The sequence below is a fragment of the Ornithorhynchus anatinus genome, chromosome X1, assembly GCF_004115215.2.
Source record: "Ornithorhynchus anatinus isolate Pmale09 chromosome X1, mOrnAna1.pri.v4, whole genome shotgun sequence".
NCBI lineage: Eukaryota > Metazoa > Chordata > Mammalia > Monotremata > Ornithorhynchidae > Ornithorhynchus > Ornithorhynchus anatinus.
Genome location: NC_041749.1, coordinates 18,819,846 through 19,108,203, shown reverse-complemented (window position 1 = coordinate 19,108,203; position 288,358 = coordinate 18,819,846). Strand labels below are relative to the sequence as shown.

At 46.2% G+C, this 288,358-nt stretch overlaps 3 protein-coding genes and 1 long non-coding RNA gene across 13 annotated transcripts in view; 2 read left to right on the top strand and 2 right to left on the bottom strand.

Annotated features, from left to right (window-relative positions):
• Positions 1 to 1,156, top strand: part of LOC103171502 — a 12,433-nt gene extending 11,277 nt beyond the window's left edge. For both annotated transcript variants that reach the window (XR_003754637.2, XR_486816.3), the window contains one exon: positions 898 to 1,156. This is a non-coding gene — a long non-coding RNA (uncharacterized LOC103171502). The remainder of the gene's footprint in view (positions 1 to 897) is intronic.
• A 116,961-nt stretch (positions 1,157 to 118,117) lies between these two features.
• On the bottom strand, positions 118,118 to 240,446 carry FBXW11 (F-box and WD repeat domain containing 11). Of its 7 annotated transcripts, XM_029050359.2 has the most exons (15): positions 240,324 to 240,427; positions 220,228 to 220,388; positions 203,790 to 203,891; positions 170,054 to 170,116; positions 160,514 to 160,739; positions 144,563 to 144,749; positions 143,543 to 143,633; positions 132,766 to 132,903; positions 129,287 to 129,405; positions 128,756 to 129,005; positions 127,871 to 127,989; positions 125,760 to 125,870; positions 123,472 to 123,550; positions 121,468 to 121,654; positions 118,118 to 120,899 (listed from the first exon to the last, which is right to left on the bottom strand). In XM_029050359.2, exons 3-14 carry the CDS (start codon positions 203,838 to 203,840, stop codon positions 121,493 to 121,495), a joined length of 1,596 nt encoding a protein of 531 aa, XP_028906192.1. In that variant the 5' UTR covers positions 203,841 to 203,891; positions 220,228 to 220,388; positions 240,324 to 240,427; the 3' UTR covers positions 118,118 to 120,899; positions 121,468 to 121,492. The 7 variants fall into 7 exon arrangements, with proteins under 7 accessions (XP_028906192.1, XP_028906190.1, XP_028906194.1 ...); XM_029050357.1 differs by lacking the exon at positions 220,228 to 220,388 and having other exon boundaries at positions 240,324 to 240,446; XM_029050361.2 differs by lacking the exon at positions 203,790 to 203,891.
• A 6,721-nt stretch (positions 240,447 to 247,167) lies between these two features.
• On the top strand, positions 247,168 to 252,663 carry MRPS16 (mitochondrial ribosomal protein S16). Of its 2 annotated transcripts, none has more exons than XM_029049821.1 (3): positions 247,168 to 247,272; positions 251,210 to 251,470; positions 252,424 to 252,663. In XM_029049821.1, exons 1-3 carry the CDS (start codon positions 247,260 to 247,262, stop codon positions 252,561 to 252,563), a joined length of 414 nt encoding a protein of 137 aa, XP_028905654.1. In that variant the 5' UTR covers positions 247,168 to 247,259; the 3' UTR covers positions 252,564 to 252,663. The 2 variants fall into 2 exon arrangements, with proteins under 2 accessions (XP_028905654.1, XP_028905655.1); XM_029049822.2 differs by lacking the exon at positions 247,168 to 247,272 and adding an exon at positions 247,343 to 247,520.
• Positions 252,664 to 270,770: 18,107 nt separating this feature from the next.
• On the bottom strand, positions 270,771 to 287,789 carry KLF11 (Kruppel like factor 11). 2 transcript variants are annotated; one of them, XM_029050921.1, is made up of 4 exons: positions 287,685 to 287,789; positions 280,130 to 280,393; positions 277,339 to 278,251; positions 270,771 to 273,540 (listed from the first exon to the last, which is right to left on the bottom strand). In XM_029050921.1, the coding sequence occupies exons 1-4, from the start codon at positions 287,715 to 287,717 to the stop codon at positions 273,239 to 273,241; spliced, it is 1,512 nt and encodes a 503-aa protein (XP_028906754.1). In that variant the 5' UTR covers positions 287,718 to 287,789; the 3' UTR covers positions 270,771 to 273,238. The 2 variants fall into 2 exon arrangements, with proteins under 2 accessions (XP_028906754.1, XP_007671524.2); XM_007673334.3 differs by lacking the exons at positions 280,130 to 280,393; positions 287,685 to 287,789 and adding an exon at positions 278,350 to 278,576.
• Between the last annotated feature and the right edge of the window lie 569 nt (positions 287,790 to 288,358).

The window sequence follows — 288,358 nt, the reverse complement described above, 5'->3', positions numbered from 1 at the left end:
CTTCCATCTGCAGTCATTCTGGTAGTATATCCCTAGAGCTTTCATGGTAAAAATATGGAACTGGTTTACCACTGCCTTCTTCCACGTAGTAAACTCGACTCTTTCCCATGCGGCTGCTGCTCAGCGTAGGTGAGTTTTGACTTGTAGCAGATGGTCTTCCACTCACTAGCCGCTGCCCAAGCTTGGAATGGAATGGGAAGGCCTCTGCTTGACTCTACCTCCCATAGTTGAGACTGGTAGCATACTGGAAACTCTCCAGGTGAGATCCTGAGAAGGGTCTACATACAGTAAGCACTAATAAATACTATGACTACTCCTCAGAAGGAGTTTATCGGGGCAGACAGATATAATAATATTTACAAATAGAGCAATCCAAACAAATATTTGAATAAGCAAATGATTGTACATTTACACACATGCACGTGCTGAGTCTGGGTATAAATTAAGACTTAAGTGCTGGAGGTTTTTCTTTTAGTGCATAAAAGTGGTGAACTAAAAACAACAAAATGGGTTGTGTGGATAAAATCTGAATCTAGATCTCCTTGAGAGCTGAAATGTAGCACATGAACCCCACAGAAGCCCTCATTTGTCGCGTCTGAGGTTGAAAAGAGTTGGCACCTTCTCGCAAATAGATGCATTCCAACAGTTGAAGTACTTTTAGTGAAACACTTTGAGACCGAAAGATTATTTGTCTAAAAGGATCTCTATCTACCTTCCTTTAGAAACTTTGCACGTATTTATCTTCCTTGAAATCATTTTTGAAGTAACCCAATGAACCGAGGAAGTCAACTGGAGAATTCAACGGTTGCTTCCTACAGAATCCTCCAACCTCAAAGACAATTTGCCTCCATTGAGTTCAGAATAAATCATTAAGTCCCATTCTCATCCTCTTTACAGAAGCTCAATGCCTTTTCCAGTTTGCTGCGGGACAGCCTTTCATGACATGCTGGATTGTTATTACCGACTATGCCAAGTGCACAGACCTGCTTTGAATTTGGGTTTCTCTTCTGCAGCATTACAAAGGTTTTTATTGGAATGTCACTCGGATTTCCAAGCTTTGAAGATGTTTCAATAACGCAATAAAAGGCAGGTCCTTGCCACAACAAAAGGCAAAAATATCGTGTTTGAATAAACAAAATTCTTTGGCCCTATGGAACATGTGTCTACATTGTATGTTTTTTCCACAGATTTAGATCTTTTCTGGAATGCATTATTGCTGCTGATCAGTACAGTACTTAATCTCTTGTATATGATCATTACATGATCTGACCTAAAGACTCCAGCTTTAGTCAAAGAACAGATGCTGGGATTTAGTAAACTGAGAAACAGTAAACTGAAATGATATGCATTACGGCTGACTGCCACAATTACCCATATGGAAAAGCATTCCTTCAACTCCCTCCGCCACCACCGAAACACACATGTGCTGTATTTGTCCATAAACACTGCTTATATATCTAAAATGTATGTGACATGTACAAAATGGCTTGATTTCAGTTTAGGGCTAGAAATTAAATGAGTTTGAAATATCCATATTTAAAAACAATTTCAATTTAAGCATACCTGTTTAATAAATGTTACATCTTTAAATTAGATCTCTTGCCACATATATATATATATATACACATATATATATATTGTACTATGATAAAAACCAGCAGCCCAGGATCACCTGGGACTCCGGCCCACCAAGGACAAGGCCGGCCCCACCCAGCAGGAGGGAGGAGGGAGAAGGAGGGAAGATCTGTACTTTCCTATGGGATTGACTCTGACGATTGCCGAAAGCTATGGAGCTGCCATAATTTGCTCTCTGGTCTCTTGGCAGCACAGCGAAGCCCTAGCAGGAGGCAAAGTATAATGCAAGACCCAGGCAGGGAGGTTGAAACTTCACCACTTCTACCCTGACCCTCCCCCCAATCCTTCCCTTGTGAGCCTCCGACCGAAACACAGACATGGCTTCAGCCCCGGCCCAGAGGGCGCCTGGAACTATGTGGGAAGGGGAGAGAAGTGGTGATGCCAAGCATTAGTAGGTGCCACCCATCTGGAGTCAGTCAAGAATCATGCCAAGCTACGAACCAGGTGGTGAAATTCCATTTTCTCTTCATTGCCAGCATACTCAGCCAGTCCGACCTTCCCCTGTGAAAACTGCTTCCTCTCCTTTTTCCGAATGTTGTCTCCATGGGCCGCCACAAGTCATTTTACTCTCTCTCTGCAGATTTTCTTTCCTCTCTCATCCCCGACCTCCTCCCTTTCCTCCAGCCACCTAGCAAACTAGAGACCTGGGTGCTACAATCCTAGGGAAGCGGGCAGACGAGAAGGCCAACCCCAGAACTTGGACAATCAATGGCTCATCCTGAACCTATGCACTGAGTCTGGTAGGCCCGGGGGGGAGCCTGCATCCCAAGAATAATGAAAGTCGGCCTTATTGAGGACACCAGTGGTGTCCAAGTTGTTGGTTACTCTGCTCTTTTACCACTAGGTTGTCCATCCCCCAAATCCTGGAGTCATTCACGGAGGATGAGTTCAGATTTAAAACTGTCACCAGTCACCCCTCACTCACAAACCTGCCAGAAACATTTCACGGGGCTCGCAAGAAGGGCAGTGATCTCTAGAAGTCAGACTCGATGGGCACCTGAGTCTAGCCGACTAGAAACCTGCCAGGCAAAGCAGCTTGTTCCGTACAGACTCACCCTCCTGTGCTTTTTCCGCTCTCACTGGTGCTTTCCCAGCATTCAGAAAGGATTTGCGCGAGGTCAGGTTTTGAGCACATAAAATTAAATATTAGCTGTAGAAAAGCTAGAGCTTTTACTAGCTTATTATATGGCACATTGTATGTTTCACTTGCATTTATTTAACTGCTACTAACAACTCCTGGAGAGATTCCGGGTAGCTTGTTGAGCAGCGTTTTTAGATTTCATTAGTCACCAGTCGATAGGCGTACAGTCCAGTGGCAGTTCTCTGCAGGCTGTAGAGAGTTCTCCGTAGTTATCGAGCACTTGAGAACCTGAGACTTAGTGCAGAGTACTCTGACTGCCAGAGGGGGAAAAAAATGGAATCTGGAATGTGTTTCTACTTACTGTGCATCCCTGTAAAATAAAATGGTCTCTCCTCCAAACATGTGTTTCTGCTTAGGCAAGAAACTGTATATATTGGTCTAAATCCAGAATAGCCTTTCTGACATATTACTCAGTATTAGAAAATTACTACAACCTGCATTCTCTGTAGAAATTCCTAATGCTAAGTGCAACAGTCCACAATGATAATTTGTTGTACAGAAAAAGTACATAATAACTTCATCTCCGTGTGGCCTGTTCTGAAGACATACAAATGAAAACCCTGAAGTGATTGCAGATCACTAAAACGTTTACTGCATAACCAAAAGGGGAGGAAGCAGCGGTCCTTAGTTGGGTCAATATATCATAGTACTTTAAAGTGACAATCGCACAACAATACTCGCAAAAAATGCACATACACTCATTCATACCCATACACATACATACACATAGAGGAATGCGTTGGTTACATGGATGAAGCACATTTTGATGGATTTTTCCTCCCCAACCAGTGGAAGCAGTCAAATATATGGGCAGAAGAGTGAAGAATTCAAGGAGAAAAGAGTTAACGATACAACTGTCACAAACTCGTCGATTGGGTTGTCTCATCAGAAGCCATCAAAAGTGAAGACCCCTGGATTGAAAGGGACACCCCAATTCCAACTTCTGAAGAGTCTCTGGCTTAGCTTGGCCGTGTTACCGTTTCATTTCGGGCCGGAGTCCAAAACTCCCATCTGTCCTACTAACGGGGTCAGACAGATCACCGCTCAGAACACGGATTCTCTTTGGAATAATGTCTAGGAGAGTTACAACACAAAATATGGCAAAGTCAAAGAGGGTTAGTGTTCCAATATTTCTTTACGAAACTTCGTAAAGCAGAGTCGCACAAAGGGAACATTGAATGTAGAACGTAAAGTAACTTGATTGTTAATACTGTTCAATTTAACGTTATACTAGTTCCTGCTGGTAGGTCATGAATAAAAGGAAGATTAAATCTTCCTTCCTCCCTTATGTGATGTGTCAGTTCTTAGACCTGAGTTGAGAGTCAGCCAGTCTTCTCTCTTTACCTCACTCTCATTAGGCATAATCCTCGAAAGGGAAAAGGGAGAGCCACCTCCATAGCTTTTGTAAAATCTACTCCCTTTTTTTTTCCATTTTATCTCTAGGCCTCTGATTTCAACAGTGCTTCTTCTTTTGATATTACTTAACGTAGCATAAATTACACCAACAATGCCTTTACCAAGAGAGGCTAATGTTCAATTCAACCCAATATTTTGTCTTGGACTGGAGCAACAGAAAGTTTAACCTAGTGAGATGATCATCCTCACCATTTCCATTCCGATTCCTGTAGCTGGATCGTCTGGCATCCCTAACTTTTTCCTCTAGTGATCCACTATGCCTTCTTATCCACCACCTGACCCAAGCCTTCTTGAACCTACTGACATTTTCGACCTGCCCAACTTTCCGGTAATAATGAATACCTTATGTTTATCACCTGCTGTGTGAAGAAGCGTCTCCTTAGGTTTGTTTGGAACCTAACACCTTCAAGCAGCGTGGACTAGTGGAAAGAGCACGGGCCTGGGAGTCAGAAGGTCATGGGTCCTAATCCCAGCTCTGCCACTTGTCTGTTGTCTGCTGTATGACCTTGGGCCAGTCACCTCCCTCCTCTGTGCCTCAGTTACCTCACCTATAAAATGGAGATTAAAGCTGGGAGCCCCAAGTGGACTGTGACCAACCTGATTAACTTGAATCTACCCCAGTGCTTAGTACACTGCCTGGCACCTAGTAAGCTCTTAACAGATAGGCTGCGTGGCTTAGTGGAAAGAGCACGGGCTTGGGAGTCAGAGGACGTAGGTTCTAATCCCCGATCCACCACTTGTCTGCTGTGTGACCTTGGGCAAGTCACTTCACCTCTCTGGTCCTCAGTTACCTCATCTGTAAAATGGGGATTAAAAGTGTGAGCCCCACGTGGGACAACCTGATTACCCTGTGTCTATCCCAGGGCTTAGAACAATGCTTGGCACATGGTAAGCACATAACAAATATAATTATTATTCTTTTAAAAAAAAATCATCAGTGAACACCATGTTTCTTATGCTGTTATTGTGAGATTTGGAGCAATGCAATTCTGCCTCCAAACTTCATGGTTCTCTCTGTATATACGGTCATCTTTTGAGTTCAAAGATGAGACTGCTGACAGTGAGACTATCATTGGGGTGAGCAAGTGCAGATAAGACTGATGTGTGACTGGCGGTCTCTTCCACAATCATGTGTTTGTAAAGCTGACCTTTGCTGCACTGCTGCATGTATTTACCCATAGTCCTTGACTCTGCTCTCGTTTCACCCTCTGCATGGCTCAGTGGAAAGAGCCCAGGCTTGGGAGTCAGAAGTCAAGGGTTCTAATCCCGGCTCCGCCACCTGTCAGCTGTGTGACTTTGGGCAACTCACTTAACTTCTCGGTGCCTCACTTACCTCATTTGTAAAATGGGGATTTAGACTATGAGCATCAAGTGGAACAATGTGATTACCCTGTATCTACCCCAGCTCTTAGAACAGTGTTTGGCACATAGTAAGTGCTTAACAAATACCAACATTATTATTTTTATGACTCTCTCAAAGCTTTGGCTATGAGAGTACAACTCTATTGGATAGTGCTCTCCCAAGGGTTTTGTACAGTGTTCTGCACACACAGTAAGAGCTCAATAGATACCACTCACTGATTGACTATAAGAAGGTCACCTCCTTTCTGTTTGCTCTTATAATCATAATGATGATATTTGTTAAGTGCTTATTATGTGCCAAGCACTGTTCTAAGCGCTGAATGCCAGAAGGCTCTGTCTTCTCTGATCTCTCGACGGTCCACGGCTATGCCACAGAGGTTTTATTTCATTGTGTCTATAACACATTTCTTCTGCATGCCCTACTTAGAATTGTATATAATCCACAGGGATACAATTTCACCGTCAGCAGCAGCATCTCGACTCAATTCTACCATTTAGAGTGACCCCATTTCAGCTCACCGGAGAACAAGGGTTTGGTTTCTCTGTTGTTATCCATTCTCTTCCTCTGCCCCTACTGATAGTAATGGTATTTTTAAAGTGTTCACAATGAGCAAAGCCCAGTTCTAAGCACTGGAAGAATTGCAAAGTGAAAAGGTGTAGATCGAGTCCCTGTCCCACACTGAATATATAACCTAGATGGGGATAAACAGACATATAGAGTAATAACCATGAAATAACAAATATCAATAAAATATCAGATTAACAATAATAATAAATATGGCATTTGTTTGGCACTTACTATGTGCTAGACACTGTACTAAGCACTGGAGTAGATACAAGCAAATTAAGTGGAACACAGGCCCCGTCCCTAATGGGGTTCACAGTCTCGATCCCCATTTTACAGATGAGGGAACTGAGACACAGAGAATTTAAGTGACTTACCCAAGGTCACACAGTAGACAAGTGGCCGAGTCAGGATTAGAACCCATGAGCTCCTGACTCCCAGGCTTGTTCTCTATCCACTACCCCATGCTGCTTCTCTTTGTCTTTCTAGCTTGAATATAAATCATTTCAGTATACCTTTAAAGGAAACAACTCCATCCCCTTATTTATCTTGTTTGCCCTTCTCTGAATCTTCTCCAGCTTCATTCGCTCTTTCCTAAAATGTAGTGATCATATATTCACTCAGTCTTCATAATGCTTCCATACCATGGTTCATATAGTGGCAAAACTATGACTTTTGTTTTGCCTTTATTGCTTTTCTGATGTTGCTTTGCAGAAATAGAGAACTCAAAAACCAAATAGAAAAAAAAGTTTATGTCAATTCCCATGACTACAGTGTATTATTATCATTAAATTATCAATTATTATTATTAATCATAATAATGGCATTTGTTAAGTGCTTACTATGCGCCAGAGCACTGTACTACGCTCTGCGGTAGATACAAGCAAACTGGGTTGGACACAGTCCTTGTCCCCCATGGGGCTCACGGTCTTAATCCCCATATTACAGATGAGGTAAGTGAGACCCAGAGAAGTGAAGTGAGTTGCTCAAGATCACACAGTAGGCAATTGGCTGAGCTGGAATTTTAGAACACAGGTCCTTCTGTCTCCCAGGCCCATGCTCCAGCCACTAGGCCATGCTGCTTAAATATTCTCTAGGCCCTGGAAATCAGCTATGTTCTCCAAGTACATATTTAAGGCACTACACTCCTATAAAAGGAAAAACTAACATCTTTTATATCTCAATTAAATTAAAACAGAGTTTAATTCCGCTCTGTAGTCAAGTTTGAAATGTGTGTTTTTTCTTTAAAGTAGGAAAGAACAAACCTAGCCATGTTTAAGGTCTGAAGACCATCTCAAACTATCTTTTCAAAGTGTTGGGTTCAATAAAACCTGAAACATATTTTGTCTGGCACTTTTCTCCCAGATTTTTCAACCCATGTGCCCTTTAAGGGAAATGTAATCCATATGTTTCTGATTCATTTACACTTAAATCATTAAAATGTTGTTTTGAAAGAGCACTTTGATGTCCAAGGACCTTTTGAGCCTTTTAAAGCCTTTTTCTTAAAAACAGGAAGTTTTTCTTTTTCTAACAGTAAACAGAGTAGAAGGTCAGAGTTCAACTGGAAAACATGAAGACAAAAAGCTGTAAGTGGGTTCTAAACTTGTCAAGGCTCATTTGTCCATCCTTACTTTAAAGACTCCAAATCTCAAATCCAAAATTTAGCAAAGAACAATGCTGGTTAAAGTGTGAACTCTTGTGTAAGAAAACATTGAGTCAGTATGACTGTCTGGCTCCTGGATTCTTCTTCATTAATGCTGCTTCCGTCACTGCAAGGGACTGAGAACCTTCTCGATGAAAATGGAGGCTAGCGCGTCTTGGCATGTCTGCTATGTTTGTATTGCATCAAAATAAAATTTAAAAATGAATGCAGAGAATCCTCTTTGCTACACAAAGCCCCGGTAATAATAATTCTGGTATCTGTTAAGCACGTACTAGGTGCCAAGCACAGTACTAAGCACTGAGATAGATACAATATAATCAGGTTAGGTTCAATCCCTGACCCACATGGGGCTCGCTGCTTAAGTAGGAAGGAGAAGAGGTATTGAAACCCCATTTTACAGATGAGGAAACTGAGGGACTGAGAAGTTAAGTGGCTCATCCAAGGTCACACATCAGGAAAGAAGCTGAGTCAGGATTAGAACCCAGGTCCTCTGACTCCCCGGCCTGTGCTCTTTCCACTATGGATAAAGATGCATTCGTTGGGAGTCCAAGACCTTTCTGCTATCCCAATATTCAAATAGCATAATGCCAGAGCTGATGGGACTGGTTCCCCTTAAAGCTGCTGGTGGCAAAATGACACCCTAGAGCATCAGGGATCCTGGCTATCCTCAGTGGACCCTCAGTAGACCCTCTTCAGTGGATCCCAGGGACACCAACTAGGTGCTGGACTGGAAGTTCTTCCAGTCCAGTCTGTAAGTCCCTTGTGGGCAAAGGAACACATCTACCAACTCTGTTGTGTAGTACTTAATACTCTCCCAAGCACATAGTACAGTGCTCTGCACACACTAAGTGCTCAATTAATATCACTTAACGATTGTCCTAAGGATAGCCTGTGCCTGGCTGTCCCAGGATGCTTCCATGAGAAGCAACATGGCCTAATGGATAGAGCTTGGGCCTGGGAGTCAGAAGGACCTGAGTTCTAATCCCGACTCCACCACTTGCCTGCTGTAGGACCTTGGTCAAGTCATTTAGGTTCCCTGTGCCTCAGTTACCTCATCTGTAAAATGGAAATTAAGACTGTGAGTTCCATATGGAAGAGGGACTGTGTCCAACCCAATTTCCTTGTATCTACCCCAGCACTTAGTACAGTGCCTGGCACATAGTAAGCGCTTAACAAATACAACAGTTATTATTACTATTATTATTATTATTATTATTATACCCTGGCCCTCAGAGATGTTGATGGTACCATTTATCATCTTCCTACACCCCAGCACACCGTAATAATAATTATGGTGCCTGTTAAGTGCTTACTTTGCACCAGGCATTATACTAGGAACTGGACCCATACCAATAGTAGTAGATTAAGTACAGCGTTGCATTATGGTTCCAATAATAATGTTGGTATTTGTTAAGCGCTTACTATGTGCCGAGCACTGCTCTAAGTGCTGGGATAGATACAGGGTAATCAGATTGTCCCACGTGAGGCTCACAGTCTTAATCCCCATTTTACAGATGAGGGAACTGAGTCACCGAGAAGTTAAGTGACTTGCCCAAAGTCACACAGCTGACTGGTGGCAGAGCGGAGATTAGAACCCATGACCTCTGACTCCTAAGCCCATGCTCTTTCCACTGAGCCACGCTGCTTCCAATGGCCCTGCTCCTCATCTGGGGTGGCTCTTTTTCAGTCGAGGCCCTTTTATTGACATTTAAAGACTGAGGGGCTTTATTCAGTAATTCTCAGGAGACACCTTCCTTTCTTTAAAAAGACCAAGTACAGCATATGCTGGCCATTCATTCCTTGCTAACGAAATTTTGATTTTTAAAGTTTTTTCCCTTCCTTATCCATGTAGACTGGGATGCATTTCACAGGAGCAGTTTGAAAAAGCAGCTTTCCCAAGAGATGAAAATAAAATTGAGGAATGCCAGGAGCTGCTCAAGGAACTGTGGATTGGGGGGTGGGGGGAAGGGGGTAAAAGAGAAGCACTGGGAAAATAGGGAAGCGAAAGACCGAGAGTTAAAGGAATCTGACAGGAAAGATAAATGTTTTCAAGCGAGCAAAGTTATTTCAAGTTCAAAAGAGGACAGACTGGTTAATAATTCAGGCAGAACTATGTAAATTTACTGATTAAAAGACTGTAGGACTTGTTAATGGAGGCCCCATAAGGTGTCCTGGGAAGGTTGATTAGTCTGACTTAGCTTCCCAAATTGAGAAACCTGATGGGCAAAGGATCTGGATTTTAGCTCCAGAAAGGCGATGGAACAGATATTTCGACTCTGAGAAGTTGCCGGTATGAGAGTCCTCCAGAATCAATCAACGGTACTTACTGAACACTTACTATGTGCAGACCACTGTAGTAAGCTCTTGGGAGAGTGCAATTTGGCAGAATTAACAGGTACGTTCCCTGCCCGTGATGAGCTTACAGAGAGAGCTGATGAGGAGTTACTCCAATAGCATGTAATTCAGGAATCGTAGAATTCTTTGATTCAGTAAGATGCATTTTGAGAAAGTTCTAGAAAGCAGGTGCCTTGGGCATGCCCGGCACACAGTGAATTCTTCCTTAAAACATTTGATCTTATAAAAACTGCACAACCTAGCCAAAGCCAGTCCAGCAGTTAAAAACATCCCCTTTATAAGGGAAGAGTGTTGTTACTTGAGAAGTCTAAACAAATAAAAAAGCTCTCTGAGTCTGGGAAGTCCCGCCCTCATAGAGTAAGGCTGCTATTCTTTATTTATTTTACTGACAGAAGTTATAGGTTGGCAAGTACCTCATGGATTCGCCCCTTGTGAAATGCCCTTTAATACCAGCTTGAAAGGGCTGGCAGGCCAAGATAGACATCGCAAAAACATGAATTCCCTATTCCCGGTGCTACAAATTGTCAGTCCCCTGGCTTCCAAGGGCACATTAAGTTAGCCCACTCGGATTCTGAACCTGCCGTCCCAGGTGTCTCATTCCAGTGCGGTGTCCAACAACTCCTCACTTCCAGCTGTGGCAAGCTCAGGCATCTCCCTTTAACAGTTCCCAAACTCTATCGGGATCGTGCCAACACTGGACGCATCCTGGGAAATCCAAGGGAACGAGCCATGGACTTCTGAGTGAACTGCAAATACTTTGTACGCAATCTCTTTTAAAGGTATTTAAGACGAGAGCAGTAATGCCCAGAAATGGCCAAGTTCCAAAAGGAAAAAAAAATCTTCAAAGGATGTGCTACAAGAGCACATTCCACCATGATAGAGAAATGCCTAAAGCAAAACAGAAATCCATGCAACCTCACTGAATTGCCCAGCTTGTCCACCACCCCATATCCACTGCTTTTCTGCGGTCTGGACTTGGCAAAGTTTATCAGCGCGAAGTTAGCCATTCCCTCCAGGTCGCCAGAATAATTAGCTATGGGATACCAACTCCGAAGGCCAGTAATTGAGTCCTTTTACAATTACAGTAGTGTGGCCTAATGGAAAGAATATGGGCCTAGGAGCCAGAGGATGTGGGTTCTAATCCTAGCTGTCACTTGTCCACGGGTGGTTCTTAGACAAGCCACTTCATCTCTCTGTGCCTCAGTTTCATCCTCTGTAAAATGGGGCTAAAATGCCTGTCTCCCTCCAGTTTAGTCAGGGAGTCTCTAGATTGTAATATCGTTTTTGTTTCTTGACTTTAATGGCATTTTCTAAGAGCATACTGTGTGCCAGGCACTGTACTAAGCACTGGGGTAGATTCGCGGTAATTGGGTTGGACACAGGCCCTGTCCCTCATGGGGCTCACAGTCTCAATCTCCATTTTACACCTGGGCAGGGAATGTCCACCCTCTCTGTTGTACTCTCCCAAGTGTTAAATACAGCGCTCCGCACATAGAGTGCTCAGTAAGTACCACTGATTGATGGATTGATTGGGATAGGGACTGTACAATCTGATTATCTCTGTGCTTGGCACATAGTAATCTATTAATAGTGCAATCATTATAATTACCCCTTTACTCCCAACATCGTGTCTGGCTCTCAGGAATAGAGTGTCACAGAAATGCCGTCATGTTCTCAGCCCTGAGAAGTGGACAGCCTCTTTCAGCATGATAGAAGAAGAAGCAGGAGAAGCAGCATGGCTCAGTGGAAAGAGCCCGGGCTTGGGAGTCAGAAGTCATGGGTTTGACTCCTGGCTCTGCCATTTGTCAGCTGTGTGACTGTGAAGTCACTTAACTTCTCTGTGCCTCAGTTACCTCATCTGTAAAATGGGGATTAACTGTGAGCCTCACGTGGGACTACCTGATGACTCCGTATTTACCCCAGCGCTTAGAACAGTGCTCTGCATATAATAAGCGCTTAACAAATACCAACATTATTATTATTATGATAGTGAGATTTTATCTCTGTGTGCATATGAGGTTAATAAGAATGACTGGAGACTTTCCTTTACATGCTAAATAGTCCTCACTGTACTGCAGCAAATAGGATATTTTCAGTGTCTCCCACTTTGATGATTCTGAAAAGTCGTTCACGTTACATCACATCTTCTGTCTGTCATTAATCAGTACCACAAATTGGAAAGGATCGCAGAACCAAGAAAAATAAACTGTATATGAACTTCTAGAACTCAGTGGCAGCAAATGAGTGTTTTTGTTCTATTAATTCCAAGATTTTTCAGAGAAGCAGCATGGCCTAGTGGATAGAGTTTGGACCTGGGAGTCAGAAGGACCTGGGTTCTAATTCCAGCTCTGCCACTTGTCTGCTTTGTGACCTTGGGGAAATCACTTAACTTCTCTGTGCTTCAGTTCCCTCATCTGTAAAATGGAGATTAAGAAGGTGAGCTCTTTGTGGGACAGGGACTATGTTCAATGCGATTATCTTGTATCTATGCCAGTGCTTAGAGCAGTGCCTGGCACACAGTAAGTCCTTCACAAAGGACACAATTGTCGTTATTATGTATTCTCTTTGCCTTTTGAATTGGACTATTTTTCCAATTCAACTTATCTTATTCAGCTACCCACTATAAGAATTCCAAATTGCATCCTTATTAGAGTAGGAGGTTTTTTCCTAAGAGCGACATTTTGGCTGCCTAACTGTAAGCCGCTGAATTAGAACTGAAAATGACAGACTGAATTAAAGCATGTGATTGTTTGGGTTCTGATCTGATGATAGTCATTTTCTTATTGGTGAAGTTGTCCATTTTTTGCATGTTAGATAAGGCACAGCCTAAATAACAGAATTTGGGGTTGGCATGAAGTTCTGTACTCCCAGTAAAAATCTCTGGTAATCAATCAATCAATCATATGTATCGAGTGCTTACTGTATGTAGAGCACTGTACTAAGTCCTTGAGGGAGCACATTCACTAGCCTAAATAAGTTCTTGATTTTTTTATAATGCTTATGGTGCATTGATCTGGAAAAGTTTCCTAATAGATCACAAACATATTCTGATTTTAACTTTCAGATCCTCTGTTGCATCCTCAAGCATAGTATCTTTGAAAAATGTTTAGCAGGACAAGGAAACACACTGCCCTGCTTTATTCTAACAGGTTTGGAAAAAGGATCAGATGGGGCATCTTTAACTCTGATTTGACTGACTTAAACAGGGTCGAGTAGACTAACGATCTTAATAAATCTTAATAAATGATCTCCATCACCTTGCCCCCTCCTACATCACCTCTCTTCTCTCCTCCTACAGCCCAGTCCGTCTACTCTGCTCCTCTGCCGCTAACCTCCTCACTATGCCTCGTTCTCGCCTGTCCCACCGTCGACCTCTGGCCCACTTCCTACCTCCGACCTGGAATGCCCTCCCTCCTCACCTCCGCCAAACTAACTCTCTTCCCCTCTTCAAAGCCCTACTGAGAGCTCACCTCCTCCAGGAGGCCTGCCCAGACTGAGCCCTCCCTTTCCCTTTGCTCCTCCTCCTTTCCCCATTGCCCCTACTACCTCCCTTTGCTCTCTCCCCTTCCCCTCCCCACAGCACTTGTATATATTTGTACATATTTATTGCTGTATTTATTTTATTAATGATGTGCATTTATCTATGGTTCTATTTAGCTATTTCCATGGTAGTGATGCCTGTCTCCTTGTTTGGTTTTGTTGTCTATCTCCCCCTTCTAGACTGTGAGCCCTACTGTTGGGAAGGAATTGTCTCTATCTGTTGCCGAATTGTACTTTCCAAGCGCTTATTACAGTGCTCTGCACATAGTAAGCGCTCAATAAATACAATTGATTGAATGACTGAATGAATAAACTTCTCACCACCACGAAATTTACTTAATGGCTGCCATAGCCCTTATCTGTCGATGGTGACAAATATCCTGTCAATCAATCAATCAATCAATAAGGTTTTCAGAAAACAGTTTATAGATGTTCTTATTGTTCCTTGTTCTTTCCCTGTATGGGGTGGGCTGCAAAGATATTGTCTGTTGTGCTGACAGTGCTCTGCACATAGTAAGCTCTCAATAAATATGATTGACTGCAGTGCGGTCTGAAGTCACACTATGATTCAGGCAGCTCATGGTTCACTGTATTCTGCAGTGGTCTGACAGGTTTTGGTTATCACAATTCATTAAAAATTTATGATCCTTACAAAGGTCAAATGAATAGAAAAATCATTTGAAGTTTGCCTAAGGTTTCACAATCATTTTAATGGTATTCAGCTAGTTCTCGCTATCTCATGAGAGCAATACTATATCCATATTGTATCCTCATGGCCCAAGAGAGCTAAAAGCACACTGAGACCCAGGGACTGTTTTACCAATTGGGAGAATTCAGCTCATATCACTGTTACAAATCAGATGTTTCAGTGACATTTAGTGTCCGTAATGTACAGAATTTACAACTGTAGCAGACTGGATTTCCTCTTGTGTAGCCGCAAAATAAATACCTTTGCTTGAATGATCGATCGATTAATTAATATCTCTCAGACTCCTCTCCCAGTTGCTGCATGCCAGACTGATTTGTCTGCTGCAGTGGACATCCAAAGGTTCACTGCTCTCTCAGGCCTTTTAAGGCTATGCTTCACTAGTCAGTCAGCCAGTATATCATATTTACTGAGCACTTACTGTGTGCAGAGCACTGTACTAAGCACCCGGGAGAGTACAATATGTCACACATCAAGTGAACTTGCTAAAAATTTCTAAACCTCATTTGTTCAAAGAGAAAGTAATGATGGATAGTATTTCCCATTTTTAAAATAATGAAATAAAAATCATTCATTCACCTTCAGTTCCCTGCCAAGACAAAGAATTCACCTTGGAACTGATCTGTAAAGCATTAATGTGGGTAAATGTAAGCTTTAGACTATTAGGATCCCAATTTTATTTTTAAAATCCAGTGGAACGTGAGGAAGTTGAAAAAAATGCAGAGCGGATCAGAGAAGGGAAGAAAATAGAGAGAGTACGCTACACCGAGCACCACAGAGTGTCTGCTTTTGGAGAAAAGAGGAGTCGCCCTGAACTGGTAGAGATTAGCCTGTCATCAATCTGCCTACACCCCGTAATGCCAAAAGAAGCTCTTTCTTTCAGGGACTAGAAAGAGGTGTGACATCTGGAAATGTGGATTCAGCTGGGAGATTGCAGAGAAGCTGCCCAGTGGCAGGTGTGAGAATGCAGGCTGACAGGAAAGGGTTGAGGGTAGCCATGATCACCACGGTGAAACCCTGGGTGGATGTGTGTATTGGGGGTGGGGGATCATTTCTCTGTGAGCCTGACTTGGACTAAGAAAATTTAAAAGACCAAAATCAGAGAAGGAAGGATGAAAAAAAGAGTGGGCAGTGAGATTTAAGGTGTGGGGTGTCACGGAGTGTTTCTAGGAGGGGAAATGCCATGCGGATGGATACAGAGCCAGGGATGACCTTATAATGGCGAGTGGCCAAAAAATGGCTGCTTAGTGCGAGCCAGTACAAGACAATGACCTAGGGAAAATGATCTGGATTATGACTTCATGTTTCTGGGCTTGGAGACTATAAGCTCATTGTGGGCAGGGAATGCGTCTGTTTATTGTTGCATTGTGCTCTCCTAAGGGCTTAGTACACACACAGTAAGCGCTCAATAAATACAACTGACTGGGCTTAAGAAAAAGACCTCGGAGTCATTAATTACCTTTCTTTTAAATTATCAGTTCAAAAAGCAGTAGCAGCCCAAAGACCAAGTGAATACTGGACTCATCAGGAAAGGACAGGAAAAGAAAATCCAAGGCACAATTCTGGAACTATATAGAGCCATGATATAATTGTGGTATTGTGGGTAGTTCTAGTCACCGCAACCTAGGGCCTGGGAGTCAGAAGGAGTCAGAAGGTGAAGCCCATCTCCACCACTTGCCTGTTTTGTGACTTCGGGCAAGCCACTTTGCTTCTCTGTGCATCATTTACCTCACCTGTAAAATGGGGATTAAGATTGTGAGCACCATGTGGGACGTGGACTGTGTCCAACCTGATTAGCTTGTTCCTACCCCAGTGCTTAGAACAGCGTCTGACACATGGTAAACGTTTAACAAATACCACAAAAAATATCTTCAGTCACCTTTTAGGTATCCTACTGACATTCATGTTCTTGTATGCACTTCTCAAAAAACCCCAGTGGTTGCCTACCACCTCTGCATCAAACAGAAACTCCTTACTATCACCTTTTAAGCACTCAATCAGCTCTCCCCGCTCCTATCTTACCTTGCTGATTTCCCACTACAGCCCATCCTGCACATTTCACTTCCCCAATGCCAACTTACTCAGAGTACCATTTGTCTGCTGTGGAAACATGGGCAAGTCACTTAACTCCTCTGTGCCTCAGCTATCACATCTGTAAAATGGGAATTAATACTGGAAGCCCCACGTGAGACATGGTCCGTGTCCAACCTGATCAGGGTGGGTCTCCCCCAACATTTAGTATAGTGCTGGGCATATAGAAAGTGCTTAACAAAACCATAGGAAAAAATCCTATCTCATCATCAATGCCTCTGACTTGGAACTCCCTCCCACTCCATGAATGACAGACCAACACTCACTCTATCTTCAAAACCTTTTTAAAGTCTTAAGGCCTTCTACAATTGAGCCTTCCTTGCTTCCTCTCACCTCTGAGAAGCCGAAGCATTTGGATCTGTATCCTTTTAGCTCTCGATATTCACCCCCCCCCCCCCCCAGCCCCGCAGTGCTTATGTACATATCCACAGGTTATTTTAATGTCGATCTCTCCCTGGAAACTGGAAACTCCTTTTGGGTAGGGATCACAGCTACCGTGTCGAATTGTACTTTCCCAAGGCTTAGTATGGTGCTTTGTACCCAGTAAGCGCTCAATGGATGCCACTGACTGATCGACTGACTGATGGGGAATGTACTTCTCAGGCAGCAGGTGCTGTAAGAATAAGTTTTCAACTTCCTCATTCAGTGCCTTGATCTCATTTCTGTCTCCAAGAGGAGCCTAAATGTTGTTACAATCAGGCTCTGCCATTATTTTCTAGTAGATTTTGATGAAGTTGATGGCCTTTTGAATTTAAAACATTTCCTAGAGCCCAGAAGCCTGTATTAACACTGGTTTCCAGGGCCTGTACTCCAACCTCAAGCCTGCTAAGAATAGCCCCGTTTTCGTTTACTGGCACTTTCAGTTCTGACACAACTGTTTCAGTACAGTGACTGGCACATAGTAAGTGCTTAACAAATACCATAAAAAAAAAAAGGAGTATGAGCTGGGGAGTAGAGCAGCCGAAGAGATGATTAGCCCCCAAGCCTCAGTGCTTCCAGGGTGGTCAAAGCCGCTAACAAATGAGGAAAGTCTGGGGTATTGGGCAGGAGGGTAGGATGCTGAATCTAACAAGAACTTACATTACAACTTCAGGAATTCATTGTCCTCTCGATCCAACTCTGCCAAAAGAACCAGAGCTGAATTGGCTTTGGGAAAAAAAAAAAAACATAAGCCACAGATGTAGCAGTACATTTCGGAGAGACCAAGAAGCTTTCCATTCTGAACAAAACTGAATAGCGTGGTCTCAGAAGAGCACTACTTGGAAGAAATATTTTCACAAGAGAGTCCTGAGCCGTTGTGAAAGGGCTTTTCAGATCAGACAGGTAAACAGAGGCCTTTAAATACAATAGTGCCGTCCAGTGGGAAAGTTCACAGTTACACAGGTGGCTCTGAGGAGCACTTGTATTACACTGTGAAAGACAAGCTGACTGCAATATCACAATGTGCGAAGAGGCCACTGAGGTGTGATGTCCATTAGAAACCACTCCAGCTTTATAGGACTACGGGAGTTGGCCCTCATTGCATTAGGAAATGCAGTAAAAGCCAGTATGAATCACGTTACTCTGTGAAGAGAGACTTACAATATTATGTTAAGGTCTCTCCGAGAAGGCCATAGGCATTAGCGTGGTTTATGGAGTTCATTATAATACCATTTAAAAGGTGGACTGCTACGTCCTGATATGCCAAAAAAGCCAAGAGGCTTTACAATTAAAGGGAGTCTTGATTATGTTACATTGAGCCAATGGAAATTGCATTATAAATTAAAGGTGAAATGCAATTGAGTTAGAGTAATGCGATCCAGCAAGCACTGCGTAGGACCATGAAGAGGACCGCAGTGCTTCTGCTAGTGGTGTATGTGGGTGTGAACATGTCTTTCATCATCAAGTGTGACGTCCTGAAAGTCCTGAAAAGCACAGAGAACCAGCCGAAAGGGAAAGTCATGGATGTCACGCCATTTTTGAGGAAGTCACTACTGCAGTCAGAGCCATGGATTTAGTCCCTTTCTCATCTTCTTACTGTCAATCCCCCAAACTAGCAGTGGGGCCTAGAGGAAAGAGCACAGGCATGGGACTCCAGGGTCCTGGGCTCTAATTGCGACTCTACCCCTTGCCTGCTATGTGACCTAGAGAAAGTCACTTAACTTTTCTGGGCCTCGGTTTCCTCATCTGTAAAATAAGGATTAAGTACCTGTTTTCCCTTCTACTTACACAAAGAGTCCCATATGAGATAGGGAGTGATTAGTGTGGCTTAGTGGAAAAAGAACGGGCTTGGGAGTCAGGTGACGTGGGTTTTAATCCCGGATCCTCCACTTGTCTGCTGTGTGACCTGGGGCAAGTCACTTCACTTCTCTGGGCCTCAGTTACCTCATCTGTAAAATGGGGATTAAGACTGTGAGCCCCACGTGGGACTTGATTACTTTTTATCTACCCCAGTGCTTAGAACAGGGTTGGCACATACTAAGTGCTTAACAAATACCATCATTATTATTATTATAATTATTATTATCCTGTACTATGTGTTTGGCACATAGTAAGTGCTTAAATTCTACAATCATTATTGTTATTATTATGACTGTTATTAATATTAACAGATACCATTACTATTAACAAATGCCACTATTACTATTATTACTGCCTTTCACTTCACTGCTTACTAGAAACTGATTTTAGGTAGTGCAATTTGGCTCCCCTTGCGGCATTAATGATGACTGGTGTGTCGGATAAATTTCAGAGGATTATCAGAGAAACAAGTCAAGCGCACACACTCACTTCAAATGTTTGTGCTTATAAAGCTTGAAGGTTTAGAAGTCTTTTCGTGTAGACTGTAACTTGTTATGGACAGGGAAAGGGTTTGCTAATTCTGTTGTCTGTATCCTCCCAAGTGTTCAGTAAGTACAGTGCTCTGCACATAGTAAGCACTTAGCTGTGTGACTTTGGACAAGTCATTTAACTTCTCGATGCCTCAGTTATCTCATCTGTAAAACGGGGATTAAGACTGTGAGCCCCAAGTGGGACAACCTGATAACCATGTATCTACCAGAGCACTTAGAACAGTGCTTGGCACAGAGTAAGTGCTTGACAGATATCATCATTGTTATTGTTATTATTAATAGGTACCATTGATTGATTAATTGTTCCTCCACAACCTTCTTGAATTTCAACCAGTGTGATAGGAGCTATGCACTATTTCAATGGTTTTCAAATCACTCCCTCTAAACATCTTCAGTAAATTAAATTGATTGATTGAGCTTATTTCTACTGAATAACTATTACTACCACTCAAGTTTTGGGTGGCAGAATTTTCAAAAAAGCAATTCAATTCCCTCACTATAGGAGGAATGCCTATTGTCTATATTTTTCCCTTAACTCACGAGAATTGTAATAATAATAATAACTGTGGTATTTGTTAAGCAATTATTATGTGCCAAGCAGTGTGCTAAGCACTAGGGTAGATACAAAATAATTGGGTAGGAAACAGTTCCTGTCCCACATAGGGCTCCCAGTCTTAATCCCCATTTTACCGATGGGATAACTGAGGCACAGAGAAGTGAAGTTATTTGCCCAAGGTCACACATCAGACAAGTGGTAGAGTAGGAATTAGAACCCAGGTCCTTCTGACTCCCAGGCCCATGTTCCAGCCACTAGGCCAAGTTGTGTAAAATACATATCTGCCTGCCTCCACTATTGAATTATAAGATCCTTATAAGATCATGTCTTTCATTTTGATTGTGCTCTTGTTCATTCATTCATTCATTCATTCATTCATTCAATTCTATTTAGTAAGCACTCCCAAGTGCATAGTGTAGTGTTCTGCTCCCAGTAGATGATCAATAAATACTACTGAATACATGAACAGTTCATAATGAAATTAATATCCTTATATAGATGTATTTCTAAACCACACTTTCAAGCATATAGGAGTGCAGCATATAGGAGTGTAGGGAAGCAGCGGGGCCTAGTGGATAGAGCACGGGCCTGGGAATCAGAAGTACCTGGAATCTAATCCCAGCTCTGCCACTTGTCTGTTATCTGTTGTGTGACCTTGGGCAAGTCACTTCACTTCTCTGTGCTTCAATTCCCTCAGCTGTAAAATGGAGATTAAGATTGTGATCCCCATGTGGGACAGCGACTGTGTACAACCCAGTTTGCTTGTATCCACCCCAGCACTTAAAACAGTGCCTGGCACATAGTAAAAGTTTAACAAACGCCACAATTATTATTGCTATGTAGACGTTCCTAAATGACTGTTCCAGCTCCTTTGATGATCTTCTTAAATTTGATAAAATGGAATATTTTAGTGGGAAATGTAATCAACCACTACCTTTCAGGTCTCTCATTGTGTTCTCAAGACTGGCTAGGTAAAGTAAATAAAATATGAAATGTAGTTAGCCATGTTACTTATTAAGCATTGACTATGGGACAAACACTATGTTAAGCATGGGTATAGATTCCAATATACAAATCTAACAGCTCCCTGGTGTTCTCATCTTGGAAGGGTAGACAGATTAAAAACAGTGGTAATAGTGGGAAGATCTATGGCCTGTTGGAAAGAGCATAGGCCTGGGAAGTCAGAGAAACTGCGCTCTAATTCCGGTTTTGCCATTTGCCTGCTGTGTTATCTTCCCTGTAATTCATTTTCCTCATCTGTAAAACAAGGATAAAGTCCTAACCCCTTCTACTCAGACTGTGAGCTCCATGTGGGATAGCGACTGTTTCTAACTTCATTATCCTGTATCTACCCCAGCACTTTAGCACAATGTTGGGCACATGGTAAGTCCTTAAAAATACCATTAAAAAAAAAAGAATTACCAACAGCTATAAGCAAGAGAGTCAACAACGTCAAAGCCAAGTAAATGAATAGTTCTTGGAGGGCCAGTGTTCAGGTCCCACCATACTCCATCACAACTATCCCTAGGGTTCTAAAGGATCCAGCGCTTAATACAGTGCCTGGAAAAAAGTAAGCTCTTAAAAAATGCCATTATTATTATTATTATGCAGAGGAGGTGTCCCTCTACACTAGTGGTCCCAGGATAAGGCAATGACAGCAGACCCACCAAGCCACCTGTGATTCAGCCCCTGCCCAACCACTGTCAACAGTCAATCAATCAATGGTATTTATTGACCGCTTACTGTGTGCAGAGCACTGTACTAAGCACTTGGGATAGTACAATATAACAGAGTTGATAGACACATTCCCTGCCCATAATGAGTTTACAGTCTAAAGGATTGTTTTACAGCCATACAGAGAAAGATAATAATAATTATTATTATTATTATTACGGTACTTGTTATACATTTACTACATGCCAAGCACTATTCTAAGCACTGGGGTAGATATGAGTTCATCAGGTTGGACACAGTTCCTGTCCTACATGGGGCTCACAGTTTTAATCTCCATTTTACAGATGAGATAACTGAGGCCCAGAGAAATGAAGTTACTTGCCGAAGGTAACACGCTGGACAAGCGGCAGAGTCGGAGTTAGAATCCAGGTCTTTCTGACTCTCGGGCCTGTGCTCTACCCACTGAACCACACTGCTTCTCTACAAAGAGGCTAATGGCCATGTGCTGGGACATCCAGCCCTGCTCTTCTCCCTGGTGATGAGGAATGAGTCAGACATGGCACCTCAGCACTCACCTGCCCTGCTAAGCCATCATGGAGCAGGCTCAGAATCTTGGTGAACATAGAGCTGCTGTGAGGTACTACCTGCTGTCAGGGTCTAGTTCTCTTGATTTCATAAGAACAAATGTGGTTCCCTCCACTTTTTCCTGCAACTGCCACATGGTAAGGATTATGCCCACTGGGATTACAGAAGTCTTAATCTACCTGGTGATTCTGGGAGTTCGTGGTTTGGTTCAGGATCCTGACCTGACTCCTGTCGGACTCGGGAAACAGGGAGGAGCCATGATATTCATTCATTCATTCATTCAATGGTATTTATTGAGCGCTTACTATGTGCAGAGCACTGTACTAAGCACTTGGAATGTACAAATCGGTAACAGATAGAGACAGTCCCTGCCCTTTGACAGGCTTACAGTCTAATCGGGGGAGACAGACAGACAAGAACAATAGTTCTTGCCAGGTGACAAAAGGTGATTCTGTGCAGACCATCCGTCATCATCATCATCAGCTACGGTATTTATCGAGTGCTTACTGTGTGCCGAGCACTGTACTAAGCGCTTGGAAGAGTACAATACAATGGAGTTGGTAGACACATTCCCCTCCCACAGTCAAACAATCAGTGGTATTTATTGAGCTCTTAATATGTGCGGAGCACTGTACCAAATGGTTACACAGTACAGTGTGCTTATTGACAAGAGGAGGAAACAGACATTAACATAAATTAATAATTTTTAATATATAATTTATAGGTATGTACATAAGTGCTATTGCAGGGTGAGCATCAAATGCGCAAAGATTACAGATCATCAAGGGGAGCGAATATGCACTGCCTAAAATCAGTTTCTAGTAAGTGGTGAAGTTAAAGGCAGTTAGTAATAATAATAATAATGGTGGTATTAGGTAATCACAAAAATGATAATAATAATGTTTGTGGTATTTAAGCACTTACTAGGTGTCAAGCTCTGTCCTAAGTGCTGGGGGAGATACCCAATAACCACTCCCTATCCCTTCACTGCCTGTAAATATTGGCAGATGCGCCAATGAAAATTGCAGCTTTACTGGTCTTTGTAGCTCTTTTTTATAATGTTATTTGTTAAGCACTACTGCACTAAGCGCTGGGATTGATACAAACTAATCAGAACAGACACATTCCTTCTGACTCCCCGGTCTGTGCTCTATCCACTAGGCCACGCTGCTTCTTTAGACCACACTGCTTCTCTCAGACTGAAGGACGTAATCTACGAGATGTCTCAGTTTCCCTTCACTTAAGTTGTGAAAGCAATACCTACTCACATCACATTTCTGGAGATATTATGACAGTAGTGGTAATTCACACATTCCCACAAAAGCCCAAGGAGTTCTCTTTGTCCCTTCGTCCCTTCTGGCAGGACTCGGTGTTGACGTGAAAAGACATGAGTAAGATTACAGAGGAGGCTAGAGCTCGTCTTATTTTGATGCTGAGCAGAGGTCACTGGTGAAAGTAGCAGCAGGTACTCATTCTGGGGAGAAAGGCTTCCTGATCAATCAGTCTGTGGTATTTATTGAACACCTACTATATTCAGAGCACTGGAGAGTACAATGAAATAATAGACCCGATCCCTGCCTTCACAGAGTTTACAATCAAGTAGCATTCTCAAGGCTTTTCATGTCGTATTTTCAAGTTAATTCTTAGTGATTTTTCCATAGAATTGTACTTTCCAAGCACTTAGTACAGTACTCTGCACAAAGTAAGTGCTCAATAAATGAATGAATGAATAGAATCACCCTCAATGGGGAAACCTCTAAGAATTAACTTTAAATGGCATCAAAATCTAATCCTGGTTCTGCCACTTGCCTGGTGTGTGACCCTGGACAAGTTACTTAGTTGTCTCTGCTCCTTACTTACCTCATCTGTAAAATGGGAATTAAAACTGTGAGCCCCACATCGGACAGGGAGAGTGTCCAACTCGATTATCTTGCATCTACCCCAACGCTTAGTACAATGCACGGCATATAAATGCTTAACAAATACCATTAAAAAATGGAGACCGAAAAGCAGTCTCTACATCTCTCCTCCTCTAGACTGCAAGCTCATTGTGGGCAGGAAATGTGTCTGTTTATTGTTATATTGTACTTTCCCAAGCGGTTTGTACAGTGCTTTGCACAGAGTAAGCACTCGATAAATACAATTGAATGAATGATTGGTCAGAGGCCAGGCATGCAATCCCCTGCTCCCTGGATGATGATTTGGGGGAAGTCTCTCTATGATATGGTAGAAATTGATTTTGTCACAACATGCTCTACACACATATAACTCTTTCTTCTTGAGTTTGGCTAAACACAACTATGAAAGGAGTGGCTCGCTATTGTAGATGTGGGTAGACAGGAGTATTTATTAAGCGGTTTTATGCAATGTCCTTAGGACAAAAGAAGTTTAAAGTTGTGATCTCTGACTTCAAAGAGCTTACAATCCAAAAGGAGAAATGGTAGGTAAAAATTGACATATGTAGAATAGTAAAGGAGTGAGAGATTGGGTATAAATTAATAAACATCATCTTGGGTCAGAGAGTTAAAAACTTAATGTCTATGAGGGAGTTAAACTATGTCCTCCTGGTAGACTGGAAAGATTTGAGGAAAAAGAGTTTTAGGGTGTTGTCCTGGGAGGCATTATTAGAGGCATATTGAAAGTGGTTCTGTTCTCCAAACTTTTCCCAAAATGAATCACAATCAATCAATCATATTTACTGAACACTTACTTTCCATAGAGCACTGCACTAAACACTTGGGAGAGTACAATATAAAAACGAGACATGTCCCTGTCCACAGTGAGTTTACAGTCTAGAGGGCAAGACTGACATTAATATGAATAAATAAGTAATTTGTAATATATAATTTAAAGATAAAAATTGGGGATGGGGAGAATACCAAATATCCAATAGTCACAGATTGAAATGCACAAATGATGCAGAAAGACAAGTGAGCCAGGGAAAAGAGAACTTAATCGAGGAAGGCCCCTTGGAGGAGATGTGACCTTAATGATGCTTTGAAGGTGGAGAGAATGATGGTTTGGTAGCAGGATAGACGAGATTGGGGCACAGCAAGTAAACGGATGCTAGAAGAGCGGAGTGTGTGGGCTGAGCTGTAGTAGATTAGGGAGGTGAAGTAGGGTGGGGCAAGCTGATTGAGTGCTTTAAAGTCAGTGGTAAAACATTTAACAAAAAATGGAGATTATCCCTAGGACTTTCAGCCAAATGTCTGATTTTTCTCTGGGATAATCTATCTCTGATCAACTTGGCTTCCATCTTCCCAGGTGGCCATGGTTGGATGTTCTTGTTAATCAATTAACAGGCATTTAATGAGTGCTGTGTGCGGAGAACTGTACTGTGTGCTTGGGAGAGTCCAATTCAGTAGTGTTGGTAGACAAAATCCCTGCCCTCCAGGATCGTATAGTATAAATAGAGGGGAATACAGATATTAAAATGAATTTCAGATAAATGAAAAGACAAAATATAAGGATATGTACATACATACTGTGGGGCTGGAGGTTGGGTGAATATCAAGTGCTTTAAGAGGTATAGACCCAAGGAGTAATCAAAGAGGCGTCTCAGTTTCTCATCAGCAATGTGTGTTCTCTTCATCTCATTACATCTGCAGAGATATTGTGATGTTGGGGAGAATATAATCTAAAAATGATGGAATTCCCAGGTTAGCAGTCCTAGGTAAGTATACAAGGATACCACCTTGAAATCCTTTGTACGTCACGGAATTTAAGGGCTGTAACCAAAGGAAATGCACTCCTCCCAATTAAGCATTTCAGGCCTCTGTTTTCCCATAGTTTCCATTTTGGAGATGGTCTTGCATTAACCCAGATATTAAAATCAATTAGCTGCCTGCATTTTTACTTAGCCTGGAAGCCACGTCAGTGCCATCCTGAGGCCTGCTTTCCTCACGGTCTTTGGGTCAGTGGCTTTTTAATTTCATCCAGCATTCAGTTTAACAAGTTGCTGACTTCAATTTTGCATGACTGTAACATTCTCCAGCTGATTTGGAGGAATCAGAAGGTTTAAACTTTTGAAGCTGTCTCTTCAACAAAGCGAGCTGCCTTTTAAATGACAGATTAAACCCTAAATTCCCTGATTAAACCCCCAATTCCCTGATTAAACCCCAAATTTTCCAATCATGCTACCCAACAGCCATCTCAGCCCATAATTATTTATCCGTTTATAAGTACTAAGTACTATTCATACCTAACTTCTTACATTTAATCTTGGTATGTTCCTCAGTTTCTCTCTACTGAACACATACATGTATTTATTTAATTGTATTTTTCACTATTTGTTAAGCTATTTCATCATGACATTTGGGCTACTAAATATCCTTATTAAATCCTTGTTCTTTCTCCTGCTACCTATTTATTAAGAATAAATAAATAAATTTTGTATGTCTAACTCTGATTTGATTGCAAACTCCATGAGGGCAAGAAGCATACATCTTGCATCCTCTGTACTCTTCCAAGTGCTTAGAACTGTGCTTTACACTGTAAAACCATTGATTGTTTGATTGAGTACTGTCACTCCCCTTAGCGTAGCCTAGTGGATAGAGCACAGGCCTGGAAGTAAGTAGAACCTGGGTTCTAATCCCGGCTCCACCACTGGTCAGCCGTGTGACTTTAGGCAAGTCACTTAACTTCTCTGTGCTTCAGTTACCTCATCTGTAAAATGGGGATTAAGAATGTGAGCCCCACATTGGACAGGGACTGTGTCCAACCTGACAACTTTGTATCTACCCCAGCAGTTAGTCGAGTGTCTGGTGCATAGTATAACAAATACCATTTAAAAAAAAGTTTCTTGAGAGCAGAGATCAAAAGTCTTTCTTTTACTGGATGTCCACTAAGAACCCAGTATGAACTCCCCAAATACTGTTTTACTCTTGAAAAAGATTCCACCCAGACACTTGCCCGTAGTTTGCTTGAGGTATGTGAAAATCCCATTCTATGATGGAATCCCTTGGAAGTCTCTCTTGGGCGGTGCTTCCTCTCTCTCTCAAGGAAGCAGTGTGGCCTAGTGGAAAGAGTACAGGCCTGTGAGACTGAAAACCTGGGTTCTAATTCTGACTCTGCCACTTAATAACTGTGGTATTTGTTAAGCACTAAGTGCCAAACACTATCCAAAGCTCTGGGGTAGATAGGAGATAATCAGGTCCTGCATGGGGCTCACAGCTGAAGTAGGAGGGAAACAGGTACTGAATGCCCGTTTTACAGATGAGGGAAGTGAGACAGAGAAATTAAGTGACTTGCCCAAGGTCACTCCACAGTGGCCAAGCAGTGATTAGATCCTAGGTCCTGTGATTCGCAGGCCTATTCCCTTTCCAGGCCAGGCTGCTTCCCGTGGGCAACTTATTTGACTTTTCTGTGCCTCAGTTCCCTCATCTGCAAAATGAGGATTCAGTACCTGTGCTCCCTCCTACTTAGAATATGAGGCTCACGTAGGACCTGATTATCTTGTATCTATCCCAGATCTTAGGACAGTGCTTGGCACATAGTAAGTGCAAAACAAATACCACAATTCTTTCTATTACTTTGCTTCATTATTTCCCTATTCTTCTGTTTTGTGATCTGATGATCTTGTATAGACCACAGTTCTTGGCACAAAGTAGGAGATTAATTAATGCCATGATTGCTATCATTATTATTATTATTATGAAGCTGGATATCATGGTACCATAAAATGCTAAGAAAGCACAATTCCTTGAGGATACTGGTGAAAATGAAGCCCAACCTAATACGTTTACAAGTCCAGACACATCAAGAGTGGCCACACTGCTTGTTTTTATCACTTTTCTTCATTGAGTCCAGATTCCTTTCCTGATACTGCCTAAGGGATTTTCAAAATGTTCTGGTTCACACAGGTGAAGGTGATCAAGTTACAGGGGCTAAACAAAGGAAACAGCCAGCAAGACACAAACCACCAACATGAGGGGATTATCTTGGACTACAAAAGACTTTCTGAAATAAAAGAATGAGTTTGGAGTCTTTGTTGAAGGGAAGGTGATTAGGCTAGTTGAATGGGCAGTTGTCAGAAGCAGTGGGAGAAACCAGACAGGAAGAGTAAAGAGATTTTACAGTGAATTCCATACTTCGCTCTGCTGCCCGGATCATCTTTCTGAAAAAATGTTCAGTCCATGTTTCCCTACTCCTCAGGCACCGCCAGTGGTTGCCCATCCACCTCTAAGTCAAACGGAATCTCCATACTAATGGCTTTAAACGCCCCCTCCTAGGCCCCCTCCTATCTTACCTCCTTGATTTCCTACTACTGAGCCAGTCCTCAAAACTTCTCTCCTCTGACGCCAACCTACTCACTGTACCTCAGTCTCTTCTATCTCTTTGCCGACCCATCGCCCACATCCTGCCTCTGGCCTGGAACACCCTCCCTCTTCACATCTGACAAATGATCACTCTCCTACCTCAAAACTTTATTAAGAGGCCTTCCCTGACTAAGCCCTCATTTCCTCTTTTCCCACTCCTTTCTGCGTCACCCTTGCACTTGCAGTGACATCCTTCATTCACCCCACTTTCAGCCCCATAGCACTTATGTACATATCTGTAATTTATTTATATTAATTTCTGTCTCTCCCTCTAGACTGTAAGCTCACTGTGCGCAGGGAACATGTCTGTCTACCATCTCTGTTATATTGTACTCTCCCAAGCGCTTAGTAGAGTGGTCTGCAAGAGTGAGTACTCAATAAATACAATTGATTGAATTTAGAAGACTAACTACTCTGTGCCTCAGTTACCTCATCTATAAAATTGGAATTAATATTGTGAGCCCTATGTGGGACATGTACTGTATCCAACTTGATTAGCTGGTATCGAACCCGGTGTTTAGCGCAGTGTCTGGCACATAGTAAGCAGTTAACAAATGCCATTAAAAAAAAGGAATGAGAAAGCAAAAAGGAAGAGAAGTGAGAAATGGGGAAAGCTAGGTTAGAACCACGTTGAACATCACTCAAAAGTTTCAGACTTTGGATCCTGCAATGGAATAAGGGTTCTTTACTCTGAGAACCCTATTTGTATTACTGCTAAATCATCTGCAATCTGTCAATGGTTTATATAGTGCTGGGGTTGAGGGATTCCAGATCTGCATTTCTGTGCAGTCCCTCCCCCCAGCACTCATCCCACAAGGGTAAAGGACGGAGTTATCAGATTTGGAAGGAAAAGCAGGAGTTGTGCATACAGTGCTGGGCATATGGAAATGCTTAACAAATAACAATAATAATAACTGTGGCATTTGTTACATGCTTACTATGTACCAAGCACTTTACTAAGTGCTGGGGTAGATACAAGATAATTGGGTTGGACACAGTCCCTGTCCCACATAGGGCTCACAGTCTTTATCCCCATTTCACAGATGAGGGAACGGAGGCACAGAGAAGTGAAGAGACTTGCCAAGGAAGGTCACACAGCAGACAAGTGGCAGAGCCCGTGCTCTATCCACTAGGCCATGCTGCTTCTCCAATCCCGCAATATCACAGTTGTTGTTATATGTGACATGCATATCGGGTGTGACAGGTGAATGTCACCAGGCCAACTCTGCTCATCAAAGGAAGGGTGTTAAACAGCAAGCACTAAAGGCTTTGTGGGTACTTAATTAATGTCAGATAATAAAGACCAAAATTTGGCAGCAGCCTGAAATGTGTCTTCTTTTGGTTGTAGTGACCTCTCCCAAGTCCTCAGTACAGTGCTCTGCACATAGTGAGCGCTCAATAAATACGATTGAATGAATGAATGCAGAACAAGAAGAAAGAGACCCCAGAATCAGGATAGCTAAAATACTCTGTGTACAGAGCTGACACTTTGGGTCATCATGCTGAGCTCCCACAGTGAAATGGCTTAAGAACTGGCCTCTTTTCGCCACGCTCTCCTTCTGATTAATCAAAAGGACAAAATAATTCAACCCCCTTAGGATCGAGGGAGCTGCCAAATGTTATATTACAGACTTAAAACAGGTTTTTAAGTGGAATGCAAAAAAGTCATCTTAATTATCTTTATGCTCCTATAATTTACACCAGTGAATAGATTTTCACGTTTCTCCCATGTGCCAACTTTCAACTAAGAGGAAATGTTTGTTACGTAGTTAAAGCTCCGTGCCCGCAAACTTCTTAATAATTGGAACTCTGGCAGCGTTTTGGTGGTTTTGGCCTACCCAGGATACTGGAATAACAGTATAGCACTCTCCATCTATATTTGCACCTATCTGTTTAATATTTGATGGTGTGTGTTTATACCATACATGAATCACCCTCCAATCACAGGAAAACACCCAACGTTTACAAATTAATGAGTGATTTATACCCTTGTTTTCACGACTAGAAAAACATATAATGCTCAAAATAAACAAAAACATTTTTGCAGCTGTTGCAGATGGAAGTTTGGCCAAAAGAGCTATCATCTACGAAGAACTACCAGATTCATATTGGAGCACTTAGCCCATTATAGAAACATGGGCTAAATCTGATGATGCTCTTATAGCATTTTAATCTCTGTTTAGAATTAAAACACTAGGCTCTGAATGTGAACTCAAGCCTCATTTCAGGGCATCTTTTCTGGTGAAATTCAAGATTTGAGGAGTTAGTAAGGATGAAGTGTTAAGACGACACTAATGATGCACCTTATTACAGATGTGCAAAACAGCTGGCTGAATGATGTCATTAAGAATTCTTTGCCACCTCAGCTACTTGCTCTCTTTATTAAAAACAGACATTTACCGAATAACCTGTTGTATCAGACTGTCAAAGATGCTCTGTTCCAAATTAGCTAAGATGACCAACAGCTGCTTCGCATCAACTTCACCTGGTGAATGTGAACTTTCTCGAATTGTTATGAAGATATACTGTGCTTCTGAAATGCTAATTTTTTATCTAAATATCATCTCCATTGTGAGTTATCAAGCATGTTGTAGTCTAAGCCTAACTTCTGTGGAAGAGCCCTAATTAATGGAAAAGATATGAAACATATTTTGATGGCACTTAATCATATACACTGAACATTATAAATTGTATCCACGGTTCTTTAACTGGTGCCTGGTGATGTCAGAGTACATTACAATAATGAGCTTAATATTTTTCCCATATTGAATACTAATAGTCCCATTTCTCTTATAATACATAGGTTGTGCTCTTGAAAATACCATATTAAATTCCTCGTGGGCAGGGAACGTGTCTGCCAACTCTGTTTTATTGTACTCACCCAAAGCACTTAGCACAGTGCTCCGCATACAGCAAGTACTCAATAAACACCACTGATTGGCCAAGGAAAACTCTTCACTCATTCTGAGGTCACACACACACACTCAAACATTTTTTTCAAAGTATCGCAGCACATCGTATTTTAACAGGCTCACACTATCAAATGAACATTCCCTCATTGCGGGCCGGGAATGTATCTCTTATATTGTTATACTGTACTCTCCCAGGAGTTTAATACAGTCCTCTGCACATAGTAAGGGCTCAGGTAATACAACTAATTCCTCAACTGCACTGTAACCAGAACTCTCAGTGAACAACTTGCACTGTGGCAGAACTCAGTGTACTCTTTTAGATTTCATTACCTCTTCTAAGCTTAGATTTTCCTTCTGTTTTAGGCAGCAGTATGGAATGGTAGAAAGGGCAGAGGACTAGAAAACCTCACTGATCTCGGTTTTCCCATCTGTAAATTGAGGCTAAAACCCTACACCTCCCACAGCCTTGGAGGAAAGATGAGTGAAATCACATCCAGACAAGAGCACTTGCTCTTCTTTATCCAGTGACTCTGTCCAGAAGTTACATTCTGACCATCTCACTCAGATTTATCACCTAGAATTCTGCTTGCCCTTCAGCTCAAAGTTGAAGCCAACAGCTCCTAGTTAGGAGTGACAAAGCAGGCCGGCAGAGAGACTTCTGGGTGTGTGTCTCAGTGAGTGTGCACTCACCGGGTCAGAATATAAAACATTCTGCTGCAGTGTCATGCACATAGCAATCCCTCAACAGAAACAAAGTCAGAAAGAGGCACATCCCCCCACTTCTAGGAATTCCCACTCTAAAAGGGGGATGAGGCAGAACAATTCACCTTAAATTGTATAAGTTGTTTGCATCATATATTCTCTAGACTGTAAACTCATTGTGGGGAGGGAACATATCTACCAGCTGTTACATGGTACTCTCCCAAGTGCTTAGCATAGTGCTCTGCACACATTAAGCTCTCCATAAATACCATCGATTGCCTGACTCTGCCACTGAATTCTCCCATTTGGGGAAAAAGTATCTAGAGAGAAGCAACATGGCCTAATGGAAAGACCACAGGCCTGGGAGTCAGAGGACCTGGGTTTTAAACCTGGTTCATTCATTCATTCAATAGTATTTATTGAGCGCGTATAATGTGCAGAGCACTGTACTAAGTGCTTGGAATGTACAAATCGGCAACAGATACAGTCCCTGCCCATTGACAGGCTAACAGTCTGATTGGGGGAATCAGACAGACAAAAACAATAACAATAAATAGAATCAATTGCTCTGCCAATTACTTGCTCATGATCTTGAACAGGTCATTTCACTTCTCTGTGCCTCAGTTTCCTCAACTGTAAAAGGAGAATTAAATACCTGTTCTCCCTCCTGTGTCTGACTTAATTAAATTGTACCTACCCCAGTACTTAAGTGTTTGACACACAGTAAGTGCTTAACAAATACCATTAAAAAAAAAGGCAGAGAGGGAAATTTGAGGGGTGGGTGTAATGGTTATGAGAATGGTTTTCTGATTGTGAAACAGCTAATCGAGGATGATTGGGTTACTGGGGGAAGGGGAGGGAAGGAGCCAGAGGGAGGGAAGGAGAGAAGAAGCCTGACAGATGTCAAGAGGGAGACCATCTTGAGAGTTGGGAATAGCATGGAAATGGCTTGGAGGCAAGAAATGGAGAAACGGACAGTGAGGACAGAAAGGGAGGAGACTAGTAGGAGATGAGAGAAGAAAATTAAATTGAAGCAGATGTGAAAAGGACTCTGAAGGCAAGAGTGAGGAACTTCCATTTGTCTTTGTAGACTTTTGGGAGCCTTCTCAAGACTCTCTCTCCCTCTGCCTTAATAGGGAGAGGGAGAAATCCCGGAGTTGGTTTGTTCAATCTAGCAAGCATTGAGACAGCCAAGAGGAGGTAGCAATCAACTGGTCAATCAATGGCATTTATTGAGTGCTATGTGCAGAGTACTGTACTAAGTGCTTGGGAGAGTCCAATACAACAGAATTAGCAGCCACGTCCCTTTCCCATAACTTAAAAGTCTTGAAGAGCTCAATCATACCATCAATTAATAGGAGTTAATGAGAGAGAACTGCGTTTGGGACTCTGTACTAAGCGAGTGAGAGAACAAAATTGAGTTAGAAGATGTGATCCCTGCCCTCGAGAAGTTTACAACTTAGCAGGAGGGAAGAGAGTAGGCAGAGGGAGAGCAGCCTGGTATTGGGAAGCAGACAGGTTCAGAAGGTGTAGTTTCAGAGTCTATAAGTAGCCTGACATGATTAAGGATCAAGGGGCTTAAGGCAGCTAGGAACTGGGGTTGTGGGTAGATAGGATAGTTCAAAAGAGCAGAGGAGGTAAGTTGTGAAGGAAGGAAAGACTGCAGCATGTCTCTTACCTACTGCAAGTAATCAAGGTGCTTGTACTAGCTGCTAGTCCCTAAGTAACAAGCTGTCAAGCTGCTTTTAAAATGCTTTATTCCCACAAAGATTGTGAGCTCCATGTGAGACAGGGACCGTGTCTGACATGATTAACTTGTATCTACCCCAGCACTCAGTACAGTTCGTGGCACATACTAACAGCTATATAGTTATATATAGTTATATATACCACAGTTATATGACTATGCTTCCAATCAACTCCCTCTCGACTTCTTCTCTACCATTTCTACCCTTGAGTCTCTACACTCTGACTTTCCTCTTCCACACACCACTGGGCCCGATCCCGCTAGGTTTTCCATTGAGTTCTAGACCTCTCTGATGACTTCATCCACTCTTCATAAAGTGATCTTTGTTTTCCCTTTGCAAGGCGCTGCACCCCTCCTCGCCCGCTCACTCGCTGCACATCAAGCCATTGCCGGAACACAACCAACAGGGATGAAAGCGTGAACGGCGCTGTGCAAATCACTAACACTAGAATCAATTCCTTTTCACAGATTACTAGGCCTGATGTTTCAGGACTAAGCTCAAAGGGAGAATCCAAAGGGAGACTGTTTCAAAGATGATATTACTGATGGGAAGATCCTAATCATGTGTGTGAGTGTGGCTGAAGAGACCAATAAATGACCAGCCTTCCCCTCTGCATTGCTCGTATATCAAACTAAATCCTTGTTGCACTAATGGGTCTAACCTAGACAAGGCCTGTGTCTGTTTTTCAGTCTGCCTCTGTTTAGGGAGGAAAATGCCTATCCCAGTTGCTGCCCACAACACCAACGGCGAGGAAGTGGCAGTGAAGCTAGAGTCTCAGAAGGCCAGACACCCCCAGTTGCTATACGAGAGTAAACTCTATAAGATTCTCCAGGGGGTGGTTGGCATCCCCCACATACGGTAGGAATTCTTGGTTCTATTTATCGTGATTATGTTGTCTTGTTTTTGTCCGTCTGTCCCCCCCGATTAGACTGTGAGCCCGTCGATGGGAAGGGGTGGTCTCTCTCCGTTGTCCAGTTGGACATTCCAAGCGCTTAGTACAGTGCCCTGCACATAGTAAGTGCTCAATAAATGCTATTGAATGAATGAATCGTCTATTTGCTAAGCGGGTCTCCTGGCAGGGCATCGATGATTCAATTTATTCGTGAATATGCTGTGCTGTTCTTTCATATCTTTTTTGCTATCCTTCTGGCTTGTTTGTGTTCCCTCTCGGTTCACTGCCTGGGAGCTGCTTGCATACCTTGATGTGATTCATTCTCCTCACATGCCCTGCCCTGCAGAGTCAGTCAGACAGTCAATCATATTTATTGAGTGCTTACTGTGTGCAGAGCACTGAACACAAATACATTCCCTGTCCACAACGAGCTTACAGTCTAGAGAGGGACCTGACATTAGTACAAATAAATGACAAATATGTAATAAGTGCTGAGGGGCTGGGAGGAGGATGAATAAAGGGAACAAATTAAGGCGATGCAGAAGGGAGTGGGAGAAGAGGAAAGGAGGGCTCAGGCAGGAAAGGCCTTCTGGAGGAGATGTGCCTTCAATAAGACTTTGAAGGAGGGGAGAGTAATTGTCTGTCGGTTATGAGGAGGTAGGGAGCAGAGCTGTGTGGCTCTGAACATGCAGGTCTGAATATGAGCTCCACATCTTTCCTCCCAACCTACCATTGGTCTCCCCGTGTTCTGCACACTCATAAACTTTGAATCATTTTCAACTGTCTCTTTTGCCCTTCGCACTTTACTTGCTCTTCTTCAGTCAGTATTTCAAGGAGCAACCCCATGATCCCATTTCCCACAGTTTCTGTGTTAGCTGAGGACGCTGGGGGCCTCGGGAGGAACCCGATGGAAACTTTCATAGGGAGGTGTAAAAAGTAAAAATGGGAGAACCCAATTGTGCTTTGAGCTTGTTGAACATCTCAAACTATTTTACAAACAATTTTAGTTTATTAAACACCAAAGGGACATTTTTCCCAAGTACTTTTTCCTTTAACTTTTAAACCATATGTTTCTGATTCATTTATAGTTAACTAATTAAAATTTCGGTTTTGTAAGAGCCATTTGATGTCCATGAGTCCTTTGAGCCTTTTTTTATAATACTCTAACCCTTTTTCCTGTGAAACCCAAAGTCGGGTTTCTCCAACAGTAAACAAACTTGAATGCCAGAAGGTTTAACTTCAGGCCGAAACTACCAACCTTGTGGTTCAAGTGCCTCTGAATTTGGCATAACACATCTTCTGTCTCACTAAAAAATCAAATATGTTCTCAGAGAATAATGAGGAAAGAGCCTGTAAAATGGACCACATCTCTTAAAATTGTGTTTCTTTCCAGTCGAAGAAACAGTGCTTAGGTTATGAACTTCTCCAGTGGGTAAAAATGACACATCAGCAAATATGCCAGCAGGAAGACTCAGACTTCCTAATCCATCTATCGATCCATCAGTGGTATTCTTTGAGTGCTTACCTTGTGAACAGCACGGAACTAAGAGCTTGGGAGAGTCTAATCCGGTAGATTTGGTGGACACGATCCCTGCCCCCATAGAGGTTACGATTCAGTGGTCCATGATACCATGGCCACACCTGTCAATCAATCGATCAATCAATCGAATTTTCTGCGTTTTTTGTGTGCAGAGCACTGTGCTAAGGGCTTGGGAGGGTACAATTACAGAGTTGGTAAACATGTTCCTTGCCCTTAATGAGCAGCGCAAGATTTGGGGTTTTTTTTGAAGATAGCTTTTCGGAGGAAAAACAAATCAAAGTTTGGGCTGAAGCTGCACACACTGTACATAATTATAATAATAATACTTGTGGTATTTGTTAAGAGCTTGCTATATGCCAAGTGCTGTTCTAAGCCCTGAGGTACTTACAAGATAATCAGATTGGACACAGTCCCTGACCCGCATGAGGCTCACGACCTTGATTCCCATTTTACAGGTGAGGTAACTGAGGCACAGAGAAGTTAAGTGACTTGCCAAGGTCACACAGCAGACATGTGGCAGAGCTGGGATTAGAAGCTACATGCTCTGACTCCCAGGCCCGTGCTCTTTCTACTGGGACACAAGAAGGATGTCTTTTAGTTTTTATATTGTATTCTTCTAAGCGCTTAACACAGTGTTCTGCAAACTGGAAGCACTCAATAAATATGATTGAATGAATGAATGACTCCAGACAACCTGGAATAAGCAAACTGTGAAGGGCAACACCCCCAGACTTCCCGGTCATCAACACCTGACCCATTTCTTGGGTTACTTAGGTGGTGCTCTGGAAACAAAATTAAAGAAATAAAATCCAGGACAAAACATCTTGTCTAACGTCCCCTGTTTAGTTCCACAGTGCTGAATTACAACAAAATATACTACTATTATGTCTAGTTCTGTCAAGTATTTGCTAAGCACCTAATATGTGCCAAGCACTGTACTAAGCACTGGAATAGATACTAGACAATTGGATTGGACACAAAGTAGCATATAAAATATTAGCAGTGCACTATTTCTGTCTTCCCCACTAGATTATAAGCACCTTGTGGACAAGGAGTATGTGTGGGATTTCTGTTACATGAAGCAAGCGTTCAGTACAGTGCACTACACTCAGTGGACACTTAATAAATAGCATTATTATCACTACTATGACTATTACTACAAGCCAATGCCCCTTTTGTTAACTGGTTTATAAAAAAGACACTAAAATGCAAAATGGGAATTTAAAACTCATTCTCCTTCCTATTTACGCTGTGAGCCCCATATGAGACCTGATTATCCTGTATCTACTCCAACATATAGTAAGCACATAATTACCATTATTACTATTATCATTATCATTATTAGCTGCTATAGAGCTAGATAGCTACATTAAGACCCTAGGACATGTATCTTCTCAAGAAGTGGTTCAGATTGTAATACAGGTAATTTCCCAGATCAATTAGAAATGCTTCAGGGGCTGGGTGATTTAGTTCTTTTATAAACAGACCTACTTATTACAACCAATTCACTGAATTTGTCTTGGCTAAAGACTCTCGACCACAATTGCGACCACCTTTCTGAAGAATTTAGTGTCTTCATTGCCTTTATTTGTTTTGATGGCCCTTGCCATCTTAAGCAGATTGGCTAAGCATATTTAATTTATGACCACAGGAAGTTGAGCTGATTGAAAATATGAGCCGGTTCAAGAAGACTTTGATTACCTACATCGATGAGCGGTCTTCCATGGGTTACCAGAGTCAAAGTTGGAGATGTAAAATGGAAAAGTTACGGATGCTAGATGCTGCATCCCTAACGATTAGGATGAATTTCGAGGCACGTGAAAAGATCCAAGTGTCCTGTAGCCACTGCCAGAAGCAGGATACTGGGGTGGTTGCCCTAAAGGTTCACAGACATGGCTTATTCTTTTTTTTTAATGCATATTATTGTGAGGGTGAAGATGAGAGACTCCATTTCTAAATGGATATTTATTAATGTCAGGGACAATGTCTAATCTATTCCCAGTTATTCTGATAGCATGTACCTCAATGACATCCAATCCAAGGGCACTGAATCTTTGTTGAGTGATGATGATGACAACAAAAATAATTAGTGTACAATTTACAAATACCACTGATTGACTGATTGATTGATGGATGTTGGCTTAGTTCACCAGGCAAACAAAATGTCTCCTTTCAATATCCCTCCACCTTTCCCTACCAGGTTGGCTTATTACCCCCTGGAGTAGTCCTTATCCCCAGTAGGTGACACATTCTGTTAAGCTTTGATGGTGATGATGATGATGATGTGGCAAAAATCTCCAAGAAGGAGGCCCCACAAGATGCTTTGACGCTTCCCAGAAGACCTCAAGTCTCTGGCTTGTTTTTCCCAGGTTCCTGACCTATCCTCCAGACATTCTCGCTCCCTCTCCGGGAATAGTCACTGGCTTATTTCACTCTCCACGGGGCCTTGCACTTCTTCTCTGGCCCAGGAGTATACTTTCCCAAGTACTTAGTAGAGTGCTCGGCACATGGTAGGTACTCAATAAGTACTGTTGATGGATTAAATGATGCTCAGGAGCAGCAACCTTTACCCCTTTTAGACTGTAAGCTCCTTATGGACAGGGAATGTGTCTATTGATTGTTATACTATACTCACCCAAGCACTTAGTACAGTGTTCTGTATACAGTAAGTGCTCAGTAAGTATGATTGACCAACTGATAAAAATACGATTGAAGAGGAAAATTTAGAGTCAGGCACAGCCCCCAGATGTCGCTGATACTGGAGCTAAATTCTGGGATTTCCCCCACTGTCTTGCTTTTTTCCTCCAATTGCAGACCTAAACGTTCATTCAAGCCTATCACTTTCATGCCAAATTGAACTAGTGTCAAAGCAGTAGCCATAACATTGCACAGAACCTGTATTTTCCACTGGAAAGACACACGTGATATTTCAACCACAGTAATTCAATAGTCTTTCTCTGACTATACTGGTCGCATGGCTCAATGGCTGCTTATTCACTGGACAATTTAACTTGAGCAGCCTAATCCATTCCTCTCCAGCCTCACTCTTCTCTGGACCTAGAAGACCAACTGAGAAGTTTTTGGTAATGGAGATTTAGTAACAGCTGGAAGCCAGTCACACCGTGGACTCAGATCAGATAGGTTTCAGACCAGATGTGAAAACTTGGCATAGGGCCGTGTCCCTGTTAATTAGTCAAACAATCAATTAATCAATGGCGTTTATTGAGCACCTACTAAGTGTAGAGCACTATACTAAACGCTAAAGAGAGCACAAAACAACGAGCTTACAGCATAGAAGCAGAGACAGACATTAATATAAATAATTTCTAGCTCTTTGCAACCTTTGACCTTGCCAATCAGAAGTTATTTCCTTCCTGACTACAGGACCTGACCTGAGTGCCTGGAAAAGTCCCATCAGGTCCCCAGAGGTTGGGTTCCATAGCCCGGCTTCGGTTCCCCAAGGTCTCTGCTGTGGTGATCTTCATCCTGCTCCAAATTGCCTCTGGGCTACAGTCTACAGACAGCAGAGCAGGAAAACCGGACAGCTCTTTCAGAGTTAAGACAGAAGGTTAGGTGGCCCAGTTCTGATTATTCATTCAATCGCATTTATCGAGCACTTACCAGGTGCAGAGCACTGTATGCTCATCCCTCTAGACTGTAAGCTAATTGTGGGAAGGGAATGTGTCTGTTTATTTTTATCCTGTACTCTCCTTAGTGCACAGTACACAGTACTGTACGGTACACAGTAAGAGCTCAATAAATACAACTGAATGACTGAATGAATACAAAGTGCTTGGGAGAGTGCAATACAACATTTATGTACAACTGAAACACACACATACACACATAAAGACAACACAATTGGCTTTTGTATTTGAAGATAACCCCATCTGCCCATAAAATCCAATCTGTGATTATGAGATAAGGCTAAATCTGAAATATACTCCAGCATTCAGTCAATAAATCAATTGTATTTATTGAGTGATTTCTAAGTGCAGAGCACAGTAGGTGTGATCCCTGAGAAGCACTGTGGTATAGTCGGTAAAGCACAGGTATGGGAATCAGAAAGACCTGGGCTCTAATCCCAGCTCCTCCATTTGTCTGCTGTGTGATCTTGGGCAAGTCACTTCACTTCTCTGGGCCTCAGTCTCCTCATCTGTAAAAATGGATGTTAAGACAGTGAGCCCCATGTGGGACATGGACTATGTCCAACCTGATTAGCTTGTACCTACTCTAGGGCTTAGTACAGTGTCTGGCACTAGTAAACGCTTAATGAATAACATAAAAAATGTTTTTAAAAGCAGCAAACTGCTTTCAGTGGGAGATAGACATTAAAATAGATTAGGATCATCCATGCAGAATGAATTAACCTCAGTCCCCATAACACAGGAGATACATGACTGCTAAAGAAAAGATGAAGAACACTAACACATTTCTTCCTTTTCCCACCACCCACCCTTTCCATTCTCCCCCTAATGAAAAGTCCCCAGGGAATCTGGACACTCCTCCAATGCATTGCTATATCTTGGAGCCATTTCCCAAGATCATCCTAAGCATTCAGTTCCACTGGGGATGGGGAAAAGGCACTCCGTGATCCCATTAAGGATAAAACAGACTCAAAATCCACCCAAGAAAAAAGTGTTACTGTTCCCTTTGTAAGGATGGCTCACTAGCGTCTTTATAAAAGCCATTCTGCAGCCAAGTTTACCTAGGGCAGGGTGGATTTTCAGAAAGGATTTCTACTTCTTTGCAGCACTTAGGTGGGCAAATCCTGCTTTGGGCATGGAACTGGGCAGGATGAGTTTGGAGTGACTGTGGCAGTTTTGTCACCAGCACTTCGTTCAACCCCAGGGACCTCCTGTCAGATTCCACCAAACCAGCTGAGCGTTTTCTCAGGCCTAAACCCTGTTCCCTACCCAACCTGCCACTCCTGTGGAGCCTTCTGACCATCCGCAGACTCGCAGTAGGCTGACAGGGAGGTAAGAAAAGGCCAGCAAACGTTCCTGGCAGAGGTTGCTATTGAGCGATTTCATTGCAATCTCATTGCAGAAGGCCACGTGGTTCTTGCCCAACCCTGAAGTCTTATTTAATGATGGTATTTATTAAGCTCTTACTACGTGTCCAGCACTACACTAAACACTGGAGTAGGTATGAGATAATAAGTTCAGTCACAGTCCCCCCAAATGGAGCTCACAGTCTAAGTGGGAGGGAGAGAAGAAAACTCCTCTCCGTTTTCCAGAATAATTTAAGAATAATAATGGTATTTGTTAAGCACTTTCTAGGGCCAAGCACAGTACTAAGTGCCGGGGTGGCTACAAGCAAATCGGGTTGGACACAGTGCCTATCCCATGTGGGGCTCACAGTCTCAGTCCCTATTTTACTGATGAGGTAACTGAGGCACAGAGAAGTGAAGTGACTTGTGCAGCAGACATGTGGCAGAGCTGAGATTAGAATCCATGCCCTTCCCATGCTCTTTCCCCTAAGCCAAGACTACTTGGCTCATTAGCAACTTCTGATTATTCCTGGGTTTGGTTTTTTTTAAGAACAAAGCTAGAAATGTGGCACTACTGAGAAACCTGGGAATCTGAGGTCATTTTTCAAATGGACATTTATTTTGCCCCACAAGGACATAACCAGTGACACTTGGTCATTATTGTCATCATTACTGTCAGTCAATCATATTTATTGAGGGCTTACTATGTGCAGAGCACTATATTAAACCTAACTGCCCTTCCTCAGACATATCAGCTAGTATGAGCCTCAGTACGGGCTCAATATGGAGGTGGGGAGAGGTAGAGTGGAAATATCACACTTTTGTAAGGTGTTTGTTGAGTACTTACCTTATGCCAAGCATCATACTAAGGGCTGGGGGAGATACAAGCTAATCACATCGGGCACAATCCCTGTCCGACATGGGGCTCACGGTCACATTTCATAGATGAGATAGCTGAAGCACAGAGAAGTTAAGTGATTTGCCCAAGGTCATACAGCAGACAAATGGTGGATTAGAACCTAGTCCTTCTCACTCCCAGCCCCAATGTTCTATCCATTAGGCCATGCTGCTCCTCTTAGATGAAGTAAATCTTCACCTCTTTCCAGGAAATAAATTGGCACCTTAAACCCCTCTTCTTCCCTCCATTCCTCCACTAAACTGAGCCCAGAAGCTGATTTGTCTTAAGCCCCATACTGTCTGGACACAATCCTGTCCCTGAAGGTGACCCCAGAGCAGCTCCTCAATTACCCTATTGTCATCCCATCCTTATTCTGATGTCAAGAGCTAAGTCCTCTAGACTGTAAGTTCACTGTGGACAGGGAACGTGTCTAACAACTCTGTTATGTTGTATTCTCCCAAGCTCTTAGGACAGTGCTCTGTACGCCGTAGGCGCTCGGTGAATAAGATTGATTGATGAAGCACCTTGCACTTAAGAACTCCATGGCAACCATCCCAGAAGCACGGTCAGTTCTCTTTGGAACCACCCAGCAGATGGGCAGCAGTGACAAGCGGGCCTAGATTTCCAGAGAAACAATCCCTCAGGCTCTTGTGAACAGGCCCCACAGAAAGCAGCAAGAGTGAGATCATAGGAATGAATCATGAGTTTCCTATTCGGGGTTGGGCCCAGCGTAAGGTTGTTGTGCCATGTTCAATTATGTGGGCATCAACTTCCTGCTTCCCTGCTGGAGTTGGAACATGGCAGCAAAACTATCAGGGGAAAAAAAAAAAGAGCAGAAATTATAAACCCTGCTGGGTGGCAGCCTTCTCTCTCCAAAGCAGCCCAGCTCAATTCTCCCATTGCACCTACTTCCATTAAGGTTGAAGTGAGTAGGAGTTCAAAGCTGACTTCATTCTCCTCTCTCCACCTGGCCCATTTCAAATAGATCAAAAGGAGTTTAAAAGAACCCTTAGTGTGGCTTGGGCCTTCAAGTTTGAGTCGAAACTTCGGTGGGGTTATTGACAGGTGAGCTGGCCCCTGAGCAAAAGAGTGTCCAGGTGAGAAAGGGACTCACTGAAGGAGGAGTGGAAGGAGCGAGCGGGATGAGTCACTGACATTGATGATCAGAAGAAGGAAAGCTATTGATTCCCTAGGTGAGCTCACATTGAAAGAAATAATCTTGAAAGGCTCTTCTGAGCAGGGCACTCCCTGGGAGACGCTGTCACGGTCTGGGAGGGAGGAAGTAACTGCCTCTCAGATCATTATTTTTCTGGATTTTCCTTCCTTCTTCAGACCCTGATGACCTCATTAACCACTTGGTTGGCAAAAGAGAGGGGCCTTTGAAAGTGAACTTCTCCAAGGACCGCCATTCCCTTCTTCAAAAACTTGCCTGGTTCCAGTTCCGCATTCTACTGCTTCCCAGGTATCTCCCTAGAAGATGCTTCCTGCCTGTTGAAAATCAAGCACCTTTACCAGTCCTACGAATCCCCATCCACTTTCCCCTATTAAAAAGAAAGCCCTTGTGCTCATTCTTCTCCAGTCCCTTTCCGCCACCTTGGACCTCACTTTCCTTTGATTATTTCCCTGCTGATTTCGAGCATAGTCTTGTCCGTTCCCATTCCAAAAATATCTTCTCTGGATTTCACTGGTGCTAGAACTCTGGAGGATGTTCAAAGTCTTTTGAGTTGAGTTTCCCAGAGGAGAAGAAGCCTATTCTAACACTCAGACTCGGGTTACTTGTCTGCTCTGGGATCTTGGGCAAATCACTTCAGTTCTCCATGCCCCATTTACCTCATCTGTAAAACGAGGATTGAGACTGAGCCCCATGTGGGAAAAGGACTGTGTCCAACCGGATTTGCCTGTATCCATCCCAGTGCTTAGTACAGTGCGTGGCACATAGTAAGTGCTTAATAAATACCACAGTTATTATCTTTCAACATGCCTCTCTAGAATAACAGAAGAAGAAGGGGAAGAAGAAGAAGAAGAAGAAGAAGAGGAAGAAGAAGAAGAATTAGGGTATTTGTTAAGCTCTTATGTGCTGAGAATTGCACAAAGTGCTGGGGTAAATATGAGATAAGCAAGTCAAAGGGAGAACAGGTTTTTGAAGATTCTAGTGGAATAGAGGAAATCCAAGAGACCCTCCAGCCCAAAGGTCACCTGTCTCTGTTCTCTCCAGAATTTTCCCCCACCTCTGGGTGAGCATCTCACTCTAATGCTATTGGGGACATTTTTTAACTCAGCAGTTGAGTCAGGGAAAGGGAAGGGACAGACTTTAATTACTTTCTCCCAATCACTTAGTAGAATGCTCTACATCCAGTAAGTGCTCAATAAATACCACTGATTAATTGTTTAGAAGACCTGGATAGATCGTCAAGTTTCTCCATGAGAGCAAGGGGCTTTGAGCAAATCCCTTGAGGAGGAAGGGATTAAGTTGCTCTCCCAAGGTCACACAACAGGCTAATGGCAAATTAAAATCCAGATCATCTGACTTCCAGGTCCATGGTTTTTTCACTAGGCCATGCTAATGCCGCTTCTTTAATTTCAGTAAAAATAGTACTTATGTTATTTGTTGAGCATCTACTAGGTGAAATGCACAATTCTAAGCACTTGGGAATGTACCAGAGAAGTATGAGACTTGTTTACTGACCACAGGGATCTTACAGTCTAACAAATGTCCAGGGAGAGAAAAATACTTTCCAGAAAATCTACCTCTAGTTATGATAATAACAATAATAATAATAATAATGATAATAGTATTTGTTAAGTGCTTATTATGTCAGGCACTGTATTAAGTGCTGAGGTAAATACAGGCAAATCGGGTTAGGACACAGTCCTTGTCCCACATGGGGCTCACAGTCTCAATCCCCATTTTACAGATGAGATAACTGAAGCACAGAGAAGAAAAGTGATTTGCCCAAGGTCACACTGCAGATAAGTGGCAGAATCAGAATTAGAACCCAGGTCCTTCTGACTCCCGGGCTCCTGCCTATCCGCTAGGCCAAGCTGCTTCTCTGTTAAACTCTTACCATGTGCATAGGCACGAGATATAATCCCATCAGGCACAGTCTCTGACTCATGTAGGGCTCTCAATCTAAAACCTGAAGAAATCCATGCAGACGTGAAGGCTTCGAGGTAGAACAAAGCGTAGGAACATTCAGAACCCCGCCTCTCCCTGAAAGGATGAGGGACTTTGGGGGGAAATCAGTCAGTGGTATTTATTGAGCACTTACTGTGTGAAGAGCACTGTAATAATCTTTTAAGAGAGACCAACACGATAGGGTTGGTAGACGTGATCCCTGCCCACAAGGACTTATGATCTCTTTCGGGCCACGGGGTATATTTAGGTCCTGATGCAGCAATGAATTAAGGATCCTAGTGACCTCCCTATGCCCTGTACTTGTTCCCAGGGTGTAATTTAGACATGGAGAGATTCTGTTCTTAGTGAATCATTCATTCGTTCATTCATGTGTATTTACTGAGCGTTTACTGCATGCAGAGCACTGTATTAAGCGCTTGAGAGACTACAATATGACAACGAACGGACACACGAATCACCAACCCGCAGCCATTCCAGACTCTTCCAGCCAGCAATCTGATGTAGCACCCTTCCACAGTCTGAGAACTTCCTCTGTGCAAAGCACTGTACTAAGCGCTTGAGAGAGTAGGATGCATCAGAGTTGGTAGACACATCCCCTGCCCAAAAGAAGCTTACAGTCCAGGGAGGCTTAACCTGTCGAGGCACACGGCATGGCATTAACGGATCAGATCGTCTTTAACAGCGTATCAGCAAATCAGGCACATGTGTACTCGCTGGTGTGCTGAGGATTACTAACGAAGACCAGCTGGCCTCTGATCTTGCTGCAAAAGTGCATGGTTAGAAAACACAGGATGCCAAATCCCTGACTTTTAAAAGAAAGACGTTTCAACGGTTTATAAATACAAGCACCGACCCATCTTGGGACACCATGTAGGCTCCACACCATATTTGTCAGGTTCCCCAGAGTTTCTGGAAAGTGCTATTTCTGTAGAGAGTATTTTTTCTCTTCATCACTCCTAATATTTCCACTATTAAGCAGTGAACTTCCTCAGTGCAGAGGAAAAGTTTGAACTGGATAATTTCAAAAACGGAATGAGCAATGTTTGGATTTGCTCATTTTTTATATTTTTAAAATGTTATTTTTTCTCTCAACTCACCCCTTCCTGTCCTCTGCAGGTGGTAAAAAAAAAAGCATCTTTTGCAATATCTTTAACCCATCTAACCCATTAAAACCTAGATTCTAATTCTGGCTCTGCCACTTGTATTCTGTGTGACCTTGGAAAAGTCACTTCACTTCTCTGTGCCTCAGTAAATTATCTAGTAATTTACTTCCTTCATCTGTAATTAAAGTTCCTTATATATAATGTGTATATATATTAATGGTATTTGTTAAGTGCTTATTATGTGCCAGGTACATATAGAGAGAGAGATATCTCACACGTGACATGGTACACGTGTCAGATAAATGCAGTCTTCGGGCCCACATTTTGAATGTTGGTTGATTAGAATCACAGATTTGTCATGCAATCCCAGCTAATTCTGGGTTGGCATTTTCACAGTATGTTTACGTCCCTTCACCAGTTCCAACGGTCATTACGTCTGTCAGGTCGTTTCAGCCGTAAGTTAGTATTTCACAAATATCTGGCTGGGTCTCACAGAGAACTGGATCTTTAACGTGAGATAATGCATGTTTTCTTTCTACTTGCTCGAAGCAGGTCCCTCTGGGAGCCACCCAAGTTCACTTTTTAAATCATTTTTCCATGTGCCAGAATCTGCGTTTGAAGTCTTCTCCTAAGCCCACAAGCGAGCTCTGCCAGAGGGACCCAGGAGTGCCGCCACCCCTACCCTGCTCACCGTCCATAACAGGAAGTGTGTCAGCACTATCCGTGCACACAGTGAGAGGGTGGAGAAGGGGCAGGGCCTGGTGTGGACATTCATCAAACGGAAAATCGTCTGACACGTCCTCCGTGAAAGGCTCAGATCAGACTCGGGTCAGATGTCGTCCTTTCCCTCCAAGTTTAAACAAGGCTTTATTCTTTCCGTTTTGGGCCTTCAGATGTAGAGCATGTTGTAATACCAGGCTTTTGAAAGTACCGTACACAGGAAATCGTATTTGAAGGGCCTGGCATGTATGGTATTTTTATGTAGTTAACTTTTTCCCTTTTCTTTTCATCTGTTTTCTACATTTTTTCAGTTTGCTTTTCTTCTTGATTTATTGTTTCATTATTCTATTTTTAAACGAAGACATGCATTCACGTCAAGCTTTTAATGTGATTCATATGAAAATTTGGGATGGGTGGACCTCAAACTGCTCAGAGGGGTTGATTCAGTAGGAATAGGCTTCCAAATATTCAGATGCTTATCGGAACCTACCCAAGCTGCTTTGGTCTAGACACACGCATAAAAAACACTAATCACTAACCACTTGTTATGGCATCTGAGTCTATATCACACACACACACACAAACGAACCCCTTTTCACTAACCCTGAAGCGTATACCCCAACCAAATATATCACTTTCTCCCCCTTTTTTGGCTGCATGCTCCCTCTTTGGTCTTGGCTCCATTCTGCCTAGCCACAGGAAAAACCTCTCACAAACAAGATCAGTAGTGCACCTGCTTAGCAGAACTGTTCTCTGGCTGCTCAGATCCTTATTAGGGGAATAATAATAACGATATCTGTTAAGCACTTACTATGTGCCAAGCACTTTTTCAAGTGCTGTGGTGGATACAAACAAATTGGGTTGGACACAGCCCCTTGTCCCACATGGGGCTCACAGTCTCAATCCCCATTTTCCAGATGAGGTAACTGAGACCCGGAGAAGTGAAGTGGCTTACCCAAGGTCACACAGCAGACACGTGGCAGACCTGGGATACCGTGTCTAGGTTTGGTCGCCTCGCTTGTGAAAAGGTTTGGAGAAACGTGAAAGGTTCCAGAGAAGAGTGACAACATAACGAAAGAGATGGAAAATAGATGAAACTCAAGGTTGTTCGCTCTGGAGAGAACGCCAAGGGGAAGCAGCGTGGCTTAGTGGCTAGAGCACGGGCTTGGGAGTCAGAAGGACCTGGGTTCTATTCCCGGCTCCTCCACGTGTCTGCTGTGTGACATTGGTCAAGTCACTGAACTTCTCTGTCCCTCAGTTCCCTCATCTGTAAAATGGAGATTAAGAGCATGAGCCCCATATGGGACAGAGACTGTGTCCAACCTGATTAACTTGTATCTCCCGCAGCACTTAGAACAGTGCTTGACACATAATAGGCACTTACAACAAGTACCATTAATGTTATTATTATTATTGTTAATAAGAAGAAGAACTGTGTGCAAACAAGCTGAAGCTTTCTATGGAGGAAATGCTGACCACTGAGAACCAACAAGAGGGAGTGATCAGAGCCAGAGAGACTGTGCTTCAGCCTAGTGGAAAGAGCTTGAGACTGGGAGTCAGAGGATCTGGGTTCTAATCCCACCTCTGCCACTTGCCTCCCGGGTGACTTGACTTCTCTGTGTCTCAGTTTACTCATATGTAAAACAGAGGTTAAATACTTGTTCTCCCTTCCCTTTCACTGGGAGCCATATGTGGGACAGGAAATGTGCCTAGTCTGATTATATTGTGTCTACCCAAGCCCCACGCTTATGTACACATCTTTAATTTATTTATTTATATTAATGTCTGTCTCCCCCTCTTGACTGTAAGCTCAATGTGGGCAGGGAATGTGTCTGTTAAATTGTTATACTGTTCTCTCCCAAGCGCTGAATATATTGTTCTGCACAAAATAAGTGCTCAAAAAATACAATAAATACTCACTGACTTAATAAAGGGCTTGGTATATAGTAAGTGCTTAACAAATACAGTAATAATTATTATTAGTATCGGTATTGTAAGGGAGAACTTTTTGATATTTAGGATGATAAAACTGATAAAACACTGGAAATGTCTTCCAAGATAAGCTGTAGGATCTCCAGCAATCAATAGTATTTATTGAGCACTTACTGTGTGCAGAGCACTGTACTAAGCTCTTGGGAGAGTACGATGCAAGAGTTGGAAGACATATTTCCCACCCACAACAAGCTCCATCCAAGGATCTCTACCAGAAAGGAACAAACTTCCATCTCTTCTGATTTGTTTGTCATTCACCTATTAGGGGGCAGGAAGATGAACCAGAGAATTTCTCTACATCTCTCCTGACTTCATTCCTTTATAATTCAATACCATAGAAAATGGCAGAAGAAGGAAAGTAACAAAACCACAGTTAAACCAGTTTTCAATTGAAGAGAAAGGTTGAACTTGAATTTTACATGATGTCAGGACGTGTGTGATTCCATCAGGTTCTGGACAAAGTGTTAGCTCAGTGTTTATTTTACCTACACTTTCATGTGCTATGCACTGATCCAACTCAAGACAAATGGTGAATGGCAGAAAGCCATCAGTTGAGATTTCTGCCATTTGAAGAAGGCTTGTGTACTTGTGTCTCAGGTCAAAGAAAGGACATGAGGGCACGGGCTTTGGAGTCAGAGGTCATGGGTTCGAATCCCGGCTCTGCCACTTGTCAGCTGTGTGATTGTGGGCAAGTCACTTAACTTCTCTGGGCCTCAGTTACCTCATCTGTAAAATGTGGATTAAGACTGTGAGTCCCATGTGGGACACCCTGATTCCCTTGTGTCTACCCCAGCGCTTAGAACAGTGCTCTGCACATAGTAAGCACTTAACAAATACCAACATTATTATTATTATTATTATTATTATTATTACCTATGGTTGTATTTCCAAGGAAAAGCAAAAGATTCCACTCTATCCTTCTTTTCGAGAGTTGCTGTAGACTATGAACTTGTCGTATGCAGGGAACTTGTCTGTAAACTCTGTTATATTGTTCTCTTCCAAGTGCTTAGTACAGTGTAAGCGCTCAGTAAATACCATTGATTTTTCTGGCTTTCCCAGGCCTCTGCTCAGAAGGTCTGTGGAGCCCTGATGGCTGATCTTCCTTTACCTCCATTGGGGAACCACTGATGTTTTTCCTTGGTGCTGACCCTTGTAAGGCACTTCAGCACAGATGAGGGGTAGTCTTCAACTCCAAAGTTTTCTCAGGAGGAATATAAACTAAACAGGACAATGGCTTGGTTTATGTTGGAAGCTTACAGATTGAGAGAAATGCTAATCTTCCCACAAACACACTGACTTTCCCTTGGCCACCATACTGAACTTGGGAAAATCGAGTTCACTTCTTCATTTGAAAAGAATACAGAGAAACTTAAACCATTCCATGACCTAAAAGGCATTTTATTCAATTAAATAAAGCGGGGTGTAAGAACCGTATAATTTACCTGCTCCTGTCAGGAAGAAGAATATCACTTCAGAATTATGTCTGGCTTCATCCAATAGAATGTGTAAGGTGGAATTTAGCCCAGAATTTCTGGCTTCCAACTATCTCCAAATAATTTGGGTTCCTCTTTGATTTGGAGTGAACTGAGAAGAGTTAACTGAACTTTTCTCAATCACAAAGTATTTTTTATTTTAGTTTCATTTTAAGTTTGGGTCATTATTAACCTTATCAGAAATGATTGGCCCATTTCTAATTGTGGTGAAACATAATTAAAATACCCCACATTGTTACTGCCAGGGTTTGGCATGGAACAAGGGAAAATTCTGAAAAAGAGATGTGGGGAATTACTTAAAATAAATATAAAAGAAAGTCCTACCAAAACTTTCCCTCAGAAGTTAAACCAAACTTAAACTTTTCTTAGGGTTGGAAAAGGTTAGGCAAACTAGGAATATCAAAAGCTTGTTTTCAGAGGGTTTTTCTTTTTAATTACTGTTTTTGTTTCATGAAAGAGAAGCTTCGTAAAATAAAAACTCATTTTCAGTTCAGTGAGGAAGCAGAAATACCGAAACACCACAAGAAAGACGTATCTCATGTAAACCAACAGGAAGTATTGATGACTTTAAAAGAAAAAAAGAAAAACCTTCTCAAACTCCTCTCCAAAAAAGCCCAAATATATCTGGTCCTTTTCCAAATTGTACCTCCAAACTTTCTGTGATTCACTCATCATTGGCCTGAATTCCAGACAAGCAGTTTTCCAAGAAACCAAATACTAGCAAATATCTGAAATTGAAATAATGTCTGTATTATTGTGGTAGACCACCATTTACAGCGCTTCCCCCCAGAATTATGAATCGACACACTAAACGCCAGCCACTTTATTTTGGTATTTGAGCTATCTTGGTTAAGGAGACAGAAACATTTTGAAGACTTTGCCCTTCACTAGGAACAACAACTTTGAGAAGCAAAGGGGAATAACACCTGTGTAGGATTGGGATGGGAGGGACTAAGTCTTGAATTCAGTTCTTTGGGTAGGTTGAGTGGCTGGAGTTAGGTTGTCCTATCTCTTGCTGCTATTTAGGGAACAAGGCCAGAAGCTGGAGTATGACAGCAAGGTGGATCAGGACTACACTCGATCACACCTCATCCTCCCACAGGCAGCAAATCCCCCCTCTCTACTAGGTGTTCTCTCTAAGAGGAAGAGCTGAGCAGTGTCCCTGCTTCTGTCTACCTGTAACCTGACTGCTGGAACTCTTTTCTTTTCTTTCCTTTTTTTCCCCTTTCTTTCTTTTTTTCTCTCCCTTTCTTTCTTTCTCTCTCACAGTCTTAATTTCCATTTTACAAATGAGGTAACTGAGGCACAGAAAAGTGAAGTATTTATTGAGCGCTTACTGTGCACAGAGCACTGTACTAAGCACTTGGAATGTACAATTCGGTGAAAGATGAAGACAATCCCTGCCCAACAACGGGCTCACAATCTCAAAGGGGGAGACAGCAAAACAAAACAAGTAGTCAGGCATCAATACCATAGCAGTCAGGTGAATGAATGAATGAATGGATGGATGAATGAATGAATGAAGTGACTTTCCCAAAGTCACACAGGTGGCAGAACTGGGATTAGAACTCAGTTCCTTCCTCTCTCTTTCTGGTCTATCTTGTTTGTGATCTTTTTAGCTTTCTAGCTGCAATCTCTGCCTCTGAGTGGGGTTATCTCTGGGTGCCTGGATCTCTGGCTAAGACCTCGTAACTCTCTGGATGTGGTTTCTAGTTCTTGCCATAATCTCTCATGTTTGCTCAATCTCTAGTTCCTTCGATTCATCTCTGGATCCCTGAACAGCTTTTGACACTATGGAATAACACCTTCTCCTGGAAACACTATCTAACGTTGATTTCTCTGACAGTTCTCTCCTGGTTCTCCTAACTCTCTGGCTGCACCTTCTCAGCCTCTTTCACCAGACCTTCTTCTGCCTCTCACCTCCTAACTGTGAGGGTCCCTCAAGGCTTCGTTCTGAGTCCCCTTCTAGTCTCGATGTACACCCACTCCCTTGAGGAGCTTAACTGCTCTTACAGCTTCATTTATATGGATGATTCCCAAATCTACATCTGCAGCCTGGATTTCCTTCCTTCTCTGTAATCTAGCATTTCCTCCTGTCTTCAGGACTTTTCTACCTGGATGTTCTGAAGTCCTCACCTCAGTCAGACAGTCAATCATATTTTTTGAGCACTTGAGTACAATATATCCATATAACAGACACATTCCCTGTCCACAACGAGTTTACAGTCTAGAGGATCTCGCCTCCCAAACCCTGACGGTCCTCCCTCAAATTTTCCATTATTGCTGACATTACCATCTTTCTCTTTCAAACTTCATATTCATTCCGTCACCAAATCCTGTTCATTCTATCTTCACAACATTTCCATAATCTGCCCCCTTCCTCTCCATCCAAACTGCTACCATGCTGCTTTAAGCACTTTCTCATATCCTATCAGTCTACTTCATCAGCCTCATCTCTAACTTCTCTGCTTTCAACATTTTCCCTCTCTAGTCCATACTTTGCTCTATTTCCCAAATCATTTTTCCTGAACATCGTTCTGTACACTTCCCTCCATTCTGCAAAAATTTTTCAGGGGTTGCCCAGCCCTCTCTGCATCAAGCAGAAACTTCTCACCATCTCCCTAAGACCATCAATTACCTCTCTCCTTCCCCCAACTACAACCCACCTCATACATTGTACTCCTCTTATGCTAATCTACTTCCTGGGCCTCACTCTTACCTCTCTTGCTGGTGACTTTTTACTCACACCCTCTCTACTGCCTAGAATTCCCTCCCTCTTCCCATTCAGCAGACCACTACTTTCCCTATCTTCAACACCTTTCTAAAATCATATCTCTTCCAGGAAGCCTTCCCTGACTAACCACGCATCTCCTCACCCTATTTCCCTCCCTACTGAATCATTGATGAGCTTGACTCCTTAATCACTAAGCACTTAGGTTCTTAACCTTCCCCTCTCCCCACAATATGTATGTACATATCTTTATACTTGGTTGTTTCCCCTACTTGTAATTTATTTTAATGTCCATCTCCATCCTCCCCAGATTGTAACTTCCTTGAGGGCAGTATTTTTGAGAAGCAACTTGGCCTAGTGGAAAGAGCATGGACCTGGAAGTCAAAGGATCTGGGTTCTAATTCTTGCTCTGCCACTTACCTGCTGAGTGACCTTGGGCAACTCAATTAACTTCTCTGTGCCTCAGTTCCCTCTTCTGCAAAATGGGGATTCAATATTTGTTCTACCTCCTACTCAGATTGTGACCCCCAAGTGGGGCCTGATTATAGTCTATCTACCCCAGGGCTTAGTACAGTGCTTGGCATATAGTAAGTGCTCAACAAACACTACAGTCATCATCATCAATTCTTTCTATTAACACTATGCTTCTTTCCCAACCCCTGCATCCATTGCTCCGCACGATACTACTGATTGACTGATTCATAGGAGGGAAAACACAGTGGACTTATTTCCAGTAGTCTGTTGGATCCATCTCAGTCAGAGCAGTGACCCCTCACATTTGCCTTTGAGCTTCAGACTCCCCCAACCTCGGGACAATCTCACAGCGGACCTTTCGCCCATGTCCTGCCTCTGGCCTGGGATGCCCTCCCTCCTTATATCTGACAGACGAATTTTCCCTCCACCTTTCAAATCCTCATTGAAGGCACACCTCCTTCAAGAGGCCTTCCCTGACTAAGCCCTCTTTTCCTTTTCTTCCACTCCCTTCTGTGTCACCGTGACTTGCTCCCTTTATTCATTCCCCCTCCCAACCCCAGAGTATTTATGTACATATATGCAATTTATTTAGGTATATTAATGCCTGCTCCCCCTCTGGACTGTAAGCTCACAGTGGGCAGGGAATGTGTCTGTTATATTGTTATATTGTATTCTCTTAAGCACTTAGTACAGTGTTCTGCACACAGTAAGTGCTCGATAAATACAATTGACTGACTGACAAGGTTTGATGATACAAGACAACCCCATGGGCTTAATCAATCTATACTTTCAGGAGGGCATTTTGTCAGAGACTTTACAGCAATTTCTTGGAGCTAAAACTACTAAACTCTGGCAAAAGGTCTGAGTCCTTGGTATTCACTACTCCAGCATGGAAGCCATTTCCATTTTCTCACAAAACAAGCCTGGTGGCCTAGGAAGTGCTAGAAGCAATGAAGCCAGAATGGTTCAGTGAATCAGTCAAGAGGTTAAAGTGACTCCCCCAAGGTCAGGGGGAGCAAGTCTTAGCAGCAAGAGAATTCCAGCCAAATTTTCAGCCCCTTAGCAAGCTCGCTGTGGGCAGGGAGCGTGTCAACTAACTCTGCTGTATTGTACTCTCCCAAGTGCTTAGTATAATTCTTGAGACACAGAAAGTCCTCAGTAAATATCATTGATTGATTCCCAGCCCTCACAGCCACAACACTCAAGGGAAAGGGTTTCCCGCAACGTTAGAAACAATTCAACCTACAGCTGTTCTTCCTAGGTTAACAGATGATCGCCATTCTTCTTTGATTTGATTTTAAAGAGGCAGAAGAGGAATTCCAGGACCTCATTATAGGAGATTTTGCCTTTGGATGTTAAGTAGGGCAATAGGGGGCATTGTGGGAACTGCCCTAGAAGTCAGATGTGTTGTCGGGGTCAGTGCAGGTCTCACAGCCATGAAAAGGGACAACACTACAGTTGCTCAAACACTTTCATTTGGGTTCACCCAGGCACACACATGCTATATGCCACCCCCTCCCCCAATATAAAACACTATCAGAATGAACCCGTCTGCCTCACTTTCATCTATAAACAATTTTTTTGGCTCCAGCTTCTTAGTCTAGCTAGTTAGTATATTAGTTTTCCACGAGAGCCTCAGGATCAACAACAAGCGATGTTGTGAATTCCACAACATTTCTGAGGTTTCTCTCCCTCCAGAGAGCTATTAAATGCACACACATGGCTAATTGTACATCATGGCATAATGAGGTGAGCTTTAGAAACTGCAAAGTTTTCCACTCGCTGCATCTGCAGGTGGTGACTGATGCCATATATAGAATAACTCATGCGGTTGCAGAATTCCCAGGATCATGTCATGATTCATTCATACTCAGACATTCTGGAATCGACCGTGTTTGACACTGGACAGAGCAGAGGGCATGACTAGGTGGGAAGGCCCTTTCTCAAAAAATATTTTTAACATATTTTTCATTTTTCCAAATATCAATTCAACTCTTATTCCTGCTCCGAAGAAGTGAGTAATAATACTGTGTCTGATCCTGAAATTCCAACTGAAATCAATCATACCGAATGAAGACCATGAGCTGCCCAGAACAATAACCAAGAGACCATTTGGCGTTCTAAAAAAGAGCTGTGGATGTCTAGAAGGACATTACCAAGCAACCCTGCCAGAGTTGGTATAAAATATGCCGTCCGAGCAGCCATGGGCCTCATAAATTAAGCGCTCTTTTTCCACGGTTCACAAATCGTTTAGTCCCGAAGTTAATGCTGTCTGCAGAGGGTATTTTCAGGTTGACCTGCATCTGTCGAGGTTTGCAGACTTCAAGGTTCTTTACGCATTTGCTCACTCGGATCGGGGTGTGATGGGCCCCCAGGGGACCTGCTACCGTCTCCCAGCTCTTAAAGGCAGACATCCTAAACTCGTTGGGGATGGAGAATGTGTCCGTCAACTGGGTTGTATTGCACTCTCCCAAATGCTTAGTACAGTGCTCTGCACACAGTAAGTGCTCAATAAATACCACTGATTGATTGACTGTTCCTACCCAAGGGGTAGAGGGGTGGAGACTTGTTTTTTTGTGGTATTTGTTAAGTGATTACTATGTGCCAGGCACTGGGGTAGATATAAGTACATCAGGTTGGACATGGTCCCTGTCCCCCATGGGGCTCACATTCTTTATTTCCCATTTTACAGATGAGGGAACTGAGGCACAGAGAAGTGAAGTGACTTGCCCAAGGTCACACAGCAGATGAATGGAGGAGCCAGGATTAGAACCCAGGTTCTTCTGTCTCCCAGACCTGTGCTCTAGAGGAAGAAGAGGACAAAGTTTTAAGCCTCTTTCAGATCCTTACTGGCAATGTGATTCTGAACCATGACTTATCTCCCTCCTACTTCGACTGTGAGCCCCATGTGGGACAGGGACTGTATCCAGCCTGATTAACTTATAATATTAATAATAATGATGATGGTATTTATTAAGTGCTTACTATGTGCCAGGCACTGTATTAAGTGTTGGGGTGAATACAAGCAAATCGAGTTAGACACAGTCCTTGTCCGTTGATCCCCATTTTAAGATAAAGTAACTGAGGCACAGAGAAGTGAAGTGACCTGCCTGAGTTCACACAGCAGACTAGTGGCCGAGCCGCGATTGGAACCCATGACCTTCTTTCTGGCTCCTAGGCCCGAACTCTATCCACTATACACCATCAACTCCAGTGCTTAGAACAGTGTTCGATACGTAGAAAGCACTTAAGAAATACCATTAAAAAATAGGTGAGGTATAGACTGGAGAGGGGAGAAACAGGAGGCAGGAAGATCAGCAAGGAGGCTGAGGCAGTAGACAAGGTAGGATACGATAAGAGGTTCGTTCAGCACTGTAGCAGTTTTAATGGAGAGGAAGGGGAGGATTCTAGAGATGCTGTAAAGGTAAAACAGGATTTGGTGATGGGTTAAATATTTGGTTGAATGACAGAGATGAATAGAGGATAATGCCGGGGCTACGAAGTTGTGAGATGAGGAGGATGGTGGTGTTCTCTACAATCATGGGAAAATCCAGAGGCCAGGGGTTGGATGAGAAGATGAGGAGTTCTGCCTTGATAAAGATGATGAAGCAGTGAGACCACAGTGGAAAGAAGTATGTAGGAATCCACCTAGAGGGCTCCATGCTTAGCTGTGTTGCTCCCCTGAAGGTAACGATCCTCTGTTCTAATTGGGAAAGCAGCACTGTTTGTGGTATTTGTTAGGCACTTACTATGTGCCAGGCACTGTACTAAGCCCTCGGGTGGATACAAGCTAATTGAGTTGAACGCAGTCCATATCCCACATGGGGCTCACAGTTTTCATCCCCATTTTAAAGGTGAAGTAACTGAGGCCCGGAGAATTGAAGTGACTTGTCCAAGGACACAGAGAAACCAAGAGGGGAAGTGGGATTAGAACCCAGGTCCTACCGACTCCCAGGTTCTAACCACTAAGCTGCACCATTTGAGGGGAGAAGAGCACCGTGGTGAAAGGGGGAGAGGCCAGTGAAAATACTGTAGGCTGACTTCATTCATTAAATCTTATTTATTGAGCACTTATTATGTGCAAAGCACTGTACTAAGTGCTTGGGAGAATGCAGTATAACACCAAACAGACGCATTCCCTGCCCACAGCAAGCTTACAGTCTAGAGGGGGAGACAGACATTAATATAAATAAGTGACAGATATGTACCTAAATGCTGTGGGACTGGGAGAGGGAATGAATGAAGTGGGATGACCCAAAGAACTGACCTGGATGGGAAGGTCACACTCTTTGGAGGGGCTCGGCCCCTTCCACATCGCAGGACTGAGGAGGAATGGAGGAAGGCTCCTCCCGGCCAGGACCCCCTCGGCCATTGCAGTGATGACGGTGACTGCAAGTGCGGTTGCTGCCCTGCTGAAAAAGGAGGAAAAAGGTCCTCTTCTTCAGTGGCAAAACAAGTGCCTCCACTTCTCCCATCACCATCTTCACTGCCACCGCCGCGGCTGGCCTGACCCCATAGCTATGATTCTATTTATCGATTTGATGCTACTGATGCCTGTCTACTTGTTTTGTTTTGTTGTCTGTCTCCCCCTTCTAAACTGCGAGCTCGTTGTTGGGTAGGGATTGTCTTTATCTGTTGCCGAACTGTACTTTCCAAGCACTTAGTACAGTGCTCCTCACACAGCAAGTGCTCAATATATACGATTGAATTAATTAATTGGAGAGTCCTGCCCACTCAAATGGTGAATTTCCACTTGTATCGGAAGCCCTATTCAAGACTTATAGACATACCTCATTAAGCTCCCTCCCGACTTCTTGCCCACATCCTGCCTCTGGCCTGGAACACCCTCCCTCTTCATATCCGACAATTACCTTCCCCTCCTTCAAAGTTTTATTGAAGGCACGTTTCCTCCAGTAAGCCCCTTCTCCCATTCCCTTCTGCGTCACCTTGACTTGCTCCCTTTGTGAATCTCCCCTCCCAGCCCCACAGCACTTATGTACATATCTGTAATTTTATTTATATTAATATTTGTTTCCCCCTCTAGACCGTGAGGTCATAGTTAGCAGGGAATGTGTCTGTTATGTTGTACTCTCCCAAAGGTTTAGTACAGTGCCTGACACACAGTAAGTGCTCAATAAATACAGTTGAATGACAACTGACTTGGAAGGCCCAATTTCAGGGCAGTCGGTTGTCCACAATCAGTGTTGCCTTATCCACCAGTGGTGGCCACTTCTCAGTTGCTGATCAGCTCGAGTAGAACTTCTAGGACCAGGAGGCAGTGGCAACCATGGGTGGGCAGTTGGGGGCCCAGGATGGCCAAATGCTAGAACAATGACAGCCTGACCCAGGTCAAAGACCACAGAGGACCACAGAGAAGAGGGCATGTGGCAATAGCTGACGGAGAAAGAAATTCTCACCTCCCAGACTCCCTCACTTTTCCCTTGTCTGCCTCTCTCTAGACTTCAAGCTCAATGTGGGCAGGAAATATGTCCATTATATTGTTATATCATACTCTCCCAAGCTCTTAGTATAACACTCTGCACACAGGAAGCGTTCAAGAAATATGATTGACTGACTCTCTTTCTCTTTCCCCCTCTTTCTTCTTTCCTTTCCTGATTCCCTTTTCCTCTAGTCCCTCTTCCTTAACCCCTTTCCATCCCCTCCCTTCTATCTCCTTTTTCTCCCATCTCTGACACTTCTTCCCCTCTCTGTGGACCCCTCCCCTATCTCTGGCCCCACCCCCAACCCCACCCGTCAAATTCAGGTCACTTTAGCTGCACAGAACATTTGGGACTCAAATGATTTTTCAAAACTCCTTCAAAGGTCAGTTTATTCATGTCAAAAACCTCCCCTTACACAAACAATACCGATAACCTCACGGGGATGTTACTTCTCGGTTGTTAGCTTTAATAATGTCTTCCCTCCAAAGAGCACAAAGGAAAAATCTTTTCAAATAAAATGCTGGCTATTGCTCTATGTGATCTCCCTAAACGAACCTTCTGTGCCTGACAGCAAGATTTCGTATTCCTGGGATGTAGCAATAAATTACGAAGAGCAGGCCCCACCCTCCTTGACAGAGTTTTGCCACATGGATGCCTATAGGGAAGGTCTTTGAGAATCCCTTATTTTAGTGGCTCTGCAGACTGATGTGAGTCTTACAGTCGCTTTCCCTGAGTCCCCAACTGTGCCCAGTGGTTGGAACTGACTCCGAGGCCTGTTTAAAGTGACCACTCTGGCCAAACACCAGGGTCAGCCAGAGTCCAGGTTCTGATCCAGGTCAGGGACCCTACAAAGTCTAGGAATGGCTCCTTCTCTGCCTGGACCCTTTGAACACCTCACTTAGCCCATCTTGCTTCGGACTGGTCCTCCGTAAGCACAATAATAATTAAGAATATTTCTTTAGAGTTTACTATGTACCAGGCACTATATTAAGCACTGGGTGGTTACAGTCCCTATCCCAAATAGGGCTCATAGTCTCAATCCCCATTTTACAGATGAGGTCACTGAGGCACAGAGAAGTGAAATGACTTACCCTAGGTCACACAGCAGACAACAGATGCAATGACTGGACATGGCTGCAAAAGCATGCCATGCATCCAGCAGTGCCACGCACATGACTCAGTCGATCTGCTGAAATGCGTATGCATCACAGGGGCCATTTTGTTTTAAAGCAGGTGAGAACATTCCCCCTAGCTTTGGTTTTCAGGACACAGTTAGAGGTATCCCATAATCAGTAATATTAACAATTATAGTTGTGGTCTATATTGAGTGCTTACTAGGAGCCAAAAATTGCATTAAGTGTTGGGAATAGATACAGACTGTCAGATCAGTTCAATTGCCATTTGTAGATCACCATCAAAGCTGTAGGAAGAAGCACGTAGCTTACCCACCACTTTTTGATGAGGAAACTGAAGCCCAGCAAGGTTAAGTAGCTCGCCCAAGGTCACACAGCAGTCAAGGGATCCAGCTGGGCCTAGGAACTGGACTTTTAACTCCCAGGATCTTTCCATCAGGCCATATTGCCTTCAAGAGGACATGCACTTGAGTTGTGTTCCAGACCTGCTGATGGACTGAAGTCCACATTCTTGATCACTCTCCTGTAGCCAACAACATGTATTGAGAGACAGCTGGAGAGATCATGGGTACCATCTGTGGTCATGGAACAGCCTATATCTGAGTGCCCTCTCAGCAGTTGACCCGCAGTGTAACAGTTGAGAAGCTAGTTGGTCCAGTTTTTTTTTTTTTTGAGGGTGGGAGGTTCTTGGTTTTGTTTTTTAATGGTATTTGTGAAGTGCTTATGTGCCAGGCACTATTCTAAGCACTGGGGTAGATCCAGGCTAATCAGATTAGACACAGTTCATGTTCCAAATGGGGCTCACAGTCTTAATCCCCATTTTACAGATGAGGTAACTGACCCACAGAGAAGTCACAGAGCAGACAAATGATGGAGCAGGGATTAGAACCCAGGTCCTTCTGACTCCCAGGCCTGTGCTCTATTCACTAGACCATGTTTTTGTTTTTTAGCGGTATTTGGCAAGCACTGTGCTAAGAGCCAGGGGATGTACAAGATAATCAAGTTGGACATAGTCCCTCTCCCCTGTGGGGCTCATGGTTTTAATTAAGAGGGAGGGCAGGTATTGAATCCCCATTTTCCAGTTGAGGAAACTGAGGCACAGAGAAGTGACTCGCCTTAGGTCACATAGAAGGCAAATGGCCCAGTTGGGATTAGAAGCCACATCTTCTGACTCCCTAGTCCTGTGCTCTTGCCACTAGTCCATGCTGCCAGTCAGTGTGGAAAAGTATATCATTAAGGAAGAAAAAACATCTTCAGAGAAGAAATTCAAAACTACATCCGTTTCTAGGGTTAAACTCAGCATCAAACCTTTCCGGTCTGAAGAAGTCAGGGAAGATTTTTTTTTTTCCACTTGGTTTTCCAGGTAAAAATCAGATTCAAAATGCCAAACCACCATGAGAAAGGCCCTTCGTTCTTCCTGTGTTTTTCCTGGCCACGGTTAGAAGTCGGAATGTCATAAGTCTGGTGGAAAAGATGGTTGGGAGATTTTGAGCTGGTTCACAATGCCCGGCTAACACGCCAGCAGGAAGAGCGAAGACTTTGTCATTATTAACCAGCCTCAAGCTCAGCTTTAAGGCCTCACTCCCCCAGTGCAAAAGAGCTCTGCTGAGGCGGACTGGCCCTGCGCCCAGGTCTCAGACTGCTTTACAACCTGACACTTTGAACACAATCCAGGTAGCCTTAGAAAACATGAACAGGTCGCGAGAAGGCACTCGATGGGTCTGCCTATTCACAATCCCCTGATACCTAGTGTCTTGATCTGGCCTCCCATTTCAGCTTGGGAGAAGATGAGGAAAAATTCAGAGTCAACATGGTGGGTCTGAGTAAAAACATCCTAAGTCTTCATTTTGCAATGTTTGGGGATAAACACAGGCCGGCTCTCAAAGGACCTGGGATTTAGGATGATTTTTGGTGGGCGGAGGGCCAAGAGGTTGCTATACGTGCCCTGAGTGGGCCAGGGTAGGTGGGTGTAGTGGCGGATCCAGGATGCATCTCCCCCATCTGATAGCTTTCTCCTCCCGATAACAATTCGGAGATCACGAGCTGAGGTCCTGGAATTCCCTGGAATATCCCCAGCATCACCACTGATTTAAGAACTGTCCTTGAGATTCTCTTTCCTTCCACTTTTCAAGATCGACAAAGCCACATTTTAGACAAACTGCAGAAGTAATCTGGTGGTTGTGAGATCTTGAGGCACAAATTTACAAATGTGTGACATCAATGATTACTCAAGTCAGTCGTCTCCACTTCCCTCCATCCTTAACTGCATTAGCGGTAGATGGTGCCCACGGTCTCCGAGACCATGAGCTCGCTGTGGGCAGGGATCATCACCATTTACTGTTGTACTGTACCTTCCCAAGCACTTAGTATGGTGCTCTGCACACAGTAAGCACTTGATAAATATGATTAAGTGAATGAATTAATTTCTCCTCTGTCCTAACTCCCCCCCTTTACCCAGAATTTATCGCCTCTGGGGAGCCCCTTACTCATATTGTTGGGGGCCACTATGCCATCAGCAGCTGACTGAAGCATCAGTTCTCAATAGATAGAGCCTGGGCCTGGGATTGAGAAGGACCTGGGTTCTAACCCCCGCTCCAACACATGTCTGCTGTGTGATCTTGGGCAAGTCACTTTACTTCTCTAGACCTCAAATATATCATCTACAAAATGAATAAAAAATTAAAAAAAATGTTGGTATTTGTTAAGCGCTTACTATGTGCCGAGCACTGTTCTAAGCGCTGGGGTAGACACAGGGCAATCAGGTTGTCCCACTTGGGGCTCACAATCTTAATTCCCATTTTACAGATGAAGTAACTGAGGCACCGAGAAGTTAAGTGACTTGCCCAAATTCACACAGCTGACAAGTGGCCGAGCCGGGATTCGAACCCATGACCTCTGACTCCAAAGCCCGTGCTCTTTCCACTGAGCCACGTGTGAGCCCTATGTAGGAGAGGGTCTGTGTCCAACCTGATTGACTTGTCTCTACCCTAGAACAGTGCTTGGCACATAGTAAGTGCTGAACAAGTACCGTAATTATTAATTATTATTCAACAGCACTTCTCCTTCTTTCCCTTATTCTGACTTCAACCTGGTTGTCCATTGTAAAATTAATTATAGGGAGAGAATGACTTGGCAGAAGCTTGCCCAGGGAGACGGCATGAATACATTCTATGGAGAAAGTCGGGGAGGGGAGTCTGAGAGTACTTTGATCTAGTATCATCATCATCATCCTCATCCCCATCATTATTGGCATTTGTTGAGTGCATACTGTATGCCGGAGAGTGCACAAAAGCCCGAAACGTACAATCAATCAATAGTATTTAGTGAGCGCTTACTATAATAATGTTGGTATTTGTACTATGTGCTGTGCACCATGCTAAGCGCTTGGGAGAGTGAAACAGAATCAGCAGACAAGTCTGATGATGGAGGTTTCTGGGGGCTAGAGAAATGTGTGCCAAGTGAGGGCTTCAGAAAGGTAGTCCTGGCAGCAGAGGGGATAGCTTGAAGCCAGGAGGGGCTAGGAGGAGGCCAGGAGAGGCTGGAAGGAGGCTAAAATACTGGAATAGTAGTCTCACCCTGATCCAATAAAAGCTAGGCCAGTTGGGCAGCTGTCTGGGTGGTGAGGAAGAGGTAGATCTGGAAAATGTCACAGAGGAAGAAGCAGAGGGATTTACTTGTTTTGAATGTGAGAGCAGAAAGACAGCAAAGAGTCAAGGATGACACCAAGGCTTCTAGAAGAGGGAGGATGGTGGTATTGTTGACAGAAATGTGAAAGTTAGGAGGAGAAGAAGGAGGAGGAGGAGGAGGACAAGGTGGAGGAAGAAGAGGAGGAGAAAGAGGTTTAAGAGGGATCAGGGAGAGATCAGGGCTAGAGAGGCGGATTTAGGAGTCAATCATGTAGACGTGACATCTGATGCCCATGAGCGGGTGATACCTTTTCAATCATATTTATTGAGCTTTTTCTGTATGCAGAGCACTGTACTAAATGCTTGGGAGAGTACAGTATAACAGAGTTGGCAGACATGCTCCCTGTCCACAACGAGCTCGAGGTCATACCACCGGCTGAAACAATCTGGTACTTTTTCTCTCAAAAAAGCAACAGGGTGGTTGGACGACAACACGTCCCTTAGCATCACTGAGTGAATAATCGATCAATCACTAGTATTTATTATGTGCTTATTATGTGCATCTTACTGTACTAAGCACTTGGGAAAGCACTATACAACAGAATTGGCGTTCACGTTCCCGGCCATAACGAGCTTACAATCTAACAGGGGAGGAAGAAACAAATTACTTTTTAAATAAATGGGAGTAGGGGAAAGAAACAGGAAGAGTTCGTCGCAGCCTGAGAACAAAAACTCGAATCACTGAAGAAATGATCGAAAAGTAGTGTCTGTGAATCACTACGTATAATTGCTAAAGATGACAGAATGACCTGATCTGAGGTGAGGAAAAACTCAAATGACAAGGCTTTTTGGAAGAGTTGAGTTTTCAGGAAGGCTTTGAGGATGAGAAGAGCTATGGTCTCGTAGATTTAGGAGTTGGGGGCAATTGCAGGCAGAAGGGAAGGGTGTGACCAGTGAAGCAACATGGCCTAGCGGAAAGAGCTTGGGCTGGGAATCAGAGGACCTGGATTCTAATTCTGGTTTCACAACTTCTCTGTGCTTCACTTTCCTCATTTATGAGAGGGGATTAAATACTCTGTTGTCCCTCCCCTTTAAACTATGAGCTGCCTATATCTAACCTGATTATCTTGTATTTGCCCCAGCATTTAGTTCAGTGTTGGGCACACAATAAGTGTTTAACAAATATTATTACTATTATTATTATCAGTATTGGGCACACAGTAAGTGTTTAAGAGATATTATTATTATTATTATTATTATTATCATCATCATCAGTGAGCCAGAAGTATATGAGTGAAGAATATGGAATGATAGCAAGTCAGTTTGGGAGGAGCAAAGCATGCTGACTAGGGCATAATGAAGAAAGACGACTGATATGTAGAAAAGAAGATCTCTGTAAGAGAAACTATTCATTCATTCATTAAATCGTATTCATTGAGTGCTTACTGCGTGCAGATCACTGTGCTAAGAGTTTGGGAGAGTACAATACAGCAAAAAACAGATTCCCTGCCCACAACGAGTTTATAGTCCAGAAGAGGGGAGATGGACATTAATACAAATAAATAAAATGCTGATTAATCAGCAAGTGTTCAGAAGATTCTGCCTGATGGAGGGGACAGAGACCTACCACAATTTTTCAATAACTCTCCCCAGATGTTCTGTCTCTTAATGCACAGATAACGCGGACACGGCCCTTGCAAAGTGAGAAGCCTAGGCAAAAGTTTAGCACCCTCTAATTCTGTTGGGCCTAAGGCAGCTTTGGGGTTTGTATCTGTGATCCCCCTCCCCCTGAGACAGGTGGCAAAATAATAATGATAATGATAACAATAATAATGATGATGAAGATAATAATAGTATTAATGGCGGGATTTGTTAAATGCTTACTATATGTCAAGCACTGATCTAAGCACTGGAGATAATGAGACATTCTTTTGCTTTTCTTTCACATGTGTTTTACTACTGAGCCTCCGGCAAACTAGTGTCAGATATAAAAGCTAATCGCAGAAGCTCCGTTGGCTGTCTGCTGCTGTTCTTCAGGGTTTCCTGGAAGAATCAATTTGGCTTCCCAGAAAATGTTTCAAATCACATTCTGTTTCCATGACTCTGTAATTTATTACCATTGATGCGCCGTAATGATATTAATTGCAATAACCAAAGATCTGTTTGATTTTGACATTTGAAATGTTCCTTCTGCGAAAAAAAGCACACCCAAACTCATTGCCTCAGACACGGCAAATGAGATCAAGCCTTCCACTAATGGCTTTTTGAAGTGCCTAGGACATATGGGAATCTGTCCCTTAACTTTTAAAAAGCGAGGACTCTAACCCAATAGACCCAAGAGAAACTCGGGAAAGCTTTCCATGCCTGAGAGTGTGGCTCAAGTGAAGGTGTTCAATTTTGAGCAGATAAGGAAGAAGTTCAATTTAACTAGGGTTCTGCCTGTTGATGCCATACAGGGAAAGAAAAAATGAACAGAATGTAGTATATTGTAGCACATTTATTTATATTAATGTCTGTCTCCTCTTCTAGACTGTAAGCTCCTTGTGGGCAGGGAACGTGTCTACATACTCTGTTGTTCTCCATTTTCCCAAGTGCTTAGTATAGTGCTCTGAACATAGAAAGTGCTCAATAAATATCACTGATTGATATCAGAGAGCCCCCCTGGCTCAAAGGACATATTAGCCTTCTTGATATGGCTTTCCATCAGTTTGCAAGATACTGCCCATCCGTACTGCGAAAACTCAAGGATGTACTATTGAAGGATTAATAATAATAATGATGATAACTGTGGTTTTTGTTAAATGTTTACTATGTGCCAGGCACTGTACTAAGCCTGGGATGGATACAAGCAAATCAGGCTGGATACAGTGCCTTGTCCCATGTGGGGCTCATAGTCTCAATCCCCATTTTACAGATGAGGGAACTGAGGCACAGAGAAATGAAGTCACTTGCTCAAGGTCACACAGCAGACAAGTGTCAGAGCCGGAATTAGAACCCATGACCTCTAACTTCCAGGCTCGTGCTCTATTCACTAGATCATGGTACTTCTCTATAATAATAATAATGGTATTTGTTAAATACTAAGTACCAGGTACTGTACTAAGCACTGGGGTGGGTACAACCAAATCGGATTGGATACAGTCTCCGTCCTACGTGGAGCTCACAGTGTCAATCCCCATTTTATAGATGAGGGAACTAAGGCCCAGAGAAGTGAAGTGACTTGCCCAAGCTCACACAGCAGAAAGTGGTAGAGTTGGGATTAGAACCCATGACCTTCTGACTCCCAGGCCAAGCCTCTATCCACTAAGCCATGCTGCTTCTCAGTAGTACGCAGTAAGCACCCAATAATTACCATTGATTGATTAACTGAAATACAATATGTAATAACATTTCTCAGATATAAAAATGCCAGTGAGAGGAAGATTAATTGCCAACATTTGATATAAAATCTTCACATCCAAGCTACCATTGATTGTGGTGCCTAAGAAAGCAAATCCAATTTGGGTCTGCCACAGGGTAAGATGCTTAATCTAAGCACCCTATAGGGTGCTTACCCTACAGCATAATCCTTCCAATTCCTAGTTGACATTGATGGTGAAATTCACCTATGAGTGAACTAAAGCAGCATGGAAGCAATGTGGCCTAGTGGATAGAGCACAGGACTGGGAGTCAGAAGGACCTCACTTCTAATCCCTGTTCTGCCAAGCATCTGCTTAATCCCCATTTTACAGATGAGGCAACTGAGGCACAGAGAAGTGACTTGCCTAAGGTCACACGACACATAGCGGAGCCAGGATTAGAACCCTAGGTTTGTTCATTCACTCATTCATTCAGTCATATTTATTGAGTGCTTACTGTGTGCACGGCACTGTACTAAGCCCTCGGAACAGTACAATATAACAGACACATTCCCTGCCCTCAAGAGTTTACAGTCTAGAGGGGGAGACAGACATTAATATAAATAAATAAATTACAAATATTAAAAAAAATTACAGAGTACTTTTGACTCCCAGGCCCATGCTCTATCCACTAGACCATGTGGCTTCTATGTCTTCCAAGCATACAATCTAGATAAATATTGAAGTTTTGCTTCTAGGGGCACCCATAAGAGACATTGACTGATTATGACTCTAAAGAAGACAAGGGTTATGTACCAGCCTCCCCTGGACAAACCCTACACCTGAGGATCTCCACAAAAGTGAAATTGTGTCACACAATCCTTCTATTAAAGCAGCACACTGTGCAAAAATACAAGTGCAGACAAAGAGGTGGAAAGCAGACTCAAAGAAACCAAAGTGTCCTTTTAATCAGTCAACTGTATTTATTGAATGCTTACTGAGTGCAGAGCATTGTACTACGTGCTTGGGAGAGTATAATAGAACACAATAAGTAGACACATCTCTGCTTTGAGGGATGGATGTTCAGTATGGCACTAAAGGGACTACTGATCTATTTGTGGAAAGCAGCATTCAGTGTAGGTCAGGTCTTAACTACTCCATACCATTAATAATCAATTAATTGTACTTTTTAAGTGTTTAGCACATTGCACTAAGCAACAGGGTAGATACAATCAGATCAGACCCATTCTCTGTCCTACGTGGAGTTTACAGTCTAATGGGCAGAGAGACGAGGCATTTAATCCCCATTTTACAGGTAATGAAATAGGAGCACAGAGAGGTGATTTGCCCAAGGTCTTCTGGGGGTGGAGCCAGGATTAGAACCCAGGTCTCCTGACGCAGTCTTGTGCTCTTTCCACTAGACTACGCGGTTTACAGAGCAGTCATATCAGCTCCACCTGCCAGCCACACAAGCAATCAAATGACAGGACAGGATTTCAAATCAAGCAATCAATCATATTTACTGAATGTTTACTGTGTGCAGAGCATTGTTGAGGTTCTGGACTGTGATCAATCCTCTAGCATCTAAGCAATGCTCATCACTATCATATCTTCACTGGGTAAGACATGAAGAAAACGGACAAGAGTGAGCTGCGCAATCTGCTTCTGAATGAGTTAAAATGGAGAAGGACCAGTAACAGGGAGGACAGAAGAAACATTTGAAAGTCTAGATTAAGAAAAATTCAGAGAACGGCACAGAAATGAGCTTGTTAGAGACTGCAGTTGAAGACGGACAACCCTGACATATATGTTGTTCAGGAATTGACCGATCAGATATCCCCCTTTAAGACTGAATGATCCTTACGGGCAGGGAACATGTCAAACAACTCTGTCGTATCGAACTCTCCCAAGTGCTTAGTACTGTGCTCTGCACACAGTAAGCGCTCAATAAGTACTGTGACCTTTACTCACGGTAAAGCTGTGAAAATGCAGCTTTGCATTTTGATGAAATGTGGCGTTGAAAATGTGGAATTGACATTCCACAATAAAATGTCTATTCACATAGTGATAACTTCAGTTTATTTTGCTCAGTTTCTCTAAGCCACAGTATCACAAATACACCATTTAAATCTCATGCCATGTGATACAATTCAGTCTTTCCAATCCTCTCTCGTTTTTCTGAATTCAATCAATCTTATCTATAATGCGCTTACTATGTGCAGAGCACTGTACTAAGCACTGGGAATGTACAATTCGGCAACAGATACAATCCCCGCCCAGGTATGCCTGTTAATAGGAAGACGAGGGGCTTGGGCCTCTGGCGGGGGTCTTTCTCTCAAACTGATGAATCCTGTCAGCCTGAGTCCCACCTCCGTCACACCTCCCCCCCCCCCAAAAAAAGGGGTGGAATTTTGGACATTAAGGCAGAGCAACATAAAATAAACAAGTTATCGTACTTAATGACCTTACTCAAAGATGAAAAGAATCTTACTGTAGGCCCTACAGTACAATCCTTTGTAAAGAACGGTCTTATGCATACTATATTGGAAGCAAAACCTTTTGTCTTATCCCCCCTTCTATCCTTTCCCCCTCCTCTCTTTTCTGTGTTTTTCTCCCACTTTCTCCAAATCCTTCCTTCCTTCCCCCAGTTTCCTTCTTTCATGGCTCTGTTGTGGGCCAAGCTCTAGAACCAGCGCTGAGAGGGAATGATGAGTAATTCTATGAGGCAGGAAGGCTGAGCTGAGGTATCTGACCAAAACAGTAGCAGGACCAGAGCCAACTGGATCAGGCAGCCAGTCTAAACAGGGGGCAAGTGCAGCAGGGGCAAACTCCCCAAATGGACCCTAATAAGGTCCAAAAGCCAAGCCAGTCTGGGAAGGGACAACCCCCTCTAGACCGTAAGCTCATTGTCGGCAGGGCATGTGTCGACCAATTCTGTTAAATTGTCTTCTCCCAAGCACTTAAGCTGCATTTTCTAACTGTGGCAGATATTCAATGTGCAGGATAATGTGCAGGAAAACAGAGACCTTTATTTTCAGATCCTTGGAGATTTGGGAGGAAAATGTCATCCTTGGTTTTGCATAGTTCTAGCTGTGTCAGCATGGGGAAAGGGTACTTTTTGCCCAAATCTAATAAGTAGGTATTTGTAAAGTGCTTTTTTGTGTGCCAGGCACTTGCTAAGTGCTGGGGTGGATACCAGCAAATCAGGTTGGACACAGTCCCTTATCCACATGGGGCTCACAGTCTCAATTCCCATTTTACAGATTAGGGAACTGAGGACCAGAGAAGTAAAGTGACTTGTCCAAGATCACAAAGCAGGCAAGTGGTGAAGCCAGGATTAGAATCCATGACCTGACTCCCAGGCCCAAGCTCTATCCACTAAATCATGCTGCTTCTCTGCAAAGGGGAAGTCTAACTTTAGGCACCAATATAAAGTGCATGGGTATTGAGCCATGGGATGGGAATTATCATTATTATCATTATATTTGTTAGGCACTTACTATATGCCAAGCACTTTACTGAACTCTGGGGTAGAGTCATAGCACATGAAATCCCTGTCCCACATGAAGCTCACGGTTTAAGGGGGAGAGGGATTGTGTAAACATGAATAACAAAAAGATCCTGGTAAGGACTCTCCTCTTGCCTGTCTGACCAAGATGAGAAAAGTGAGTGGAAAATGATAAACGATACTGGAGAAGCTAGAAAATTAGGGCAGGTTGGGAGACATCAAATATCCTCCCATAGTGACTGAATCACCCCATAGGACAGAAGTGGTGACAATGTTTTTGGATGGAATCATTTACTTGTTTTTTGAAACATCTATGCCTAGAGCCCACAAGAATAGGTAAGATACTGAATTTAATTCTGACTAGTGGAGAAGACCTGGGAGAAGAGAAAGGGGAGAAGTGGGTGATTCAATCTGTAAAATTGACCACAATAAAGATGCTGATAACAATAATAATAATAATTATGGAATTTGTTAAGTATTTCCTATGTGCCAAGCACTGTACTAATCCCTGGGTAGATACAAGATAAACACATTGAAACCAATCGTTGTCCCACATGGGGCTCACAATCTAAATAGGAGGGAGTTGGATTTAATTCCTATTTTATAGATGAGGAAACTGAGGCACAAAGAAGGTAAGTGTCTTGCCTCGCCCAAGTTCACCCAACAGAAAAGTGGAAGAGTCAGGATTAGAACCCAGGTCCTCTGACTCCCAGGTTTTTCCATTAGGACTCGCTGCTTCTCTAAAATGTTATAAAATATCAATCTTAGGACGAAAGAGAATCGTTTCTTAAAACAAAAGCTACAAAAACCTAAAGGCTATTTTAAAGTGTCATATTGTAGTCCCAGGTAAAATGTGTTCCTGAGAACAAAACAAAAGAAAAGAACAGGTCATCAAAAAGAAAACCTGCGTGGCTAACTGCAGAAAGTAGAAGAGGTGACCAGAAAATCATTCTCACAAAAATGGGAGGCTCATCTGAGTGAAGAGTTAAGGGCTCCTTGCGAGGGATGCCAAAGTTAATAATAATTAGATATTCTTTAAACATATCAAAAGCTGAAAGCCAGCTAGGAAATTGGTGAGGCCGGTTGGCCACCGTTGAGTAAAAGATGCATTCAGGGATGAAAAGGAGTTAGCCTGGAGTTTCAGTGCATTCTTTAGTTCAGACTTTGCTGAGGAAGCTGTTCCGGTGGTTCCCACAGCTAAATTGTTTGTTCATAGCAGGAAGTGGATCAAATTACAGTAACCTCACAGGATCTTTCAGACCAAATTTATGAACTGGAAGTAAATGAATTACCGGGACTAAATGGACCTCGCTTCTGATTTTGGAAGGCACTTGGAGGTTAACTCCTGGCAAGAATGTGTGACTTGTGGTTTCGAATACAGCCATCTCCATTATGCTACTCTTCTTTTAGCCCTTTCCATAGTATTTTCAATTTTAATGCTGGGATTATTTCAGCTCCTTCTCACTTTGAGATCAGGCTGTAAAATTTAACTTGGCTTAAGCACTTCCCTTCCCCTCCTGAGGAAGTATTTTGACTGACTTGCTAGAGGGATTAAAGCCCACTGGATAGGATGTGAAAGTTAGCACCTTTGAATTTTAAGTTCTGAATTTACCCATCAAAAAATCCATTTCAAAATGTTGCATTATTGGTACTTATGCACACTTCTTTTTGATCGTGTATATGAGTAAATATGGTTAAGGATGTCTGCACTACAGTGCAGCCCGCACACTCCGCTCCTCTGCCGCCAACCTCCTCACTGTGCCTCATTCTCGCCTGTCCCGCTGTCGACCCCTGGCCCATGTCCTACCTCTGGCCTGGAATGCCCTCCTTCCTCACATCTGTCAAACCAGCTCTCTTCCTCCCTTCAAAGCCCTACTGAGAGCTCACCTCCTCCAGGAGGCCTTCCCAGACTGAGTCCCCCTTTTCCTCTACTCCTCCTCACTTCCCCATCATCCCTACCCTCTTTCCCTCCCCACAGCATTTGTGTGTATTTGTACATATTTATTATTCTATCTATTTCATTAATGATGTGTATGTATATGATGTGTCTACCTACATTATGCCCACAAAAAGGGCTGCTCTGTGTTGTGTTGTCATGGTTGAATTGTTGGGTGCTCTTTCCTCTTTTGCCTCTTTTTCTCTCATTCCTTAGTAAGCTTTTGCTTATAAAACAGCTTATCCTGTCTTGATAGTACACAGTCCTGCTCTATTTTGGAAATTTAGTCCCACTTTCCATTTGGCTTGTCTGAGTCTTTGTTTTGCTGCATTTCACAGCATTTCCTTTGTCCTCCTTGCTTTCAGTTTCCTAATTTCGGCTCTCCCTAGAGCAGCTCTTTGGGTATCCTGCTGTCGTTCATTCTCCGCCCTGTCACCCAGCATAGTTGTTCTAAGTGGGCATAGGTTCAATGTTAGCAGGCTACCTTCCAGATCTTCATTGTCTGTAATCCTTCCGGGTCTCCTGATTTGCACCCTTATGTACACACCCCTTATGTATTCATTTATATTAATGCCTGTCTCCTCCTCTAGACTGTGAGCTTGATGTGGGAATGGAATGTGTCTTCCAACTCCATTTAATTGTATTCTCCCAAGTGCCAAGTACAGTGTTCTGCCCACAGCAGATGCTCAATAAATGCCATTGCTTGACTGATCCTCTCCTGCTATTTGCTCTTCAGTCAGGCTGGGAAATGATGCTAATGAAACTACTCTGCCGCTTGTCTGCTGCATGACCTTGGGCAAGTCATTTTACTTCTCTGTGCTTCAGTTACCTCATCTATAAAATGGGGGTTGAAACCATGAGCCCCATGTGGGACAGGGACTGTGCCCAACCGATTAGTTTGTATCTACACCAGCCTTTAGTACAGCATCAATCCTCAGTATCCACTTAACAAATACCATAAAAAAAATAATAAAAAGTCAGCTAACAGTCCAGTTTGGAAGACCTTTAGTTGGGTCTATGGCCTGGTACCACACTTCCATCATACTAAGTTTGGGTCTATGGCCTGGTACCACATTTTCATCATACTAAGTTTGACAGTTTCCCAAAGGATGTACCAGCAAGGATATGGTTTTCTACTTCCTGATCTCCTACTGTCTAACTGGTCGGTACTTCACCTATATAACAGAAGTCGGTGACAGTATTTGCCTCTACTTCACCGATGTGCATTTTTGGCTTCCCTGAGGCGAGCAGATAAACCTAAAGTAAACAGAAGTGATGTATCATCAGCCTATAATGTCGGAAGGATTGGGTGAGCCCTGCAGAGTGAGCAGAAAGGGGACAGGAAAAAAAAATCACTGAAATCATTATTGAATGGCCTCTTAAACTGTTGGTCAAACACGCTGAATCTTCCCAAAAGACCAACAACACCATGGGTGTAATCAAAATGGACCTATGACAGAATTCGTTTTGCCATTATACAAGCCTTTAGTACTTTCACATCTTGATCGCTGCGACGGAATTCTAGTAGCCAGACTTCAATACAGACATAAGAGAAGTGGAAAAAATACAGAGAAAACAATCAAAACGATCAAGTGGCTGCCAACGTATCAGTAAAAGAATAGACTGTTCAGTCTGGAAAAATGAAGGTTGAGAGAGTACATGATTAAAGATGGTAGATGAAAGCAAAAACAAAATTGATATTCACCAAATCCCACATCACTAGGGCAAGGGGACACCCACACTGACACCTGAGTGTGGGTGGGTCAAAACAAACCAAAAGAAACACTTCTTCATACTCTAGATGAATGTGTCTACCAAGTCAGCTGCATTGTACTCTTCCAAACAATTACTACAGTTCTCTGCACACAGTAAGTACTCAATACATACCGCTGATCAATCAGTCAATCAATCCTATGAAACACACCCTCAAAACAAAAATCAATAATACTACTAATAATAATAATAATAATAGTTTTTGTTAAGCGCTTCCTATGCACCAAGCACTTTAAAAAGGGTTTCAAGAGGTGTGCCAACTTTTCATTTCGAGTAAAGGGGTGATAAGAGGGCAGGGATTTTAGTGGGGTAATGAGGTCTGGGAGGGGACAGGCTTCAAAGAGAAAATAGTTTGCAAAGTCACTGTTTTGAGACATTTTTGCCCTGATTGGAAACCTTCAAGTCTTATCAAAGACTGGGGTGAGCAAATCTGTCCCAAAAAGCCGTAGGGGCATTCGATAATCACCATGAGCAGCAGCATCGCCTGGTGGATAGGGCTCAGGCCCAGGAGTCAGAAGGACCTGGGTTCTAATCCCAACTCTACCACTCATCCGCTGTGTAACCTTGGGCAAGTCACTTCACTTCTCTGTGTGGGAAGGGAATGGGTCTGTTTATTGCTGTATTGGACTTTCCCAAGCACTTATTTCAGTGCTCTGCACACGGTAAGCACTCAATAAATACGACTGAATGAATATCTCAATTACCTCATCTGGAAAATGGGGATTAAGACTGAGCCCCATGCGGGACATGGACTGTGTCCAACCTGGATTAACTTGGATCTATCTAATTAGAACAGTGCCTGGCACATAGTAAGCACTTAACAAATGCCATTAAAAAAATGTGGAGGAAGCAGCTGTGATTCGGAGAAATTCTTGGGCTGGAGGCTTATAATTCATCATTAGGAGGGAAAGTTAAGTATGTTAGAAATGACATCTCTTTCTAAAGGGTGTATATTAAGAAAGGCAGCCCCCACACTGTTCCTCTGTTAATTATCCCCCTCTAGAACACAAGCTCCTTGAGGGCAGGGAAGGTATCTACCAACTCTATCGTATTGTATTCTCCCCAGCGCTTAGTTCAGGGCTCTGCACACACAGCAAAGACTCAATAAATTCTTTCAGAAGCAATGTGGCCTACTGGAAAGGGCACAGTCTTGAGAGTCTGAGAACCTGGCTTCTAATTCCAACTCCGCCACTTTCTCTCCCTGTGACGCTGGGCAAGCCACTTCATTTCTCTAGGACTAAGTTACCATCTGCAAAATGGGGATTTAATAACTGTTCTCCCTCCTGTTTAGACTGAGCCCCATGTGGGATCTGATTGTCTTGTATCTTCCCCTGTGCTTAGTACAGTGCTCGGCCCATAGTAAGCTCTTAACAAATGGTGCAATCATTATTAGTAATAAAAATAATACTATGGATTGATTGACTGATCCAGTGGCCACTGTCAGAAACAGAATACTAAACTGAATGGACCACTGATTCATTCATTCATTCAATAGTATTTATTGAGTGCTTACTATGTGCAGAGCACTGTACTAAGCACTTGGAATGTACAAATCGGCAACCCTGATCTAACCCAGCTGACAGTACTGTGGTCTTATGACCCTGTGGAGCCTGGCATCTAGTCTTGCCTTCTGGCTCACTGCAGGTACTCTGACACTGGCATATCTGCCTGAATGACAAACAATGTTTCAGGTGTTTTCACCTCCTCATCTCCTGGCTGCCCACGATGTCGCCTCTTGGGATGACTCGGAGAAGTCCTAGGGATTGCCAGGGGACAAAGAGTGCCCTAGTGAAAAGGGCACAGGACTGAGAGTCATAGGATTTGGATTCTAATTCCAGTTCTGCTACTTGTCTGCTGTGTGACCTTGGGTGAGTCACTTAACTTCTCTATGCCTTGGTTTCCTCATCTGTAAAATGGGACTTCTCCCTCCTACTTAGATTGTGAGCCCCAGGAGAAACAGGAACTGTGTCCCACCTAACTAGTTTATATCTATCCAGGTGCTTAGTATGGTGTATGATACCTAACAAATACCACAATTATTATTATTATTTGTGTCTCCTGACTTCCAGACCCTTGTGATCTCTACTAGGGCATGCTGCTTCTTTGATCTCAGAAATCAAGTGGCAATGACTGTTGTGTTAAGTGAGTGAAGAAAAATGTGCATTAAGTGTTCTCATCATTGAAACATATCGATAGAGAGATACAGGATTTTAAGTTTGGATTCCTGTCATTCACTTTTAAGGAGACACTCTCTTTATATCAAAGCTATCAAAGGGTTGCTTGTTTGAATGTCTCTTAGAGATTGCATTAATTCATTCAATAGTATTTATTGCATGTAATTTGCATGTATTTATTGCATGTAACTTGAGCACCCAGAATCTACAGACTAAAATGGCAGATTGACTGACACAGGGAAAGATATGTATTGAGCTCCTAAATACAATGTACTCTACTAAGTGCTTGGAAAGTACACAAGACACACAGTGAAAGTAGAGGAAATAAATAAACCACCAGAGCTTAAAAAAGCATAACAACTATACTAAGGAACACCCGCCTTACAACAGAACTGACTACATTATCTTCCCCCCTCAGAAATTCAAATATTTTTTTCAGTTTAAGGTTTTGAAATCCATTCTTTCCAGCCTCTCAGTGGTACCCGATCTTCAAGAAGAATACAATTTGAGGAAGGGGAGACTAACACTACCTGTAAGATCCAATCTATCATCTATTGAGCGCTTACTCTGTGCAGAACACTGTACTAAGCGCTTGGGAGAGTACAATACAACAAAGTTGGTATATACCTCTGGGCTGTAAGCTCCTTGTGGGCAGAGAACCTGTCTACCAAATCTGCACACATCAAGTGCTCAATAAATATGATTGCTTGAGTGATTGATCGAAGAGCAGAAACTTGTGAGACCAAGAAGTCGACTGACTCTGTTAATATTGTTATATTGTGCTGACAGAACAGGGCTCTGTACATAGTAAGCACTCAATAAATATGATCAATTGATCGATTGAGTGGTTTAGACTCAGGAATTTCCAGAACTCCATAGGTCCTGTAATTTGAGCAGAGGGTGCCTCCCCTAGAAACATGATAATTAAGCCATCAACTATCACCCAAGGGGATTTAGTTCAAGAAAATATTCAAGCTTCATTCTAAATGCAGAATTTTCTTAGTCAAAATTCTGATAAAAGAATAAAAAACCCCATATTGAACACAAGAGCCTTTGTAAGCAGGATGACTGTTACATTTCATCTTGGTAAACCACATAGTGGGGAAAGAAGAGGGGAGGTGTTTGGCAGGATTTTACCAAAATAATGCCTCTAAATTATTTTCTTTGTTTCTCTGGCTAAAAGCATTTTAAGAATGAGTTCACCTCTCCAACAATTAAGAAATCTCATTAATTACAATCCATGTCACTCTAATTAAAAGGTCAGTTCTTTCCTCCTCGTCTCTTTTATCTACCTATTTGGGAAAGTTCTTTTTCATCCTTGACTTCTTTCCCTGTTATTAATCCTTTCTGATTTTTAGCCAACGCTTATCTTTCCTTGTTCCTTCAACTCATGTAATATATTGTTGTTTGACTCTCTCCCTTCCTTTCCATTTCCAGAATAAATGGTCCTTTGCACATCCATCTTTGAACACTACCTACCTCTCATTCCTGATTTATCAACTGAAGCTGAATCCAAGATCCTCCAGTCTGTCTTGTTAGTTTGATCCACACTTTCATGATAACTGGCAAATAGATCATCATGCACTTATCTATTTACAGGATTATAACTGAATCATATCTTCTCCAGGTTGGTCACATGCTTTAATATTGAACATGACAGGATGTGTTGAGATGAATCAAGTGAATTTGATTTTCTGCTGCTTAAAACATAATTTCACCCACATTGCTGTGGATTTGCTCTGCAAGAAATAGATTTATTTACATATCAAGAGTTCACAGTGATTACTGAGTCAAATTCATGACTATTGAATCAAACTCAAAACGTTTTTTTCTTCTCAACTATCTCAAATCCAAATCCCAAGTCCCAAATTGAAGCAGTGTGTCCTAGTGGAAAGAGCCTGGGAGTCAGAGAACCTGTGTTCCAATCCCAGCTCCACCACTTGTCTTTTGTGTGACCTTGGGCAAGTCATTTAACTACTCTGTGCCTCATCTGAAAAATGGGGATTAAGACTGTGAATCCCACACAGGACAGTGTCACTCTAATTAGCTTGTATCTACCCCAGGGCTTAGTGCAGAATTTGGCACAAAGTAAGTGCTTAATAAATACCACTTAAAAAATATCAAGTAGTCAAAGCTTCTGAAGTGCTTCATTTCTGTTTCTTTTTGCCGATGCTGCTTAAGAATCAGAAATTAGATCATAAATCATTACTTTCTATTTATTTATAATAATGTCTGTTTCCCCCACTAGGCTGTTAGCTCGTGGTGGGTAGGGAATGTGCCCGTTTATTGTTATACTGTACTCTCTCAAGAGCTTCGTATGGTGCTCTGCACACAGTAAGCACTCAATAAATATCACTGACTGATAGACAATCTCCTTTCCTTCATCATCTTGGCCCATGTTCCCTACCACTAACAACATCACCTTGGCTCGCCGCTCAACAGTTAGGTCAGTCAGCCATATTTATTGAGCATTAACTCAATAATGCAGTGCAGAGCACTGTACTAAATGATTGGAAGACAATATAGCAATAAACAGAAACCTTCCCTTTCCACAGCAAACTGTACTAAACACTTGGGAGAGTACAATATAGCAATAAACAGATGCATTCCCTTCTCACAACGAGCTTACGGTCTCGAGGGGAAGAGAGACATTAATATAAATATAAATAAATCACAGATACGTACATAGATGACATCACCATTTCGATCCTGGGGCTAGGAAACAAAGGTCACAGGGCAATAGAAGCTCAGCAGGGCCTAGGAGACTGTGGCAGTTGGTCAGTGGTAGGAGTAACTAAGCAGAACTGGGTCAGAATAAGAACTGTGGCTTTTGTTAAGTGCTTACTATTTGCCCAGGACTGTATTAACCCCTGGGGTAGACAGCAAGCTGATCAGATCAGACACAGTCCCTATCGCATATGAGGCTCACAGTCTAAGTATATTTTTGAAAAAGGGACCAGATTGAATTTTCTCCCATGAATCCACCCAAAATTTCTTGTTACCGGTGTCTTGAAATTTCAAGCTTTGATTATGATGCTGATCAATCAATCAATAATCATATTTATTGAGCACTTACTCTATGCAGGGCACTGTACTGAGCACTTGAGAGAGCACAGTATGACAATATAAGAGACACATTCCTAACCACAGTGAGTTTACAGTCTAGAGAGATGAGTGTAGGTTTTTTTTCCTCTTCCCCTCACCAGGACAACTGCCTTTCTCACTCAATCCCTCTCCAAGATTAACTTAGATCCATTAGCCGAGGCAAGGGATGATAATGGATTTGAAAAAAAATCACCAAGTAAGAAACAGTGAATCATATTCCAAAACCAATGGGGGAGCTCTTTGGCGTGATTTATTAGAGAAGGAAATAAAACTTTGGAGCATCCCCTCAGTATGCAATGAATTAAACTGTATTGGCAAAAGTACTAAATAGATCCCTTCAACAACAACAACAACAATAATTGTAATATTTGTTAAGATTTTACAATGTGCCAAGCACTGTGTTATGGTCTGGGGTAGATACAGTTAAAATACAATTAGATCAGACACAATCCCTATCTCACAGGGGCTCACAATCTAAGAGGGATGTATGAGGAAATAATAATTTTGGTATTTGTTAAGCACTTACTATGTGCAGAGCACTGTTCTAAGCACTGGGGTAGATACAGGGTAATCAGGTTGTCCCACGTGAGACTCACAGTTAATCCCCATTTTACAGATGAGGTAACTGAGGCACAGAGAAGTGAAGTGACTTGCCCACAGTCACACAGCTGACAAGCGGCAGAGATGGGATTTGAACTCATCACCTCTGACTCCCAAGCCCGTGCTCTTTCCACTGAGCCATGCTGCTTCTCTAACTGAAACTGAAGTTCAAAGAAGCTGACTCATGCAGGAGGCAAGCGATGGAGCTGGAACTGGCTTCCTGATTCCCAGTCCTGTGCTCCTTCTACCAGGCCACACGGCTCCTCAACGAAATGGAAAACACGTTCCCGGAGCCTGACAGGAGTTCAAATTATATTTAGGTGGGTGACGAAAAATGAGACTCAAGGGAAAGTGATCTACTTCTGAGGAGCCCCTCCTTGTCCTATTACCGAATGCATCCACCCCACCTCCAATGAGAACACAACTGGCAAGGATGAAATGTTGTCAGGGACTGCCCAAACCACCAGCATTTCACAGGTTCTGCTTCCAAATAACTCCTCCTTTCTTTACGACTGAGAGCCCGGCCCATCCTTATTACCCAATATAAACCCGTTCTTTTCCCAACCGTCCAAATCAAGGCTGACAAAACGGTGCTATTCCGACGGAAAAGAGATTTTTCAGAGAGCTACCAAGAGCTGCTTGGCCCTCTTTTCTGCCATTAAAAGTTCTAGACCACATAGGAAATGCAGCTTCTTCTCTGTTAAGGCAGAGAGTTCCATTTCTTTTGTAATGGCATTTGTTAAGTGTTTACTATGTGCCAGGCACTGCTCTAAGTGCTGGGGTAGATACAAGCTATTCGGGTTGGACAAAGTCCATGTCCCACATGGGGCTCACAGCCTTAATCCCCAGTTTACAGATGACGTAAGTGAGGAGCAGAGAAGTGAAGTGATTTGCCCAGGGTCACACAGAAGGCAAGTAGCAGAGCTGGGATTAGAACCCAGGTCCTTCTGACTCCCAGGCCGTGCTCTACCCACTAAGCCACGCTGCTAAGGGACCCCCCAGTCATCCCTCCTTGCCCCCAGAGGGGATCTTCCACAAAGTAGGTCAGGCCCTTCCAAGGAGGCTTTCCATACACACTGGAATCACTAGGATTTCCTTAGCATATGGCGTCCAAATGCTTAGCCCGAAGAGGTCCCCCGGGAGGGACGCAAGGAGTCAGGTGTACACACACCTCATAAAAGCAGATTTACAAGTCTGAATGGCTAGGGGACCCGGCCCGCAGCGTGGTCCGCGGTCCCCAGATGGGTTCTGGGCCCTGGACTCCTTCCTTGTTCTCCAGAGCGGGACCGCTCCTTAGGCCTCAAAGGGAAAGCCACTGGGATCGATAATAATAAGAATAATAATGATGGTATTTGTTAAGCGCTCACTATGTGCCAAGCACTGTTCTAAGCGCTGGGGTAGATACAAGGTAATGAGGTTGTCCCAGGTGGGACTCACAGTTTTAATCCCCATTTTACAGATGAGGTAACTGAGGCACAGAGACTCGCCCAAAGTCACACAGCTGTAAGTGGTGGAGCTGGGATTAGAACCCACAACCTCTGACTCCCACGCCCATGCTCTTTCCACTAAGCCACGCTGGAATGTTGCCTTAGGGTGAAAAGCATTGGAGGGCTCTGACTCCTACTCTAGACTGTAAGCTCGTGTTAGGCAAGGAATGTGTCTGTTTATTGTTATGGTGTACTCTCCCAAATGCTTAGTACAGTGCTCTGCACACAGTGAGTGCCCAATAAATACATTTGAATGAATGAAAGAATGAATGAATGAATGAGAGAAGGGCACTTCTGACCCACATCCCCTGTCCCATGCGGAGCTTCCAAAACTTCCTCCATTTCTCTCCCCACTGAGTCTTTTTCACCAATCATCAGCAGGATCATCTTCAAATTCAGAGGACAACTCTCTTTTTCCTTCTCTCTTTCTATATATGTAAAGGAGGTATATATTTTATATACATATACAGTATATTATATAAGGAATCAAAAATACAACACAAGCCATAAAACTGGGTCAGAGATTTTTATATGGATCCGTTAATGGCTATAGATTGATACATAATCTATACCTTTTGGTGCATCTGACATGGTTTTTAGATAAGTGTATGGTTTGTTTAGTTGTTTTTTTTTTGTAGGGAAAGAGTGACAGGCAGGAAAATCCAGTTCACTGCTATGGAATTTCTTTGATTTGGTGCCCGCCTTCATGGAACCGATCAATCAGTAGCATTTATTGAGCCCTTACTATGTACAGAGCACTGTACTAAGCACTTGGGAGAGTAAAATACAACAACATATTCCCTTCCTATAATTAGCTTACAGTCTAGGGGGGATCCAGCCAGTGATCAGTAGTATTCCTTGAGCTCCTGGGAACTCCTTTAGTATTCATTAAACTCTACTTTGAGCTCCCACCAGAAGCAACGTGACCTAGTGGAAAGAGCCCTGGCCTGGGAAGCAAAGGACCTGGGTTCTAATCCGACTCTGCCACTTGTCTGCTGTGTGACCTTGGGCAAGACACTTCAGTTCATTGGGCCTCAGTTCCCTCATCTGTAAAATGAGGATTAAGACTGGGACCCATATGCGGGACAGGGACTTTGTCCAACCCAATTGGCTTGTATCCATGCCAGTGCTTAGTACAATTCCTGGTACATAGTAAGTGCTTAACAAATACCATAAATATTATTATTATTACCTGTAACGCAATCATTCAGTGGTATTTATTGAGTGCTTTCTTCATGCAGAGCACTGTACTAAATGCTTGGGAAAATATAATAAAACAGAGTTGCGGCCTTCCCAGACTAAGTCTCCCTTTTCTCTGCTCCCCCTCCACTAGCCATCGCCCCGACTCGCTCCCTTTGCTCTACCTCCCTCCCCGCCCCACAGCACTTATGTATATGTACATATTTATAGTTAAGAGTTCTATTTATTTCTATTAATGATGTGTACCTAGTTATAATTCTATTTATTTATAATGATGCTACTGCTGCCTGTTTACTTGTTTTGATGTCTGTCTCCCCCCTTCTAGACTGTGAGCTTGTTATGGGCAGGGATTATCTCTGTTGCTGAATTGGACTTCCCAAGTGCTTAGTACAGTGCTCTGCACACAGTAAGTGCTCAATAAATACGACTGACTGACTGAATGAATGAGTTGGTAGACGTGATCCCTGCCCACAAGGAACTTACAGGCTAAGGAGTTTCATTCATTCAATCGTAATATACTGAGTGCTTACTGTGTGCAGAGCACTGTTCTAAGCACTTGGAAAGTACAATTCAGCAACAAATAAATATAGGTAGTTACCACAGCAGGAGGCAAGCAAAATAAAGATTTAGGAAAACAATCTAGGCAGCAGAGTAGAAGTAAGGACTGGCAAAGGAAGATGCGGGAGACAGCGACACCAGTGAAAGAGACCAGTACAATAGTCTAGTCAGGGCATGATAAGCGTTGCGGGGGGGGGCTGCTTGGATGGACAGAAAAGCGTGAAGAGCAGACTAGCTCCTCATTCTCTGAAGTCACCCAAAAAGACCACTCTCCAATTAAATCCTTTTTAGTGGGAAAAACCAATACATTATTGTTACAAAGAAGAAAATGATTTACTAGAAGAGTTTGAACTTCAGGACCTCCCTGAAAAATAGGCTACACCCCTTCCTGGACCCAGCTGGCTTCAGGCCCTGATCTGGTTAGTCGGCAGAGGGTCAAATTAGGGGTCTTGGCAGCTAGGTCCTTCACTTGATGTTGTGAGAGGATTCCTCCAGGTCCCGTGACCTCTGACTCGGAATTTGACAATGGCAGAGTTCCTACGCTGTTACTTTGTATTGAAAGGCAAGGTTAGTTTCTAGTTTGTCTGTCCTCTTGTTGTTATTATATTCTGTGGCTTGTAAAGTTGAAATGTGCATTTGGTCTGTTTCCTGTACTCATTAATTTGTATGAGAAAATTGTGAAATGTTTGAAAATTAAATTTAGTCAAAGTCTCCATGTCAAGCACACAATTGTATTCCTTGGGGTGGAGAGAGAAAAGGCGGGCGGGACATTGTGAGGGAACCATCATCATCATCATCTTATGCAGTATTTGTGGAGCGCTTACTGTGTGCAGAGCACTGGACTAAGCGCTTGGGAATAGATTTGGTAGACACGATCCCTGTCAACAATGAGCTTACAGTCTCTTAGTCTAGTAGTCTATTACTACTACTAATGATAATAATGATTATAATTGTGGTATCTGCTAAGCATTTACACTACACCAGACACTGTACTGAGCACTGGGGTAGATACAAGACACAGTCCCTGTCCCACATGGGGCATCCAGTCTAAGTAGGATGAAGAACAGGTATCGAATCCCCATTTTACAGATGAGGAAATCGAGGCAAAACAGTCAAGTTAAGATCACCCAGTAGGCAACTGGAAGAGCTTGGTCCCAAGCTTCTCTCTTGGTAGGCAACCCATCTTTTTATTGATTCCCATTTTCATTATTCACGGGAATAGCAATCGTATTTATTGAGCACTTACCATATGTGGAGCACTGTACTAGGCACTTGGGAGAGTACAGAATAACAGTGTTGGTAGATATGTTCCCTGCCCACAAGAACTTACAGTCTAGAGGGGAGACAGACATTTATGTAAACAAATAAGCTATGGATATGTACCTAAGTGTCATGGGATCGTGGCAGGAGTGAGTAAAGGGAGCAAGTCAGGGTGACAGAGGGAGTGGGAAAAGAGGAAATGAGGGTTTAGTCATAGAAGGCCTCTTAGAGGAGGTGTGTCTTCAATAAGGCTTTGAAGATGGGGAGAGCAATTGTCTGACAGACGTGAAGAGGGAGGGAGTTCCAGGCCAGAGGCAGCAGGTGGGAGAGGGGTTGGCGGATAGATAGACAAGACTAAAGTACAGTGAGCAGGTTGGCATTAGAGGAGTGAAGTGTGAGGGTTGGGTTGCAGTAAGAGAATAGCGAGCTGAGGTAGGAGGGGGCAAGGTGAATGACTGCTTTAAAGCCAATGGTGAGGAGTTTCCGTTTGATGCATAGGTGGATGGGCAACCCCTGGAGGTTCTTGAGCAGTGGGGAAACGTGGACTGAACGTTTATTTAGAAAATGATCTAGCCAACAGAGTGAAGTATGGACTTGGGAGGGGAGCGATAAGGGGCCGGAAGGTCAGCAAGGAGGCCGATATTACTAAATCGAGGCAGGATGGAATAAGTGCTTGGATTAACGTGGGTAGCAGTTTGATGGAGAAGAAAGGGCAGATTTTAGCGATGTCGTGAAGGCTGAACTGACAGCATTAAGTGATAGTTTGACTATAGGGGTTGAATGACAGAGAGGAGTCAAGGATAATCTGACCGACTTTTTCCACCAGGTACGATTTCCCTCAGAAATGGAGTGAACCCAAACCTCGATTCTGTCTCCCGCTTCTGCCGGCACTGCAGCAGGGAGCAGCCCTATTTTCAAGGTGATTACTCCTTTCCCCCTGGTTTTCATCTTCTCTTGTCTCAGAATGCATTGGATTTCCTTTTTCCCCATGCTCTGCTCGCTCCCTAGTGATGGTGCTGTACAGTGGGAAATTCAGATGGAACATGTTCCATTTTGTGCTCTAAGATGGGCCCCTCCATTTTGGGACTGATTTTCTGGGGGCAACCCATTTTAATTCATAAATTTACATTCGTAAACGGCAAGACCTTGGTAAAACAGAAAGCCTTCAGGACCTCTGATTCAGTAGCCAAGAATTAGCAAGGAAAACACTGTTTCCCATTTTCTAATTGATGCCTATGCCAAAGTGCCTCAGGTATGTAGCATTCTGGACAAACATCTTTGGGGAATTTAAGCCTCAGGAAACATATTCTCTTGGGCAATGTGAGGTTTCCTGTAGTCAGTAGTTCTTTAGCAGAGTACTGGATGTTAACTTTCTTAATAAGAAAACATTTTTCAAATGAAAAATGACTTGTTAAACCACTTCTAGGTCACTTTTTCGGTAACACATTAAAATAAACAAATCCGAGATGTAAAATGAAAAAGACTGGCTGCACCTGCAGAGTTTTACCAGCTCATATTACAAAGTCTTGTCTGAAGTGGTCCGCTAGCTCTTTCCATTACAAACAGCAAGTGTTCTTGAAAGTAATTCAAAGAGCCAAATTAGGCAGATTACATCAGGGTATATTTCCCTGCAGCATAAGTACTTTGGAAACACCTGCCTGACATATTTCAGACATATACTGAAGGAAATCCAAACCTGACTGCTTTCAAGAATTGTTGAAGTCTCAACAAAAAGTAATACTCCTGTATTACCCCGTCAAAGAACTAATCAAAAAATTTTCTCAGGGGGCCGGATTTAAGGTGCTACCTAAATCATTTCTACCTCTTTTATCAAACAGGGCTTTCATAAAAAATAGACCGGTCAGCAGTATATCAAAGGATAAGTCCACTCTAATAAATGATCGGTTGAGGCCACAAAAGCAAAATGACACTTTTTCCAAAGTATCAACTCCAAGTCCTACCTACTTACTTTACTACCGAAAGATACGATAACCACTCTCAGCCGTCTGGGGTTGGAACGGTTATGAAAAAGTCAGGCTAGAGTAGATTCTGCTTCATGCATCACCAACCAAATTGTCAGCGGGATTCCAGGAGAGAATTTTTATTGCTTGTAATGATGTAAGAGGCAGAAAAAACACAGCTGGATTTTCGGATCTTACATTAGGTTGGCAACTTTAGTCATTAGAAGAATCATATTTCCATTTGCAATATGCAGTGTGGCCTAGTAGAAAGAGTATGGGCCTGGGAGACAGAGGACCTGGGTTCTAATTCTGGCTCCAACACTTTCTAGTCTGCTGTGTGACCTTGAGCAAGTCACTCAATTTCTCTGTCTCCCAGTTTCCTCACTTATAAAATGAGGATACTCCCTTTGAATTAGATTCTAAGCCCCATGTAGTAGAGGGACTGCATCCAACTTGATGATCTTGAATCTATCCCCGTGCTTGGTACAGTGCCTGGCACTTAGGAAGTGCTTGACGAATACCATGAAAAAGCCATAGTCATTCAGCATCAGCTGAAATTGTTCCAGTGATGTTCAATCCCTTGGAGGGACCGAAGATTGTAAAAATCAAAAAAACAGAAGTCAAATAATCAAACAACAGAAATCCTCCCGGATTCCAGAAGTCAAAAATCCACCTCTCTAAAATTCAAGAACTTGTTTTACTTTTTTTTTTTTGCCCCTGAAGGGCGATCTTGAATTCTTGGATGTTTAAATGATTTTATTTTAGTGGTTTCATTTTTGATGCTTTATCAAAGAACCCATACTCTTCCTTGAATTAAGGCACTAAAAACTCTGAGAAAAATATAGTTTTCGGTAACATCAATGAAGTTTTTTCTTAGAACGATTCAATTGTATTTAAATAAATAACGTTGGCATCGGGCCAGCAATGGTCACCATTAACTAACACAGGTGAATTTCATCAATAACTACCTCCCCCACAAAAGACCCAACCTCTTTGATGATGTTCCATATAGGCAAGGGAAAAGATATTATCACAGGAAGAGACTACCTTATGTGCAGTGAAATATCTTTGAAGATATTTCTTGCTGTTGACAAACAATTCAAGTTGACTACCGAAACAAGAACTGAATGATTGTTCTCAGAGAAAAAACAGTTATATTAGAACAAGCCCAGTGTTGGTGTCTTCTGTGTGCACTCCCAAGCACGTAGTACTGTGCTCTGCACCCAGTAGATTGACAAGGCTGTCAGTTGATTGATTGAATGTGTGTCTATCATGAACATGTCTATCATAAAAGCAGCACTTTACAATCCCCATCTGTAAAATGGGGATTAACTGTGAGCCTCACGTGGGACAACCTGATTACCCTGTATCTACCCCAGCGCTTAGAACAGTGCTCTGTACATAGTAAGCGCTTAACAAATACCAACATTATTATTATTATAGACATAGATAGAACATAATGTGATGTCAGAAGAAAGGCTTGTGAGTATACATGAAGCATAAGTCAGAGCATAAATATCCCTTCCTTAAGACAAAGTTCTTTGAGAACATTATCACCCTCATTACTGGAGAACACTGTGTTGAAGCAGGAAATGTCCATTAAAAACCCTATTAGGCTCCCTTATTTTTTAATCTATTTACCTAGGATGTTTCACTCACTAAACATTGGCTACAAGTCTTGTATCATCTTTGATCTCTGGAAGAAGATGAAAATAACCAAAGAAATCTTTTTCCACTGAACCAATTTGACGAAGCAAAATGCATCAAGGTTGCCTTTAAAAGGAATACTCAATGGGAGTGCTGTGCTTTTCATTCAAAGAAACCGTCAATATTACTCATTTCTCATTCTGGCCTCTTCCTCTAAAATGTAAGCTCCTCGTGGGCAGGGAATTTATTCAATCAACTGTATTTATGCCATCATATTTATTAAGCGCTTACTGTGTGCAGAGCACTCTACTAAACTCTTGGAAAAGTACAGTAGAACAATAAAGAGTGACAATCGCTGTCCACAATGAGCTCACATCCTAGAGGTGGGGAGACAGACATCGATATAAAAAATAAAATGACAGATATAGACGTAAGTGTCGTGGAGCTGGGAGGGGGGAAAGAGCAAAGGGAACAAGTCAGGGTGACTCATAAGGGGGTGGGAGATGAGGAAAAGCGGGGCTTAGTCTGGGAAGGCCTCTTAGAGGTGATGTGACTTGTGTCTACCATCTCAGTTGTATTGTATTCTCCCGAGCACGTCATACAACACTCTGCACACAGGAAGACCTCGACAAATACCATTGATTGTCCAATCGATCCTCACTACCAAACGACCAGGAAAAGAGAACACTGCCCATTCACCTGATTAATGTTTACTTCATAAACGATTCAGACTTTGGGGTTCATAGCCCTCCTTACATTAAAATTTTGCAGAGGCCTCCGACATTCAAGAATCAGCTCTCAATTTTGTCGTCTTGAACTTTGAGTGACCAGATCAAATTCAAGACCAAAGCTGTATATATTCTTGTTATGTAATGAATCCCAGCACTAAATGTTTGCTTTAATCCTTTTGCTGGAAATTGTTGTTTTCAAAGACCCTTGAGTTGTATTATGTAAGAGGTTTTAGCCCATGTGCGCAATGATGAATCCAGTATAAAAATGTCATTTTTAATGTTGCACAAATTTTTAAAGTAGTACTCTGCAAATGAACCTTTATTTTTTATGGAGGAAAAAAACTATGTTCTTGGGAGCCAAATAAATTGGTTTGAGAAGAGTGCTCTCAAGCACAAAGTGCTTGGTACAGTGCTCTGCACACAGTAATTCTGGTAGTCCTTCAGATGCTTTATTCATTCGATTGTATTTCTTGAGCACTTACTGTGTGCAGAGCATTGTACTAAGCTCTTGGGAGACTACAATAAAACAATAAACAGACACATTCCCTGCCCACAGTGAGTTTACAATCTAGAGGGAGCTTCAGCCCCACCCATTAGATAGATCAGTCGATCATATTTACTGAGTGCTTATTATATGCTTGGGAGATTACAATAGAGTTGGTAGACACATTTCCTGCCCACAAGGAACTTACGACTAGAGGGGGAGAGAGACATTAATATGAATAAACAAATTACAGATACGTACATATATCCTGTGGAGCTGAGGGAGGGGGAGTAAAGGATACAAATTTAAGTGCAAGGGATTTGCAGAAGGGAGGGGAAGAAGAGGAAATGAGGGTTTCATCTCACCCCACAGGACCCTGCAAGCCCAATGGGGGCATGGAACGTCTACCAAGTCTACTGTACTGTGTTCTCCCAAGCACTTAGTATAGTGGTCTGCACACAATAAGCTCTCAATAAATACCACTGAGTGTGGGGAAAGGAGAATTCCCATCTTCAGCTTCTGGGTTTCAATAAGGAGGAAGTTTCACAGCCAGGACTTACTTTACGATTCTGGTATAAAACTACTCTTGCAGCTGAAACTTTAACAAAGCGAGCATTAGTCATCTATTACCAGCATGGCGTAGTAGAAAGAGCACAGGCCTGGGAGTCAGAGGACCTGGGTTCTAATCCCGGCTCTGCCAACTGCTTGCTGTGTGACCTTGGGCAAGTCACTTAACTTCCCTATGCCTTAGTTACCTCATCTGTAAAATGGAGATTAAAACTGGGTGTCCCATGAGGGACGGGGACTGTGTCCAATCTGATTACCTCGAGTCTTCCCCAGCAGTAAGAAGAGTGCTTGGCACATAGTAAGCACTTAAGAAATACCACAGTTATCATTATTATCGTTTCTGGGTTCTAATCCCGACTCTGCCAACTGCTCGCTGTGTGACCTTGGGCAAGTCACTTAACTTCTCTGAGCTTCAGTTTCCTCATCTGTAAAATGGGGATTCAATGCCTGTTCTCCCTCCTACTTCGACTTTGAGCCCCATGTGGGACAAGGACTGTGTCTGACCTGATTAATTTGCATCTACCTCACGCTTAGAACAGTGCTGGACACATAGCAAATGCTTGAAAAATATAATAAAAATAAGAAGAATAAGAATACTTGGGAAGCCCATCAGATCCTCCTTCCGTCTTCCAGGCCACCTCCTTTTCCCTCTTAACACGTCTCCAGGCTCCCTCCCTCCAGGGAACTTACTCTAAACTAACTTCTCCTTGCCGCACAGTCCCCGAGGACCTTTTTAGAGTTGCCCTTCGTGATTAACCTTGGTGTCACTAGTGTCGATGGTGACTAGGATTCTAAAAAGCTTCGCGTCTCCCTGATCTTCCCTCCCTCCACCTACGGTCAAGTGTGAGGGACTTGAGAGCGAGGCACAGTGAGTAGATTGGCATTCGAGGAACCGAGTGTGTGGGCTGGGTCATAGTGGAAGAGCAGTGAGGATAAGGTAGTGGAAGGGAGGGGGAAAGATTTCCAGCAGGAGAAGCTGGAACCTAAACTGCCATCCTGAGCACTTTGTCAGATGATATTTATTAAGCATCTTCATGCTTGTGTAGCTGTCCTCTGCCTCTTCTATCAACATTAGTATTAAGTTTCCCAGAAATGTTTTTTGAAATCCTAAAACTATTTCATGATAAAATGGTTGGTCATGCTGTTGGGGATGATATTTTGTTTGATCTAGTTCCTATTGCTAACAGCATTATGCTGAGTGACATCATCGGTCTGGTTTTATTTAACCTTTTTTCTCTGTTTTATGGTGCATAAACTGGCCTATTCACTGGTATTCTCATCATTTAGTAGGCTTTTCCTTCTCAACGGGCCTTAAGCTTTCATGGTGTCCTGAGAGCAAGCCTTCAGGAATTGATGTCTGCTAATCATTGTACCACTGGCATACAGAGAAGGAAATATTGTGTAAATCTGAAGTTCTAACTTGACTTTGCTATCAGTTGCTAGATGGTAAACTTTCTGATGGCCGAGAGAATGTCTTCTAACCCCACTGTACTTTTCCCAAATGCTCAGTACAGTACTTGGCATTCAAGCAGTTGCTCGGTAAATACGACTGATCGATATGCAATTCACGATCGTACGATTTCAATCGAGCCGAGCAGCATGGCCTAGCGGATAGAGAACTGGCCTGGGTTCTAATTTTGGCTCCACCACTTATCTGCTGTGTGACCTTAGGCGAGTCTCTTTACTTCTCTGGGCCTCGGTTACCTCATCCGTAAAATGGGGATTAAGACTGTGAGCCCCATGTGTTGCATGGACTGTGTCTAACCTGATTAGTTTGTATCTACATCAGGGCCTGGCACAAAGCAATCACTTAACAAATACCATTCTAAAAATATGGCAGGTAAGCTGCCGTAGTTATAATACTAGTAATACTCATTGAAAACCTTAAAAATTAGATTAACCATTCTTTAACTGTGTTCCATGTCTATATTACATCTGCAGGACAAGCTTTGGGTTGCATTTGATTCAACACTAACTAAAATAAACCACTTGAGACCAAAATTCAACCAAAGTAGCACATCTAAGATCTGTAAGAATGATTTTTTTCCCTCATAGAAGTGAACAGTCTGCATTATTTTCTTAGTCAATCGTATTTATTGAGTGCTTACTGTGTTCGAAGCGCTGTACTAAGCTCCTGGGAGAGTACAATATAATAATAGACACATTTCCTGCCCACAATGAACCTAGAGTCTAGAGGGGAATGCTCAAAATTTCCTAGGGAAACTCAGAAGATACAAGAATGGCTCATTGTGCAGGTGACTTGTCTACCAGCTCTGTTGCGTTGTAGTCTCTGAAGCACTTAGTACACTGTTCTACACACAGTAGGTGTTCAATAAATACCACCGATCAATTGATTGGTTAGCAAAAGGAAGATTTTCCTCAAGCAGTGATTTCTGTACCTAGAGACCACTGGCAGGAAATGTCTGTTCTAGCCACCACAGCCGAGCAATACTCTCACCCATGGTTTCCCTTTTCCCGTAGGTACACGTCACTGTCAGGAGGTGGGGACGAGTTACAGAGAGAACCAAGGCTGAGGAGCCTGGAGACAGGCTTCGGGCACGGTAGCCACGGTCTTTTCTTGTCTTAGGCAGTCGAGTCATTTCTGACCCAGAGCAACACCAGGGACACAACTCTCCCAGAACGCCCCGTTCTCCCTCTGCAATCATTCCGGTAGGGATCCATAGAGTTTTCTTGGTAAAAATCTGCAAGTGGTTTACCATCGTCGCCTTCTGCGCAGTAAACCCAAGTCTCTGCCCTTGACTCTCTTCCGTGGTGCCGCTACCCAGCAGCGGTGAGTTTTGACTTATAGCAGTTTGCCTTCCACTTGTCAGTCACTGGCCAAGCTAGGAATGGCATGGGTAGGCCTCTGCTTGACTCTCCCTGTTGTAGCCGAGACTGGTAGAGGACTGGAAACTCTCCAGGTGCGACCCTGAGATAGGAGGTAGCCATGGTAGCCTCCCAGAAATGCTCAACTGGGCTTGCCTCTTCCTCACCTCGCACCTCCCACCTTGTTCACCTCACATGTCTCTGGGACCTCGCTCGCTGGGGATAGCCACTACAGTGACAGGACAGGGGCGTTTCTAGCCAAGGTGGCCAAAGCTGTGAAACTCTGAACATTCGTTCGTTCACTCGTATTTACTGAGTGCTTACTGTATGCAGAGTACTGTACTAAGTTCTTGGGAGAGTGCAATTCAACAGCAGACACATTCCCTGTCCACAATGAGCTTACAGTCTAGAGCAGGGGAGACAGACATCAATACAAATAAATACATAACAGATACGTACATAAGTGCTGTGGTGTTGGAAAGGGGGAAGAATCAAAGGAGCAAGTCATGGTGATGCAGAGGGAGTGGGAGAAGACGAAAGGAGGGGATTAGTCTGGGAAGGCCTCATGGAGGAGATGTGCCTTTAATAAAATGTTGAAAGAGGGGAGAATAATTGCCTGTTGGATTTGAGGAGGGAGGGTGCTCCAGGTCAGAGGCAGGACGTGGGCTAGGGGTCAGTGGTGAGATAGGCAAGATGGAGGCACAGTGGGAAGGATAGCATTAGAGGAGCCAAGTGTGTGGGCTGGGTTGTAGTGAGGTGCAGTGTAGTAGGAGGGGCCAAAATGGTGGACTTCTGTAAAGCCGATGGTGAGAAGTTTCTGCTTGATGCAGCATGTTACATTGCATTTAGTTGGGTTTAGGCCATCTAGCTGGGTTTAGTTTTACACATTAGAAACATTCTTTCAGCCCACATTTGGTTGGCAGGGGAGCAGGGTTGGCCAAAGGGAAAGAGCACGGGCCTGGGAGTCAAAGGAACTGAGTTCTAATCCCGGCTCTGACACTTTACTGCTTTGTGACCTTGGGCAAGTCATTCAATTTCTTCATGCCTCAGTTCTCTCACCTGTAAAATACCCATTCTCCCTCCTACTTAGACTGTGAGCCCCATGTGGGACCTGATTATCTTGTATCTTCCCCAGTGCTCAGTACAGCGCTTGGCTCATAGGAAACACTTAAATACAAAAATTATTATTATTATTGCTGTTACTAATAATAATAATTCTGACATTGGAGTTTTCTCCTAGCTTTCTGGCAAACAGAAACACAAAAATATTTCTAATCTTAATCTCATAGCCAGGCAACTGAACAGTAAGTTCTTTATTCTATTTTAATAATACCCAGAATACGGGTAGGGTGACATAAGGGGAACCTGTGAGTCAAGACATGTATGGTTGGAAAAATAAAGGTGACCTATAAAGTCCTTCACTAACTTTCCTAAAGACTTCATGTTTGTAACTTATAAATCATGGAAATTTGTTCCATAATGGCTTTGCCAAATATGCTGCATTGCTATGAACATCTTTAAGAGCTCTTGGTGACACAATGGCTTGTTGATGAAGTGTATTGACCCAAAATTTCCTACATCAATCTTGATGCACAAATGGTAGGGATGGAATAAAGCTGTGAAATACAGATCATCAGCAGAAAGTCAAATGCAGTTTCTAGAACTGAGAGTCACATTTATTTACCAAAGTTTTTAACCATTACCCCATACCTATCACCGTAGACCGTGTTAAGCACACTATCTTAGAGAGGTCTAAAATAAGACACAAAAATCTAATAGAGAGAGGAGTCAGAAATGGGGTTAGATTAATCAATCAGTTATAATCAATCAATCCCATTTATTGAGCATTTACCGTGTGCAGACCACTGTACCAAGCGCTTGGGCGGGTACGGGATCACGGAGTCGGTAGACATGTTCCCTGCCCACAGTGAACTTACAGTCTAGAGGAGACAGTAATATAAGTAGGTTACAGCTATGTACGTAAGTGCCGTGGGGCTGGGGGAGGGGTAAATAAAAGGAGCGAATCCAAGGGCAAGGTTGACACCAAAGGGAGCTGGAGAAGAGGAAATGAGGGCTCTTGAAGGAGACGTTCCCTCAATAAGGCTCCGAAGGTGGGGAGAGTGAGCGTCTGTCGGATATGAAGAGGGAGGGCGTTCCAGGCCAGAGACAGGATGTGGAACTCAAACGTCAATTAGGAGCAGATACACATCCTGCAGGAGGAGGAGTCTGGAAGTTAAAAGGATGTACAGGGGCAGGGGCGGGGGGGAAGAAACTGAATCGAATCAGTAGGTCCTTGGGGAGACTGATAGATAAGATGGTTGATCCAATACGGCATCATGATTCAGGCCAACCTCAAGATGAATAGGGCAACAAACGAGTTCAGTCTTCTTTACGGTTATGAGACTAGACCTACTGCAAGCACCAAGTTTGCCTCTTAGAGCAGTTCTCCCAAAGCCACTATTATGACCTTCACAATCCACCATTTCCTTTCCATCCAAACTACTATCACCTTAATCCAATCACTTATCCTATCCCGCCTTGATTACTGTAACAATGAGGCTCATTGGTGACCTCTCTGCCTCCTGTCTCTCCCCACTCTGGTCCACACTTCACTCGCTGCCCAGATCATTTTTCTACAGAAAGGTTCAGTCCATGTTTCCCCACTCCTCAGCAACCTCCAGCGGCCGCCCATCCACCTCTGCGGCAAACAGAAACTCCTTACCAATGGCTTTAAAGCGTTCGATGGCCTTGCCCCCTCTTACCTCACCTCGCTGCTCTCCTATCACAGATCAGCCCACACACTTCACTCCTCTATCGTCAACGTACACACTGTACCTTGATCTCGTGTATCTTGCCGCTGACCTCTTGCCCACGTCCTGCCTCTGGCCTGGAACGCCCTTCCTCTTCACATCCAACAGATGATCACTCTCCTCAAGTTCAAAGCCGTATTGAAGGCACATCTCCTCCAAGAGGCCATCCCTGACTAAAGCCCTCATTTCCTCTTTTCCTACTCACTTCTGTGTCGCCCTGACTTGCTCCCTTTTTTCACCCCAGCCCCACAGCAGTTATGTACTTACCCATAATTTATTATTTATATTGATGTCTGTCTCCTCCTCTAGACTGTATACTCGTTGTGGGCAGGGAATGTGTCTGTTATATTGTTGTGTTGTACTCTCCCAAGTGCTTAGTACACTGCTCTGCACATAAGCGTTCAATAAATATGATTGATCGATTGAAGTAGCGAGGCCTTGTGGAAGAGCACTCTGGGAGTCAGAGGACCTGAGTTCTAAACCCAATTCTGCCAACTCCTTGCTGTGTGACCTTGGGCAAGTCTTTTAACTTCACTGTGCTTCTGTTTTATGGTATTTGTTAAGTGCTAACTGTGTGCCAGGCACGATACCTAGTGATGAGGTAGACACAAACTAATCAGGTTGGACACAGTCCGTGTCCCACGTGGGGCTCACCTTAATGAGCCCCATTTTACAGATGTGAACGGAGGCACAAAAAAGTTCAGTGACTTGCCCAAGGTCGGACAGCAGAAAAGTAACAGGACAGGGAGGAGAACCCAGGTCCTTCTGACTTACAGGATCCCGTTCTCTCCATTAGGCTGTGCTGCTGCTTCTGTAAAATGGGGATTTAACGTCTGTTCTCCCCTCTCTGGGTTGCAACTGGAGAGTTTCCAGTCCTCTACCAGTCTCCGCTACTGAAGGGAGAATCAAGCAGAGGCCTGTCCATTCCATTCCTAGCTGGGGCAGTGGAAGGGAACCTGCTACAACTCAAAACTCACGTGTGCTGGGCAGCAGCGGCACGGGACAGAGTCGAGGGCGGAGACTCAGGTTTACTGTGCGGAAGGAGGCAATGGTAAACAACTTCTGGATTTTTACCAAGAAAACTCTACGGATCCACTACCAGAATGATTGCAGATGGAGAGTGGGGCCTTCTGGGAGAGCTGTGTTTGTGGTGTCGCTGTGGGTCAGAAATGATTCATTCATTCATTCAATAGTATTTATTGAGCACTTACTATGTGCAGAGCACTGTACTAAGAGCTTGGAATGTACAATTCGGCAACAGATAGAGACAATCCCTGCCCAATAACGGGCTTACAGTCTAATCGGGGCATTCGACGTCATAAAACAAGAATATCTGTTCTCCCTCCTACTTAGACTGTAGGACAGGGACTGTCTTCAACCTAATAAGCTTGTAGCTACTCCAGCATTTAGATCAGTGCTTGACACATAACAAGCGCTTTAAAAAATACCATTAAAAAAACAAAGGCAGAGAAGCTCATTGTGGCCTATCATGGTTAACCACTGGAGCAATCTCAACAGAGGCTGAGATTTTAATATAGAAGCAAGGGAAATAGACAAAGTAGATCCAGATATTTACACTTCACTAATTTAAAGCTTTCGACGAAACTTGTATATACAAACAAGTATCATAAATAAACAGGCAAATTACTCCAAACACACTAACAATTCTCAATTCACTACGTGATCAGAAGAAACTGCACAACTGAGAGCTGGTACTTGGGTCTACAGAGCCCGGAAGAGAGATTCATCTCTCTTCTCCTGAATATTTATGCTCTGTACAGCTTCCTGATTTGTGGGCTGCATTCTCCAATAAAAAGGTTGCATTCTCCCAGAGGATTCTAGGAAATGTAGTCCTTCTGGACCAGACCTTTGTGCCAATATGCCAAGCACTGTACTAAGTGCTGGGGTAGACACAAGCTAAACGGGCTCCAGATGGGGCTTGCCATTTGGAACAGATAGTGAGTCCCCATTTCGCAGATGAGGGAAATGAGGCACAGTGAAGTTATGTGACTTGTCCAAGGTCACACAGCAGGTAAACCCAGGTTCTCTGACTCCCAGGCCCGTTCACTGTCAAATTGGCCACGCAGCTCCTCTCGGTAGTGCTTCTGGAACAGGTCCCCATGGACCTCCCGGCTCCGCCGCTTGCCAGCTGTGTGACTTTGGGCAAGTCACTTAACTTCTCTGTGCCTCAGTGACCTCATCTGTAAAATGGGGATGAAAACTGTGAGCCCCACGTGAGACAACCTGATCACCTTGTATCCCCCGGCGCTTAGAACAGTGCTCTGCACATAGTAAGCACTTAACAAATACCAACATTATTATTATTATTACCTCTGGGCTACTCAGTTTTAGAAAAGGCCCTCTATACCTAACCTGTGACCAGGGTTGAGGCATGCTTCCTTGGCATGAGGGAGTATAAAGATGAGCAGGGATTGAGCCCCTCCGGCCAAAACCAAATCTGCCACTCCTGCCTCCATTTTCCACCCCTCTTCCCTTTTAGACTGAGAGCTCACTGCGAGCAGAGAACGAGCTTGATGTTGCATTGCATTCTCCCAAGCACTTAGTACAGTGCTTTGCACACAGTAAGTGCTCAATAAATGCAATTAATATATAATAAATATATAAATAATCCAGGAGTCACCTGCACCTCCACCTTACAGATCTCACCGAGATTCAGGGTGAGGTGGAGAGACGGAAAAGTCTCACAGTCATCACCTCCTGGGTCCAGGACCCCCAGGTTCCCCTCTTGGGCTGCCCATTTCCTGCCAACCACCAACCACAGCTGAGCCACTGAATGCCTGGTGCCAATTAGCATGAGAGTTGCTGAAATCCAAGATTATGCCTTTTTACGTAACAGAGCCCCTAGACAGCCACATCATTTTGACTAAAAGCCCCTGTTCTGACACCTTCATTCATTCATTCATATTTGAGCGTTTACTGTGTGCAGAGCACTGTTCTAAGCGCTTGGGAGAGTACAATATAATAATAAAAGGACATTCCCTGCCAACAACTAGAAATGATTCTCAGATTCCTGCTGGGCTTCCAACTCCACCAGTACTCTGTCTGGTGCATCTTTGAGAAACCCGCAGCCAGGAGTTTCCACCTCTCTACCGAAACACCGGGGTGCGGAGAAGTAAACCAGTCTGATATCAATCAATCAGTGGTATTTATTGAGCTCTTACTATGTGCAGACCACTTTAATAAGCACTTGGGGAAAGGAAAAGATAGCAGAATTAGCAGACGTTCCGTGCCCACAACAAGCTGACAGTCTGGAGATGTGCAGCCTAGGACCTTTGAGGATGAAAGATCCAACAGAAAAGAAAGTACATAATTTAAAAGAACTGCAAACTCAATTCTCTCCTGTTCGAAGACTCCTGTTTCAAATTCCTCTTCCTTTACTTTTGGAAGTCTAATGCAAACCGCATTAGCCTCATTTGCCTCTCAATTCATTTATTCACTCAAATAATGATTTCAATACGCCGAACCTATAAAGTAAAGAAAGCACTGTTCAATTTGTGTCTGGCAATTCCTACAAAGATCCGTAATCAGAAGGGAAGAACTATCCAGCTACTTTTATTTCCATTTCTGTACATCTGTCATCAGTGATTTCGAACGTGTGAAGCGATTTCAAGTATTTTCTGGTCTCGCGCTTTTTTCTCTTCTTCGGCAATTGTCCAACGGTCCAGATTTGCGGGCTTTAAGTGAGTCTCCACCCCCGACCCGCCACCCGGAATTCTTTTCAAACCAAAATCATTAAACAAATATAGAAAACCAGCCTTCTACACCCTGAGCCTCAGATGTCCTGGCAGGGTCGACAGGAATTTTCCTCCAAACCTCTTGCGTAGAAAGCCGGGGCTCGAACGTACAGAGAGTCCGGGATGATTTCCTGGCTCAGATCCCTCTACCTGGTGGATCCTTGTGGAAACGGCCCCAGTGTGTTGACAGCAGAACTCAGACAACCCCTCTGGTCTATGGACTTATCTTTAAAAGAAAAAAAAAAAGTCCCACCTCTACAATGGGAATGAGCGCCGGGGATCACTATCTCTCCCTCCCGAAGAATTTCCTCTGACTTTCTGGCAGCCGAGCCAAACAGATGATTCAGAAGCCCCAAGGTGACTTGTTAGCAGCTTTGTGAATGAAGCCTTTAAGTGTGACGGGCTTCTTAGAAGAAAGATGTTAGCTAGAATCCCAACAGTGGTCTTGAAGTTCAGTCCAGAATGCTTGCTATGAGCTCAAACGCTCACCTGCCTATAAGATTTCCAGCTACTCTGCAACCCTCTTACCGGACTTCCCTCTTCCCTGTTTCTTGGAAACATTGTTCCCTCTCCTCTTCATCTGACAATCTCAGACTTTACAAGGTAAACAGGCGGCGGACAACAGAGGCGGCGGAGGCTTGGCTGAATCAGAATACATCTGTGTCCGTGCACTGCATCAGACTGGGAAACGGAAGGCAAGAGAACTGGGGAACTCTGCTGCCAGAGTTGACTTTTCAAGCCCTTTCCTTCCTCCTTTTTTCTTTTATGGTATTTGTTAAAGCGCTTACTGTGTGTCACGTGCCGTTCTGGGTGCTGGGGTAGATACAAGATAATCAGGTTGGTCACAGTCCCTGTCCCACGTGGGGCTCATGGTCTTAATCCCCATTTGACAGATGAGGTAGCTGAGGCCCAGAGATGTGAAGCGACTTGCCGGGTTTGGAAGCCAGGTCTTTCTGACTCCCAGGCCCAGGCTGTATCTGCTGGGTCACGCTCCTTCCCCACTCTGTGCAGGAAGATCATCCACTTCTTATTTATTTATTTTCATTTACTGTGGCATTTCTTAAGTGCTAACTAAATGCCAAGCACTGTTCTAAGCCCGGGGATTACTATCAGTTAATCAGTCTGGATATAATCACATGGATCTTACAGTCAAGTATCACCATCATTGATGGTATTTATTGAGCACTTACTCTGTGCAGAGCATGGTACTACAACAATACAACAGTAAACAGACACATTCCCTGCCCACAATGAGCTTACAGTCTAGAACAGGAGACAGACATTAATATCAATAAATAACTTGTAATATATCATTTACAGATATGTGCATAGCTGCTGTAGGGCTAAAGGTGGAGCAAATATCAAATGCTCAAAAAGGAGGGAGAACAGATATTGAATCCCCATTTTGTAGTTGAGGAAACTAAGGCCCAGAGAAGTGAAGTGACTTGCCCAAGGTCACACACCAGGCAAGTGGCGGAGCAGGGAGTAGAACCCAGATCCTCTGACTCCCAGGTCTGAGCTTTATCCACTTGGCCACATTGCTTCCCAGCATGTTCAGAGTTCTTGAGGTGTGTCTCTACCTCTGGGCAGGGTGCTCTTCTGGCTTTGAGGCGAAGCTGGGAAGAAGAGCAGTGTTGCCCAGAGGATAGAGGACAGACCTGGGACTCAGTAGGACCTGAGTTCTAATCCCCACTCCTCCACTTGTCTGCTGTATGACCTTGGACAAGTCACTTCATTTCTCTGTACCCGTTACCTCAGGTGTAAAATGGGAGTTAAGACTTGGAGCCCCTTGTGGAACAGAGACTAGGTCCAACCTGATTAGCTTGTATCCCGGTGCTTAGTATAGTGCCTGACACGTAGTAAGATCTTAACAAATACCATAAAAAAAACCAACAGTCCAAGATGAGGGTCCTCTCCTCCACTCCAAGTTAATGGGGACAAATGCTGTGAAGCCCGGTAGAAGGTCATTGCTGAATAAAATACGAGAGAACGTGTGCAGAGAAATCTCCACGGTGGCGATGACACTATCTTCTTTGGGAGTGTGGAACACCACGAAGTTGGAGGAAAAATTCCCTGGAAACCTTTTTCCAATTGAGCGATGGGGCAGAAAAATGGCAGATGCAAGGTAATGCAGCCCAGAGGAGTCATCCACATTGCAATAGACCAGGTAATCAGCTCTGAGATATTGGCCGCGCCTCTGGAAAAAGAGATTTCGGGGTAACTATCGACCGTTCCTGAAATCATTGATCCGATGTGTGTCAGGGCCCAAAAGGCCTACAGAATGCTGAAGACCATCAGGGAGGGGAGAGAAAATGAAAAGGCTGAGTTTCACACCCGGTTCACCTCCTACTGGAACACTGCCCACTGTTCGGTGCTGGTGGTATATTTTCCATAGGAGACGATTACCATCATTAATGATAATGATTAAGTGCTTACTTTGTGCAGAGTACCGTACTAAGCACTTGAGAGAGTACAAAACAACGTGCCCTGCCCATAAATAATAATAATGTTGGTATTTGTTAAGTGCTTAAGGTTGTCCTACGTGAGGCTCAAAGTCTTAATCAGTTACAGATGAGGTAAATGAGGTCCGGAGAAGTTAAGTGACTTGCCCACAGTCACACAGCTGACAAGTGGCTGAGCTGGGATTCAAACCCATGACTTCTGAGTACCAAGCCCGGGTTCTTTCCACTGGTATTTCTTGAGGGTTACAGTGTGCAGAGCACTGAAGTAAGCGCTTGGGAGAGTAAAATGGAGTATGAAAACCTGATTCCGGCCCTCGAGGAGCTGACAGTGTAGCAGAAGAGGTTACACAGAGGAAAGCAACAAAAATTTTGCCTCTAGACTTCTAAGGTCCTAATGGGCAGGGAGCATGTCAACTAATTCTGTTTTAGTGTACTCTCCCAAGCACTTAGTATAGTGCTCTGCGCACAATGAATGCTCAAGAAATATAGTAATAATAATGGTATTTTTAAGTGCTTACTATGTGCCAAGCACTGTTCTAAGCACTGGGGTAGATACAAAGTATTTAGGTTGTCCCACATAGGACTCACAGTATTAATCCCCATTTTACAGACGAGGTAACTGAGGCACAGAGAAGTTAAATGGTTTGCCCAAAGTCACACAGGAGACAAGTGGGAGTTGGGATTAGAATCCATATCCTCTGACTCCCAACCTCATGCTCTTTCCACTAAGCCAAGCTGCTTCTCTAAATATGATGGATTGCTTGATCGAAATGATGAAGGGGATGAAGAAGCTTCCATATGAGCCCGTTGTGAGCAAGGATTATTGCCTCTATTTGTTGCTGAATTATACTTTCCAAGTGCTTAGAACAGTGCTCTGTGCCCCATAAGCTCTCAATAAATATGAATGAATGAATGAATGAATGAATGAATGAATGAATGAATGAATGAACAAATGAAGGCACCAGGCACTGTTCTAAGGACTGGGGTAGATACAAGATAGGTTGGCCACAATCCCTGTCCCACGTGGGGCTCACAGTCTTAATCCCCATTTAACAGATGAGGGAACTGAGGCCCAGAGAAGTGAAGCGACTTAACCGAGGTCACACAGCAAAGTGGCAGAGCCGGGAGTTGAACTTAAGAAGGACTGACTCCCAGAAGCAAGTTTTATCCACTAGGCCATGGTAGTGACAGCAGGATGCTTGGAGAAACTATGTGATGATTGTTTTCACTAACTCTCTTATACTGTACTCTCCCAAGCACTTAGCACAGAACTCTGCACATTAATGACTTGATTGTTGTCTTATTTGATAGAAAGACTGTAAACACTACACTATAGTGCTTCCTAGACTGTAAGGCTTACTGCAAGTAGATTTACTAGACTACCCCTAATAATAATAATTTAATTTTTAAGCACTTACTATGTGTCAAGCACTGTTCTAAGCGCTAGGTGGGGCTCACAGTCTTCATCCCCATTTTACAGGTGAGGTCACTGAGGCAAGGAGAAGTTAAGTGGCTTGCCCAAGGTCACACAGCAGACAAGTGGCAGAGCTGGGATTAAAACCCATGTCCTCTGACTCCCAGGCCCTTGCTCTTTCCACTAACCATGTGACTTCTGTAGACTGGAAACTCATTGTGAGCAGGGAATATGTCTACTAACTCTGTTAGACTGTACTCTCCCAAGACTTTAGTACAGTGCTCTGCACTCAGTTCATTCAATCACATTTACTGAGCGCTTACTGTGTGCAGAGCACTGTACTAAGCGCTTGGGAGAGATCTAATCCCTGCTCTGCCACTTGTCTGCTGTGTGACCTTGGGCAAGTCACTTCAATTCTCGGGGCCTCAATCCCTCAACTATAAAATGAGGATTGAGACTGTGAGCCCCACATGGGACAGGGACTGTGTCCAACCTGATTTGCTTGTATCCACTCCGGCGCTTAGTACAGGGCCTGGCACATAGTATTCGCTTAACAAATACCACAATTATTAAAATATAACAATAAACAGACACATTCCCTTCCCACATTGAGTCAAAATAAATACCCCCGATTGATAACCCTAATGGTTATGGATATGCCAGCTAAAATCCCTCACTTTACTTCTAGACTCCTACTTTGCAGGCCTCATCCATGAATTTATCCAAAGCCTTCTTGAAGCTCCTGCTATTTTTGGCCTCTTCAATGGTAACAGATTCCATATGTTTATTACTATGCAAAGTACTTCTTTGTGTTTGGAACTTACCACTTTCAGGATCAACGATAACTACTGACTGTCCTCTGTTTGGAGACTACCCTACTAGATGTGTGAGGAACACAGTAAGGATGTAAAAGATCGATCAAATCGATCAAGCAGTGGAATTTATTGAGGGCTTAGCATGAGCAGAATACTGTCTTAAGCACTTGGGAAAGTGATCCTTTTTTTCTAATGGTATTTGTTAAGTGTTTACTATGTGCCACGCACTGTACTAAGCACAAGCTAATCAGGTTAGACAGAGTCCATGTTCATTCCTCAATCAACTGTACTTATTGGGCGCTTATTGGGTGCAGACCACTGTACCAAGTGCTTGGGAGAGTATAATACAGCAATAAACAGACACATTCCTTGCCCACAATGAGCTTACAGTCTAGAGCGGGGGAGAGACATTAATATAAATAAAGAATTACAATAGATATGCATGTAAGTGCTGTGGGGTTGGGAGGGGAGAAGAACAGAGGGAGCAAGTCAGGATGATGCAGAAGGGAGTGGGAGATGAGGAAAAGTGGGGCTTAGTCAGGGAAGGCCTCTTGGACGAGATGTGTCTTCAATAAGGTTTTGAAGCGTGAAAAGGTAATTCTCTGTCGGATCTGAGGGGGAAGGGCGTTACAGGCCTGAGGCAAGATGTAGGCAAGGGGTCAGCGGCTGCGAGATAGGTGAGACGGAGGCACAGTGAGGTTACCATTAGAGGAGCAAAGTGTGCGGGCTGGATTGTAGGAGGAGAATAGCGAGGTGAGGTAGGAGGGGCCAAGATGATGGAGTGCTTTAAAGCCAACAGTGAGCCACATGGGGCTCACAGTCTTCATCCCCAATTTACAGATGAGGTAACTGAGGCACAGAGAAGCAAAGTGACTTACCCAAGGTCACACAGCAGACAAATGGCTGAGCTTCTGACTCCCAGGTCCAGGTTCTATCGACTAGACTACCCTGCTTCCTTGACCCGAAGGAGTTTACAATCTAATGGCTCGGCCGATAGATTGCCCTTTTCTACACTCGGGCCAAGAACAATTCCACGGAGAGATGGAGGAGCAACTACGGACAGACACTCCTACTCTGATGTCTGCCCTCTCGGTAACTTATTTTAATGTCTGTCTCCCACCCCGTTCCCAGACGGTTGCCCCCTCCCAACCTCTTGCTCTGCACATAGCAAATCCTCAGCCAATACCACTGATGAATTGAAGAGAAGGAACAGGCAGATTGGAGAGTAAGTTAGACACGAACGGAAATGAGAGTTTGAACTCAACGGGCAGGAGAGGAAAAGTGGGCAGGAGAGACCTCTGTTTCATTTTCTAGTTAAATCTGTTTCCCAAACTTCTCAATTTTCATTCAACATACCCGGGACTTTCCAGAAGCAGAAAGATAAAAGCCGGGAGAAATCCTAACCATTTAAATCGTGGGAAGAATCTGTGAGACGCGGTGGAAAAAAATAGGTGTCGTAGAAGGAGTAGAAACTAAGAACCTGAGAAAGGAAACTGTGGGTCAGGGAGGAGGGGCGCTGACATGGAGGGAAAAGGAAAAGGTGGTAGTGCTAGGAAGAGATGGATGAAGGTTTCCAGGGTAGACTGTATTCATCTTGGGACTGAAAACTCTCTCCACCCTAGGAAAACAAGAAGTGTAATCTGCTTCCTGCCCTGCAGCCAAGTGGAAAAGAAGCCAAACACCTGAAAATCCCATATGTGACCTTCTTTATTGAGGGAAAAAAATACAATTTTACTGCTAAAGAGCAAATTTCCAACTATTTTTTGGTAGAGGAATAATGACATCCAGTGGACATTTGAATTCATTTCAGTAGTTTTGGGGTTTTTTTTTAAACCAGTGCTTTCCAAACTAAATAGAACCCATAACTGCAGTTAGACAGGTAGCTTCCTGCTATTGGATGGGCAGGAGAAGAGAATTTATTGCTCGAGTCAGAAGGAGGGATTCTCTTTGAAGAACTCTGAAGTGCTGGTTGAAACTTAAGGTTCACACACTTGTGGGGAGGAACTCGCTTTTTGTTTTTGTTTTTAATGGTACTTGTTAAATGTTTACTATGCGCCAGGCACTGTACTTAGCACTGGGGTAGATACAAGCTAAGTAGGTAGGACACAGTCTATGTCCCATAGTTTTCCTCCCCGTTTTACAGAGAGATAACTGAGGCACAGAGGAAGCGAAGTGACTTGCCCAAGGTCACCCAGCAGACAAATAGAGGAGCCGGCCATTAGAATCCAGGTCCTTCTGCCTCCCGGGCCCGGGCTCTATCCTCAAGGCCACAGTGCTTCTCTCACATTCGGTTCAGGGGTAGGCAGGCGCTCAGCCACTTCCAGCAGGATCCTGGGGTTCGCAGGGCTCAGATTTTGCTCACCCCCAATATCACCCTTTCCTAACATCCGTCAGTTCCAGCTAAAGAGAAAGCACTGATCCCGTACGTGACCACGAACACAGCCGTTATAATTTATCCAGTGTTTGGGGGATTTTGAATGGAAGGAGTTACTTTCAGCACTCACCTTATCAGCGGAAGAAAAACTGTAAAGTTAGCAGTGTGGCAAGAATGTCCACAGAGAATAGCGAGATTTCTACATTAATTAGTCTCCACATCAGTGGAGAGCTAAGAGGATGCCAGGCATCTACATGCAGACAGATGGAAAATGTAACCCATCTCCCCCTCCTAGAATCCTGGAATCTCTGCAGTGAAATCTTGGATATGACATTACTCATTTGCTTCTCTAGGCTTCAAGGCTCTCCATCACCTTGCCCCTTCCTACCTCTCCTCCCTTCTCTCTTTCTACTGCCCACCCCGCACGCTCCGCTCCTCCGCCGCCCGCCTCCTCGCCGTCCCTCGGTCTCGCCTATCCCGCCGTCGACCCCCGGGCCACGTCCTCCCGCGGTCCCGGAACGCCCTCCCTCCTCACCTCCGCCAAACTGATTCTCTTCCCCTCTTCAAAACCCTACTTAAAACTCACCTCCTCCGAGAGGCCTTCCCAGACTGAGCTCCCCTTCTCCCTCTACTCCCTCTACCACCCCCCCTTCACCTCTCCGCAGCTTAACACTCTTTTCCCCCCATTTCCCTCTGCTCCTCCCCCTCTCCCTTCCCATCCCCTCAGCACTGTACTCGTCTGCTCAAATGTTTATATTTTCATCACCCTATTTATTTTTTTAATGAAATGTACATCGCCTCGATTCTATTTAGTTGCCATTGTTTTTACGAGATGTTCTTCCCCTCGACTCTATTGCCATCGTTCTCGTCTGTCCGTCTCCCCCGATTAGACCGTAAGCCCGTCAAACGGCAGGGACCGTCTCTATCTGTTGCCGACTTGTTCATTCCAAGCGCTTAGTACAGTGCTCTGCACATAGTAAGCGTTCAATAAATACTATTGAATGAATGAATGAATGAATGAGTCTGTGAAGGTAGAACAAGTCCAGAAAAAGAGACTGTGTTACTGGTGGTACTAAAGTTTTGGGCAGAAAAGCGGTGTGGCCTAGTGGATAGTACATTGGGCCCAGGATTCGGAAAGACCTGGGTTCTAATCCCGGCTCCTCCACTTGTCTGCTCTGTGACCGTGAGCAGGTCATTTCACTTCTCTGCGACTCAGTTACCTCATCTTTAAAATGGGGAGGAAAACTATGAGCCCCATGTGGGACAAGGACTGTGTCCAAATTGATTAGCTTGTAGCTACACCGGCACTTAGAGAAGCAGTGTGGCTCAGTAGAAATAGCCCGGGTTTGGGAGTCAGAGGTCATGGGTTCAAATCCCAGCTCTGCCACTTGTCAGCTGTGTGACTGTGGGCAAGTCACTTAACTTCTCTGTGCCTCAGTTTCCTCATCTGTAAAATGGGGATTAAGACTGTGAGCCCCACGTGGGCCAACCTGATTACCCTGTATCTCCCCAGCGCTTAGAACAGTGCTTGGCACATAGTAAGTGTTTAACAAATACCAACATTAATTAATTAATTACAGTGCCTGGCACATACTAAGCGCTTAACAAATACCATTAAAAAAAAAGGATTCCATTTTCTAGATGAGCCAGAAAGGCAAAGCAGTGAATTATGGACTGTGGCTTTCAAATTCTTGCTAAATTGGGGGAAGTATTATTCCTTACACCTCACTGCTGGTTGAGAGTTTTCCTTGGGGTCATGTGCAATTTCTGAAAGGAATTCTCTAGTGGAAAATTCCTTTCCTGACCTGAATCTCCACCAGGCAAAGTCATGCCTCAGAGTCAAGTCACTGCTAATGGGGTGAGGGGTGGGGGTTGGGGGTTGCTGCCCAGGCTAAGATTGCCCCATATCAGAGTCAGTGCCAGGAACCTTAAAATACTGCAGGAAACTGTCAATGCATAAATGTGGTGGTGACACCTCAGAGTGCTGAGGTGGTAGTAATAATAATAATAGCATTTAAGTGCTTACTATGTACCAGGCACTGTACTGAGCACTGGTTAGAAACAAGCAAATCGGGTTGTTCACAGTCCCTGTCGCTCACAGGGCTCATAGTCTTCATCCCCATTTTACAGATGAGGCAACTGAGGCCCAGAGAAGTGAAGTCACTTGCCCAAGGCCATGCAGCAGACAAGTGGCAGAGCCAGGATTAGAACCCATATCCTTCTAACTCCCAGGCCCGTGCTCTAGCCACTACAACATGCTGCTCCACTCCACCACTTAGAAGGATATGACTTAAGATGAAAATAAAAATCATCAGGAAAGGCTCCTGGAGGAGGTGTGATCTCAAGAGGGCTCTTCCCACTAAGCCACACTGCTTCTCCCCTAGTATTTAGTTCAGTGCCTTATTAGTAATAACTTAATAAATACCACCATGATTCCTCCTATTACTTCTTTCTGGCACCTCACTTTCTCTCCTGTCCTCGTGCTTGGACAGTGTTGCAGTCATGCAATGTGCGAGAGAGTGGGAGCCACAGCAAAACAAGAACTCAAACCCCGAAGAGGGCAGGCAACTTGTTCCTAAGGAGATTATGGGACCCCAGCCTTCTGCGACTGGTTTCCAGGTCACCCAGGGTATCAAGAGCTCAATCATATTTATTGAGAGCTTACTGCATGCAGAGCACTGTACTAATATTAATCAAAAATAACAAATATCATAGTAATAATTATTAAGTGCTTATTATGTGCCAGGCACTATACTAAACACTGGGGTGGATACAAGCAAATTGGGTTGGACGCAATCCCTGTCCCACATGAGGCTCATAGCCTCAATCCCCATTTTAAGGATGAGGTGACTGAGGCCCAGAGAAGTTAAGTGACTTCCCCGGGGTCAAAAAGCAGACAGGTGGCAAAGCTGGGATTAGAACCCATGACCTTCAGACTCCCAGGTCCATGCTCTATCCATTACGCCAAAGAGTACAATATAAGAGAGTTGGTAGACACCTTCCCTGCCCACAGCAAGCTTACAGTCTAGAGGGGGAGACAGACATTAATATAATTAAATAAATTACCGCTATGTACAGAAGTGCTGTGGGGTTGAGGGAGGGGTGAATAAAGGGAACAAATCCAAGTGCATGGGTGAGGGACAGGGGAATGGGAGAAGAGGAAATGAGGGCTTCTTTGAGAAGGCCTTTTGGAGGAGATGTGCCTTGAATAAGGTTTTGAAGGTGGGGAGGGTGACTGTCGGATGTGAAGAAGGAGATTATTCCAGGCCAAAGGCAGGACACGGGAGAGAGGTCGGCGGAGAGAGAGATGAGATCGACGTACAGTGAGTAGGTGGGTGTTAGATGGGGAGTGAGTTGGAAGAAGGTCTTGGCATTCCACTTTTTATTACCCTGATGGCATCGGAGACCTAAGGATAGGGTAGTCACTGCTGGCACTGGAGAAGACAAGACTTCCCTCAACCGCCTCCCTGCCCACAGTCTCTCATGTATTTCCCCTATATGTCTCCTCTTTACAAATTACCCATTTTAAATTTTTTATTCCTAGTCCTCTAGCAAATAAGAATCCCAGTAACAGTGATTAAAAAAGAAAATAAGTACCCCATCCTCAAAAATAAAAAGCAGTATTTTACCTACACAAACAAGTATTTTGACACGCAAAAATGGAACCAGAAATCAATCAGTGGCATTTATTGAGCTCTTACGGTGGTGAAGTCACAGATCTTTTGGGTAGCCAACTGTCTTAAAGTGTCTTAGAAGGGGGCATTTTGGGGAGAGACGTGTGTCCTAGGAATGCTTTTCTGAGGACAAGGAAAACAGGCTGATTCAAGCAAGACACATACTGCAACGCTTCCTAATTCCACTGATGAGGATCCGAGCAGAGAATGATCAGCACTAAGCTGAGCAATCATGCTCTTGAGGGGGGGGAAAGGCCATTATTTTGTTAATGAGGTGTATATCTCCATGATTCTATTTATCCTGATGATGTTGTCTTGTTTTGTTCTGTTTCGCTTTGCTGTCTGTCTCCCCCATTTAGACTGTTAGCCTGTTACTGGGCAGGGATTGTCTCTATCTGTTGCCAAACTGTACATTCCAAACGCTTAGTACAGTGCTCTGCACATAGTAAGCGCTCAATAAATATGATTGAATGAATGAATGAATCAATCAATGTCATCAGCTTTCCTAAGCTTCGGTTCAGCTTAGTTGATGCTTTGGGAGATGGTGCTCAAGTGCCGAGCCCCGTACTTGAACTCATCAAGAAAGAGCTTTCCCCATCAGCATCCCTCCCAAGGCCTAGACTCCCCGGGGCCACTCAGTGACTGGCTGACCCTGTGAGCTGTTCTTCATTCATTCACTCATTCAATCGTATTTATTGAACGCTTACTGTGTGCAGAGCACTGTATTAAGCCTTTGGAAAGTACAATTCGGCAATAGAGACAATCCCTGCCCAAACCAGGTTTACAGTCTAGAAGGTGGGGGGGGAGCTTTCATCCTTGGACTTTCCCAATCCGATCCCCAAAATCTGAGAGACGTTCCCTCCTTGCATTGTATTGTACTCTCCTAATCGTTTAGGCCAGTGCTTTGCAAATAGCAAGTGCTCAGTAAATACCACTGATGGATAGTAAGAAATGTTGCCTCAGTGGAAGAAGCTTCAAGGCAGGGCACTCCAGAGAGAGGGGGAAGAATAGAAAGGTAATGAGGAACCCCGAAATGAGTCACCCCGTTTTGTCCCCACCTTGCAAGGTGAACTCACAAGTAATGGAGCACTTAGTGAGCACTTCGTATGCAGAAGACTGAACTAAGCCCTTGGGAGAGTACAATATGAAGGAGTTTGTAGACATGTTTTCTGCCCAGAGGGAGAGACAGATATTGACATAAATAAATTACCATAACTACCTAAGTGCTGTGGAACTGAGGGCGGGGTGAATAGCAAATGCTTACCGCGTACAGATCCAAGTACATAGGCGACGCAGGAAGGAGAGGTGGGTAGGGGGAAAGAGGACTTAATCGGGGAAGGACTCAATTTATCTGGTCCTCAATTTCCTCATTAATCAATCAATAGCATTTGTTGAGTCCTTACTGCGTGCAGAACGCTGTACTCAACACTTGGGATAGTACAATACAACTGAGTTGATAGACACATTCCCTGCCCACAAGAAACTTGCAGCCTGGAGGGGAACATGAAAATTAATTATGGGGTGTAAATAAGGGCTGTGTAAAAAGGGCTCTGGGGCTGAAGGTGGGGTGAATATCAAGTGTCTAAAAGGCACAGATCCAAGGGCATAGGCCATGCCGAAGGAAGAGGGAGTAGGGGAGTTTAGGGCTTAATTAGGGAAGGCCGCTGGAGGAGATGGGATTTAATAAGGCTTTGGAGGTGGGGAGAGTGGTGGGTGGTCTCTCATATATGGAGGGGGCGGGAGTTGCAGGCCAGAGGCAGGAGGTGGATGAAAGGTCAATGGTGAGACAAATGAGATCAAGATAAAGTGAGCAAGTTGGCATAAGAGAAGTGCGAGTGATGTCTTGTAGTAAGAAATTAGTGAGGCTTAGGGGGTGGGGGAGAAGAGGGTGAGCTGATTGAGTGTTTTAGAGCAGATGGTAAAGGGTTTCAAAATAGGCATGCAAGCTTGGGAGCTCCATGTGGGGCAGGGGCTCCGTTGCATCTCCTAAACTTGTATCTACTCCTGTGCTTAACATCTAGAGGTTTAAGGGAGGACATGATTATTTTGAACACTTTTGATTTTCAAGATCAGTGCAATGCAGTTGCTGTTGGACTGAGAGCCCTTTAAGATGGCTTGAAGTATGGCTAGTAACCACTTACAGCTGTAACAGATACACAGGTGTCACTGGGAGAGGCCCCTGAGGGATACGCACAGTCAGAGATGAAGCACAGAGGAGTTTCATTTAAGGTAGAGGAGAAAAAAGGGAACACTGAAGCCAAATCCAAAGTACACCTACAACACCCCAAGCATTTCTTTCTTAAAAAACAAGGTTCTAAATGGGTGTACTCACGCCCCGAAGACGGCCAAATCTTCCCCCAGATCATCGGAAAGGAGGCAGGCTGCAAGTAGTCCTGGAGGGCGGAGACAGGCACTGGGTCCTGACTTTTCAGAGACCCAGCCACCCTATTGCCTTCCTTCCCCAGGTGCTTCTGGGAAATGTAAACCCGTTGCTCTCCGGGACGTCTAACTCCCTAAGGGAGGTTTGCCACTCCCTTTTCCTCCTTTCCTTCAATCTCTTAGCTCCGCCTCCAGAGGAAGCTTGGAAGTTATGGCAACCGGCCTCGCCACCACTTGGCAATCAGGGCTTGGCAATCATTTCTTTGAGATTATCCAAACACACTCTAGCCCAGTTGATATGCATGATCGCATTCCTGGGGGACTCTAGTATTCAACCTCCCGGGTCAACTATGGGGAGCTCTCACTAAAACTTCTTCCTCTAACGATATCATTCGAATTCTCCAATAGTGAAGATTTTCCGCAGCCACTCTTAGTCTTTCCCGTCTGTAAATACCAATCGAGCGATCGTATTTATTGAGCGCTTTCTGTGGTGAGAACTGGGGAGAGTATAACGTAAGGGAGTCGGTGGACACATTCCCTGCCCACAGCGAGCTTACAGTGTGGAGGACCAGCACCATTTTACACCGTGGCCACCTCTATAGGCTGTGCTGGGCCCAGAACATGCTTTGTGGGTGGTCACTCCTGAGATTCTCCTGGTTTCCACGCATTTATCATCTTGCTCAACAAGTGAACCCAGCAGGAGAGCTCTGGAGAAATAAAATGACCGAGAGAGTTTTCGAGACACCGCCGCGCCTTTTTTTATTTTTCCTTTTTGGGTCCAGAAAAAATCCAGTCTAGATAAAGGAAAACATCAGCCTTCTGTAAAAACTTGGGTTTTTACAAACGTACTTTCCAACGTTTGTTCGCTTTTAGATGAGTCTTCTTTCTAAAAGATGTACTTTGGGATGTGTTTCCAAAATATTCCATATGCTAATGGAATGTCCTTGCTTGCCAAAGAGACTGGCTTGCGATAGCAGCAAAGCCAGAGCTGTTTTTAAAGGAAAAAACGATCGCAGAACTGAGGTATTCGCAGAGGGGCACTAAACCAGCACTAACTCCACTGACCTGACGATGACCTAGGCCGCCTCAGATTACCAGAAGGGATAGGGGGCTTGAAAATCTGAGGCCAATTAAATTTTTTTCTTCCTGGAGACATGATGACATTTCCTGAAACAAAAACTTTAGAAAATTCTATAAAATACTTTCTACTTTGGTGGAAAAATAAATTATTGCCTTTTTATCTTCTCATTCCTGAGGTACAGACCTGGCCCACTTCTGTTTATGCAGATGGATTGGAGGGAAAACACCCTCAGAAGAGCCAAACTGTGAGATTCTTGGCACAAGCAATTAAGTGTGAAGTTATTCTCAGGGCGGCCTGTTTGTTATTGCAGCAGGAATCATTACCATTATATGGAAAGATGTTGTCTTGGAAAAAGTGTGAAGCAAGGATTATGTGTCCTGAAATGTGATTAGTGAGTAAAGCATTGTCTGTCACAAATGGAACTCCAGGGACCCAATAATGTGGAAACATCTTCTAGAACAAATGTTCAAATCGTGGGTTTGAGGAGCAGGACGAAAGGTCCGTTAACTTCACGTTTAAGGACAGAGAGGCGTTGGAATCGTTTCTCTTGTCAATATTTCCGACCGCTCCGCGTCGAGTACTGAAAACTCCATTTGGAGTCGCGGTCTCCCACTCGAGATAAGGGTGAAGTGGACGGCCGATACCCGGATGCCAACGGACCCCCACCCAAGGCTCTAAATCGCAGCCCACGGGAAGCATCGCCGCCCTAACCAAGCTGGTGTTTACTAGAACACAGACATAACTCTAAATGAGGCTGGGTTGACAGAACTAAGCACATCAGCCCATATTTTCTGGCTGGTGGCAAAATAGATAATCCTAGGATGGTGACAATACTGATGATAACAATAATAATGATGGCATTTGTTGAGCACTTACTATATATCGAGCACTGTTCTAAGCGCGGGAGTACATACAAGCCAATCCGGTCGGACACAGTCCACGTCCCACATGGGGCTCGGTCTCAATCCCCATTTTTCAGATGGGGGAACTGAGGCACAGAAGTGACTTGCCCAAGGTCACACAGCAGACAAGTGGCGGAGCCAGAATCAGAACCCAGATCCTTCGGAACCTCAGACCCGTGCTCTATCCACTAGGCCACGCTGCCTCCCACGGGTATTAAAATGCACACTGCCCAGTCGGGAAGGGGAGGCCAGGGTAAAAATAGAGTGGGAAGTGCACAGGCCCGGGAGTCGAGTCAGAGGATTCGGCTTCGAATCTCAACTCCGCCCCACTTGCCTGTTGTGTGACCTTGGGCAAGTCACTTCACTTCTCTGCGTCTCGGTCTCCTCGCCCGTAAGATGGGGATCCGATACCTGCTTAGACCGTGAGCCCTACGTGGGCCGGGGACCGTGTCTTGTAGCCAACCCGGCCCTTGGAGCCTGGCAAGCTCTTAACCAATACCACAATGGTTATTATTCTTAGTCTGGTTAAGCCACGTGCTCCCACTGATGGCAGATCTCAAAACGCGCGTGCCCAAAGAAATTAAGATCAGTAGCAAAAGGAGGCCCATTCTTCTACTCTGGACACCAAGCATTCTTTCCCTAACACGCTCGAGCTGCTAGAAAGGCATGAAGACGGACTCGCAGACACAGTGGTTTGGGCCGATTCCGAGGCTGCCCCCGGTTCCCTGACCCCTCCCCGGGACCTCCCCGAGAAGCCCACGTGGCCGAGGGGGCAGGCCAGGGTCCGAGTGGCACCGGCTCCCTGGCTTGGTCCGCGTCCTCCCTCTGACCCTGTCTTACCAGTCGGGAGGCGCGAGTGGATGTGTCCTCGTGGAGAGATCTTTGATACTCTCTGATACCCCAGCCCCCCAGCGATTCCGTACAGATCCTTATACATTTTTTTAAAATATTTGTTAAGCGTTTACTCTGCGCCAAGCACCGTTTTAAGCGCTGGGATAGAGACGACAAAATCAGGTTGGACACAGTTAATGTCACACGTGGGGGATCGGTCAAACCCCATTTAGCAAATAAGGTAACTGAAGCACAGAGAAGCTAAATGCTTGCCCGAGGTCACGCAGCGGTGTCAGAATTAGAACCCAAATCCTTCAGACTCCCAGGCCTGTGGCCTATCGATGAAACCTTCCTGCAACTCACTTGATTACCCCAATCTGCAATTCTTTATTTCCCCTATCTTTAATTCGTCTTAATGTCTGTCTCCACCTCTTGAGTTTAACGTCCTTGTGGACAGGGATCACATCTTCCAAGCTGTGGTACTGTACTCTCCCCAAGCACTGAGCACACGGCAAGCCCTCAATACTATTGATTGATAAATGAATGTTTGTGTTTTTGAGCTGGCATCTCAGATAAAGTAATAATAATGATATCTGTTAAGCACTTACTATGTGCCAAGCACTGTTCTAAGCGCCAGGGTAGATACAAGGTGATCAAGTTGTCCCACTTGAGGCTCGCGGTCTTAATCCCCATTTTACAGATGAGGGAACTGAGGCACTGAGAAGTGAAGTCACTTGCCCAAGGTCATACAGCAGACGAGTGGCGGAGCCGGGATTAGAACCCACGTCCTCTGACTCCCAAGCCTGTGCGCTTTCCACTGGACCACATCGCCTCAACAAGTAACAGACTACTGGAATACTTAGTACCTTGCTTCTGAGGAACTTTTAACTTCATCATCATCATCAGTGGACTATATTGAGTGCTTACCGTGCGCAGAGCACCGTACTAAGCACTTGGGAGAGGACGATACAACAGAATAAACAGACACATTCCCTACTCACCAGTTTACAGTCTAGAGGAGGAGACAAACATTATTAATTCATTCAATAGCATTTATTGAGCGCTTACTATGTGCAGAGCACTGTACTAAGCGCTTGGAATGCACAATAATAATGGTACTTGCTAAGCGCTTACTATGTGCCAAGCACTAAATACAATCAGGTTGGATCAAATCCCTGCCCCACACGGAGGCTCACTCTTAATCCCCATTTTACAGATGAGGTGACTGAGGTCCAGAGCAGTTAAGTGATTTACCCAAGGTCACACAACAGAAACGTGGCTGAGCTGGGATTAGAACCCAGGCCTTTCAGGCTCACGTTCTCTCCACTAAGCCACGCTGCTTCTCTATAAATCATCTGCCGACAAATCTGTTGCAGATTTGTCCATTCCAAGCGCTTAGTACAGTGCTCTGCACATAGTAAGCGCTCAATAAATACTATTGAATGAATTTGGAGATATGAACACAAGTGCTGTGGGGCTAAGGGGGGAGCGAGTCCCAACTGTCCAAAATACTCTTCCAAGCACTTTGAGCGGGTCTTTGCACTCAGCAGGCGCTCACTAGATATCACCGATAGACTGGTAAAGCTTGATTGTGCCCTGCCAGCCTGGAGCTGCAAGAGATCGAAGCTTGCTTCTCACCATTTTACTCCCACTGTTCAATCTCCATTTGACTGCATCAAGCACCTCAAAGGAGTTCACTATTAACTCTAAAGAGAGACGGGGGTCGGGAGGGATGGCGATTACAACTTTTCCATCTTTCTCTCCACGACTCGTTTCGATTTACGCGACTATTCGTTCGGCTAGTCACGATGACCGCGGCCGGGATTGGCAGAGCTGTTCTGATCCTCTTTGCCTCAGGTGGTAATGAGAGATTTTTGCGATCCTAGCAGGACGGGCCATCTTATCCCCGACGCAACATGCAAGAATGGAATCTTCCTGGGTCCCCCCCTCTGCTGATCCGGGTCCTTCATTGGTGACCCCGAAAAGTAGAACGTGTCAACCGCCTCTGCTGTACTGCACTCTCCCCAGCATTTAAGTGTGGTAAGCGCTCAAAAACCATGGACTGATTGCCGAGGCACTAAAGCAGATGGAAGTAACTGAAATGTGAATTAAATAACAATAATTATAATAATAATAATAATGGCATTTGTTGAGCACTTACTATGTGCCAAGCACTGTTCTAAGCACTGAAGGGGCAGAGCCCTGACTTCTGCTCATCAATCAGCTCAACGCCCTGTGTCGGCAGTTCGGCGCGAAGGGGTGGAGAAAACACTAGGGTCACACTGACTGTTCCGACCACAGAGGATTAACGTAAGCTTCGAGCCAAACTTTTTCAGGGCCAGCGCGTAACCGAGATGGGAGCTCAGAGCACTCGGTCTTCGACCTCGCTGGACAGCGCAGGTGATGAAAAAGAGGAGTCCGCAAATTTTAGTCGCGAAATCCCTGAAACAGAACACGCGTTACAGTATTTGTTGAAAAATTATTTAACAGAGTATGAGAGTACAGAAACACTTTATTAAGAGTATTAATTTTAAATTAGTATTTGAAATAACAGTTGCATAAAGCCTGGATTAGCTGTAATGCATAATACTCATACTTGGTTTGATGACATTTCTTAGCAATTTACCGGACAAATTCAAACTCGTTTTTTTATTAAGCACATTCCACAGTACAAAGCTTTAGATCATGAACAATATCTGTACAATTTAACAGGTTCGGGAAGCTGTCCATACACAAATTTGTTTCAAACAGATCATTGGCAAACATAATTAATTACAAGTTAGAATTAAACTATCCCAGTGCTTCGAAACATTAATATAGCCGTAATGTACAGTTGCTCGATTAGGGTTAGCAAAACAAAGTCCAGAGTGCCGTCGGGGATGAATTCGATTCACCCCAGAAGTCCGAGTTCCTTGGATGCCGATACCAAGTCTGCTGCTGCGTTCTAAGAAAAGCGCAATCGAGACGTTCTCTGCGTGTTCAAAAACCATGATCTCCCAAGGAAAAAACAGGAATCTTCACTTTATACATGCATTAAAAAAAAAAAAGGACTCCACTCTTTTAAGCAATTCCTTTTTTCTTCAGGGCCGCGAAAGCCCCTTTCCGTAGTTTCCTATTGAAGCTAGAGGGTGAAAAGGGGACGGGAAGCCACTTTCACAAACTACAGTCAAGCTGACAAAAACGGCTGGGTTATGGATGCTGCTCTTTTGCACTCTGAGGTTTGATCATCTCGAAGAAATAAATATTGCTAGTGACATAGAGGAGGAAGTCCTAACTTGAAAACACACATTGATCCCAACACCTTCCTCGATGCAAAGGGTGAAACACGCCAAGACAATCTGCACTTTAGTAGCATTTGTGGGTGGAGGGATCATTCTGAACAGAATGATAGGCAGAGGGATGGATGACTGCTAGCTGTACTTGTTCCACTGTATTTGAATTATGACTGATTGGTCCTTTAAAAGTGACTGACATTCCTGACTTAAAAAAAAAAATCAAAACAGGTCACATAAGAAGATAGGGAATTACAGGGAATTAGGAATACTAGCTGACACTTCTGGGTCAATATATTATTCACAATTAACTAATGAAACGGTCTATTTCACACACACACACACACACATACATTTTTAAGGGTGTTTTGAAACTGAAGAACCAAAAATTTCTCTCTTTCTCTCTCTCTCTCACAAACACACACACGTGTACATTTGAGGGTGTTTTGAAACTGAGGAACCAAAAATCATCCCACTGAAAGCCGCAGTCATTTAAAGCCACCCATGGGAATCACCAAGATGCGTTCCTGGTGAATTTTACTTTCTTATGGAAGAGTGCTACTAATATATGCGTCCACATTATAGTAAAGGCAGGAAGCCCTTGCAACTTCAGAGATTTCCTCACAAGATGTGTTAAAAAGCAAATAAAAATCATAGGTGAGAAATGCTAATGCCACAGCCCAAGAACCGCTCTTGAGTGGCAGCACGCTAATCAAAAGAGATGATTTCTAGAGCCATAAATATGCATGATAATCACGGGAGTCCTCTGATGCGGTCACACTTCCACCCTGGATAAAGTTACAAATATAAATAAATTGATCTTTCCCTCACAGATTTTCCCCCCCTACCACACAGCCGACTGACTGCTATGGAAGGTTAATTCGAAGACGCCTGTGCTAATAAAAAGACGAAAATAAAAAGGTACCTCGATCGTACATACCGCAGCACAAAGTCTAAGATACAGAACGGAAACGTTATCCATTTTTAAAAAGTTTCGAAGGTACATTTTAAAATGTAGTTCCCATTTTTAAAAAAACACAACTTATGAATACTAAAAAAAAAAAAAAAACCAAAACAGAAACAAAAACTGTAAGTCCTAGATAGCTCATATTAACCCTTTGGTGCCGGTCACGGGGAATGTCACGGGGCCAGCTGAAAGCATCCAATGTCCAGCGATCACGAGACCCCGGACTCGGCACGCCTCGCGGCTATGCTGTTATGTACATTATATCTACATGCTTATACAGGATTTTTAAATTATGAGGCAAGCACACATGTAAAGAGAATACGCGAGCAAACACCAGGGAAACACAGGCTGGGCGGAGTAGGGAGCACGGGTGAAAGAAAAAGTGAATGTTCTCCTACTAGTTCAAGAGAGCAAAGCCTGACTGACAGGTAGTCGTTAGACTCAGAGCAGTTTCTGGTGCAGAAATGAAGGAGCATCAAAAATAGTACTAGACGATTCAGAAACATCTTCGGTTTTCCCCACACTCTCCTAAGGCGACAAGTTCTGAGTTCGGACCGGCTTGCGCAGTCTAAAAGAGAGTGCTGACTCCGGGAGGTCACTCTCTACATTCTGGGCATGTGTTTGGCACCCAAATTTCACTGGAGAATGCTGATCTTTAAAGTCAGACAAAAGTGCAAAGCAATATAAATTAGGCCAAGTCTTTTCTTGACTTCTGATTTACTTCTGTGAAACAGACTGTTAAGTCAGTTTATGTGAACAATTTACGTTTGAAGCATTCGATTTTTCATTGCAGTGATGGATAGGCTTCTTGTCTACTTGACGTTGATGAACTGTAGCGAACTTCTCGAAGTAGATGAAGGAATACAGGATGCGTGTTTTGTGTTTGTTTTTTTTTTTTCATTTAGCTTTGTGCTGTTTTGCATCTACACAGCAGCTACAACCAATTTCATCTTGATATTTAGATGTGAACGAACGAACATCTTTAGGCATGTAGGCGTATAAGAGCCACATATCCAGTAGTTCAAGACCGTGAAACCCTGAAAGAGAGTAACGGTGGAGGTTTAACAAAAAGGCACCCCCACGATGAATATCAACGATTCTCCAGTTAAAGACGAGAGATTTCTTTTTAAAAAACAACATGATCTTTGCAGGATGGTAGCTTTGTGTAGTTTAACCTTTCCTGTTAATGGCATTTGTCACTGTTAAATGACAAAAATAAAAGTGTTCCAGTGCAGGGGGTTAGGTGACAAGGAAGTGCTGAGGTGGGAGTTGGAGGGGCGGGAATGGTGAACGTAGGATGGGGAGATGAGAGATTTAATCAAGGAAGGCCTCTTAGAGGTGGTGTCATTTGAGGGTGGGAAGAGCAGTGCTTTGCTGGATGCTCAGGGCATAATACCGTGAGAGCAGGGTGAGAGCCGGAGGATGGTGCCGTTACCGGAAATTCTGAACACCCCTAATGGTCTGCAGCTAATCCTCCCAACCAGGGCTAAAAGTACCTGGGATGATAGGCATTACTGTGGCGAGGCCCACCCCCACCAAAGCAATTACATTTAATTGGCAGAAATGCAACCTGGCACTAAAATGGCAGAATAAAAAGAGATTTACCTAAAGCAGGTAAAAGTGCAGACTGTTATCTAGAGATGTAAGTGTATGTTCTGGATGGAGAACGGGTCTCATTCTGGGCACTGGGGGGCACATTGAGGAAATCCCAGATCAGAATAGTGTCATCGTGGGAGCTGCTAATGATCTGAAACTCATCAAACTGCAGGCGAAATACACGTCCTGAATGTTCCTGCAACACAGAACGATTTTGTTAATGCAATAAAATCGGAAAACACACCCCCAAAATGGATCTTCTATTGTCTGAAATGCTACAAACTGGAATTTAGCCCCTTACTAAGAGACAAAATGCCCCCCCCCCACCCCCTTTTTAAGTTAAATTGACTGCACCTCTCAGTTTAGAGGTGAATACAAAAGGGGCTCATCGAGCAAACATAATCAAAGGGAATTAAATGTGGAATGGGCACTCTCTCTGCCACCTGAGCTTTGTCTCTGAGGCAGAGAACTGCGATTTGTAAAAACTGTGTAAAAACTGATGGGACCTTAACGGCATTTGCCTGGTTAAACAAAATCTGTGCCTCATGGGATGAGCATGTACCTTCAACTGTTAACGGCACCAATTTCACAAAACCATCAAAAGGGTTTGTGAAAAGCTTAGAAAAGATGCACTGAATTTCTCAAAATAAACCCAAAACAACCAGTTTCAATATATCAATGATATTCCCAATTAACACATGTTCTGAAACGTCGGGTTTGGGTCACTAGAGATATTATAAGTTCTTTTAAAAAAATTTAGTGCTGATGAAAAGGGTCAGAAAACCCCTGGAGATCTAGGCTGCTTCTCATCAGAGTCAAAAAGATATTGGTCAGGCTAGAGTGAGAAGCCATAATACCACACCCCTGGTTTTCTGCCAATCAGCAGTGATTTGGCAAAATAAAAACCTCACATGGATGTTGTGGGGATAAAGTGTGATCCTTTATGTGAAAATATTCTGGAAAAATGAAAAGTGCTGTTCAAGCATAAGACAGTATGATTATTATTAGTGAAATTACCCCGCTAAGTTATCACATAAGTAATGGATTCTTAATCTGGAGAGCCCAGTCCTACAAATAAAATAAGAACGATGGCATTTGTTCAGCATTTACTTATTTCCCAAGCACTGTTCTAAGCGCTGAGCACTGTTTCTAAGAAGACTAGCTTAACCCCTCAGTAGTCATTCACAATCCTTGTTAACTCCGAGCCAACTGGGATGAAACCTGCCATACTCAAAACACCCATTTCCTAAACAGACACAACTCACAGTAACCCAGAGCTCAGGAACAACCGGTAACAGAGGAGAGAAACAAACACTTAAGAACCACAAAATTTGGCAACCCCTAGCTTCTTTTCCTTTCGATGGAATCTGAAAAATATCCCAGTCTAGCTGACTGTGGCATCTCCAGGAATCCCCAGCCAGTGAGGGTAATCAAAATCAATCAATGCCATTTACTGAGTGGTCACTGTGGGCAGAGCGCTCAACTAAGCCCTTGGAATAGTGCGATAAAATAGGGTGCATCCACTGTTTCAGAATTTAGGAACTTATGTGTACTCAATTACTTACTCTGACCACTCTGACCACTTGAATTTGTAAGTACTTAAGGTTGGAAGCCCTGTCAAAATGGAAGTTCTACGAGGGTAGGGAATGTGCCATTTCTTTATTCTTTACGTCCCATTCCTTACATACTATTACTACTGCTGCTAAAACTCAGCTAGCTAAGGAATGGTAAAATCCATCAGTAAAATCCAATGGGCCTGTGCACAGTCAAAGTGATTCCTCATTTCAAGTCGGAGTACACAGCCCTCCAGTCCACACTGGTGATCAGAATCTCCTCTTCTCAGCCCCCAGAGGCAACTGCCTTCTTCCGCCCGCAGAACCGGCAGACTGGATGACTACACTCGTGAGCCCCATTCTGAGGAACTGAAGGACGGGATATCTATCGAACGGAAGAGCCGTCCTTTCCAAAAGGCACACGCAACTCTACTCCCCCGATTGACCCCAGCAAACATACCACCAGTGTACGCAAGCATAACGTGCTTGCCGGGGCGCGAGGGTCGAGAGCAGCTTGCAAATCCCAAACTTTAATTTTTCTGCAAAGGGAGATGAAAGCACGAATTACATTTCAGAGTTAACCGAAGGCAATATAAGTTTCCAACATAATAGAAGATACATAATGTCAACTACGCATATGCCGGCATTTTCCTGAAGATGTAGCGTTCTCTGATGATCTGCTGTTCACCACTACAAGTGGATCCTGCAAAAAGGCTTGAACCTCTAACTGCGGGCTCCCGTAGCTTTGAACAAACTAAAGATCTGCCTTGGAACTACAGAAACATTGGAAGCTTAAATTGAGAAGGAAAAAACCCTCAATCTATTACCATTCAGGAAGGTGGGAATAGCAAGTTAATTGAAGGGCAGTTTCAAGTCAATTTTCTGTTAACCATTTTGGACTTGTTTTATCAAGACACGAAGTTATCCTTGAAAGGACGCCTCCTCCCCCTCTGCCCCCCACCAAAAAAACCCAAAAAACCTGATTCATTGTTGCACACTAAGCTCCATCACCACTTAATGATAATGATGATGCTGGTATTTAAGTACTTACTAGGTGCCAAGCACTGTTCTAAGCACTGGGGTAGATACCAGGTCATCAGGTTGTCCCACGTGGGGCTTACGGTCTTCATCCCCTTTTTACAGATGAGGGAACTGAGGCCCAGAGAAGTGAAGCGACTTGCCCACGGTCACACAGCTGACCAGTGGCAGAGCCGGGCAGACATTAAAGGAAACTATTTTCAGCTGCATTTGCAGGCAAGGATGAGACCGCAATCAGTTTTCTCATCTGGACAATGGGGATAAGGTGGATTTTGACCGTCATGCATCCAATCTGATAGCTTTGTATCTAGCCCTGTGTTTAACACATAATAAGCATTTAATAAACGCCATTATTATTATTATTATCGTGAGTAGCGCCTTCTTTAAAAAAGGACAACTATACAGCTGTCCTTTATTTTGAGATATGACATTACTCATAACAGTCATGTGTATCACTATTATTACATACTGGTTATCAGTGGTAATCAGTAGTAATGCAGGACAAGGACAGCATGAATAATTAAAACCTACAGACTCAAAGCTTTTATTTGAGGTAAGATAAAGAGAAAGCAAGTTGATGGTAAATCTCTTTTTGACGGGCAACCACTGGAGGTTTGGGCGGAAAGGACAACATTAGTGATAGCAGTTTGGTTGGAGAGGAGAGGGTTGGGTTTATTATTGTGATTATTTATTACTTATAGTAATGATCTGTGGTATTTGTTAAGCCCTTTTTATGTGTCAGGCACTGTACTAAACGCTGGGGGTAGCTACAAGTAAATCAGGTTGGGCAGAGTGCCCGTTAAGCCCAATTTTACAGATGAGGTAACTGAGGCACAGAGAAATTAAGACGACGAGTAGCAGAGCCAGGATTAGAACCCAGGTTTCGTGATGCCGTGAAGGTAGACCAGAAAAGATATGACAAAAGATTGAATATTTGAAAGATGTGAATATTTGAACATAAAAAAATGTGGGTTGCATGAGAGAGATGAGTCAAGGATAATGCCAAAGTTTCAGGCACAGGAGTCAGGGACGATACTGGTGCCGTCGAGAGTGACGGGAAAGGCTGGAGGAAGTGACGGGGTTGAAGGAGAGGAGCTGGGTTTTAGAAAAGTTAGGTCTGAGGTGTCTGCGGGAAATCTCAATAGAGATGTCCTGAAGGCAGGAGGAAATGCAAGACTGCAGAGAAGGAGAGAAACCAGGGCTGGGAGAGGTGGACCTGGGACACACCTGTGTAGAGATAGTATTTGAAGCTGTGGGAGTGATTGAGTTCTCCAAGCGACTGGGTTTAGATGGAGAGTAGAAGCGGACCCAGAATTGAGCCCTGAGGGACGGCATTGGAGGACTCCCACGGTTAGGGGGTGAGCGACAGAGGAGGAGCCCCTGAAAGAGACTGAGAAGGAGCATCCAGAGAGATAGGAGAGGGCAGTGCTGGCGAAGTCGAGGTGAAGAGGTGCCCGGAGGGCTTGAACATCATGCCAACCGGCACCTTTAGAAATATCCGGAGGTCTAGCTGAGGTCACTTACTAATCACCACAAATTACCCATCACTCTCAGGTTTTCTGACCCCAAGGATCTTTGTAATCCAGGGAAAAATAGATGCCACACAACAATTTCATTTAGGTAAACAGGCAATAATATCTTCAATGGGTTATCTTTGGGGATGTGACTACGGGAGGCAAATGGACACAGTCGTTAGTCTGGAATACTTACCCATCGTAGGCACCGCTTACAATCCTCTTGTTATCAAACCTGATGCAACGAACTAGTTCTTCGTGGCCTTCGAGAACCCTTAAACAGGCCCCACATTCGATATCCCATAGCCTTAAAATAAAACGAGAAACAGACAATTACCAATTGTACTTATTGAGCGCTAACTGTGTACACAAAACACTGTTAAGCACTTGGGAGAGTACAATGTTAACAGGGCTGGTAGACATGTTCTCGGCCCACAGTGAGCTTAAGTTTAGAATCTGGAAACACAATTCCAGCATATTTTCCTTTGATGCAGTGTGCTGTAAAATCCCATTCTAGCCCCCTTCCCTCACCTTCTCAATATTCGGTGACCAAGGGTTATGAACTGATGAAGAATAAAGGCCCTCGGGAGCCGGGAGGACCCGGGTTCTAAATCGCAACTCTGCCAACTGTTTGCTCAGTGACCTCGGCAAGTCACTTCACTTCTCTGTGCCTCGGTTACCTCACTTGCAAAATGGGGATTAAATCCTCTTCCCTCCAATTTAGACTGTGAAACCCCTACGGGACAGGGATTGCGTACAATCTGATAGACTTGTACCTACCCCAGAGCTTAGAACAGTATTCGACATATAGTAAACACTTCACAAATAGCCTTTAAACAAACAAGGAGAATGAACTAGTGGAAAGAGTACGGGTCTTGAAGCTCTGCTGCTTGAGTGCCGTTGTGACCTTGGGCACGTCACGACTTTTGTGCCTCAGTTTCCTCATCTAAAAAATGGAGATCTTTCATTAACACTCCTGTGATTTCATTTGAGGTGGAAGTCCCAAGATAAGGACAATACTAAATATTAAGTCTTGTGAACTGGAACTGAAGAAGACATACAGGAACCCCAGAGGCTGTTCAACAGACCTGAATCAAAATCAGGGAGTTGGTGGAGTAGGCGCTTCATAAATATATTGCTATTACTAGGGTGGGATGGCATAGTATTGGCATTGTGCCGGGGTCACTTTAGCCACGACTGGCCTTTACGAATGCTCCTCTGCAGGCACTCTGGCCTACTCATTGTTGTGCCCACTGCCCCGGGGGGAAGAAAGCTAGCCAAGGTGAGCGAGTGAGAGAAATAGAATGAGAAATAGAGAGAGGGCGCGCACACGGGAGAGAGACAGCGCACGAATGATGCCGTGTATCCCATGTGGTGATCTTATATTCACCCTAGCACTAAGGACACTATTCATTATTAATATTCATAATATTAATTGTGGTATCTGTTAAGCACTTTTCTACATGCCAGGCACCGTACTAAGCGCTAGGGTGGATACAAGCAAATCGGGTTGGGGACAGTCCCTGTCCTACATGGGGCTCACGGTCTTAATCTCTATTTTCCAGACGAGGGAACTTAGCCCAGAGAAGTGAAATGACAAGTCCAAGGTCACACAGCAGACAAGTGGCAGGGTCATGATTAGAACCCACGACCTTCCGACTCCCAGGCCCGTGCTCTATCCACTATGCCAAAATGCTCAGTAATAGCACGATTAACGTTCATTAGCACGTCAGGATAATCAATTCCTTCGCCCAGGTTTGCTGGTTCTAAAGTCTCCGTGACTGGACTGGGGCTCCTCAGTCTCCATCAGCAGAGAGATCTGCCCACACTGCTGGAGGAGGGGGATGGAGATGGGGAGGAGCACAACACACAATGAAAAATTAATGACTAAAAATCAGACTTCCTGCCAAAGTTGTCAGTTCAGGAATGACTTTCAGGTATTACCCTCCTCCCCCAGCCCCAGTCCCATATTAGGAGGAGGGACTGAAATTTGACTTCCACTTCCATGGAGTCCAGGCATCATTAATTACTACAGCAACAAACCAAAGTGAGCTAAAACCAGCAGCAGGCACATCAGCCCAACAGTGACCAGGCCTCCTCTTCCTCCTCCTCTATCCTCTAACCACCCGGGAGCAAGAACCAGGCCACCATCCCTTAAAGCAGTAATCCACACCCCACAATCATCCTTCCCAACCATTACGCAACTTTGGCAAAAACCGTCAGGGGACCGTTCCTTTTGTTAGACCGCTGATGTCACAACAGCAGAAAACAAACCCCAGGAGTTGCTGGCGATCCATTTCCACCCACCTAATGGTATTGTCTGACGATCCACTCACGACTAATCGATCTCGGTACTGAAGGCAAGCAATCCCTCGCTTGTGCCCATTAAGGGTGCGAACAAATTCACAGGTACTTGTGCTCCAAACCTACATGACGAACAAACGATACGCTTTATGCGAGAAGGAAAAACTACAGGGAAAGTATGCCTAGAAAATAAACACACAGTTTCAAAATCTTAAAAGGTGGAATGAGGCGATGCGACCACGCTCCTCTCCAATGGTACATCCAGCCCCTGGGAGCTTAACTGAAAACAGAAGCTGCTCATTTGGTTGGTTGCTTCTCAGGCTCTTCACACTTCCAGTTCCACCTAAAAATCGCTTCTCGGCCCTTTCTCTACAATCACTTCTACAGGTTACTCGGAACAGATCTTTACGACAGACATCCCGGATGTAGGGATTTGAATCGTTGTACAAATCCCTCGAGACTAACCTATGAAGTTTAAAGCGCTTACAAAAGGATCCAACCACCTCGCATTATTTTTCTTACTACCGTGTCGACCGACAAGACCATTTCATTTGCCGAACAGCGTGTGTTGTGAATACTCTCTTACTGGCTGTTAAATGAGAAAAAATAAAAAGAATGGGAGGGAGAGTAATGCCAATTCACTTCCATCTGGGTCTCCCATAGATTTATAGACCTTAAGATATGCTTAATTCACACTCGATTTGACTGATATCATCCATAGCGGCATTTCAACGAAAATATAACTGAAGGAAGTCAGAGTGCAGTCAAGGACTACTGAAAGAGAGTTTTTTCCATATGTCCTCCCCTCCCCCCTTCTTCTTCCTTCCCCCACGCCCTCAGTCCCCATCCTGTTAGACGGTTGGCACAGACGCCGCGCTCTCCTCTTACTTTAATGGTCCTGTCGCCAGAAGCAGAGACAATATACTTGTCATCAAAATCTACCACATTGACAGCTGCCCGGTGGCCAACCAGCACACGTCGCAGAGTGATATCAGTAGGCGATGCCATGTCCCACACTGCAATGGATCTGTCCTTGGAACAGGTCACCATTAAGCCGTTGCTGAAACGGAGGTGGAGGACTGCCTCATTGTGGTGGATCAGTGTATTCAGAACTTCTCCTGTGTTTACATCCCAAACTCTAGGAAAGGAAAAAAACACAGTGAGGGAAATTAACGTGGAATTGCTCCTTTGGCAAAAGAAAAAGAAAAAAGAATTTCTATCTATACGCCTTGATCCAACTTGAGATATAAGACTGTGGAACTTAACTGGTGATAAGGGAAGTCAGGCAAAACGGGAGGACGGGTGTTGCTTTTTTTTTTTAATCTGCCATAGCCGTGGGTCATCCCACTCGACAAAGTGGAGACCCAACACGAAGGACCAAGCGCTAGAGGGTCAGAATGATATAACGACGCCGCTCACCTTACTGTCGAGTCGGAAGAGCCGGTGACGATAACTCTTTCATCATACTGCAGACAGAGGACAGAGCCTGTGTGTCCTGTTAGTACTTTCAAACATTCCAAGCTGGTCTTATCCCAAATCTGTTAAAACACAAGTCATTTACATGACATGACGAGGAAATCACATTCTAGATCTGGTTGTGTAGTCCACCCTCACGTGACTGTGAACTCTCTGAAGGCCAGGATAGTTGTTCTGTACTTAGTATGTGAGCGGAGTCTGAGCACCATCTCATCCCACTACTTTCACGGCACTTCGTCTTTCCTACTTCTGTACAGAAAACTGAATGCGACTGGTCTTCACCAATCCCAAGGATCACACTCGGAAAAGCAAGGCTGCAAATGGCCAACTAAATAATCGTATGGAAATCACCGAGGAAGGTCCCTTGCCTTTACCCCAGAATCCAGCCAGTATCAGATCGTGGGCAGGTAGCCGGGTTATTTTTATTTCCTCTATTCTTGCGATTTTGGGTAACAGGGAACCTGACCCCCAGTCCCGCATCTGGATGCTTTGTTGCAAGCACCCATCCCTTCAAATGCTGTTCTGCAAGATGGTTGTCAAGTCGACATCCCCAAAAAGGTAAAACTCCTTTGACTGGTGAGAGCTGAGGGAAACTTATCACTATTTTTTCATTTACTGTGATGACTGGGAAAACTCTCAAACTCCCTAAAAAATAATTTGCCTTTACTCCATTTTCTGTAAGTTTATCCTAGTAACAATCTCATTATCTTACGCATGAATATTTGCAGTTGAAAGTGAAATCTCTGCCAAGGAGCAATGATCCATATTCTAAATTGAATAATACTCAATCTTATATCAGTGTCATGTTCAACAAAGATTATGGTGTCTGTTATGTTGGGCTGATCAATTAAACACAGTTTGGTACAGCAATCAGTGAAAGATATTTATTAAGTACTTACCGTGTGAACAACCCTGTACTATACGCAAAGGCGAGTACAATGCAGAGGAGCTGGTAGATATGATCCCTGCCCACAAGGAGCTTACAGTCTAGAGGAGGAGACAGACACTAAAATAAATTACAGATATGGGAAATGGGAGGATAGCAAATATCCCACTGCCGTAAAATGAAGACAATGGAAATTGAAACAGATTTGCCGACCGTGACTTTTTTTGTAAACTTTGTTGCCAAAAAACCTGGAGCAATCCGCCTCGCAATTTCTGACCTAGCACCCTGATCACTAGAAGAGGATTCCAGAGAGCCTTGCTGGTCACTTTGAGGAATTCCCAAACTCCTGGGAGATTAGGATGAGGTGGTCCTGAAGGACAGAGGGCAAGGTCTGCTTTCGGTTGGAGGAGCTTTTCTATTTATTGAAAACCTTCCCACGGAATTCAGGTCAGTGCTCGAGTGCTTAATACAGTGCTGTGCACACTGTAAGCGCTCAATAAATATGACTGAATGAATGAATGAATGAGTTGAGAGAGTCAACTGCAGGGCCTCTCTCCAGCTGCAGACCCTTGGGAAGATCATAAAGAGAAAGGTCCAATTGCACCACAAACCAACCTCCGAAGCTGTGTTCGACCCGATTAACCTGTATCTACCCCCAGTGCTTAGTAGAGTGCCTGGCGCATAGTAAGTGCTTAATAAACAGCATTAATTGGAACTCTCAGGGTGGGACTACTATCCTCAGAACACCCAAAGAGTAGTCCCATGTGGAGTACACCCCTACAGACTGAGAGGGCCCAAAGCTAGACATCCAAGACCTGACCCAAACCCTCGAGAATGTTCTGGGAGATGACTGGGCACTCAGAGTTGCCATCCAGGGGCCACAGACGTTTGCCTTTAAGAGACCCTGCTGGGGACAGCGTTCGGGGATGCACCAGGTTGCCCTGCTTCCACAGGCCCAAAAACAATCCCAAGGGGATTAGGGCCAGCAATTGATGGTACTCATTGCGTGCAAAATCCAGTTAGGGGAGCACAACATTAGCAAGAAACATTCCCTGCATCATCTGATTGATGCAAAAATCTTTTCTTAATAATGGGAGAAGGGGGAAGAACAGAGATATAAGGCGGGATATAAGGACGTAAGCAAGAGCGCAAACAAAATAGGCTTAATATGAAGCGAGCTCGTCCTCTAGACTGTAAGCTCGTTGTGGGCAGGGAGGGCTTCTGTAATACTGTACTCTAACAAGTGCTTAGTACAGTGCTGTGAACACAGTAAGCTTAAGCGCTCAAATACGACTGATTGATATTACTAAAATACTTCATAGTTTGCAACTGAATTATTACAAGGTTTAGTTCCTTTGGAAATACGTCAGTAACCTGTTAAATTACGAAATTCAGAGCTTGAACAAGCAAAGTCAAGGATGAGGCTGAGAGTCTGGAATGTGGCTAAATTGTGGATAAAGCCATTCCATGCCAGGGAAATCCTGCCAGGATATATCAAAGTCACTTGGAGGTGAGTTAAAACCATCCTATTGTTCTAGACTGGTGCATCACTCTTGTCTTAGCAGTCAAGCCCTCCCCTCCAAGGCTAATGAACCCCTTGGCAAGACGAACAATTTTAGGACTTCCTCTCCCTTCTTATGTTGCCTATGTTGGATCTGTACCCTCGAAGCCCTTGCTACACACCCCACCCTCAGCCCTTATTTTAATGTCTATCTCCCCCCCCGGCCCCCCACCTAGACTGTCAGCTCCTTGTGGGCCAGGGATGCGCCTGCCACCTCTGTTGTATTGCACTGTCCTCTCCCAAGCATTTAGTGCAGTGCTTTGAACTCCCTAAGTGCTTACTAAATAACACCGACTGACTGTCTCCCCCACGGGAGTGTTAGCTCACTGCGGACAGGGAATGTGCCAGTATTGTACTCTCCCAAGGGATTAGTACAGCGCTCTGTACCCAAAAAGCACTTCATAAATATCACTTATTTATTGACTGACCGGTGGTGTTACACTAACATGATTCATACTTGCTAGCAAATCACTCCCTCTGGATATATGCATTCATAAATCCCCTTCCACCAGGTATATCAGAGTAGTGAAAATGCAGCAAGACCACCCCTTTTCACCTCATTACATGCCCCAGAGCCCAATTAGAGTTTCAACCCAGCTTCCTGGGATGCGAATCTAATTCAGAGCGTTCATTCAAGCATTCAATCGCATTTATTGAGCGCTTAGTATGTGCAGAGCACTGTACTAAGTGCTTGAACAGTCCTCAAGATATCGCTTTGGTGCAAAGTGGACCTAGGAGGTCTGAACCGAACCCACGTTTCAGGTGGGCTCGGGCAGCTGCTCTGAAGGCACGTGTTTCGGAGAGGGTGACTAGAAAAGGTACACGGCCACAGAAGTCGTGGAACCCCATCTCAAATTCTTTCCTAGGATGGAACCGGGGACCGAGAGGAAAGATATATTAAATAATCCGGAACGGAGAAAGACACCACCTCACACCGTATGAATTCCAAATATGCCACAGGCATGACACACTCACCTTAATTGAATTGTCCCTTAAGCCACTGATAATCTTTTCATCATCATACTGTAGGCAGTACACCCCCTTACTATTTTCAGAGCGACACTGAATTCTCTGCAAGTTGTGTCGTCCACATCGCCAGTTAGATTCTATCGTCTAGAAAAGAAAAAAAAGAGTCGTCAGGGTTGGGTTTCGTGAATTGATTTTGTCCCGTTTCAGACTTACGCGCCTCCTCTTACAGAAATAACACGCTGACATTCTGAAATTAACTTCCCATGTACTATCTGATATTGAAGGCATGTTGCTTTTCAGATTATTCTTTTGAGATTATTCTGGGAAAAAAAACATATTTATGGGATTGCTTTTGCAGCCAAAATATAAACTGAGTGCTGTTAGCTGGCTCTTAATAACCTGGCTGGATCGGACTTGAGCTCTGGGACCATGACGGGAATATATCAGCATTCTACTAAAAACAATCAAATCCAAACCGCTAAAACTGAAATTCAGGCTAGTTCAGCCAAGAGACCAGACTAGGATTTAGGATACACAAAAATCTCTAAAGACGACTCGGGCCGTAAACAGTTTTATGTATCAAGATCACCTCTTGAAATTACCTGCAGAAACAAACGCTCCGTTGAGCATTTGTGAAATGAGAATAAGAGTAATTATGACAATACCAACTGTGGTACTTGTTAACTCCAGGTGCTACTGTGCTAAGCACTGGGTAGATAGAATACAATCAGACCGGACCCTGTCCAACAGTCCCTGTCCCTGTTGGATCAGTCCCTGTCCAACATAGGGTCCTCTGAATGCTAAGCAACTGAAAGAAGTGTGGATTCTAGAGTGGAGTGAAATGTTTTCTGTCTAAGCTTACTGCCCCAGTTAGAAGCAGCGCGGCTCAGTGGAAAGAGCACGGGCTTGGGAGTCAGAGGTCATGGGTTCGAACCCTGGCTCTGCCACCTGTCAGCTGACTATGGGCAAGTCACTTAACTTCTCTGTGCCCCAGTTATCTCATCTGTAAAATGGGGATTAAGACTGTGAGCCTCATGTGGGACAACCTGATTCCCCTGTTTGTCCCCCAGCGCTTAGAACAGTGCTCTGCACATAGTAAGCGCTTAACAAATACCAACATTATTATTAAACGATAAAGATAATCTTAAAGGGAGCTTCAGTTACAGCTCAATGGGGTGCTCTTTTGGTAGCCTGAAGTTTAAGGTAGAGAGATGTACACTGGAGAGAAAAATAAGGTAGTTTATGTACTATAAAGCAGCTCTCAAACCAAGGGAGTTAAACGCAGACATTGCCACGGTGCCGATTCCCAAACAGCCTAAGAGGCAATGGTAAATACACACAAGTATATACCACCGTTGACAAAAGTGGATTATTTTCCACCTTTTGAATTTTCTAGCCCTTTTTGGAAAATGCACGTCCACATTGGCTTTATAACAACCTTTCTGAGCTTTTCCGGAGGCTTTTAAGAGCCATCGCTCAGATTCCCTGCTCAGTGATTCCTCTACATCAGCATTCAGAACAGTGGGGTTTCTTAAATCCCTAAAATACTTGCTTGGGCTGTGAGAGCCTTGAAATGGTAGGGAATCCCCTGCTCTGCTATTGAATCCTGCCAAGAACCCCATTACATGGGCAGTAGCTGGAGGTTTCTGGAGATGTGGGAGTTCCCGCTGATGCCTGTTTATCCCTCTCCAAATCGGGGATAGGAGTGGGGAGTCGCTGGGGTTCTCTTGAGAAACAGCGTGGCCTAGTTGAGAGCACGGGCCTGTGAGCCAGAAGGACCTAGGTTCTAACGCCAGCTCTTCCACTTGTCTGCTGTGTGGCCTTGGGCAAGGCAAGGCATGCTTCTCTGTGCCTCCATTACCTCACCTGTAAAATGGGGATTAAGACCGTGAGCCCCGTGTGGGACATGAACTGTGGTCAACCTGACTATCCACAGTTTAGAACAGTGCCTGGCACAGAGTAAGCACTTAAATACCATTAAAAAAAAATTGTACTCTCCCAAGCACTCAGTACAGTGTTCTGCACATAGTACGTGCTCAATAAATAGGACTGATTGATCTAGGGGCTTGGCGTGCATCAGCATGTCACGTGATCAAACAGTAGTCTACAGAGGATACACACAGAATATTCTCTGTAGGCTACTGTTTGATGACTAAATGTTCCTCCTTGTACCTGACCCGAGTAAATGTCTTTCCATTAATTAGCCGGAGCCATTTTGACTTCTATCCTTGCTGCGTCTGACCTGAATAACCTCCGCCTACCCCAAAGTTTAGTACGGTGTCTAGCTCACGGTCGTCACTTAAATGGCACAACTGTTACTATTAGCGTTATGAGACATTAGCAGAAATACCCCATTTGGGGGCAAACATAAGCTTAATGTGCAGTCTAGATTCCATCCAATTTACTGGTTTCGGGACTCACTACTGACCTCTGTAGTGTTAACTCTAACATTTCTAAGCGCCTACTATGCGCTCACCACTGTAGTAAGCACTGGGGTAGGTACTAGATAATCAGGTCCTACACGGGGCTCACAGTCTACGGTCTAAGTATCGATCAATGGTATTTACTGAGTCCGTACAGTGTGCAGAGCACAATATTAAGCGCTTGGGGGGATACAATATAACAGAGTTACAGTTACAACCATCTTACAGTCTAGAGGTAAAAAAAAAAAAAAAGAACAGAGTGGCATACCTCACCAAGCATTCGGCACAGTGCTCTGCACACAGTAAGCACTCCATAAACACCACTGACTGAAAGCCAATATTCAATTCATTCAATAGTATTTATTGAGCGCTTACTATGTGCAGAACACTGTACTAAGCGCTTGGAATGAACAAGTCGGCAACAGATAGAGACAGTCCCTGCCGTTTGACGGGCTTACAGTCTAATCGGGACTGTACAATACTAAAGTCATTCGTTCAACCGCATTTGCTGAGCGATTAGCGTGTGCAGCGCACTATTCTAAGCACTTGGGAACAATAAACAGACACATTCCCTGCCCATGACGAGCTTACGGTCTTCGGGGACCCAGATCGCTCCTCTTTGAAGCAGGCCCTTGCAGCACTTCCGATCTAAAGCTGGTTCACGCTATCTCTCCTGGCTGATGAACTAATCTACCCAAAGGCAATACTGAAAGCTTTCACCAAATAAAGAGGATCTAGTACCTGTTTACTTCCCTAATCGGTACATTAGAGAATCTGAAAGCAGTTGAGGGCCAACTGCTGAATTATAAGGCAACAGGGCATGAGCACTTCATTCTATGAGTAAATGACACTTCATTTAAGCACCGTGTAGCGTGGCTACTGTGGGAAAATATTTCATGTTTTTGAGAACTTATAAAATCCCCTTACACTGCGCAAAATTTCAAAATACTGGGAAGGTAGCCATGACACACAGAATATACAGCAGCCCTGAAACTGGCAACAGAGTGAAAACAGATGTGTGAGTAGAGAGAAATAACATTATTTTTAGAAGCCTAAATACAGCTGAGTGGGTGGGCAACTTTCGGGATATTCTAAACGAAGCACTGTTAATATCACCTCTGCACACCTTGCCACTTGCCCTTTACAAAATAGTTTGCTAAACGGTGCCACGTCCCAGCGTTCAGTTACGAGGAAAGAACGTGAGGTGGTTTGATCGCCCTCACCAAGTGGTATGTGGGCAGGGTTGGAAACGGCGGAGTGACCGAGACAAAGTGCCCTGAGCCATGCCAACCACGGTGTACTTAATGTTGTGGAAAAACACTATCAGGTTAGTATCAACACTTGGGTCACACAATTCACAAAATGTAGTTGTGCCCTGGCCATCTGTCATTCTAAAATGCATAAGTCTAGACCTACTAAATTCTCGGCAAAATAGCCTGTACGTTAATCCAAACCTGTCTTCCAAATAAATTCCACTGTAAAGTGTGGGAAAGGAATCGGTATAGATGAAACATCCCTTCCGACTTATTTTTCACATTCCTTGGCCAAATGCCACCGTACATTCAAATGCCAAAAATAAAGGTGATTTGGGTTGGGTGTTTTTTTTTTAGTGGTATTTGTTAAGCACTTACTGTGTGCCAATCACTGCACTATGCACTGTGGGAGGTACAGGATAGGTTGGGCACAGTCTCTGTCCCACATGGGGCTCACGATCTTAATCCCCATTTTACAGATGAGGGAATTCAGGCACAGAAAAATGAGGGGACTTGCCCAACGTCACCCCACAGGCAACTGGCAGAGCGGACATCAGAACCCAGGACTTTGGGGAATGACTCCTTCTGAGGGAAAGGAGGAAGACATAAAGGCAGTCAAGTATAGGAGTCATCGAGGCTTCTTCATCCTTTCTCCGCTCTGGGTCTGGGGTATTTCCCCGTTTCTGAGGACTTTCGACAGGGCGGGCCAAGAACTACAAGTCACGCCGTCAGTCATTCTACATCTCTTACAACGCTCTTCGGTCAATGATCCTCAGTGTTCGTCCTTGGACCTGGTCCTGGTACACTGCCTCTCATTAATTAGCCAGAGCCATTCTGAATTCTAAATCCGCTGTCTCACTTTAATAACATATCTACTCCAATGCTTGGCACACAAGCGCTGAATAGCACAATTATTATTGCTTCCTGAGAGCATATACTGACTTTGAAAAGTCATCGAGGCTTCTTCATCTTCTCTCTGCTCTACGGTTTGAGGTACTTCCCTGATTGCGAGTACATCCGGCAGGATAGAAAAAAGCCTAGAAGACCTAATCCATCTATTTTTCTGAGTGATTCCTGAGTTTCACGAAGTCTACCATGAATTCTTAAGATAACATTTTGAACCTCTTCGGGCAGAGTCCCTTTCATCAGAGAATTCTGCCTAGCATCCCTAAAAAACTTTGGAAAACAACACACATAATATCTGGCGGGGACCAGGGGGGATAGACTCCCACCAGTGAACGGGCAAAAAGTTTGAAATCTGTGAAGTGTTATTCTGCAAATTAGAAAATGTAATGTTTTCTTGGGCAGGACCATGCCAAGATACCACTAAACGTGGTATCAAAGATGTGGTTGTATCATCAGTGGTTGAATTGTGGGATATTTTACCCCGAAGACATACGTGCAATTAGGCTCTATTCCAGAACCAGCCCTGATGGGAAAGCCAAGCCCTACGGGTAAATAAAATATTACACTGTAAATCCCTCCCTGCACCCTGGGTCTCCCCAGCTCCCTCTCTGCCTCACGGTATTTTCTTCTCTGACTGAATTTTAATCGGAGTGGCTACTGCTGAGAGACAAGTCACCACTTCTGCGCACATCCCGACCCGATTGTGGCCAAAGCGACAGAGAGGGGCCAGGACAGTTGGAAAGGGCGGCGGTGGCCCGGGAAGACACCGTGTTAACCTCCCACACTGATCCTGGCCCCATCCATCCCATGACTTTGGCCAGAGCGGGGAGGTATAGCCGAGAGCTGTGACGAGAAAGGAGGGACAGAGGCGCAGGGGCAGGAAGGTGCCGGTTGCCCCTGCAGCAACAACGACCGCTATGAAAATTCAGACGAAGGAAATAGGGACTGGAGCCCGTCGGGGCGGGGAAGCGGGTCTAAGGTGACGGGGAAGGTCGGAGTTAGAACCAAGGTGTAGGCTGGCTACTGACACGACAGTCAGTCAATGCTTGGGTGCCTGGGGGAGGAGGAGCTGAGGAGCTAGGGATTGATATACTACCTGCAGTCTGGACCCAGCAGGCCTCAGGACTGCAAGGAGAGATTTCCAGGGGCAAAACGGTTCCTCCTTTCCCTTTTCTTCATCTTTAAAGTTGGGGGACCCTCTCCTTGAGGAGCCCTGTCCACGCAGGCTGTCTGCCAACCCCCGGGGTTGATCACCTTTCGTCTTGAGAGCTCCCTTTCCCAATTCTGCCTCCTGGCAGGGGCGAGAGCCAGATGAAAAATCGCCAACTGCAGCTCCTGCTCTCCGGGAGCCATCTGGCTCTTGAAAGGCCTAAGAGTTTCCTCATTTCCTCCTTTCAACGGGAAGTGAGGAACGGGGGGAGAAGACGGGAAAACAGGATGGAGGAAGATGAGCGAGACATCAATATGTGTGGCCACGTCACCTGCGTACGCATCTGAGCATTCTCTGCCATCATCCAAAGGGGAGGAAGCCAACGTGGCTTCGCTCTCTCGTGTGGAAAATGGCCAAAATGGCCACTGCCAGCCAACTTGGCGGACTGCGCCTGGCGCCGGGAGCCAAGAGAGCCTGCCCGCTGGCTGTGAGGGGCGCATAGCAGAAGGCTGAGGCAGAGGACCAAGTCACTAGGAAGGATTAAGGCTGACAGACGTGGAGTCAGACTAGGTGGCAGCAAAGTGAGGAAATGCAGTTCAGATAAAGGTTGGCTCGGGAAGCGATTCTACTTAGGCAGGACGCTGGGGTCTTTTCTTGCACCCCTATGACGGTAAGCTCGTTTATTGTCGAACTGTACTCTCCCAAGCGCTTAGTACAGTGCTCTGCACACAGTAAGCGCTCGATAAATACGACCGAATGAATGAATGAATAAATGAACAGGCAGCAGGCTGGGCAGAGGGAGGGAAGCAGAGGACTGGGCTTCAATCTGCCCTGACCCCGGATGGGGAATCCTTCACATTTTTGATGCCTGTCTTTCTGCTAATGGGTGTGCCAGGAGCTAAAGACTCCAAGCAGAACATCATCTGCCCCTGAGGGACAGAACTCTTAAAGGAGTGGCACGTTGAGACATGGCCTGGGCCCTGGGAGATCCTGGGCGGGAAGCTCAGTGGGCAGGGGGAGAAGTGATCCCGAGAGGAGGAACGGTCCTCTTAGATGAGACTGTCTTGGAAGGTCAGGGGGCCCCGGTTAGGGAGTTTCAGTAGAAGGGGGAAAGAGGGGAGCTGTGAAACACTGCAGGCTGGCTGTAGATGGGATGGAGGGTATCCGCTGGCTGCCGTGGAGAAGGGAGGGAGCAGTTACACAATGCTTCCTTAACCTAGCGAGGCTTAAGGAACTGGGAAATTTACCTGAAGGTCACTAAAGGGGTTTCCTCTAGCTGAGAAAGAGAGCTGGAAAAGGAAAGACATCACCTGGCCAGATAAGCCTGACTGAAAAGCCGGCCCTGAAACTTTGGCACCCCTCAATTCTCACCGCTCCAAAAGATTACCTAATCGATGAGAACAAGACTCACTGTCAAGAAAAGAGGAACACACTTCCGCTAAGGAAACTCAACACCTCAAAATATTCATGTCGAACAATGACTGTGGCACCTAATCAGAACTTGTCTGGCAGGTGCCGTATCTGTACGTATTTGTTATTTATGTATTCACGTTAATCTCTGTCTCTCCCTCTAGGCTGTAACCGCGTTGTGGACTGGGAATGTATCTGTTTATTGTTAGGTTGTACTCTCCCAAGCACTGAGTAGAGTGCTTTGCACACGGTAAGCGCTTAACAGATACCATTAAAAATGTGTGTGAAAGTATACTCTTACACACATATACACACATGCTGGGAACTTAGGCTCCTCTGTACACCTGCATGAAGGAAGAGGAAGTTTCCTTTTTCCTCAAAGAAAAAAATAAAGCAATTTTAAAGGCCTAGAACATAAAGAAAAACCAAGTGCCCACCTGACACCATCTTCCCACCTACTTCCCGGGGTGTGGGGTGTTGGGGGCGGCGGTTTATATGTTAGGCTTGAAATTTTAGATACTGTTTTGACTTGTTCCGTCCTGGCCAAGTTTACACCACCAAAGCACAAGGACATAAAAAAAGATGAGTGATTCATGTAAAAGTAGTTTTTTTTAATGGTACTGGGGAGGAGGTTTACATGGTATTTTATGTGGATTTTTTTTAATGGTATTTTTTGACCGCTTACTATGTGCCAGGCACTGTTCCAAGCACTGGGGCAGATACAAAGTAATCAGATTAGACAATGTCCATGTCCCTCATGGGGCTCACAGTCTTAAATCCCCAGTTTACAGATGAGGCAACAGGCACAGAAGTGACCTGCCCAAGATCACACAGCAGAAAAGTGGGAGAGCTGGGATTAAAACCCAGGTCCTTCTGACTCCCAGGCCCGTGCTCTGACAGGTATTTGTCCTGACCATTTTCTCCAAGCATCAGGCAGCCCGGGGCCTTCGGACACACGCCAAAGGACCTTGAAGAAAAAGGAATCTGCCAGAGTGGGCTCGTTGTAGGCAGGGAGCGTGACTGCTCTGTTGTACGGTACTGTCCCAAACGCTTAGTGCAACGCTCTGCACCTAGGAAGCATTCAATAAATACCACTGATGGATTAATCGGATAAACTGGGCTGACAGAGTAAGTGCTCATAATATTATGATACCACCCTAGCCTGGCCGTTGAATTAAAAGGAGAAAGAGGAAGAGGACTTCAGCCCTTTCCTTTGCATTCTCTTTAAGAAGAGGGAATAATGAACAAGCCTAAGCAGATCCCAAGTGTTGTGCAACGACAAAAAGTTGGGCCCTACCCCTGACTCGGGGTTGTATTCCTCCCAAAAAACATATGATATTAACGTTGCTACGGCTGGGGTAGCTCTAACCACGCGGCCCATCGGGGATAAACCAAGCAGCCCCATGGCACCGGAGCTGCCCTTCAGGTCAGGGCGGCCTCCCTTCTGCCCCCGTGCCAGCTTGGGAACGCAGTCCTACCCTCCGTAGTAGCAGAGGGCATGTGGAACCAATCCACCCGAAGTCTTCGAGTGCTTACTGTGAACAGGGCACTGTACTTATGTGCTTGGGAAAGTACAATGCCTCAGAGTTGGTTGACAACCTCGGCCTACAAGGAGTTTAGTCGGCGGGGGGAGGTAGACATTAAAATCAATTACAGATGGGAAAATACTAGGGTATATAAGAAATTTGTTACACAAGTGCTGTGGGGTTGGGATGTCAAGGTGCTTAAGGGGTTCACAGCCAATTGCACGATCCACGTAGGGAGGAGCCTGCCAGCCCCAATTTTAGGAAATTGGAAAAGGTTATATCTGTAATTTATTTTTACGTCTGTGGGCCGGGATCACGTCTACCAACTCAACTGATCCGAACTCTCCCCAAGAGCTTAGTACAATGCTCTGCACACAGTAAGTGATACCGCTGATTGACTGCAGCCGTTTCTCACCACGGACGGTTTGGTCAGGAGTGGCGAGCCCAAGGAGTGTTTAACCCTAATAATTTACTGTGATACTTGGGATTGTTCACCTCTGTTTTTCATTGTACTTTGGAGGTTCGTAATCCTTCCCACATGTGGATGGAGTCTCTGACTGGTCTGCCACTAGGTCTTAATTTCTTGAAATTATCCCAGCAGTTAATATAGGGCTTTGTATATTCTAAGCACTTAATAGCACTAAGAACAGAATCTTAATACTCAGGACGAGGAATCAGCAATTTGTCATATCTGAAATTGCTTAATTGTTGAGTACCTTCTTCAAAAGTTAGAGCTACATCTGCAAAGTGAGGTAAACACTGAATTACCTAGTTAATTCAGAAGGATGTACATGGAGAAAATAAACTGCATAAAGGTCAGCTTTCCACTTCACTTTTGGTATTGTAGACTTCATCTAAGCGTTTCCAGTTGACTGTTTTGCAGTCCACTGACTTTAACCATCACAAGAATTTTATTAATCTTAAACGTATTTGGAGAATACTAATGAGGATCAATTGAGGGGAAACAAAACCCTTTTTCCCAACTGATCTTCACCAGGCTTCCCCTAATATTTCTTCTAGAACATCTGCCAGTGATTGCTTCTGCATGACTTTTCGCTCTGCATAAAACTGAAAGAAAAGTGGCCAGCAATCAAAGAAGAATTGGTTAACACATAAAGTTTAAGGAGTAGGCCTTGATGAAAACTTCAGGAATAAGTCTGAGGGTTTCTTTCCCCCCCAAGATCAAATCACTTAATCACTGAACTTTATATTGAAAGTGTTAAGTGCAGAACACTATGGTTTATAGCTCATTTGGGTTAGAAGCCAAATGTTCAAGACAAAGGTTGGCATTTCTAAACATTTTACTCCAAAACTCATACATTTTACCAAAATGGAATGTTTCCATTAGTTCACATCTGCCTAGAAAATCAAACACATGTTCCTACATTAATGAATTTTAGTCATATAACTTTTATGTCCATCACCTGGGAATGAGGATTACTTCACAGTTGGGAAACTGAGTGTAGCTTTATGAGAAAGATGGTGTCGCCTGACTAAGGCCAAGCTTTTTTTTTTTTTTTTGCCAGGGAGGAAATGCTGAAGTGACCCCGACCTGCTGGAAATGCAGGTGGAAGGGTAGCTGTTCACTCATTTTCCAGTCAGAGGATAAAATGAAATAATACACGAATTCTAACAGGAACACTTGAGGAAGAGCATACACTGCCAATGTTTCAAGCCACTTTTACATAAATTATTTCTACTTTAAAAAGTGAAAAGTTTGAATCCACTACTGGGCAGTTAAGATTTGGACTAAAGCTGCTGGGTCCATGGACAAGATTGGAAATATATACATTTTAAGTTGATTTCTTACCTTGAAAAGCTGCTAGTGGAAGATTCGATTCTGTCAAATATTCCACACACAAACTCTAATTTAAAAACTGACTCCCAAATCTTTTAGAAAGAAATGTTAGATCCATAAAAGCTTGTGAATGATGGCTCTCTGAAGAAAAACTGTGCTCTACATTGCAAATGCACGACACCTCTGAGTAGCACGTCTGAAGAAACTACTAGTTGCATCATTTTAATACCCAATACAAGAATGCTGCATATTTATTTTTTGATTCAGCTTTCAAACTGTTATAACAGGCCATAAAAACAGATACATTGTAAAATTACCTCAATATCCTGGATAATCTTTGGGTATAATGACCTATAAAACGAATTAGGCGGGCCGTCTGTTGGTCTGTTTTTAAACAGGTACTGATCCCTGGCAAATAAACAAAACAGATGTTATGTTTGCACATTTTGTATAAAAAAAAAAAGGATAAATGTCAATACAGCACTGTGCCAACAAAGATACCGAGCTTTCCGGGGGGTCTGTTGGTTTACACATATGCGGCCCAAATGCAAGATTTTGGAGAAATACATTTGTGATGCACAAAAGTAGAGCGTTTGGGTCGGAGGGACCCCGAGCTACAGTTAGCTCTGCAGACTGGACTGGTTGGGTCAAAGTAACAAAGCGCGGATCATCTCCAAATCCCCCTGTAGCCCCCATCGTTTATCTCCAGTGCTGCTAAAATAATAATAATAGTGGGTATTTGTTAAGCGCTTACTCTGTGCAGAGCACTGTTCTGAGCGCTGGGGTAGGTACAGGGTAATCAGGTTGTCCCACGTGAGGCTCACAGTTAATCCCATTTTACAGATGAGGTAACTGAGGCACAGAGAAGTGAAGTGACTTGCCCACAGTCACACAGCTGACAAGTGGCAGAGCCAGGATTCGAACCCATGACCTCTGACTCTCAAGCCCGGGCTCTCGCCACTGAGTCACGCCGTTATCTCCCCCAAAGCAGCCAACTGAAATCCTCTGTGCCTTTTTACTCCCCCTCGGTTCCCACAGTCCTCTGAGAGAGGGGGCTGGCAAAGAGTCAGCAGCCGGGAGCCAGAGAGCTAACAGAAGGGAGAAGGCAAAAGGCAGATGTTCACATCCTGAATAATACGGTGGGGGCTGGCAATTTACATTATTTCAGAGTGACCGGAAGGCCAACGGATGACAAGGGTCCTCATTTTCAAAGAGGGGACAAATAATCGATCCCAACTCCGGAACTCAGGTTGCAAATAAACACTATCTTTAACGGAGACGTACAACACGCGTCTTCCCGGCCGGCTTGGCAAAGTGACTCTAGCAGCGGCACTTACCACCCTCTTCTTTCTGAAAGTCCCTTCCATAGCGGGTCTGTGCGTACCATTCTCTCGATCAACTTCTTCCAGAGCATTCCTTCGGAGATCACTCTCTGCCATTCCTTACACACCAGTTCGGCTGCACAAAGCGATCTGGCGTCCAGGTACGAAAGGATATTTTCTGCTATGTGATCTAAGCCTTGCTCTACCAAGAGATCGGGGAAGAAGAGGCGACACAATTGGATCAGTCTTTCCGCGGTAGCTAGGATGATGTCTAAGGGCCTCGGTCGGCTATTCTCCCAGCTAAAAGACTCCAACCTACTCAGGTTACAGCGCCGTATTTATTTGAAGAATATCAGAAGTTCGAGGAGCCTGATTTACTTTTCGTTTGAAGAGGATGTAGATTCACGTACGAGCACTGGGTGGGGCCATGGTGTCACAACCTAGGAGACAACCGTCATTTCTATTTTCACGTGACCTGGGTTTCGTATATTCCCCAAGAGAGGTACCTCCAGGCTCTTCAAGACAAAGGAAAACAGAGCTTAACTTGCTTCACATCCACTTCGCGATGTCACGATAAAGAATTTATGATATTAAAATTCCACGGGCAGAATTAGGTTCTGGGTGTTTTGTTTTTTTAATGTGACTCGTTTCACATTAAAGAATTTACAGCATTAAAATTCCACGGGCAGAATTTGGTTCTGGGTGTTTTTTTTTTAATGTGACTTATTAAGTGCTTACCACGTGCCAAGCACTCTACCAAACACTGGGGTAGATATAAGCTAAACAGGTCGGACACAGTCCACGTCCCACATGGGGCTCATAACTTTAATCCCTGTTTTACAGATGAGGTAACTGAGGCACAGAGAAGTGAAATGACTTGCCCAAGGTCACACAGCAGACAAGTGGCAGAGCTGGGACAGGACCCCAGGTCCTCTGACTCCCAGGCCCATGCTCTTTCCACTAGACAAAGAAATAAAACAATAATCGTAAAATCCTCCTTAGGGTACTTTTCTTTTAAAGTTCCAAAGGAGATGGGGACTGAGTTTTCATTTCATAAATACAGAAAAAAGGGAAAGGAAGTTTCCATGACAAGCAAGAATACAAAGTCAGTGACAGAGCAAATACTCAATTCATAAAAGCAAATTCTAAATCTAGTACCTTACCCCGTGTCCTTCTGCCTTTAACTGTCTCGGGCCCGGAGTGCAATTAAAGTTTAAAAAAAAATAGGCGAGATACATTTTACAATAACTACAATCACGGATGCCAACATTTCATTTCGAATGTGAAGATCATCGACGTCAGTATTGACTGAGCACTTACTGTGAGCAGAGCACTGCACTAGACACTTGGGAGAGCACATTACAACAGAGTTGGCCGACACATTCCCTGCCCACAACAAGCTTACAATCTAGAGGTGATGATGAACATTGTTGTGGCTTCCTGTGGGGAGAAGACTGTCTCTTTTCTTTCTTCTGGGTCTCACACAGGATGAGAAAGTGGCAGGCCCAAAGCGGGGGAGGTGGAGAGCACGTGTGCAAGCATGTGAATACACACACACACAATCACACAGTAGTGGTAATAGTTTTAAGCATTTACAGTGGGCAGAACATTATGATAAGCACTTGGGAGGGCACAATAAAACAGGCAACAGACATTCCCTGCCCACAAGCTAGAGAAGCAGCATGACGTAGTGGATAGAACCCAGGCCCAGGAGTCAGGTCAGGGGTTCTAATCCCGGCTAATCCCAGCTCCGCCACTTGTCTGCTCTGTGGCCTTGAGCAAACAATAATGTCGGTAATTGTTAAGCGCTTACTATGTGCCAAGCACTGTTCTAAGCGCTGGGGTAGACACAGGGTCATCAGGTTGTCCCACGTGGGGCTCACAGTCTTAATCCCCATTTTACAGATGAGGTATCTGAGGCACCGAGAAGTGAAGTGACTTGCCCAAAGTCACAGAGCTGACAAGTGGCCGAGCCGGGATTCAAACCCATGACCTCTGACTCCAAAGCCCGTGCTCTTTCCACAGAGCCAAACTGCTTCTCTATGCCTCACTTACCTCATCTGTAAAATGGGGATTAAGACTGTGAGCCACATGAGGGACAGGGATTGTGTCCAACCTGATTTGCTTGTATACATCCCAGAGCTTAGTAGAGTGCCTGGCACAGAGTAATCTCTTAAATACCATTATTATTATTATAGGTGGTGATGGACATAACTTGTGGCTTTCGGTGGGTAGAAGACTGTGTCTTTCTTCTGAGTCACATACAGTGACAGGGAGGATGTGAAAGTTGCAGTCCCCAAGTGGGGAAAAAGTGTGTGTGCATGTGCACACAGACACACACAAACACACACACACACAAAAAAAAATCACACAGTAGTAGTAATAGTCTTGATTAAGCTACTGTGTGCCAAGCGCTGTTTTAAGTAATAATAACAATAATGTTGGTATTTGTTAAGCGCTTACTATGTGCAGAGCACTGTTCTAAGCGCTGGGGTAGATATAGAGTAATCGGGTTGTCCCCAGTGAGGCTCACAGCTAATCCCCATTTTACAGATGAGGTAACTGAGGCCCAGAGAAGTGAAGTGACTTGCCCACAGTCACACAGCTGCCAAGCGGCAGAGCCGGGAGTCGAACCCATGACCTCTGACTCCGAGGCCACGCTGCTTCCCCTGAAGCACTGGGAAAGTATACCCAGGAGGGAATTCAACACGGTTCTTGTCTCTCGTGGGGCACGGTAAAAACTAGACTTAACTGGACTCCCTCCAGTTGGGGATGGAGGGGTTGGGAAGAGCTGGCAGAAGCCTGGCAGCGATGGACCGGCTTGGGTAACTCCAAGTGCGAGTGCCATCTTGGCAGGGCCATTTCTGTCCAGCCTTCCAGTGGAGTCCACTGGGGAGGGAGAACCGGCTGTAGGGTGGGTGTCCCACATGAGGAAGAGTCCTCTTTTAAATTTAGATCAGCTTCAAAAAAATTCTTATTCTAACGATCTTCATCCATCTGATATGTCAACCCTGTGGCTTGTTGGCTGAAAACCTTTCGTGCTGTTCTGTCCACTTTGCCCTTAATCTGTGGTCCCGCAAAATCCAATCTGCAGTACTCTGCTTTAAACAGATTCAGGTGGTGCACGGCTGACTTCGTTCTTCAGGAAGACTCCGGCTAGAAGCTGATACCCACCTATATCTGGAGGGGGACAGGGCAGCAGGGGAGGGATGGGGGGGAAGAGTGTCCAAGAGATAGATCCTCTTCTTCAGAAAAGGATTAGTAAACAGCAGTTACAAAAATCGCAGGACCTGGTTTTTCTTTCCTCAGTTGTATTCTTCTCTTCCTTTTCTGTCGGGTTTTGCACCTGGGGCTTTTCTTCATTGTTTTTAGGTCTTGTTTTGGGATTCTCCCCCGCCCCCCCCCCCCCATTGTTTTTAGTGGAAAATGTCCCCATCTGTAACAGGTCAATTTGAGTCCCATACTCAATCCGGTAGAGAGCCCAGCCCTGGCTGCGGCTAAAGCGTGGCTCGATGGAAAGAGCCCGGGCTTGGAAGTCAGAAGTCATGGGTTCTAATCCCAGCTCTGCCCCGTCAGCTGTGTGACTTTGGGCAAGTCACTTCACTTCTCTGTGCCTCACTTACCTCATCTGTAAAATGGGGAATAAGACTGTGAGCCTCATGTGGAACAACCTGATTACCCTGCATCTACCCCTGCGCTTAGAACAGTGCTCTGCACGTAGTAAGCGCTTAACGAACACCAACATTAATATTATTATTAAAGAGGTTTTAGGGAGATAATGAGTTCCACGATCGACGACTGCTATCCTTGCCTGCAGCCTTGGGATTCAGGCTGCTGGACACAGGGGCAACACGCAAGAGTGCAGGAGTTCTTGGCACTGTCAGCTCTGTGATGGGGGGGGAACCCTCTCAAGCAAAAATTCTTCTAGCCGCAGGATATATCGTTCCCCTTTCCCCATTCCAAACTAAAGTCCCCCTTTTCCCATTCCAAACATAGGCAACTCCTGTGAGAAAACTGAGAGGCAGAGTGGTCTAATGGATACGGCATTGGCCTGGGAGGACCAGGGTTCTAATCCCGGCTCCGCCACTTATCTGCTGTGTGAGCTTGGGGAAATCATCTCACTTCTCTCTGCCTCAGTTACCACATCTGCAAAATGGCGATGAAGACCGCGAGCCCCAGGTGAGATGGGGATTATGTCCAAACAGAGTTACTTGTTTCTGCCCAGCACTCAGTAGAGTGCACGGCACATAGAGAGCACCTAACAAATGCCATTAAAAGAAATTTCAATCTGGGCTCAAACGGAGGGTATGTGTTCAGCACAATTGGGGTCTGAGTTGACCGACTGAAGGACGCAAACTATGTTCTTGAAGATTGGCAAGGGGCATGAAAATGTGACGGGCTACATTTTCCTGGGCACACTACCCCCGGGAGTGTCTCTCGACCACGCGCAGAGAAGTAACCTTGGCTTGATCGTCTTCAAAGATGAAAGCCAGATGGATTGAAGAAATAGAGAAGACTTGTACTCGACTACAGTGAGGGCACTGCAGAGATGATTGGAATAACATCCAAAGATAATTGGAGCTCTTTGGAAGAGAGCCATTTTCAACTCGAGAAATAGGTCCAGGGCCCATGATGAGTGAAAAAATTTAAGTTGGAAGCAGCTAATGGCCCAAACTGCCCCTTTTCAAAGGCTGCTCCACACCTTATCTTCTTGGATGTGATTCGGGAATTTAGAGTTTGTTTTATTTTCTCACCTCCTCTTGTCAGCCAAACACACATTCTTCTCAAAATGGGGGAAGAACTGGGAGCTGGTGGAATTCCTTCGAAGATGAAACTAGTGCTTCGCTCGGGGTCTTCCACAATCATCCCTCCTCCCCCCCCGGGGCTGCCGCTCTTCTCTCACTCGCCAAACAGAGCCCCTCTGCTTTTCCGATGCCCCACTGCAATATGTAGGATGGGGGAAAGACGACAGAGCTCTCCAGTCTGCAACTGCCCCACGACCCTGTCTCCCAGGCACTGGTGTCTTTTTTCTGATCCTGCTTGATTTGGTTAGAGTTTTGGTCCCTTCTTTCCTCCGTCGTCTTGCCCTTTGGGTTTGGCCCAGAAGGATGGAGAGGAAAACCGTCAACTGCTTCTGCAGCCAGGAAGACAGGTGGCAGGAGTCTCTTGGGATCTGTCGTCTGGTAGCGTGAGCCTGCCAATGTACTGAATGTGAGTGGAAGGCTGCGGGAACGGAGGCAAACTCTGAATATCTCTAACCTGCAGCGTGCCGGGTTGTACGCCAATTTAGGCAACTGGCAAGAAGCTTCCCCATCCCAACCAGAAAAAGAAGAAGAAAGCTGGGTGAGCCTGTTGCTTTCACTCCGATTTGTAATGTCCGTTTTGGGCAGGGAATGTGTCTGTCTATTGTTTTACTGTACTCTCCCAAGTGCTTACTACAGTGTTCGGCACACAATAAGTGCTCAATAAACTAAATGAATGAATAAATGAATGAAAATCCAGCGGCCGAGCAGGAAGGCGGTACCCACTCGGGCTAATAAAGAATGGTCCTTGGAGGTGGTAGGTTCCAAAAAAAAGAGCTCAAGCCTGGGAGTCACAACACGGGGATTTTAGTCCAGCTCAGCTACTGGTCCACTTGTGTGATAGTGGAAAAGCCACTTCATCTCTTGAACCGTAATCGAAAGCTTTCATTGAGTATCCACTGTGTGCAGAGCACTCCACTAAGCCCTGGGGAGAGCACGATATAGATTGTTTATACATGATCCCTGCCCACAAGGAGCTTACGACCAGTTTTCTCATCTGTAAAATATGGATACTACTACAGACGTCTCCATACCAATGTGAAAGTAATTTAGAAAAATAAAAAATCAGAATATAAATTCGATTTGTAAAAAGCTTGTCTCTGGCCTTTGTCACTAGGGGCTTTTTACACTCCCTAGACAGGCTCCAAAATCAAGGGGGGGACGGACGCTCTCAAAGTCCTGCCCCAAATTTGCCTTCAAAAATTCAGAATGAAAAGGTGGCATCTGTTATGACCTATTAACATGAAGCACTCAGACGTCAAACCGTCATACAGGTTAGTGATGAAGAAACTGTTATACTGGTTTTCGTTGTTTTATAAAAGAACCCAAAAGATGCTGCAGCTTCCCCATTCATAGATAAAAAAAGACCATAGTTCTACTCTTCCCCCATTTATAGGGCAAAGGAGGCATACAGATTTTATTCAAAGTTGCCAAGAGACTTTGGGGGAGGAGGGGGAGGGAGGGAGAGTAACGTTCTATTGTTAAATAACGCAGCCCTGGAAAACAATAATCAAAGAACTCAAGGTCACAATTTTTCGGGTTTTTTCTTTTTTTTAAAAAAAAAAAAACCAAGACTATATTCCTTTCTACCTATCAAGCACAGAACTGTTGTCAATTTTTTAAAGAGTGGAAGGTTGGGACTGTGCTTATATGACTAGTAAGTCCAACTGATTGTGTTTGCAAAATAATGGACAAATGGCTACAGAGTCATATTCCGCCAGTGACTCTTGTTCACCGGTACAGACCGGATGATGAGGACCGTGATTACTAGGTACTGTCTAGCTCCTTGAATCCTCCACCCTTTCTTTAAAAAAACAACAACGACAACAAAACAGCCCAAATGATGGCATTTCATTAGATCTAATCTGCTCCTACCCTTCACACCTCCCATAACACCTTTGCTTAGACTCTGTCATAGTCAAATTCTAAGAGTCCTATGGTCAGTTCACCATCCCCAGCTCCATATCAGCAGGAGGATAAGGCAGCCCTGTCCAAATTGTCAAGGCCCAAGGGATAACAATAATAATGTTGGTATTTGTTAAGCCCTTACTACGTGCAGATCACTGTTCTAAGCGCTGGGGTAGATACCGGGTAATCAGGTTGTCCCACGTGAGGCTCACAGTTAATCCCCATTTTACAGATGAAGTAACTGAGGCACAGAGAAGTGAAGTGACTTGCCCACAGTCACACAGCTGACAAGTGGCAGAGCGGGGATTCGAACCCATGACCTCTGACTCCGAAGCCGGGGCTCTCTCCACTTAGCCACGCTGCTCTTAGGTTAATCTACTTCCATTCCAAACAGTATACGCTTTGCAACAACAGTACTTACTGACCACAAAGGTAGCCTGGAAAAACGGTCACTGCAGACTAAACATTTACGGCAGCATGATTTTCAGAAAACCCTACCATAATTATCACTTTTTCCACTGAACCAAAGGAGACTCAATAGTTACCATTCTCCTCTATGAACAGGAATAAAATTTTGAAGGGAAATTTAAACTCCAGCTAATTAGACATTTATTATGAAAGGCTTCAAGTTATAAAATTTATCTAGGTTTCATATCAATGGACAGATATAAAGTTTCAGACGGAGGATTCACGTCTTGGATTAAACCCAAGCCTCAGGATGGAGAGATGATTTAAAAACAAGTCTTGAATATTTAAAATTATTATAAACACAGCAATTAAATATTTTCTCCTGGTGTTCTTACAGGTAGATACTAGGGAAATAACACAAATCAATCCAAGTCACTTGCAAAGAAGGCAGTGTGGCTTAGAGGAAAGAGCAGAGGCCTGGGAGTCAGAGGACCTGGGGTCCAACAATGGCTTGGTGGCTCTGTGACCTTGGGCAAGTCAACTCCTCTGTGCCTCAGTTTCCTCAACTGTAAAAATGGGGATTCAATAGCTGCTCTCCCTCCTACTTAGACTGTGAGCCGCATATGGGACAGGGACTGTGTCCAACCTGATGGATGCCTATCTGCCCCAGCACTTAGAACGGTGCTCGACACATGGCAAGCGCTTAAATACCACTTTTTTTTTTAGAATGGACTTTAAAGCTATCCTAACTCTTTGGTTCATTTAAGATATCATTGGCATTTTTCAGGTATTTTCAACAATTCCCAACTTAGGTCACTATACAGTACCAAACAAAGTATAGGTTCCAAAAGCATGAAATAAATCCATAGAAAATTCTCAGATTAATCCATCTTTTAATCACTATCATCCGTTATGTGCCAAGCACTGTGCTAAGCACTGGGCTAGAGATGTGATAATCAGATGACCGTTCCTCCCAATCTAAGACGGAGGAACGCCAAGTAAGGCACCTCCATTTTACAGATGAGGAAGTGGAGGCTCAAAGAGGTTAAGGGATTCGTCCAAAGTCGCACAGCAGGCCTGAGTGATGGAGGTAATGAAGATGAAGGTGATGGAGAGCCTCGAAGCCTAGAGTGAGAAGTTTCTGTTTCGTGCGGAGGTTGACAGGCAACCACTGGAGATTTTTAAGAAGGGGAGTGACATGCGCATGCTCTGCTCCTCCCCCTCTCCCTTCCCCACCCCTCAGCACTGTGCTCGTCTGCTTATTTGTATATATTTTTAATACCCTATTTATTTTGTTAATGAGATGTACATCCCCTTGAATCTATTAATTGTTACTTTTCTTGTCTGTCTCCCCCCGATTAGACTTTAAGCCCGTCAATTGGCAGGGATTGTCTCTGTTGCCCAACTGTACATTCCAAGCGCTTAGTACAGTGTTCTGCATATAGTAAGCGCTCAATAAATACTATTGAATGAATGAACTGAGGCAAAGCGGGGACAAGAACTCAGGTCTTCTAACTCCTCTCCCAAGATGTGTTTAGTTGGAAATGCAGCCTCCACGATTCTTTCTTAATGGAACAAAACAGGCAGTGAGAGTACATTATAAATACCTATTATCGGTTTCCAAACTGCCCTCTGAAGTCACACCATTGATAGGGCGCTGTTTCTCCCCAACTTTTTCCAAACCGCAGCCCCTTTCCCCGTGGCTACAGGAGAGGTGAGCTATGGAGATTCTCGAAAGGTCGGCGCCGGCGGCCAAAATAGCCACTTGCCCGGTTTTCGACCAGACTGTCTGGTTTGCGGGCTGACCCCTGTCCGGTAGAAACACGGCACCGGGTGCCTACAGAGCTGGTATTTATGTTTTAAGCACGCTGCCTCCTTCTCCCTCAGCCCCGGCCACCAGGTTCCGCAGCTCAGACGCAGCGTGCGCATTCGGAGGGACCAGGGAGAGGAACAGAGAGACTGTGGAAGAAGAGGAGGGGTAGGACGTGTGTCCGTCCCTCTCCATCACCACCCCCCACCCCGGGGAGAAGCACTCTTAGCAGAATGCCATTCCATTACACTGCACGCCCGCTGTATGGCGAGTGATAACGGGTGGGTCTGGGGGGGCCGGGATTCACGGGGCTGTCACCTTCCCCCTGACCTGTGGTGCAGCCCCTCACCCGCCTACCTGGAAGTAACCGATTAAAAGAGTAGTGACCTCAAGCGGCTCCTCGCTTGGGGGAAGCCCTCGTCCTGCTGTTTTTCTACTGATTCTTAAAGTATCTCGAAACGTCATGGAGGATGGCTTAAATCTCTCTTCGGAATGGCATTCTTCATAAATTTCCATCACTTGATTTTCACTGTCAAGATATTTGGCTGAAAAATGTTCATGCACTACTGATAGATAGATATAGATATATAATGTGTACATATATATGGTTATATCCTACATATATATCAATATATGTGTATATATAACTGTATTGCATATATGACTATCTATGTACATACGACTGTATCAATACACATGCATATGTATGACTATATCGATCTATGCATATATATGCATATTCATTCATTCAATCATATTTATTGAGCGCTTACTGTGTGCAGAGCACTGCACTAAGCACTTGGAAAGTACAATTTAGTAAATGTGACTATGTATCGATATATATGTGTATGTATATGACTGTGTATCAATATAAATGTATATGACTATGTATCGACATATGTGTATATGTATTCATTCATTCAATAGTATTTATTGAGCGCTTACTGTGTGCACAGCACTGTACAAAGCGCTTGGAATGTATTTGACAATGTATCAAAATATATGTATGTATCTGCACACACACACCTCTCTCTCAATCAATACATCTCGGTTTCTAATTGTGTTATTTCAGGACAATGCACTAATAGCTTATTCAACATGGTTCAATCCTTGATCCATCAACGGTATTGAGTGCTAACTGTGTGCAGAGCACTGTACTAAGCACTTAGAAGAGTACAGTACAGAGTTATTCATTCACTCAATGGTATTTGAGCGCTTTCTGTGTGCAGAGCACTGTCCTAAGCACTTGGAAAGTGCAATTCGGCAACAGATAGAGACAAGAGAAGCAGCGTGGCTCAGTGGAAAGAGCCCAGGTTTGGGAGTCAGAGGTCATGGGTTCGAATCCCGGCTCTGCCACTTGGCAGCGGTGTGACTGTGGGCGAATCGCTTCACTTCTCTGGGCCTAAGTTACCTCATCTGTAAAATGGGGATTAACTGTGAGCCTCATGTGGGACAACCTGATTACCCTGTATCTACTCCCAGCGCTTAGAACAGTGCTCTGCACAGAGTAAGCGCTCAACAAATACCAACATTATTATTATTATTATTAATCCCTACTCAACAATGGTACTAACGAGTCAGTACACACATTCCCTACCCAGAAGGAACTTAAAATCTACAGGTAACCGTTTCAGTTTTGTAAGGGGGTTCCTGAATTTCCAGCAACCAGAACACTTTGGATATTAACCACTCACACATTTGGGGCACAGTTATATTAGCCGCTAGACAACGGCACTCAGTACTCAAGATTATCTCTCGATGAAATCAACAATTAACCCATCCCTGCCGCTTCCCCTTTAGCTCTCCGTTTCCCATTTAAGCTAAGAAGCCATCAACGTCTAAGCACCAAATTGTACTGAGAGCTTGGAAACGTACAACGGAGTTAGGAGATGTGACCCTCGCCCTAAAGGAGGTTACAATCCAGCAGGGGAGACAGACATTAAAATAAGATACAGCAACAAGGCAGATGGGAGGAAAAAGGGAAAGGGAATATGTGTAGGAGTTAGCCCTCAAGTAATTTGCTACGCATTAAAAGTACTACAGGAGATTGTGCACGTGCAAATAAGTAAATGGCACAAAAGTGGAGGGGATTTTTTTTTTTAATGGTAATTGTTAAGCACTCACTATGTGCCAGGCACGTACTAAGCGCTGGGTAATCAGTTTGGACACAGTCCACGTCCCACATGGGGCTCACAGTCTTAATCCCCATTTTACAGATGAGGTAACTGAGGCCCAGAGAAGTGCCTTGATCAAGGTCACATGGCAGAGCCAGGATTAGAACCCAGGTCCTTCTGATTCCCAGACCCGGGCTCTATCCACTAGGCCACTCTTTTCTGGACTCTTCAGGGAGGGCCACCTTTAGTAGGTCAGTCAATGTCCCCGATAGCTGCTCAACTCACTCTCTCAGCAAGGCTCTAAGCTACACTGGGGAGTTGTTAGAGGGAAGCCCAGAAGCGACAACCATTTCATGGCACGGCTGCAGGTACTAGGAGTCTGCTGACCCAAGCAACGGGGAAAAGGAAAATACCCGCATCACCACACTGCACGCAAGAAGTCCATCCTCTCCAGTTTGAAAATGGTGAGCAAAAGCGTAAGGTTTTCATCAGAGCTAAATATAAGTATACCCAGTGTCTCCAAAGCCTAAAAAAAATCAACTTTAATCAAGGGCAGAGGTTCTGTTTATAACATAATAGCATTCTTTCAAAACTCTCGCCTGCAATACAGCCAACTTCCAAAAGGATCCCTCACAAAAGAAAAAAAAAAAGGCAATCCCACAAAGATGAACTGTGGACAAAGCCATGAATTCACGGGAAGACTGTTGAGCTGTCCTTTCAAAAAAGGCACACACCAGAACTGAAAATTTTCATTTTAAAATGTAATGTCTAGCATTGTTCCTTATTTTCTTCATATATGAATCCCAAATATTAGTTTACTGCCAGGAGACTATCAATGGTATTTACTGAGCGCTTACTAGGTGCAGAGTACTGTAAGAAGTACCCAGGAGAGCAAAATAGAGAATCACTGGCAGACATTCCCTGCCTACAACGAGCTCACAGCCTATGATGATCCACAGCGTGTCCAATTTTCAACCTCCACCTTTCCCAAGTGCACGGAGCGATCGAGGAGGTCCCCGCGGCGAGGCCGACAGGTCGGCCCGAGTCCTGAAACTGCGGGACTAAGAACCTTCGCGGAGCAGCTGACCGGAACGATGGGGCCCTGTAGGCCGTGTTCCTCCTGGCCCTGAACTGCCCGGAGCTAGTCCAGCCAGGTGGGAGAGGTGCAGGATGCCGCAGAAGCCCACCCGCGAAGATCTGGGACATACAAGACCCACTCTGAGCCGAAGTGGTGACTGCAGGCCCAGGGCCGGAACACCACAGTCCGGTAGGCGGTCGGTTACCTCGGTAGCGGCTGCTCTCTTTGCTGCGCAATGTGAGGTGGCTCCTTTTTTAGGTATTTGTTAAGAGCTTACTATGTGCTAGGCTTTGTCCTAACCGCCGGGGGAGATACCAGCGAATCAGGTTGAACGCGATCCATGTCCCACACGGGACCCACAGTCTTAATCCTCATTTTCCAGATGAGCTAACAGAAATCAAGTGACTTGCCCGAAGTCACCCAGCAAACGAGGGGCGGATCCGGGACGAGAACCCAGGTCCTTCCCATTCCCTAGGCCCGGGCTCTATATCTGGTGGTATTTGTTAAGCGCTTACTATGTGCAAAGCACTGTTCTAAGCGCTGGGGGATTCAAGGTGATCGGGTTGTCCCACGTGGGGCTCACAGTTTTAATTCCCATTTTACAGATGAGGTAACTGAGACACCGAGAAGTTAAGTGACTTGCCCACAGCCACACAGCTGACAAGTGGCAGAGCTGGGAGCTCTATCCACCAGGCCACACTTTTCTGGATTCCCGTTGAGCCTGGCCCAGCGGGGTCCGCAGTCCGAAACCTTCCCCACAGAAGCAAAGCGCCAGCAGGCAGCCCACTCGGTTGCAGTGCCAGGACTAGAACTCAGGTCTCCCGACACCCAGAGTTGTGCTCTTCCCAATGGCCCACTTCGATAAATGTCTTTTTAGAATGCATTCCGCCCACACCTGTAACTTAAACCCAAAGACGTTTCGCCCTTCCAAGGTCCCCTTTCCCACCATCTGTCTTGGCTATCTCAGGCTGGGTCTTCATATCGCGCCCCCAGTTTCAGTGGCAAACACTTCGTCCAACACTCTGCACACGGTAAGGGCTCAAATAAATATCACTGATTGACTGACCTGTAAAAATGGGGGTTAAATACCTGTCCCCTCTCCTACTTCGACCGTGAGCTCAACGAGGGACAGGGGCTGCGTCCGACACGACCGGAACCAAGTGAGCATTTAAATCCCACGGTTATTACTATTATTATTACTGAGTAATGAAAGGATAGTGTGGGACTCACGAATAGTTTCTTCAAAGAGAAACTGGATCGGCTGGACAAAAAGCAAATCAAGGCGCTCGGTGAAACCGAGGGAACGATTCCATCCTACTCTGACATGTGTGGACATCTCATATCGGACAAGATGGTCCCATATGACACCCTTCTCCACTAAGGATCTATTTCTGAAGAGAGAATAGTTTTATTCTTCCCTGACTAAGCAAAACAGAACTAAAAAAAAAGGAAATGAAACACGAGGGAATCCACAGAGGGCTCTAGATCCACACAGCTCGGAAACATTTGGGAGCCCCAGGCCCCCAGCCCCGCCACTTGCTACTACGTGACCACGAGCGAGCCACCTAACCTCTCTATGGCTCAGCTTCCGTATTTGTAAAAATGGGAGCTACGAGAAGCAGCGTGGCCTAGTGGATGGAGCACGAGCCTGGGAGCCAGAAGGACCTGGGTTCTGATCCTGACTCTGCCACTTGCCTGCTGTGTGACATTAGACAAGTCACTCAACTTCTCTGTGCCTGAGTTACCTCATCTGGAAAATGAGGATCGAGACTACGGGCTCCATGCCCTGTGTCCAACGTGATTAGATTGTATCTACCCAGTGGTTAGTACAGTGTTGGCAGATAGTAAGCTCTTAATTACGATAAGAGAAAGGGGGGGAAAAAATACCTACTCTCCCTACCCTTTATAGGAGAGGGGCTGTCTCCTCTGATTGACCTTGTATCTCTCTACCGCAGCCTTAGCACATTGCAACGCTTCATCTAGAGATGATGACAATGATGAGGATAATGATAATGGTATTTATTTCCTTCTAGATTTTGCAGTTTGGTACCACCCCTCAGCACAACAATGAGTGCCTCTGCTTCAGAATGCCACCTTGGAGCTCAGGCTGAAAGTTAATATGTGAAGAGGCCAGAAAAACCCTCCCCCCACCCCGCTTTTTTTGATATTCTCGCCCTGGTCTCTGCAGTCTGACATGTACGCACTGGATTCATTCATTTCATTCAATCGTATTTATTGAGCACTTACTCTGCGCAAAGCACCGTATTGAGCGCTTAATAAAACCACCGGGCAAACGGTCTCTCTCACTGGAGCACTGCTGAGGTCTCTGGTGACCAGAATGTGCTCTCAGATTTGGATGGCTGAGAAGGGCAATAAATACGGGCTTGGTATGGCAGGGGCTGAGGGCAAAGCCAAGCGCCTCAACCCCCGTGCTGATGACTCTTGCCCTGGGTGGCCACTAGACTCTAAGCACCACCCCCATCGGGCTTTCAGGCCCTTCTCTCTCCCCGGGAGGAAGCCCCACCTTTAGGGGCTGTAGCCTTCCGTTTCCTTTAGCCGGCCCTTAATGCTGTCAAAAATCTCAAACTTCTAGATCGTTAGCTCACTGTGGGTAGGGAAGGTATCTGGTATATTCTTTCACAGTACTCTCCCAAGCGCTTAGTACAGTGCTCTGCGCACAGTAAGCGCTCAATAAATACAGCTGATCGATAACTCAATCGCCTGACTGCCGGACTGCTCGGAAAGTCCAGTTCCCCCATGCTACTCACAACTGAAAACTGTGGGGTGGCTGCTAGGGGCCTAGAAGGATTCCATGAGATCCTGGCATTAAGCTCCCGGGTATTCTTTACCCAGAGCCAGGCAGGATTGTCAACCCCGTGCAAATTCAACCAGCCGTGCCCGCCGCGGTTGCTCCCGAAAGCCCCGGGGCCGCGGCGTGCGGAAACCACCCGCTGCCGGATTTGAGGTCGCCAAAATATCTTCCGGGCTTTACTGACAGCTGGCAACCCCAGTGGCCCAGCGACAGCAGCAAGCAGCAGTAGAACCCGGCTAAAGTGAATTTCCGGACCGTTGACCTCCAGGGCCAGATCTGCGGCGCTCACGGAGCCCTCAAACCCACATCGCACACCCGGTGGGAAGGTGCCGGCAGAGAGCCGGGCGGTGGCGTCGGCGGTGGGGACAGCACCCTTTTCTATCAGCGCCGGCCCACCGCGGGGCTATACAATGGCTAAAGGAACCTCTTTGGCCATCTTAAATCATTAAACCTCTCCAAGCAAGAAAGGCGTTTGAGTACTAGGAAATATTCGCTCCGGGTGACTTCACTGGAGTCAGATTTTTCTTCCAACAGCAAATGGTTTTAAAAAAAAAACAACAAAAAAAAACAACATTTGAAGTGGTTCTCTAAATAAAAAGGTGCCTCTGGTAAGGCCGGGTGTACAAGGGTGTCCAGCACCCGAAAAACTAGATATGGAACCTTTTCAGCTGCGTCTAGATACTCCTTACACCTATGTGACCAAGGTGCTTCTTGAAAATATATAAAATATAATATACACGCTTACATATATATATTTATATATAATATATATATGAAATATATATATATTCACACACATGATCCAGCCACAAAGTAACAAAAGGATGGAACAATACTGGCATCCAGTGGTCAGTACAGATAATCACAGACATAACTCCTCAGGTTCCCTACAGACATCCAGCCTCGCAAATTCCCTTCAGTTGTCCACAGGGTAAAAGACGGAACAGGGCCGGCACGCAGAAAAAGATCCCGAGTACAAACTAACTTCATATCCGGCCCCTGCAACTCCCGACCCTTGAGAAAGAAGTAGTTACCTGGTAAGGCAGTGATGAAGTCCCGCTGTAACATGGGCTTCAGGTAAGAGTTAATATGACCATGCTGATAATGACACATTCGTGAAATAAGATGCTCCACAAATTCAACCTGATCTGATTCAGACCACTGGTCGAAATATTTAATACACAAGTCTTTTTCCTTCTCGTAATTGCCTTCGGATGGCCGTTTTCTGGACACTATCACAGATGACGTTCCATTGCTTATCTGTTTAAAAAGAATAAAAAATAATCAGCACATTGATGAACATTACGATCACGTAAAATCCATACCTGGAAACATTAACAAAGCTTTTTCCTACATAGATAAACAAACGGTCGATGGTATTTATTGAGTGTTTATTGTTTACACAGTACCGCATTAAGTGTTTGTATTAAAGGTATATTAGAACAGAGTTGGCGGGCATTTTTCCTGCCCACCAGGAACTTACAGTCTAGAGGATCTCATGAACTCACTTAAACCGGTAATCTGCAGTAACAGTTAAGCGCTTACTACGTGCCAGGCACCGAACAAAGCGCTGGTGTGGTTACAGGCAAATCATGCAAATCGTACAAGCAAGTCACAGTCCCCATCCCACATGCGGCACAGAGTCTTAATCCCCATTGTACAGATGAAGGAACTGAGGCCCAGAGAAGGGAAGTGCCTTGCCGAAGGTCACACGGCAGACAAGTGGAAGGGCCGGGATTAGAACCCGGGTCCTTCCGACTCCCGGGCCCGTGCTCTTTCCACTGGGCACGAGACTGCTTCTCTGGTAAAACATCCATCTACACCAGAAAGCTAATATACTTTTACAAGAGAGCAATGTAAATTAAGAACTTCACCATAAACCAAAGCACTTCCTCATTTCGACAGAGTAGCCAAGCACCCGGAGGAGTGGGCCCAGAAGCCTTCCCGCCCCTGATGCACGTGCGGAAAGACTCTGTGCTGAGGGCAGTGTGGTGGATATCTGAGTTTATCCCAGCCCCCGAGAACCGTGTCTGCGGTGCCTCTTAGGGGGCCCAAACCATTTTGAACTATTCCTTCAGACTGCAGCACACACAGTCCCTTGAGGCTGGCAAATGGTGGGGGGCGGGGGGAGAGAAGAGAAAGAGCGAATCAATCAGAGAAAGGGCATGGCAAGGCCGAGCTCCTCTCCACCCTCTTAAGTGTGTATATATGTGTATGTGTGTGAGAGTGGGGTGGGGGGAGATGATCGAGTAGGCAGGCATATTCCCACAACATCCTGCAAAGAGAAAGAATAGTGCACTCACGAGGTTTTACTCAGGACGGTTGCCATTAGTACCCAGACCGGAGATGCAGAACCAGGATACGGAAGGGATGGAAAAAGGAGGGGGTTGGGGAGACGGAGGAAGAAACAGGAGGGGGGTGGGGAGGGAGAAGAGGAGGGATGGGAGTGAGAAAAGGGACGGAGGTATGAAGTGGGGCTGAAGGAAGAAGTAGGAAATAGGGCACGCATTGGCCCTTCTCTTCCTTCTCCACTGCTGCTCATGGGTCACTGCAGACACTGGGGCTGGGGGCAAAGTCCCTGAAGGGCTGAAAACTTCTTTTTAATGGCATTTGTTGAGCGCTTAATACATGCCAGACACCCTACTACGCGCTGGGGTACATGAACGCTAATCGGATTGGACTCAGTTCAGGTCCCACATGGAGCTTAGGGTCTTAATCCTCATTTTACAGATGAGGAACCTGAAAGCAAGAGAAGCCAAGTGATTCGCTCAAGGTCACGGCAGACAGGTGGTGGAGCCGGGATTAGAACGCAGGTTCCAGTAAAGACCTGCCTAATAGAGAGTTCCTCTCTCCCCACCCACCCTAAATTTCCACGGGGAGGAGGCCCCCTCCCATCCTGACCCAACCTGGGCAGCCCAGAAATCTGAAGAAAACTACTATGGAGGTGGGCTGGACTACAGAGCAGCAGTGTGGCCTAGGGGGTAGAGCGAGGGCCTGGGAGTTCAAAGGTCACGAGCCCTAATCCCGACTCTGCCACTTGTTTGCCGTGACGTTGGGCAAGTCACTTCACTTCTCTGGGCCTCAGTCCCTCGGGGGGAAAGTGGGGATCGAGACCGTGATCGCCACATGGGACGGGGACTGTGTCGAACCCGATCTGCTTGTAGCCACCCCGGCGTTTAGTACGATGCCTGGCGCATAGTAAGCGCTTAACAGATACCATAATTATTATTTTTATTATTACCGGCCAGTACTGGCTCCTGAGTCACCCTTAGCAGAGACAAGGCAGGTGGGTCAGCTCTCTGGGCAGGAGGCCAGAGAGAGGTACAGGAGAGTCCCTTGGCATTCTCCATAACTGCTCATGGGGGCAGGCCAGAAGCTGCTCCTCTACCCAGATCCAATGCCCATGGCAAGGAGCCTTGCCCTCCCCCGGCGTCCCTGGGGACAAACCACCGCTTTCCCCCGCCTAGAATGCCACCTGCGTTGGCTGCGAGGTAGCTGGCAGATCAGGACACCACCATGCTGGCTGGGTGAAGAGACCTCTCCCCCTCAACCCCCTTCAACCCCCGTAGGCACCAGGTAGGGGATGCTTGTGCCTATGGGCACCGGGGCAGGAGAGAAGGGCGACCCAAGCTCGCCCTGCAACCCAGTGAGGAAGATGGGAATCCCACAGGTCGCCGGAGCCGAGATAATTTCCTGCCGGTGGCGATAAGGAACGCGGGAGCCGAGTCGCCATCGTGTCAGCGCCTGCCTTTCTGGCCGCAAAGAGCTGGGCAGTCGAACTCTAGATCCCCTGAAGGATGGGCCTAGAATGGTCTCTGGCCAAAGTGGATCCAGGACCCGCCTTGGTAAAAGCCCAAACTGTCCGCTCGGCACGGGAACCTCACTAGCTTCTTGAGGGCAAGCCTTCGGATATCCTACGGCAAGATGAAATTCAACTGGGTCATCCGCAGTGAGGATCTAGGCCCTGGCTGAGAAGACCACGCTTAATAGGAGGGAGGGAGGGAGATTAGGACTAATGGAAGATGGACTAAAAACGCTAATATCATTAAAGCGGAGTACCGATACCTACTTTGTCGATTGCGATTTGCACCCTACAAAATAGATGGACCTCCTGCAACAAAGCAAACAACACAATGGGCTTCCCTGGGTGGCGTCAGCAGCCATGGGGAGGTCTGGTTTTTTGTTGTTTTTTTAATACCGAGAGATATTAAAAAAAGCTTTGTGTGGAACACAAAATAAATCACAGTAATAGTGTTTATTAAGCACCCCTTGGGTACAATGCCCATACTAAACATTTGGGAAATTTAAAGGAAAGAAGTGACTCCTTCCTAGACCTCAAGGAACTTACATACCAATGGGGGAAGGGAGACATAAAAATGGTTATAAATAGATTAGTCAAAATAAATTGAATGCACAACCGAATGCACATACATACAAAAGTGCTCAAAATGGATATAAATAACCTATTTACTTGCATAATTGCCTCCAACACACAATGCAAGCCACCCCGCCCCTCCCCATCTGATTTTCGGGGAGGAAATAAAAGATTATTTTTGAAAGCAGTAATAGAGGCCCACACTGGGGAAGAGAGGGGAGGGATTAAACTCTGCTTATAGGCTCTGACCACAGGAGTTTTTTTCAATGAGCCTTGCTAATTCTAGGAAGAAAAGCCTCCCCCTACCAGTTCACTGAGTGCCGCAATTGGGAGACTCGAGGCCTTCTTACCTTCCTCTTCCTTCTCCCCAAATAACTGTGGTATTTATTAAGTGCTTTGTATGTGCCAGGCACTGTACTATGCCCCAAGAGAGATATGACATAATCAGGTTGGACACGTGGGGACCACAGTCTGAGAGAACATCCCCATTTTTGAGATGAAGAAACTGAGGCACAGAGACGTTAAGTGGCCTGCCCAAGATCACCCAGCAGGCATGGGGTGGAGCTGGAATCAGAATCCAGGGCCTCTGGCTTCCAGGACCGTGCCCTTTCCACCAGACCATGCTGCTTCTCTGCTTTCCTCTTATTTTTTCTCCTACTCTCCTTGTTGCTTGACTGAATTTCCCACATAACAGTCCCTCCTCTGCTTTTGGTTTTCAAAAATTATGCCCAAAATGGCGCAATTATGCAGTAAACACAGTAAATTCTTAAGTGCTCAGACTGGCTGATGGAGCGATACGATTTTGGATGTTGAAAACTCTCGTTGTGGAGAGGCTTTTTGGAGGAGATGGGATTTGGGGAGGGATTTGCTCTTGGGGAGTCTTGTGGTCAGTTGAATTTGGACGGGAGAGGAGTTCCAAGCTGAAGAAATAACGTGAAGAGGAGGGATGGAGGCCGATGGTTAGCTGCGAAGGAGGGGAGAAAGCGAGTTCGGGAACAGCGGGCAATGAGGGCGTATAGGTGAGATGGGGTGAACTGGTGGAGAGTCTTGAAGTCGATTGTGAGGAGTTTCGTTCTAAGAGGAGGGGCGCAGGAAGGCAGAGGACACTTAAGGAAGACAATCTGTACGGCAGCCGCGAAACGGATCGGAGGTGGGTCAAGCCGCCCACAGGGAAACCAGCATGGAGGCTGATACTGCAGGCAAGCCGCGCTATGACTAGACCAGGATGGGAGCGGTTTCGGGGGAGAGGAAGGGGGTGGATCAGGGAGGCGTTGAACGTGTCTACCAACTCTGCTGTACTGTACTCTCCCAAGCACTTAATCAGAACTCTGCACATGGGAAGCACTCGATAAATAACCAGTGACTGGCTGATTGAGAGGAAGAACCGTCAGGACGTGGCAGTTGGCCGAAGAGGAGAGTTACAAGACAACGAGAAGTCAAAGAGAGGCAGAAGCGGGATGGCTCTGTGGATAAGAGCATGGACCTGGATTCTAATTCCGGCTCTGCCACTTGTCTGTTGCGTAACCTTGGGCAATCCCTTAACTCCTCTGTGACTCGGTTACCTGATCTGTAAAATGGGGATTAAGACCCTGAGCCCCACGTGGCACTTCGTACAGTACCTGGCATATAGTAAGCACTGAACAGAGGTGCTGTCGACAGAGATGGGAAAGTCAGGAGGAGCTATGGGTATGAGGGAAAGGGAGTAGATTCACTTCACACATACTGAGTTGGAGGTGCCCTTGGACATCAAAACCTGGAAGCAACAGGAGATATAGGATTGCCAGCCAGGCGAGCGGTCAGGATGGATCGATTTTTGGACTGGCCCGGCACAGAGAAGCAAACTGAGCGGGTGAGCCCGGGGTAATAGGATGCCGGGCGGAAGAGGAGCCGGCAGACAAATCTGAGGAGGATTTATTTATCAATCTTTTCATTTATATTAACGTCTGTCTTCCCCCTTTAGCCTGTGAGCTCACAGTGGGCAGGAATGTGTCTGCTTGTTGTCATATTTTTTTCTACCAGGCGCTTCGTACAATGCTTTGCACACAGTAAGCGCTCAATAAATATGAGTGAACGAATAAATGAAAGGAGGAGGTAGGAGGCGAAGAACTCCAGTCGTACATCATCATCAAAACCCGAGGCCTGACCGTTTCAGAGTGGAGGAGATGGTCGACCGTGTCGAAAGCAGCTGGGAGTTTGAGGAGGATTAGGGCGGGGCATAATCCTTGGGTGGTGGCTAGAAAGAGGCCACTGATGACTTCGGAAAGTGCGGCCTCAGCAGAGCAAATGGGTGGCGAGCCTTACTGCGGGGGGTCCAGATGAGAGTTGGGGTTGAGGATACGAAGGCAGTGGGCCGAATGAAAAACTGAAGTAAAAAGTATTCCGATTCTTGTCGTCTGGTGCCGACAATGACATCGGTTTGCTGAAAGGGAGGGTGAGGCATTGTAAAAGTGCAAAGCAAGTTCACGATATTCTAGAAGTAGAGCAGCAGCATGGCCCAGTAGCTACAGCAGGGCCTGGGAGTCTGAAGGAGCTGGGTTCTAACCCCGGCTCCTCCATGTGTTTGCTACGTGACCTTGGGCAAATCACTTCACTTCTCTGCCTCAGTTCCCTCGTCTGTAAAACGGGGATTAAGGCCGTGAATCCCATGTGAGACAGGGACCCAATGCAATCTGATCACCTTGTATCTACCCCAGTATTTAGCACAGTGCCTGGCATATAGTAAGTGCTTAAATACAATTATTAATAATATTAATAATGTTGGTATTTGTTAAGCGCTTATTATGTGCAGAGCACTGTTCTAAGCGGTGGGGTAGATACAGGGTAATCAGGTTATCCCACGTGAGGCTCACAGTCTTAATCCCCATTTGACAGATGTGGTAACTGAGGCACAGAGAAGTTAAAGGTCACACAGCTGACAAGTGGCAGAGCCGGGATTCAAACCCATGCCCTCTGACTCCCAAGCCCGAGCTCTTTCCACTGAGCCACGCTGCTTCTCTATTATTATACTGGCACACAATTTGTCTCACCATTTGAAATTATATAACTAAAGTGCAGCAAAAAGCCCAGTACCGATGGCAGCAAGATAATAAATCCACCCCTCTGTGTTACGCCTTAGGTGAACTGCTTCTGTGTTCTCGATCGTTTTCAGTTTTAAATCCTGCTCTCCCACAGAGTACTCTGAACCCCTGACAGCACCCAGACTGACATCTTTGGGAGAGGAAGTTCTGGCTATTTAAAGTGCATCCTCTTTTGGGATTAACGATGGGGTCCAAGACCCCGTATTTTAAGAGAGTGCATGCAGGGGGCTGACTCGTTTGCGTTTTCTAGTGCGCTGATAGCGCAGTGCCGACGAGCAGGGGAGCCGAGAGGCGCGGTGCGCTCGGCCACCACAAGCAGGCAGCACGGAGATCTGCTGGCCCCCGGCTTCAAACGTCCATTCCACACCGGATCGTCGGGATACTCATTTCCCCACCCCGCTTCTGGCGACAGGAAGCTTCCCCGATTTTTACCAAACCCTTCGGCTGTCTCGGAAAAGACAAGCTCGCCTTTTTAAATTACAGCGGTTTCGACATACTGCATTTGAATAAGGGGAGCAAAACGCCTCTTCGTGAGGCATGGTTTTAAGACCAATGCCAGACAGGGGTGTTTCACCAGATCGAGTCCCTATTTACCTGTCGACCTTTCGCGATTCTAACTGAGGTGATTAATAATAAAAGGACGGTGGAACTTGGACGCGTTCCTCTCCTCCTCTGCCTCACTACCACGTGGCCGAGGACGAACGTGACCAATGGCAGATGGGATCGCTTCCTTGCATTTCCTCTCAAAAGGTAGCTAGCTGACATTTCAGCCCATTCTTTGCCCGACAAAAAGGGGTCAAAGGCCCTACCTGAGAAAAATGACCCATCTCCCTCCCATAAATTCCCTCTTCTCCTGTTCTTAATCCTCTGTCTTCATTTCTCCCTCTCCACTTAAAGACAGCCATCAAAAAAAACATTTTTATCTTTTCTCTCTCCCAACTCTTAGCAGATCCTGTTTGGGATCAGTGCACTGGAACTAGACTAGCTCGACGGATCGGCTGCAGGTTTAGGGCTTGAGCTGACCTAGCTGAGTAAGATGGAGAACGGGGTCTCAGAGTAAGGCCCGGGAATATTCTTTCATTCGCCCCCGCCCCCACCCCTCCCCTTGAAGCATCCAGACGGTCTATCCGTCCTACGGGCATTAAATAAATATGTACAGACTCACTCACTAAGAAGGGAGTGCTGTGACTAGATAGGCATAATAAATAGAGTTACAAGCATTCAAACAATCCTCAAAAGCTTTAAGGCCCTGTTAAAATTGTCGCAGGCCAGCAGATTTTCTAATTTTTCTGCAAGGTCGTTAAGGAATTCTACCACGATGCCTTTGGCCTGTAATTAACCCTCTGGCATGCTATGTATTATTGGTTCTCCGCTGACATCTGTGTTGGTCCATTCCTCTGATTTATTTCAGAAACAACCGACGGCTGACGATTCACACCCTCCCGTCCCCTTCCTTCCCTGTCTTTCTAATGTGCGGCAGTTCATTAATCCACACCACTGGCGTGAGGGAGGAAAAGGGGCCTGATTCGCCTGTGCTGCCTAGGCCCGGGACTGGAGCACCACATTTTATGGGTGAGACACACAGTGCCTCAACCCACGTGCCCTGGACTCCTTCACCCCTTATCCTCGGTGAGGGGCAGCAGCCAGCAAAGTGCAGAGGTGAAAGGCAGGGCCGGGGAGTGGGGGGCAGACAAACAAGATCCTGCCCTGAGGACCTTCTTGGCCAGGGGACCCCTTGTCCCTCCAGAGCCGAAAGACATGAACCCAGAAAGAATCCCAGAAAATAATCACCCAGACCCAGGCAGTGTGAGATAGCAGCAGGAGAGCTAACTCCTCTCAGATTAACTCTGGCTCCAAAAGAAGATCCCCTTCTGCCCCCCTCACCAGCCTAGGCCCAGCCCTCAAAACCCACCGCCTACCCCTTAGAGCGAATGAGACATCCGACCTGGACGGTCCCTTAGAATGGCAACGAACTCTGCTTCGTTACACACTTAGAGCCTTCTCTGGCCCCTCCTGAGCCAGACAGACAAGCCGAGAAATTTTTTCCCAAGATCTAACCAAGTGACCTTTCCTTTCCTTTTACCTCTCCTGCTGCTCTCCTTCAATCTGGCTCTGAATCTCTGATTGTGTACAAGTTTCCAATCACAGGGAAAATCCTGATCTCAGAGCAACACTCCTGCATGCACTGGGACCCAAGACTGGGTTAAGTCCCTTGGTTATTCAAGAGCAATCTTGGAGCCCTCTTTGTTTCAGAAGCTGGTTCTTCTACGTAACTGCTCTAGTAGTGGCTTTCTTCATTTTCTGTTCTGTCCAGAACCCACAGTATTTTTTTACTCAGCAAGTAGACTCTATTTGCCTTTAACCCTGTCATTTTTAACGGGTGAAAGCACGGCTTGGTAAGCATGTGCTTAAAAATAAGGTTTGATTATTGCCTCAGAGTATCGAATTGGCCAAAGAAGGCAGTCATGAAACAAGCATATGGGGCTTCCACCACTTGGTGAGCATTACAGAAAGTCTGAAAGGTACTGGCCTTCACTACCCCCCTACAGTCATTTCTACTGAAGCCTGATTAATCAATCAATGGTATCTATTGAGCGCTTACTGTGTGCAGAGTACTGTACTAAGCACTTGGGAGAGTACACTGCAACAGTGTTGGGAGACACAGTTCCTTGCCCTGGAAGTGACCTCTTCTGAATCTCAAGATAAACATTTACAACTCTGTGAAAAGGCTGCGAGGGGAGGGGGGCCACAAGTATTTCCTACATCAATTAAACTCCCTCCCAAAGTCAGTGGTGACCACCAAGCTTAATTCGAGAGGGAATTATTACAGATAAGTAGGCAGGTGAATTACCTGTTAATACTTCCACGGAGCTGCAAGGCTCACAGACCTCAGTTAAAGAAATCTCAATCGACAATTTTGCCACGCTTAGATGCATCATTGGCAGTGGGTTAGAGGTAGGGTGGCTATCTATCCTCCCCCAGGAGAAAGGTCAGGCCGCTTACTACATAGTCTCTCACGTATATATTTTCTTTCTCTCTCTCACACATACTCACTCAAAATACCAGGCAGCCTGTACCCATCCACCCACTCACGCTCAGAAAACCGGGCAGCCTGCACCCACCTGCCAGAGTGTATTTTTCTTTGGGGACTCATCTTCATTCTGATCCTCCATAACTGAAGTGTTCTAAGAGGGGGAGGAAAAAAAAAAGTTATTTGAATCATGCTCAGATTTTTGGTTTCGGGTTAACAATTCATCTCTAGCATGGCTTTACGTTAAGAACTTCAAATATCCAGGCGTCTGAATCCTCTGAACTTCTGTGGGTTCATCACTGGCTTCAGTTCAGTATTCCTCTCAGAGGAGACGGGTGGCTCTGAGCCTCACGGTTAAGATCCTCTGACTCAGAAGTTCTTGTGAAAGGCAGCACGGATCTCTGAAGCAGCTGAACCAGAACCGTGCCCCAATCGCTCCCTGTGGCTCCGGTTTGGCTGTTGAGGAAATCTGGGCTATTTCTGCAAGTGCCCGATTCCTCGCCCTCATTCCTGTACCTCGCTGCATCCGGGTTGGGGGCTTTAAGATCATCCCAGGTTATGCATTTTGTCAATTAACCTGAACGAGGCACGGTCCTGAAAGGAATTTTGTAAAGCCCAGCCACAATCGATACCTCCGGAGAGCGCCTACGTTCAATTCGCGGCTAAGAGTTGCCGGTCTGTTCAAGGATCGGACATACCTTCTGTATATCATTTAAGTTTTATAGGCCAACAGAGTCTACTGGAATGTTTTGCCTCGCGCTTACTGTAGTTCTTCCCAGGGCTCAGTAGAATAGATTTTTGTCGACAAGGAAATTCTTGCTCTCGCAATCACAAGTGCTAACCCTCCACACCCTACACCCATGGAAGGAATTGCCCACAAACCAGATTTGCTGACTGACATTATTAAAATACTTCCTATGAGATGTGGTGTTCCGCACTGGATGTCTGCATGGGCTCGGCCTGCATACTGGGGTGAACGGCGCAAATGGGCCAGGCTGACGCACGACCCCCTATCTGAGGTTTCTCAGCCCGCGGTTGGGCTGCGGAGGAAAGGGGGAGGACGAATACGTCCTACAGCAAGCACTGAAGTGCCCGGGATCCCGCCTCAAGCCCTACATCTCCCCCGAAGGTGAAACCGGGAAAAGGCTCAGGTCAGGCCAGACTGGGTCATAGATGCACTAGATTAAACTGGGAGGGACTCTCAAGGTTCAGTCTCTGGGTCCCCTTCGATTCTCTATCTACACCCACTCCCTTAGGGAACTCTTTCGCTCCCGTGGCTTCAAATACCACATATGTGGTAGTTGAATATCATCCGCATTCAACTACGCGGCTGATACCCAAATCTACATCTCCAGCCCTGATCTCTCTCCCTCTCGACGGTCTCGCATTTCCTCTTGTCTTCAAGACATCTCTACATGCATGTCCTCCTGTCACCTCCACACATCCAAAACGGAACTCCTTATCTTCCCACCCAAACCCTATCCTCCCCCGTGACTTTCGCCTCACTGTAGAGAGCACCACCATCCATCCTGTCTCACAAGCCCGTAACCTTGGCGTTATCCTTGACTCCTCTCTCTCATTCAACCCACACATTCACTCCATTACTAAATCCTGTCAGTCCCACCCGAACAAGATCACTAAAATCTGCCCTTTCCTCTCCATCCAATCTGCTACCGTGTAAATACAGTCATTCATCCTACCCCACCTGGATGACTGCATCGGCCTCCTTGCTGACCTCCCAGTCTGCCTCTCCCCACTCCAGTCAATACTTCACTCTGCTGCCCGGCTCATTTTTCTACAAAAACGTTTTTTTCTACCAAAAAAAAAAAAAAAAAAGACAGGGCATGTCTTCCCATTCCTCCAAAAATTCCAGTGGTTGCCCATCGACCTCCACATCAAACAAAAACTCCTCACCATTGGCTTTTAAGCAATCACCTTGCTCCCTCCTACTCATCTCGCTACTCTCCTACTATAACCCAGCTCACGAACGTCGCTCCTCCCAAATGGGGCTTGCAGTTTATGCAGGAGGGAGAACGATTTTTGAATCTCCATTTGGCAGATGAGGGAACCGAGGCACAGGAAAGTTTAGTGACTTGCCCGAGGTCACAAAACAGACAAGTGGAGACAGGATTAGGACCAAGATCCTCTGACTCCCGGGCCCACGCTCTTTCCGCTAGACCACGCAGCTTCTCTACATGTGGTACAACGGTGTGTATATTTTGCCTTAGAATGTGGAACCACCAAGGAGCAGGGAGACGGCGCCGTCTATGTTTTCTGTAAAATGCCTAGGAGACCACGTTTGAGCTTAACAAGCATTTATTAATAAGGACGGCAATCAGCTGTCTGCTCAGCAACAAATGCTAGCCAAGGAGTCTGGCTTTCCAGGAGAGAAAAGTGAGATGCTTATTCTGTTTATAACATCAAAGACCAATTGCCAAATTGTATTCTAGCATTACCTTTAACCGTTATCCTATACGATGTATTTTTTTTTCCATTTCTGAAGTCTGTATTTTACAGTAACAGTAATGATAATAATAACAACAAGGTAGTACTTGTTAAACGCTTATGTGCCGAACGCTGTACTAAACATTGGGGTCGATACAAAATAATCAAGTCGGACACAACCCTCGTCCCACATGGGGCTTACAGTCTAGTAGTAGGAATAGCATTTATTACACACTTACTGTATACGGAGCCATGTACTCCGCATCGGGAAAGAATACGGAGGTGGGAATTAGACCCGGTCCCGGCCACCAAGGGGCTCACAATCTAAGAATAGACAGCTTAGGGAGAAGGGGCTGGCAACAGACACACAAGGAAAGATGGAGCAATAAAGTCCTAAAGTAAGAGACGAGGACAAATACACATAATAAAAACAGACAAACTTGAGTTTTATTGGAAAATGCAATAGCTCACGCAACTGAAACACCAACTCGACTGGGTTGTTGGCACTGGGTGTGCCAATTTCACTGAAGTGGTGGAAACACACAAAACCTAAGGCCCCATGCCAATATCACTAATATCATATGTCTTTCTGTATTTATTACATACCAGTATTCCACTATTTCAGTAGTCAGGACTGAGACCACTGAGAAACTTTGCTCTCAAAAGGTATTTCTCTGCTTGTTAGGCTTGAATCACTAGACCCCAACATGGAAGCTTCACTGAACATAACAGCCTTGACTTCTTGTGACAAGATGACTGTTGCTGCATCTAAATTATCCGCATGCTTAAATTTAGTTCTGCGGGCTATTGGGGCATGGGGGGGGGCGGGGGCAGGGAGGGGAGAAAAAGTCCAGAATAACTAGAATGTAGGCGTTTGTCAAATGTTTCCCCAAATAAATTCCCTTTTGGAGATATTCCAATGCCAATTTTTCCATTGCCACTAATCTGCAGGAGGCCAAGTGACTGTTGCATGACTATCAAAGGATACGTGAGATGAGAGACATTGTGATCTGGGACTGTTCTCTCTGGTTTTGATTTTTTTTTTTAATGGTATTTGTTAAGCACTTACTATGGGTCAGGAAATGTACTGAGTGCTGGTGTAGATACAAGCTAATCAGTTAACATGTCCCAAGCTACTCAGATTGGACACAGTTCATGTTCCACAGTCTTAATCCCCATTTTCCAGATGGGGTAACTGAGGCACTGTGAAGTGAAGTGACTTGCCAGAGGTCACAGCAGATGTGACAGAGTCAGGATCAGTCAGTCAGAGTCAGAGGCAGAGTCAGAATTAGACCCAGGTTTTCTAACTCTCGGGCCCATGCTTTATTTATTCACTCAATCGTATTTATTGAGCGCTTACGGTGTGCAGGGCACTGTACTAAGTACTTGCTTTAACCACTAGACCCCCATGCTTTCCAATCTCCTTCCCTGTTCTCTCTCCCTCCCTTCAGGCTCACGCCTCCTCCTCCCTTCAGGACAGCTCCACCTGGATGTCTACCCGCCATTTAAAACTCAACATGTCCAAGACTGAGTTCCTTATCTTCCCTCTCAAACCCTGTCCTCTCCCTGACTCTATTGTCACTGTGGACAACACTACCATCCTTTTCATCTCACAAGCCCGCAACCTTGGTGTCATCCTCGACTCCGCTCTTTCATTCACCCCACACATCCAATCCGTCATCAAAACCTGCCGGTCTCACCTTCACAACATCGCCAATATCCACCATTTCCTCTCCACCCAAACCGCTACGTTATAAAATCACTCATCTTATCCTGACTGAATTACTGCATCAGCCTTCTTTCTGATCCCCCAAGTTCCTGTCTCTCCCCACTTCAGTCTATTTTTTACTCTGCTGCCCAGGTTATCTTTCTACAGATACATTCTGGGCATGTCACTCCCCTCCTCAAAAACCTCCAGTGGTTGCCTATCAACCTTGGCATGAAACAAAAACTCCTCACTCTTGGCTTCAAAGCTCTCCATCACTTTGCCCCCTCCTACCTCACTTTCCTTCTCTCCTTCTACAGCCCAGCCCGCACAATCCGCTCTTCTGCCGTTCACCTCCTCACTGTGCCTCGTTCTCGCCTGTCCCGCTGCCGACCCCGGGCCCAAGTCCTACCTCCGGCCTGGGAATGCCCTCCCTCCTTCGAATCCGCCAAATTAGCACACTTCCCCCTCTTCAAAGCCCTACTGAAAGCTCACCTCTTACAGGGGACCTCCCCAAACTGAGCTCCCCTTTCCTCTGCCCCCTCACCACCTCACTCGCTCCCTTTGCTCTACCCATCCCGTCCCACAGCACTTTATATATGTACATATTTATAACTTTATTTTTATTGATGTATATATATATATATATAATTCTTTTTATTTATAATGGTGCTACTGATGCCTATTTACTTGTTTTGATATCTGTCTCCCCACTTCTAGACTGTGAGCCCACTGGGAACAGGGATTGTCTCTGTTGCTGAATTGTACTTTCCAAGCAATTTAAGTACAGTGCTCTGCACACAGTAAGCGCTCAATAAATATGGTTGAATGAATGAATGCTTCTGTGCCAAGCACGCCTTCAGTCCTCACCGTCGACTCAACCTTTCATTGTCATTCCCCAATTCCTCCTCCTCCTATTCGGTTATGGGTTCTTGTCGCATTAAGGGGGAGGTTCCTGGAAATTTCTGGCCTGCGGCTTCTCAACTGGTTCCAGTATTTGACTTCTGAGTATCCTTAGGCAAGCTATTTAACCGGTAATATTTTATCAACTGAACAGGCTTTCATCAGGATCAGAGACCCAGAGATCGGCCTTCAGAACTGAATGAAAAGTAACAAATGACCCAACCCCACGGCGAGATCTTCATAGAATCCCCAAGCGAGAAAGGTCCTTAAGAGTCCATCTGGCCCAGCCTCCTGACAAGAGACAAACCGAACAGGGAACAGGTGAGAGGGGGGTGACATGGCCTAGAGGAAAGAGCATGGGCCCGGGCGTCAGGAAAGCCAAGTTCTAAGCCTTAACTCCGTCACCAGCCTGCCACGTGGCCAGGGGCAAAATACTTCTGTACGGGCTCAGATTCCCCGTCTCTACAACGGGAACAGAGTACCGGCTCTCCCTACCTCTTAAGAGAAGCAGCACGGCTTGGTGGATAGAGCACGGGCCTGGGGGCCAGAAGGACTTGGGTTCTAATCCCAACTCTGCCACTCGTCTGCTGTGTGACCTCAGGCAAGTCACAGCTTCTCTGGGCCTCAGTTACCTCATCTGCAAAATGGGGGTTAAGCGTGTGAGTCCCATAGGGGACAGGGACTGTGTGCAGCCTAAGTTATATCTTAGCCAAGCACTTAGAACAACGTATGGCACTTAACAACTTAAGTAAGTGCTTAACAAGCACCATAATTGATGATGATGATGATGATATCACAGGACCCAGGTGAGCCAGAACTGTGTTCAATCTATCTCGGATCTATCCCAGTACTTGGCATGGCGTAAACCCCATCATTATTATTCAAGATCTCTAGAGATAGGGATTCGACAGCCTCCCTTGGTCATCCATTCCAACAATTTCCCCACTGGTTAAGAGGTTCTTCCCCATTTCTAATGGAAACCTCCTCTGCTTTAATTGAAGCCTATTTCTTTTTGTACAGTGCTCAGTGGACACAGCCAATCATCAGTATCCTCCCCATAAAAACCCTCATGTGCCTGGACTGTTATTAAGTCACCCTTCACCCTCTTCTGTAAATTAAACAACCACAGATCCTTTCTTCTTCCCCTCATAAAGACTCTTCCTGCTCAGTACAGATTAAATAATAATAGGAATCCAATCACTACAGAAACTAAACTAGGGCAATAAATACAGTAAGTGGTAAAAAAAAAAAAAAACGACGTGTTTTTCACAGAAATGTAAACTCCACTTGGACGTAATTATTAGTAGAGGTGACAGCATGGCGATTAGCATATCATACTTTGAACCCAAGTAATTGTCCTGGATCTAGTACTGTGAACTAGAACTGTGAACTACACCTCGCCCTAACCCATCTCCCTAAATCCCCACATTTATCACTCTAAAGCTCCATTTCATAACGGTTCTCGTTGGTATTATGAAATCCTGAAATGGGAGTGAAGCTTTTCATTAACGCTTCCATCCCACCTCCTTACCCTCGAGAAGTTGAAGGAAGACATGGGAGACTCTGGGTCATTATCCTTGATTCTTTACCCCAACCCAGAACATCAGTATACTCTGACCTTCTCCACTCCGCTGATCAATTGAAGGGACGGGGGGTGAAGAGGTGGGGGGAAAGAGCAAGGGGCAAGAGGGAAGCTAAGTTGTCTGACAGCCTCCTTCTAACCCCATTTCAAATCCCTATCCCTTCTACCCCACCATATGGCCGAGTTTGCCATGGTACTCTACAGCCCTCAAATACTTTGGAAGAGAGGCCGGGGGGAGGTGTATACATATGAGAGAGAGAGAAACAAAGAGAGAAACAGAGAAAAAGAGAAAGAAACTGAAGCTGACATTCGCTCACATCTCTAAAACATCAACCAACGCTGAGGACACTCAGAGTTGCTGGGTTTCTTGGGGAGAGCAGTCTGTCTACTCCTCCCAGCCCACTACCTATATGTGTCAGCCACTCTGTGAATATCTCTGTGACATTTATTTCTGTCACACCAACAGGGCAGGAATTTCCACATGTTTTTCTGTACATAGCATACATGTTGGAAGATCAGAAGCTGCTCACATCAAACTCTCTGGGTGGCTCAGAGACGGTTTCTAAGCAGCGGATGGTTGGCAGTTCGGGCGGTGACACGAGCGGGAGCGAAGTAGCGAGGACAAGTGGAAAGATCACAGACCTGGGAGTCAGAGGACCCGAGTTTTAAGCCCGGCTCTGCCGCTTCCCTGCTATGAGACCTCGGGCAAGTCAGTTAGCTTCTCTGGGCCTCAGTTTCCTCGTGTGCAAAATGGGGAGTGAGCCCTCCTTCTTAGACTCTGAGCCTCATGTGGGACAGGGACTGTCAGATCTGATTATCCCAGCACTTAGTACAATGCTTAGCACAGACTATGGGCTTTAACACATACTAACATACTCTTCTAACATAATGAGAGAGGGAAAAGGAGAAAGAAGAGCAGGGGGAAAATGGAGGGACGTGGAAAGGCAGGAGGCTAAGGTCTGAGGGCTTGTGGTCAACAGACAGCTGAGGGTGAGAGAATCCTGCTGCAAAGGAAGCAGGGTTCGGGTCCTTGGGTGAAGCAGAGGCACTGTGTGTGAACAGGGAAGATGGTGGGATGGAGTACACTTAGGCCTGGAGAGGATATTTCTCAACCTTAAAAATCCCATACAAATATCTTACTATGAGTTTTATACCTCTTACCGCCTTGCCAGAGAAATATTCCTGGAGTGAGATCAGCGGGGCGCGGTGGTGGGGACAAGGAGAGGCATCTTTTATTTTTAAAAAATAGTATTCTGCAGAGCGCTTACTGTGTGCCAGGCACTACACTTAAACACTGGGGTAGATACAAGCTGATCGGGCTGGACAGTCTTTGCCCCCAAGGAACTCACAGTCTTGATCTCCATCTTACAGATGAGGTTACTGAGGCCCAGAGAAGTTAAATGACTTGCCCAAGGTCACAGAGCAAACAAGTGGCAGAGCTGGGATTAGAACCCAGTCCAGGCCTGCACTCTATCCACTAGGCCACACTGCATATTAAATGAAGCACTTCTTTGACACGGGGAGGGCAGACTCTCTCTGAAACCTTAACTTTGGGCAGCCAATTTTTTAACTAATTCCAACAACCGATAATGAAAACCTTTAATACTAGCATACTCTTAGAGGGGAATGGTCACTTTTCGGTCTGTGAGAGAACCCAGAAGTGAGGCTCTCTAGAGTCAGGGAGGGGAGGCGGTAGGGAGAAAGTTTCTCTTCTTGGTCCTTCTCTTTTTGAAAGGCCATCGTCAGTCGGTCAAGAGAAGAGAAAGAGGGAAGTGGGCCAAAGAGAGTGGCTGCCGTTCTTTTCCTTGGCTTCTGCTTCTCTCCCAGAGCAGCGTTAAGTCTGTCTGCTCCTTCCCTCTGCCCTGCTTGTTACCACTTAAGGCAACATCCTGGATTGGGGCAAGGGCAAGGAAAAGCAGAAAGTGAAAATAAGAGTTAAACTTTTACTTAGGCCATAGACCACCTAGGTTATTCGGGAAGAAGAATCAAAAATAAAATAAAAATTGGACTAAAACATTATCTGAACCAAGGCTATTCTGAATGATTTTTAACATCGGGTTAGCTGAACAAAACTGGGGGTGTATCTGATAGAGAAAAGCAATTTTGATCATTGACCCGAAGAACTGTTTTCTAGGGTGTTCAATGTCCAAGACCAAAGAAGTAAAATGTCCAGCATCGACCACGAGGAATGACTCGGGGGTTTATACAGGAATGATGGAAGATACGTGGCATGAAGCAAAGGCTGCAAAAGGCTACAGGCATGGTAGAACCGGCCAGTGGTCATGAGTTTGGATCAAGACATACAAAATCTCCACAGATTCAGCAATCTGAAGCAGCAACTCAATTTTAGAACCCAGGCCTAGAGGTTGGAGCCAGGGGAAACATTCTCTAGTCCTAGAGTAAATGTGCCACAATCAATATCAGTAATCAGTCAAATATATGAAATAGCACTTGTTATGAAATGGTACCTGTTAAGCGTTTACTATGTGCCGGGCGCTGGGGAATTTACAAGCTAATCGGCTTGGACACCGTCCATGTCCCATATGGGGCTGGCGGTCTTAATCTCCATTTTACAGATGAGGAAACTGAGGCACAAAGAAGTTAACTGACTTGCCCAAAGCCACAGATTAAGCAAGTGGCGTGGCTATAGACTTTAGCAACCCTCAGGGTCACCCCTGGAGAGTTTCCGGTACTCTACGAGTCTCGGCTAACGGAGGGAGTCCAGCAGAGGCCTACCCATTCCATTCCTAGCTTGGCCAGTGGCTAGCGAGTGGAAGGCCATCTGTTACGAGTCAAAACTCACTCGTGCTGGGCAGCAGCGGCACGGGAGAGAGAAGAGGGCGGAGACTCGAGTTTACTGCGCAGAAGGCAGCGATGGTAAACCACTTCTGGATTTTTACCAAGAAAACTCTACGCATCCACTACCGAAACGACTGCAGGTGGAGAGCGGGGCGTTCTGGGAGAGAGGCCTCCGTGGTGTCGCTATGGGTCGGAAATGACTCGACGGCATAAGACAAGATAGGCTTTAAGCTCCAGGACGACTGGAAATTCTCCCGTAACGCAAAAGGCATCGTCCAAAGGAGAAGCGGGAGGAGAGCTGACCAGCCACAATTGAAGAGCCGCAAGGGGAAACACAGTTCAATGCCCTCTGTTTGGAGTCTGCCTGAAACTGGTGGTAGGAAGCAAGGCAAAACTCTCTACCACAGATCTGCCAAGAAAGAAGAACTCAACAGACAAAATGAGTTGGGAAACTCTGGGTCCCTACATCCCCAAATCTGATTCACGAGGAACCCCGGGAGTCAGCTTCTTTGCCTCTCTGGACCCCTTCGAGCCGCCTGCCGCTCTAGGCGTATGAGGGAACCGCCGCAACGAGAGTCCAGACTAGATTGGAGAGGATGGTTTGGTCATCTTTCTCCTCCCTTCAATTCCGCGCGGGGCCTCCCTCCGGCCCAGAGAAAAAGGACTTAAACCATCTCCGGGATCATCACCGATAGCTCAACCCACCTGGGGCAGGGCCAAGTTATATTATCCTGCCTCAGATCAATCAATCAGTGGTATTTCGGGAGCACTTACGGTCTAAAGGATGCTCACGGTTGATGCCTGGCACCCCGACAAGTAGAGCCTGCTCACCTGGGCAGGCTCAACTACAAAGCCAGAGTTTTGCGGGTAGAAAGGAAACAGCCATTAGGCTGACTAACCCAGAAACGTATATGTTTCTCTCTCAGTGGTACCCACCTATGGACACCAATCCTTTCAACTGCCCGGTTCTGACTTTCCTGCATCCATCTGTACCCCTTGAATTAAGTTGTCTTCATGAACGAAAAAGATCAGGTAGAGCAAGCCTACCCCAAAGCCACCAGAAGGGCACACTCCAACAGACCAGATGAACAAGTAGCCCTCCTAAGCCTCAGATGGGAGGGAGGTAAGGAGGAAGGGATGGAGGGAAGGAGGGAAGGAGAGAGAGAGGGGGAGAGAGAGGGAGATGTGTGTTGCAGGGGAAGGGGAGGAGAAAAGGAGAAACAGCCCAGAAGTCATTCATACTGGCAGGGACTGACAAGAAGGCAGCTGTGCCACTGGATGGAGCTGGAGGGATGAGGGGGAAGAAGAAGGGCAGAGTGAAAAAGGCAGTCCTCTGGCTGAAAAAGATGGAGCCCTCTTTTTATCTCCTCCCTCCGTGGTAGAGAGGGCACAGAGGCCTAGGGAGAATTAATTCTTTCCCATCAAGCCGACTGCTCTCCAGGGAGGCATTCCCTACAGGTTCTGCAAGAGTGAATCCCGAGGCTGTCCGGAAGCAGCTACCACAGCGATCCTCCGGCAGGTCCCTTTAAATATACGATCACTTCGCTAGCCAACATTTAATGCACTTAAGGAAGGCTGAGAAGCCAGAGAAAATTTGGCCAGGTTAATAAGCAGGAAGGAGTAGGGGGAGTGAGGAGAAAACACAAGTCCCTAATTGATGAGACCATACTTTCCTTTCCATTCTTGGTGCCTGGGCAACGGTACAGTCCCCTAATCACAGCAGGCATTCTATAAACATCCTCAATAATAACTTTCGATTTGTTAATCACAAAGTACATCCTATTCCCTCCCACCCCATCCCCATAAAATGAGGCTGATGGGCAAAACGGAACTGGAAAAGCGATGGCTTAAAACAGGCCTAGGGATAGTAAGCAACCAAAAGAAGATTCGGTCAAGCCTGCCTAAACCCCTCCCAAACCTCTTCCTGCCAACCCACGGTGGGAGTAGTTCATTCCAGGTGGAGCCCTCACTCCCGGTGACCGATCCCTTTCCCAACTTGCTGCCAAGGAAGACAGAGGAGTCAGGGAAAGTGTCACCACCCTCCCTGTGCCATTTTCCAAATTGATCTTGCTCCGGGAGCAAAGAGGAGCTTTTGGCCTGAGGAGGAAAGGTCGCCTATGCTGGAGGAGAGTTGGGAACCGAAAACAAGCTCCTACCTCTGCCCTCAGTTATAATGTCGGGGCCAATGTGGTTGAAAGGAGGAGGGAGGGTGTAAGATTTCCCCCCTTTGACCTTTAGAGCGATGGGTCCGCTCAATTTTTTTCATTCGGCACTGTAACTAGAGCCAGCGCTAGGTTCTGAAATATAAGATTGTGTTTTTTAATCCATAGTCTTTACTTTCTCCTACTTCATAGAATTAAAATGCCGAGTCCAGACCATGTTCAGAGTCTGCTTGGATTTCTATAACCTCCTCCTCACAAGCCTCCCCATCTCACACTAAGAAGCAGCGTGGCTTAGTGGCAAGAGCACGGGCTTGGGAGTCGCAGGTTGTGGGTTCTAATCCCAACTCCTTGGGCAAGTCACTTAACTTCTCTTTGCCTCAGTTAACTCATCTGTAAAATGGGGATTACGACTGTGAGCTCATGTGGGACAACCTGATTACCTTATATCCCCAGCGCTTAGAACAGTACTTGGCACATAGTAAGTGCTTAACAGACACCATCATTATCCTTATTATTCTTCTTCTTATTAGATGCCACAGGCATCTTTCATCCTTAACCTTTTCATCCTCAAAATTCACCCACTCCTATTCCTCCACTGAGGGTGTTTCCTACAGGCCTTGCTCTTTTTCACTCCCCCACAACGTACCCAGCGCCCTCTCTCCTCCAAGAAAATCGACCGCTTTAGTAGCCAGAAGGGGAAGCAGGAACTGGTCCCCCATTCCAATCTGACATTGGGGCCCTAGGATGTTTCGGGCCTCTGCGGCTACACCCGAAGCCCCAAGTTCCGTTTTTCAGCAGCTCTTAATTTTTGCCACCTGGCAGGAGGGCCCAAAAGGAGGCGAAGCATCTCTACTTCCTCACCGGGCTCCCCAAGCCAATAGGGATCTCCCCCCCATTGCCCCAAATTTTCATCTTCAGTGGCAAGGCCTGGGACTGGAAGCCTGGCTTCCCAAACCTTGATTACCTCTGAAACGGCAGAACTGGGGGGGTGGAAGGCTGAGATGTAAGATGGGGGGGGGGCCTGGGTGGGAGGGCAGGAAGGTCTCTTCAAGAGTATTGGGGCTCATTGGCTGCACCCCAACTGCCATCACTTCCGCTCTTCCACTAAATTTCCATGCAGGCCTCCAGGACATTTTTTTAAAAAGCACCAGGATCCATATTCTACCCTCGACTTCCTCTTTCGGGGTAAGTAAAGTGAGAGCTCATTGCGCGTGCCCTCTGGCCTGTTTTTTAAAACTCTTCCGAAAGGCTTGGGAAGCCAGGAAGTGGGGAAAACTGGCTAAGACAGCTGGGTCCCAGGGGGCCGTGAGGCCACTTGTGAAGCCGAGCCATACCAATTCCAATGTCCACTATTCTATTTGTAGAATCCTTTCTGTCTCGGGCAGAATATAAGTATCTCAGTGGTTGGATTTCCATTCATTTTAGCTCTGCTGTTGGCCCGTGGAGAGAGTGATGCTCTGGGAATCAGGATACCTAGGTTCTAGGTCCAACTCTACCAGGAGCCAGCAAACGTGGGCTAAGATTGTAACGCACTTTGCTCTCTCGTCAACCAATCGGTCAGTGGTATTTATCGAGCGCTTACTGTCCTCCTCCTCACTCTTTACACTGTGTCCCAGAGGGAAACACAAGTGGCTGGGATGAGAGAGCGTCTGAGTGGAGTCATTAGCGCTAGAATCGATGTCTCCGCTCAGGTTCTCAGTCCCGAGACCCCAAGAGCGAGACTTAACAGTCATTTCTGAATGGAGATGCCCGTCCACTTCATTACAGAGGTATTCCAAACGCTACTGTTTTTTGAAAACCTGCTTCTCCAAATCAAGCCAACACTACACCACGTGGGAAAGAGGATTACGTGAACGGACAAAGTTGGGCAGGCACCTGCCGAAATAATTGAAGAAAATTAGATACGGCTCTCAGGACTTCCAGTTACCTGGATAAGATAAGCCTTGGATCCCGGATTATTTGGATAACTGACTTTATCGCTGTAAGACTGTTCTGTTGGGTTTTTTTTTTTATTTAAAGGAAACCATAAGCCTTTGAAAGGCAGGGAAAGTTCTAGTTCAACCTGCTTTGTTTAGTAGCAAACCAAGTGCCAGGGCACATCATCACCATCATCGTCAATCGTCACGATCTTCGTCAATCGTCACCATCCAAGGTGTTTTATTGAGAGCCTACTGTATGCACAGCACTGTTCTCAGCACTTGGGAGAGTACAATACCACAGAGTTGGTAGACATGTTCCCCGCCCACGGCATGCTTAAAGCTGGGAAGCAGCGTGGTTTAGTGGAAAGAGCCTGGGCTTCGGAGTCAGAGGTCATGGGTTCGACTCCCGGCTCTGCCACTTGTCAGCTGTGTGACTGTGGGCAAGTCACTTAACTTCTCTGTGCTCAGTTACCTCATCTGTAAAATGGGGATTAACTGTGAGCCTCACGTGGGACAACCTGATTACCCTGTATCTCCCCCAGCGCTTAGAACAGTGCTCGGCACACAGTAAGCGCTTAACAAATACCAACATTATTATTATTAAAGGGGGAGCCATGTTGGTCACTAAGGTTATTCAACATCATCAAACAGTCTATCTGGAACTGTGGCCTTTCTTAGTTTTTGAACTGGCATTCTTGCTCATTCTCATTTGGCAGCCTCGCCTCCACGGCTGATTTCAGCTGTCGCCGGACCCTCAGGTTAATTCCCAGACAGATAGTGCTATTTTGCTTGGGAATAGCCTGCCCCAACCCAAAACAGAAAATGTTCTAGATGGCAAACCAGGAACTCAAAGATGGAAGTCCAAGCAGTGACCTCGTGTACCACGGAGTGAGCTCCTGAAAGAACTCTTGGGAGCCCGTCTCCCCGTGCTGTCACTTCTAGCCGGAATTGACAGGGGCAATCTAAAGGGGCCCCGACTCCGGCCTAGTGGCCCCGGCTATGCTCCACTCGGTCTGCTTTGGGTGAGACCTTTGGCTCCGTGTCATCTGATTTGCTGGTGTGTATACGCCGCTTTCCTCCCACTGCGCAGTCACTTTACCAGTCAACAGGTTGATTTTGGCCACTCCCCCTTCCCTGTTCCTTCCCTCGCTCTCCTTCTCCGTCCCCCGTCCAACAGCGGCCTGGCCACGGGGCACAGGAGCAGACACAAGAGCTTTCCAGGACTCTCTGTTTATCTGCTTGCCCGAGAGGGACCTACTTTCTATCTCTCCAACCTGTCATCCGAAAAGTTTCGGATGAAAGTTTCGTGACAACTGGCTGCCTCCAGGTGGGGTCGTAAACTGGTTTTTGTTTGGTTTCTGAGGTTTCAGTCAGTGGAGATTGGGAGGCGGGGTTGCAGGTATCATTACTGTTGTATGGAATTCTCCCTTACCTCATAAGGATGGTATGAGGAACCCTGACCCACTCCTAAGACTCCTAACTCTCTGGAGGAAAGATCTCCCATAAAATGTTTTCTTTTTAACCTCCAGTCCTAGCCTGGCTGTGAGACTGGGGGATGGGTATGATTTTTTTTTTTCCCAAAAAACACTGACCCAGAAAGCAGAGTATGAAGCCTCAAACAGTTGATCGGTGCAAGTGGTGAGGGTGGGATTGCCTTTTTTTAAAAAAAAAATAAACCCAAGCCTCCTCTGTCCACATACCATGCCCTAGCTTAATGGATGTGCTTTCCTGTTGCTGTCTGTTTATATTTCATGAGCAGCAACTGCATTTTTCATCTCACTCATCAAAGACGTGGTTAGATTTGTTCTGGTACAAACTGATGGGGCTTTTTGATTTGGGTTTTTTTGGGTTTTTTAAAAAATACACTGCTCTAATTGAATCACATTACATGAATTACCCCCATTATCCCTCTGATTATTCAGGATGAGCCAATTAAAGATCTCCAAGGGAAAAACCTCTCCAATCCAATGATACAGTCTCAACGATCCCCCTGAAAGAATATACCACTTGTCTATTCCAAGTGAAAATGTACATTTCTCACATTTGCTAATTAATAGTGACTGTCCATACGGCATTTAAAAGTTCAAAAGAGCTGAATAAACAGAGGAAAACAATAGAGTAAGAGCTGAGAATACCTCCAGCTACAAGGGGCCAGTTCTTGCAGTCATGACCTTAGTAGAGCCTCAGCGGGTCAGGTTTGCTCTACATCAGCATCTTGCAGGACACCCCTATGAAATATATGAAGCATTCATTACCTGGGTTGGTCTTTTGCCTTCTGGTCTGGCTCTACGCATCATCTACTGAAATGACTTTCTCAAGTAATTGTTTCCCCCTTGACGGACTTAAAAATGGCCTGTCTTGGTTCTGTCTACCCAAGGTAGAAGCAAATCACTGGCCGGGAAATTCCTTTCACAGACACATGCAAATCATTCACTGATACAGAAGGAAATACGAATGACTGGCACTCCAGGTTGGAATTACTTTCCCAGGCTTACCATCCCGCGCCTCTACGGACGGCCGCAACCGGTGAGCTCTGATAAAACGTACGGTTAGCGACCTCCTGAGATCTAGGGCCCGGTTTCGTATGGCTTTTGGGTTTTGTCTACCGACGGGGACCTGGAGACCCAGAAGGGAAGGAGGAGAAGGAAGAGCAGCAGACGCAACGGCAGTGCGAACAGCCTCTTTCTGCTCAGGGAGGATGTGGCAATCTTCTTGTCTCCCTCCACACTCGCCGAAACTCCCTTGTGGCTCCAGCGTCACACAGACGCGGCTTCGGCAGTGGATGGAGCTTTCGAGTGAGTTGGGAACAGCTGGCTGCTGAAGCCTTTGCCAATAAAAGGACTCTTCCATTTCCTCCACCCTCTCGATCCCTCTCCCCTCCCCCAGTCGCTTTCAAAGAAGAGAACTGGGGGACGGAATTTCCCAGTTACAAATTAAAAGGCCGCTTTGCTAGCGGACGATTCGCAACCGATTTCTCTGTCTGTGCCCGTGTTTGCTGGAGTGATGCAGATCTATCCCTGAGAGCCGGTAAGACAGTCTGGCCTACTCAGGACTTAAGCACGTTGGCCTCCTGGTAGGAACAGTACTGACAGAGACCACGAGGCGCCCAGCCTTATTTTTCCGCTTCCTCGAACCCACTACAGTACACTCACTGGGTTGTGGAGATTGATCGGTTCCATATTTCACTCCTGAAGCATTATGAACCTCTGGAGGGGATCCAGCAGAGTTAACAGGAGAACCCTGAAATGATCTCAGGCCATGGAAAGAGGCATCTTAACGAGGTCTCGAAAGTGACTGGGGATTTATACTTCTAATATAAATTGATATCTGGCACTCACCCAAATTTAAATCATCCTGGTGGCTGATCACAGTGAGAGATGTGATCAGCAATGAGCTGGAAGGCAAAATACCTAAGCATCACCCAATTCTTTGAATCAGTCTTTGGGGAGCTGCTAAACCTGATGTCTGTTTCCTAGAAACGGGCCCACGTTAAGATGTGCGAACCATACAACTTGGCAGAATCAGCACGTGCTACTGACTAACAACCGGCCCAGGAAAGACCCAGGGGTCCCTAGCCAAAGGGGTCCGACGGTACCTCGATAAACCAAATAAAATTTATGCCCCATGGGATTGAGTGACACTAATACACTACCACAATTCAGACCCCACTGAAGCGGTAAAGATCAATCAATGGTATTTACTGAGCGCATAGCACTGTACTAAGTGCTTGCTTGAGAGAGTACCCCAAAAAAAAAAAACAAAACCCCAAAAACAAAAAACAGTTGATAGTTACATTCCCTGCCCAGAATGAGCTTACAGTCTAGAGAGACAGAGCTGGGAGACACATTCCCTGCTCTTTTGTGACTACTCTTCCCTGAGCCTGGGTGCCCTGGCCCTCCTACGGGACACCACTGCCTACCCTTCACGCACCTCTCACCTGTCATACCTAATATCAAATAGCAAGATAGGATCACAAACAATGAGATCTTGGAATGCGATGGGTTCACTGGTACAAAAACAATGCTTATTGCGATTCAGCTGCCTTAGCAAGACACGGGAGGAGAACGGATGACACGGGAATGGAAGACATTCGAGCGGTCGGTGAGAACCGAAAAACCCAGGGAATCCTCCGCAAGGACGGGAGAAATCTTTGAAAATACAGCTTCAAACACAGCCGGGGACTGGCGGGAGGCAACGGTGCAGGAGAGGCCAATGTGGTGTGAGTGGCAATCAGGAACAGCTGAGGCTTCGGGGAGACCGTGATACTAAAAGGCAGGATCCAAACCAGGCGCAGGCAAAAGTGGGGCAAGGGCAATTTTTGAACCTTTTTTTTTAAGCGAGGAAGGGGCTGCCGGTCCTTTCGGCCACACGGGGAGATAAAATCACCACGTCGGTTCCGTCATCTTTAACCCCAGGAGGGCTTCCTAGATCCTAGACACATATACTGTGAGCCCGTTGTTGGGTAGGGACTGTCTCTGTTGCCAAATTGTACATTCCAAGGGCTTAGTTCAGTGCTCTGAACATTGTAAGAACTCAATAAATACGATCGAATATACTGATCTGGAGAAGCATACGAGAACACAAAGGGGGCGATCATTTTTAAATGTGTGAATTCCCCACTGAAGGAACTGGGAATGTTCAGTCGGCCGTGCTGCAACACTTTCCTCCCGAAATATCTAACGGTGGAAAGAGTACTTCTTGTTCTCGCCTCTGCCTGCTCCAGCCTGAGGTTTCTTGTCAAACTCGCAGTTTACGCAGGCTTCTCTCCTCTACAGAGGCGGCCACCAGATCGGCCTCCTTCCCTTTTGCCTGGAGCAATGAGATGTGGTTTTTCCTTTCCAGATCTGCGGCTTCATTCCACAAGGGGTGTCACGTGGTCTTGAGCCAGCAGACCCAATCTCTCTTCCTGCAGCTAAAGAAGGACAACCCAGACAACTCTCCCAATCAATGATATTTGCTGAGCGTTTACTGTGTTCGGAGCACTACACTAATTGCTTGGGAGAGCACAACGGACCCATTCCCTGCCCACAAGGAGCTTACACTCTCCCCAATGTCTCCTTCGCAAAAGGCCCCTTCCCCGAGGCCCCGGTCGGGCATTGTACCTGCTCTCTTTTCATTTGCTACAGGCGACTAGAGTGGGAGGACGCCCCTCCCCACCCCGGGCAATCCTTTTGAGTGTGTCTAGGTGGCGGGGCTGGCGGGCGAGGGACCCGAGCTGCCGGGTTCTCCGCGTGACCCGAACACCTTCGGGGGAAGTCTGAGGAGCAGCATGACGTAGTGGATAGAGCCCGGGCCTGGGAGGCAGAAGGACCTGGGTTCTAATCCCAACTCCGCCACTTGTCTGCTGTGTGACCTCGGGCCAGTCGCTTCACTTCTCTGGGCCTCAGTTACCTCATCTGGAAAATGGGGGTTGAGACTATGAGCCCCACATGGGACAGGAACTGCATTCAACCCAATTTGTTGGTATCCATCCCAGCATTTAGTACAGTGTCTGGCACATAATAAGCGCTTAAAATACCATCATTCTTATTAATTACTGTAGTCACGTGCCACAGCCTCCCCCACTCCAATGGGTAGAGCTTCAAATCCCCTGAGGCATGCCTAATAACGACAACTACGGTATCTGCTAAGCGCTTACTATGTGCCAGGCGCTGCACTGAGCCTCAGTCATCAGCTCTCCCTTCCACCGTCCCTGCGTGATCCCAGACAACGGCCCTCCCGTTGCGGGGAAAGCTGAGCTTTGAATAACTGCAGCGGATCTGGCAGAAGGAGCCCACGACAAAAACAAGTGAGCTTCACACGGTACAATCCCCGCTGACGTTCAAACGATCAATAAATCAAGGGGTCCGCGGCGGGGAGGGAAGAGAAAGGGGGTCCCGGTCGAGGATAAACGCTCAGGAATTGGGACAGGAAGCCTGGAGAGCTGAGTTCGGAGCTGCATTTACCACTTGCTTAAATAAGTTTAGAGGAAGAAGGCAGGGCTCTCGGCTTTCGCCTCTGGGCTCTGAAACGCCAGGTACGAGAAACGCCAAGAGGGCTGAGGCCACCGTCACTTGGACCAGCCCGGGCTCCTGCTCTTTTGGTTCATGGCCCGCGACGACGAAGTGATAGGCCTGTGGGGCTCAGGTCCCAGGGAGGCACGGTCCACAGTCGAGCTGGCTCGGTGTGGAAGGGGAAACAGCGGGGGCAGGCCTCGCCCCACCTGCTTCCCCAAGGGCGATAACGCCGGCGAGACCTGGAGCCCCGGAATCCAGCGCGTCCAACTCACGCACGTCAGTGGGCCGCTTGGGTCTCTGTGCTTTCCTACTACGCCTCAGTTTTGCACACATGAAGAACGTGTAAAATTTGTGAATAGAACAAAAGGAAACTGGTGCGCAGAACTACTTCTACACATTTTGTGAAGATAGATTATTAGTGACAAAAGCTTCCGTAAGAATAACGACAGAGATCCATAATTCGGGGGTGGGGGGGAAGCCGGAAAGAGACACCGCACTCCCTGACCTCTTCGCTTACTCTCACACACCCAACCCTTCAAACTCCCCGATCATTCCCCGCTCTCCCTCTGCCCCCCCACCTTCCTAAACACACACACTCTCTCTCTATATATATTTTCATGCACATGAGACCTTCCCAATAGCAGGACAGAACCACGAGGCCTTCCTTAACCTCTGTCCCAGCCTAGCACCTGCCAGGTCTGTGGTGAACAAGGTTTTGGTCCTCGGGTGTAGTGGACAAGGCGCCTTCCCAGAAGGCCGAAAATAACCCCCGGCAATGGTAATCACGGTCCTTTCAGCCCAGAGCAAGGAGCCAAGGCTAAGGTCAGAGGCAGGAGAGCGCTGTCTTTGGCAGCATCTCTTTCCCCGCCTCTTTCTTGGTTGCCTTCTGACAGACACACACATGCAAGTTGCCCTTCAAAACCCCAATGGACCACACATTTGACATGCCCAACCTAAGCTAAGAAGACCGTGGCCATCAAGGGAACAAGACTAAATGGCAGATTGGGGGTTCCTTACTCCCCTCTCCACTCTTCTCCCATTGCTTCTACCTCCTCTTCCTTGTCCCCACTCCACCCTCGCTACATTCTTCTCCTTCTTCCTCAGCAGAGACTGGTGTGGCTGTTCCCCCTTCTTGATTGTCACCTTCTCCTCCTCCACACTCACCCTAACACTACCCCTCCTTGGCCTCCTGGTTACTCTTTCTGCTGCCACCTCAACATCATCCGCATCGACCTCATAAATAAGGAGTGAAAATCATTCATTCAATATTCATTCAATAGTATTTATTGAGCGCTTACTATGTGCAGAGCACTGTACTAAGCGCTTGGGATGAACAAGTCGGCAACAGATAGAGACGGTCCCTGCCGTTTGACGGGCTTACGGTCTAATCGGGGGAGACGGACAGACGAGAACGATGGCACTAAACAGCGTCGAGGGGAAGAACATCTCGTAAAAACCGATGGCAACTAAATAGAATCGAGGCGATGTACAATTCATTAACAAAATAAATAGGGTAACGAAAATATATACAGTCGAGCGGACGAGTACGGTGCTGTGGGGATGGGAAGGGAGAGGTGGAGGAGCAGAGGGAAAAGGGGAAAATGAGGCTTTAGCTGCGGAGAGGTAAAGGGGGGATGGCAGAGGGAGTAGAGGGGGAAGAGGAGCTCAGTCTGGGAAGGCCTCTTGGAGGAGGTGATTTTTAAGTAAGGTTTTGAAGAGGGAAAGAGAATCAGTTTGGCGGAGGTGAGGAGGGAGGGCGTTCCGGGACCGCGGGAGGACGTGACCCGGGGGTCGACGGCGGGATAGGCGAGACCGAGGGACGGCGAGGAGGTGGGCGGCAGAGGAGCGGAGCGTGCGGGGTGGGCGGTAGAGAGAAGGGAGGAGAGGTAGGAAGGGGCAAGGTGATGGAGAGCCTCGAAGCCTAGAGTGAGGAGTTTTTGTTTGGAGCGGAGGTCGATAGGCAACCACTGGAGTTGTTTAAGAAGGGGAGTGACATGCCCAGATCGTTTCTGCGGGAAGATGAGCCGGGCAGCGGAGTGAAGAATAGACCGGAGCGGGGCGAGAGAGGAGGAAGGGAGGTCAGAGAGAAGGCTGACACAGTAGTCTAGCCGGGAAATCTGTTAGGGTAATACTGGTCTGTAGTGGGATACCCAAATCCCCCCGGTGGATTTCACGGTTGAGCAAAGACAAAACTTCCTAGGAACACCTGGGCTATTCAAATCATACCATTATTCGCAAAAAACTGACGTCCCGAGCAGAAACCGTTCTTTTACCACTGGCCCTAAATTGATCAATTGGCAAATCCCCTCCTACCTCACCTCGCTGATTTCCTACTACATCCCAGCCCACACACTTTGCTCCTCTGGCGGCAAGTCGCTCACCGTGCCCCAGTCTCACCTGTCTTGCCGCCGAGCCATTTCCTACATCTTCCCTCTGACCTGGAACTTCCTCCAACTCCATACACGACAGACCACCACTCTCCCCACTTTGAAAGCCTTATTAAAGTCGAACTACTCCAAGAGGCCTTGCCCAACTAAGCCCTCATTTCCTACTCCCTCCCTCTTGTGTGTCATATAAGCACTTGGACCTGTAGCCTTTAAAGGACTCGATACTCACACCACCTTCATCCCCACAGCACTTATATACATATCTGCATTTTATTTTAATTTCTGTCTTCCTTTCTAGACTGTAAACTCGATGTGGATGGGGAATAAGTCTCCCAACTCTGTTGAACTGTACTCACCCAGGCGCTTGATAAGAGTGCTCTGGATACACTAAGTGCTCAATAAATACCATTGATCGACAGATTGAAGGGTCAGCAGCACTCCAAAACCCCACAAGCTGCTGTTTTTAAGATGTATTGAAACAAAGCAAAATGACCGAGTGGAGACAGGATGCGTTCTAATCCCGGCTCCGTCACTTGTCTGCTGTGTGACCTAATGTGAGTCACTCTCTGGGCTTCAGTTACCTCATCTGTAAAATGGGAATAAAGACTGTGAGCCCCATGTGAGACACAGATTGTATCAAACCTGATTAGCTTGTATCTATCCCATTATGTAGTACAGTGCCTTGCTCATAGTAAGCGATTAAAAACCATAAAAAAATTAAAATAATGAAAAAAGTACACACGAGTGCCTTTCAGCCACTCCTCTTGGAATATATTAGTGTTAGCTCAGCTAATCTATGGTATAAAACCAAATGTTTGTGTTTCTTATTAATAGGCACAAAGTTGTATCAAGGTTTTCAATTATCTCGATTTAAGGATTCATGAACAATCTCAGCTGTGTGCTATCCAATTTACTCTATCAAGAGATGGGCTTCCAGGAAATTTTCAATAGTTCCTACACACCATACATTGCAAAAAGGCATATGAGTGACCACTTGCCCAGTGACAAGAACACCTTACAAATTACGCTGAGGAGAGTGAGAACTCCTTGGGCGGGGGGGAGAGGGCGGCGGGGGGAAGAAGCATCGCTGCGGATGGCAATGCCCAAAGCAGGTCCCTGGTGGTCCGCCGAAGAAAAAGCTTTGAAGTCTTACCTGCCAATCAACAAATGGTATTTACTCAGCGCTTGCTGTAGGCAAAGCACTGCTCTAAGCACTTGGGAGAGTCCAAAAACACAGTTGGTCGGCAAGATCCCTGCCCACAACCAGTGCCAGTCAGCCCAAGGATTAGCCAGGCCTTGGAAAAGGAGGATGGGATAGAAAAGGTCCTCCTGAGGCAGCAGCTGGTCTACCACCTTTCCTGAACCTTCTTCTCTTACCAGAGACAGAAACACACACAGGCAGAGAGAGAGAGAAAGAAGGCAGAGCTCAATTGATGCTTCTACTATTCCCTCCGCTGCCAGAAACCAGACCCTCCCAATCGATGGTATTTATCGAGCGCTTACTACATGTAGAGCACTGTACCGAGCGCTTAGGAGAGTACAGTGTAACAGTTGCTGGACGCATTCCCTGCCCACAGCGAGCTTACAGTTTAGAGGACGGGGTGAGAGGTGAGGGAGTGGTGGTGACAACAGCTGGGCTCTGGGCATGCGATAGGCCTTCTCTTCACTGTTCGGAATAAAGGCAGAGACACCCGGGAAGGGATCGTGACTTTATCCTACAGTCCCCAGCGTATGAAGTGTTTTACAATTTGTGGATTTTCTTTAGGGGAGCAGTATGGCCTAGTGGAAGAAGCACGGGTCTGGGAATCAGAGGACTTGGGTTCTGATCCCAGCTCGGCCAATTGCATGACCTTGGACAAGTCACTTCACTTCCCTATGCCTCAGTTTCCTCTACTGTAAATCCTACTTCCTCCTACTTGGACTGTGAACCCTATATGGGACAGGGATTGTGACCAACCTGGTAAACCTGTATCTCCCTCAGCGCTTACAACAGCACATGACACATAGTAAGCATTTAACAAATACCACGGCAGGGGTGGGGGGCAGGGAATGATGCTTTAACTTGATCAAGGGTTTTGTCGATGATCCTTTTCTTCTAATTCAACGAATGATCCAGTTTTGATACGATCCCCTACACGATTTAATAGAGAGCTCTGATCCAAACGGGGAGGACGGAAATGTAACTGGATCTGCTTTCACCGAGCCGAATCCGGTGGTGGAGCTTTTGGAGAGAGGAGGCTCGCCCGCTCTGACTCACACTGACTCAACCTGCTCGCCTTGAAGTGCTTCTACATGATGAGGTTTTTAGCTGTGATTTCAGAACAAGTCCCTAAATCATCATTCACATACACCGATGTTTACATTTAGTGATTAAGTTCATCCGAGCGCAAACAAAAGCTATCCAAATCCTCCGGTCCAACTAGAACCTACCTGGTGCTACACGGAAAATTAAGACCATGGAGTCCTGAAGAAAACGCTCAGAAAATGCTCCGCCTACCCTAATAGAGCTCCACTTAACTAATTTCAGCATCTTGGCTTTTCTGGTTGGAAAAAAAGTGTACTCACATCAGATTAGTTATTCACTCACGATACTGGCCTAAGTAAAAGATGGGCTGATTTCAAGTCTCCTGCTTTCATTACTCAAAAATCCCAACATATTCCAGTGGGAGAAAACCGTTTTTACAAGTCCACATCTCCCCATCAAGGAACCAAAATTTGTTTCTGATTGTGACTGCACCTCAAAACCCAACCTTCCACTCGACTGTGTTCAGGCTGAGCCCCGGGGACTCCACAATGGAAAACAGTCTAGAGATAGGGACATAGATCAAGTCTGATCAATATTAACCCAGGACACATCCTCAATTATCTACATCCTCCAGAGCCACCTCCACCCTATCATCACATTCCCAAGAGGCTACTCCTGGGACCCAGATAGTCCTAGGGTCACGGCCTTCACCGAGATAGCTTTCCGGTAAAAACAGCCTCGGTCCCGGCGGGGAGGGAGAGGAAGCAGCCTGGCGGGGAGCGGGCAGAGGGTGTGGATGGGGAAATGAGGGTGTGGGAACAGGTAATTGGACGTTTAGTGACTCCGGGTGCGCGTGGGTGGGTGTTTGCGTGATTGTGGGTGTGTGTTTCTGGGTGAAAAATCTAGCATGTGCATCTGTACTTCCGGGTTCCATTACAGACGGGTGCCCAGGCTGGCGCAATCGAGCGATGCCATTTGGTGGCAACGGCAGCGGGTAGGGTAAGAAGTCCAGCTTGAGGACCGGGACTGGAAGCAGGCAAAGGGCCAACGGGGGGGATGGTCGGTGAGCTAACAGCCCCCAGAGGAAAAATCCCCAACTCGTCCACCCACCCGGAAGACGTCCCTCCCCGGCCTTGACTTCTACCCCCACGTGGAGTTGATATTTGACAGATTTATCGATTGCTGATCTGCTGTCGGGCACACGGGTGCATAAATCACATGAAATGGTTCGCGACGGCCTCTTAAACACAACTAGCAACCCGAACCTCATCAAACCCCAGGCGCGCAAAGAGTATGGCTGTTACCATCACTTCTGCATCGCTCTGGTTGGCTCCCTTTCACTCACCCCCTTCCTCAGTCCCACAGCGCTTATGTACCTATCTGTAATTTATTTGTTTATATTGGTATCTGTCTCTCCCTTAGACTGTAAACTCACTATGGGCAGGAAACGTGTCTACTAACTCTCCCGAGCACTTAGTAGAGAACACGATACGATCGATTGATTGATCATCTAAAATAGCCCGAGTGGCAACGGTGGGGCCGTGATGGGAGGAGAGGCGGGGAGGCAGAAAGTGGAAGTAGCTTGTGCCCTTTGACTGTTCTGTCAAGACGACAGAGCTCCTGCTTACCCCTTTAGGAAGGGTGGTGATGGCCCTGGATCTGCCCTGGCTGGGAAAGCGGGGTCTTCTGGGCTCCCTCCTCCCCACCTCTACTGGTGCTAACTGGTACCCCCCCACCACTAACCTAAGGAGCCTAACCCTGAAGGAGGAGAAAGCTGTGCTTTCTGCATATCAGGGCCTTTTCCCTCTCGGCTGCCTCTGGCCTGCATTCCTGCCATACACTCATACAACCCAACTTGCTTTCTTGCTTGTATCCCGCCGTTCTGCTTGCATTCAGGAGAACAGAAACATAAACTATAAACCTAGGGGTTTCTGTTGGATAGTTAGCAATCAAGAATGGGAGACAATCGAAAAAGACGGGTTTACCTTCCTTTTTTTATTACTTATCTCCTCTGTGGAAACTAGCCGGTAGTTTTTTAAATGGTTTCTTTTCTTAAACTGATTCAAAAATCACTGAAAACGGTTACACCTAGTTGTGGCGTGAGATGCAGAATTAGGGAACTGACTGAGGCTTTTGCCCCAGGAGAATGTGCCATCCTGAAGACACGGGGCTATTCCATCATCTGTACTGCTTTAAAATTAATAGTTTTTCTATACTTGGACATTTTTATGGTTTCAGATTCCTACATTAATTTTAGAATATTACAGACTAACGAAACATTTGACAAGTTTTACTTTTATTTTCAAGAAAATCATGATTCTCCCCTCCATCCCATAGCCTCGGGTTTTTGTTTTTTAGGGTATATAAGTGTTTATGATATGCCAGGTACTGTACCAAGTATTATTATTATTACTACCTAGCTCTGGGACAGATACAAACTAATCCAGATTGGATGTAGTCCATGTCCCATACGGGGCTCGGTCTTATTCCCCATTTTAAAAATGAGGCAACAGATACAGAGAAGGCCACAAAGCAAACAAGTGACAGAGCTGGAAGTAGAACCCACATCCTCTGACTCCCAGGCCTGTGCTCTTTCCACTAGGCTATGCTGCTTCCCATTTCCTGAGCGGCCTTAGAATGGAAAGAAATCCATGAAGCAACAGTACGGACTGAGCTCTTACTGGGGGCAGGGCATGTACTGAGCACTTAGGAGAAGGCATTCATTCGATCAATCGTATTTGAGGGCTTACTGTGGGCAGAGCATCACACTGAGCACTTGGAAGAGTACAATACAACAATAGGCAGACACATTCTCTGCCCACAACGATCTTCCGGCCTAGAGAGAGGGAGACGGACATCAATACAAATAAATGATCGATATGTACGTAAGTACTGTGGGGCTGGGAAGAGGGGGAAGACCAAGGAAGGGAGCAAATCAAATTTTACAGCTGGGGGATGGGAAGCGGTTGCCGGCGGCCGCAGCCCAAATTTGGGAGATGAGGGAGGGCCCAAAATCTGAGTTTTGGCCAGTACCAGGTTGAAGCCTTACAGCTCCCAGCTGGGTCTGGGCACTTTTCCCTAACTTGAGTAGACAAATCCAATGTGGATTTACCGACTGTCCAACTGGCTGTGGGACTACACAATGCCAGGCTGTTTATGTGCAGCCAGGATCTCCTGGGCCAAAGGCACTTTTGTCCCTTCGGGGTCTCACTATTCTCCGCCAGGACATCTTTTCAAAATTAGAGACTGGTTTTGGGTGAGCCACACGGCTACTAATTTTATCATCACAAGAAGGGATGGGCAGGAGGGAGAGAGGGATGAGGTTCTTCCTGTGTGGTAGAGATCAGTTAGGAGTCTGGCTTCAAACCTCTTATTCTGTGACTGAGGGGGGGTGAGGAGAGCGCGATGAAAGGGTCATCCACTGACTGGTTGGGCTCTCTTCACCGACCAACCGATGAAACGAAGGGTGGGAGGTGGGTTGAGAAGGAGCCAGACCAGCAGGGGAAGAGACAAAGGGACACTGGGGACATGTCTTTATAGTTTGTATGGCATACGCACGCATAAACACACCCACACACAAATTCACACAAACCTGAGTGATGGAGAAACGTCAAAAGTCCTAAAAAGGTAAACACATTTCAATCTGTAAGTGTTACAGATTTGAAAGGTATTTGGAAACAACTCTGCAAATTGAAGTTCTCACATTTTTACTTTCAACCTTTTCTCAGAATCCTCATTTCTAAACTCCCAACTAATATGCTGGTGCTCACACTGCTTCGAAAGCTTAGATCGCCGAGTCTCTCTACTTCCTGGAGAAAAGATGCTACAATAATAGCGAAAAGGAACAACTCCACAACTCCAGATTAGCCTCGTCCAAGGCAACAACAAAAAATCCTGCTTGGCATTTCACTTTTAGGGGTATTCACCATCAAGTAACCTGTTTTCATTCATCTCCCCTGGTAGGGCAAAAATCATCTGTCCCTACAAAGGTAATCATGGACTTCGATACTTGTTATTTCTATCGTCTGCCTCCCCTTCTAGACTGTAAGCTCATTACGGGAACCTGTCTACCAACTATTATATGTACTCTCCCAAGCACTTAGTACGGTGCTCTGCACACGGTAGGGACTCAAATACAGCAACTATTCAACTTACTGACGAGATACAAAGAATTAAACCTGGAGACACAAAATAAAGGAAGACATTGAGATAGTAACCAGGCTGGTAAGAATGAGGGGTGAGAAAGCTATGGTCCCAGGAGGGAATACAGTTATGAACCACAAGGGATCTGGCAGGGTCGGAAAGGAGATGGAAGAAAGAGAGGGAGTTAACCGACAGTGGAGGGAAAACAGGAGCCGGGAAGAAGCGAGAGCTGCAGTCAGGAGCCAGGGAAAAATATCTCTGGGCAGCCGGAGAAGGGGGGATGGGTGTGAAAAACCGGGTGGGCAGGGGGAGTCACCGACACCTTCCCTGTCCAACCCCTACAAAAAGCCAGCATATAAACCTCCCTGGTGTCCACCTAATAAACGCCTTGCATCTACTAGCGTGATGACTTGCACATGTCCTTCTCCTCTGCCCTGAGCTCAGATCAACTAGGATCTGGTTCAGAGATGAACATGGACCTGAAGTAAAAAAAAGGAAAAAGGCACATCAGTGTTTCCTAGAAGTGAGTGATGCAGTTTGGAGGCCAGTCCATTATTGCATAATGAATTGGAAATCGATCATCATAGTTGAATGGGGGAAAAGGAAGTTTCTCTTGCCTTCCATAACGCTGTCTGAAAAGTCAATTTAGATAACCAACTGTTATGCCTGAAAGAGCTATTTTCAATCAACCTGCTCTCAAAAGTCCCTTCCCCTTGCCGCAAGATAGCAGTAAAAAGGTGCCGAGATGATTTCTGACGAACCCTAGGGTTCCTCCGGCCTCCAAAATTCAACTCGGCCTGCTTTTGAAAAAAATGAAAGGGGAACAGAAAAACTTCATTGAATTCTACATGGTTCTAAACCCAGAAAACAAACATCACTATTCCATAGAGTTTGGTCCCTTGTTACCTGAGTTAGTTTAGCAAATAATTCACTAAAAGTATGGCCAGATGACAAGAGAGAGCGGTTACCTCTTTACCAGCCACTGTAAGCCTATCTCCTACTGACATATAAATGGAACAACATCATTTCAAAGAGCAAATCAGTCCACCCATTGGAGAATATAATCAGGTCCTGCCCCCAATACCACCATGGAGATGGGCTCATTTCTTATAGAAAGTCAAAGAAAATAAACTGGTACTTCACCTAAATCTCTGCACCTTCAGAATCCAAAGAATGCCCACGTGATCCCATAACAGAAGTCTGTATATTAAGAATTGGCTCTGTTTGTTTGAAACATCTTTAGTTTTAATCTCCCATCACCCGCATTACCCCGTTCTTTTTCAGATTCGATTTCACTATCTAAATTAATGTTGTTTCCGCCGTCTCTACTAATAAGGAAAGCGTCTCACAGTTGAAAAAAAAAAAAATGAACCACTTCTTGAAGCTCAAGGTATTTTCTGAACAATTTCTAAGGAACGACCAAATCTGAAGTTAATACACGGGCGGTAGCTTCTGTCACTTCTGCATATCAAAGGGGCGTGCCTATTCCATTAGTCCTCCTTATGATAAAAATAAATTGCTACTTGACTGGCCATCTTCAAAGAGAAATATTCCAGCAGGACAGGGGGATCTAATTGAAAGACTTATGCTAAAGGGTCTCCAATTCAACCCACTATGGCAAAACGGGAGTTGAAGGCAGTCAGGCTACAGAGAGGATGCAGGCAAGGGGAGCACGAGATTGCTACCCATTTCATTCCCCATCAAGCCTGGCCACCCATTAAAACTTAAAAGTGGTGGGCTCGACACATCAGGAACCACTTTTTCACTCACCAAGTGGTAAGCATATGGAATCTGTTAGCACGAGAAGTTGTTCAGACAAAACAGGAATAGGTTCCAGAATGGGCTGGATGTATTCGTGGACAAGAATGGGCTAGCGGAGGGGAAGTGAGGGCGCTTGAAGGCTAAAGGAGGACCGCAACAGATTCCAAGATATTAGGTCCTTGATGGGGGAGGGAGGAGGGGAATTAGTCAAATAGGAATCTTGAAAGGTCCTGAAGTGTCAGTCAAGGATCACAGTTGATCAAGCGTTCTTCAGTGTCACTGCTGAAGAATGTACAGTCCCAGCTGCCATGACACTGAAAAACCATGACTATCATTTCCTAATACACAGGTCACAGCAAACTGCTTCTGCATTTTATTTAAAGCCATCCTCAGCACTCGGGTTGTATATGTAATGTATGAATTAAATATTCATTCATTCAGTCGCATCTTTTGACCGCTTACTGTGGGCGGAGCAATTATTCATCGGGCTTTTTCATTCTGTCGAGCTATCCTCTGTAGTACTCTTGTTCTTATAGTTCGCACAATTTGAATATAATCTCGAGCTGCCTGCCTCCCCGATTAGAGAGGGAGCCCTTCGAGGACAGGGATCTTGTCTAATAATGTTGGTATTTGTTAAGCGCTTACTATGTGCCGAGCACTGTTCTAAGCGCTGGGTAGACACAGGGGAATCAGGATGTCCCACGTGGGGCTCACAGTCTTAATCCCCATTTTACAGATGAGGTAACTGAGGCACAGAGAAGTGAAGTGACTTGTCCACAGTCACCCAGCTGACAAGTGGCAGAGCTGGGATTCGAACTCATGACCTCCGACTCCAAAGCCTGTGCTCTTTCCACTGAGCCACGCTGTCTCGTGTACTTTCCCAAGTGCTCAACATACGATGGGCACTACGGAAGGATAGTAGTCGCGCTTTGGTTTGTGCCAGGTTCAAGTGCAAAACTATTTCTTTTCCATTATCTACACAGATCAAACTCAGGTTGTGGGGAGCATTGTATACAAGTAGTGTAGTGAAAAGCGTACATTAAAGCAGAATTGACTGAATTCTAGATCGAATGGGCCAGCAGTCCATCTTCCGCTTTCATTTGCTTGGACACTTCCCTAAGCTTGCAGAATCCCCTCTGACATTTTGGGTTCTTTTTTTTTTTTTTTTTTGAGAAAGTATTAAATCACTGTCTGGAAGAGCGGGGATTCCCTCCTCCTGGCTAGTGTTTAACTCAATTAAAATACCCAAAAATGATGAGACTATTCTACATTTCCAAGAAAATTCACATTGGCAGTGGAATAGAGATTGGTTGTTTTACAACATCATAGATGCCAAAATACTAATCATATATCAAAGTTTGAGTACAGTGTTCTGCACATAGTAAACGCTCGACAAGTGCTATCGATTGATTGATTTGGTATTAATGTTACTGCCTCACTTGGAACAAACTCAAAACGGGGACCAACCAAAACAAAAGCTAAAAGAACAAAACAAAACAAACCAACCAACCTCTGAAACCAGCATAGCAAACACACTCCTGAGCACGGTCCGCAACTGCCATTATAAAAGCGCACCTATACGGTACTTGTATTAAGCTGCGAATCACTAACGAATTCTCTAGAAATTCACCAGCAATTTGTACCGTCCTCTCCCGAGCGCTTCGTACATTTTCCCGCACGTAACGGCCGCTCGATAAAAACTAATATAAATAATATTATTCAACTGAGCAAAAAGAAATCGGACGGATGGATAGGACGATGGCTTTCTTACGGCCACGACGTTAGTGGGCGGGGCTATCACAGGGGACGGGGGACAGCGTGGGGAAGAGAAGGCGGCAGAAAAGGAGACACAGAGAGAGACAGAGATGAGGTCCGGAGACAGGTCCGGGACCCCAGAGGCCATCGTAGCCCACGTGAGACTCAGAGGCCACAGACAGAGACGAGAGACAGAGAGACAGAGAGGGAGAGCACAAAACACAATCACCCACTCTCACGATGACGACTTCTCCCCTGAGACATGGCAGCAGGAGGAGGAGGAGGAGGAGGAGAGGCAGCTGCCCTTCTCCGGCTTCTGCTGAGCAGCACCGGTTCCAGCCTAGAGGAAGGAGCTGCCCGCTCCAGTCGGAGCACAGAGGGACTACCCCCACGGGAGCTAGTGGAACCGGGGTGCGGGGGAGCCGCTCGCAGCCCGGCCAAGGTGGGAGAGAAGCAGAGGGGCACCTCCCCGTTGCCCTGTTACGGCCAGCTGTCCTGCAGGGCTCCCACAGAGCCCCAGAAAAAGCCGCATGGGGGTCTAGGCGCCGCAAGTAAGACATGCCCCCTGGAAAACGTGCACTTCCCCGTGTCTCTTTTTAATTGCCCATGCCCAAACCCTAATTTTTGTCATTTATACACCTTACATATGGAAAAAGGTGCAAAAAAGAGTATCTCGGTGAAAGTTTAAATCTCTTTTAATCCACAAAGCCCTCCTTCCACCCCAAGAAGTATCAGAACAGTTTCCCCTTGACTAAAAAAATCAGAACTACGGTATTCTCTCTATGCTCCGGTTTCGCCGACAGATATTTATAACTGATCGACTATCTTTAATTCAAACAATATGTGCTTCTGAGAATCATTTGCCAAGGCAATTTCTTCTAGAACCTGATGAAATTGGGTCACACGGCTGAACTCGGCAGTTGCGTAACATTTAAGTAATGATTTTTCTGATAAACAGTGCCAGAGTTAGCGACGATTACTACAGCGCAAATATTGTATCTCATTCATTGTAAAGTAAACTGAGAACATGCACTAACGTGGTAACATTCAGAAGAGGTTCGGTATTAACGCCAGCGACATCCGCATGCCCAACGAGCTATTTCTCAAAGTCGAATAACCTTTCGAAATATATTTAAATCAGTTTCCTTACTGACAGTGCTTTGAAAGCCCTGTCATTAAATGAGGCCAAGAATATACCTGCCCCAAAATAATAGGATTTCTCGTCCTATCTCCATGACTGATCTATGCAGTTAGTAAATCGTGATGAAATGGGGATCCCGGAAAAAACAATCGGGTCTCCAGTACCGGTGTTCCTCTATTGACGTTCATCATTTTAGACAGGCTGAACAGTTGGAACATGGATGACAAAACCATCATGGTGCTACCAAGATGGAAATCCCCAGGCATCCTTGGGCTGGCAAAGTTGTAACTCACTGACTCGTACAAGATCTACCGTCTCGTTTACTGATTCCAAGTGGTCAAATCTAAGAAGGTGACAGCTTGAAGCTGGGATTTTTGCGCTTCGATAGTCCATTTGCCCACAGCTGCTCGCTAAGTTACGTTCGACATTTTGGGGCCTTTGTATCCTTTTGCACTTGCATCCTGGGGTGGTAAACCGAAAGGGATGCAGTGGTCGAAATGAAAATGATGGAAATTATCAGAACATTCCATAAGTTTGTTTTGTTTTTTTAAAAAGAGTCAAACTGAAGGATTAAACTCAAAATGTGAAAGCAAACAGGATGAACAACATGCACAACTAGTTACTACTGGAAAAATCCCAGGGGGTGGAAAACAAGCAATGGGAACAAAACCACTGCCCTCATGCAGAGTTCAGACCAATTTACTCTAACAGAACCCACTTAAACACTAACTCCCAGGCTTGACGGTTGCTCGGGGTATTTCGGAGGGGAACGTAAGACGAACATTTAGCAGACTTTAACAATCGGATTAAACAAACTATTGAGCGTTTAACAAATGATCACAGCATACGCATAACACAATTACAACAAGAAAGAAGAAAGGCACCTGGAGACATCTGACACTGGGCATGCTCTGCAGGCATCTCAGTGCGCACATGCTCTCTACCAGGTTGGAGCAGCCTAGCCACAAAGACCTTGGCACAGAACACTGCAGGGTGACAAAAAGGAAGGAAGAGAAGAAGCAGTTAGATGCCACAACGAATCACTCGACTCAGGCAAACTCAAAACAGTAGCGGGTTCGGTGGGGAACTGTTTTTACAGAACGGGATCGTTAGTAGAGGCCAGCCAGTGACAACGTATCCGAGGGAAGACCTTCCAAGCGTGTGCCAGGGTTTGGGGCCTACGAGAGGTACGGGAAGAGCGTCTCTATCCCCACTGCTTGCTATTCGTGCCCGATTTAATAACGTAGGGGATCCACGAGGTGGTAAAAAAATCAGTGTGGGTTGTACATCTTGAATGTCTACAATCCACTATGGAGGACTGAAGAAGCTGTTGCAGGAATTCCGACTTCCAGAGTCATACGGTATCGATTCTGTTTTTTTTCCTATCTCAGAACTGAATTATCCATCTCCCTGTATCCAAAGATTTCAGGGTGTTGCATTATTTTTAAACAGAGAGAGAGTATACACAGGAGAGCAAGGCATAGTCAAGAGAAGAGTCAGCCCTGACCAATGCATTCCCATAAAGCATTAAATCCTCTTGATTAATAAAGAAGTTTGATTTCCAGTGTCATTACTTCGCATCGCCTCCTTTCATTTAAAAAGATATTTTTCTTATTTTAGCCTTTGTTGAGTATTTAAATGACTTGGCCGAAGTCAAAAAAGCCTATTTTTATCCACCGCTCCCCTAAAGTGACCCGCCAGTATTAGAGAAGAATTTCGAGGAGAGAAAAGTAAAAATGAAAATTTGAGAAATAAATGTACATCTACAATATGACTTAAGAAGATCATAAAGATATCTTAAAAGGGAACCAAAAATGCAGTGCAAGACTACTCTGTTGACCCTAGAATCAGTGACTTTTGGTTTCATGTTCTTGCACAGCTTACCACATATCCTGGGGGTAATTAGAATCATTTAGCCACTGATTAAGTATTCTGCAGACATTTGCATACATACACTACCCTCATGGGTAAAGTGAGAACAGGCAGATACACCCAAATAAAAATAATATTAAGATAACCATTCCAACCCAACTTTACAATGCAATCTTTCACAACAATCCTATCCTATTCTAGTGCACTCTTTTGGGATTTTTTTTTCCTTTTAACCTCGGTAATAATCACCTAAACCACTGAAACGCAAAAGAATATTTTCATGCTCCTAAACGTGGCGACTGATATTTTCGACTGATATTTTCCACTAAAAGTCTACACGTGAGGTGCCATCGTCTATTAATGATAGCCTGGGTAACTAAAGTTCTCACTGCCAGAGTTAATAATTACCCAAAAAATACGCTTCTGTGATGGGAGGCGACAAAGGAGATAATAAATATACAGTATGTCATTCTGCCGGTCTTGGGTTATAGGCTTTAGAGCTCTGCTTTCAAAGCTAAACTCTATCTCTGGTCATGTCGAGAAAATGATCTCTCTCTTCCACAATGAGCTAGAAAATACCATGCCTTGGCAGAGAGATCAGAAATGATCCAAAAGCCCGGGCCAAGCCACAGCTCATCCTCCGAACTTTGAAACCGCCGCCTATTTGTCAGTGGGCCTGAAAAGACCCCTGCACAGCCGACAGCTCAGACCACCCTCAGACATGTAAAATTCCCCCTTACTTTTTTTAAAAATAGTATTTCTAAGCGCTGGGTAGATCCAAGGTAATCAGGTTGGACAGAGTCCCTGCCCCACATGGGGCTCACAGTCTTAATCACCATTTGACAGATGAGGTAACTGAGGGCCAGAGAAGTGAAGTGCCTTGCCCAAGGTCACACAGCAGACAAGCGACAGAGCCGGGATTAGAACCCAGGCCCTTCTGACTCCCAGGCCTGGGCTCTATCCACTAGGCCAGACTGAAGTGCCTGCTGGTGCTTTAAATTTGGCCCCTTCTTAGGCAGGAGATCAAAAACCTTACATCTCTGGGATCGAGCAGTGGGAACATCTTCAGTTGCGGCAAACCTCAGATTCATTCATTCAGTCGTATTTAATAATGTCGTTATCTGTTAAGCGCTTACGGTGTGCAGAGCACTGTTCTAAGCGCTGGGGTAGATACAGGGTCATCAGGTTGTCCCACGAGAGGCTCACAGTCTTAATCCCCATTTTACAGATGAGGTAACTGAGGCACAGAGAAGTTAAGTGACTTGCCGGCAGTCACACAGCTGACAAGTGGCAGAGCCGGGGTTCGAACCCATGACCTCTGACTCCCAAGCCCATGCTCTTTCCAGAGAGCCTACTGTGTGCAGAGCATTGTACTAAGCGCCTGAGAGAGTACAATACAACAATAAACAGACACGTTTCCTGCCCACAAAGAGATCATATGGATCAAAGGTCACGGCCTGAACGCACCGTGATCTTGGAGAGATTTGCATATCGAATCCAAGTTTTAAGTATTCTCTGTGTATACAATACATATATACACGCATAAATCTTACATGAATAAAATGACAAATGAAACTTCCCTAGATGCAGAAATACGTCCCCTGGTCGCACCCTCCGAACAGAGGCTGTGGATTTGGGTTGCTTTCAAAGTACATTCGGTCCAGCCGTAAGATGCGCGATCGCTACGCTTTTTGGCGAGAGGTCTGGTAGGGAATCGGGGAATGTTCATCACACAACACAAGCCTGTTTGGATACAGCGTGCCATGGTGTCAGAAGAAACCGTTTTGGGCATGTGTCTGGTGTCAGGCACGATGAGTACTTCAGCACAAGCTGTCCTCAAAGCCGGGTTTTACAAGAATGCAGCCCTTTTGAGGCAGACCTGGGTGTGTTGGAGGCTAGAGAAAGACCGAAAGGAAAGCCATTTCTAATTTGGAGATAAACTAAATCATCAAACTTGTAATCACGTCAGGTGACATTCCACTGAAGGTGCCAACACGATTAACCAGAACCCATACTGGACACGGCACTCACGTAGGAACCTTCGTTGGCTCAAGCCAGCACTAAAGCATGAGCAGGACAGAGTGTACAATCATGGCCCAGTGGAAAGCGCAGGGGCCTGGGTTCTAATCTCAGCTCTGCCGGTTGCTTGTTGTGGGACCTTGGGTAAGTCACTTATAATTACCCGGGCCCCCTTTTTTATGGTATTCGTTCAGGGCTTACTATGTGCCCGGCACTGTACTTAGCATGGGGGAATGATACAAGCTCAGTTCTCCTGTTTTCCCTTCTACTTCCACTTTGAGTCCAGGCAGGATAGGGACTGGGTCCGACGTAATTAACCTGCATCTACCCCAGCTCTTAGAGCAGTGTTGACACATAATAAGGGCTTAAGCAAATAAAAAGGCTTAAGGAACAGTTCCAGTTTAAAGCTGACAGAGGAAACTGGTATGGAGCTGTCACGCACCAGGGGAGCTAAGAGGGCTGGTTTCCCATTGCCGAGAACCCTCCCTCTTCTCTGGCCCTGCCATCCTCTCCTTGGGAAGCGCAGCCGCACGGAGGAAGACGAATGCCAACATTAAACTCGTTTCCCTTACTCTTTAACATATTCCAAACAGCTCAAACTTCTACATCTCTTTTTTTTTAGAGTTCCTTAATAATAATAATTGTGGTATTCGTTAAGCACTTACTATGTGCCAGGCACTGTACTAAATGCTGGGGTAGGTACAAGCTGATCAGGTGGGACACAGTCCCCGTTCCACGTGGGGCTCACGGTCTTCATCCCCATTTCACAGATGAGGTACCTGAGGCCCAGAGAAGTGAAGTGACTTACCCAAGGTCACACGACAGACATGTGGCGGAACCAGGACTAGAACCCCAGGTCCTTCCGACTCCCAGGCCTGTCCTCTATCCGCTAAGCCACATGGGTGCACAGCACTGCACTAAGCGCTTGGGAGGGTACGATACAAAACGGTTGATTGAGCCGATCCCTACCCACGAGGAATTTACAAACTGGAGGTCAAATTCTGGGGTGGATGAACCACCTGGACCAAAGGTAATCTGATTTATAAGCTTCCACACACTGGACTCACCTAGTTCTTAATCACTATGTAACTTTCTAAAGAAAAATAGACAAGTGCTTCCTCAATAATACTAAGACCCCTCCGAGAGGTGGGCGACTGGGGAGGACTTTTGAGAGAAAGTCCGAGATTTTGCCGAGATTCGGTGGAGGGAAGAAAACCGACGGAGGCGAAGCAGCCAGGCTGCAAACTCTACAGCCCAGGTGCGGCACCCTATGTGGACACAATAAAGAGGAACAAGGTAAAAGTCTTATCTGATAAGAGAAGTGCCGGGGAATCTATTTGATAGAAAGGCAACAAACAAAAATACAATTCGCAGCAGGATGAGGCAATTAATCAGGAAATGCTGCGACTAGACAAGCTCTAAAATTGCACGTGTACTAATAATGAGAGTTCAGTTATCCTATAGAGACTGGCTGAGTAACAACGGAAAAGGAAGTGGAGGCAGGGACAGCATAAGTCACTATTTTCTTGAACGGCCCCGTCCTAAAACCACCAAGGAAAGCTAACGTGTCGGATTCGATTCTCAGTACTTAGTGCAGGAAATACATCTTGAAGTCACTCTACAATAGTGAGCACAACTTGATTTTTAAAAAAAATAAAATTCAGCACTCTTGCTGCTGGAGAGGGAAAATCAAAATAAACCCAAATGTTTGGATACTTAATCTTAGAAATTATGGGGAAATGTGGGCCTTTTGGGAAAAGCTGAAAGGGTTATTTTCAAGAGACTCACTAAAAACTCAGAGGTTATTGAGAAAACATTTTAGAGGCCCTGGTAAAAGTATAGACCATAGAACAAAACAAAAACAAACAAAAACCCAGGTGGTCATACAAATACTCTGTGAATATCTGTGAAATCCACTAAAGGAGGAAGGGCCAAGCTTGGAAAAAATTGGAAAATGGCAGGCATGTGCGCAAATTGGGTGGGCCAAAAAAGGAGTCTCTAGAGTTTGGTATAGCCCCATGGATTTATGACAGTGGTCGGTAAATAATACTGAGTGAAGAGTGGCTTGAAGGGATGACATTATCAATAATATATACTCTTCACCTATACCAAAAGCAGGGAGGTGGTTATAGGAACGGTGAGGTCACTTGATGATTGAGGATGCTAACGGCATATATACGCCCAGTGATGAAAGGAGGGAGCGGAAGCTCAGTGAATTCTCTAGTCTGCTCATTACACCACTTCCAGCGACAGTCCTGGTTACTCTAGACCAGGTTAGTCTCGCAGTAGAGACTACAATTTCATTCAGGATCAATCTAGCTGGGGGAAATGCAACATGTTCCTGCATGTGGAAATCAAGTCTCTTTAAAGCTGCTGGAGCTCTTTGAGGACAGTTAATAAGCACTTGATTAGAGGAGACGGAATGGGTTTAGATTTTTCAAAAGGCCTCTGACTAGGTTCCACACCAAAAGGCTTTTTTCAGAAACTGAATAATCAGGGGCCTGGAGGGTTCAGTCATGGATGGAAAAATTAACTAGTAGATAGAAAACAAAAAGTCAATTTTGAGGCTATTCTGGTGGGGAGGGAGAAATGTAAGCAGTGATCGGTGCTAGGACCGACCGTGCTTAGCATCTTCATAAATGAGCTGGAGGATGGAGCGGGCAAAGAAATCTCAAAGTTTACGGATGGCAATGCCTTCTTGGTGGTGAAATGTCATGCAGACAGGCTAAAACTCACAAGGATCTCAAGCTTACTAAGCCTGAACTGGCAAAAGGGCTTAGCAAGTTCGAGGAAATGACATTTATGAAAAAAAGAATCCAAACTACAAGTACACGTTGACGGGCTTTGAGCTAGTAGTCACAATTCAAAACCAAAATCTCAAAGACATTGTAACTACTCTTTTCAACCAACGGGTCCAAAACTTGAGAAGCTGAGCTCGCTGTGGGCGGGGAACATGTCTACCACCTCTGTTATACTGTACTCTCCCACGTGCAGTACAGTGCTCTGCACACAGTAAGCAATACAATTGGTTGACAGCAGCCCCAGAACCCAAATACTGGACTTCATCAGGAAAGAAATACAAAGGAAAACCACAGGCAAAGTGTTCATGCTGGCACCAGGAATACTGTGTGCGGTTCTGGGTGCCACCGTATAGGAAGGCCATGTTAGAGCTGGAGAAGATACACAGAAGGGCAGTCAAGATGATCAAGGGGCACGGAAAACCTTCCGCATAAGGACTGATTGCAAATAATAAAACTCTTCAACCTAGAAAATCTTAGCGAGGATGCAATGTAAGTCTACAAATCGTGAAAGGTGTGGAGAGGGTGAGCAAGCTCACAGGAGGAGGGCATACTTTCTGAAGCATGAAGTAGGTGTATTAATAGTAATAATTACCATTATTATTTGTGGTATTTGTTAAGCACTTATTATGTGCCAGGTATTATACTAAGCGCTGGGATAGGTACCAATAACTTAGGTTGGACACAGTCCCTGTCCCACATGGGGATCACAATCTTAATCCCCAATTTACACATGAGGTAACTGAGGCACAGATTAAGGGAAGTGACTTGCCCAAAGTCACACAGCAGATAAATGGCAGAGCCGGGATTAGAACTCAGGTCCTTCTGACTCCACAAGACTATGCTCCTTATCTACTGAATTACAAACCAACTGAAAGGGAGGAAACTGGGAGTGGTACGTATGTAAAAATATGTTAACACTGGCTGCTGTGTAGGTCCCAGAATCAGGAGGTTCGAGATGGGTCCGGATCAATTCAGGGGCAAGTAGTTTATGAGGAATTACTTGAGAGAGAGTTAAGGACGTCGGATGGATCGACAGATGTCAACGAAGGAATCATCGCACAATTTCTCCAAACAATCTAACCCCATTAACAGAGACAGGATAATAAGCTAGAGGGAAGGTTGACCTCCGGCTGTAATGGCATTTATGTTGAGAAAGACTTGGTTTGAAAAGGCACCAGAAAAGGGATCATGCTTCACAACAGATCAGAAGCAGCGTGGCTAGTGGTTAGAGCACAGGCCTGGCAATCAGAGGGACCCGGCTTCTAATCCCGGCCCTGTCACTCGTCTGCTGTGGGACCCAGGGCAAGTCACTTACCTTCTCTGTACCTCAGTAGTTGTCTCGTCTGTAAAATGGTGATTAAGACGGTGAGACCCTGTGGGACATGGACTATGTCCAACCTGATTAGCTTGTATCTACTCCAGAGCACATAATAAGCACTTAAATAACATTTAAAAAAAAAATAATCATTGCTCGCCTAGGTCCCTTTGTAGCTCGGAACAACTAGGTAGGACACTGAACCAAATTACAGGTGATGAAAGCAGAGTTCTTTTTACCCAAAGTTTATCAGCTAGTATCACAGCAATTGATATCTCCGAGTTGTTCACTGACTGTGCTCAACAGTTTCACAGAATGAAAGTATCACAGCTGAGAAAAATGCTTTTCTTTTGAGTTACAGGCCTTAAGCATACTTCCAATGCTTTATGCTGATAAGGGACAGTAATCTCGATGAAACACTATGGTCACTCTTTGATACTGATATTTACACCAGACCCCTAGCAAAATGCTAAGCATCTTAAAGCCCCTAATATTTATTTACTGACTTATGAAAACCAGATCAACCTATAATGACTTAGGTACTCTTCTCTCTCTCCCTTCATTAATCCCCCGGCCCAGCCCCACGGCATTTATGTACGTATCTGTAATTTTTTTATTTAATGTCCGTCTCCCCCTCTAGACTGCAAGCTCGCTCTGGGAAGGGAATGTGTCTATTGTTACACTGTACTCTCCCAAGCACTTAGTACAGTGCTCTGCAGCCAGTAGGTGCTCAATAAATATAACAATGAATGAATGAGTCCAATCAGGTTCAAATCCCCCAATGTGGAGACTATCAGAAACGATGCTGAGGCGACATCTTTAGAAGGCAGGGGACACAACAGCAGAAGTGAATTTCTTGCAGATGCACGTTTTACTTTTCCAAATAGATTACGTAACAATTGAGCCAGGATTAGAACCCAGGTCCTCGGACTCCCAGGCCCGCGCTCTTTTCACTAGGCCATAATGCTTCCCCTACACTCTTACACGCAAACGCACCCACACACTCACACTTCCCTGCTGTGTGCTTTTGATTTTCTCATCCGAGGAGTAGAAGTGAAATGATGTTCGGCAGAAGATGTATACATAATGATATCTGTTAATTCCAGTATTTATTTAGTGTTTACTTTGTGCAGAGCACTGTTCTAAGTGGTTGGGGCAGTAAAATAGTTAGTAGACAAGGGCTGGCCCTCAAGGAGTTTATAATCTAGCACATACTCTGGAATGAAATGGTTAAAACTGCAAGCTGTAACTACTACTGGTATGAACACTAACCGCCTACTCTTCATGAATCGAAAATGTTTACATAACTCGTTGGGCTCTGATTTCAAATAGCCAAAGTCAACTCCTCTGCCATAGAACCCGGAGACGTGATTATACGAAAGCCCCTAAGAGCTCTGCTCGGCTGACTGCTCATACTGGTTCCGCGAATAACCAAATATTGGTTCTCAATGGGAGTGGTTTCCTCCGAGGGGAAAGTGTAGAGCCCCATACCAGAATTCGAACAAGAGTTCTACTGTCAAATGGCTAATCGCATTTTTCAACAGCTACAAGTTATCATTTGAGTGGGGCACCATTCCTGTTGCCAAGGAAACCAAAACGACCCACAGGAGGAGAAGCTGGCAAAGGCTCCCTCTCTTCCAGGAGGCAGGCATCGTGATGCCCAGTTCCACAGGGGACCACGGCTGGCCTTTCATACCGAGAAGCCTCCGCAGTCTTCTGTTTTGATTCTTAAGGGGGGGGAAGGAGACTCTTTTTCCCAAGAAGAAAGCTGTTTATGACTGATCTCCCATAATGGCTGAGCTTCTGGAAGAAAAACATTCAAAGTCTGGCTTGTAAACGGGTTCCAAAATGTAAAGCGGCCCAGCCAAAATGATCACTAAACCACACTCGCCAGCTTCCTGGGGGTGACGCTTTGGATTCCTAAAGAAAATCCAGCATCGTGAGCTGAGGGTCCTTTCTTATTTACTTTTAGTCTAACCTAGTTTATGTCACAATTGGGTCTGTACTAGACTGCACCACTTCTAAGCTATGGAGAAAACAGAAAATGACGAAGTATTTTTTTGAAGGAAAGGCACGGCACGATAAGAACCGACGAAAAGAACACTGCACTTGACATCTTCATCAAACGAACTTACATTTTAGGGTTATATTTTCAACGTCTTTTTCTCCAAGTTAACCTGTGCTTCTTTGGAGGAGCTAAAACCTGCAATACAAGGCTATTCTTAACTAACCTACAGAGATGGAGTGGCAATAATCTCAACTCGCAACCACTAGCCATGGCAGGAAGAGGCCAGTCTTCTTTTCCCCACCTGGCCGTCCCGCTCTCCGCCCCTTCCACAGTACAACCATTAACGGTTCAAGGAGTCTAGGAACAGTTGTCCAAAGCCGTCGTGAGGGGGGCAGGATTTATCAGTGGGGACTCTGGGAAACAGTCCCTAATTGTCTACGTCTGGGGTGCAGAAAAGGGGGTGTTGCATGCCAGACTACTTGTTTCATTTTGTTGCCTCCCCTATTGGGCAGGGATTGTCTCTATCTATCCCAAGCGCTTAGTACAGTGCTCTGCACATAGTAAGCGCTCAATAAATACGACTGAATGAATGAATGAATGAATTCAAGGGGCAAAACTACTTGCCAGCATTCAGGAGGGACAGGACTGCAGGGCTAGGGAGAGACCCGTGACCTTAGATCGATGACCCTTTCCTCGGCAGTCAAGGAAGACGATCCAGGGTGATCCGGTCCAAGATTGCAACCGAAGAAAAGCTGTGGCAGGCCCAGACGTGTTTGAAAGCTTCTCGACCAAAGGGACCGTGCGCTTCATTTTTGGATTTTTCCTACATCCCCACCCCATAGGGGCTGGATCATTTCCCTGAGGGCATTCAATGAATCCATTCAACTGAGGTAGCTGGCAAGAACAAAGCAAGTTGTTACTTTGGGACAACTGAGGACTTTGTGGCCAGATTGTTCAAGCCCTGACACTCACTCACACACACAAACACACACACACACTCTCTTGAAGTTGCCGCAGTTGATAATCTACCTCTCCCCCGTCACCTGAGAAGGAAGTGAGATCGACTTGAAATCTGACAACCTTGGGAACCACTGGGTACATTCACGGGGGTGGAACCGGCTGGATTCGGCATAGTTTCTCAGTTGCAGGACACAGGTAAAGTCAAAGTAAAGTAACTTCACTCTTTTTTGGTATTACTTTTTCCCTATATGCTCCTCCTTCCCAGATTCAGCCATTTCTGATCATGATAGTCTCCCCTTTATTTTTTTTTATGATATTTGCTAAGCACTTATGTACTAGGCACTGTACTAAGCGCTGGGATAGATACTAGCTAATTAAGTTGGACATAATCCACGTCCTGCATGGGGTTCACCATCTTGCACCACCATTTTACAGATGAGGTAACTGAGGCACAGAGAAGATAAGTGACTCACCCAAGGTCACAAAGCAGACAGGTGGGAGAGTCAGAATTAGAACCCAGGTCCTTCTGACTCCTGGACGGTGTTCTATCCACTAAGGCACAATGTTTCCTCTTCTCTTCCCTTTCTCCTGGCCATCATTAAGACCAGGAGTGTATTTATCGAAGGCTCAGTGCGGTCGTTGGCATATAGAAACTGCTTAAATCCAATTATTATGATTTTTGAGTGAAACTCACATTTACGGCTCCAACCATGTTCTGAGCATAGAATCAGTAGCCCTGACCAGTTTTGTTGTAAGTAGCAGAATGACCTTCCTCTTGATTCAAGCCATCTCCTCCTCCACCCTGTTTCAAGCCCGGATTTAACTAGCACCCCTCTCTCTCCCCCCATCTCATTGAGGTTCAGCAACAAGAATGGTAACACAGCTGCCAGGAGTCACGTTACATTCTGCGGTGACTAATGGACAACAGTTCGCTTACCCACTGCGACCATGGCTATTTGGTTTCCAGAAAATGAATAACTATAGCAAGGTTGGAAAAGCGCTGAATTTTCACTTGCGATATATCTCAAAATTGAGGTGTTAAACGACACACACACATCCATCCCATACGTTATTAAGGAATAAAACCATATGGCCACCCTGGGATATTTAAAATTCGACTGGAACATCTCTCTTCCTTGGCATTACCCCACAAGAAGACTTTTCACTCAACGGTATTTACTGAGCTCTTACCGGGTAAAGAGCGCTATACTAAACGCTTGGGAGAGTACCATAAAACAGAGTGGGTAGACATGTCGTGCTTGTGTCGTGCCGGGATTCCTCTTCTACGTGGATTTATTACCATCCACCTCACTTAAAAATTCTTCCTCACAATCACAATGACCCAACCTAATCCCTTTCGGCTGTCTAAATGAAAGCACTGACTTCAGAGTGCAAGCTCCTTGGGCCAAGGAACGCAAGCCTTGCTTGTGTTGTTCACACCTAAGCATGCAGTACCCAGTACCGCGATTCACACTCGGCAGGCACTCAAATACCCCCGGAATATGGTCTACGTCAAAATAACTCAGCCAGTTACTTTTTGGTATATGGAGTTAATCTCCCCACCCACTTACCCAAAGTAAGTGCTTCGCACTGGAGAATACCAAAGCTAGAGTGTACAACTTTTACTTCCATAAATGGCTAGTCTCATTTCTCCAAGAGGTGCATTTTTTCCCCAACGACGAAACCGAGCAGATACACGGGCTTTCCAGATTTTGAATTCTACCACTCTTCTCCTCGCTGGATATGAGAATTGTGTCTTTTGATTGGGGGAGGGAGGGGAAAGAGTCTTGAATTTCCAGCTCGGCCTCTTCACTTCTTGGATTGCAAGACACCTTTGATTAGAAACAGCTGCACCCCTGATTGCCCGCCTCCATCATTCTCCCGAGAGCCGTGTTTTAACATTTCTTTTCTGCCTGATAACCCTCGGGAATCATGTAAAGCACCTCACGGTGTGAGCCTCGAGTTCCCATTTCTGCTCACTGTAACCTGCAGCTTATTTTGTGATGAGACTTGGGTGAATGAGGGGAGGGGAGGGTAAAGAAAAGGAGGTCTAGAAGGGAGGTGAGCATGGTGGGGGGAAAGCAAAGTCACCCTGATCCTCTTTCCGGAGCTTCCCTCACAAAACAGAGGAGTTGAAATTGTTCACCTTCCTCCTCATCTATGCTCACTCCCTCCCTCACTCAAAGGTGGCCCAAAGAAAACATAATAATCATTATGGAACTTGTTAAGTGCTTACTATGTGCCAAGCACCATTCTAAGCGCTGGGGGAGAAACAAGGTAAGCAGGTTGGCCCCGGTCCCTGTCTCACATGGGGCTCACAATCTTAATCCCTATTTTACAGATGAGGGAACTAAGGCACAGAGAAGTGAAGTGACTTGCCCAAGGGCACACAGCAGACAAGTGGCGGAGCTGGAATTAGAACCCAGGTCCTCTGACTCCCAAGCCCATGCTCTTGCCAGTAGGCCATGCTGCTTCTCTAACATCTTCTCTTCCCTGTGAGCGCAATGGTAGGGACGGAAGAGGGAGTCTTCGGGTCCACAGTCTAGGAGTGTCCAATCCCTGGAAGAAGAGGAGGCCCAGAAGTGGGGTCCCCTGCATGAAGAAAGCCCTGCCTCATGCACTCCTCAACTCAAATCGGAAACTACTAGCAAAATGCCAAGACAGACAAGTCAGTCAGTCGATATAGTACTTACTGAGCACTTACTGTGTGCAGAACACTGTATTAAGTGCCTGGGAGAGAAGCTGATGGTAAATAAAGTCTGGCCCCATATGAATAGTTGTGTAAAGCCCAAGTCAGAACGAGCTTTTGTACCGTACTCAGGTATTCAATCATATTTATTACGCACCTGCTCTATGCCCAGCACTGTACTAAGCACTTGGGAGAAAACAATATGAGAGAGTTGGTAGACACGATCCCTGCCCACGAGGAGCTTACAGTCTAGATGGGGAGATGATCATTAATATACATCATTTATGCAGCCTACAAATGACAGTTACCATTTGTTTCATACATCTTGAACCCTAAGCAGTCAAGCTGCTGAATTCTGGACTGGACAAAACGGTCAGGTACTCCAAGAACAGTGGTTCCATGTACATTGCAGTAACCAACCTGGGGACTGTAAAAACAGAAATTCATGACGCAGGGTAGAAATTAGAAAAAGAAATGGAAAAATCCACAGCCGACAGAGACGGTTAAAAGAAACCCGCCTCAAAGATCCCTTTCTGGAACGGTGTGCAGATCTTATTCTGAAAATAATTCCGATTCAAAATGATTATCGGTGGACATACTGCTTGCAAACAAAAGTCTCTTAAATTTCACAAAATAAGAATGATGATGATGGTATTTAAGTGCTTACTATGTGCCAAGCACTGTTCTAAGAAGTGAATCGGGTTGCACACAGTGTCCCTGTCCCACGTGGGGCGCTCAGTCTTAATCCCCATTTCACTGATGAGGTAAATGAGGCACAGAGAAGTGAATGACTTGGCCCAGGTCACACGGCCGACAAGTGGCGGAACTAGGATTAGAACCCTGATCCTTCTGGCTCTCAGGCCGATGCTCTATCCACTAGGCCACGCTGCTTCTCAAAAGCAAGGACCTCCAGAAAGAGCACGGTTACAGGGGAAGACCCTGGGTTCAGTGAAAATGAACGTTTCCCAAAAAAGGTACCATTCCTTTTCTAAGCAAGTGTAAAACTGGAGCTCATTAACTTTTTTCAGAAGGGCCCATGTTAATATCATCTACAACCTTACGCACATTTCATGTAGATGATGTTTTTACAAGTATAATCACTTCTAAAAACTACTAGATAGAGCTAAAGAAAATTACGTGACCATATATTTCAACAGTGCCTTTGCTGCCTTTCAGTATGAGGTTTTCACCTATAGACCATGCTCATATACAGATTTCACGGCTGTGATTTGGTATTGTGGGTGGATACTTTTAATCAACGTGAACTGTAGACTGATTGAATTTACATTTGCCCGTGTCGTCTCATTTCCTAAACTACACTCCACCACAAATATCTTCCCAAACATTTTATTTGCTCTTCTGCCAGATGAAGTTGTAACTGATAAACATTATTCCAAGTGCTAAATGAACGAGAAGATAAGCACAAAGTTTTAGACTAATAGTTTCTATGACTGAAATAACCCGAGCTTTACTTTAAGTCAATGCTTCTCTGTTCTGATGACAGCTTGCTTTTTTTAGCTTTAACAACATAAACAGGTGCTCAGTATGGTTTCACAACGAGCATTTCTCTTTTCCCTAGCAGACTGTGGTGCTGTGGTTGAGGGAACGCCAGAAACAAAAAAATCAATAAACTAGAATATGAAAAAGGCTTAAAAGTGTACAAATAATTGAGCTATGTAACGCTCATAGTCCACCCGCTCTATAGGAATATAACCTACTGACCAAACAACATTGAGGTTCCTGAATACAAAAAATCTTAAGGGAGCAGAAGCACCTATGACCTAAGTCTAGCAAATTTTACCACAGGTCAGAGCCTTAAAAAAAAAATCCTAGGCAATGAAAAAGAATTTAGGTAAAAACTGAAATTGCCCTCTTAAAGTAGCACCGCGACACTGCTTCTTCAGGGCAGTAACACTCACTAAAGACAGATTTTTTTTCTCCCTCACTGGGACTTTGGGAAGTTTCAAAAAAGCAGATGAAATTGGAGGAGAAAATCCTTAAGGAAACTGAGAAAAGACACTATGGAGTAGAGAAAGGGGAGATTTAAAAGACTCTCATGCAACAGCTGCTAGTTCTGAGGAACTCTGTGACTACACAGAGCTGCATGTTCTATGTATCTGCCAAAGAAAAAGGAAGAAAAATGGTTAAAGGCTAATGTTAGTCTCATGCTGTCTAAGTGTCACTTAGGACAACCTATGATTCTTGATTCTTCAATGGAGTTGATCTGAGAATCTCTGCGATAAGGAAATAACTGTTATATCCGGTCTAAGCTGGGGCAAATAGAAATAATTCATAAAGAGTAAATGAATCTCAAATGCAGAGTACTGCATAGTAACAGGAACAAACATCTAACCCCCAGAAATTATTTTATTCACTATGTGAGAATGGCAAGTTTGAAAACTTCCATTCTGGAAGGAGACTCCTCCTTTGTTGGGGGTAAGGAGGAAGAATCACTTATTTGGTGTTAGAGAAACCTCTGGATTGACTCAAGCAATACATTTGCAAGCAAAAAAAGATAAGCGTAATTTGAAGCTGTCCATTTTATGATGCAGTTCACAATCCGAAACACAGCATAGTTCCTGGCACTGGAAATTCTGAAATCATTTTTCTAAAACAAAAAATTACATGTCCTTTCAAGGGTGGGAATTACTACTTCTCGGGAGGGAAAAAAAAAAAGGCAATGAAATTTGTAAAGCTGGAAAGTTAAGAAAAGTCATTCTATATTACCAGATGGATAGGAAATCAAGAAACTCTCTTAAAAGGGACATTGACAGAGGCATGAAGTTAACAGCGAGTTCATCAGAACCACGGCTATTTTCCAGTTCAGTTAATTGATGGGATATTTAAAATACATTTCCTCTCCTATACTTTCTTGTTTTATATGAACTTGAAGCTGATCATCATATTTACTGAGCGCTTACAATGTGCAGAGCACTGTACTAAGCCCTTGGGAGAGTACAGTGGAACAGAGTTAATAGCCATGTTCCCCACCCACAAGGAGCTCCTACTGTCTTCCAGTTAATTTTTTAGTTACAGAGGTAAAGCTGATAATACCAAGATACTCATTCCCTCTCCCAACCTGACTCTGACACAACACCCAAAGCAAGTTTCCTTTTTTTTAAAAAAAGCACATCCCGCTAAACCAGCTAGGAAGGATTATACTGAAGTTTGAAATCAGAAAAGGGACCTAAACATTACTTTGGGACCTCGAAAGAAAACACTAAGCAACCAAGCAAACTATTGAAATACTTTATGACCAAAAAGTAACCTTGAAAAACTTCTTAAAATCATGTATCTGCTTTTCTTTTCCAGCTTTCCCCACCCCATTCCCTAGTCTAAAATAAGCAGAATCACATGAGTTAATCTGCTTATTAACCATTCCCTCCTGTTCTTGTTAATTGTACAGTCACCTAATTTTGGCCTAGAAAATGTCTCAAAACAGTGTTCCTAATCCCACGGTTTACACTGGAATGAAACTTTCTATCAAAACATCTTCTCAAATACGATACAACACACGGATCCAAATCTGAGCGTTCAGATTAATATCTAACGGTGATTCAATATTCTAAAGTAGAAAAAAGTGGTCTTGAAGAAAACGAGTGAGGTTTTTTTGGGGGGTTGAAAGCCACAAAACAAAACATACAGGGTAATTGCTTACCTGGAAAATAGTTTGTACTTCAGATCCACCAATCCAGAATGAAGGGGGTTTTCCCTTTCAGACTAGTCTGAGAAAAGACAGCAGTCAATCATCTTCCAAGATTCCTTCAGCTTACTGTATCCAGCTTTCTTCAACCAAATCCCAAACATGCACTTCGGTAACTGTTGGAAAGACAGAAAGCAATCCATACACCCACCATGGCACCAGTGGCAAAGAATGGCCACTAAGTAATGGAAGGGTCAATGGAGTGGTGGATCTGAGGCACAGAAAAGTGGTTATGGGCAAGACTTGCTCTTCACCAATCCTGAATCAACTAATTTAGTAGAAATGATTCCGTATTAAAAACAGTCTCTATCAGAGATTGGCAGAAAGAAAAGAAAAAACCGCAAAGGCACACAATCTTACCGATAACCAAAGAATTGTATTTGCCAATTTCCACTTCCAAATTTGGTAACTCAGCTCCTCTACCCGACCACCCAAGGATTCGCTCATTAAACGTGTCCTATCAGGCCATCCAAGTTGGAGCCACTGGGTTGTAACAAGCGTTCCTGACTCCTTTTTCACTAATCGGGTCTCCATCAAAACCATGACAAACTTTTCCCACTTTAGATTTGGAACAGGGGCACCCAACCATCTTCTGAATGGCCCCCCAACCCCACCCCACCCCCGAGGAATCCTCCATTTGCCGGAGGACTGGGTAAGGACTGGTTCAACCACTGACCACATCGCTATCAACCAGCCTGAGAATGAACAATGCCAATACTAAGCCAAGCAGAATCCAGACTTCAAGTGCAATAGTTCTAAGTGGTAAGCTGATTTTACTTTCTTGGGTCACTTTAGGAAAAAAAAAATGAAACCAGCCGCTAATATGCATTCTCATTCAAATAATCCAACATATTCATGAGCCAGATTGTTCCTGGTACCCAGCCTACTACATAGACTTGTAGTTTTCTGGGCTGAACTATCTTGTTTCGCTGTTAAACCAGCTCTTTCATTAACCTGTATGCAAAATGACAAATTGGGATGGAAACATTTAAGATCGGTATTTACACGTTAGTGGTTAAAAACTCCAAGAGCAAAGGGTAAATATTTTCATTAAGTCACAAATTTCAATTCAAAATCACGAAGATTAAATCAAACTGCATCAGAATGAACCTGCCGAGAGGGAACAGTACTGAGGACATCCTGGTCTCTGCTTGGTGACTCTAATCTTCATCTCCTTTCATGAAGTTTCAGTTGAACTCTGCGGCCTCGGCAGGCAACTCACTAAACAGTACAGTAATGATTGACAGAGAAATGGGAAATCAACTTAAGGCAGCCAGCTTATCTTTTAGGAGGCTGAAGGCAGAGAGTGATGTCAATATGGCAAATTCTAGGGCAGTGTGGTACCTGAAATACTAAGTCTGAACCAATTTTAAATCCCCGATTTTTTTCCTTCAACTAAGGAATCACGATTCTTCAGCCCCCTTTAAACCAGGATGGGGCATAATAGGTGATTTCTTGAGATGCTTCACCAAGGTCACCTACAAGTCATATTTAATATTAAAAGGCAAAAGAAAGTCTTCAGCAATGAAGTCTTGGAATGTGGTTACCACCCTTAAACTAATGATTGCTACAGTACAAGCCCTCCAGACAGGCCCTGGGAAGAGAGTAAATGACAGAAGGACAGCCAAGTCTGGGCTCCACGTTTAGCTGAAACAGAGCAACGACAAGCAGGGTGTGCAAAAGAAACACTTTAAGGGCACGATAAAGCTTAACGTCAAACGATGTGGCATAGCGGTGGAGTGGGACTTAATAGTGGCAGAAGAGTCAGCTTGGCAGACCGCAGAGAACAGCTGACTGATAATGGTGTCAGGAAGAACAAGAGTCCCGGCACAAAGTTGCAAATGGTGTCAGGCTCTCTGATGAACAGTTGCAGAGGCAAACAAAGGACAGTCTTTATGGGTGGAACGGTGGAAGTGACTGGTGAATCACGTGTCTTTTTAGCAGACGGATCAATAGCATCACTGTATCTCCATCTCGTCCGCCTCGCTCCCTCCCACTTCGTTTCCAACCAACACTCTCCCCACTTCCAAAGCTTTATTAAAAGCACATCTCCTCCAAGAGACCTTCCCTAACTAACTCAGCGTGGCTCAGTGGAAAGAGCCCGGGCTTAGGAGTCAGAGGTCATGGGTTCTGATCCCGGCTCCGCCACCTGTCAGCTGTGTGACTTTGTGGGCAAGTCACTTAAGTTATCGGTGCCTCAGTGACCTCATCTGGAAAACGGGGATTAAGACTGTGAGCCTCACGTGGGACAACCTCGATTGCCCGGTATCTACCCCAGCGCTTAGAACGGTGTTCGGCACATAGTAAGCGCTTAACAAATACCAACATTATTATTAATTCTCATTCCCCACTCCAGCCCCATGCCACTTAGAGACATATTCTTAGTTTACCATTCCCCTTGCCTCTAATTTATTTTAATACCTGTATCCGCAACTAGAGTGCAAACTCCTTTTCTTTTTTAATGGTATTAAGTGCTAACTATGAGCCAGGCTAATCGGGCTGCACACAGTCCCTGTCCCACATGGGGCTCCCACTCTTAATCCCCATTCTACAGATGAGGTAACGGAGGCCCAGAAAAGTGAAGTGACTTACCCAAGGTCACACAGCAGACAGGTGGCGGAGTGGGGATCAGAACCCGGGCCTGACTTCTGGACCCATGCTTTATCCACTAAGCCATGCTGCTTCCCCTGAGGTCAGGTATTTAGGATTTAGTTCAGAACACTCAATACCACAGATTGACTGATGAACATCTTGGAACATGAAGATCCTCAACACATATACGCCCAGCTCCTACACAATACATTTAGGTATTTATCCCTCCCTTCTTACTTATACTTCTTCCTTATACTTGGTTACCCCCCCATACCTGAAGAGTATTTTAATGTCTGGGTATCTCACTAAATTGTTAGCTTTTTGAGGGCAGGGATCTTATCTGTGTACTCCCCCAAGCACTCGGGGAGCGTACAAGCTCTGCACACGGTAAGCCCATAATAAATTCCACCGACTGACTGATCTGGGCTGTTCCATGGACATGGGTCTGAGCCCCCCTTCAAACAATTTGGTTCAAAATCTCATTTTTATTTTTTTAACTCCAGCCTATTGTTGATTTGTGTGCTGCAGGCCTGTTCTACAAACTAAGGCTGGTTGGTGCTTCCCGGCAATTCTTTCTATCTAACTTAGAAAGGGGAGGAAAAAAACAACCCTAAAGGAGCAGATTCAATGACGGAGTACACTGCCCTCCATATCGCGGAAGTGCAATGTTGTCAGATATAAGCCACAGAACTGCTGCTAACGCCATCTTTTCCTGAGGAACTACGCTGCTCTAGAGACTAAGGGGGATGTTTTACAACCATCCCAGTTTGTGGATGGAGCATGGAGTCACCTGGAGACCTTTCCACCCACCCTGGGTGGAAAGAGAGGGATGCTTGAAACAATGGATCCTCCTTTCACTGGATCTAATTAGAACCCCAAAATCATTTCTGCTTCACTTGCAGTACTTGCTTGCCTCTCCAATCAAATGCCTTAGCATTTATGAGCTGTTAACTCTTGTGAGAAACACCAGAACACTATAAAAGGTTATAAGCTAATCTGAATGGTTGGGAACGACTAATTCTACTTGGCTTATAACCAGCATTATTTCCCTGTTAGAGAACCAGTCTTAAGAGCTTGAAGGTCACAGCATATAACCCTGGGGCTCTTGCCAGCACAGTGACTTACAACTCTTCACCCTCTCAACTCTTGCAGCTTCTCTTCTCCTCCAGCCCTCCCGCCCCCCTCCTCCCCCAAGTTCCAACAGGCCGATCTTTCTGACTTTTCTACAAGAACTCTGATATGAGATTAGAGACTTTTCAAATAAGGGGCTATGGCAAAAAAAAACAAAACTCTCCACCTGGATGGTTCCGTCAACTGGGCTAACGACCCTGATATATTTAGAATTCCAATTTAAAATCCAGTCAGCTTGCCAAAATGGGATGATGGGCACCTTCTAATACTTAGAACACTCGTTTTTAGAAGTACACCCCCTTAGCAGATCAAATCCGCTTTCTTCCCCATATACTGGAACTATTATACGGAAAAAGAAATGTCACTCTAGGCATTTAAAACGCTCCCTTCAGTAGAAATATTTTACAACCTTTAGCTTTTCTGAAAATACTGAAGAGATGTATGCTGAAGATGCCTAACCGGATAGTCAGGTTTCTCTGGTTCATTTATTTGCCTAAAGAGGCAGCTCTCTGAAAAGCAATTTTGATGAGCTGAAATTTAACAGAGTAATAAACAACAGGATGGGTTTTTTTATACAGTGGAAAACAAAATTACTATCATCCAGGCAACAAGACCTTCAGAAATCAGCTGGTCACAAGTCTTTAAGGCCCAACATAAGCAATCACGCTATATTACTGAAGGAAATCCCCGGGGCTAGAAACACCTAACAGTAGTAATTGCATTTATTGAGTGCCCATCTGGTGCAATATACTGTACTAACTGCTCGGGAAAGTACAGCAGAAGCACAGAACATGTTTCCTGCCCACAGGGAGTGAAAAGAGCACAGACCTGGGTTCTAATTCCTGCACTGTCGCTTGCTTGCTGCGTGACCCGGGGCTAGTCAATTAACCACTCTGTGCCTCAGTTTCCTCATCTGTAATATGGAGACTCGATTCCTGGTCTCCCTCCTACATGGTGAGCCCCACGTGGGACAGGGACTGTGTCCAAACTAACAATCCTTTCTTACCCCAGTGCTGAACACATGGCAAGTGCTTCATAAATACCACAATTATTATTATTGCATTCCAAGTGAGGTGGGATATAGAGGTGCTTACAAGTAGAATAGTAGGAATGAATGCCTGTACAATCAGATACTCATCAATCCACAGGTGCTAGGGATGAGCGTAAACAATGTCGGTTCAGTTGAAACAACTTCGGGTGCTGAGACTAACTCAGGGGAGGTTTCTTGGAGGGTTTTAAGAACGTAGGAAGGTTTTAAGGGAACTCGGGAGGGCTTTGAACCTGACGGAAACTGTGGCCTGGCAGGTTTGGCACAAAAGGTATTCCCAGGCTGGAGGAACAGAACAGAAACAGGTGAAGGGACAGAGATGGGAGATCTACTCACGAGCGATGCACAATTAGAAGATTAGGTTGGGTGGAAAGGAGAGAGCGTGCTGGGGAGTGGCGGATGAAGAGAGCCAATAAATAAGACGGCCCTCGTGATCCAAGCTCTTGAGTGCAGCGTAGCATAGAACTACAACCCACCAGCATCGTTAAAAGGGGAACGAGGAGAACCCTGCACCGTTCGATGAGTCCTAGCTGGTCCCGGGACTTCTCTGACCCCAGGGCACCACGGTTCCCCCTGCAAGGCAGCGGGCATCAGTGGAAACGGGGCAAGAAATGCAGGGTCCACTGGCCGAAAGCAGAGGTGGAAATCCCAGACTGGGGGAGCGGTAGCCGCCCAGGGCCTCTCCCTAATCGGTGCTGCCTGTGGGTTCCGCCCTGTCTCCATCCCACTGGACTCAGCCAGCCTGGGGTGAAGTTGGAATCGCCGGGGCACACCTCTCTGGCCCCCAGAGTAGCACTCAGACCCAGGCGGAGCAGTCTCCCGAGGCGACGGCCACCCAGAGCCCACAGAAATAACAGCCCAGGGCTCCTGTCACTGTCACGATGTTCCCGTCTCCCGGGTCCAATCCAGGCCCTGCAATAGCATCGATCCAGCTCTGACGACAACCCGGCAACTGCTCCACGGGCTCGGGGGACCATCAAACCGCATATGCCGAGCAGGGTGACACCATTTTACCGACAGGTGATCGTATTTCTCTCCAAAAGAATCCAAGTGGCCAATTTGCTGAACCATTTGAACTTCCATCTCTCTTCCGCTAATAATAATAATGTCGGTATTTGTTAAGCGCTTACTATGTGCAGAGCACTGTTCTAAGCGCTGGGGGAGATACAGGGTGATCAGGTTGTCCCATGTGGGGCTCACAGTTTTAATCCCCATTTTACACATGAGGTAACTGAGGCCCAGACAAGTTAAGTGACTTGCCCACAGTCACACAGCTGACAAGTGGCAGAGTCGGAATTCGAACCCATGACCTCTGCCTCCTAAGCCCGGGCTCCTTCCACTGTGCCACACTGCTTCTCTACAGACAAGTCCTTTCAGATGTAACTGCCCAATTATCACAGTCTGTCCAAGAAGAACATACCCGTAATAAACCAAGATTTTATTTTTAATTTCACAGCCCAAGAAGATTGAGGGGGAAAGAGAGATACTGATGCTTCCAATCTACGGACGGTAAGCCTTTTAGTCACCTCTGGGGAGGATTACTTTAATTGTGAAGGGGCAGGGGTTGGTAGGGAGGGAAGGACGGTGTCGGAAGAGGGAGACGCCGTAAAATGCCATCACAATTCTCCTTTCAATGGATGGGCTCCATGGAGTCGGCGATCAGAAATTCACGAAGCGGCATCCAACTCTGCATTCCTGGGCAACTCCCTCAAACCCCGGCGTGATCTCCACTCACTGGTACCGTCTTCCCTAATCGCCTCCATCTCAATGGAGAGAGCTGCCTCTGCTCTCTACCCCAGTCCCCAAAACTGACTCGTTATCCTCCGAACACACTCTTTACCTCCCAACCACTGTGCGTCCCATTCCCCGGGTTTGGAACGTTCAACCCTTTCCTCTCTGCCAAGCCACCTTCATTCCTCCCCTCCTACGAGGCTCTACCAAAAACCCAGCTCTCCTATCAAGCGTTCCCAGATTAAGCCCACCCGACACCACTTCTTACAATTCCCCCAGCAAAGAAATCGTGTCTCCCCTCCTCTGTTCACTCTCTCTCTCCACCCTCCCCACCGCTCTCTCCTCCTCTCTTCTGTGTTTTCTTCGCCCCACCTAATCTTGGCCTCCACCCTACGCAAGACCTACCCTCTAACACCTTGTCTGCAAGACATTAACAGAGATTGTTCTATTGGCCCGTTTCATTTTCTTGCGCCCTCCTCAACAAGAGAACAGTAGGTTGGCATTTTTAGAAAGCTTCCAATTTCTACAAAATGCTGCAATAGGTGCGGCCCAAGTGCGGCTGTAAAATGAATTAATTAATGTTGGTATTTGTTAAGCGCTTACTATGTGCAGAGCACTGTTCTAAGCGCTGGGGTAGATATAGGGTCATCAGGTTGTCCCCCGTGAGGCTCACAGTTAATCCCCATTTTACAGATGAGGTAACTGAGGCACAGAGAAGTGAAGTGACTTGCCCACGGTCACACAGCCGACAAGTGGCAGAGCCGGGAGTCGAACCCATGACCTCTGACTCCGAAGCCCGGGCTCTTTCCACTGAGCCTCGCTGCTTCAGTAAAAGTGCACTGACTGTGAGTCCGTCCACGGGCATGAATCCGACACACCCGTCCGAGCGTGATTACCTCTACGTGAAGCATTACCTCCCTTCAGTGGATTTTATGGGCCACGTTCCGTCACTTGCACTTTATGCTGGGTGCATGTGCGGATGTCACTTTCCTTAATGTCAAGGCCTCTCTCGTCACCACTCCGCCCCCACCACCCACAGTGCCTTTCACACCTGATGAATCCTCTGGAAATATTACCCGACTCCTGGTACTTATTCTTCTTTCACCCGCCGGTGAGGACCCAACTCCACTAGGACAAGAAGGCAGCCGCTCCCAGAGCCCAGGAGTTTTAGGAGACTTCATCCTTGCCAGCAGGATGCAGTCGTTCGGGTCCCCGAGGTGGTGAAACCGAGTCCTCACCCCACCAACTCGCCCACCGGAAAGAAGAGGCGGTTGCAAACTAGCGCTCCGTAAATACCATCGATCGACCGATGGATTAAGCTGTCCCGCACGGGTTGTTAGACCCATCTCGGTGGGCTGAAAGCAGGGGAACCTCACAGCTCTGGCCCTCCCCGGGTCGGGGGGAGGCCTGTTTCCCTAGCCGGCCCTTACCTCACCTTAGGGGAAGGTTCAAGAAAGAACTGTGTGTGGCCGTCCTCCCAGATCTGCTTCTCTCCTCCATCAAGAAGGCTGAAGGCGACGCCTTCGAGATTAGCCTTAACCAACACTCTGCAGCCAAGCCTGCCGGCCTGGGCCGGGGTTGCCCCCCCGGCGACACGCGGACTCGGCAGACCTGACGAAACCTTGCAGAACTAGAGCCGATTCCAATCTTGCAGCCGTGCGCTTCCTCTCCGTTGCCGCCCCGGGCCCGAAGCCCTTGATGATGGCGTCCCGTACGTTTTTCTGATACCGCAAGACGCCGAAAGGTTACGGCTGTTACGGAAGTCAATTGATGTTACTCCCTTTAGCCTCAGACACGTGAATTTTAACCATATTACATTTTAAGTTTTAAAAAAATACTATTACTCCATAGAGAAAAGCTGCCCCACGCCAAATGCTTGCCATCACCCAATTCCTAATCGTTAATATGAGCGCTACAGGGATCAATTTTCCGTTGGCGGCACAGCAAAAAAAATAGTAGAATCAGTGCAGAGAGGGGACACGGTATCAAAACCGCCACCATGAATCACTGAGGCGGGGGGGTTGGGGAAGAGGGCTGTAAGCTCATCTCGAAACTGTACGCTCGTTATGGGCAGAGACCGTGTCTAGCGACTGTTGTATTCTCTCACACACTTAGGACGGTGGTCTGCACATAATAAGCACTCGATACATTGTTTGAGATGCGTACAGTTGAACCCAAGTAGTAAAATGCCATGCGAGCATCCGGACTTTACGATATTTTAACAATTTGCTGATTTCTTCAATGAACTCTGCCGTTAACACAAGAAATACTCCGGTAAGAGCCCCCACAGAAGCCACCCAATTTTAGAAAAGTAGGTCCACGTCAGTATTAGTACCACTTCTACCATTTGGATCGATTGCTTAACTCTGAAAGACAGAAAAAGCACTTTCTCGCCCATCACCTCATTACTCAGTACGTGGGGGAAATGGGAAATGGAGCACATTCAGTGTTTCCACTGCACGGGCTCCCACTTCATGTTTTGGAGAGATCTCTGAGGGAATAAGGGAGCGTTCTCACAGAACTCATTGGCCCGGAAAGAACGTGATGAAACGGCGGAGGAAATGGTGGCCCACAGGGGCGGGGTGCTGGCAGCCTCGGCCTCGGCACGCGTACGAGCAGGTGAGTTTTCTTCGACGCGGACCTCGTCGAGAACGTTAACCTCACGAGATCGGAAAACTGAGCGTTCGCCAATCTCCACTTACAACTGGCCAGGCTGATGCCCACGGCAGGGAAGCCGCTAACCTAATGCCGGCTAACAGGCCAATGGCAAATCTTGAATTCAAATTCACACTCCCCAATTCCTGGTCTAGTGAGTGCTTTGTTCAGTAAAGCTCCTCTGCCTGTCCCTAATAATCATCTTTACGGGACACATCAAAGACTCTTCAGAGACACTATTTCAATCAAAGCTTATTTGCGTTCCCCTCCACCCTCCCTAATGAGAAATCCCACATCAAGAGCTGACTAGATGGCAATGGGAGGGGAGGGGGAAACGTACTCTTTACAGAACAGAAATAGGGCACAGATGAAAGTCAGTTTCTCGACTGTAGTTTTGTAAATGATAAAAAAGCAAGGATTTGCACCCCAGACTAAAAACCCAAAGCCCGGCTCAGTCCAAACCAGGCCCCACCTGCACTCAGAGGCTAATACGCAGCTGGTTAGTGTCCCACATACTTTAAAGATTCGTAACCTAAGGGTGTGTTCCTCTGGATTCTGAAACAAATTAATAACAGTATAAATTGAGTGTCTGCTCCGTGCAGAGAACTACACTAAGCTCATGGGAGAAACAATGCAACTGGATCAGATTTTGAGTATCGATAGTACGTCTAGATTTTAGATGAGCCTACAGAAAAATAAGGTGGCCCGGTTGCAAAACCTGATCGTTTAGTGATATAAAGTTAATTATAGGTCTACGGTGCCTAAATAATCCCTCCAACAATAAGCGAAAAGGTAATTGTCCAACTGCAAAGTAAGCAGGGGAGCAGTAGAAAGAGGGAACTCTTGGGGAGCCTCCGGAGACCTCAGTGACAACATCCCCAAAATGCTTAGATGGGTAAAAAATCCCACAGTCGGAAGCACGCTCTTCTTTTCCTTGCCCTTTCCGAACATTTCATAGGTATGGATGACTAATGAAACTGCTCACAGCTGAATGTGAGGTCTAAATCAACTTATGACATTCAATGAGCCCTGACTCTGTGCAGAGTACCGTGCTAAGCTCTTAGGAGAATTCGATGCAAAAGAGTTGGTAATATTAATGATGATAATTTTTAAAAAATAATGGTAAGAATAAGTACTGGACTGATAGAAGGTAATCGGGGCCCACACGAAGCTCACAGTCTAATGGGGAGGGAAAATTGAATCCCCATTTTGCAGATGAGCGAACTGAGGCCCAGAGACGTTAAGTGACTTGCCTAAGGTCACAGAGCAGGTGGGGCCAGGATTAGAACCCAGATCCCCCGACTCCCAGGTCTGTGGTCTTTCCATTAGGCCAGGCTGCTTCTCTGCAAACGGAGATTCACGACCTGTCGAAACCGGGGACGCGGTAGATGTGATCCCTGCCCACAAAAAACTCCTAGCCCACAGGGGGAGACGGGCATGCAAATACATTACAAATGAGGGATGAGGGAAAAGCTATCCCAGCCAGACTGGTCAGGCACGGGATGACCATAAATTTGGCACCGGTGGTCCCGGAAGGCTCAACCGTCGCGACGGGACACCGCTCCATTAGTTGAACGACCCAACGTGACCGGATGAGGACGGGTGCCAGAGGACTGAACGTGCCCAGGTTCGGGCCTGGACTAACATTTCCCAGAAGTACTTGTTTGCGGAGAAAACCCAGAACGTTCGCCACGCTCTGAGCAGCACTGCCCCGAAAACCTGGCATTCTGGGGCTGTCCTTGTCAATCCATTTTATAGGTTGCCCTAGGTACACACCACCACCCCTTCCAGTCTCCAGTAAGCTCCCCAAACACAGTCGAGCTATGATCGTGGAAACGATGCTCGTTGCACAACCGCACCAGCCCGGGAATGGGCAGAGAATGACAGACAACAGGGCACCCAGACAGCTGCTAAATGAGCTAAAATGGCGCAACCACTAATAGGGTAGGGTCAATCAGAGTTGAGCAAAGATAGAGCGAAACTGAGGTTATTAATCACAACAAAGTTATACGTTACTAAGGAACCGATCAGCCTCTCCTGCAGCAATCAGTAAACTATTTTTGATGGAAAGCTTCAGGAAAAATGTGACCCCAAATGGCAGCTGCCAACAACAGCTATAGATATATATACTGACCCTGTCTGCCTCAGACACCTTCTACAGTGTCAATATACAAACAATGTAGATCACTTCTCCGGGCTGATTATCAGGGTTTTAACTCCCTTTTTTCACCAAGGCCTTGATGGCCTTGATCCTCAGGAATGATTCATGGAAACAATGTACTAATTTCAAGGACATCTTAATCCCTATTTCTCAAACCATCTAAGAATTTCACAAGGGTTCACCATTTCCAATGTTAACAACAAAGGCACAAAGAGGAAAAAAAACAATTACGATCAGTTGCCGTGATACACCTGTGAGGCACAAAAAAAGCTGCCAACCAAACCAAAAAAAAAAAAAATTAAGATCACATAAACAACTAATCTTCTTTAATACTGATAGGTTTTTACCCTTGGAGTTGACAGTCTAAAGTACCACAATAAACAAATCACATATACATCACATAAAAATGTTTATGGTCATTTTTGTTTGGTTTTGATTAGTGTTGGTCTCTTTAAGGATTTACTCTTTAGTTTTTAAATTTGATAGACGCGATATGGATACTGTCAAAAAGAGCAATTCCTAGAAAAGTGGTTAGTTTTAAGTTAACTCATTAACCCTACATCCCTTCGCTGTGTTCTAATGTAGTCTTTGCAACTCGTTAGTGTGACTGTGGCCAGCGCCTTGTTGGAAATATTTCCACTTCTGACTCCAAGGTAACTCTCCCAAGTTCCTTCACCCCACCTCCCAAACAGCAGCTCACTTCCCCACAGCCATCCTTAAAAAGGAAGGTGCAGATCTCCACACCAACACGTATACCCCACCACACGTTACACACAAGACACAACCCAAAACGAAACAGGCTATAAGAATATTAGCCTGCAACTGAAGTCTTAAAAATAGAGAGAGAAACTTACTCTCCTGGCTTCACGACAGATCTGAGGGGAAAGTGATGAGGTGAAGCAGAAAATGGTTTGCGTCGGGACACGGATGAGGCAGGGTGGAATGGGTTGCTCAGAGAAACGAGGCCCAGGGATGGGGAAGGGAGGGAGAAATTAAACTTCTAATCAAGCCACTCCTCTCCTGTCAGGAAAATCTCTCTCAAATCAATGGGGCGGTATGGGAACAGGTAGGGGAACCACCCCTTCCACCCCTTATCTTGATGAAACAAGGGTCAGAAGATAGGGCTAGGTGGAAAGTTGTGGCTAAAATAGCTCTCTCTACTTTCTGCCTTGGTTTCAGCCCCAGCCCATGGTGGGTCCTGCCCGTAAAATGTCTCTGCGTGAGTGCCACCACTGCCCGGTGGCACTCCGTGGAAACAAGGTTCACCCATTATCTACATCATCATCATCGCTTGTTGATTTAATCAATGATTCCAGTGGTCAGGGAAACCTATCAGAACACAAAATTCTTATCTAACGGTATCTTGTCACATTAATTAAAAGCATTAATGACCTCTCACAACCTTACTCTTTAAAAATACAGCAGGGAATGACAACAAACACAAAAAACACATAGAAAACAGTTTCCTCCACCTTCCTCAAGTGGCACAGTGCAACAAAATTCTGGACCACACTAGGAATACCAATGATGAGGACGATGTGACAACATATTAGAAGGGCTCCTAACATTCTGACAGACACTCCCTAAAACTCTACTCAACAACAGTCCCATGCCCATCTGATCGAGGCCGTCGGGGAAGGGGTGGAGGAGAATTCGCCGGCCCTGCTGACCACTTACCGCATCCTGCCCGGGACAGTGAGATGGCCAGTGGCGAAGAGCAGGGGACGGGTGGCCACTTCCACCCACGTTGGCTCCTGCCTGACAGCCAGCCACGTGGGGTTGCGAGCCCCCAAAATACCACTGGTCTCGAGGTCCCCGTGTGCTGGGAGGCTGCTCCCAGCTCGACTGGCCCGAGATAGAAGCCCCGGCGTGAAAAGGAGCTAGCTCCTCCGACCAGGTCCAATTCAGTCCCCAGGCTGGATTACGCAGGGTGGTTGGGCTGTTTGGCCCACCCGTCTATTATTTCAGAGCCCTTGTTTGCCTCCAGTTAGATACAATAACATACATGCAATATATATTATTATATAATGAGGAACAATCCTATTCTGCTGGATCTCATCGGTAAAAAAAAAAATTAATAGAATATCACTTTTCAAAGTGTTTAAAATGGATGCTCGGTTGTACTCTGATTTTCAAGGTACACCCATTTTAACAGATGAGGAAATAGAGACAAAGAGAAGGGGGAAACAGTCTGTCCAGGGTAAACTTGTCACGAGCGAAGTCAGTCCTCATATCCCATACCCAGACTCCTAGGCCAGAACTTTCTCCCCAATTTTTGCCCTGTTCCAAGAACACTGCCACTCTCTGAGTGGATGCTTACTTATCTAAGTGGAACCTACTAGTAACGCTTCGCTAAAACTGCAAGTCAAAACCTGAAACCAAAAGAAAGTACATACCTTAAGAAAACACTTGTTTTTCATACACCCTTAGGAAGAGTTTTCTTCAAATAACGATCAAAGATGGCTACCTCGACATAAAATAACCACTTTTTAATTGGGCCCAACAAAAGCTGTGAGCTAAACACTCCGCGGCACTTACTGAGCACTTACTGTGTACGGAGCACTGTATAAAGTGTAGATTCGTGTGGAGTGTTTGAAACTTTTGATAGCACTAAATGGGAATTTATTTGCATGGCCGCTTAAGTCACTCGGGGAGCTGAGAAATTCAAGCCCAACATGGCATGGTGAAATGTGAGGGCCTGAGCAGGACTGCACGCTTGTCCCTACGTCCTTCTAGACCATAAGCTCGTTGTGGGCAGGGAATAATAATAATAATGGCATTTTTTAAGCGCTTACTATGTGCAAAGCACTGTTCTAAGCCCTGGGGGGATACAAGGTGATCAGGTTGTCCCACATGGACAGTCTTCATCCCCATTTTACAGATGAGGTCACTGAGGCCCAGAGAGGTTAAGTGACTTGCCCAAAGTCACACAGCTGACAAGTGGTGGAGCCGGGATTAGAACCCATGACCTCTGACTCCTAAGCCCGGGCTCTTTCCAGTGAGCCAAAGTGTCTACCAACTGGTGTATTGTCCTCTCCCAGGCGCTCAGTACAGTGCTCTGCACATGGTAAGCGCTCAGTCTGTAAGACTGAATGATTGATGTCCAAACGCTGAGGAGGAGGAGGAGCAGAAGATCCCTCGAGGAGGTGTCACACAGTTACCTTCCTGCCCCTCGGTGCCCCTTTCAGGAGCGGGGAGCTTTAGGGGGTGAAGGGGAGCCCCGAAGCCAGCCTTCCCGGCCGCTGGGGCCTGCAGGTCTTCCCACGGTCCCTCCCGCCATCCTCCATTCATTCATTCAATCGTATTTCTGGGGAGCTTCTGCGTGCAGAGCTCTGTACTAAGCGCTCGGAACGTACAATCTGGCAAGAGAGACCATCCCAACCAACAACAAGCTCACGGTCTTCAGAACAGGACCAATCTGAGGGCTCTAAACCGTAAGATCGCTACGGGCGGGGAACAGACTCTGCCGACTCTGCTGCACTGTACTCTCCCAAGCGCTCAGTGCTGTGCTTGGCACATAGTTAGCGCTCAGGAAAACCCCTGATTGACCCACCGATTGGCTCATTCCACCAACTGGCAGGCTGCGGAGGAGCTCTGACCCACCGGGAGGTGTGAGGTGAGCAGGATCCCGCCGGTCCCCAGGTCGCCGGACCTCTGTTGATGGGCGGAGACACCATCCCGGGAGAGCCGACGAGCCCTCCGTTGTGCCCTCCCCGGCCCCTGCGCAACCACACAGTGGGAGACACCGTAACACGGTGGACGTTACCACAACTGGGTGTTTAGTCATTCATTCAATCGTATTTATTAAGCGCTTACTGTGTGCAGAGCGCTGTACTAAGCGCTTGGGAAAGTTCAATACAATAAACTGTGACAATCCCTGCCCACAAAGAGCTCACAGTCTAGCGGGTGTCGGGGGAGACAGACATCAATCCAGATAAATAAAAGGACAGATATACACATAAGTGCTGTGGGGCTGGGAAGGGGGGGGAGAGCAAAGGGAGCGAGTCAGGGCGACGCAAAAGGGAATGGGAGATGAGGAAAAGTGGGGCTTGGTCTGGGAAGCCCTCTTGGAGGAGATGTGCCTTCGATAAGGCTTTAAAGGGGAGGGGGAAGAGTATTCGTCTGTGGATCTGAGGAGTGATTTGCATTTCATTTAGCTCCACTGCTTAAGAGTGCCTCTTAGCATCTGTGAGAAGCACCAGGATACTGAACGATTTAAACTGATCAAAGTTTTATTCCTGAAGAAGGCTTAATTCTTGGCTTGAAGTATTTCCCGAGCATTTAAGGCTTTAAGGTTTGCGGCAGAGAGATTAAAAAAAAAAAAAGGTGAGGACGCAGAGGCCAAAGGAAGGAGAAAGGAACACGGACAGGGGATTCGCTTCTAAAGTTCTTTTTCATATATTTTTTTTTCCACATTAGAAGCACAAAGCATCCTAACCAAAATTTGCATTGTGGTTGCTCCTTTTAGAACCTTCAATGCTTCATACTTTTGGTTTCATATTAAAATAGAATGGTTTCACAGCAGCCCTCTTCACTCCCATCAATGAAATCTAAATTAATGCAAATGACCTGTCAATCTGAAGAAAGGCTAATGATGAGCCAAAGTAAGGATACAAATAAGTGCAAAAATACAACTGTTCATCCCTGGACTCAGGGATCAGTTTTCCACTCCCAGGTGCGAACACTGCATTGTGGAAGAGGTTTTCATTTTTTCATTAAGACTTTTCATTTGTTGGGACCATCAGATGTATTTAAATGAAGCATCTACTCAAAGCTTGTTTGTATTCCCGGCCTATTTAGTAAAATTGCTCCTGGACTCTTACCATTCAGCTACGTATACAGACTGTACTTCTAATATCCTAGAAAGCTAGAAAGCTCACTGGGACGAAGGTAGCTGAGATAACCTAAAGCCTTAGAAAGATGCACAGTAATATGATTTACGTACTTACTGGATGTAAAGCACTGTGTTAAGTGCTAGGAAAAAAAAAATACGCAGGTGAATACTGGACGGTCCCTGGACTCCAAATAATTATTCACAATCGAAACAGACTGGTGAAAGGAGATTTTCTTTTTTCCATTCTTCACCCTTTCTTCCATTGTGAATAATTGGTCAAGTAAATAAGCCAAGATCAACTTTCTACGGTAGTTCAGTGGGCACGCAGACTCAAACAAAACCTTTTGTTTTTAACTTTGGAACTTTGAGGGGTTGTTGTTTTAAAGTGGCCCTGGCCTATTAAAGTGCATTCAAAGTGATAGGGGGAAAAGGTATTTTACAGTCTATTGGAAAAACCGTATTAGAAATAGAGGAATTTTGTTCTTTGAAAAATTGGCCCTTGAATGCTGACAGACTTTACTAGTAAACATGACCAATCTGAAATGCACACTAAGCTGATCTTTAATTGGGAGTTTCAAAATTCCAAGATGGAGACTTGGTTCAATAGTTCGGTCTAAAGCCTCCAGACACTTGGAAGTGGATTCTCCAAATACATTGGTAGTAAGACGCCATCAGATTATTGAAATTCAGATAAATGACCATTTGGGTTGCTTCTCTAATTCTGTTCAGTTATCCAGAATTTTTTCCAAACTAAGCTTCGGTTTGAATCACTGTCCAGAAAGATAGATGTCTGGAAAACCAGATTTCTACCACGCCTGGTTGCAGTTGTAATTACTAATCTTCATTGACTTTGAAAAATGCCATCTCTACCAGCGTTACTTGGGGTTTGAGCTGCAGAGAAGCAGCGTGGCTCAGTGGAAAGAGCCCGGGCTTGGGAGTCGGAGGTCGTGGGTTCTGATGCCGGCTCCGCCACTTATCGGCTGTGTGACTTTGGGCAAGCCACTTCCCTTCTCTGGACCTCAGTTACCTCCTCTGGAAAACGGGGATTAAGACCTTGAGTCCCAGCTGGGACAACCTAAGTACCTTGGATCTCCCCCAGCGCTTAGCACAGTACTTAGCACATAGTAAGCGCTTAAGAAATACCATCATCAATCATCAACTGTCAAATGCTTTAAAAGACTCTCAAAAACAAGAAAAAAACAAACCACTAAATAGGAAGCTATCCGACAAATGCTCTACCATCAAAGCAACGGCTGGATCTCTGAATTTTTTATCGCAGAACTGCGCCGCTCTCATTTTCGAGACAAAAATCGACCTATTTTAAGACCGACGAGGGCTACTGGGCTACCTTCACAATTACACTCTTGCCCTTCCATTTTTACCGCCCACGCCACTCTGCCACCAAGTTGTCTTCGTCTACGGGCGCGCGACGCGTCACCCTTCACTATTTAGAGCATGAAAACGTGTATAAGGCTCTGACGTCGCCCACTTTGGAGGGTGGGATCACGGACTCAATCGCTACCTTCCTTATTGGGGAATGAACTGTACACTCCAAGCGCTTAGTACAGCGCTCTGCACACAGTAAGCGCTCGATAAATACTATCGCATGAATTGGGCAGAGACCAATCTGGTTCCAAAGGCTGGAGGGCTTCTCTCTGACCGCTGTCTCGGGATGCAACCTGTTAATGTTACTTTGTCAGGACGGGCACAGAGGAGGTTTCTGGGGGAAAGCAGGGGACTGTGTCCAACGATCTGCTGAGGACCCTCCCCTAAAGGGGAACGACTGCCAAACGTTTTCCAAAAGAAGAGGGGGAAAAAAAACTGGGTTTGGGCCACTCCAGCTACCCAGCCAGGCGCCTCTTCCTTAACACGGGTCCCTGGCTCTGGGACCGCCCCCCAAAAAACGAGGCCTCTCCCTTGGAAAGAAAAAAAAAATTTTTTTTCACTTTACTTCCATTTCTTTCATTCATTCGATCGTATTTATTGAGCGTTCACCATGTGCGGAGCACTGCGCTAAGCGCTTGGAGTGTACAGTTGGGCAACAAATAAGAGTCCATCCCTGCCCCACAACTGGCTCACCGTCTCAACGGAAAGGAAAGCGAAGCAGTGTTTTGTTGGAGGCCTCTCTTCTTCACCTTTTCTCGACCAATACTTGGCCCCTCCCCTCCTTAAAACCATCCTCCATAGGGGAGGCCGGAGCGGGATGGAGGGGTGAGGATGGGGGGGGACACGTTTATAAAATAAACCCCATCAATGGGGACGGGCTCTTCGAGGGGAAGATCACCACCCGTTTCTCCTAGTCATTCACTCAATGTGTTTATCCAGCGCTTACTATGTGCACAGCACTGGACTAAGCGCTTGGGTCGTCATGACCCTCTCCTTCCCCTCCAGGTTGAGGGCCCAGGCATGGCTCCTTGCCTCCCACGGGAGGAGGAGGAGACGGAGGAGAAAGAGGAGGAGGTGGGTGGGGAATAGCCATTCATTCAATCCTACTTATCGACCGCTTACTATGTGCACAGCACTGGACTAAGCGCTTGGGTCGTCATGGTCCTCCTTTCCCCCTCCAGGTTGAGGGCCCAGGCATGGCTCCTTCCCTCCCACGGGAGGAGGAGACGGAGGAGGAAAAGGTGGGGTGGGGGGGATAATCATTCATTGAGTCGTATTTATTGAGCGCTTACTATGTGCACAGCACTGGACTAAGCGCTTGGATCGTCATGGCCCCCCCTTCCCCTCCAGGTTGAGGCCCCAGGCATGGCTCCTTTCCTCCCACGGGGGAAGGAGGAGATGGAGGAGGAAGAGGAGGGGGTGGGTGGGGATAGTCATTCACTCAGTAGTATTTATTGGGCGCTTACTATGTGCACAGCACTGGACTAAGCGCTCGGATCGTCATAGCCCCCCCTTCCCCTCCAGGATGAGGCCCCACCAGGCATGGCTCTTTCCCTCCAACGGGAGGAGGAGGAGACGGAGGAAGAAAAGGAGGGGGTGGGGGGGGATAATCATTCATTGAGTAGTATTTATTGAGCGCTTCCTACGTGCACAGCACTGGACTAAGCGCTTGGGTCGTCAGGGCCCTCCCTTCCCCCTCCGGGATGGGGCCCAGGCATGGCTCCTTCCCTCCCACGGGAGGAGGAAGAGGAGGAGAAAGAGGAGGAGATGGGTGGGGACAGGCATTCATTCAGTAGCATTTATTGGGCGCTTCCTATGTGCACAGCACTGGACTAGGCGCTTGGATGGTCAGGGCCCCTCCCTTCCACCTCCAGGTTGAGGGCCCAGCCATGGCTCCTTCCCTCCCAGGGGAGGAAGAGGAGAAAGAGAAGGAGATGGATGGGGCCAGCCATCCATTCTGTAGCATTTATTGAGCGCTTCCTATGTGCACAGCACTAGACTAAGCGCTTAGGTCGTCAGGGCCCTCCCTTCCCCCTCCAGGATGGGGCCCAGGCATGGCTCCTTCCCTCCCACGGGAGGAGGAAGAGGACGGGAAAGAGGAGGAGGGCCGGGTGTGTGGAAGGGCCTTTGTGCAGGGCGGGGGGCGGGAGGCCCAGGGGTCAGACCGGAAGTGGGGGCCATAAATCCAGCCCTCACGCCAACCCCCCTCGGCTCCGGCCCGGCCCAAGGGCAAATATCGCGAGAACTGGGGGGGGGGGGGGAATAGCGTGTCATCCGGGTCCCCGAGGGGGGCGGTCATCCGGGTCCCTCCGGGGGGCGCCCCGACCGGCTGGAGGCCTCGGCCGGGAGGCCGGGGAGGGAGCGCCGCGCCCGTCCGCGCGTCCGTCCGCCCGCCCCTCCGTCCGCCCCTCGGGCCGTCGGCGTCCGCGGGTCCCGGCGGGGCGCCGTCCGGGGCTCCCTTCGCATCGCATCGGATGGGATGGGGGGGGGGGGTGGGGGGTGCGCGCGCTCACCATCAGCTCGATGGTCTTGTCCTCGATCACCGAGTCGGGCTCCATGGCGACGGCGGCCCCGCGCCAGCGAACGGCACCGGGCGGCGATGGCTCCCGCTCTGCCCGCCCGCCCCGGCCGCCGGCGGCTCCGCCCTCCCTCCCGCCCGCCGACGCTCCACGCAGCGCGGGGACTACAACTCCCGGCCTGCCCCGCGGCTCGCCGCCGAGCATGCCGGGCCCCCGCCCCGCCCGCCCCCTCCTTCCCTCGCGGCCCTCTCCGCCCCGGCGTCGGAGCCGCCGTTCGGCTCCACATCGCCTACGCCCCCAGCAGAAGAGGGGAACGGCAGGGCCGGGGCCTCCCTCGGGGGCCCCGTGAGGGGGTGGGTGGCGGAGGACTACGACTCCCATCGGCCCTAGAGGCCGGCCCCGGCGGGAAGGCGCTTCCGGGGGCCGCAGTGGCCGAAGGGAGTTGTAGTTTGGCAGGCCGCGCCGCCCGCCCGGGTTCCGCCTCGTGCGGCGGCCTCGGCGCATGCGTCGGCGCCACCGCCTTCGGGCCATCGCCGCTGTTTGTGGAGCGCCTCCTATGGGCGGAACCCGGTAATGAGAGGAATGCGGGTCTGGGTTAAGCGCTGGGGGAGACACGGGGTCATCAGGTGAGGCCCACCGCTAATCCCCATTTTAATAATAATTATATTAATGATAATATATAAGAAATAATGATAGGTAATAAATATAATGTGTTTAATAATATTATATTAATTATAATATCATAGATTGATAGTGTTAATAATGATGTTGGTATGGGTTAAGCGCTTACTCTGTGCAGAGCACTGTTGTAAGCGCTGGGGGAGATCCAGGGTCATCGGGTTGTCCCACATGAGGCTCACAGTCTTCATCCCCATTTCAGTAATAATCATGATGTTGGTATGGGTTAAGCGCTTACTCTGTGCCGAGCACTGTTCTAAGCGCTGGGGGAGATACGGGGTCATCGGGTTGTCCCACGTGAAGCTCACAGTCTTTTTCCCCCTTTTTCCAGGTGAGGTAACTGAGGCCCAGAGAAATGAAGTGACTTGCCCACAGTCACACAGCTGACAAGTGGCAGAGCTGGGATTCGAACCCATGACCTCTGACTCCCAACCCCGGGGTCTTTCCACTGAGCCACGCTGCTTCTCTAATAATAATAATGATGATGATGACAGCATGTGTTAAGCGCATACTATGTGTGAAGTACTGTTCTAAGCTCTGGGGAGGATACAAGATGATCAGGTTGTCCCACATGGGGCTCACAGTCTTCATCCCCATTTTACAGATGAGGGAACTGAGGCACAGAGAAGTGAAGTGGCTTGGCCAAAGTCACACAGCTGACAAGCGGCGGAGCGGGGATTAGAACCCATGACCTCTGAATCCTAAGCCCGGGTTCTTTCCACTGAGCCACGCTGCTTCTAACAGTAAACAGTGACATTCCCTGCTCACCACGAGCTTGCAGTCTAGAGGCGGGAGACAGACATCAATACCAATAAATCACAGATATGTATTGACAATGGTTGGAATAATAATAATGATAATAATGGCATTTGTCAAGCGCTTACTATGTGCCGAGTACTGTTCTAAGCGCTGGGGTAGATACAAGGTAATCAGGTTGCCCCAGGTGGGGCTCACAGTCTCAATCCCCATTTTACAGATGAAGTCACCGAGGCCCAGAGAAGTCAAGTGACTTGCCCAGAGTCACACAGCTGATCAGGGGCAAAGCCAGGATTAGAACCCATGACCTCTGACTTCTAAACCCGGGCTCTTTCCATTAGGCCACGCTGCTTCTCTAATCTGGTGACAGAGGTGTGAGTAGGGTCAGGTTCTGGTTCCAAGGGTTGGAAAAATCACCCTAATAATATTAATTCATTCATTCATTCAATACTATTTATTGAGCGCTTACTATGTGCAGAGCACTGTACTAAGCGCTTGGACTGTACAAATCGGTAACAGATAGAGACAGTCCCTGCCCTTTGGCGGGCTTACAGTCTAATCGGGGGAGACGGACAGACAAGAACAATGGCAATAAATAAAATCAATAATAATGGTATTTGCTGAGCGCTTACGATGTGCCAGGCACCGTGCTAAGCACCGGGGTGGATACAAGTCGGTGGGGTCGGCCGCGGTCCTCGTCCCATGTGGGGCTCACAGTCTCCATCCTCTTTTGACAGATGAGGGAAGTGAGGCGCAGAGAAGCAAAGTGGCTCGCCCAAGGTCACACAGCAGACAAGTGGCAGAGCTGGGATTAGAACCCATGACCTTCTGACTCCCAGGCCGGTTCAGTTCAGCTTTGGCCCCGGATTTCCAACCCCACCATTTCTCCAATCCACCAATAGTATTTATTGGACGCTTTCTGTATGCGGTCATGGAATTAAGCATTTAGGGGAGTTTGATAGAGTTAGTAGACATGACCCCTAGCCCTCAAGAAACACGTGGCTCAGTGGAAAGAGCCCGGGCTTTGGAGTCCGAGATCATGGGTTCGAATCCCGGCTCTGCCGCTTGGCAGCCGTGTGACCGTGGGCAAGGCTCTTCACTTCGCTGTGCCTCAGTTACCTCATCTGTAAAATGGGGATGAAGACTGTGAGCCCCACGTGGGACAACCTGATTCCCTTGTGTCTTCCCCAGCGCTTAGAACAGTGTTCTGCACATAGTAAGCGCTTAAATACCAATATTATATTTCGAGGGGTGGTGCAGCCATTCGAGTCAATTATGGTTAAGAGTAAGAAATACGGCATAATAATATGCTCTCAGTTAATGCAGAAGTGCTGAAGCAGAAGTGGCGAGGGGGACCGTAATCGGTGGGCAGGTGAGATTAATCAGGGAGGACTTCCTGAAAGAGCTAGGCTTTCAGAGGAAGATGGGGAGAGCAGTAGTCTGCCAGATGTAACATAATAATAATAATCATGGTATTGATGAGGCGCTTGCTATGTGCCAAGCACTGGACTAAACACTGCGGCAACGAGGTGAGACCTAGTCCCAGTCCCACATGGGACTCACAACCTTGAGTAGGGAGAACGGGTATTGAATCCCCATTTTCCAAATAAAAATAACGAGGCAAAGAGAAGTTAAGTGACTTGCCCACGGTCACACAGCAGACAAGTGGCAGAACTGGGATAAACCCAGGTTCTCTGACTTCCAGCGCTCAGAACGGCGCTCGGCGCATAGTGAGCGCTCAGGTGCCAGCATAATTATTCCGAGCCCGTGATTTCCCCCAGACCCCGACGCTGGGAATTATGCGGAGGAGGGGAGGTGTGAGCAAGAGTTCCTTGGCAAGACCGACAAGAATGAATCAGCAAGTAGGGTGACTTGAAAGGAACAAGGCGTGTGGTCCGTGACGTAGGGGGAGGAAAGGATGAGAGCAGAAGGGAGATCGCCGATCGGTCGGCCGACAGTTATAAGCTCCTCCTCGATGCGGAGAGGAATGGGCAGCCACTGGAGAGTTTTCAGAGTGGAGAGTCATGCAAAAAAAAAATGTTTTAGAAAAGGGATGTTCGCAGCAGAATGAAGTAAGGGCTGGATAGGGGAGACTGGAGGCAGGGAGGTCTGCAAGGAGGCTGAGACGATAAGAAGGGATACAAGTTATTTATGACCCTATTTATTATGTTAACGATGTGTATATACCTCCGATTCTATGTATCTTGATGGTATCGACGCCCGGCTACTCGTTCTGTTGTCGGTCTCCCCCGTTTAGACCGTGAGCCCGTTGCTGGGCAGGGATCGTCTCTATCCGTTGCCGAATTGCACGTTCCAAGCGCCTAGTACGCTGCCCTGCGCCTAGTAAGCGCTCAATAAATACGATCGAATGACCGAATGAACGCTGGAATGGCACGGTGACAGTCCGGATAGAAAGGAAGGGCTGGATGGATGCTGGAGAGGTTGAGGAGGAAGAACTGACGGGATTTGGTGGAAAAAGAGGGAGGGTTTGAGGATAACTTCAAGGTTATAGGCTCGAGGGATGGGGGACGGTGGTGTGGTCAACTGTAATGGGAAAGTTAGGTGGATATTTGGGAGGGAAGATGAGTTAAACCGTTAGGTGTGTCGAGGTGGTGATGGGACAGCCAGGAGAAGATGTCACGGAGTCAGGAGGTGGGAGATTGCAGTGGAGAGAGACTGGGATTAGCGAGGTGGATTGGACAGCCACGGTCTGCACAGAGCCGGCCGGATTGTAGCCATAGCCCGGTTCCTCACCAGGGTACTACGGCCGAGCTGCGGCCGAGCTAAACGCTGATAAAGGAGGCCTTAGTATCCCACGGTCCTAAGGAGGGATTCGTCAGGCGGGGTTGGGGGGGGTACCCTGGTCTAAACCAGGAGGAGAAAGACCAAGAGGACGGCAGAATGATAGCTATCGCAAGCGAGATGTCCAGGATATCTTGTTCGCCATACAGAGGCATTTCATGAGTGCCGAGATGGGGGGAGGGGGATAATCAAAAGTATCTGATAGCCTACTCCCTCCAGTGTGGCTTCCGCCTCCTTCACTCCACCAAAACTGCCCTCTCAAAGGTCACCAACGACCTCCTACTTGCCAAATCCAACAGCCGCTACCCCCTCCTAATGGTCCTCGCCCTCTCAGCTGCCTTTGACACTGTGGACCACCGACTTCTACTGGAAACGTGATCCCACCTCGGCATCACGGACACTGTGCTCTCTTTGCTTCACCTCCAATTTCTCTGGCCACTCACTCAGCCTCCTCTGCAGGCTGCTCCTCTGCCTCCCGCCCCTGAGCTGTGGGAGTCTCTCAAGGCTCGGTTCGGGGTCCTCTTCTATTCTCCATTTACACCCACTCCCCTGGAGAACGCATTTTGGCTCCCGCGGCTTCAACTACTATCTCGGTGCGGATGATTCCTAAATCCGTATCTCCAGCCATGATCTTCCTCCCTCTCTGCAGTCTCGTATTTCTTTCTGCCTTCGGGACATCTCCACTTGGATGTCCCGGCAACACCTCGGATTTAACGTGTCCAAAATAGAACTCATCTTCCCGCCCAAACCCTGTCCTCCCCCTGACTCTCCCATCACAGCATCGCCATCCTCTCTATCTCACAAGTCGGGTAACCTCGGCGTTCTCCTTGACTCATCTCTCTCGTTCAACCCACGTATTCAATCTGTCACCAGATCCCGTCCGTTTAACCTTCCCAACGTCGCTAAAACGCGCCCTTCCGCTCCATCCAAACTGCCGCCGTGTTAATCCTGGCGTTTACCGTGTCCCGGCTTGCTGACCGCCTCGGCCTCCTTCTTGACCCGGCCTCCTTTCTCTCCCCACTCCGGTCCGAACTTCTTCCTGCTGCCCAGATCGTTTTTCTACGGAAACGTTCATCTCCTTCCCCACTCCTCAAGAGTCTCCAGGAGCTGCCCGTCCACCTCCACGTCAACGGAAACTCCTCAACCTACTCACTCTACCTCGATCTCGTCTATCTCACTGCCGACCCCTTGGGCCACACGCCGCCTCCTTTCCGGCCTGGACTTCCCTCCCCCTTCATATCTGCCAGACCATCACTCTCTCCGCCCTCAAAGCCTTATAATAATAATGTTGGTATTTGTTAAGCGCTTACTATGTGCCAAGCACTGTTCTAAGCGCTGGGGGAGATACAGGGTCATCAGGTTGTCCCACGTGAGGCTCACGGTCTGAAGCCCCTTATGAAAATCACATCTCCTAGCGAAGGCCTTCCCCAGCTAATCCTTCTTTTCCCCTACTCCCTCTGCTTCCTGTCATCCTTGCCCTCGGATTTGCACCCTTTATTCACCCCACCTTCAGCCCTTATTACCCTATTTATTTTGTTAATGAGGTGTCCATCCCCTTAATTCTATTTATCGTGATGATGATGTCTCGTTTTTGTCCGTCTGTCTCCCCCGATTAGACTGTGAGCCCGTCATTGGGCAGGGATTGTCTCTATCTGTTGCTGAATTGTACATTCCAAGTGCTTAGTACAATGCTCTGCATAGAGTAAGGGCTCAATAAATACTATTGAATGAATAAATGAGTGAATGAGTGAACGAATGAATGAGTGAGTGACTGAACAAATGAATGGGTGAATGACTGAGTGAACGAATGAACGAGTGAATGACTGAACGAATGAATGACTGAACGAGTGAATGACTGAACGACTGAATGAGTGAATGACTGAACGAATGAATGAATGAGTGAATGACTGAATGAATGATTGAAAGAGTGAATGACTGGACGAGTGAATGACTGAACGAGAGAATGAGTGAATGACTGGACGAGTGAATGAGTGAATGACTGAGCGAGTGAATGACTGAACGAGAGAATGACTGAATGAGTGAATGACTGAACGAATGAATGAGTGAATGACTGAACTAGAGAATGAGTGAATAACTGAATGAGTGAATGATTGAAAGAAGGAATGATTGAACGAGTGAATGACTGAACGAGAAAATGGGCGAATGAGTGAATGATTGAAAGAGGGAATGACTGAACGAGAGGATGAGTGAATAACTGAATGAGTGAATGATTGAAAGAAGGAATGATTGAACGAGTGAATGACTGAACGAGAGGATGGGTGAATGAGTGAATGATTGAAAGAGGGAATGACTGAACGAATGAACGAGCGAATGACTCAACGAGAGAATGAGTGAGTGACTGGACGAGTGAATGAGTGAAGGAGTGAATGAATGAATGAGGGCTGGTCGGCGGGGGAGGGGGTTGGGGCGGTGCCGCCGTCGCGCCTCTCCAAAATGGGGCTGCGCCGCCTATCTGAGAATATACGGTAGGGCGCTACCAAGGCTCCGGCGGGCGGGAGGGGGGGGAGGCCTGCTGGGTGCTGCGGCGCGCGGAGGCCGGCGGGAGGTGAGGCGGCCCCCCCCCCGGAAGCCATCCCTCGTGGTTTGTCCCGGGCTCCGGCGCGCCCCCTGCAGGGGTCGGGGGGCGTTGCCCGCTGACCTTTGGCTCCGTCTCCGGCCGCTCCCCGAGGCGCCATGGTCCGGCTCAGTGAGTGCCCCCTCCCCTCCCCTCCCTCCCTCCCTCCCTCCCCCCCCCAATCACAGCCTTTCTTATCAATCGGCAGAATCATCAGCCGTTCAATCGCATTTAGCGAGCGCCGACTGAGGTGCAGAGCACTGGACCAAGCGCTGGGAATGGGCCATCGGGCAGCAGAGACCGATAATAACGTTGGTGCCCGGGGGAGCAGCAACGCTCGGGGGAAATCATCACAATCGTCCGCATCACGATGGCATTTGGTAAGCGCTTACTGTGTGCAGAGCACTGTGCTAAGCGCTGGGGGAGACCCAGGGGCATCCAGGTTGGCCCACGTGGGGCTCACAGGCCTCATCCCCATTTTAAGCAATTACGGTGTGCAGAGCACTGTGCTAAGCGCTGGGGAGATCCAGGGGCATCAGGTTGTCCCGCGTGAGGCTCACAGACCTCATCCCCATTTTAATGATGATAATAATATTGGTATGTTTTAAGTGCCTACTCTGTGCAGAGCACTGTTCTAAGCGCTGGGGGACATCCAGGGGCATCAGGTTGGCCCACGTGAGGCTCACAGGCCTCATCCCCATTTTAATGATAATAATAATGTTGGTATGTTTTAAGTGCTTACTCTGTGCAGAGCACTGTTCTAAGCGCTGGGGAGATCCAGGGGCATCAGGTTGTCCCACGTGAGGCTCACAGTGAATCCCCATTTTAATGATAATGATAATATTGGTATGTTTTAAGTGCTTACTCTGTGCAGAGCACTGTTCTAAGCGCTGGGGGAGATACAGGGGCATCAGCTTGTCCCACGTGAGCCTCACAGACCTCATCCCCATTTTAATGATAATAATAATGTCGGTATTTGTTAAGCGCTTACTCTGTGCAGAGCACTGTTCTAAGCGCTGGGGGACATACAGGGTCATCAGGTTGTCCCACGTGAGGCTCACAGGCCTCATTCCCATTTTAATGATGATAATAATATTGGTATGTTTTAAGTGCTTACTATGTGCAGAGCATGTTCTAAGCGCTGGGGGAGATACAGGGGCATCAGGTTGTCCCACGTGAGGCTCACAGTGAATCCCCATTTTAATGATAATGATAATAATAATATTGGTATGTTTTAAGAGCTTACTATGTGCAGAGCACTGCTCTAAGCGCTGGGGTAGATCCAGGGTCATCAGGTTGTCCCACATGAGGCTCACAGGCCTCATTCCCATTTTAATAATAATAATAATAATAATATTGGTATGTTTTAAGTGCTTACTCTGTGCAGAGCACTGTTCTAAGCGCTGGGGGAGATACAGCATGGCTCAGTGGAAAGAGCCCGGGCTTTGGAGTTAGAAGTCATGAGTTCAAATCCCAGCTCTGCCACTATTAATAATAATAGTGTTGGTATTTGTTAATAATAATAATAGTGTTGGTTACTATGTGCCGAGCACTGTTCTAAGCTCTGGGGTAGATACAGGGTAATCGGGTTGTCCCACGTGGGGCTCAGAGTCTTAATCCCCATTTTAATAATAATAGTAATAATAATGGTATTTATCAAGCACTTTTCTAAGCGCTGGGGTAGATAGAGGGTAATCAGGTTGTCCCACGTGGGGCTCACATTCTTCATCCCCATTTCCAGATAAGGTCACTGAGGCCCAGAGAAGTGAAGTGACTCGCCCAAAGTCACAGCTGACAGGGGGCGGAGCCGGGATTAGAACCCACGACCTCTAACTCCCAAGCCTGTGCTTTTTCCACTGAGCCCCGCTGCTTCTCTCTTGCCCTACTGTTCTTTCCCAAACACTTAGTTCAGTGCTCCGCACACAGCGCTCAGTAAATACGACTGAAGGGAAGATGGAGCAGCGTGGCCTCGTGGAGAGAGCCCGGGCTTGGGAGGCAGAAGGTCGTGGGTTCTAATTCCGGATCCGCCACCGGGTCTGTTGCATGACCAGGGCCAAGTCACTTTACTTCTCTGGGCCACAGTGACCTCATCTGCAGAATGGGGATGGACACTGTGAGCCCCAAGCGGGACAGGGATGGTGTCCAACTCGATTTGCTTGGGTCCGCCTCGGCGTTTAGTATAGCGCCCGGCAGTACCCTCGTTGTCATATAGTACACGCTTAACAGATACCATAACTGTTATTCTCGTGTAGGGTTCATATCCCAGCTCTGCCACTTGTCAGCTGTGGGACTGTGGGCAAGTCACTTCACTTCTCTGGGCCTCAGTTACCTCATCTGTCAAATGGGGATTAACCGTGAGCCTCAAGTGGGACACCCTGATGACCCTGGATCTCCCCCAGCGCTTAGAACAGCGCTGTGCACATAGTAAGCGCTTAACAAATACCAACATTATTATTATGTAGGACTGGATCAAGGAGAGAGAGATGGAGGATTCACTCACTTGTATCGAGTGCTTACTGCGTGCAGAGCACTGTACTAAATGCTTGGGAAAGTACAATGCCGTATTCATTCATTCAATAGTATTTATTGAGCGCTTACTATGTGCAGAGCACTGTACTAAGCGCTTGGAATGAACAAGTCGGCAATAGATAGAGACGGTCCCTGCCGTTTGACGGCCTTACGGTCTAATCGGGGGAGACAGGCAAGAACAGTGGCAATAGAGTCAAGGGGAAGAACATCTCGTGAAAACAATGGCAACTAAATAGAATTGAGGTGTTGTACATTTCATTACCAAAATAATTAGGGTGATGAAAATATACACAGTTGAGCAGACGAGTACAGTGCTGAGGGGATGGGAAGGGAGAGGGGGAGGAGCAGAGGGAAAGGGGGGGAAAAGATGGCAGTAAACAGACATATTATAATAATGTACCTAATCTGTAAAATGGGGATTAACTGTGAGCCTCGCCTGGGACAACCTGATGACCCTATATCTCCCCCAGCGCTTAGAACAGTGCTCTGCACAGAGTAAGCGCTTAATACCAACATTATTATTATTATTACTATGTGCAGAGCACTGTTCTAAGCGCTGGGGGAGATCCAGGGTCATCAGGTTGTCCCAGGTGAGGCTCACAGTTAATCCCCATTTTACAGATGAGGGAACTGAGGCACAGAGAAGGGAAGTGATTTGCCTACAGTCACACAGCTGACGAGTGGCAGAGCTGGGATACGAACCATTCCCACCTGGGATAAGGGAGGGAAGAAGGGATGGGTGGGATGGCTGATTGGGATGGGGGAGGGATGGGTGGGATGGATGACTGGGAGGGGGGAGGGATGGGTGGGATGGATGATTGGGATGGGGGAGGGATGGGTGGGATGGATGACTGGGATGGGGGAGGGATGGGTGGGATGGATGACTGGGATGGGGGAAGGATGGGTGGGATGGATGATTGGGATGGGGGAGGGATGGGTGGGATGGATGATTGGGAGGGGGGAGGGATGGATGATTGGGAGGGGGGAGGGATGGGTGGGATGGATGATTGGGAGGGGGGAGGGATGGGTGGGATGGATGACTGGGAGGGGGGAGGGATGGGTGGGATGGATGATTGGGATGGGGGAGGGATGGGTGGGATGGATGACTGGGATGGGGGAGGGATGGGTGGGATGGATGACTGGGATGGGGGAAGGATGGGTGGGATGGATGATTGGGAGGGGGGAGGGATGGGTGGGATGGATGATTGGGAGGGGGGAGGGATGGGTGGGATGGATGATTGGGAGGGGGGAGGGATGGGTGGGATGGATGATTGGGAGGGGGGAGGGATGGGTGGGATGGATGACTGGGAGGGGGGAGAGATGGGTGGGATGGATGACTGGGACGGGGGAGGGATGGGTGGGCCGGAGGACTGGGACGGGGGAGGACTGGGTTGAGGGAGGCCGGGGTGGACGCGCGGGCGGGTGGAGGGCTGGGATGGGGAGACGGGTGGGAGAGCCGGGGGCGGGAGAGGGACCGCCCCACCCTGGGGCCACGGGGAGGGTCACCTCTCCCCGCCGGCCGACCGTCTCGTCCCCTCAGGCCCGCTGCTCCCGAAAGCCTACGTGGGGGGCCACGTGGCCATCCGCCTGGCCCTGGGCGGCTGCACCAACCGGCCCTTCTACCGCATCGTGGCCGCCCACAACAAGCGGGCCCGCGACGGCAAGTACCTGGAGCAGCTGGGCTCCTACGACCCTCTGCCCAACGGCAACGGCGAGAAGCTGGTGGGCCTCAATCTGGAGAGGATCCGCCACTGGATCGGCAGCGGCGCCCACCTCACCAAGCCCGTGGAGAAGCTCCTGGGTAACGTGGCCGCGGGCCGGGGGCCCCGATCTCCGGGGGATCGGCGGCATCTGCTGAGCGCTTACTCTGTGCAGAGCACCGTGCTGAGCGCCTCATCCAAGTCAGGCTCGTTTCGGGTCCCGTTCCGAATCTTGTGAATCCGTGGCATTTACTGGGTGCTTACTTCGGGCGGAGCACCGTGCTGAACGCCTCGTTGAAGTTAGGCTCTTTTGTGGGTCGACTGGCCGCTGTCCTCCAGGGGCTCAAAAGATCCATTACTGGCAAAGACCTAATAATCGAGGGAGTTGGGAGTGAAATCTGCAGAGCATTCCCCCGGGGCCCACGGGGCTGTCTTCGGGATACGATCGAGAAATGAGACTATCGACAATTTTCAGGGAAGCTTTGCCCTTTTATTCGACCGAGCGGATTTTCTGAGGGAGATGTTTTGGTCGGGGGGGGGGGGGGGGGGGGGGAGCCAGTTGACATCGCACTTCAGCTGAGTTTCCTGCAATAATTAAGGCAGATCTCCTCGACCAGCTAAGCGAGGCTCGAAATAAGAGGTGGCGGCTCAGTGGAAAGAGCCCGGGCTGGGGAGTTGGAGGTCATGGGTTCGAATGCCGGATCCGCCACTCAGCTGCGAGAATGTGGGCAAGTCACCCAACTTCTCCGTGCCTCAGTTCCCTCATCTGTAAAACGGGGATGAAGACGGTGAGCCTCACGTGGGATGACCTGATGACCCCGTGTCTCCCCCAGCGCTTAGAACAGGGCTCTGCACAGAGTAAGCGCTTAACAAATACCAACATCATTATTATCCGTGTAAATAGGGAAAGAACTGTACAGCTGGGGGTCCCCCGAACGGTGAATTGTTCCGGCCGTAGGTCTGACTGTTGAGCTCATCCTCGTTCCCCCGTCCCTAACTGCCACTTTCCCAAGACTGCAGACCTGACAGTGGAGGACAATTCTAACCCTTCTAGGTCTCTCTGGATTTTTCCCACTGCATCCCATGACCATCACAAATGCCGAAAGGCTACGAAGGGCGAGGGCGCTCGAAGCCGCTTCGGCCTCCGAGAAAGCCGGTCCAGAAGCGGAAGGGCAGGAGGTGACGGAAAACTAACCTGTGGAAGCGTCAACCTGGATCGTGGAAGTCGTTCTGTACTTCACGTGCTGAGACTTCACCCTGTTTCCCAGACCAATAAAGGACTTTTTCAACGTCACGTGCTTTTTCCTGGCTCAGTATAGCGCCTGGCAACCCCATCGTCATCACATAGTACGCTCTTAACAAATACCATAATTCATTCATTCAGTAGTATTTATTGAGCGCTCACTGTGTGCAGAGCACTGTACTAAGCACTGAGAATGGACAGATCGGTAACAGAGACGGTCCCTGCCCAGTGACTATTATGGAGGACTGGATCAAGGAGAGAGAGAGATGGAGGATTCATTCAATCACATTAGGGGAAGCGGCGTGGCTCAGTGGAAAGAGCCCGGGCTTCGGAGTCAGAGGTCATGGGTTCGACTCCCGGCTCTGCCACTTGTCAGCTGTGTGACTGTGGGCGAGTCACTATGCTTCTCTGGGCCTCAGTTCCCTCATCTGTGAAACGGCAATTAACTGTGAGCCTCACGTGGGACGACCTGATGACCCTGTATCTACCCCAGCGCTTAGAACACTGCTCTGCACATAGTAAGTGCTTAATAAATACCAACATTATTATTAAAATACAGTACAGCAATAAACAGACACATTCCCACCTGGGATAAGGGAGGGAGGAAGGGGTGGGTGGATGAATGACTGAGAGGAGGGAGGGATGGGTTGAGGGAGGCCCGGGTGGATGAGCGGTGAAGTGTTGAAGTCTCCGAGGATCAGGGACTTCTATACTAAGAAAGGGAGAGCAGCATGGCCTAGTGGATAGAGCATGAGCCTGGGAGTCAGAGGACCTGGGTTCTAGTCTTGGGCAAGTCATTTCACTTGGATGACAAACATCACATTTGGATGAAGCAAAGGGGCTCCAGTGGAAATAATAATATTGGGATATTTGTTAAGCGCTTACTAGGTGCAAAGCACTGTTCTAAGCGCTGGGGGGATACAAGGTGATCAGGTTGTCCCACGTGGGGCTCACCATCTTAATTCCCATTTTACAGATGAGGGAACTGAGGCACAGAGCAGTTAAGTGACTTGCCCACAGTCCCCCAGCTGACAAGCGTGGGCTTGGGAGTCAGAGGTGGTGAGTTCTAATCTGAGCTCTGCCACTCGTCAGCTGTGTGACCTTGGGCCTCAGTTACCTCATCTGGAAAATGGGGATGAAGACTGTGAGCCCCACGTGGGACGACCTGATTGCCTTCTATGTTCCCCAGCGCTTAGAACGGTGCTTGACCTCTAGTAAGCGCTTAACGTATACCAACATTATATCGTTTATTCACTTCTCTGTGCCTGTTACCTCATCCGTAAAAGGGGATTAAGACCGTGAGCCCTTCGTGGGGCGGGGTCTGTGTCTAACTTGATCATCCTCAGTGGAAAGAGCACGGGCTTTGGAGCCAGAGGTCATGAGTTCGAATCCCGGCTCCGCCACTTGTCAGCTGTGTGACTGTGGGCAAGTCACTTAACTTCTCTGGGCCTCAGTTCCCTCATCTGTAAAATGGGGATGAAGACTGGGAGCCCCACGTGGGACGACCTGATTCCCTTGTGTCTACCCCAGCGCTTAGAACAGTGCTCGGCACATAGTAAGCGCTTAACAAATACCAACATTTTTTTTTTTTTAATCCTGTATTTACCTCGGCGGCTTAGCAGAGTCCTAACGCGTAGAGTAAGCGCTTAACAAATACCATTAAAAAAGACGGTGGACTTGCCTGCCGGGTAGCAGAGGGCAACCCCTTTGGGAGTTCCATTAGATTGTGAGCTCCTCGAGGGCAGGGAACCACCGTCTTGCTTCCGTCGTTCTGTCCCAGAGCGCTTAGTCCAGTGCTTCGCCCTTAGTAGGCACTCCGTTGATCGATTCTGGCCTCAGAGGAGCCCAGAGGGAGACGTAAGGTCCTCTGAGCGGTCACCAGGCAGCCAACGGTGACAGACAGACCGGCCACCCTGTGCGGAACTCTGAATCGGGGCCTGGAAGTACGACACTGAATTCGCAAACGACAAAAAGACGAAAACTCTGCTGGAAATGAGCTTTAAGAACATAAATGACCGAAGCACATAAATATTTGATCCGGTCTGTGCAAGATACTATGGGTTATGGATGATTTCGACGACTGGCCTCTGGTGTGAAGGTGACCCAAGAAGACTTCCTGGGGCCAGTGTCAATTATTAGTAGCGGGAGGATGGAAGGAAGGAATGTGATTTAACAGAGGTGGGGGCGGGGGGGCGTTCTAGGTCTGGGAATAAATATTACAGTGTAAAGATTTGTTAGGAATGCCCTGGGTTCTGGGGCAGTCAGCAAAAAGATTGACGGGGGGAGTTGAAGGAGTAAGTTAGAGGTGCGGGCTAAACCTTTAAAAGATGTTAAAGATGTTTAGAGAAGCAGGGTGGCTCAGCGGAAAGAGTCCGGGCTTGGGAGTCAGAGGTCGTGGGTTCGAATCCCGACTCTGCCGCTTGCCGGCTGTGTGACTGTGGGCAAGTCACTTCACTTCTCTGGGCCTCAGTTACCTCATCTGTAAAACGGGGATTAATAATAATGTTGGTATTTGTTTAGCGCTTACTCTGGGCAGAGCACTGTGCTAAGCGCTGAGGGGAGATCCAGGGTCATCAGGTTGTCCCCCGTGAGGCTCACAGTCTTCATCCCCATTTTTACTGTGAGCCTCACGGGGGACAACCTGATGACCCTGGATCTGCTCCAGCGCTTAGAACAGTGCTCGGCACAGAGTAAGCGCTTAACAAATACCAACATTATTATGTAATTTATGCACCAATCAATAGTATTTACTGAGCGTTTTTTGTACTGAGCACTGGGAAGAGTATGATAGAGTTAGAAGGGATGTTTCCAGTCTATGTGAGGGTAGATAAAATTACAGATACAAGAGGAGAAAAGAGAAATGGAAATGTAGGTGATTAAATAGGGTAAGTCACTACATACCGAAGCGCTATGGGTGCATAAGTGCATAATCACGGGGGCAAATGGAAGCCATTTCATCTAAGGTGGGCTATCAGGTGATAAATAAAGAAGAACCCTCTAGACTAAGCGCATAATGGGCAGGGAACACGTCTGCTAATTCTGCTGCAGGGTACTCGCCCAACTGCTTAGTACAGAAGCATGGCTCAGTGGAAAGATCACGGGCTGGGGTCTCAGAGGTCATGGGTTCAAATCCCAGCTCCGCCACTCGTCGGCTGTGTGACTTTGGGCAAGTCACTTCACTTCTCTGGGCCTCAGTTCCCTCGACTGTAAAATGGGGATGAGACTGTGAGCCCCACGTGGGACAACCTGATCACCTTGTATCCTCCCCGGCTCTTAGAACGGTGCTTTGCACATAGTAAGCGCTTAACAAATGCCATCATTATTATTATTATTATTACAGTGCTCTACACCTAATAAGCACTCAATACGTACCATCGATTGATTGATGGTGATTCTAGTTCCAGGGCGTGACACCACCATCCTTTCTGTCTCCCAAGCAGGTCACCTCGGCAGTATCCTTAATTCTCCTTAAATGCTCGTATTCACTGAATCCCGTCCAATTCTATCTCCCTGATAGCTCCAGAATCCCTTCCTTCCTTTCCGTCGGAAACGCTACCACGCCGGTTCAAGCACTTGTCACCATCCGGCCTCAATTTACCGCCTCTTGGCTGACGTCCCCGGCTCCAGACTCTCACCTCTCTAGTCCATTCTCCCCTCTGCTGCCGGGACCCGTTTTTCTAAAAAATCGCTGCGCACGCATCTCGCCACCCAAGTACTTCCAGCGGTTGCCCCTTCTAGGCTGTAAACTCATTCATTCATTCATTCAATAGTCTTTATTGAGCGCTTACTCTGTGCAGAGCACCGTACTAAGCGCTTGGAATGGACAATTCGGCAACGGATAGAGACAATCCCTGCCCAGTGACGGGCTCACACATTATGGGCAGAGAATGTGTCTACCTGTGTACTCTCCCAAGCACTTAGTACGCTACTCCGCACACAGTAAGGGTTCAATCAATACCACGAATTGATTGATTACCCACCACCTCCACTCCGAGCAGAGGCTCCTCACCACTCACCTCCTCCAAGAGGCCTTCCCAGACTGAGCTCCTCTTCTCCCTCTACTCCCTCTACCACCCCCCCTTCACCTCTCCGCAGCTTAACCCTCTTTTCCCCCCATCTCCCTCCGCTCCTCCCCCTCTCCCTTCCCATCCCCTCAGCCCTGTACTCGTCCGCTCAACTGTATATATTTTCATCACCCTATTTATTTGGTTAATGAAATGTACATCGCCTCGATTCTATTTAGTTGCCGTTGTTCTTACGAGATGTGCTTCCCCTCGACTCTATTTATCGCCATCGTTCTCGTCTGTCCGTCTCCCCCGATTAGACCGTAAGCCCGTCGAACGGCAGGGACCGTCGCTATCTGTTGCCGACTTGTTCATCCCAAGCGCTTAGTACAGTGCTCTGCACCTAGTAAGCGCTCAATAAATACTATTGAATGAATGAATGAATGAATGAATTCACTCAAGCCCTGGCATACGGATTCCCGCAATTTACTTATTTCTGTTAACGTCCGCCTCCCTCGGCCCTCCCGAACTTAAGCTCCTTGTGAGCGGGGAACGCGTCTACTAGATCCCGAACGTTTAGTGCAATGCTCTGCACACAATAAGCTCTCAACAAGTACCTTTGATGGCTGGATTGATTCCATCAGCTTTCCCTTTCTCATCCTCATTCTTCTCCCGCTACGACCTAGCTGGGGCACTTCACCGCACACCGATCTCCCTACTGGTTCTTCTTCTTGCTTCACCCACCGCCAACCCTAGCTCACGCCTTCCTTCGTGCCTGGGCCTTCCTCTCCCTAGTATCTGTTGGGCCGGCACTCTCCCCAGCTCACACCTCCTCCAAGAAGCCTTCCCTGACTGAGCTCTCGTACCCCTATCCTATCTCCCTCCTCTACCGAGAAGCGGCGTGGCTCAGTGGAAAGAGCCCGGGCTTGGGAGTCAGAGGTCACGAGTTCGAATTCCGGCTCTGCCACCTGTCAGCTGTGTGACTGTGGGCAAGTCACTTCACTTCTCTGTGCCTCGGTTACCTCATCTGTAAAATGGGGATTAACCGTGAGCCTCACGTGGGACCACCCGATTACCCTCTATCTACCCCAGCGCTTAGAACGGTGCTCGGCACATAGTAAGCGCTTAACAAATACCAACATTATTATTATTATTATTACTACTGGGCCCTCAGTTCCACCCGCTGAGCCCTGAGAGTCCCATCCCAACCCTGCTCTAATAGCACGTAGACGTACTTATTCTGCTCTTGGTTACTTCCCCTTCCCTCTCACGTATTTGAACGTGCCTTTCCAACCTCTAGCTTCATTCGTTCATTCAATAGTATTTATTGAGCGCTCACTCTGTGCAGAGCACTGTACTAAGCGCTTGGAATGGACAATTCGGCAACAGATAGAGACCGTCCCTGCCCATCGACCGGGCTCACAGTCTAATCGGGGGGAGACAGACGGACAAAAACAATAGCAATAAATAGAATCAAGGGGATGGACATCTCATTAACAAAATAAATAGGGTCATAAAATAAATAGGGTAATAAAAATCTATACGAATGAGCAGAGTGCTGAGGGGAGGGAGCAGAGGGAAAAGGCATCAAATCTACCACCCGAATTGTAGTCGCCCAAGTGCGGTGCCCTTCTGGGAGATAACACGGTAACAGCAGCGATCATCCCGGCTCCGCCACTCGTCTGCTGTGTGACCTTGGGCGAGCCGCTTCACCTCTCTGGGCCTCAGTTACGTCCTCGGTAAAATGGGGGTTAAGACCGTCAGCCCCACGTGGGACAGGGACTGTGTCCGACCTGATAAACTTGTATCTCCCCCAGCGCTTAGAACAGCGCTTGGCACATAGTAAGCGCTGCGTGGCTCAGTGGAAAGAGCCCGGGCTTGGGAGTCAGAGGTCAAGGGTTCGAATCCCAGCTTAATTGGTTTAATATATTATTAAGAAATTATGTTAATACATATATCAATAAATATGTTAACGGACAACATATAATTAATAAGCATATACTGTGATGAATAATAATAATAATAATGTTGGTATTTGTTAAGCGCTTACTATGTGCCGAGCACCGTTCTAAGCACTGGGGTAGACACAGGGGAATCAGGTTGTCCCACTTGGGGCTCACAATCTTAATTCCCAATTTACAGATGAGGTTACTGAGGCACCGAGAAGTTAAGTGACTTGCCCAAAGTCACACAGCTGACAAGTGGCCGAGTGGGGATTCGAACCCATGACCTCTGACTCCAAAGCCCGTGCTCTTTCCACTGAGCCACGCTATATAATATACATGGTATCTTGTTTATTAACGATTACATATACTGAGAAGCAGCGGGGCTCAGTGGCAAGAGCCCGGGCTTGGGAGTCAGAAGTCATGAGTTCGACTGCTGTGTGACTTTAGGCAAGTCGCTTAACTTCTCTGTGCCTCAGTTACCTCATCTGTAAAATGGGGATTAAAACCGTGAGCCCCACGTGGGACAACCTCATCACCTTGTATCCCCCCAGCCCTTAGAACATTGCTCTGCACATAGTAAATGTTTAACAAATACCAACATTATATATTAAATTGATAATATAGTATAATTTATATTATTAATAATTATTGATCATTATTATTAGGGCTCACTCTGCAGGGAGTGTGTCAACCAAGTCGATGCTAGCCTCCCGAACGCGTAATAGAGTGCTCAGTAAATACCACCGATTGGTTGATAGTAGTTTATGGTGATAAGACAAATGGGAAACATTTTTTCCCACAGAACCATCTTGTGCAATTTCGGATGTGTCCACCCGGTGCCGGGAGAGACCAAGCCTGGGAATGAGGGCTGGATCCCAGGTTGCAAATCGAGGAATCCTCTTCATTCAGTCAGATAATAATAATAATAATAACAATAATAATAATGTTGGCATTTGTTAAGCGCTTACTATGTGCAGAGCACTGTTCTAAGGGCTGGGGTAGATACAGGGTCATCAGGTTGTCCCATGTGAGGCTCACAGTTAATCCCCATTTTACAGATGAGGGAACTGAGGCCCAGAGAAGTGAAGTGACTTGCCCACAGTCACACATCTGGCAAGCGGCAGAGTCGGAATTCGAACCCATGAACTCTGACTCCCAAACCCGGGCTCTTTCCACTGAGCCACGAATAATAATAATAACAATAATGATGGTATCTGTTAAGTGCTTGCTTTGTGCAGGGCACTGTTCTAAGGGCTGGGGTAGATACAGGGTCATCAGGTTGTCCCACGTGAGGCTCACAGTTAGTCCCCATTTTACAGATGAGGTCACTGAGGCCCAGAGAAGTGAAGTGACTTGCCCACGGTCACCCAGCTGACAAGTGGCGGAGCCGGGATTCGAACCCACGACCTCTGACTCCCAAGCCCGGGCTCTTTCCACTGAGCCACGCTGCTTCTCTAACAGAGCTCGGCACATAGTAAGCACTTAACAAGTTCCATCATTACTATTAGTAATAGTTCTAGTAAAGGTTCAATACCAATGACTGAATGATCGATCCCAAATTCTGGCTGCAAAAAAATTCCGATGGGGGAAGAGCTCTCCATAACAGAACGCAGCCAACCCTTTCCTCCATGAGTCTTCTCTAAATAGACCCAAGAGCCCCGTACCCTAACGTCCAAATCCGGCCGACCGAAACGCTCCATCCTTTCCGGGCCGCCGGCCGTCCTCCTCACCAAGTGCGCCGATCCGGATGTGGCATTTGTAGATAGACAGTGACGGTGCAGAGTAGAAAAAGTTAAAAAAACAAAACCCTAGACAAGATTTTTAAAAGCCCGCACTGGCCACCACCACAGCAAGGACACCAGTCTCCTTTTCCGAGCCAGTGGAAAGACGCGTAAAGATAAACGTCTTCCTCTGCTTAATGTCCTCCGTTTCTCCAGATCCGGCTTGTACGCCACCACTGTGGGAGACTGGAATTTCCGATGTAATAATAATAAATAATGTTGGTATTTGTTAAGCGCTTATTCTGTGCAGAGCACTGTTCTAAGCGCCGGGGGAGATACAGGGTCATCAGGTTGTCCCACGTGAGGCTCACAGTTAATCCCCATTTTACAGATGAGGTCTCCCAGAGAAGTGAAGTGACTTGCCCACATTCACACAGCTGACAAGTGGCAGAGCCGGGATTCGAACCCATGACCTCCGACTCCCCAGCCCGGGCTCTTTCCACTGAGCCACGCTGCTTCTCTACAAAGGAGTGTACAAATGTACAAAGCAGTGGCAATTTGAGGTGTCCTAAAGTGGGGAAGCAGTGTCGTCTAGTGGCTAGATCGCGGGCTTGGGAGTCAGAGGACCTGGGTTCTAATCCTGATTCTGCTACTTATCTGCTGTGTGACCTTGGGCAAGTCACTTGACTTTATACCTCAGTTCCCTCATCTGTAAAATGGGGATTAAGACCGTGAGCCCCACGTGTCCAACCTACCTCGTGTCTACTCCAGCGTTTAATACATTGCCCGGCACAACATAGTAAGCACTTAAATATTTTTTAAATGTGATAATTATGGTATTTGTTAAGTGCTTACTATGTGCAGAGCACTGTTCTAAGCGCTGGGGTAGATACAGGGTAAACAATGGCCTACAGGAAAGAATAAAAAATAAATAAATGGTGGTATTTGTTAAGCGCTTACTATGTGAAAAGCACTGTTCTGAGCGCTGGGGGATACAAGGTGATCAGGTTGCCCCACGAGGGGCTCACAGTTTTAATCCCCATTTTACAGATGAGGGAACTGAGGCCCAGAGAAGTTAAGTGACTTGCCCAGAGTCACACACAGCTGGCCAGAGTATGGGGCTGGGAGTCAGAAGGACCTGGATTCTAATCCCGGCTCTGCCTCTTGTCTGCTTGTCCAAGGTTGCACAAGTCGCTTCACTTCCTCTGTACCTCAGTTCCCTCACCTGTAAAACGGGTTTAACCCCCAAGTGGAACAGGGACTGTGTCCGACCTGACTAGCTTGTGTCTGCCCCAGCGCGTAGAGCCTGGCATATGGTAGAAGCACAATCAGTCCCTGTCCCTGGCATTAGAGAAGCAGCGAGGCTCAGTGGAAAGAGCCCGGGCTTGGGAGTCGGAGGTCGTGGGTTCGAATCCCGGCTCTGCCGTTTGTCAGCTGTTCTGCTTGTTTCTGCTCAACAGATACCACTCTGTGCTTTCTGCTCAATAAATACCACTGACCTACTAATTGTAGTCCACATTCGCTAGAGCGCCACGGTAGCCAGACGGAACCGAGCAGGGCGGCCAGGGTTATTTCACAGGCCGCCTTTCCTGAGCGAAAGAAGTGGGAGGAACGAGGGAGAAAGTCAAAAACAAACAGCACAAACAAGCAGAAACAAGGATCTGGGTTCTAATCCCGGCTCTGCCACGTGTCTGTTGTATGAGAAGCAGCCTGGCTCAATGGAAAGAGCCCGGGCTTGGGAGTCAGAGGTCAGGGGTTCTAATCCCGGCTCGCCACTTGTCAGCTGTGTGACTTTGGACAACTCACTTAACTTCTCTGGGTCTCAGTTCCCTCATCTGGAAAATGGGGATTGAGACTGTGAGCCCGACAGGGGACGGGGACTGTGTCCAACCCGATCTGCTTGTATCCACCCCAGTGCTTAGTAATAATAATAATAATAATGTTGGTATTTGTTAAGCGCTTACTATGTGCCGAGCACTGTTCTAAGCACTGGGGTAGACATAGGGGAATCAGGTCGTCCCACGTGGGGCTCACAGTCTTAATCCCCATTTTACAGATGAGGGAACTGAGGCACAGAGAAGTTAAGTGACTTGCCCACAGTCACACAGCCGACAAGTGGCAGAGCTGGGATTCGAACTCATGAGCCCTGACTCCAAAGCCCATGCTCTTTCCACTGAGCCACGCTGCTTCTCTAGTACAGTGCCTGGCACATAGTTAAGCGCTGAACAAATACCACCCTTATTATTATGACTTTGGGTGAGTCGCTTCACTTCTCTGGGCCTCGGTGACCCCATCTGTAAAGTGGGGATGAAGACTGTGAGCCCCACATGGGACAACCTGATGACCTTGAATCCTCCCCAGTGCTTAGAGCCGTGCTTTACACATAGTATGCGCTTAACAAATGCCATCATCATCATATAGTAAGTGCTTAACAGATTGTTTAGACTGTGAGCCCGTGGTCGGGCAGGAATGGTCTCTATCTGTTGCCCAATTCTACATTCCAAGCGCTTAGTCCAGTGCTGTGCAGAGAGTAAGCGCTCAGTAAATACGATCGAATGAATGCCACAATCATTAATTATTATTATTATCATTGAAGTTTCTATAATTATTATTAAAGTTTCTATAATAATTATTATTATTATTAAAGTTTCTAGGCCCACAAGCCCCAACCTTATGCTCTGCCGACACCTAGCGGCCGTTTCTGGTTCTGCGCCCAATTCGGTTAAAAGGAAAAAAGAGACCGAGAAAAAAACCCAATTAAAAAACATTCCAGAGCTCTTGGACAGGTCAGGGACCTTTTGTTGCCCCTCTCCCCATATGTCCGGGCCTGAAATAATAATATTGTTGCCATTTGATGAGCGCTTACTCTGTGCCGAGCACTGTTCTGAGCGCTGGGACAGATACAGGGTGATCAGGTTGTCCCACGTGAGGCTCACGGTCTTCATCCCCATTTTACAGATGAGGTCACTGAGATGTCATCGGGGAGTGAATTATAGCCCCCTGGAAATGCACTTGGATTTGCATCTTTTAATAATAATGTGGTTATTTGCTAAGCGCTTACTATGTGCAAAGCACTGTTCTAAACGCTGGGGTAGATACAAGGTGATCAGGTTGACCCACGTGAGGCTCACGGTCTTCATCCCCATTTTAGAGTTGAGGGAACTGAGGCCCAGAGAAGTGAAGTGACCTGCCCAAAGTCACACAGCTGGCAAGTGGCGGAGGTGGGATTAGAACCCATGACCTGTGACTCCCAGCCCGGGTTCTTTCCACTGAGCCAATAACCCATTTCGCAGGCCCACAGCACTTGGCTGATAATGATGGTGTTCGTTAAATGCTTACTCTCCCCCGATTAGACTGTAAGCCCGTCAGTGGGCGGGGATTGTCTCTATCTGTTGCCGAATTGACCATTCCAAGCGCTTAGTACAGTGCTCTGCACAGAGTAAGCGCTCAACAAATACTATTGAATGAATGAATGAACTATCTGTCAAGCTCTGTTTTCAACGCTGGAGTAGATGCAAGCCAATCAGGTTGGACACAGTCCCTGTGCCACGTGGGGCTCACAGTCTTCATCCCCATTTTACAGATGAGGGAACTGAGGCCCAGAGAAGTTGTGACCTGCCTAATAATAATTATGGCATTTGTTAAGCCCTTACTAGGTGCCAGGCACTGTATTAAGCGCTGGGGTAGGTACAAGCAAATCAGGTTGGATACAGTCCCTGTCCCACGTGGGGCTCACGGTCTCAATCCCCATTTTCCAGATGAGGGAACTGAGGCCCAGAGAAGTAAAGTGACTTGCCCGAGGTCGTGCAGCAGAAAAGTGGCAGAGCCGGGATTAGAACGCAGGTCCTTCTGACTCCCAGGCCCGTGCTATGCTCTATCCACTAGGCCGTGCCGTCCATAATTGAGCAATTTTTATTAATGTCGGTCTTCTCCGCTAGACTCCGAGCGGGCAGAGATCATCTACTAACTCTATTGTACTGTACTCTCCCAAGCGCTTAGTACAATGCTCAGCACACAGTCAAGTCGTCAATTAACGGCATTCATAGTGTTAGCTCGGAAGCAGCGTGGCTCAGTGGAAAGAGCCCGGGCTTGGGAGTCAGAGGTCATGGGTTCAAATTCCCGCTCTGCCACTTGTCAGCTGTGTGACTGTGGGCAAGTCACTTCACTTCTCTGTGCCTCAGTTACCTCATCTGTCAAATGGGGATGAAGACCGTGAGCCTCACGAGGGACAACCTGATTACCCTGTATCTACCCCAGCGCTTAGAACAGTGCTCGGCACATAGTAAGCGCTTAAATACCAACATTACCCCCTTTCCCTCTGCTCCTCCCCCTCCTCTACCCTCCCCTCAGCACTGTGCTCATCTGCTCATTTGTATATATCTTTATTACCCTATTTATTTTGTTAATGAGATGTCCATCCCCTTGATTCTATTTATCGCTATTGTTTTTGTCTGTCTCCCCCGATTAATAATAATAATGTTGGTATTTGTTAATTTCTTAGACTGTAAGCCTGTCAATGGGCAGGGACCGTCTCTTTCTGTTGCCGAACTGTACATTCCGAGTGTTTAGTACAGCGCCCTGCACATAGTAAGCGCTCAACAAATACTATTGAATGAATTGCGTGGCACAGTGGAAAGAGCACGGGCTTTGGAGTCAGGGCTCATGAGTTCGAATCCCAGCTCTGCCACTTGTCAGCTGTGTGACTGTGGGCAAGTCACTTAACTTCTCTGTGCCTCAGTTCCCTCATCTGTAAAATGGGGATGAAGACTGTGAGCCCCACGTGGGACAACCTGATTCCCCTGTGTTTACCCCAGCGCTTAGAACAGTGCTCTGCACATAGTAAGCGCTTAACAAATACTAACATTATTATTATTATTAATTGAATGAATAAATAAATACCAGCGATCAACTAATTGTAGTCCACATTCGCTAGAGCTCCATGGTAGCCAAATGGAACGGAGCAGGGCGGCCTGGTTAATTTCACAGGCCTCCTTTCCTGAGCGAAGCAAGTGGGAGGAACGAGGGAGAAAGTCAAAGACAAACAGCACAAACAGAAAGGTGGTGGATTGAAAAGCACTCTGGCCTGGTGGAAAGAGCACGGGCTTCGGAGTCAGGGGACCTGGGTTCTAATCCCAGCTTTGCCACTTGCCTGCTGTGTGACCTTGGGCAAATCACTTCACTTCTCAGTGCCTCAGTTTCCTCATCTGTACAACGTCGATTCAATTCCTCTTTTCCTTCCCTCCCCCTTAGAATATGAGCTCCATGTGGGATACAATGACTGCATCCTACCCCAGTGTTTGGCACATAGTCAGTGCTTAACAAATACCTTTATTATTATTATTTATATTACTATTATTATCCTACTGCTGTCTGGTCGTGGGTCTATCCCAGGAGATGAAATCTAATTCCCGGCTTGCCAACGAAGCAGCGTGGCCTAGTGGATAGAGAACGTGCCTGTGAGTCAGAAGGACCTGGGTTCTAATTCCAGCTCTGCCACTTCTCTGTGTGACCTTGGGCAAGTCACTTCAGTTCTCTGAGCCTCAGTTACCTCATCTGTAAAATGGGGATGAAGCGACCTGATTCGTTTGTATCCACCCCAGCGCTTAGAACAGTAAATACCACTTAGCACATAGTAAATACCATTAAAACACACACACACACAATTTGGTCACCTTTGGGTCCGAGCTTCTTGAAGCCTAGATCAAAAAATAGATCTAGCCCTTCCTCCTCCCTTTTGGGCAAGGCTCGTCGCTCTCGTGGAAGGGAAGAACTCCTCTGGAACATTCTCCAGAGCATGTTGGTTGTTGCCTACTGATTTGTAATAACTTTCTGGCAACGGCACAGACGTTAAGGAATAAGCTCGAAACGGGACTTGAGACCCGGCGTCAAGGCCGAGCCAGGAGAAGATTGAAAGTGATGGGAGCTGCAGGGGTTTTGGGGGGGGAGCGAACTGCTCCCTAAAACTCCTGATTTTCCTCCTAGCCATAGCCCCATCTTAATTCACCATCGCACAAACTCCCTTGTTGCATTCAGACCTTGATGTGAATCACCTTCCTATGTAATTTGCAAAGACGGGTTTTTTCCTAATAATAATCGTGTTTGTTAAATGCTTACTGTCGGGCCAGCAGTGTACTAATAATAATAATGTTGGTATTTATGGGGTAGGATCGGTACATCATCATCAAGTGGAACACAGTCCCCATCTCACAGGGAAGCTGGCCGTCTCAAGGGGAGGGAGACGGGAATAGCGTGGCCTATTGGCACGAGCACAGGCCTGGGAGTCACCCAACCTGGCTCCTATTCATTCGTACTTATTGAGCACTTACTGTGTGCAGAGCACTGGACTGAGCGCTTGGAATGGACAATTCGGCAACAGATAGAGACAATCCCCGCCCAACAATGGGATCCTGGCTCTAAGCAAAGTCATAGCAAGCGGCTTTGGGCAAATCACCTACTTCATCTGTAAAAAAAAAAATAATAAAAATGGGCTTTGATATCTGTTTCTTTCTTTATGGTATTTGTTAAGCGCTTACTACGTGCCAGGCACTGTGCTAAGCACTGGGGTAGAAACAAGGTAATCAGAAGCAGCGGGGCTCAGTGGAAAGAGCACGGGCTTGGGAGTCAGAGATCATGGGTTCAAATCCCGGCTCTGCCACTTGTCAGCTGGGTGACTTTGGGCAAGTCACTTAACTTCTCTGTGCTTCAGTTACCGCAACTGTAAAATGGGCATTAAGACTGTGAGCCCCATGTGGGACAACCTGATCACCTTGTATCCTCTCCAGCGCTTAGAACAGTGCTTTGCACATAGTAAGCGCTTGACAAATGCCATCATTATTAATCAGGTTGGACACAACCCATGTCACACACAAGGCTCACGGTCTTAATCCTCATTTTAAAGACGTGGGAACTGAGGCAGTGAGAAGTGAAGCGACTGGCCCAAGGTCACACAGTAGACGAGTGGCAGAGCTGGGACTAGAACCCAGGTTCTTTCGACTCCAGGCCCCTGCTCTATCCGCTAGACCACACTGCTTCACCTCTTCTCCCTCCTACTTAAGATTGTGAGGTCCCTGTGGGACGGAGACTGTGTCTGACTTGATTATCTCGTACCTACCCTAGGGCTGAGGACAGGGCTTGACTCACAATAAGCACCGAACAATTATCCCCATTTTACAGATGAGGAGATTGAGGCACAGAGAAGGTAAGCTACTTCCCCAGGTCACGCAGCAGGCAGGCGCCGCCAGGATTAAACCGGTCGTCTTGACTTCCAATCTTGTCCTCTTTTCACTAGGTGACTGTTTCTACTTCTTTCTATTGACTCTTTCGATCGGGTAGGGATTGTCTCTGTTGCCAAATTGTACTTCTCAAACGCTTAGTACAGTGCTCTGCACACGGTAAGTGCTCAATAAATATGAATGAATGGACTGACTGGGTGTAATAATAATGTCGGTATTTGTTAAGCGCTTACTATGTGCAGAGCACTGTTCTAAGCGCTGGGGGAGATAAAGGGTCATCCGGTTGTCCCACGTGAGGTTCACAGTTAACCCCCATTTTACAGATGAGGGAACTGAGGCACGGAGAAGTGAAGTGACCTGCCCAGTCACACAGCAGACAAGTGGCAGAGCCGGGAATCGAACCCATGACCTCTGACTCCCAAGCCCGGGCTCTTTCCACTGAGCCACACTGCTTCTCTGTACTCTCCCAAGAGCACGGGCTTGGGAGTCGGAGGTCGTGGGTTCTAATCGCGACTCCGTCCCTTGTCAGCTTTGGGCAAGTCACCTAACTGCTCTGTGCCTCAGTTCTCTCATCTGCGAAACGGGGATTAAGACTGTGAGCCCCACGTGGGACAACCTGATCACCTTGTTTCTACCCCAGCGCTTAGAACAGTAAGCACTTAGCTGCCCACAGCAGTTGCTCAATAAATAACATCGACTGATTTAAATAATGTTACCAATAATTGTATTTGTTAAAGTGCCTACAATGTGCCAGGCACTGTACTAAGCGCTGGGGTGGATACAAGCCAAAGGTTGGACAGAGTCCGTTCCCCTGTCCCGTCTCTGCCACTTAGCTGTGTGACTGTGGGCAAATCACTTCACTTCTCTGTGCCTCGGTTACCTCGTCTGTAAAGTGGGGATGAAGCCTGTGAGCCTCACGTGGGACAACCCGATGACCCCGTATCTCCCCCAGCGCTTGGAACAGTGCTCGGCACAGAGTAGGCGCTTAAATACCGACATTATAAGGCTCACAGTCTTAATCCCATCAGAATTCCAATGTCGTGAACTTTGCGAGGCTTACCTGGCTCTCGAGACACGATTCCTCGACGGGAGTCCTCTAGCCGGGATTAAAACCCAGGCCCGTGCTCTATCCACGAGGCCACGCTGCTCGACTCCGGAGACAATTCAGTCGCTCAAAATTCCGAGTACTGACCACTTCACCCAGTCGTATGTCAGCGGCTGGATTCCTTCTCCGAGGACTCTCCTTTAACCAAGTGGGCCGGGCCCAAGGGAGACGCTAAAACTTGTAAGCTACTTGAGGGTAGGGATCGTGTCTGCCACCTCAGCGTGACTCAGTGGAAAGAGCCCGGGCTTGGGAGTCAGAGGTCTTGGATTCGAATCCCAGCTCCGCCACTTGTCAGCTGTGTGACTGTGGGCAAGTCACTTCACTTCTCTGGGCCTCGGTTACCTCATCTGTAAAATGGGGATGAAGACCGTGAGCCTCACGTGGGACAACCTGATGACCCTGTATCTCCCCCAGCGCTTAGAACAGTGCTCTGCACAGAGTAAGCGCTTAACAAATACCAACATTATTACTCTACTCCCCCAAGCCCGGGGCTCTGTAGTAGGCGCCGGATAAATGTCGCTGATGGATCGACGGGCTGATCTTACCACCACGTCACGCACCGGCACCCACCACGCGACGGGATGCAACGCGGAGAGAATCAACACTGGCTTCTGGTGTGTGCTCCGCTATCCCCCTGGAACAAAAGCAGATTAAGAAAGTAAGAGGGGAGTAATCAATTCATTAATTGCATTTGAGAAGCAGCGTGGCTCGGTGGAAAGAGCCCGGGCTGGGAAGTCAGAGGTCGTAGGTTCTAATCCCCACTCCGCCACTTATCAGCTGCGTGACTTGGGGCAAATCACTTAATAATAATAATAATAATAATGTTGGTATTTGTTAAGCTCTTACTATGTGCAGAGCACTGTTCTAAGCGCTGGGGGAGATACGGGGTCATCAGGTGGTCCCACGTGAGGCTCACGGTCTTCATCCCCATTTTACAGATGAGGGAACTGAGGCCCAGAGAAGTGAAGTGACTTGCCCACAGTCACACAGCTAAGTGGCAGAGCCAGGAGTCGAACTCATGACCTCTGACTCCGAAGCCCAAGCTCTTTCCACTGAGCCACACTTCATTTCTGTGCCTCAGTTACCTCGTCTGTGAAATGGGGATGAAGACTGTGAGCCCCACGTGGGACAACCTGATCACCTCGCATCCCCCCTCAGCGCTTAGAACAGTGCTTTGCACGTAGTAAACGCTTAACAAATGCCGTCATTAATACATAGTAAGCACTTAAATACTATCATCATCATCTGAGAGCTTGCTATGTGCAAAGCCCTGTACTAAATGCTTAGGAAAGCACAATATAAGAGAGTAGGTAGACACCTTCCTTGCCCGCAATGAGTTTAGAGTCTAGAGAAGCTTACGGTCTAAAGGCTAATTACAGTCTAAACTAATTGTGAGTATGGAGTTTCCAGTTTGCTCGTGGACTTGTTCAGAGGAGAAGGTTCGCATTGTACTCTCCCTAGCACTTTGTAGGGTGCTCTGCACACAGTTAGCACTCAATAGATGCCACCGATCCACTAAATGAGACTCTACGGGTGAGAAAGGGTTCCACCTGCTGCATTCTCCAACCCCCATTTCAATTATTTCAATATTTATTACGAGAGGTCGTGGGTTCGAATCCCAGCTCCGCCACTTGGCAGCTGTGTGACTCCGGGCAAGTCACTTCACTTCTCTGGGCCTCGGTTACCTCATCTGTAAAATGGGGGTGGACTGTGTGCCCCACGTGGGACAACCTGATCACCTTGTATCCCCCCAGCGCTTAGAACAGTGCTTTGCACATAGTAAGCGCTTAGCAAATACCTAAATTATTATTGTACCTACTTCAGTGTTTAGTATAATGCTTGGCACACAGTAACACACTATACTTTTTTTTTTAAAAAAAAAAAAACCACCGAGTTTCTATCCCCACAACCTGATCTTTTTCATCAAACCCTGACAAACCCGATGACAAATACTATGTAGGATCGGTGTTTTCAAGTATCCTTTCCTAGGGTCACACTTTCATCCACTCTGAAGAGCACTTTATAACCGGCGTCGAAACACGAGAAACGAGCAAGGGATACTATGAATCGGACCCGAAGAGCAAAGTGTGATCCGAAAGACAGAAGGAACAGAAAACATCCGTTCCTTGTGAATCAAAAATGATCTGTGATTCAAAGGAGGATTACAGTTTTTATTAAATATTACATTGAAAAATTTGTTACAAAAACAGAATTATGAAACATCCAAAAAATTTATTCTTGGAACTACTTAAAGAGATCAAGCAAAACTGCTCAGGCGATAAAGTGCACTGGGAAAGCTTGCCTTATACACTTAAACCATGATACTGAGAGACTTCAGAGAGAGAGAGTCAGAAATGAAAAACCAAAGTGTTCTGGTTCTTCCTTTAGGTAATTTTTCTCTTTTGGAGGGGGCATTTTTTTCCCCAATCTGAAAAGAGAAAGCCTCACCTTTATAAGCGAAGAGTCTCTAGGGAGAAATCTCTGCCTTAACGGAAACCATTATCGACACAATTATTTTTTTTTCTGGAATCACATCATTCAAAACCGTCAGGGATCGGAGCAATATGTGAAAATGCGTCCCAAAGATCTTTTCTCATCTGGGAGTCATAGCATGACTAACGTAACTATGAATACAATTTTGTACGTAAAGCAACTGAGATCCCTAGATTTGGGGCTCTGCATATTTCGTGCAGTCGTAAAAAGGTTTGTGTTGATTAAGGATTGAGTGGAAGGTGAGGGAAAAGGGGAATAATAGCACCCCCCTCACGCCGCCACATTCTAATTCCGGGCCAACTGCTCGCTACCATCTGGGTGTCAATACGGCACTAGGGAAGTGTACCTTTTAGCAGAAAATGAGCTTCCAAGAACTCTCTTCTAAGTACATGACCACTTACACGTAGAATACATATCAAATAACATGGTGACAAGGCAGGAGAGTTCAATAAGTATCAAATGAGAGAATAAAAAATATGGATACAATATGCTAGCCACAAAAAACTCAGTACATCAACTTCAATATTTCAATTTATCAGAAATTTTTATAGGGGCAAACTGCCAATACCTATATTCAAGACATAAAAATCTAGATATATATATACTGCACAAGAAGATGAGGAGTCATACACAAAAGTAGTGCAACATACAGTGCATTCCCTATTATGCATTCTGTATTCTAGAGCTGTTGAACAATGCTCAACACAACCCAAAATTCAATGGTAATTAAGGAACGGAATCCTTTGGCAACAGGGCGGTACTCTCGTGGATGGGAAATGAAGAAAACAATTCCTTTTCCCTCCCCTTTGAAATAATTTTCTCTGCTTGTTCAAAGAATAATCTTTGAAAACCCAGATGATTTCCGAGACAATGGTTTCTGGGTTTTTCTTCAAACTTGAACAGTGAAGGGGTGGCAGGAAAAATAAAAATCTGACAGTTTGCACACTTTCTGTGTTTCACTTTAGATGCACTATACTTTGGTGAAAGAAGAGAAAAGTTCATTCAGCTAGTTGGACACTTCCACTTACCGGAGGAGATAAGTCTACATACGACATACTATATAGTTTAAGGCCACAACGAAAGACTTTCGATAGGAGTGGTGGTTGTTTTTTTTAACATGACCTAACTTCACATTTTTTGGTGTTTCAGATACTGGTGAATGGAAACCAACTGTTCACTACTGGATGCTGAATAATAAAAGCAGTAAAAAAAAGATCATTTTTAATCCAGAAAATAAAAATCCATGTCCTTTAATGACACTAACTTCTGCACGTCAAGCAACACGCAACAGTTTCCTGGTCACCAGCCAGAATTTTTTGTCGTCGACGTTGTATTTTCGGCTAATTTTCTCCTTCGTATGAGAACACGAACATGTTATGCGACATTTTTCACAAGTCACTCTTGGGTTTGTGCATAAACTTGCCAGGGCCCGGTTCTTCAAAATTTCAGCCTTCCAAACCGTAGCCTCGAATACACTGGAACTGATGAGATTTGATATAAACGACATGATTTGACTTTTGGAATTTTATGAAGATGTTCGCTGCATTTTTCCCCCCTTTCAAGGGCCCTTGTTCAACTGATATGAGTTTAAAAAATGATTCGGCTTAAAAAGTTCAATGATGAAGATTTATTTTTGCTGAAGGATGTTTCAAGTTTGCTAATCAATTATAAAATACTTTCCACTGACTTCAAATTCACTATTTAGAAACTGTGTCGACCACCTACGATAAAAACCTTGTTATAGAAAACACTATTAGAAAAATTAGTCACCCTGTTGAGTTTTCTCTAACACGAATGCAAAGTTTTTGAGTCATTTTTCGTAAACCTTATTGCCAGAATTATACTTCTCCTACAGTTTTGATTTGTTTCATGCTGGTGATACAGATTGACCTTTTTTTCTTTTTTCCTTAAAAATTTTTTTTAAAAAAGCCTCAAATGAAGAATCTCATTGAACAGGGCCCCCACTAAAGGGGGGGGAAAAAAGTGTGAACATGCTTTCAATACATCAAATAAACAAAACTAAACCAAAAGACCGGGAAGAGAAATTCTGTATTTAGTCATTACAAAGTATCGCTTGCTGGAGAAGGCTTTTTCCTCAGCTCAGGATTCTCTCCTAAATGGCCTTTTAAACGGAAGCTGGCCCGGATGACCCCGGAGAACCCAACGCCTCTCTAACGTTGCCAGGTTTCTCCGACGAAGGGATTCTGTTCAGTTTGCCGAGCTCCGCTTGCCAGCTGGGGATTTTCTTTGTGGTCATGTGACGCCGGGCGTGTTTCGTCAAGTGATCGCTGCGCATGAAGCGCCGGTCACACACCGGACACACAAATTTCTTCTCTCCCGTGTGAGTTCTGCGGTGGCGAGAGAGTTCGTCTGAGCGAGCAAATTTTTTCTCACAGCCGTCCCAGCTGCAGTTGAAGGGTTTTTCTCCTGGGGGGGTGGAGGGGGGAGAAAAAACACAAAAAGACATTCAGAACTTGAGTTCAGTTTGACGCGCCGTCATTTTTGGGCACAAGCGACATGCCATCGCCGCGTTGGTCCGACAGCCCATCCAGGTCAGTGTCCCATCTCCACTGGTGGCAACAGGCAGGATACGTGGACAAACTCTTCGGGGTGGGCAGGGTGCCAGGGCAGGGATTGTCTCTGTTGCTGAATTGTACATTCCAAGCACTTAGTACAGCACTCTGCACATAGTAAGTGCTCAATAAATACGATTGAATGAACGCATGAACGATCCTCATGTTTAAGGACCATTTCACTCACTCATTCGTTCACATTCACTTACTGAGCACGTGAACTAAAGCACTTGGGAGAGCATTTAGCGACCCTAACACCTGCCCTCTCCATCTTAGACTTTTCCTCAACAGGCCCACTTTGAACCTTTCTTCCCGGGTGTAGCCAAACCCCTCTTGAACTTGCTGATGCTCTCAGCCCACCCAGCTTCCAAGGGCAACGAATTCTACACTTGGACCCCGGGGTGTGTGAAGAGATTGCTTTGGCTTTGCTTTGGCCCTGCTTCACTGGGTATCCCGTCACTCTATTGCTGCCAGATTCCGAGAATTAACGATTCTCAGTTTGTCCCATCCACCCCCTCCATATCGTGTGGGCTTAAATCACGTCCCCTGCTCAGCCCTCGACTGTCCAGCTAAAAAATCGTGACCGTTCTGCTTTATTCTCCACCTTGGTCATTTGGGTTCACCTTCTCCTTACCACCCTCTTGCTCTAACCAGCTCCGTCCCTACCTCAGAACAGTGCTTGGCACATTGTAAGTACTTAACAAGCACCGCAATAATTATTATCGCATTATCATTATCACTGTGGGCAGGGAACGTGTCTACCAAATCTGTTATCTCGCACTCTCCCAAGAGCTTTAGTAGTCTTCTGCACACAGTAAGCACTTATTAAATACCAGTGATTGGTTGACCTTTTCACCTCTCTTCTCCAATTTAAAAGAGCAGTCAATGACAACTCCCTGGTTCTCCTTCCTGAACTGTGACGGACAGAACTCCAATCCCCACCATCAGGCAGCTGGCATTTGGATGGTTTCTGCCTTGTACCCACATGCCCTGAAGCTCAGCTGCCTTTTTGGGGGCTCTCGTTCCACCTTATGACGTCTTCCTGCAGTTTGCTCCCATCTGCCGGGCATTTCACCATCTGGGTTCAGCACCGGGTTGGTATTTGGTATCGAACAAACTGAGAACCCGCGTGCACAGTTTATAACTTCAGGAATCAGCGTTTTAGAGGATCCTACTCACTGCCTTTAGGATTTTGGGTAAGTGATGGCACAGACCTTCCCAAAGGCCCTCTCCTACACGCTCTAGACTGTAAGCTCCTTGTGGGCAGAGAAGATTGTATTGTACCTTTCCAAGTTCTCAGACAGTAGACGCTCGATAAGCACCATTGATCCATCTTAGAGAAGCAGCATAATCTAATGGAAGGAGCAAAGGCCTGGGAGGCAGACCTGGGTTCTAATCCCAGCTCACAGCACGCACTTGTTTGCTGTGTGACCCTGGATAAGTCACTTAATTTCTCTTTGCCTCTGTTTCCTCATCTCTAAAATGGGGATTAAATCTTACACCCTCCTTCTTAGTTGTGGGCCCCAGGTGCGACGAGGGCTGTGTCCAACCTGAATTTTTTTTTTTGATCTATTTCAGCACTTGTTAAGTGCTTACTATGCGCCAACCACTGTAATAAGTACCATAGCCAGGCTGGAGATTTTAGAATAGCTGTCCCCTTTAAAATACATATTCTTTTCCATCAATTTTTAAATCCACCAGTACAATCACAGGCAATCCTGGCTAAAGAACAGGATTGCACATTCTCTCCGAGACAAGATTTTTAGGGAAGATAATATTTTCATAATATGCCACTGGTCCTTTTATAAAAAGGAGCTGTTTTTAATGAATTACTTTATGCAGGTTAAACCACTGCCTGATAGTTTAGAATTCTTCTACAAGTCAACCACATTTTTTTTTTTTAAATGACATTTAAGCACTTATCATGTGCCAAGCCCTGTACTAAGCGCTGGGGTAGATACAAGATAATCAGGTTGGATACAGTCCATGTCCCATCTGGGGCTCACAGTCTTAATCCTCATTTTCCAGATGAGGGAACTGAGGCACAGGGAAATAAGGTCATTTGCCCAAGGTCACACAGCAGGGATTGAACTGAGGACCTTCTGACTCCCGGGCCCGGGGTCTATCCACTAGGCCACGCTGCTCCCCTCACCCTCTGGCCTGCAAGCCTAGACAGACCCCTGCCACAAAATCACCCAGGACAGCAGGGTGATGAGAGGATCGCGCCTGGGGGAGAAGAGCGTTAAATGCCATCTGTCAATCAGAACATAATGAAATCAGGGATCCCGCTCCGGGATCGAAAGCGGCACGTTTGCTCAAGTGAACCTGGAACTTAACGTCTGCCTTGAAATTGATGGCAGTTTCCTCTGGAAACTACACTTGCAAACAGCTTCTGTTTACAAACAATAGGACTAATAATAGCACTAATAATAACTGTGGTATTTATCCAGCACTGCATTAGGCACTGAGGTAGACATGACATAATCAGGTCCCATCCGGGGCTCATAGTCAAAGTAGGGGGGAGAAGAGGCACTGAATCCCCGTATTCCAGAGGAGGGGACCGAAGCCCAGAGAAGTGAAGCGACTTGCTCGAGGTCACACGGCAGACCGGCGGCAGAGCCGGAATTAGAACCCAGACCCTTCCGGCTCCCGAGTCCGGGCTCTTTCTTCCCACTGGGCCCCGCTAGAGGAACAGTGATGGGTCAACCATCTTTTCTCGGGACTCGCTCCCAGGGTCAAACTATCCAGGGCCCCGGATATACTTAGCCAAACTCCAATCTGGCATCCCCTCTGATGGCTCTTCGTCGTAAGAAAGCAACTGCTTTTAGTTTGGAAATGCTTCTATTGTTTAGAGCGGCAGCACATGTAGGCATCCCTCCTACCTACAGGTGTTGCATCCCCGCAGGGCCCCGTTATTACAAAATTGGGAAATGTGGAGCTTGGGGAAGATGGGTCGATAGAGAAGCAGCATGGCCTAGTGTAAAAAGCACAGGCCCGAAAGTCAGAATTATATTACAGAGTTATACGGTCAAAGGATTCAGAAGAGGCCCAAGAGATCATCTATTCATTCACTGAATGAACAAAAGGATGAATCTAGTCCAGTCCCCTGCTACGACAGGTGAATACTCTCCTAGACAAAGGGAAACCTCCTCATTTCGTCATGTTGCGATGGTTTTGGTTCATCTTTTTTCCTGTATCAGACCTAAATGTCAAGGATCTTTTTTTTTTTTTTTAAAAAAAAAGTACTTTAGCAAAGAAAAACGGGCTCTCCTTTATTCACCTTCCCAGTTTCTACCGTCGATGAATGCTTTTTTAAGGTATTTCATCGGCGGCTATTTCATTGCAAGCGAACTTCTGATCGTAGCCTTCGTTAACATCATTTTTTGGAATCTAAAAATGATTAAAGATCACTGCCGAGACACGCAGAGAAAATGAAGTTTGCCCATTACATTGTGACACCAGCTAAGTCGATATCACTCTTGCTCGAATAAGTGAAAGACATTCTTTCAAGAAGCAAAATTCCTCTACTTCCCAACTATTCCCTCCCATTCTTTTCTCTCCTAGACGAACACCCCCTCCCCCCCCAAAATCCAAACCTCCAGATTTGGTAATAATTTCGGCAACGTCCAACTTCACCCCTTCCCACACTCACCAGTGTGTGTGCGAAGATGGGCCTTGAGGTGAGAACTTTTGAAGTACGTTTTCCTGCAGCCTGGAAAGTTGCAAACATAATTTCTTCTTCTGGAAAAGTCCATCTGAGGGGCACAGTTTGGACCGGAGGTAACGAACACTGGAGCAGGGGCAAGAGGCAGTAACTTGGTGTTCCCGACAGTCACGACGCCGGGCTGGCAAGCCGGGGGCGGCTGCGTGACGGCAGCCTGAGGAAGAACTAACATCACGGTTCCCTGAGGCATCGAGGCCCCCACGAGGAGGGGCTGCGACACTGGAGCAGCCTGGGGCAAAATGGGCTTCACGGCACCCGGGCCCGTCTGGGCCGGGGGCTTCAGGAAGGCCGAAATCATTCCGCCCTGTCCGTTCACGGGGATCATCTGGCAGAGCACGGGGGCGCTGGGGACGGAAACGAGAGGGGCGGCTTTCCGGGGCAAGTCGCTTTCGCGATTCTTTGGCGGGTGAGTCTGCAGGGCCGCAGGCCACGCTGCCTGCCGCCCTTTGTCAGAGGGGGCTGAGGGATCGGAGGCGTGCAAACGGGGCTGGCGTGCCGGGGGGGGCCCCCCGGTCGAATCGTTCGTGGGCGGCGGGGCCCGCGGCTCCTCGGGGCGTCCCGGGTCCCCGCCTTCCGACTCCCCGGGGGGGCTCCCGCGGGCCGCGGGCCCCGGGCAGGACGCCGAGCCGGCTCCCGTGTGGCGGATGACGCTGGTCGCCATGGCCCTGCGGGCCTCGCCCGGCCGCTTCTCCGTCCCCGTGCCCGGGGCGGAGGCGGGGTCCCCCGCCGAGACGGCTGGCTGGGCCGGGGCCGTCCTCGATCTGGAGTAAGTCGCTTGGGCGGGCAGGAGGGGCGCGGCCGATGGCTCCACAAAATCTGGGCTGTGAGGAGGCGTCATGCACTGAGAAGGAAGAAGGGGGAAAAAAAGGGAAAAAAAAAATAAAAAGATCAACAGAGGGCGAGTGGCGAGCTCCGAAGGCCCACCGGCATCGGACTTACACGTGCCCTGGGGTTTTACAGAACAGTGCCGTCGAGAAACCAGGCCTCTCCTTCTAAAATTAGCCGCTCGATGCTTTCTGGTTCTCGGATAGGCTCTGGTGAAAAGACGCGAGCTATTTATTATCCATCGCCGCCCTGCATCGAGCACTACCAGAGGTGCTTCCAGTTGCTTATTCTGCCTCGACTCCCTCCATTATTTCCACTTGATCTCTGGGCCCAATGGGCGGGTGCGGGGAATTGTGAGGTCACCGGGCTCCGGAAGGGCCGAGGCCGAGGAATCCAGTTTCTGCCTCCTTCCTTCCCCAGACCACAGGGCCCTCCCTCCCTCCTCAGGCTGGTTAGGGCTATTTTTAGCCTCTCTGAGCAGATGAGGGGCGGGGGCCTGTCAGAGCGATGCTTGCCACGGTGGCCCTTTTGACCTACGGCTAAAGCGGGCCCGTGTTCCAGGGATGGATCGACCCCAGTATTTCCACAACCCTCAGGGCGATGAGGATGTTCGAATGCCCAGTGTCATTTCCTTTCTCCCTTTGATGCTGCCACCGTGGCTTCATCTAGATTTCCTACCCGCTGCAGCAGTCTATATCAACTACCCTAGTTCATATCTCCCTTTTGGGCACAAGCCAGAGGTTGGAACGGAGAAGCAGAGCGGCCCAGTGGATAGAGCTTGGGCCGGAAGACAGAAGGCCCTGGGTACTAATCCCGGCTCCGCTACTTGTCTGCTCTGTGACCTTTAACAAGTCACGACTTTCCTTTGGTTCGGTCACCTCATCTGTGAAAAGGGAACGAAGGTTGTGAGCCCCATGGTAGAGCATCGACTATGTCCAACTTAAGTAACCTGTATCTACCCCAGTGCTTAGTACGGTGCCTAGCACAAGATAAACACTGAACAGATGCCATTAAAAAAAAAAAAAAAACCACACACAACTTCTCAAAGTCTCACTTACCCTCGCTAGAAAAGCTATGAAAAACAGCACCCTCCCTCCCCTAACAACACCATAAGAAGACTGTCAGAGAAGTAGCGTGGCTCAGTGGAAAGAGCACGGGCTTTGGAGTCAGGGCTCATGAGTTCGAATCCCAGCTCTGCCACTTGTCGGCTGTGTGACTGTGGGCGAGTCACTTAACTTCTCTGTGCCTCAGTTCCCTCATCTGTAAAATGGGGATTAAGACTGTGAGCCCCACGTAGGACAACCTGATTCCCCTATGTCTACCCCAGCGCTTAGAACAGTGCTCGGCACATAGTAAGCGCTTAACAAATACCAACATTATTATTATTATTAAGACTGTTGCAAAGGAAAGTCGCAAGGGGTGGATGTTCAGAGTACAGAGGCGGCTTCGAATTTTGACCCCCTGCTTCATTTTCACAGGGTTCCAGCTGAAGCCGACTGAGTCCCCTTTAGGGGAAGCTCTCCGTTCCCTGGGCTCCTCAGGAGACCCCCTGTGAAACACCAGAGAGCTCACTTCCTGGGACAGGAGGAACTTCTGCACCGCCCAGATTCGTTCCCAAGCTTCTGATGCTCGTACGCCCTCTGGCTTGGAATGTTGCTATCTAGCACAGGAAAGGCGGCCGATTTTCCACATGATAAAATGGAAGACAGTCTGGAGATCTGAAAGTCAACACCCCTCAGGACTAAACCCCATTTTTCCCAGTCAGGCACAGGATGAGCAAAGAGCAGGGGACAACACTCTCTGACACACAGACGGACTTAATGCAGAGCCATAAATATATCTGGGGGGGTCAACAGAGCAATTTTAAACATTCATTTTTCGCCTTCCTCCTCACCAGGGTTGACAGAGAGTGGAAGTCCTTCGGGAACTCAGAAGCGGCTGCGTCACCGTGCATCGTCGAGTCCCCAGAATCCGAGACAGGTGTAAGAGGCCTGATCTTTAAAAGATCACCCTTCTGGGATCTTTGACCCCAAGAACTCATGCAAACGAGGGCCTCGACTGCTTCGATGTCATTCTGTTCCAAGACACTGCACGTAGACCTTTCGCTGTCATGGCGTTTCCGTTCCAGGATGGATTCACATATGTCCATGATGTCAGCCTAAAGACAATCGAGGATTATGATTTCCCCCCGTCAGTCTGAGGCGTTCGGATTGCACAAACCCACCCGCGCATCCGATACGTGCAAACCCCGGACCAATTCAGTGGTCCGCACTGAGCTCGGGAACAACTTCACTCTCGTATTATCTGTCATCTTTCCAAATAGGGAGTCTGTTTTGTATTTTTTAACTAGTGTTCTGGAAAGGGAGAAAACCCAAAGATCTGGATGGAAAGGAATTGCCCATGATTCCTACGAGAGGGTTTGACGATTAGGCTTTCCCGGGGAAATGATTAAACCCGAACCGCCGAGAAGAAAATGTGACATCGCTCCTGCGGCCGTATAATTAAAATGGTGAGGATCTGGAACTTTTGGGGAAACGGCCAAGAAAGGATAGCGGCTCTCAGGCCTGCCAGGATGCACGTTTCCACGAGGTTTTTCTAGCTAAAACGGAGGGATCAAGGCGTGTGTTTTGAACAACTCGAGCTTGTCTGGATACCACTTGCCACGCTGTTTGGAGAAATGGATAGCCACAAGGCGGCAAGGCCTACTACTTATAATGGTACTTGTTAAAGCGCTTACTGTTTGCCAAGCACTGTTCTAAGTACTGGGGGTGGATAAATGCTAATCAAGTTGGACAGTCCCTGTCCCCCATGGGGCTCACACTTTTAATCCCCATTTTCCAGATGAAGGAACTGAGGCCCAGAGAAGTGAAGTGACTCTCCCAAGGTCACGCGGAAGACGTGGCGGAGCCGGGATTAGAACCCAGGTCCTTCCGACTCCCAGGCCTGTGCTCTATCCATTTGGCCACACTGCTTTTGTACTTCTCAAATTTATCTTCTGAGTTTTACTGTAGGTTTTCGGTTTGGGTGGGTCTCCCCCGGTTTTAAAATGCTCAATTAGCTTCCCCCATCCTATCTTACTTTGCTGATGTCCTAAAACTCAACCACACACTGTTCCTTTAATGCCAATCTGCTCGCTGCACCTCGACCTCATCTATCTCGCTGTCAAACTTTTGCCCACATCCTCCCTCTGGCCTGGCACTCCCCGTCCCCCTTCAAATATGACCGACCACCACTTTCCCCTTCACGGCATTTTAAAAATCCCATTTCCTCCAATAGGCCTTCCCTAATGAAGCCATCTTTTCTCCTACTCCCTCTCTCTATTGCACTGCCTATGCACTTGGATCTGTACTTATAATTACGTAATATTCACCTAATCTCAGTCCCACAGCACTTACATCCATATCCATAAGTTATATATTTTAATGTCCACCTCCCTCTCTAGACCATGAGCTCTTTGTGGGCCGGGAATGTGTTTACAAACGCTATTTTATTGTACTTTCCCAAGCACTCGATACGTGCTCTGAACACAATAAGCCCTCGATATTACTAATTGATTGCACATATACTTAGATTCTGGCATTTCCCCTACCTGTAACTTATTTTAATTAATCATAATTACTGAGTGCTTACTCTGTGCAGAGCACTGTACTAAGCGCCTGGGAAACTGTCTCCCCCTCTAGACTGTAAACTCATGGGCGGGGATTACCAATGCTATTGTATTTTATTCTTCCAAGTGCTTAGTACAGTACTCTGGGACACCATAAGTGCTCAGTAAAAGCCATTTACTGACTAATTGATCAACACTGGAAATGTAAAATGAGCGCCAAGCACCTCACGCTACAATAGCTACACTGAGTGCCTTACAACTTCCTTTTTTACTGCCAAGCTTAGTTGTATATTTTTGTATCGAAACACCCTCCCCCACCCCCCAAAAGCTCCCCCGATCATATTCATCACCCAAATAATCATATTCACGCCATCCTGCACACTGCGCTGGGAGACAGCACTGAGTCCAAGGACAATGCAAACAAACCAGTCACTCCTATTCATTAAGCGCTTCTTGTGTTTAGAACCCTGTGCTAAGCGCTTGTGAGAATACAAAATAACAGTTGGTCAACACATTCCCTCAAGGGGTTTAGAGTCTAGGGTCGGGGAGGGACCCAATGGAAGAAAAAGGAAGGGATGAGCAATTAAAAAAAGAACACCTCTTTTTAACATGCTTCCCACAGCCACTTACCTTCTCTGCGCCTCAGTTCCCTCATCTGTAAAATGGGGATTCAATCCAGTTGTCCCTCCTACTCAGACTGTGAGCCCCACGTGGGATGATGGCTGTGTTGGCCCTGATTATCTCGTAGCCACCCCATCGCTTAGAAAGGTACTTGACACATAGTAAGCGCCTAACAAATCCCACTATTGTTATTAAGAGCCTGTCAAGCTCCCGAGCCCTGGAGCGAGCCCCAAAGCCTTCCCCACCCTTCACTTGGCTACCAGCCCGGAAGGCCAGAACAGTCTCTCCCTCTTTCTGCTAACTTCCAGACTGATTCTGCAGAAAATAGGAGGCCACGAAAATGCCCCGGGGTAGAAATAGGAGGCCCCGGAATTGCCCCGGGGTAGCCCACCACTTTGGCATGTGAAAAGGGACCTGCTCGTAGTAATAATAATTATGATAATAAAGATATTTGTTAAGGGTTTACTATGTGCTTTGCACTGTACTAGGCGCCGGGGTGGATACAAATTCATTCAATAGTATTTACTGAGCGCTTACTATAGGCAGAGCACTGTTGGACACAGTCCCTGTCCCACGTGGGGCTCACACTCTTAATCCCCATTTTCCAGATGATGTAACTGAGGCCCAGGGAAGGAAAGCGACTTGCCCAAGATCACACAGCAGACAAGTGGCAGGGAAAGAACTCATGATCCGGCTCCGCCACTTGGTCTGCTGTGATTTGGGCAAGTCACTTAACTTCTCTGGGCCTCAGTCACCTCATCCTTAAATGGGGATGAAGACTTTTGAGCCCCACGTGGGACCACCTGATGACCTTGTATCTACCCCAGCATTTAGAACAGTGCTATGAACATAGTGAGCGCTTAACAAATCTCATCATCATCATTATTCATTCAATAGTATTTATTGAGCGCTTACTATGTGCAGAGCACTGTACTAAGCGCTTGGGATGAACAAGTCGGCAACAGATAGAGACGGTCCCTGCCGTTTGACGGGCTTACGGTCTAATCGGGGGAGACGGACGGACGAGAACGATGGCACTAAACAGCGTCGAGGGGAAGAACATCTCGTAAAAACCGATGGCAACTAAATAGAATCGAGGCGATGTACAATTCATTAACAAAATAAATAGGGTAACGAAAATATATACAGTCGAGCGGACGAGTACGGTGCTGTGGGGATGGGAAGGGAGAGGTGGAGGAGCAGAGGGAAAAGGGGAAAATGAGGCTTTAGCTGCGGAGAGGTAAAGGGGGGATGGCAGAGGGAGTAGAGGGGGAAGAGGAGCTCAGTCTGGGAACGCCTCTTGGAGGAGATTTTTAAGTAGGGTTTTGAAGAGGGAAAGAGAATCAGTTTGGCGGAGGTGAGGAGGGAGGGCGTTCCGGGACCGCGGGAGGACGTGGCCCGGGGGTCGACGGCGGGATAGGCGAGACCGAGGGACGGTGAGGAGGTGGGCGGCGGAGGAGCGGAGCGTGCGGGGTGGGCGGTGGAAAGAGAGAAGGGAGGAGAGGTAGGAAGGGGCAAGGTGACGGAGAGCCTCGAAGCCTAGAGTGAGGAGTTTTTGTTTGGAGCGGAGGTCGATAGGCAACCACTGGAGTTGTTTAAGAAGGGGAGTGACCCGCCCAGATCGTTTCTGTGGGAAGATGAGCCGGGCAGCGGAGTGAAGAATAGACCGGAGCGGGGCGAGAGAGGAGGAAGGGAGGTCAGAGAGAAGGCCGACACGGTAGTCTAGCCGGGATATAACGAGAGCCCGTAATAGTAAGGTAGCCGTTTGGGTGGAGAGGAAAGGGCGGATCTTGGCGATATTGTAGAGGTGAAACCGGCAGGTCTTGGTAACGGATAGGATGTGTGGACATCATTATGTCCAACCCAATTTGCTTGTACCCACCCCAGCGCTTAGTACAGTGCCTGGCCCATAGTAAGCACTCAATAAATACAATTGAATGAATAGATGTCTTCCTCTCTAAGACTGGGGGCTCCTTGTGGGTATGGAATGTGTCTGATGTTCTACTGTCCTCTCCCAAGCGCTTAGTATAGTGCTCTGCACACAGTGCTCAATAAATACTGAATATATAAATGTCTGATTACTTGCTTAGTTTTGCCGTCTCTCCCATTTAAACCGTGAGCCCGCTGTTGGGCAGGAACTGTCTCTATCTGTTGTTAGTACAGTGCTCTGCACACAATAAGCGCTCAATAAATACGACTGAATGAATGAAATGTTTGAAAGAAGACCATGGTTTGCACACGATAAGCACTCAGCATGGCTTGGTGGAAAAAGCCCGGGCTTGGGAGCCAGAGGTCATGGGTTCTAATCCCGGCTCCGCCACTTGTCTGCTGTGTTACATTGGGCCAGTCACAACTTCTCTGTGCCTCGATTACCTCATCTGTAAAATGAGGATTAAGACTGTGAGTCCAAGGTGGGGCAACCTGATAATCTTGTATCTACCCCAGCACTTGGAACAGTGCTTGGCACATAGTAAGCGCTTAACAGATACCATCATTATAATAAGGTCGTGGGTTCTAATCCTGGCTCCGCCACTTGCCAGCGGTGTAACTTTGGGCAAGTCACTTCACTGGGCCTCAGTTACCTCATCTGTAAAATGGGGGTGAAGACTGTGAGCCCCACGTGGGACAAACTGATCACCCTGTATCTCCCCCCGCGCTTAGAACAGTGCCCTGCACATAGGAAGCGCTTAACAACTATCAACATTATTACTATACTCAGCACTTAGAACAGTGCTTGGCTTAAGAAACACCATCATTATCATTATTACTATATCATTACTATATCATTAGAGAAGCAGCGTGGCTCAATGGAAAGAGCCCGGGCTTGGGAGTCAGAAGTCATGGGTTCGAATCCCCGATCCGCCACTTGTCAGCTGTGTGACTGTGGGCAAGTCACTTCACTTCCTCTGTGCCCGCGGTTACCTCATCTGTAAAATGGGGATGAAGACTGGGAGCCTCGTGTGGGACAACCTGATAACCCTGTATCTACCCCAGCGCTTAGAACAGTGCTCTGCACATAGTAAGCACTTAACAAATACCAACATTATTATCATTACTAAAAAAAATCAGACTGGCCCCAGGGGCTCCCTGCCATGGTGGCCTGCGCTATTATGACACTCAGTGCTTAAAACAGTGCTTGGCACATAGTAAGGGCTTAAGTAAGCCATTATTATTACTAAATCATTACTATATCATTACTAAAAAAAATTACTAGATTATTACTGTATCATTACTAAAAAAAAAAAAAAAATCTGCCTGGCCCCGGGGCTCCCTGCCATTTTGGCACACGCTATTATGATCCTCAGCGCTTACAACAGTGCTTGGCACATAGTAGGGGCTTAAGTAATGCCATCATTATTACTAAACTACTATATCATTACTAAAAAAATCATTACTAAATCATTACTGTATCATTACTAAAAAACATCAGACTGGCCCCAAGGGCTCCCTGCCACTGTGGCTCATGCTTATGATACTCAGTGCTTAGAACAGTGTTTGGCACATAGTAGGGGCTTAAGTAACATCATTTTCATTATTACTAAATCACCACTACATCATTACTAAAAAAAATCATTACTAAATCATTACTGTATCATTAATAAATAAAAAAATCAGACTGGCCCTAAGGGCTCCCTGCCACTGTGGCTCATGCTATTATGATACTCAGTGCTTAGAACAGTGTTTGGCACATAGTAGGGGCTTAAGTAACATCATTTTCATTATTACTAAATCACCACTATATCATTACTAAAAAAAAAATCATTACTAAATCATTACTGTATCATTAATAAAAATCAGACTGGCCCCAAGGGCTCCCTGCCATTGTGGCTATCTATTATGATACTCAGTGCTTAGAACAGTGTTTGGCACATAGTAGGGGCTTCAGTAACATTTTCATTATTACTAAATCACCACTATATCATTACTAAAAAAAAGTCATCATTACTAAATCATTACTGTATCATTACTTAAAAAAAAATCAGACTGGCCCCAAGGGCTCCCTGCCACTGTGCCTCATGCTATTATGATACTCAGCGCTTAGAACAGTGCTTGGCACATAGTAGGAGCTTAAGAAACGCCATTTTCATTATTACTAAATCATTCCTATATCATTACTAAAAAAAAAAAAAATCAGACTGGCTCCAAGGGCTCCCTGCCACTGTGGCTCATGCTATTATAATAGTCAGCACTTAGAACAGTGCTTGGCACACAGTAGGGGCTTAAGTAACGCCATCATTATCATTATTACTAAACCACTACTATATCATTACTAAAAAAAAACACATTATTAAATCATTACTGTATCATTACTAAAAAAAATCAGACTGGCCCCAAGGGCTCCCTGCCATGGTGGCCCGCGCTATTATGATACTCAGCACTTAGAACAGTGCTTGGCACATAGTGGGGGCTTAAGTAACGCCATCATTATCATTATTACTAAATCACTACTATATCATTACTAGAAAAAAATCATTAAATCATTACTGTATCATTAAAAAAACATCAGACTGGCCCCAAGGGCTCCCTGCCACTGTGGCTCATGCTATTATGATACTCAGCGCTTAGAACAGTGTTTGGCACATAGTAGGCGCTTAAGAAACGCCATCATTATCATTATTACCAAATCATCACTATATCATTAGTAAAAACAATATCTGTCTGGCCCGGGGCCTCCCTGCCATTGTGTCCCTTGGGCCTTGGCAGGGCTCCGAGGCCTTCCCCGCTCGTGCCCGCGCTCCCCCCCCGCCCAATCAGCGTCGCCGCCGGAGCTAAGCCCCGCCCCCCGCCCGCGAGGGTGGCGATGGCGGGAGAGGGGAGAAGGAAGGGGGCGGGGCCTCGGTCCTCCGCCCTCGCCCTCCCCGCTCCAATATAGGTGGGGGCCGAGGCGGGGCGGGCCGGGGCGCCGTGTCGGCGGCTAAAAGGGGCACCATCGGGTCGGGTGCGGGAGGATGCGGGCGGATGCGGGGTGGGGGGCGGCCCTGGGCCGCGCGGGCGGAGGGGCAGGGGACAAAGCTGCGCGCGCAACCCCAGACAGGCGCGCGTGCGCAGACGGCGCCCCCCCGCTGGCGCGAGGCAGCTTGGCGCGCGACCCATGTGCGCGAGGCGCACGTCCCGCATCCCCTCCCCCCCCGCAGCGGCCCGGTCGACCAACAGGACCCGCTCCGCCCCGCCGCACCTAAGGGCCCCGGGGGTGGGGAGGGAGGGGTCCCCGACGACTCACAGCGGACGCCTCTCCCAGGCCGGAGGCGCGCATGGCGGCCGCGGGAAGATCCAGCGGGGACGGCGGCGCATGGGGGGGGTCCCCGGCCCTGGCGCGGCGGCGGCTCCTCCGGCCGGGGCGCGCGCGCGCGCGCCTCTGCGCGGCCCCGCTAGCCCGGCGCGCGGGGCGGGGAGACCAACCAAAATACGCGCGCCCCTCCCCCCCGGCGAGGGGCTCCGCCAATCCCCGACGAGCCCGGCGGGGCCCCAGCCAATGGGAGCGAGGGGCGGGGGGGCGGGGCCGGCGCGTGATCGGGGCCTGGCGGCCGCGTGATCGGGGAGGGGGGAGGGGCCCGGACACGTGTCTGCCTGGGGCGGGGGGCGGGGCCCGGGAGCGCCCTGACCCAAAGGCCCGCGGGGAAGTAGGGGAAAGGTCGCGGCGCGCGCGCGGGAGGGGGCGGGGCCGCGCGCGCGGGAGGGGGGAGGGGGCGGGGCCGCCCTTAAAGGGACAGGACCCTCCCCCTCGAGGCCTAGCGGGTAGAACACTTGCTGGCCAGTGGGAGGGTCGTGGGTTCCAATCCCTCCCCCGCCACTTAACAATAACTATTATTATTACATATAGTTATATAATATAGTTATTATATTAGTTAATAGTAAGAATCATGGCCTTTATTAAGCCGCTTACTGTGTGCCAAG

Bases quoted from the DNA above. Each gene is read 5' to 3' on its own strand.
- MRPS16 (XM_029049821.1), top strand. The intron at 251,471-252,423 runs GTAACGTGGCCG...TAACCCTTCTAG, and splicing joins GCCCGTGGAGAAGCTCCTGG to GTCTCTCTGGATTTTTCCCA.
- KLF11 (XM_029050921.1), bottom strand. From the start codon at position 287,717: ATGCGCGCCTCCGGCCTGGGAGAGGCGTCCGCT. The intron at 280,394-287,684 runs GTGAGTCGTCGG...GATTGTCTTTAG, and splicing joins GCCTGGGAGAGGCGTCCGCT to GCTGACATCATGGACATATG. The intron at 273,541-277,338 runs GTGAGTGTGGGA...CCACCCCCCCAG, and splicing joins CCATCTTCGCACACACACTG to GAGAAAAACCCTTCAACTGC.
- FBXW11 (XM_029050357.1), bottom strand. From the start codon at position 240,368: ATGGAGCCCGACTCGGTGATCGAGGACAAGACCATCGAGCTGATG. The intron at 143,634-144,562 runs GTAAGTGCCGCT...TTTATTTGCCAG, and splicing joins CTTTCAGAAAGAAGAGGGTG to GGATCAGTACCTGTTTAAAA. The intron at 125,871-127,870 runs GTGGGTGGAAAT...TTTTATTTTAAG, and splicing joins TCGTCAGACAATACCATTAG to GCTATGGGATATCGAATGTG.